General features: G+C 48.0%; 12 protein-coding genes and 2 long non-coding RNA genes across 22 annotated transcripts in view; 7 read left to right on the top strand and 7 right to left on the bottom strand.

Moving 5' to 3' along the window:
• Positions 1 to 645: 645 nt before the first annotated feature.
• On the top strand, positions 646 to 8,644 carry LOC128419088 (C-factor-like). 2 transcript variants are annotated; one of them, XM_053399425.1, is made up of 8 exons: positions 646 to 1,432; positions 1,665 to 1,749; positions 2,952 to 3,144; positions 3,559 to 3,610; positions 4,166 to 4,356; positions 5,481 to 5,639; positions 6,547 to 6,657; positions 7,503 to 8,644. In XM_053399425.1, exons 2-8 carry the CDS (start codon positions 1,697 to 1,699, stop codon positions 7,614 to 7,616), a joined length of 873 nt encoding a protein of 290 aa, XP_053255400.1. In that variant the 5' UTR covers positions 646 to 1,432; positions 1,665 to 1,696; the 3' UTR covers positions 7,617 to 8,644. The 2 variants fall into 2 exon arrangements, with proteins under 2 accessions (XP_053255400.1, XP_053255399.1); XM_053399424.1 differs by having other exon boundaries at positions 646 to 3,144.
• Positions 8,645 to 10,052: 1,408 nt separating this feature from the next.
• LOC128419090 (C-factor-like) lies at positions 10,053 to 19,271 on the top strand. Its single transcript, XM_053399427.1, has 6 exons — positions 10,053 to 10,325; positions 11,901 to 11,952; positions 16,096 to 16,283; positions 16,875 to 17,036; positions 17,747 to 17,857; positions 19,049 to 19,271. Exons 1-6 carry the CDS (start codon positions 10,179 to 10,181, stop codon positions 19,160 to 19,162), a joined length of 774 nt encoding a protein of 257 aa, XP_053255402.1. The 5' UTR covers positions 10,053 to 10,178; the 3' UTR covers positions 19,163 to 19,271.
• Positions 19,272 to 21,522: 2,251 nt separating this feature from the next.
• LRRC36 (leucine rich repeat containing 36) lies at positions 21,523 to 45,202 on the bottom strand. 4 transcript variants are annotated; one of them, XM_053399434.1, is made up of 13 exons: positions 45,108 to 45,202; positions 43,131 to 43,253; positions 35,763 to 35,856; positions 35,571 to 35,656; positions 32,035 to 32,159; positions 31,257 to 31,308; positions 29,934 to 30,413; positions 27,825 to 28,054; positions 26,445 to 26,607; positions 24,620 to 24,798; positions 23,657 to 23,774; positions 22,655 to 22,769; positions 21,523 to 21,885 (listed from the first exon to the last, which is right to left on the bottom strand). In XM_053399434.1, the coding sequence occupies exons 4-13, from the start codon at positions 35,644 to 35,646 to the stop codon at positions 21,684 to 21,686; spliced, it is 1,740 nt and encodes a 579-aa protein (XP_053255409.1). In that variant the 5' UTR covers positions 35,647 to 35,656; positions 35,763 to 35,856; positions 43,131 to 43,253; positions 45,108 to 45,202; the 3' UTR covers positions 21,523 to 21,683. The 4 variants fall into 4 exon arrangements, with proteins under 4 accessions (XP_053255409.1, XP_053255411.1, XP_053255408.1 ...); XM_053399436.1 differs by lacking the exons at positions 43,131 to 43,253; positions 45,108 to 45,202 and adding an exon at positions 39,044 to 39,154; XM_053399433.1 differs by lacking the exons at positions 43,131 to 43,253; positions 45,108 to 45,202 and adding an exon at positions 38,518 to 38,695.
• KCTD19 (potassium channel tetramerization domain containing 19) lies at positions 44,801 to 64,835 on the top strand. The gene is made up of 16 exons (XM_053399431.1): positions 44,801 to 45,358; positions 45,725 to 46,030; positions 47,934 to 48,084; positions 50,712 to 50,903; positions 51,332 to 51,463; positions 51,618 to 51,840; positions 52,387 to 52,547; positions 54,219 to 54,316; positions 55,561 to 55,703; positions 56,467 to 56,550; positions 57,578 to 57,683; positions 58,297 to 58,897; positions 61,106 to 61,300; positions 62,554 to 62,708; positions 63,064 to 63,165; positions 64,685 to 64,835. The coding sequence occupies exons 1-16, from the start codon at positions 45,008 to 45,010 to the stop codon at positions 64,796 to 64,798; spliced, it is 3,114 nt and encodes a 1,037-aa protein (XP_053255406.1). The 5' UTR covers positions 44,801 to 45,007; the 3' UTR covers positions 64,799 to 64,835.
• Positions 64,836 to 66,470: 1,635 nt separating this feature from the next.
• On the bottom strand, positions 66,471 to 103,434 carry PLEKHG4 (pleckstrin homology and RhoGEF domain containing G4). Of its 2 annotated transcripts, XR_008331806.1 has the most exons (22): positions 102,627 to 103,434; positions 94,665 to 94,880; positions 92,984 to 93,107; positions 91,135 to 91,228; positions 90,763 to 90,849; positions 88,415 to 88,531; positions 88,123 to 88,221; positions 87,286 to 87,434; positions 82,639 to 82,777; positions 81,575 to 81,697; positions 78,942 to 79,136; positions 73,519 to 74,291; positions 72,760 to 73,009; positions 72,170 to 72,259; positions 71,831 to 72,055; positions 71,342 to 71,512; positions 70,634 to 70,811; positions 69,808 to 69,924; positions 69,455 to 69,703; positions 68,693 to 68,892; positions 67,417 to 68,203; positions 66,471 to 66,963 (listed from the first exon to the last, which is right to left on the bottom strand). XR_008331806.1 is itself a non-coding variant. In XM_053399428.1 (21 exons), exons 1-21 carry the CDS (start codon positions 103,309 to 103,311, stop codon positions 68,198 to 68,200), a joined length of 4,287 nt encoding a protein of 1,428 aa, XP_053255403.1. In that variant the 5' UTR covers positions 103,312 to 103,434; the 3' UTR covers positions 66,471 to 68,197. The 2 variants fall into 2 exon arrangements, 1 of the variants encoding a protein (XP_053255403.1); XM_053399428.1 differs by having other exon boundaries at positions 66,471 to 68,203.
• LOC128420302 (rho guanine nucleotide exchange factor 40-like) lies at positions 103,355 to 121,393 on the bottom strand. Its single transcript, XM_053401909.1, has 4 exons — positions 121,064 to 121,393; positions 106,498 to 106,695; positions 103,458 to 104,586; positions 103,355 to 103,362 (listed from the first exon to the last, which is right to left on the bottom strand). Exons 1-4 carry the CDS (start codon positions 121,376 to 121,378, stop codon positions 103,355 to 103,357), a joined length of 1,650 nt encoding a protein of 549 aa, XP_053257884.1. The 5' UTR covers positions 121,379 to 121,393.
• Positions 121,394 to 125,471: 4,078 nt separating this feature from the next.
• On the bottom strand, positions 125,472 to 134,738 carry LOC128419096 (uncharacterized). The gene is made up of 3 exons (XR_008331807.1): positions 134,535 to 134,738; positions 131,275 to 131,721; positions 125,472 to 125,572 (listed from the first exon to the last, which is right to left on the bottom strand). It is a non-coding gene; the product is annotated as an uncharacterized LOC128419096 (long non-coding RNA).
• Positions 134,739 to 134,853: 115 nt separating this feature from the next.
• Positions 134,854 to 169,134, top strand: FHOD1 (formin homology 2 domain containing 1). 2 transcript variants are annotated; one of them, XM_053399429.1, is made up of 22 exons: positions 134,854 to 135,191; positions 143,988 to 144,094; positions 144,474 to 144,538; positions 153,019 to 153,086; positions 153,446 to 153,551; positions 155,640 to 155,734; positions 156,669 to 156,780; positions 156,976 to 157,070; positions 157,192 to 157,335; positions 157,477 to 157,685; positions 158,027 to 158,137; positions 160,700 to 160,815; positions 160,967 to 161,952; positions 162,691 to 162,843; positions 163,061 to 163,243; positions 163,625 to 163,744; positions 164,466 to 164,627; positions 165,585 to 165,775; positions 166,091 to 166,283; positions 166,483 to 166,642; positions 167,465 to 167,641; positions 168,136 to 169,134. In XM_053399429.1, the coding sequence occupies exons 1-22, from the start codon at positions 134,991 to 134,993 to the stop codon at positions 168,216 to 168,218; spliced, it is 3,837 nt and encodes a 1,278-aa protein (XP_053255404.1). In that variant the 5' UTR covers positions 134,854 to 134,990; the 3' UTR covers positions 168,219 to 169,134. The 2 variants fall into 2 exon arrangements, with proteins under 2 accessions (XP_053255404.1, XP_053255405.1); XM_053399430.1 differs by lacking the exon at positions 168,136 to 169,134 and having other exon boundaries at positions 166,483 to 166,674; positions 167,465 to 167,610.
• A 16,246-nt stretch (positions 169,135 to 185,380) lies between these two features.
• Positions 185,381 to 215,389, top strand: HSD11B2 (hydroxysteroid 11-beta dehydrogenase 2). The gene is given in 7 exon segments (XM_053399438.1): positions 185,381 to 185,642; positions 185,645 to 185,734; positions 185,737 to 186,006; positions 210,002 to 210,214; positions 210,760 to 210,945; positions 211,248 to 211,385; positions 212,408 to 215,389. Coding segments are annotated over 7 exon segments (1,455 nt in total). The 5' UTR covers positions 185,381 to 185,446; the 3' UTR covers positions 212,770 to 215,389.
• On the bottom strand, positions 209,175 to 210,148 carry LOC128419102 (uncharacterized). Its single transcript, XR_008331808.1, has 2 exons — positions 210,060 to 210,148; positions 209,175 to 209,358 (listed from the first exon to the last, which is right to left on the bottom strand). It is a non-coding gene; the product is annotated as an uncharacterized LOC128419102 (long non-coding RNA).
• Positions 215,390 to 216,312: 923 nt separating the features above from the next.
• ATP6V0D1 (ATPase H+ transporting V0 subunit d1) lies at positions 216,313 to 246,295 on the bottom strand. The gene is made up of 8 exons (XM_053399439.1): positions 245,615 to 246,295; positions 229,157 to 229,328; positions 223,354 to 223,532; positions 222,928 to 223,007; positions 220,438 to 220,515; positions 219,728 to 219,904; positions 218,794 to 218,871; positions 216,313 to 217,729 (listed from the first exon to the last, which is right to left on the bottom strand). Exons 1-8 carry the CDS (start codon positions 245,748 to 245,750, stop codon positions 217,568 to 217,570), a joined length of 1,062 nt encoding a protein of 353 aa, XP_053255414.1. The 5' UTR covers positions 245,751 to 246,295; the 3' UTR covers positions 216,313 to 217,567.
• A 1,332-nt stretch (positions 246,296 to 247,627) lies between these two features.
• On the bottom strand, positions 247,628 to 255,805 carry AGRP (agouti related neuropeptide). Of its 2 annotated transcripts, none has more exons than XM_053399441.1 (4): positions 253,815 to 255,805; positions 250,110 to 250,288; positions 248,979 to 249,061; positions 247,628 to 248,186 (listed from the first exon to the last, which is right to left on the bottom strand). In XM_053399441.1, exons 2-4 carry the CDS (start codon positions 250,279 to 250,281, stop codon positions 247,995 to 247,997), a joined length of 447 nt encoding a protein of 148 aa, XP_053255416.1. In that variant the 5' UTR covers positions 250,282 to 250,288; positions 253,815 to 255,805; the 3' UTR covers positions 247,628 to 247,994. The 2 variants fall into 2 exon arrangements, with proteins under 2 accessions (XP_053255416.1, XP_053255415.1); XM_053399440.1 differs by lacking the exon at positions 253,815 to 255,805 and adding an exon at positions 251,141 to 251,344.
• Positions 255,806 to 259,745: 3,940 nt separating this feature from the next.
• LOC128419105 (SNF-related serine/threonine-protein kinase-like) lies at positions 259,746 to 273,690 on the top strand. The gene is made up of 6 exons (XM_053399446.1): positions 259,746 to 260,287; positions 261,625 to 262,264; positions 269,937 to 270,078; positions 270,771 to 270,983; positions 271,671 to 271,808; positions 271,896 to 273,690. Exons 1-6 carry the CDS (start codon positions 260,192 to 260,194, stop codon positions 273,013 to 273,015), a joined length of 2,349 nt encoding a protein of 782 aa, XP_053255421.1. The 5' UTR covers positions 259,746 to 260,191; the 3' UTR covers positions 273,016 to 273,690.
• Positions 273,691 to 278,564: 4,874 nt separating this feature from the next.
• LCAT (lecithin-cholesterol acyltransferase) overlaps positions 278,565 to 279,697 on the top strand; it is a 9,767-nt gene continuing 8,634 nt past the window's right edge. Inside the window, exon 1 of one of the 2 annotated variants that reach the window (XM_053399445.1) lies at positions 278,565 to 278,861. In XM_053399445.1, coding sequence (XP_053255420.1) covers positions 278,717 to 278,861 — 145 coding nt within the window. In that variant the 5' untranslated portion in view covers positions 278,565 to 278,716. The remainder of the gene's footprint in view (positions 278,862 to 279,697) is intronic. The other variant, XM_053399444.1, reaches the window with a different exon arrangement.

A 279,697-nucleotide genomic window follows, 5' to 3' on the forward strand; every position in this document is an offset into this window, starting at 1 on the left:
TTTAAGTATGGAGGTCTGGCTGGAAGAAACATGGACCCTATTGGCCTAGAGCTTCTCCGAGATTTGGTGCTTAATACCAAGGACTATCAAAAAAACCGGCAGAGAGGAATTGAGAGAGAATTAAGAGCCTCGGACGTGAGGTCTCCAGGCTGATAGTAGATGGACTGATGGACGTTTGTTGGGGATTGAAACCGGGAAAGGGGGGGGTGGAGTTTGGGAATCCAAAGGGTGTATAATCTAACTTGTTCTGTTTTTATTTTGTTTGGATATTTGTATGAAAATTGGGGAAATCGTGGAAGGGAATTTAGGCCGACTTTAGAAAAAGGTTTAAAGAATAAGCAATGATGTATAAATATGAAGTCCATAAGGCAAAATTGGTTTTTTTTAAAGAAGAACTAAATATAAAAAGGTTTAAAAATAGGGATAAGAACTTGTTGAACCAACAATCTGACCTGGAATACAAGAGGGAGAGGTGTGGGGAAGTCAGGGAAATATGTTATAGAAAATAAGGATTGTGAACTGTATGTGTTTTTAAACTTTGTTTTTTCTCTTTTTTGATTTTTTATTGTACTATGGTGGAAAATCTTAATAAATATCATTTTAAAAAAAGAAAAACAAAGGGTGAATGGAACAGTCACAGAGAAGAGGACAAATACCCAATGGGGACTTCCTGCATCAGGCTAGGGGCTAGATTCCTAGATGGCCTACAACACACACACACAACTCTAAGCTTTTAGTCCTTTTCACTAGCAACCAGAATAGCCTTTTTAAAAGCTTTATAGCAGCCGCAGAGTAATAAATGGGTGCCAACTAAGGCGCCAGTCCTGACTGTCAAAGTGACTTGGGGCAACTCCCTTTGTGCTCATTGGTTTATTTCCAAGTAAAGGTGAATAAAAGTGGGTGGCAGTCAGTGATGCAACTTCAGGGATGCTTAATAATGGTACCAAAAAAAGCATTTTGGGGCTTTATGCCTGGCTTGGTGTTTTGCCCTTCACAATGGAAGCTGTGCAGTGAGCAGAATTAAACAATGCCAACCCCTGGATTGCTCACCAACCATCTAAGCAGGCTAGCAGGGTAATTAGATGACATCCACTCAGCCCAAGGGTCAGGAAAGGACTTGAAAGGATTCCATTATTCAGTCCCTAAAGCAGTCCAGTTCTGAGCTAAGAATACTTGCAGAGTTTGGTCTTGAGTTGTGGCCTAGAAACTTGAAGTTATTTGGGTAGTCAGCCTTGACTTAGTTCTTACTGTGTTTGGAGAAACTGTGCTTGAATTCTGAAGGAACCTGATGCTGTGGAAAAACTCCATACCGCCTTGTCCGTCTCCAGGTGGGACTAATACGAATAGACAGAGACCACTTCCATAAAGCAAAAGCACCCAGGAGGTTGATACTTATTTCACTGCTGCATTAGGATCCCCTGGTCTTTCCAAGGTATGGTGCAGGTCATGAGATGCAAATGGCACAGTACCAAAATCTTTTATACCCTTTCTGAGCACTCTGAGACAAAGAATTTTAAATTGATTGGTTACATTTCACAGAAGTATGAGCTTGTTCAGTTCATATGCTCTTATTGGTGATTACCGTACATTCCTAACATAGCATTTTAGTAGACACTGCCCCATTTCCTTGACATGCCCCTTTTCTTATCTGTCTTACTCATTAGATTTTCTATCAAACCGTTCCCAACGGGTCAAGATGGGTTCCTACATCTCTGCCGATCTCAGCATGAATACGGGGATGCCGCAGGGGTGCGTGTTGAGTCCACTTTTATATACGCTCTATACAGCTGACTGTGCCCCCAAATACCCCAGTAATAAGATCATTAAGTTTGCAGATGATACAATGGTGGTTGGTTTAATCATGGCTGGAGAGGGGGAGGCAGCCTATAGGAAGGAAGTTGAGCAGTTGGGGGAGTGGTGCAGGAAAAACAACTTACTCCTTAACTGAAAGAAAACAAAAGAGATTATTGTGGACTTTAGGAAATGTAAATGGAATATTCAGCCACTTATTATTGAGGGGAAGTGCATGGAACAGGTCTTGGTGTTTCGATTTCTGGGAATGGAGTTGAGAGATGACCTAACCTGGGGCGAAAACAGCAAAGACCTGATGAAGAGAGCACAGCAGAGGTTATATTTTCTGAGAAACCTCTGGAAAAACAATCTCTCAAAGGACCTGTTGATGGCATTTTACCATTGTACTGTTGAGAGTGTATTAACTTATGGTCTGTGTGTGTGGTTTGGGAGCTGCACGGTCAGAGAAAAAACAATGCTGTCCAGGGTTGTAAAGACTGCGGAGAGAATAAATTGGGTGCACTCTTCCCACATTGGATCAAATCTATGCTTCCAGGTGCCATTAGAAAGCTGCAGAGATAGCGCAGGATAGTGCACGTCCTGGAAATGATCTCTTTCAGCTTCTGCCTTCTGGAAGAAGGTACAGGGTTATAAAGACTAGGACTAGCTGCCTGAGAAATAGTTTCTATCCAAATGCGATTTTGATTTTAAACGCTGTGTAAGGAGTCTCTGTGGAAGTATATTGTATTTTTAAATGGGGTATCGGAGTTTTCAGGGGGCTAACGGGGTTGGGATGGCTGGGGTAGCAGGCTTGTTGGTTTTTTAATGTCTTATGTAGATTTTTTTCAATTTCGTTGTTCTGTATGGGACAATGACAATAAAGAGTATTGTATTGTATTGTATTGTATTGCATCATATCGCATCGTATCATCTGTCTTACAAATCTCAGGTCACATAAATATTGGACTTTGCACACACCAGGCTGGGCCTTGCTCAGGTTAACTTCGAAGCTTCTTCACAATGCCTACCAGTTATATTTAATTGGAAAGCATCTTTCATGAGTCACTGAGGAAGATGCTTCCTGAGAATTTTCTTGTAAGGCAGTTCAAATGTACACACTGCTGTGTTAAAATGTTGTGCATTCTTTTGAGTCATCCTAGAACACAGGTGCTATATAAGAATTCTGAAGCCTGCAAACCAACAGCCATGGATAAATTTCATGTCCAGAGTGTTCTAGTGACAGGATCTAATCAGGGGATTGGCCTGGGACTTGTCAGCCAGTTCCTGATGAAGCCAAACCCGCCAGAGTGGGTGTTTGCCACCAGTCTGGATCCTGAAGGACCTAATGGGAAGGTAAGGCTGGTCCTATCCATTGCACAAGCAGAAATATGGGGCAGTAATATCAAGGAGAGGAAAGAAGCCACTGGAAGCCTCACGCAATTTCACGGGGGCTGTCACATAGTTCCAATTCTGTGCGGTTCCATTTGCACAGGAGAAGCAATTGCTCCAAAGAGATACAGAATGAGGCATCCCCTGCCCAGGGTATTCCAGCTGCTTAGGACTGCAGTTGTCATCTGGGAATTGTAGTCCAAAATATTAGGAGGTCACATTAGGATGGCAGATTATGGAGGAATAGATGACATAGCAAGGGGAACTTTGGATGCTTGGGATGTGGCCACTTCTGCACTAATATCCTCCACTGGGTCTCATCATTTTGGTGTAAAAAAGGGGGTTTCATAAATGCTCTTTTCCTTTTTTTTTTTGTAGAAGTTGAAAAAGCTGGCTCTGCAACATCCAAACCTGGTGGTGCTACAGTTAGGTATGTATGTTTTCATCCTGCTAACACTGCTGATGGATGCAAAATTTTACACATTTCCCCTTCAAATTCTCACTTACTGTCTTCATCTTGTTGTTGGCATCACATATAGTTTCATCCCCACCTGAATAGAGGTGTTCCCAGGAAGCACTGGCACTGTGGAACACAAGCCAGAAATAAAAACATGCCAGAATGCTCTACTGCTCTTGTGGCTGATGCATGAGTGCAAGCCTCCCAGAAATTGGCTGAGAGCTTAAACACAGGAACTTAAGAAACTTCCTTCTACCAGCTCCAACCATTGGTCCAGCCAGTCTGATCCTGTGGTGAATTTGTGGTGAAATGGTCATCTGATGGCTTCATCAAGCAGGCAAACCATAGTGTAGTGTGCTAAACTGAGGAGCCATAGCTCAAGATGAGAACATCTACTTTGTCTGCAGAAGGTCCCAAGTTGGTCTCTGGTATCTTCTAAAACTTGGACAGCCACTGCTGCTAAGACAGGGCTAGTTAGCTAAATCAATCAAGAGATCTTGCTCATCGCTATCCCTTTTCTTCAAGCAGATATCCGAGATCTGAAGAGCATTGAGGCTGCTGTGCAGAGAGTCGAGGAGCACGTCAAAGAAAATGGCCTGACATTGCTAATTAACAATGCTGCCATTTTGGTCAAGTTTACCCACTTGGCTAATGAAACAGCCAAGAACATGTCCGACCTGTACAACACAAACACTGTGGGAACCTTGCAAGTCAGTCAGGTGAGGATGTGCCAGGTTGGGGGGGGGGCAAACTCTTCATTTCTCTGGAACCTTCCAGAAGTTACATGATGAGAGTGAGAACAGGTGCAGGAAGGAAACGGTCTCCCAAGAGCCACAGAAGTCCTAGTGACAGATACGTGAGACTTCTTCATCTTAGACCAAGTCTGCTCAAGGCAAGCATGGCCCCAAGAGTCTGCTCAGGTCAGATGGGCCCAGGATCCTGGTCACAAGGAAGACACTTGGACTTTGGTGGCAATAGGGCAGTGGTGCTGAGGTGGATTTGATTTAGGTTAAGTCTGTTCTGGACTATGGGGATAAAACAACCAGGCAAGGACTGAGGGAACGTGAGGTTTCAATGGATCATCGGAGAAGGGTACTTTATTACAACGACGACCCCCCTCAAACCCTGCAAGTGTCTTCCTAGGATCTGACAAGGGAAGTTTGTTGACATTGATGAGGTCCATTTTTAAACATCAGATAGGGGGCTTGTACCAAAGAGTTATTTTCTAAATAAGTTTTTTTTAAGGAGAATATATATGCATATACACTATATGTGTGTGTGTGCAAATAATAATGTTAAAATTAAAATTATATAATATATTAATGGTATTATTATTATTATTAATTATTATTAACATTAAGGGCTGCAGCTCAGTGATGGAGTATCTGCCTTGCATGCAGAATTCCCAGGTTCAGTCATTTGGCATCTCCAGGGAAGGCTAAAGAGAGACTCCTATCTGAAACCCTGGAGAACTGCTGCCAGACAGTGTAGACAGTACTGAGTTAGATGAACCAATGGTCTGACTCAATAGAAGACAGCTTCCTGTGTTCCTGTTTGTGTGAATGAGACAATAGTTACGACAATGTGATGGGTTGTCTGACAGTGACCCTAAACAGGAAGATGAAAGCATGCAAGGAGAAAGACGAGCCCAAACTCAGTGATGTCAAGGTTGCTGTTCTGCCCCTTCTCCTCCTGCAGTTTAGCCCATTCATTTCCACACTTCCCCCTTTCCAGTCCTTCCTTCGCTACTTTCCTGCCACTAGAAATGGCTTCTCTGAGTGGCTGTCCATCGCCTGGGATCTTCCTTCCATCTAATGAGCCCAGTTGTGCTGGTTTCTCCCAGGCCTTCTTGCCCTTGCTGAAGGTTGCTGCCCAAAGAAGCCTCCAAGAAGGGCTGAGCTGCAGCAAGGCAAGCATTGTCAACATAGCCAGTGACTTTGGCTCTCTGGAGAAAATGGCTGGATGGGGCCTCTCTCAAGTCATCTCCTACCGCTGCAGCAAGGTACCTCTCAAGGCTGTGTGCTCCTAATGTTTGAAGTATGATTAAGATGTGGAAGATGCAGCTAGTCCAAAACAGCAGCCCACACCAGTTAGTCTAAAGGAAGCACCAGATTCCAAGTGGTTTGTGAATTAGCCAAGTTATGAAATTTCGAGTTCTTATGTAGGGTAAACGTCAGAGCCTAGTGGATGTGTTGGAAAATGTGACGTTGATGAGATCCACTTTTAAACTTATTCTGCACCAGGGTTTTCATGCAACTTCACCCTCATGACAACAGTTCACTGGGGTAGCTCCTCAAGGCCTGAATTTTTAGTGGCAACAGGAATTATAATGCCCAGAAACAGCATAAAATTTATGTTTGTGTAGATATACCGTGTCATCTACCTTTCATTATTTATTTGGGTGACGTAATGGTAACGGTGATATGATAAAATCATATACAGTCGTTATCAATTGCACCACCATTACATCACCCAAACGAAAAATGCAATGTCATTGATAATGATGGCCTTGTTTAAATAAATGAAATAATAATTCTGAATGGTGAACTCACCACTTCTTGGCCACACTCAGAGGTTCAGCATTTAACCACCCAGCCTTCTGTGCTCTGGCTGCCAGAGAGTGGCCAGCTCCTCCTCCTCCTCCTGCTGCTGCTGCTGCTACCTGAGTGCTGCTTTTAAGCTGGATATGCTATGAACTTCTCCAGGCAGCACAGGCAGCACTGGTGCCCTGTGTGTGCATCCTCCCTAATCCTAAACACTGGGGGGGGGGGCAACCAGACCTTGGACACCACCTTTTTGTGTAATTATCAGGGCAACTGGACCCTGGTGCTCCTGAGTCTTTAAGGGCCCTCTGCCTGGAACACCTCACACCTGATGTGCCCTCTTCTCATGGCACCTCTTGCCCTCAGGCTGCTGTGAACATGCTGACCAGGTGCCAGTCCTTGGAGTATGGTCCGTTGGGGATCCTTTGCATCTCCATCCACCCTGGCTGGGTGAAAACTTCCATGGGGACATGTCTGGTAAGTGAGGCCAGATCCACCCATTAAAATGCCTTGGATGGTCAGGCATTTTAGTGATTTTCCCCTTTGAGGAAGTCTCTGTAATGGAAGGCCAGGGAGTATCAGAGAGTCTTCCTGGGGGCTCCACATTTGCTGCATAAGGAGCAGCCTCAAATCCATTGCTGAGGTCTTTCTTGGGCAGGTGTAACACTCACTTTGAGCTCCAACTACACCTTAGTCTGGTTGTACTTCTGTAAACTGCCCTAAGACCTGTGAGTGTGTATAAATTCAATAATTAATAATAATACCTTGAATTGGAAGAATGCCCTCTTTTAAACTGCAAAAGGCCAGACTCCTGGGGAGGGACTCCAGCTCAATCAATGAACCCCAATAAGATGTTCCTTGTGCAGATGGAGAGGGTATAAACTTGGTTAATTCAAGTTAAAAAAAAAGTTAATTCAACCTATGCATTGGGAAACATCTGTATGATACTTTAAAATATAGATAATTTCTTAAGGAAGTGAGAAAGAGGTAAATAGGAGGCACAAACAATCAGGGGTCATTGGTACATATCTAAAAAAAAACACATTTCAATAAAATAGTATAACACAAAAGTTGGAAGCAGGCGCAGCAGCAGGTGGCGCTGGTGAGCAGCTCTGGGATTGGAGAGGAGATGCCAGGGCCTTCTCGCTTGCACATGTTCATGCATTCCGTTGTGTGGCAGTTTATGACAAGGTCTGTCCCTGTGCTCATGAGGGTGAGAGACTGATAGAACAGAATAGGTAGTCAGCCCTGTCAACCAGGGGAAAGGCAGATTCCCTAGTAATTCCCGTGGCGTTTCTAACTGTTCCCTCTCAATTTCATAGGTCCCAACTACAGTGAGTGAGAGTTGCAGTAGGATCTTGAAAGTGCTTTCTGCTGTCACTGACAAAGACTCAGGGTCTTTCATTGACTGGAAAGGGCGTGTTGTTCCTTGGTGAGAAAACGAGTCACAAATCATGGGCCTCCATCCATCCGCTCCATGAAGTCTGTGATGGCAATAAAACACAGATAAAGCTATGTGAACTTCCTGAGTTGCCCGCTTCCATTTCTTTCTCGCTTGCTTGCTTGTTTCTGTTATATCTAGAAATGCCTGTTGATGCCAACTGATAGATCCCATTTCAAGTTTGCAAGTTGTTTTGGTTTTCAGTTTGGTGGAGGGAAAGAACCGACTTGGCAACATAGCCCCACCTCCACTTGCTCCTTCTTCAAAGGAGAAGACCTTGTTGTCCCGCAGAGGAGGTGCAGGGTTCCCTTTCTCTTCATCCAGCTGCTCTTGGTGGCTGCAGATTTTCTACCCAACAAGTGTAGCAACTGCACACTCATCCTGAATAGGCTGTCCGGGGCAAGCCGTCCTTTGGGGGCACAGCTGTTTTAGCCTCTGGGTTGAAGTTCAGCCTTGCTCAGAAATCTCCCCTGCATTGAAGTAATGGCATTCACACCTATTTTAAGAATACAGAAACTGTCTATAATGAATAACACCAATCCACAAATGCCAAGCCATTTATTCAGTGGATGGCGGAAGCTCATTCAGAAACCTTCAAGCAGTGTTTTCCATATACATTACATAATGCCTTATGTGATTTACACAGTATATAGAGAGAGACAAAAACTGATAAAACAATAAGGTTTATTATTCAGACAAAGGGTAAGGGAATGAGTTAAGTCTATATGCTGTTAAGCCAAAACCCCAAGCCCTAGATTCCCTTTGTTGCTCTTTCAATACTTCCTCTTCACATTCCTAAGGGTGTGTCCCCCACATATAAATGTTAAATACAGTGGTACCTTGGGTTAAGAACTTAATTCGTTCTGGAGGTCCATTCTTAACTTGAAACTGTTCTTAACCTGAGGTACTACTTAGCTAATGGGGCCTCCTGCTGCCGCCGTGCGATTTCTGTTCTCATCCTGAAGCAAAAGTTCTTAACCCGAAGTACTATTTCTGGGTTAGCGGAGTCTGTAACCTGAAGTGTCTGTACCTGAAGTGTCTGTAACACGAGGTACCATTGTACTGAGTGCTCAATGAAGTGTCAAAGACTTAGCTGCATCCTGTGAAACTTATCTGTAACTGATGTACCTCCCTTCTATAACGTATTTCTGATGTATGACTGACGCTCTGGCTGGATAGGTTGTGGGAAGGTCGACCTGTGGATTGGAAGGTATAAACTTCTGTTTTTCTTTTGTTTGGGGTTCTCCTCCCTCCTGCGTGTGGTGAGTGGGGACCCTGTTGCAACAGTTTATTTTCTCCTTAATAAAGCTGCTTTGCTTTTCAATATACACTTCTTGTCCTCTGCTTTTTCTCTCCGACCAATAGGGAACTCCATCTAAGGACTCTATACGAGCTCTATATACCCCATAAGGGAATTAGAGATATTTTTTTTCTTTTAGCATACCTCCTAAAGGAAACAGGCTACCACCTCTATGCATACATGCTATTACTAATAGTATTATTGCCAGCCTGGTTTTCTCCTGGCCTGGGCTAGTTTCTGATAGTCCTGAGCTTGGTGCAAGTCAGAGACCTCTCACAGTTGCTGCCACTGCACTCCCAACATCCCTTCTAGTTTTCTGAAAATTATTTATTTTATTCCCCCCCCCAAAAAAAATTTATATACTACCTGATTGTAAAAAAAGAAAGGAAAGGAAAATGAAATACTAGTCTACCTCCCTGAGTTGTAATCGGGTACTCTCACCTGGTTTAGCCAGCCAGTCAAAGCCATTTCCCAGGGTGTGGCCACTGTTGCATGCTGACAGCTTCTAGGAGCCACAGGTGAGAGCTGAGTGGGGGGGGGGCGACAAAAGGTGGACAAACTACCCCAGAAAGAGCATGACATGTCCCCCACTTCTGCTCTGTGACATGAGTAAATACTATTGAAGATGTGAAGGAATTGGAATTTGTCCTTACTTGTATGGACTGTTTCAGGAAGGATGATGGGATTTGAAAGGAGAATTTACAGCTTATCCACACTTCCTATTGCCCTGCTGTTTTCCCCTGGGAAAACAAATCTTTAGCGCTCAATCGGGGCAAACAGCAATTTGGGTTTCCCCTGGATTGCCATTTCTTCTGATCTGCCACTAAAGAACAGTTTTTTCCTTGGAAAGGGGGGGGGGTAAACCACTCAGACCCATGCCTAGAAAGCATAGGTCAAGTGGAAATTTTTACAGGTGGGTCCCAATTCAATCTAAAATACTTGAGAAGCACTGGTGCACACACACCCATTTATTTCACAGGACTTGGAGGCTTATTTATTTTTAAGTCCAAAAGCCTGCAAAACTTGTAAAAACTTCCTCATGCTTGACCATATCCCTTCTGCCCATTGGTTCTGAGCAAAGAGCAGTCTAAGCTTGCCTACACGGAATCTGATATTCTTCTGCAGCCAGCCAGTGGGAAGGAAGGCGGGTGCCCCAGTCACGGCAGGAAATGACACACGCCCAGCCCACTGGAAAGAAAACTTGGGGCAAGGCACAGAGGAGCTGCAGAAAGGAGTAACGGCTTCTGTGAGAACAGGATGGAATCAGGTCACATTCGCAGTGTGTTGGTGACAGGATCCAACCGAGGCATCGGGCTGCAGCTGGTGAAATGTTTCCTTGAGAAACCAAACCCTCCCCAAGTAGTGTTCGCAACCTGCCGGGATCCAGAAGGGGCCAGAGCACAGGTGAGTTGTTAGACTCTCTTTAGCTGACTTTGAAGGCAGAAAGTCTCCCTCTCGACACACACACACACACACACACACACACACACACACACACACACTCCCCTCCACGATAGGAGGACAAACACTTTCTCTCTGCAAAGCTGATGTGTCTGAGACAGGCTTCTTTCTGCAAATCCCATTGTCTCCCCAACCCCTGCACATTGTTTATAAGCAGAAATATCTTCTTTCCTCCAGTTAAGGGATTTCAATTCCTGGGTGTGCATGCAAAAGAAAGATCCACTTTTTTCCCTCCCCTGAAGCAACTGTCAGGCATCCATCCACACTCCATCCTTTCCAGCTGGAATCTCTCCTTCCCTGCTGCCAGATTGCGTTACTCTGACTTCCATAAGTCAGTGTTGCATGCAAGAGCCCTATTCAGAATCTGTGCTAAAAAGTTTCCAAGTTGTTATATAAGCAAGAGGCTCGTCTCAGCCAGGGAATTTAAAACAGGAGATAGGCAAGTTTGCAAAGCCTTGTTTGAGAACTCTGGTTAGTTGGTTGGTTGTTTTGTTTGTGGAGTTGCATGCTCTAGACTTCCCTAATTTAGGGGTCTCTCCGTTTGGAGGAGAGAACAGGGAGGCTTGGATTTATTTACAAATGCGGAAGTTGAGTGTTGCTGGAGGCAAACTGAGTTTGCAGCAAAGAGAAATAAACATGAGGCTGAATATTAGAATGACACATTGTTCCAATAAGAGAAAAAAAGAGTCTACTGCTGTGGTTTGCAAAGAAACTCCTTAGCACATGACCTCATTTTAACATGGTGAAGTCAGCCTACATTGAATACTTTGGAGCTTTCACAGTGGTAGCAGCCATGTTCAACTAGCTCCAGGGAATGTTAAAAGTTAAGATGGGCATTTACTATGGAACAACCACACCTTTGTTCAAGGCACCTGCACAATGTGAAAACATTCCCCTCTAATGCTTCTCCTCTTCAGCTTCCAGCTGTTGTTTTCTGAGCACAGAAAATCCAGCTTTTTAAAAACTTTGGAATAGCTGCACAATTTCTCAGGGGTAGATGGCCCCTCACTTGGCTGTTTTGGTCAGTTAGTTGCATCACCAAGACTATTCCCATAGGGCATAAATTTCCAACCTTTTCAGACCCAGGACTCACCTTCTATGGGATAAACTGCTTCATATAACCAACCTGCTTAAGTCTAATTAATGCATGAAAGGGTTAATGCCATAGAGTAAGCTGTCCTGCCAGGTTTAGCTCACCTTGGGAGGAAATGGGTAATTAAGCATATTGTTCTCCTTCAGTCTGCATGTAAACCTCAGCTGTGAAGAGGTTTGAACTTGTTGCTCCAGCTCCACCACATGGCTCTCACCAGCCATTCTTGAGTTCTTTCTTGATGTTGTGAGTTCAGTCCCACAATGCCCTTGTGGGAGCTAGTATGGAAGCCTCAGGCTGCCACCTGCACAATGGGGCTAAGACTGGCCTACTTACAAGATAGTTATAACGACTCTGTGGTAATGTACGTGGGGGAACTTCGGACACATTACAACATGATATAACTTGTTTTCTTTTGTTTCCTACAGGAGCTGAGGCACCTGGCATCCAAGCACCCCAATCTGGCAATTCTGCAACTCGGTAAGCCCTCTCCACTCTTTCAGCAAACAGCAGCAAGGCTGTTGCTTCTTAATTTGAGCCTTGGCAGCTTCTTCTCCCTGTTGTATCTGGTCATTTCTTAAGGCACTGGCTGTATTTAGATGCTCCTCTAGACCATGTACTAGATAGAGGATCTTTAACAAGCCCTCTCCCCTCCCTTAATGTGCCCAAAACAAGCACTACAAGTCAGAATCTGTTGGACAAATTTGCCCTAAGTAATCCGTCCAAATTTCCCTCCTACATTGTCTTATTGGTTAGGAGACTGCAGTTTATTTTTTATTTTAATTATGTTTATTAAAATTTTCAAAAAAGAATACAAAGGAAAACAGCAAAGAGAAAAAGAAAAAAAGAAAAAAGAAGAGAAAAACAGCAGTTTAAAAAGTTTACCATAATTATATTCCATACCCAATTTCCTTGAGTTCCCCACACCTGCCCTTCTTGTATTCCAATTCCAATTTTTAGCTCAGCAATTTTTATCCCCCCCACTTTACCTTATTTCCTCTAATTCAATTATCTTAAACAAATTTTAACTTCTAAACCTCTATCTTTATATTTCAAAACTTATTCTTAACATACTTTCCCTAAATTCCTCCATCAATTTAATTAACCTATTTAAACTTAAAAATCCCAATCTTTATACACGAAACACTTATTTTTGATAATCTTTTGCTAAGGTCGGCCCCAAATCTCTCCCCAAATTCCCCATTTTTATGTTAGTGGCAAAAGCCAACTTAATTAAAACAGAATCATATTTTTACACCCTTTAAATTCCCGAAGCCCTCCCACCCCCTTTCCCGGTTTCGATCCCCAACCAAAGTCCATCAGTCCATCCAAAATCAGCCTGGCGATCTCACATCCGAGGCACTTAACCCTCTCTCAATTTCTCTCTGCCGGTTTTCTTGATAGTCCTTTATTTTAAATTCCGAATCTCGAAGAGGCTCTGTTACAGTAAAATCCATATTTCTTCCAGCCAGACCTCCATATTTAACAATGGAGCCAGAATCTTGTTTCTTGCTTCTCATAAGTTCAAATGTCCCAAAGACTCCAAACTCTGTACTGTCCATATGTCTTCAGATCCCCATAAGAGGAGATCTCTCCAGATTCCATTCTTCACTTCCAGCCAAACTTTCATTGTCATGTTCTTATTTTCAATTGTTTCCAACTTAACAGGCCTCTGGCTCTCTTTAGCCATCTGCAACATCCCAGCGCCTCCTTCTTTCTCATATTCTTTAAATGGCATCTCAAATGACTCAGACTCTTTCTCCTGTTTGGCTATAAGGATTTTTGTATCAGCAACAACACTTCCCTGTTCATCTGCAGGAGCTTGAATCATATCCTTTCCAGGTTCAGCAATTTTGTTTACTGTTCCCTTCATTGTTATTACACTCATAGTCAAAACATCTGTCTGCTTCTGTAGATTTCCCAAAAGACGGAAGGTCTTTTCCAGTTCAGCCAGTATTTTTCCACTTACAGCCATTTTTGTAATGTCCTGAACCCCCTCTAGAGGGATTCTAGTTACTTAATGACAAATTAACCTTTTCTTCTTTGTTTTTAACAATTTGTTACCAAATTGTATCAAATGTAACCAGCAAAGACAGCAAAGACACAGTTCTCCTTTTTTTTCCAGCTTTGACAGCTAATTTGACAGCTGTCAAAATCTATAAACCTCTTCCACAGGCTCTCTCCCCGATCGCTCCCGGGTTTTGGGGGAGGGGTGAATTCTGTTCTCTTATCCTCCAGCACAGTCACTTAAATTGGCCCAATATAAAGTTAATTGCACTTTTCCACACAAAAAAAAGACATTCACACAACCTTAGTAATAAAATCCTTGCTTTACGATGTTTACAAGGCGGGCAGGTTGACTTCCTTTTTAGCACCTTACCCGATCTTGCCGAATTCCCAGAAGTAATTTTCCCTTTTAAGTCCAATTACCGTGTTACTCATGGGTCGTTAGTTTTGATCCAAAAGTTCAAAAGAAGAAGTTAACGCTCTCCGTCCATGGCATGCGGCTTCACTCAGCAGGGGAAGCAGTCAAACTCTCAGCACCACACCTCCCTCCGTCCCCCGTTCCGAAGCCTTTAAAAAGGCTTCTTTGCGGGTCGGGGGGGCGCGCAAATGGTGCCCACCGAGTCACCAGGTCCACAGGCTTCAGCGCCTGTGGTTTCTAAGGGTCCCTGCGTCGCCGCCGCGGCAGAACCCGACCCCTGTTGAGCAGATTCCCTCCGGAGCTCGGAGGGAATCCGCCATTAGACGATGGCGCCAACCCGGAAGTCAGGAGAGACTGCAGTTTACAGACTTCCCGGTCCACTTATTTCATATTTTCCCCTTGATATGTACCCCCTTCGCTACATACATCCCATGATCATGCTGATTAGCTCTAGCTCCAACTGGGCGGTTTGACTAATATTCATAGCCTTTTTAAGCATGCACAATAGTTTTCTAACTGTTCTCCTCCATTTCCCCTTGTGGTTCTAAGTCACCCACAAACCTTCCTAGTACCTTATAAGACATTATCATTTTCATCAGAGAAATGTTGGAGGGTTGTGATACCCACCCAAACCTTTGAGAGAGGCAGCACATTTAGCTCTAATTTCATAACAGGCATTAGACACATAGTTTTGTTGAATGGTTTCTTTAAATGTAAAGGTTCATCATTGTTCCACTCGATGTGTATGTCTTTAAGGGGCCAGAGCAAGATAACGAGACCCAGCTTTACAGCTGTGAAACATAGCAGGTGCTGCTGAGTTGTATTTGATTAAGGTGTGTCAGCATTTGGGTGTAGTATATAAGGAGCAGCACCTAGCTCTCCCATTACCCTGGGGGATGGGTTGGTGGTTGGGTCTGGTTTGGTTGTTAATGTATTTAGTGTAAAAGGAGTTTTTGTTTTTCTTATTAAAACCTTTTTTAAGTTATTTTTGAGTCCTTCTTTTAATGCATGGTCTCCCCAGCAAGCTCTCTGCAGCGCTACCATACTGCAAACAGATAACAAGTTTTGGAGGGCTGAGAATGCCATCCGGGTTCATGAATTACTTTCCAGTAGATCAAAATGACCAAATGACCATGCCTTGCTGTTGTAACTGCTTGCATTGCAAAGAAAGACGAAACATGTGGTAATAAGTCAAGAAATCACTGAGAGTAGCCAAAAGATAATGGCTTATAAGGTACTAGGAAGGCTTGGCATGTGTGCAGAGATTAGCAGTGGTGTGCTGAGCCAAAAAATGGCCCCCACCCAGCAACATTTGATAGCAATAGGCCCCAATGATCGGATCCAGCTGCCATGGCAATGGAATGGGTGTGTGCAGCTCCTCTGTAAAGCTGAATAAGGGCATCCCTCAGCAGAGATTAGGTGTTCTGCTTGCTTTTGATGCCCCTCCCAAATACTGACAAGCGCCCACGGCTTTTTCAAAAGGCAAGCTTCTATTTGCTTATGAAGGAAATAAGATAGGCACCTCTTGATGGCATTTCAACTCTAATCCTCACCTCTCCCTGCCCCACCCAGCTCCTTCCCCCCTGGCTATACAAAGCAAAACTGCATGACTGCCCCTTAAAGAAACAGAAGTTTGCAGAGGGGTAAGGAAGTATGATTGAAAGGGATGCTTTCTCCAAAATTCTCTTGGCAGTGGGTCCCAGTATCACCTCGCTTAACTATTCTATATATTTTTAAAAGGTATTGGGCCTGGTCACCTCAAGAGCCATCTGCACCTGTATTAACTAGCCCAGGCTTTGAAGTTGTGCCTCAGATGCCCTCCTCTATATCACCATGAATGGCTGAGCGAGGAGGAGAGCCAAGCCCTCTTAGGAATGGTATTCCCTCCAGAGATCTGCCTGGCTCTCTAGTATGATCAATGCATGGAGTGGTGTGTGGGTGAGGGAGAGAGAGAGAGATGCCCCCACCAACCTCCATGTACACATTCAAACATGTGACCTTACATAGCTTACAAGTGTTCAGATGAAGACACTGAAGTTGGAAGCAGAGCCACAAGATGCAATCCTGCTCTCCCTGCATTTCTCCTACATGAATGAGCATGCCAATAATCCCACCTATTGTAAATAGCTGACACAAGCGAGACAGGTGAGAATGCAATCAAGTCCTACACAAAACAGAGTCTTGTTTCTTCTTTGTAGAAACCACCGATGAGGCAAGTGTCAAGGCAGCTGCCAAGAAGGTTGAGGCCCGCCTGGGAGGCGCTGGGCTGAACGTGGTGATCAACAATGCTGGGGTCATGCCGCCCTGCACTTTGGAGTCAGCCACTGCTAAAGACATGCTGGACGTCTACACCATCAACCTTGTGGGCCCAATGTTAGTGACCAAGGTCAGTTTTTCTTCACAAGAAGAGCAATCCCTCCCTGGACTACAGGGTGGAAAGCAGACCCCCATGATGCAGAGTGGACTAGGACTTGCCCCTCTCAGGCCAGCTCCTGGCAGCACAGCTGACCGGATACATCAAAGGGCAATACAGCAGCCTTTCCTCTTTGCATATGCAGACTGCTTCATTGTTGAGGGTCAAAATTATTAAGAGAAAAGAATGGGGTTTGTGGGCTTGGTTAGTGGGCTGTAAATGGTGATACCTGGATTTGAGTTAGGGAGGTCACTCCTCCTATCTTCAAAAGGCCCCTGGAGAATAGCCTCTGGCTAGGTGAATTCACAGGTTGAGTTGGTTAGAAAAAGTTCTGTAGGATCAGCCCAGCTCTGTGACAGCATCTACCCTCCATTACTCCCAAACACAGCTGAGTCTTAATATCTTCTGTTTTGAAAAAGCCAACTAGGATATTGTGGGGTAGAAATTGAGAGGTGTAAGAAACAAGGCCAGAGGTGGTTGGTCTTTGCAATCTTGTGCCCATTTACTAGCAGATCTTTATGCAGACCAGGTTTGTACAGCTGAAGAGCTTTTGCCTCTCTTTAGGAATTATTGCCGTTGCTGAAGAAGGCTGCCCACGGATCCAATCAGAAAGGCATGAGCTGCGGGAAAGCAGCCATCCTCAACATGTCCACTGTTCTAGGATCCATTGAGAAAACACCAGAGCATTATTTCGCTTTCCCAGTCGTCTCCTATCGCTGCAGCAAGGTCAGGCTTCTCCTGTGGGACATGGGTCAAATCTGGCATTTCTGTCCATTGCCTTCCTTGAAAAGGTTTTTCTGTGTACCCAACAATGGCTGGCCTAGTGAGTGATGTGCTACTGAAATGCCTTGTGTAACACCCACCAGCTTTCTTCCTCTCCAAGTTGGACGTTTTGTCCATACTGAAATTGTTCTTACGAGTAGATAAAATTGCTTTGTGCACCTGAATTCCACAGTAAGAATTCTTCCAAAAGTCATGTAGTCGCCATTCTGGCTGAGACTGATGGGAGTTGAGGTCCAAAACATCTGGAGGGCGCTAGGTTGGGTAAGGCTACATTATATAATCCTGGTACCTGTTGCAGTTTCCATGCCAGTGGTTGTTACCTCCTAGAGATGTTAGAGTTGGTGGGGGGAGTTTCTGGACCAGTAACAAGTGATGTGGCAACTGCAACTACACTTTATGGACATGGCAGAGACATGCCATCATCTTTTTAGCATAGTATATTCTGTGTCTCAGTAGCAAAACTGTCCCAGAACTTAGGAGAATTCAGCTTCAGTGTCTGCCCAATCAGTGTTGATTATGTGAACAGCAGGGAGATTGGGTCCAAAGTGAGTGGTCTTATAACCTCAATTTATATTGAGCCAGTAGCCTAGTTGACCTTTCTGCTCTCTGTACATCTATGATTGGGGTCTGCTCATGTCTTCGTCCATCCCCAGGCTGCTTTGAACATGCTCACCAAGTGCCAATCAATGGGCTACAAAGATGATGGGATCCTGTGCACTGCTGTTCATCCTGGCTGGGTGAAAACAGAGCTGGGAAGTGAGCAGGTGAGTCAGCTAAGGATTTCTTCTTAAGAACTCTCTGCATTACTTCATTCTAAATCAGAACTATACACACACACACACTAATGGCTCATCCACACTTCCTTTTGGGACACATTTCTGGGCACACGTCTGTGATTTCCAGGTCCTGGCAAAGAGAGAGTATTGCCCTACCACTTTCCTCAGGAAAACCAATGTTTTTACTGCTGAACTGGAGCAAATGGCAATCAGCTTTCCCGCAAACTGTTGTGTGCTCTGATTCAGCAGTAAAACACAGGGTTTCCTGGGGAAAGTGGCAGGGCAAAAAACAAAACAAACAAAAAAAACAAAAAAAAACCAACACCCCACACTCAGACACAGACCTGGAAATCCTGGATCTGTGCCTAGAAATGTAGTGCAAAAGGAAGTCTGGCTGAGCCTAAGCCTCACCAGTTCTCTTGCTGAAAGTCTTACTAATACTGTGCACACCCAAGGGAAGAGGCTCCTCCTGGCAGGCCTGAGCATTGACCTTCCTTGCCAACCCCAAGAAGCTGGCCACTAAAGTCTGGGTTAAGGAAGCCGCCGGTTGTTGGGGTGTCTTTGGCAGTGGAAGCAGAGCATTGTTGTCATGATGGCTAGTAGCCATTGATAGCCTCCACGAATTTGTCAAATCCTCTTTTAAAGCCATCTAAGTTGGCGGCCATCACTGCCTTCTGTGGGAGTAAGTTCCATGTTTAACTTTCTTTTGTATGTCCTAAATCTTCCAACATTCTGCTTCACTAGATGTTCAAGAATTCTAGTCTAGTGTTATGAGAAAAACTTTCCTCTATCCACTTTCTCCATGGTATTCATTCATATATACATCAACCTGGAAGCAAAGAGCTCACTAATAGATGCATTTTTATTCACACTTGCCTGTAATAAATACACTGCTGATCACATTTTTGGTTGGAGAATTGCATCACAGATTTTTGGGGTGTGCCGATTTCCAAGGATAGCTGCATATAATTTTGCTTATTGTTTGGAGAAGTGAATATTCAGTCAGGCCCACACTAAAATTACAACCGAGGACAAACTTATCCCTCCCTTCTGCTCACTCCTTTGGTAGCTAGATAGGCAAAACCATCGCTCATGTGGTTGGCTGAGCTCTCATCCATCACTGCAGATTTTCTTGTGCCTCTGCAGAATCACTATCTAACCATGGTTTGTACCTTGCAGGCTGACCTGACTGTCGAAGAAAGTGTGTCTGGCATTATGAAAGTGCTTTGCAACCTCTCTGAAAAGCAACACGGGGTGCTGGTGACTTGGGAAGGGAATGTTTTGCCATGGTGAGAGCCTAGGAAGGAACCAAAGGAAGGGCCAAGGCATAATGAGGATGGAGCAGCCTGAGGCTTTGTAAAGCTTTATATCATGAGTCTTTTGAATAAAAATTGAAGCGGCATCTCTTGGGTCTCTTGTCTTCTGGGATTCCATTCCCAGTCCTATCTCCACTCACCAGCCCTGGGTTACTGGCACACCTCCCTCAACGAAACATGCACCCATTTATATCCTACTTGCTCTCCCTCGCAGAAGCCGTTTTATAATTAAGGCAAAACAGAGGACTGGTGAACCCAACCTCAAAAGGCTGCTGGCAGTTTTGCCTTCACCAGTACATCACAAGGTTTCTCAAATTAGGAGGCAACTTGGGAGTGAGCTGGCCACCTCTGCAGTCATGTGTCCTTAGGGCTCAATTTTTAGACTGGGACTGCTCTTTTGAGCACTGTAAGTGCTGTGACACAAGAAGACTAGGTATCGGAAACAAAAAAGGTACTTTGTATGTGAGATATGGCACTGGCAAAATTGTTAAGATTTTTTAAAATACTGAAGTCTTTCTTGTGCACGAGTGATAGAGAGATCTTGTGCTAGACCTCTGTAGTTGGTACTTTTCTTATCACAGCCTTGAAGGCAATTCTCCACACATAGTGGATTGTTGAAATCTGCATGCCTTCCGTGTGCAGAAAGTGGTGAAAATAGGCACAGGAGTGTCATCAACATGGCTGGAAGCAAATGGAAGGAGGGGAGTGGCATGAATTGCTGCCCACTAAAAACATCACCACACCCCACAGATCGCTCATCATCATAAAAGAAATGTGCCATCATGAGCCTTTCACAAAAGCAGCACCTGCAGCTGCATCCTGGGCTCTTTCTACTTGCCAGATTTTCCACAGTAAAGGGAAATTCAGATTAAAGTGCAGAAGAAAGTCTGGCCTGTCATTCTGATGATGCAATATATGGATGCTGCAAAAACGCTTATTTGTACAAGCAGCACCAATTCCATAATAAGCTTCCATCTTATTACTCGTCTGGGTTGGGTGGAGAAAGAAGTGAGGAGATTTCACCCCTCCCATATCCAAGAATCTCCTGATTAGTCTGCTGATTCTCCAGAGAGGAGGGGGCGGTGTTCTGCTCTCTACTTATTCTGCTCCAGCACCACATCAAAGAGCCAGTCAGTCAGTCAGTGTGTCGGAGAGAGAGAGACTGAGTGTTAGAGAGAGATCATGTGTTTAGATAAGGTTGCTGCTAAGAGCAGCTGCAGACACTCAGTGCAGTTCAGCATTCATTTATGCTTAGACCTCATTTAGCTCTGTATATAGTTGTATTATAGTTGTAGAAAGAATAAAGAAGATATTCTACAGAGCTGCTCTCCGAGTCGTTTATGCTCTGCTAGACTCTGCTATACTCTGCTGTGCAACGACTGTCTTCTTGTGGGAGTGAATCTGGTGCTCACAACTCTAAGCTGTGAGTCCACAGCACTTTGACCTGCTCCTGTGCAGAAGGTGGTCTCTGGAAGTGCTACCCAGTTTGCCTAGCCCAGTCGGGGTTGAAGTGGATGAGTCCAGTTAGTGGCACTGGCTCAAGGGCGATGCTGACAAGAAGTTGGCCAGGTCAGGCCAAAACCAGAGCAATTGGCCAGAAGACCTCCGCTTCTCTCCCTATGGCTGCAAGATGATTTTGTGGGTTTGCCTTGCAGCAAGTCCAGATCACAGTTTAGAGCTGCACAAATGCATGACGATGGGCCAGGATAACTGGGTGATACCTCTCAATTCAAGCTTAGTGTTAGCCACATACTTTCAAGCTGTTGTTATCTTAGATGGTACATCTTGAATTCAATTATCATTTTAACAACACCTACAATTTCCCCTTTTGCACACTCTGGTGTGTAATCCCACTAGCTAAGGATTATACTCAGCATTAATACATTGTTTTACTGCATCAAACCACCACACCTTTCCATCTGGATACTGTGAGACAATGAAGCCTTGGCCACTCTATAAAGTTTGAAGAAAGGAAGCCTTCTGGGCCCAGGGAAAGGACCGAGGGGCATGTGTGGAAGAGAACAGCAGAAGGGTGTTTTGGAATAGGGAAAAGGAGACGGAGTTAACCATAGGCACTGTATGATGGCCACTGGAAAGCTGGACTTTGGTTCAGGTATGGAGGACAAACTGGGAGATGGGAGCTGAAGCCAATGTCCCTGAGGAAAAAAGGTAGAGTAGGGAGGCTGTGGACTCTCTTCCTGGCCTTGGAGTGTGTGAAATAAGTATGTTTGTGGGTGCTTCTCTTTTGGGATGTCCTCAGAGCACATCTGGACACTCCAGTGAGTCCCTCCTAGGGCCATGAGGAGTCAAAGAAATGGTACCAATAAAAGCAGCAAAGAGTAGGCACACCTGCCAACAGGCTTTCATACTATACTTATGTGAAAATGAAGAATACTGGTCACTGCCTGTAATAAAGAGATTGATTGATTGGTTATGTGAAAATGAAGCATAATTTGTATGACAGTCACCATGGGAAGAAAGTGATTCTGTGCTTTCTGTCAGAGAGGACAGCCGCTTAACATTTCTGGATTCCAAGCAATGGGAGAGGTGAGGGAAGCACGATGGGACGTCCTCGCAGGGCAAGAGGCATGACAAGGAGCATCAGGGATCTTCTCCGAAAGACGGCCTGCTTTGCCTACGGAAGGGTCTTGTTCTTTATTCAGCTGCTGCAGAAGGAAGTTGTTTGTGGAAACAAGGGACCTGGCAAGAAGGAAACAATGAACAGGGACCACCCTTGACTGAGCCCAGCATCTCTGAATGAGTTAGCTTTCTTGGACTTTCAAACCAACAAGAAAAGCTACGTACTTCAAACAGGAGTTTCATTAGTTGCCAACCTGTAAGTCTCCAACTTGATATTTTCAATCATTGGACATGTGGCATAGGGACTAATCCTGACCCTGACTAGAGGGTTTAATTGTCCCATAACCCATGTCCCCCTATAAACCAGGTCACATTGCTCATGGAATTAGTTAATGGACAGGAGGGCATGGTTCAATCCTGTCTTGGGTTTGCAAACAGGTACTTGCAGCCAAACCAGGATTTTGCCTCTTGCGTTTTCCCTGCACAGCAGCCAAGGCAAGAAGAAATAAAAGGTGCTTTTTGTGAGCATCAGCAGAGCACAGGAGAAGTCCTGCCTGCTGCATTTGCTTACAAAAAGCAGCTTTCTTTCTCCCCTCCGAAAGGTGGCTATCACAAGCATCAGCAAAGGACAGGATCTGCTATCAATGCTCTTTTCTTCTTCCCCTCTACATCAAATTTGCAATCCCCACTGTGACTGTGAAAGAGACTCTGACTCTCTCAACTAGTCACTTTTTCAGATTAGCCCACCTCACAGTGATGTTGTGATGACAAAAGTGGGGGGGGGGCACCATAAATGCCATGCTGAGCTGCTTTTAGGAAGGGAGGGATAAAAAATGGAATGACAGCCCTACGTCCCCTCCCCTAAATGGAACTGCCAAACTTAATTTACCTTTGGCTCTCCTTCAGCAAACTGATGGTGTCCTGTTGCTTTTTAAGCTGCTTTAATTCAAAAGTTAAGATGTCCACCTGGGCATTCAGCTGCTCATTTCTACTTAACAACTCATCTAGGAGAAAAATATCAGCGGATGAGCAAAGCTAGAGCTGTGCTTGATCAAAGGCATGGGAAAAGGTACAGAGCAAAGTGACCCATGAAACCCCACCTATTATTCTAGCTATGATCATTTGAAGTCTTTCAAATGGCTTTTTGGGGTATCTATTTTATTCTGAATCTAGGCGCAGCAGAAGAACAGAGATAGTATGAAAACTGAACTGGAACATGCACCCCTTTGGAGACTTTGTTTTACCACCCGTATTGTAGACTTCGAATGTACTTTTGTATTGTTGAGATGCTGCTACTGCTGTTTAGTTTTTAATCAACACTTTTAATCTTTTTTAAAAAACAACACACTATTTTATTTATAGCCTGCCCTTCCTCCAATAAACTCATGCCCCCTATTTAATCCTTGTGACTGGCCCAAGAAGGTACAGTAAACTTAATGGCTATCAGCACAGTTCAAAATCTGGTTCCTTCCAGCTCCTTTGTCACCCTGTCCATCCTTCTATGTCATCTTGCATCTCTCTGGCTTCACCCCAAAACCCTCCCCCATGGCTGGATGTTGTGGTACTAATCTGCCTTCCCCAGCTGAGAGAAAGTTCTCCCAGGCAAGCTCTGTAGCAATGGTCACTGGTGGTGGAAATGGCACAATGAAACATCCTATGGGGGACATTGTCTATTTTACTGGGGCAGGGGCTTGTGCCTGTGATCTTCAACACCAGCCCGAGTCTTGACTCGAGCAGGAGAGATAGTCAATCTCTCATTCACCTGGAGCATGTAGAAACAGCAGTTAGGCTGACTGATTATGTGAAAGCCTCCCTCAACACAAGTGTAGAAATGTCTTAGCATTGACAAATGCAGTCAGACATCGCTCTAGTATTTTACCAGTGAACTTACCATAAGAGAGAGAATATATTCCATGGGAGCTGGAACTGGAGGTGACGGCGGCAGCAGCAGCAGCAGCACCTTCCACACCTCTTTCTTTGAAAGGTGGGCTCTGACTCTCTTCCACCTTCTGTTGGGGAGGGAAGGAAAGCATTGGTAGGGTAGTTCAACAAGGAGGAAAGGGGACTCTGTTGGTCTGACATAAATATGTGGCCACGCATGTGAGATCAAGAAGGTTTCTTCTTTAGGCAGGGCTAGAGATTTCTGAAAACAACACCATCAGCCCGGGACCTTCTAAATAAACCAATGTTTGTTTTTTGGCATTCAGATGCAATGCATGTAATGAAACCGCAACATAAAACCCCCATGACTATGAAGAGAGTATAGAGGTTTTGAGAATATTGGGTTGCAAAGAAGGTGCTGTAAGGGCCTGTGTTTGCTGGGAGAGCAATCCAGAGGCTGTAGGGTACTGTTTATGAGAGTGTGTGGCAGTGGGAGGCTACCCAGATACCCAGAGGGAAGCTGTGCTGTGTGGGTTTTGCATCACATTCTGGTGTTTAAAGAAAAATACAAAGCGCTCAGGCTCAGTGTCAGATGGCAGGAGGCCCCAGTGTGTTGGGGGTCTGTGGACATTTCTTGTTCTGTCATTTGGAGGTGGCATAGCAGCCGACGGGGCTGGCATGGAGGGTGACAAGTGCTGGCACAGCCAGCCTGGGTCAGGGAGGGGTCCTTCTGAGTCTATGGGGGCTCTCAGCCACTGCCTGACCACTGGCACATGGTGATCCACATAAGTCACAGGCTCTGGGCTGGACGGCTCCATAACTCAGAGCAGCAGCACGGACTTGCGCACATGGCTTATCAGATAGCTGGACAGTAAGTTATCTTAATTATAAAACATTAAAGATTCTCTCATAACTAGGTTTGCTTCCACTTTGCCGAGGAAAGAAGAGGGAAGCAATGGTGAAAAGCATGTACCCTCATAGCCTTGTCGATGGCACTGCTGCAGTGCTGCTGAGAATACTTTGGTTGTTCCCTAGGAAGCTGGCAACTGAACCCTGAGGAGGTGGGGCCTAGCACGGCTTTGCGGGCTGAGCAAACGTCCTGCTGTGAACGGGCAGCCGCCATCAAGTATGCAAGCAAATCGCGTGCTGGAGCTGCAAGACAATAAAAGCACAAACCAGATTAAAACATGGTAAGTGGGACCTGCAGCCAAATGTTGCAGTGTGTATATTGCTCCTGATCCAGCCAACCAGCCCTGCCCTGTCTCAGGATAACCCAGTCAGCCCCACCCCCACCCCACCTCTCCTGACCCTGTCCTTCACATTCTTTGGCTACTGCGCATACTCAGTCCCCAGTGACCTGCTTTGGATGTTGTTGCTGTCATTCCATTTGTGTTTTTTCCCCTTCTAAATATTTTCTGTACTATTGCAAATTTCAGGATCCCCAAAAATATGTTGGTATATCCTGGTTGCTCTGTAGCTTTCAGCTTTTAAAGTTAGTTTTAATTTAGTTTTAATTTTGTATTAATTGGTTTTAACTCGCCTTATCAATACTGTATTTTACAGAGTGGTGACCAGAGGACATAAGTCTGGATTTTATCTGCTTGGAGGTCTGGTTTTTCTTTTTAAAAATACATTTTTATTAAAAGATTTTTAATGAGTAACAAAAGTACATTCAGTGTCTTTGTTTTCAAGTTGCAGAGTCCTTCATGCAGGTCAATTACATTATATTTTTAATGAATTCAGACTTGCCTGTAAAGGGAGTATTGCGTAACACAGCGTTTTTCAGATAAGAGTGGCTGGTCATCTCATAACCCTAAAGAGCTGCATTTTTTTTGTGGAGTAAAGTATCTGGGTGGTGTGCTCTCTACCTATTACTGCTGTAATCTACATAGTGTTTACTTAAAGTAAGAAATACACTGAGTGTTGTAATATCTTGAATGAATTTGCTTCGGGCAAAAAGAAAAATCAACAGAGCTGGTCTTGCCTAGTGTTTAGTAACTAGGCTAGGAGTTGCTGAGTCATTAAAGATGAAAGAATCTGACCTACAGTTAAATTTGAAATATTACCATATGTACTCAAATCTAATGCTCACCTTTCTTTGGCCAAATTAAGGTGCACATTTTGCAAAAAGTAAGGTGCACATTAGATTCGATGGCACATTTACATTTGCCAGCAAATACTTATTTTGGTTTCAAGGTTCTGAAAACTGAGGTGCCCATTAGATTTGATGGCATGTTAGACTCAAGAAAATACAGTAAGTGAAATAAGCAGATCCATCTGATAGGAGGTATGATGGTCACAAGAATGCTAAAAAAGAGAAGATTAGAACAAGTTAAAACAAAGCCAAAATTTGCGTTTGATCCTACATGGCCCAATTTTGGCTACTATGCTGTTGGCACTCACCAGTCAAGTTCAGGGTTAGAGGTAGTAAAGACAAGAGGTGCTGAGCCTCTAGCTAGCCTGGGAGTTATCCTGTTTACCTAAAAGTGTTTACCCCAATGCCCAGGTGTATGTGACCTGGTTATCAGGTCCCTGTGTTATGAGGGAAAGTCATTCTGCACATCCTCAGAGGTATTCTTCCTGTTTCAAAGGCCCCATGATCACAGTCTTGCATAGAATACAAGAATTGCATAGGATTCTTTGTGACCCCTGATGAAAATAGTCTGGTGATGTGCACAGCAAACAAGGACACTGAATATTGCCTGGTGACATGCTTGGCAAGTGGTCTGCTTCCCTTCTCTGAAAAGAAAGGGGTGGTGGGAGTTTTAGGCACATAGCCTGAGCCTAGAAGAGCATACCAAGGAAATCCTTATTGATAAAAAGGGAGCCAGAGCCGTTCCAATAACGATCCACTAAATCCAGGAGTTGCTGCAGGACAGTGACAAGAAGACATGGTTTCTCAGTGCTGCTGACAATACTTGATGTCTGGAGAGGGATATTGCTATGCTCTCTGGAGTGAAGCTACAAAACACATAAGTAACATTTGTTACATCTGGAAATATGGAGGCATTCTGACAAACATCTAAAATTTATTTATGCACATTTAAAGAGGTAGATTAAAGTTCGAGGGTAGGAGAGAATTTCTGACAACTTGTTTCTCAAATAAATCACGGAATTTCTTGGTTTTTTCAGTTGTTTTTGTAGCTTAGAATTTTTATATTATTATTATTACGTAATTAACACAACACAGACAACAAAGAGGCCGATACTGGTCTGCTCCTGGCCTAGCCCTCAGCCTTGATAACTAGTTATATGCCATGCCTCATTGCCAATTTTTATCAAACTGGGTTTGTCCCGCCCCCGGTCTTTATAACTGAACTTTAGTTAATCTAGGCTGTCTCCTCAGTATATGAATCTGGTGTCTATCTTTTGCCACTGAGCTATGTCCTTGTTTGAAATCAGAAGAGCAGGACAAAGGTTCAATTCAGGATCAGCATCACTTTGACACCCAATATCCTGAGCATGAGGGAAAGGTACAACTGGAACCACTGTTTGGCACCCCTTTTGAAAGGCCTTATAATGAGGTATGTAAGAGTGGGGAACAGGATCCGGCGCTGGATGCCTATGTCTCCCACTCCCAGGCCAACTCTGACAGGTTGGTGGAACTGCTCACTTGTCAATCACCTGATGTCATAATGTTGTCAGGTGACTGATACCAGTCTAAGATCAAAGGAGGTTGCTGTAATGGCAGACCAGTGGTTGCAGTGATTACCTTTGATGATGCACTGTTCATGCCAACCAACTGACTGGCACTGGGAGCAAGCTTCTTGTTTAACATTCATTAACCACACACTTTTGAAAGAGTTGTTTTTCTAAAGTGGGTTTGTTGCACTAGGCTAGGGCAACAGAGTATTCTGACTCATTTTAGCTCCTCAAACCTAAAGTTCCAGTAAGAGTTTGAATTCCTCTCACAAAATACTGAAAGTCTGGAAACACCCTGAGATACAATGGTAAGTTTATACTGTGCTGAAGAAATCAACTGCAGCAGAATGGGGCTGGGAGGAACAGATGAAAGGGCAAATGAATGTCACTCAGAACAATCTGAGGCATGCCCATAAATGTCTCACAGCCATGCTAAAGAACAGATACCACACATGCTTCATTAGGCAGCATACCACCCCATGATCCTTCCCCTGCTCTACCTGCTCCACAAAGAGGATCCAGACCAAAGCACTCACCTCCGTTACTGGCTCTTTAAAACAGTGCTTCGGGGTTACTGGAGTGTGCTGGCTGCTGGTATGCTTAAACTCCATTCTTGAAGGACTGAGAGATCGGCAGGCTGGTGGGTCTCGCCCTTTCCTGGATGTGGATGCGGATGTTAAGGTTGTAGCCGATTGTGAATTCCCAAGAGACACCTCACTTAACAAAGAACGATGCTTTGACAGGAACTCTCCAAAGCTTGTAGAAGCTGAATTGAAGAATGAAAGAAAGGAACTATTTAGTTAGCAGATGGGAAAGAAAGGCTAACACTTGTCACAAGGCATCTTTAATTCCCAGCCATCTTGAAGGTGGGCTATTAGTCCAGTTCTATCCTCCACCAGCCCAAAAAGGGCCTGAATTATTTTCATAGTGGCTAAGCATCCAAGCACTGTAACAGAGCAAAGAATAACAGGGAAGACACCCTGTCTTCCCCACTCTTGATCTAAATGCATGATCTCTCCAGAGTTGATGTCTGAAAAAATAAATCCTGCAAGTCTGCAGGTCACTGTACACAGTACTGCTTCTTCTACTGCCCTTGGTGTCACAATTCCTCAGACAGTTTACACTTTTTTAAGGTGTCAAAACAAACAGATAAATACTAATCCAGCATTTGTTTAAAAGGTGATTAGCTTACCCAAAGCACTGGGGACAAGGTAGCAAGTTAGGCTGTTGAACCAAGTTCACTGGCATGCATGCCCATAATTTTATTTCTCACCCACAGTGAGCTCCCCTTTTCCATTTCCCACCAAGATTGAAAGCAAGCAGCCATCAATTCTACACTTGTGGCCAACTCTCGAAAACAAATGAAACCAAAGTAGAATTTAGGCCAACCAAATTCCAAAAATTCTGGTAGCCATGCCCAAATCCTCCATGCTTTCTATGGTTCACAATCAGACCTGTGCAGGGGAGGGGGCAACCTAGTATGCTTGCCCCGGGCCTTGGAGGGCTAAGCCGGCTGGGGCCCCCTGCTAGGACTTAACACTGTCATGCTAATAATTTTATTCTAACAAGACTCCCACTCCAGGCCTCAGACAAGCTGTGCACAGGCCGGTTCATCATGCAACTTTGGTGTAACAAAGTAGTCCTTCCAAATGCTCCTACAGGTAGAAAGAGTACACCATCAACCATGTGTGAAAATTCTTAGGAAGAGCGGGCTCAATCCAAGCATGTGTGGTGACAAGAGCTGTAAATTCATTTCCCAATGGAGCAGCTCAGGATACTTTTATCAATGGAGCGTGGGAACGGGCTGAACATAGCAGAAACAGTTGTGAGATCAACTTTGTTCTCTCTATTCATTTGTGCCCTGTTTTTCCGCCCTTTTGTGGGTATTTCTCCTAACTCCCAGATTTGAGTATCAGTCTCATAACTACATTCAGTTACGTACTCAATAGATAGAGGAACAAGAATCTTTGCTGTAATTATTAGTTTTCAAGAAAATGTACTTTATAAAGTTTGAGAATGGAATCAAATTGCTCCCCCATTTCTAGTCTCACTTTAGGCCTGCCTCTTTTAAGCTAAGTGGAAGAGATAGAGTAATGATCTTCTCTTCTACGGCTATTGACTATTGACAATACAGTGGTACCTTGGGTTACATATACTTCAGGTTACAGACTCCGCTAACCCAGAAATAGTACCTTGGGTTAAGAACTTTGCTTCAGGATGAGAACAGAAATCGTGCTCCGGCGGCGCAGCGGCAGCAGGAGGCCCCATTAGCTAAAGTGGTGCTTCAGGTTAAGAACAGTTTCAGGTTAAGAACGGACCTCTGGAACGAATTAAGTACTTAACCCGAGGTACCACTGTACACTGAATTCTGAAATTTAGGAGAAGGCCCATTGCTCAGTGTTTTTGCCTTCATGCCTCTTTCTTTGAAGCTGAAATTTGTGAACAGAAACTGGCTGCTCATTATACTGTTGACCACCTGTATTTTGCAAAAGGAGAAGGCTAAGAAATATTATTAATAGTGGCAGAAAGTTGACATTTTGCGTCACCAGGAGAGAACCAAACAAAGATTTCCTCTCATTCAGAAAGGTTAGGAAAGACTGAAGAAGTTACATCTTGAAAACTAAGACAATAAAGCCGGCCTTTACCTGAGCTGAGCTTTAAGGGACTTGCATGGTCTGCATCCGCTTCTGAGTGCTGTCCCAGGAAATCTCCACATGAGGACCGGGCAGGAGCCAGGACTTCGTTAGCAAACTGTGAGGTGTAATTACAAACATCATCGGCTGCTGCCGTCTTCTCATTCCTCTCATCATGAAGCCTCTTCACCAGCTCCCTGCGATTAGCAGAGGATGGGAGGTACAGGTGCTCATAACTCTCTGGCCTGAGGTTGGTCTTCCCTGCATCATCACTCAGACTCAGCCTCCTAGTTGGAGAAGCAGCCCGGCCAAGGTCCAGAATGTCCACTTTCCTATTTCCCGTTTCTCTTTTTCCTGGACAGAGGAAGTCTAGAGATGAGCCTTCAGAAAAGGACACGTGAAACTTCCCCTTACCAGACACAGCTCTGCTTTTCATCTGGAAGGGCAGGGAAGTCTGTGCCTGCAGGGCAGTGGGAGACCGGAGTTTCTGTTCTGCAAGCGACAAGCAGAGGGAGGACATTACAATTCACTTGTTCATTCATTAAATATATTTTTATTCCACAAGAAGCATAGATGGCTCAATAAAAAACCCTCTAAGTGGTTTACATAAATTCATATCAGGAGTTGTTTCCATTTATCACAAGATAATCATGGTTAATAAACCTTGCTGGGAAGAAAGAGATGTGAATTTAGTCACACTTAAGATAAGGTTCCATTTATAAATTAAATTATGTGGGTTGGCAGATGTTTATTTCATGCTCTGAGGCAAAGGCTGAGCAAGCCAAAAAACTGGAGCTCTAGTGGTTGAGAAGAATATTAGCAATATACCTGCCATTTATACTGATGGTTGCAAAAAGAAAACCCATCAATCACTCAAAACCTATCCTGTAAATTATATTTTTGTACCAAACTGAAAAACATCTCAATAAGTTGAAATAAAACCTTGTAAGAAACACCCAAATCTTCAACTAGTCAAGTTTTCATCTAGTTTTAGGCCTAGTATTCAGAAAGAGCAGGTAGGTGGTAAGCCCATATTTGGACTGTTCCACTTCAGACTGCAAGTGGACACTTACATGATGGAGTATGGGTCCCCATTTGGGGGGGGGGACCTCAGAGGTAGAAGCCTTCTTCACCTTGACATGCAAGGTGTTTTTTTAATGTACTGATTAAATCTTCAGGCTCAAGCAGCAGAATCTGGATAGATTTTACTACTTTCTGTCTGCATTTTTGTGAGAACTGGCCTTAGAGAAACATCAGAATCAGGAGAGTCATCTGACCCCGAAAGGCTGAGAATGCACACAGATTTTTATCAGGTTGAAAAAGGAAAACACTCACCTCTGTCCAAAGAGTTGTGACTCAGAAACTGTCTTGCATTTGCATTGTCTAGCTGGAAGATATTACAAAGTTAATATTCTGTCCAATAGCAAGAGTTACTCATTTGTTTCAGAAAAATCAGTCTTTCACCTCAGCTTTTGGCATTGCTTTACCATTGTTTTAAGTATTTTGCATTTCAGTTGCTTTCTCCAGGCCTGGGGGTGGAAGCACATCTGGTTTTCATTTTGGCCCTTTTCTTTCCCTACACGAAATGTTTCTGAATGTTTCAACTAAGAGGCTATAAATGGATCTTGGGGCAGAATTAGGCATTTCAACAGGCAAGTGGTAGCAAACACTCATAAAACTACCATCATGCCACTGTCCCCGGAAGCACCATGTGATATGAAGTATAGGACAATGAGCTCTCATATAGGCCTACTGTTTCTCTCCTTCTAGTCTATGAACTAGCCTGGAGTTTACTGACTTCACTTAGTTGCATAACCTAAAATGTGAACACATGTTCTAGTCATTTAATGAACCAATACAAATGGGATGGACAAAAAGAGTAGGTTTGGCATTATCATGCTTTATATATAAGAAAGGACATAAACAGAGGGATTGCCTCAGTTTTGAAAAGGAAAGGCCTCCCTCTCAATGCATACAACACCTGAAAACTTTCTACTGCTGACACTGATGCAACTGTACAGTTAGAGGACACAGAAGTTTAACATAGCAAAGCGCTGCCCAAAACAGCAGCAGAAGCCACCTGCCTCTGTTTGACTTCATCAAACCCACTTACCAGGATCTGGTCCTTGTTTCCTTTAGTTAATTTGCTGGTTGGCAACACAGAAACAGGCGATGTCTTTAGAAATGAGTCTCTCTCATCATGGCATGACATATGGCGAGGAGATGAATACTTTGTACCTGGTTTCATTTCATAAGGAGAAATAATGATGAGCACCCACTGTTCGTTTGCAGAAGAATCAGAATGAAACACACCCACGTGTTCCAGACTGCTGAGGCCCATGCTTTTGTTTTGCTCTTACAGGAAGCTCCTCAGGGGGCATTTATCCATTTCCTTGCCTTGGCAGCCCAGTGGGGCACTAAACCCATTTATAGCTCCCAGATATACCACTGAGCTCAGATGTACCATAAAATACCGTATTTTTCGCTCGATAACACGCACCTGACCATAACACGCACATAGTTTTTAGAGGAGGAAAACAAGAAAAAAAAATTCTGAATGAAACAGTGGATGTATCATTTTTGTGCTTCATGCTGCGGCCACAGACATGTGATTTGATGGTGAGTTTGGGGTAGCCCAATGCAAAGATCCTGAGGATCCATGTGGATCCATGCTTTGTAACCACGTTTTTGCACCATTGCAGCCCCAGGCAACAGTGGGTGCGTGATTTTTTTGGTGCAGGCTGTAGCCATGGACATGCTATGTGATCTGATGGTGAATTTGGGGTGACCCAATGCAAAGATCCTGAGGATCCATGTGGATCCATGCTTTGTAACCACGTTTTTGTACCATTGCAGCCCCAGGCAACAGTGGGTGCGTGATTTTTTTGGTGCAGGCTGTAGCCATGGACATGCTATGTGATCTGATGGTGAATTTGGGGTGACCCAATGCAAAGATCCTGAGGATCCATGTGGATCCGTGCTTTGTAACCATGTTTTTGCACCATTGCAGCCCTGTTTTTGCATCAGATCATTGCTATGTGATCTGATGGTGAATTTGGGGTGACTCAATGCAAAGATCCTGAGGATCCATGTGGATCCGTGATTGGAACCACGTTTTAAGTAGGGAGGGAAGGAAAAACATAGAAGCGACAAGGAGAGGGGTGTGCAGAGAAGCAGCTGGCTAAGAATGCAGGAGAGGGGTTTTACCGGAGGGAGGAAAGGAAGGCAAAAGTCCCCCCCCCACAAGCCAGCCAGCTCTCTCTCTCTCTCCCCCCCCAACCTGCATGTTGCCTTCGAGTCCCAGACGCACGGAGAGGAATTAGAAGGAAGGACGCTCTGCTTGCCTGGAGGGGAGGGGTTTTCTCTGCTCTTTGTTCCGTTTGAGCAAACACAGTAAGGAAACAGAAGCGGGTGGGCAGTAAGACCCTGAGGCAGAATGCAGGAAAGCAGTAGCTTCCTACTTTCCTCCCTTCTCAGGACGATTTGATATTTGCCTGATTTTTGCCTTCACTCGCGCTTGTCAGCTCCAGGGACCACACATTCGCTCAATAACACGCACAGACATTTCCCCTTACTTTTTAGGAGAAAAAATCTTCGTGTAATAGAGGGAAAAATACGGTACCCGCAAAATAAATAACTGCAACACCTTCCTGAGTTAGAGAGAAAAAAATCAAATATAATCTGGGGAGAGAGATAAATCTAAGTGGAGAATAGTGTCACAACTCTGCTGGGTTCAAAAATCTGCCAACCCAATTCCCCAAAACCAAGGGTTCTATCAAAGATCAGAACATCACCCCACAAATACAAGTTTTTGTTATTTAAAAACCCCCCACAGTATTACAGTCAAAGGAATAAACAAAGAAAACATTGGTTCAAATTAGGGATGGATGGAACAGTCTTAATTATACCAGTTCGTTTCCATGTTACATGTGTTGACCAGGAAATTAGTTTAATCCCATTTCTGTGAGGATTTTCTAGAATCCACATGAATGCAGGACTTCTTTAAAATGCTCACAAAATAGTCTGGGGGTTGTCTTCTCTCCCCACCTTTTTTTTTTTACAGGTTCTAGCTATCTGAAGTGGCTAATGCACACTACTCCTCTGCCACATATGTTTATAATCCTACCATAGTTCCTCCTGGGAGTGACAACATCACCCAGGGAGATTGTAGGGCAAACACATGGGGGCCTTTGTACCGTGTGTGTGTGTGTGTGTGTGTGTGTGTGTGTGTCTTACTAGCTGTTAAAATAGTTGAAGGCGGGCCATATCCTACATGATATGAGAAGATTTAAAATACAAGGGAGTAAGTTTGGGTGAGAAATCTAAATCCCTTCTCCCTGACCTTTAAACAGAATATAAATTGTGCAACACTGTAAGTGAAGCTTTCTGATAACCTGATAATCTGAAGACCCTAAATGCATTTGAAAGGATTTGTTTGAGAAGATGACATCAAGGGATTACCCACTTGAGGGTATCTTTGCTTCAAGGCATTGTAGCAATATACAGTTTTGCCCCTTAGGGAAAAGGGATGGTTAGGATCTGTGGTGAAACAAACACCAGCAAATTGCAGCCACACACATTTCCTCCTTAGCAAAGAAGGAGGGAAGGCAAGTCAAGAGTCTGAGTGAAACAAAGGTCAGATAAGGACTTAAAAAAAAGGTAAAGGGACCCCTGACCATTAGGTCCAGTCGTGACTGACTCTGGGGTTGCGGCGCTCATCTCGCTTTACTGGCCGAGGGAGCCGGCGTACAGCTTCCGGGTCATGTGGCCAGCATGACTAAGCCGCTTCTGGCGAACCAGAGCAGCGCACAGAAATGCCATTTACCTTCCTGCCACAGCGGTACCTATTTACCTACTTGCACTTTGACGTGCTTTCGAACTGCTAGGTTGGCAGGAGCAGGGACCGAGCAACAGGAGTTCACCCTGCCGCGGGCATTCGAACTGCCGACCTCCTGATCGGCAAGTCCTAGGCTCTGTGGTTTAACCCACAGCGCCACCCGCGTCCCACTGGATATGGACTTACAGACTAGCCATAGAAAGGAGAGATCAAGCATGATCCACGCTTTAAAGCTCTTTGTCCAAGCACCATTTTTTTACTCCAGAGTTTTCCCTATGAAAACCTACTTTTAGCAATCCGTGAAAACCTGAATGGCCATTTGTTGCATGTCAGCTTTAAAGCATGTGTTTTCACATGGAAAGCTGGGGGGCTAAAAGAAGAATGCCCAGACACTGAGCTTTAGCGCACAGAACTGTGCCTAGAAAGAGCGGGGCAAAAGGAAAGTGTGGACACACTCACAATTACAAGAATGCCTTGTAAAGCTCAAAGCAGCCAATATCCAAGCATGTCTCATGGAGAGTCAGTCACTCATCAGAGCCCAACTGGATCAGGCCAGTGGCCCATCCAGTCCAGCATTCTGTTTTCCACAGCAGCCTCCATGAAGAAGCAGGACATAGAGGCAAAAGCTCTCTTCTGTTGTGGCTTCTGGCAGAGGGGCATGCTGGGTCGGCAGAGTCAACGGTCAGGGACAATGGCAGCTTCCAGACCAGATACAAGGGCAGCACCACATAATGTACATGAGCACAATCAAATATTCAGGCTAAGCATACTGAGGTTTTCCAATCCCAGTGTGATTGTCTCATAAAACCTACCAGTACGTGTCCTGTTGCTCTCTGTATTCATACTGGATGTTGCAAAGCTTTCTTGGTCTAGCACGTCACTCCTCATTGTATTTTCCCTTGAGGTAAATTTAACAACAGCGATGTTAGGATTAAGTAACCTTCAATATCAAGCACCTCCTTTCCCATCCAAAAGTGTTACTTTTCATCAGACCACTTCCATACCTTGACTCGTCTTTTTCCAATGGATCCTCTTTGCTCCTGAGGTTAAAATGCAGGTGGGCAGCTTTTCTCTCACGCTTCCTAATAGTTCTTTCATCTATGAAGAAGAAGACATGCAGGATCAATGACTGGCTTCAAAGAACGGTAGCAATCATGTGAAATCATAATGGTACCATGTGATTGACAGATGGGCTGCTCTACCAACCTGTTAGAATTAGCCTGCAGAGGTGGGGACAGATAAAGATCTGGCCCACAGGACCATAACAATTCTCCACTCCTGGACCAAGGTGTCAGAAATAAAGGGCAGCAGCAGCATCACTAGAAATTATGGAGACAGGCAGCCATTTTTCTGCCTGTAGGCTTGGTGTCATTTGTTTAGAATACTAATATCCCACTTTACAGCATCACATCAGCTTACAAAGGACAACAGAATTACAGAAGTACCACAAAATTCATCTGATAATGTGATTATTCAGGTGATATATCCTGCCCTCCTTTTTAGTATTTACTTTGGTATCTGATTACTAGGCAGCAGAGCCCACCAAGGACTTATGAGGCAGTAAAGAAATGGGACCAAGCAGTTCAAATTCACTCAGCACATGATGTAAGCAAGTATAAGGTTTATCCTGTAAACTATGGAATGCTTATCCTCACTGTCCAGTAATTTCCTAAGAGTTTTAGAGAGCAGAGTGACTAGCCCAAGGCCATTCAATGAACCATGCCCAAGTTGGGTCTCTCATGTCTCCCTATGCTTTACACCTGGTATGACCAAAGTCTGTTTTGGGGGCCTAATCCGGCCTGACAGTCAATTTAATCTGGCCCCTGTGCCAGTATATGTCCTGGGTTAAAATCCTAAGAAAAGCTCAGCAACTTCAATCCCCAAAAAAGCTCATTTTTTTTTGGGTTAAATCCTTTAAAAAGCTCAAAACTTCAATCCTCCAAGCCTAAAAAAAGCTCACGCATGTTCACTTCATCAAATGTGGCCCTCTTTAAAAAAGTTTGGGCACCCCTGCTTTACACCCTACCGGCTCACAACACCACAAAGTCATATTTCACCCAATCCTTGGAGTTGTGATCTTGCAAGTAAATACAGAAATCTCTAACAGGCCCATCATAAACCCACCAATTCCAAGGAAGAAGGAAGAAGCATGGAACGAAGACTTTTTCTGTATATATGAGACACACACCTCCAAAATGCAGAAAGATTGCTGGAACATGCTATTTTTTTATTTTAATGTAACTATAAAACTATGTATGTTCTGTGTTCTGTGTCAGTTCTGATGAATTGAGTGTTGTTTTCCCTTCAACAGCTAACTTCCAAATGTGAAATGTGCAAGTTGAACAGACACAGAGGTCTTTCTTACCGTATATGCAATGTTAAGCAATAGTTAGCATAAACTAAGGTTTGTAATCCAACAACAAACCATGGCTTATGAATGTGGTTGGTTTGTGGTTAACAAGCCATGGTTACGCTGCTGGCCAGGGTTTGGGTGATCAAATAAACCACAGTTTAGTAAACCATGGATAAACACTACACATGAACTAGGCCACAGTTTTAGGCACCATATTGCCTAACATTTGTTTAGAATGCCACATGCGAGGGCAATCTCTGTCCACTTCTGTGCCTCTTTTCATAAGCAGCATTCTAGTATTGTTCATGAAATACATTGACAACACTCACACAACTCAGGGCATCTGGCCACAGAGATGCCCTAGGGCCCCTTGCATCCTCGGCAAGGAGCTGTATTACATCCTCCTCAGGAATAAAAAATACTTTACTGCAATAGCCACATTAGAAATTACTATATTTTACACAACCCAAGTACTCGAAATCCTGGTAAGCCTTGTAGACTGGAGCACAGGCCAGATCCTTTGCTAACTGAACTATTTTGGGGTGCAGTTTATTTTTTAAAAGCAAATGTTCCAGTGAGCGTCGGTCCAAAATACTGACAAAGTAATGTGTCCCTCCCCAGCATGAGCCCAAATCTATATATTCAGTATGTTGTTGAACATGTTGTTTAATACAGTAAGGCTTGCATCTCTGATGCAAAAAAAACCTGACAAACAGCACATTTCTCTGCAGGCCTACTCAGAAATAAGCCCCATTCAGTTCAATAGGATTTACTCTCATATTGCTGCCTAAATTTGCAACTCTACTCAGGCATATATATTTCACAGAGTTGGTCTGACACCTTCCTAGCAAAAGAAAGTGGCTGCTGTTAGGGCTCATCATTGCAGCAGCCTGTCCTGATCTGTGACTGCTGAGCTTTGCCAACTCACTAGGTTTGACTGAAAGGCAGGTACTGCAGGGTGGGGGTAGACATATTTTTAAAGCCCTCTCTCCCCTCTCTTGCCCCGTGCTGCAGGATCCAAAAGCGGGCTAGTGCCACTTCATCTCCCAGTCAATCTCCAATGGTGATTTTTCGCACACACCCAAACAGCTTCCACACACACACCGCCCCCGGTGGAGGTCGGTTTCACCAACTCCTAGGTACAGCTCTGTGCAGCCCTATTCTATGCTTGAGAATACTGCAAAGAAGGATGCAGGACAATTTTAAGGTAGATGGATGCAAACTAGAAATAAGGCATGGTATTCACTGAATCAAAACTCAAACATTTACTGGAATTTTGCTACGGTTCAAGGTACAGAATATGGTTTATGCTCCCAATTTGCTTTCTGAGTTCATTATATAGAAGCAACAGTTGGCTATATGTCACCATTTCCCTGTTCTCTCTCTCCAAACTTACTCCACCACACCTTCCAGTCTTTGTATCAAGATTGGTTGTTCTTCAAGAAGATACACCATGCATGACAGGTAGCATCTGGAGGAAAACAAAAGGTCTATAGCAGGAGCTCAGTCTAATCTTAAACTCTAGGGACCTGCGGTTTTCAGTCAAAAACATGAGACTACTGACTAATCTAACTATCCAAAGTGAGCACAAGTAAAATGGAAGATTCAGTGAGGCAAAGATTTGTGACAGCATAATGTGCTTCTCCATAGCAACAGAAGGCAAAGCCCTTAGTACACAGTACAGCCACAAACACACACCCTTTCATGGGCGCACTCCCTAGAAACAGTGCACAGGGTCATGAAGAAAAGGGGGAAGGCTCAGTTCTAGGACTGCTAAAATAGTATTAAGCAGAGGTTCTCAAACTACGGTGTCAGACCATGGAGTCTAGGCAATGTTTTAGAGGCAGATAGGATCCACAAGCAGTGGTGCGGGCGGGGTGTGTGAGAGAGTTCCCCATCTACTTTAAATTTATGGGGGGATTGCACTCTCACCTGCCTCATCTGTTGGTCAGGAAAGAGAATTTGGGATTGGTATCCTGACCATCGACGTAGCTCCCCATGAGACTGGGGGGCAGAGCTACTTGTAGTTACTGGCTGAAGCCATGACTGCAATGTTTGAGTAAACAATTGGAACAGTGACAAGCTTTGCCCTTATGCCAGCATCATAGAAATGACCTCTACTGTCCCTCCTTGCTTCATCTCTCACCTAGCATCTCCAGAGCTTGTAATCTGTACACAGTGAACAGTCTATAATCAGATTCCTTCCTGGTTACAGGGTTGAGACGCAGGTCCAGCTCTCTAAGGAGAGGCAACGCTTGAAGGCGGGCAACTTCCAGCAAGGATGAAACATGATTATAGTACAAATTCAGATGTTGTAACAACTGTAAATACTCAAGACCCTGCATGGAGAAAAAGACAAGGTTGCAATTTGAAAATAAAATGCTTCTTTAAGCACTGAACTTGATCTCACCAACTGAGCGAGTAATACATTGGAAGTGGGGGAGAGCGTGCATTTTCTCCATAACATGCATAGTTTTATAAACCTCCATCAGGCCTATCACAGTTATCTTTTTTGACACTAAATGCCTCCAAATGCTTAAGGCTTTCCTCTTGAGAATATACGTTATCTGCCTGAACAAACTGGTTGATCTTTTCTAGACTTTTTCCAACTCTATGCTGTCCTTTATCAAAAGGGAGTGATCAGACCCACACAGCATTCCAGTGTGGTGCTAAAGATGGGCAATATATTAGGCCAGACCAGTGTGAGGCAGCAACGGGAAATGTGGGCCCTGCGAGACCAGCATTCAACCTTCACTTAGAAAACTCCAAGGAAGGAGAGTTCAGAACCTTCAGAGAGAGATCCATCTTCCATGTATTATAAAAAAGTAAACATTTGTTTGACCCCAATTATTTGACACAGAGGGGAAAACCTACAAATACAGTCCAAAAGGCACATAGGGAGTTCTGTATATATGGGAGAACTAAAAAAAAGAAAGATATTGTCATCTCAGGGAGCCCTGGCTGCCTAGATAAAACACTATAGCCCCACAAACCCTTACCTGGAAGTAAGGCCCACTGAACTCAGTGCAGCCTTCTTCTGAGTAAATACTTAGCTATTTACTAGATGCAGGTCAGCAGCACCAGACGACCCTGCTTGGCTAGGCACTGGAGTGGATTTCCACCCCACACCTTGCAGAGCCGGGCCTATGCTGCCAACAGGCCCTGTGCCCCTTGGCAACATCTGAAAGCCCTGATCCACTAGGTGCTGGAGTGGATTGCACCCTGCACCTTGCAGAGTCGGGCCCAGACTGCCACTGGGCCTAGCAGTGGTGACAACAACAAGTAGCTCCAGATCTCCCGGCCCTACTCATTGCCACCCTAACCCAGCACTGACCTGGGGGTTCTGGATCGCGGGCTCTACCAGTCAAAACAGGAGCCTCAGCGATCACCCTCTCCTGCGGGAAACAAACCAGGACTGCTCCAAGAAAATGCATATGGCAAAAAAGAGTGCTAAGCCCTGGTGAGCTGCCCTCTTACCCTCTTGTGGTTGTCCAAGTAGATATATATATTCCTTCACTTCTCACTTCCTTCTGTGGCCCCATAACCTCGTGCTGTGGTCCCCCCATTTACGCAATTTTCAGCCGTGGCCCCCTTGGAATATCCTAGAGGGTCCCAGGGGGCCATATGGCCCTGGCTGGGAAACACTGGTTTGGAGAGCTCTTTTGGTGTTTCTCACAATCTGCTTGCATTTTCGTCATTCTAAATGACTATGAGCTCATTCACACTGTCACTTAATGTGGAAAGTAAGCCTCCTGTACCTCCAGATTATTTGTGAATAAATTAAATAGCCCTGTGGTACTCTCCACAGGAACAAACCCTCCAGAGTATTCTTAGACCCCTCTTGTGCCAGAAGGCAGGCAGGGCTCAGCACCACTCTTTGTCCCTTGCTCCTAGACCTAACAGCCTCCAGAGCAGGTCTGAGGACAGAGTCTATCCCTCCATCACATTAGTCCCTCACACTCTTCCTTGGAGATGCCTCTGTCTTTTGCCTTCTCTCTTGACTTGCCCACCCACCTCTACCTCTGGCTTTTTCTGTGGCTCAGAAAACTCTTATTGCAATCCCACTATACTGCTGTACACCCACCTTTGAGTCCAAATATATTTTATTATTTATTAAATTTATATTCTGCCCTTCATCCGAAAATCTCAAGGCAGTTCACAATACCTGGAGAGCCAAACTATAGCCTTAGCATTAACTCCAGCCTCATCACAGGCACCAGCTCCAGCCTTCAGAAGCCACGTTGCATTCTTTTATTTATTTATGAACATTTGCATATTATTTTTGCCTTTAAAAATTTCAAATATTGCACTATTGTGCAAAAGATAAACGTTTTCCTACCATCTGCTTCCTGGTATTAAACCAGTTATTGAGCCATAAGAGAACACACAATTCTGCAACTGGTAAATTGGCTTAAGAGAAAGACTCTTGTCAGAAGTGTTTCGGAAGTATAGAGGAACACATACTGAGTCTTGGTCTGTCTAGGTCAGTGCTGTCTACAGTGGCTGGCAGAAAATCTTCAGGGTTTCAGGCAAGGAACATTCCCAGCCCTACCTGGAGATGCCATGAATTGAATCTGAGACCTTCTGCATGCAAAACAGCTGCTCTGCCACGAAGCTGTGGCCCTTTCTTCAAAATATATAATATCTGCATAATTGCCTTTATATTTCCACATATTGTCAACATTCTCAAATAACTGTAAAAGGTTGGTACAATCTTGAATTGTGCTGGAAAACACAAGGAAGCCAGCACAGAGCTGCATCTCTGTTCTTAGCATTGTACTAGAGATTTGCTTCTAAACCACCTCCCAATGGTTCATGCCCAGGTGAGGGAATAAAACCTTAAAGAAAGAAATCCAAGACAGATATGCAAGCTGAGCTTCCTGGTAGGAACCCAGTTTATTCAAAGAAACTATTGCCATACTGACAGTTACTCCAAACCAGAAGTTAGGAGAACTGCTCCAAAGCACATTTTAACAAAGTTTTTTTGTTTCTTTGTTTAAATTATATTTTTATTAAAGATTTTATTGTGCTACAAAAAAGAACATATGGTGTCTCCACTTTCAATTCATAGTCTTTTTCACAGTTCATTTACATTCAGTATGAGACACTGTTGACATAGACATTATGTGACTGGGGGGTGGGGAGAGAGAGATGGGGAGATAATGATTTTTCATTCTGTTGCATAATGTTTGTTCAGGGTTTTTGTGTCAGTGTCATGTGAGTTATTTATTTATATATCTATTTTTGGTGGTGGTACAAAATATTGGCAGATCCAGAGCTTACCGTAGTTGGTTGTGTTCTGTTGATTGCAATGTGGTATGTTTGCATGTGTGTGGGGGGGTGTTGTTGGGTCAGATTAGCCATATTGATTTGTATGTTTGTTGTGGGGTGTGGTGGGATAGGACACTGTCTTGTGGGGCTGTATATGTGATAAAGGGGAGCCACACTGGGGTGAAGGCGTCCTCCTTTGCTTGTCCCTGTGTGAGTTTAAGTTGTACAAGCATTTTTGTTGTTTAGTCGTTTAGTCGTGTCTGACTCTTCGTGACCTCATGGACCAAAGCACGCCAGGCACTCCTGTCTTCCACTGCCTCCCGCAGTTTGGTTAGGCTCATGTTTGTAGCTTTGAGAACACTGTCCAATATCCAGCCATCTCGTCCTCTGTCGTCCCCTTCTCCTTGTGCCCTCCATCTTTCCCAACATGCAGCCATAAGGCCCACTAAATTCATTGGGTCTTACTCCCAGGTAAGCAGGTTTAGGATTGCAGCCTACAGTCTAGGTATATATCACTTCCAAGACTGAGCTGCTAGCACGCCATATTAGACATGTGAAGGCAGGAAAGGATATGGGTGAGATGCCTCTTACTAATACCAAGCTCCTCCACTTGGGAAACAAGAATCATTCATCACCACAATTACCGGCTTCACAGTTCAGGGGCATCCCAGGCTCTGGCTTTTGGCAAAGAAGAGCTAATCTCTCAATAGATTATCCTGCAGCAACCATGAAAGGCCGCAGAACTCACCTCTAGACAAGCAAGCAGGTTCTTTGACAAATCTAAGGACTGAAGGTTTTTAAAGGCTTTCAGGCCATCTCCAAGAGAGACAATTTTGGCTGCATGGGTTCCCTGCAGAGAGATGGACTCCACCTGTTCTGGAAAAAAATGGCAACTTGTAAATGTATTTTGGTCTTTCCTACAGTTCTTAAACTGCAGTTTTTCACATATCAGAAAATTTGTCTATCTGATTTCTTTTAGCTTTGTATATTCTGACTATGTGTGTGTGGGGGGGGGGGTTAGATGTAAAATATGTTGCTGTCATCCACAAGTATGGGTCCTATTAAGCTGCAACCCCTAAACCCCACTGTGGCAGAAAACAATAGTGCAAACTGGCACTAAACTGAAAAAAATTAAAGAAATAACTCTCAAGAGACACAAGTCGTAAGCAGCATTTCAAAGGAGGATCTCTTAGGATAGAGAAAATACTTTTAGAAGAGCTCCCATGGTGCACAAACATATTTTTATGCACTGTTGCCTCTAATCAAATAGGTTTTTGTAACCATTCAAAACCTGCAGAACCAGTTTATCTAGAGGCAAAGATGGTTTGGATGAGAACAGTGGAGGACCTTGGGGTCTCAATATTTAATTTAGTACCTCCTCCGAACCATTCGAAATAATAGTTGCAGCGCCCCCTAGGCTCTGCACCATGTGAACGAACTGGTCAAACTCCCTAAATCTGCCTCTAATAAGCATTTAGAAAATGAGAAGCAATTCTTTCAAATCAGATTCCACTCTCTTGAGTGTAAACACAAACTATCTAGCATTTTCTTTCTTTTTTTCTCTCTTTCTTTCTTTAAAAAAAGATTTATCTTTGTTTTCTTTTTAATACTTTTATTAGCTGCTTTGACTGGGTGCTTTGAAAGAGAAGAGTGTGTTATAAATAGTATTAAAACATATAAAAAGAAAGGCAGGCAATCTGCCCAACACATTCAGAGTGGACTTAAGTTACAGATAGGTAGCCGTGTTGGTCTGCCATAGTCAAAACAAAAAAAAATTTTTTTCCTTCCAGTAGCACCTTAAAGACCAACTAAGTTAGTTCTTGGTATGAGCTTTCATGTGCATCTGAAGAAGTGTGCATGCACACGAAAGCTCATACCAAGAACTAACTTAGTTGGTCTTTAAGGTGCTACTGGAAGGGAAAAAAAATTTTTTTTGTTTTGAGAGTGGACTTAAGGCAGCACTGAACATTAAATTCCCTAACCTGGTGCCAAGGGCAGAAAGCTGTAAAAGGCTCGTGGGATCTCCCTTTTTATGTAAGATCCCCTCACAACAAAACAAAGCTACTGCTTCATCCTAGCCTGATTTTGCTTCAGTGCACCCGAGTTGCAGAAAAATCCCTGAAGTGGCCTCGTGCTACTCAGCAAGGTACTTTGGCTGCCCTGTCCCAAGGACCAGCACCCCGCACCACCACCGTCCCCGAAAGAAGCCCCTTCCCCACTCAGTCCCCCTCTGAGTCCTCCTCTTGAGGCCCCCACCGCGGAGTACTTTCCACTCTCCTCGCGTACTTATAGCGAGAAGTTTTCGCCAGGGCGGAGGGACAAGAGAAGAAGCCAGGGGAAAAAAGGGAGGCGTTCCGCATGGAACAAAAGTTCAGGGGAATTAGTTCTGTTTCACACATGTCTACTACCCTCCCGACCGGCCAGCCTTCCCTGGAAACGTCCAAATGCTCTAATGAAGTCGTGGACTGTGCCAGACTATGAAAAGGAGCGCCCCTGAGCATGTGCAGAATGTCCACACCCGGTGACCGAAGGGTCCCTTAACTCTGGAAGCAGCGAGGCTTGGAGATAGGCTTGAGCTTGGCTGGGCCTAAGTAGCCGTGGTCGGCCGGCCGGGGAGGCTGCCCCATGGCAGCGCTGGGGGGGGGGCGCTCCTTGGGGAGACCGAGCGAGGAGGCCCCTTCGCGCGCGCCCCCGGCCAGCCCTCTCGCTAGCTGGCGGTCAGTACCTGGCTGTAGCCCCCGCAGAGCCGGCTGCCGGCGAATCCAGGCCTCGCTCAGCGGCACCGCCACCGCCATGAGGCCGCCGCGCGTTGCCTGGCAACCCGGGCAAACACCGCGCGGCGGCGGCGGAAGGCCGCGAGCCAAGGAGGCCGTTGAGCGGCCGCCGTCGCCCGGCCTTTGCTTTGCCCTGCTGGGCGCTCTGCCCCGTCCCCTCAGGATGGTCCTCAGCCCCTCCCTCCGCCTGCCCAGCAACATGGTAAAGGGGATCCCCCCAGGAGAGCAGGGCAGAGAGAGCGGAAACCCCAAATGGGCCCCCTGTGCGGGGCTGGAACCGGGGGCGGGGGAGGTCTCCCTCTACACACGCCCCCACACGGAGCGCGCTCTCCGCCTTTTTTCCAGCGCCTGGAAAGTGCGTCTCTGAGCATGTGCAGCTGGGGAGCATGCATCCTTCCTTGCCCCGCACTCGACAGCATCCTCGGATCTGAAGCATTATCGGAGAGGCTTCTTTTTAACATAGATTTAAAAAGAGTGGGTGGGGGAGGGGAATTCACGGGTGTGGTTATTTTAAAGGCTTAGGATCTGCTCTGAGCTTGTACTGATTTCTCCCCCACCTTTCAATTAGGAAGAATCAGAAATAGTTTCTGAAGCTGAATCTTCTGAGGAAGAGCTGATTCACCTGAATGTCGGAGGCTGGTGCTTCTCAGTTCCCAAAAGCAAAATCGCCCAGTTTCCAGACTCTCTGATCTGGAAAGAGGTTTCGGCTTTGACTCAGAATGAAAACGTGCGCCTGTTCATTGACAGAGATGGTTACACCTTCAGGCACGTCCACTATTACCTGCACACCTCCAAGCTGTCCTTCTCCAGCTGTGCTGAACTGAATTTGCTGTACGAGCAGGCCATGCTTTTGCAGTTGACCCCACTATTGCAGGTACTGCCTTTCCTGGCTGTGGTTGAGAACATGCTCTATTGACCAAATAAGATGTAAACTGTCAAAAGGCTGATAAGTTAGAGCCCAGTTTAATGGGACAACTTTCACAACAGTAGTTTCTGCCCTGGAACTGTCCTTTTTGGACTGTGGAACAGTTCATAGGGATGGTTGTGCAGCTCCGTCTGGCTGGGAAAGCAAGTGCCTGTGTCAGTTGTACAAAAACCTTGGCAGAATTAGAATCCAAAGCAGGCAACAGCTCAAGTTAGGCTTAAGCATGGGCTTAGAATGTGGGAGCTCCATGAGAACTCATGTGCTCCCAGCTTCATCTTACAACTGGGTTCTTTCCCACTACCTGTTTTTTGCCAGCCATAAGCTGCTGTGGCTTCTGGACTGGCAAGCTACAGCTAATAATTTCCCTCACATTCATGATTTGAATCCCAATGTGAGTTTGTACACCCTGGTTTGGTGGCTAGTGTTAACTGGGTTTGCCAATTTGCATGTCTGGGTAGAGTGTGATGAATGACAAGCAGAATACAAAGGAAGGAATCTGCATTCAAGAGGAGAGAGGCCTCCCTCATGCCAAGCCGTGGTTCAGTGTTACATCTGAGTTATGTATTCAAGCAGGCAATCAAAGCACTGAGGCAGATGGAGCAAAGGCAATCAGATTGAGGAGCCTGAAGTCCAGGGAAACAAAAGCCCAAGAGAAGAGTAAACTGGGAGTTCTGCTCTTGTCTAGGCAGAAGCCAAAGCAGAAGCTATTTATACCTGGCTTGGCCCATCTGGAGGCCTCTTTATTCCTGCTTCACTAATGGGACTGTTGTGGGATCACCCTCCCCACTTTCCTGCTGACTCTGAAGAGGACCCTGCAAGTCCTAAGCGTACTATGGAGCATGATCCCTCCCCATCCTGAGTTTTCCACTTCTAGCTCTACATCCTCTCTGCAGGAGATAAGTTCCATTTCATTCAAGGGGATAGACTGGGCAGGAAAAGTTCTCAGTGGATTGTGCCTCCTGTGTCAGTGTTTTAAACCAAACCTAGGTGGTGAGGATTTACAAGACCCACCTCAGTCTTCAGCTGCTTGCCTGTCTCACTTTCAGGCAATGAAATGGAGGGCACCAAGACCAAAGGTTGGCTTTGTTCTCAGATGAGGCATCACGGAGGCTTCTCCTGAAGACAGAAAAATAAGTTGGTTCCCCTGCCTACATTGCTGAGCTGATAAGCAATTATGCTGTTTGTTGCAATCACTCCCTTCTTCACACAGTGCATAGTTAAACTATGGAACTCGCTCTCACAAGATGTGGTGATGGCTACCAACTTGGATGACAAGAGGAGTGGACAACTAAGCAGGACCTGAGTTGTTGCTGGGAGTCATAAGTGGGGAGAGCACTGCTGTTGCGCTCAGGTTCTGCTTGCAGACTCCCTATAGGGGCATCTGATTGGCCACTATGGAAATAGGGTGCTAGCCCTCTGGGCTGAGCCAGCTGCAAGGCTCTTGTGTTTTTCTGAAGCCTCCCTAGCTGAGCCTCTCCAGATGCCACCTCAGGAAAAGGGAGAGAAGCTACCTTCCCTCTTCCTCCTTAGTCCCTCCTTAATGAGAGAACAGAAGCACATAAAAGGTTTGCCAAAGGGAAGCTTCTTTATGAGCCTGAAAATAGCATCATATAGCTTAGAATAGCGCTTGCATTGATGATGATGACCATGGGCTTATTAAGAACTTTAAGCTTGCATTGCTTAGGAACTCTGACTTTGTATTGAAGCAAACGTCATTGATGGCAGTGCCGAAGGACAGTATCCTTCCATGCGCACCCATGCTGTATTACAGCCCTCCTCTTTTAACGCTCCTGTGATTTTGTTTAAATATAATGAAAATGCATTCTTAAGAGATGTTTGCCTGTCTTAACAGACCTTAGACAATTTGAAGGAAGGAAAACATAATTTACGTGTCCGTCCTGCGGATATACCAATAGCTGAAAGAGCATCTATGAATTACTGGAGAACACGAAAATGTATCAGCAAGCCTTCAGAATTTCCTCTTAAAAGTCCAGCATTTACTGGTAAAAGTCCATTGTAAGCAACTACTTAAGGTTAGACAGGACCAAAATGACAATTGTAGTGATCATAAGCAAACATCTTGGATAATTTTTATAAACTTCCCCTGGCTTCATTCAGCCCACATGATCCCGTGGATGGAGTGCGGGTTAAGCCCAGGAGACGTGGACTCCAAGCAAACTCAGTCATTGTTTATTTATATCTCCCCATCCCTCAGATACATTAACAGGACTACCTAAAATATAATATTTAATAACACATTACATGAATACATTAATATAAGCTTAAAGCAGCAGCCCTATAAAAGCATCACCCAAAAAGCATAAACACCTAGGAAAACAAAGAAGCCTTTGCCTGGTGGCACAACAACTTCAGAGTGGTCACCAAGTAAGCCTCTGGGCGGAGGGTGGGGGAGACCAGTTCATAATGTCTATAACATTATTAGTGTTTCACATCGAATGTAACTGATCCATAGAAAGGACTCTATGAACTGAAAGCTGAAACACTGTATGTACCTTTGTTACCCAAGAAAATCTTCAGTAAAATTAAAAACAAAACCAGGCGCCTTTGCTGAAACAGCCCATTTGCTGATAGCAACTGGCCATATCTCAGATGATGGGGGAACCCAGCGAAGGAACTCCAATGCAGATGTAAGTGTAGTGGCAGGTGAGGGGACGGGCCATCATTCAAGTACCCTGGACCTATGTCAAGAAGGGCTTTACAGGAGAGGACTAGTGGTGCAAGATGCTTGCAATGACTCATTCCAATTAAGCCTAGCAGCTGTATTCCCAAACCTTCAGAAGCAACCCCAGGTGGCTAGGTGAGCAGATTACAGTCATTCACTTTCAGTTACAATCACATATCTCAGTAGGATTATAAAACGAGTTGATGTTGATGTTTAATTGTTTGGCTGCATTCCAAATCACTGTTCTTCCTCCTAATAAACTTTTGCCTGACATTAATTAGAGTGCTGCCCCTTGGGTCATTTGCTCTAGAATGAGGCTTGCTTTATTTTTCACTCGTCTGGGTTATGACAGGATAAGTAGCATGCCCGTGAAGGCGCTGAATGTGGTGTGTTTGTTTTTTAAGTCCTCTAGAGAGAAATTAGCAGTTGAACTTATGCACACTGCTAAGTTGTTTGTGACAAAACTCTTAATACAAATTTGTATAATTTTGTGAGAAACATCCCCTGAGAAACCAAACGGAAACCAAGTTCCTGTCACTTTTGGTCCCAGAGGCATAATAAAAGGCAGCAAGGCACAAGACCAGATTCATTTTGCCCCCTAGAGGTAGGAGGCTGAACTGAAAGTTGATGCTCATTGACAAGAGAGAGTTGGGTCCATTATACAGATACTGCCTTAGAGTCACTGGCACATATTCCTGTAATTGAGCAAAGTCAAGTGTTTTATTTACCCAGATGTCTTTTCAGCTGAATTGTTACTACTAATTGCCTTTCCTTTCTTAATTGATTTCAATGTTTTTTTATATATTATATATTATATTTTATTTTTACTACATTTTACCGAGCTGGGTACATCATCCTGGGTACTTTAGTAGAAAAATGATGACACATTTTTTTAAAAAATGATGTCTTTCTGTATTGTAATTACTACTACTACTACTCAATACCACAACCAACAAAGATTTTATAAAGCCCAAAATACCCCTATGTAATAAGAAAGGAGAGAGAAAATGTGTGTGATATATATATATATATATATATATATATATATATATATGAATGAGATTATAATAACCAGTGCTATTTTTCTAGAAAAACAGGTGCCGGAGCTCACAATGAACTTCTGCTTTGTTCTCTTAGAATGGCAGTGGTGCCCTTCTGAGAGGTGCCAGAGCTTTATTTCCCTTCATTTTTAATTCCTTTGTCACATTCACTAAGATTTCACTATTCCCTTTATTGAGTTTATACCCATTAAATATACTTCAGATTTGTAAACTGTATTATGGGTTTTGTTTAAATCAAATGGTGTATAAATTTTATTAAATTAATTAATTAATTAATTAATAATGACCCAGGCTAATCTTTTGGCATAGATAATCCCAAAGCTTGCTGAAGATCAACAACCATGTGAGGTCAACTATTTCTTTGTATTTAATTTGTCGGGTCTAAAAAAAATGCAAATAGCATTAGTCAGCACAGATGATCATGAGCTTGATTTTAGCAGTTGGAATTTTTGCTCCCCTGCTTGCACCAGTGGAGAATTTCTTCTCAGTTACAAATACCAGCTCCAGATGAGGATTTTTCCACAGGACTACAGCAAGGAAAAAAGGTTAAGCTTGCTTCCTAGCCTGCTGGGATTCCTAGTGATTATCAGCTGCAACAGCTGGTGCTATTTGCATGGGATGTCGTGTGTAGACTGGGGTCACACATCAAACACTGAAAGCACATTGCTTCCCCCAATGAATCCTGGAAACTCGTTTGTTAAAGGGTGCTGGGAATTTTAGCTCCATGAAGGGTAACCTAAAATTCCTAGGAATCTTTGGGGGAAGCCATGTGCTTTCAGTGTATGGTGTGTGTGACCCCAGGCTCTGGATTCAGATTTCTAGTCCTTTATCTGCTGTCTCTGGTCTTCCTAGCTCCTTGCTGACATTCACTTTTTCTCCCTATTAGGATTACATGAGAAAGTCCCCCTAGGACTAATGGACACTCCGTTGCTAGATACTGAAGAAGAAGTGCATTACTGCTTTGTGCCACTTGATATGGTTGAAAAATATCCTTCCTTGGTCAATGATGACAACTTGCTGTGGCTGTCTGACAATGCTGTGTTGATAGAATGTGAAAGCAGCGAGTTTCGCTTCATAGGTAAGCCTTTTCCTTGAGGAAGACAGCAGCAGCAGGAGGCAACAAATAAGCGTTTCCTTCTATTTCATTTTTAAAATTATTATAACACCCTTTCTACTACTAATATGCTACCAGAGCATGTTCGAAGGGTTGGGGCAAGTGGAATATGTGGGAGTAGGATGTGGGTTTAAGTCTGGTTTTGGTCTTGGTGCCCTGATGGGTAACCTTCAAGAGAGTGGTTAATGGGAGTGCAACCCTGTTGCTTTTGCTAGAACTTTCAGTGGCTTTCAATTATCATTGACCACAGTATCCTCCTGGACCAACTCTATGAACTGGGGGTGGGTGGCACTGTGTTCTGCTAGTACCTGTGGGAGCAGGTTCAGAGAATAGGGTTGAGGTCTTGCTACACTCTGGGCTTATCTTTGTGTTTTTCATTTTATAATTTCTAGCTAATTTTCTTCGCTCAGAGAAGATGCTTTTGCCTGACAACTTCTCCAACATGGATGCTCTGGAGGCTGAGGCTGAGGCACTGGGGATTCCCGAAGTCACAGAAGCAGTGAAGACCTACAGGAGGAACCCTGGTGCGGTTCTTAATTGCATCTTTCAGTGTAACTCATCTCTATATTAATAGATTTCAAAATAAAATGGGGATTGGGCCATGGGACTTTCACTGGAATAGCAAGTCAAAATATAATTCTTAATTGTTCATTTCTCATTTGTACATTTCCTTTTTAGGAATCTACTCAGAGGGAACAGCTGACCTTCAAGGCGTTGTGAAAAGCACCACGAAGAAGCCGCAAGCTGTTCAGGAAGCAGCAAGTCTCCCTTTGTTCCCAATGGCGCTTGGTCTCTTGGTCAAATATCCTGACTCTGCTCTGGGGCAGCTTCACATGGAGAGTACCCTGGATGGGAACAAGCTCTATATATCCGGGAACGGAGTTCTCTTTCAACATGTCATGTATGTCTTGTTGCACCAAAGCAGAACCAATTAGCTGTCAGTGTGCCTAAGACCACTGGGGTGAGGTGGGATAATTGACCTTGCACTATGCTCAAACTCAAAAGAGAAGAGCTTCTCAATTGAAAAGAGCATGACTGGGTCTTTGAGCAATTGCTGTGCCCCTAGAAAAAAGGGGAATCATTGGTGGCTTCAAAATATGTAGGAAATGCTTTGATCTTAATACATTTGACCGTACACCTATTTGGTTTTACTTTTGTGTACTTTGATGGTTAATTTATCTGATTCTTGACTATGTTTGCATTCCACCAGCCTTAATTACTGTTCTTCAGGTGCACAATTGCAATTGAAGGTTTTAGGCACACTGAAGTTTCTCTTAGTTGTCTAATGAATCTGATTTAAATAAAATTGGGAGTTGGGGTGGTGGTGGAGAGAATCCATGTGTAGCCAAAATAGTAGGAAAGAAATCACATGGCTATCTTTAAAAAATATATATGCAAAAATAGATAAAGTAATTTCTTCTAAGTCTATTCCCGTTTTTATCCAAAGGAATTGGTTAGGCACTTGCAGACTCCCACTTATACGGAAGATGTCTGAGCTTCCTGAACTCTGTGCCTATTTGGATCAAATGGATATCATATATGAGCCAATGAAGGATGCCTTGAAAACTTTTCTAAAACAAAAGGCACCTTTAGAAACCGTGGGAAAAGGTAAGTCAGCTGTTACTAATTTGACCCTTCTTATTGAGTTTTAAGGGAGGGAACAATGTCTTTTTAGTAATGAACAACATGGAAAATTGAAGCTATAAAAGAGCAGAATATGAAACGTTACGTTTGAACCAATGGTTGTTACAAAATAAGTAGTCATTCACCACAATGTGTTTATTGTCACTAACATTGCAAACGACTTTATAAGGAATATCATTGCATTTTATGTCCATAATACAATTACAATTATAGCAACACAATCAGAATTCCACACAAAAGTATATAACTGCATGTAACTGTAGGGATGTGAAGGCAGTCTGCCAGGTGTGCTCAGGCACACCCCAATGCTTAAAAATAAACCACTGCATATTCTCCAAGATGCCTTGGGGAATATGTGTATCTTGTCAGCATTTGGCGCATTCTCCAGGTGATATGCATAACCTCCAAGACACATCAAAGAAAGTGCATATTTTAGCAGAATTGTGTACACTGCATGGTTTGTGCATATCTTGAGAGCTATTATACATTCTCTGAGCAATATGCATTATATCCAAGAACATGCACACTTCAGCATAATCTGATTATTGCAGTGTACAAGTAACCTCAGATAATCTGCAAAAAACAGCAACATAAGTAGGGACTTTAGTGGACTGTCTGTAAGCACTGACGGAGGAACAGGGGTGCGGGGGGAGTGCACCACCCCTGGCGGCACGACCCCGGTGGGGTGCCATTGTGGCTGCCCCCTCCCTGTGCTGGGTGCCACACCCCCGCAGGCGGCACGCCATGCCCCTGGGTCGTGCACCAGCCATGCCCCTCACCTGCTCTCCGCCCCCCGCCCCACCGGAGCTTGAAGCTCTGCCACTGTCTGCAAGTGATGTAACACAGCTGGCAACTGTGATGATTAAACTGAAGTTATTGTGCATATATATGCAGCAACTTTCTACACATAAGAACCCTGCTGGATCAGACCAAAGATGCGTCTAATCTCACATCTTTTTCTCGCAGTGGGCAAGTAGATGCTTCTAGGAAGCCCACAAGCAGAGGAAAAAAGTTCCATTTGGATTTCGTTCAAAGAGGCTCCCTGTAACTACTGATCAGTGGTTACAGCGAGCCCCTCTGAATGCATTCTCACAGCTGATTGGTGGTTACAGTGACCTTATTTGAACTTTGGCAGGTGGCAGACACCTAATGTCAGGTGATTTACTGCTGTCAAAATTGGTCCACAGTGGTAGAATTGGGAATCAGGCCCACTGGCTAGATCTAATTCCCCACTCTAGTTATAAACTTTCTGCTACAGTGTACTGAAGTAAGACTAAAGTAAATTTTGACCTGCGACTGCAAAGGAGTCTTTGTAAGCATTAATAGAAGTGAGCAAAAAATGGCATTATGTTGAGTAATTGGCAATATGTGCATGAATGCTGAGCTGTAGGCTGGTATGGCTGTCATTCCCCATGGGCCAGCTGAAAACTGCCCTGCTCTAAGGGCAAATGGAGGGGAAACTTGCTTGAAAACTTGCTTTTCGAGTTCAGTAGATTATCTGCTGCTCCTTGCATGGGCAAAACATTTGAATATGAGCTTGCAATAGGGAGGGATTTTGTGGATCAAGGGTGTTCACCACACTGACAAAAGCAGCAATGCCTTTAAAATTGCATTCTGTTTCTCTTTCACATGCAGGCTGGGCAGCAGGACTAACAGTCTTTTCACTCCATCATATTGTCAAAGTGTATGTAGGAAGTCACTGGTACGCAACTTACTTGCAAACATTACTGAAGGTACAGTTCTTAAGAACGTGTTACATTGCCTTTCTTGCCTTTTGATAGTCTGAACCTTCAGGCCAATTTCCTAAAAGCATTGAGGTGCTTGCACTGAACTGTATCAACCTACTTGTGGGAGGTGGCACTAAACTTCAGTTCTGCTAGCGTTTTGGCATGAACGGTTCTGAGCTCACCTTGTCACACGCTTGCTTTCTATGGGCAGGAATCTTTTAACATGTCCCCTTCCCTACATCCTAGTGGAATAGTTCATATGAACACCTGAAGCTTCCTTATCCCAAGTCAGATCATTGGCCCGCTTGGCTTGGCGCTCTTTACTTTCCCAGCAGCTTTCTAGTGCTTCAGGTTTAGTCTCTACCATCTTCAGTTTAAAGGGTTAATTAACTGGTGATGAGAGAAGAATCTTCTCTGCCTGAGATAGTTCTGGAGAATCAGCCAGAGAAGGCTACAAGGAAGAAAGCTTCATGGCATACAAATACTCCTTAACTGGATTTGCTGGAGATTGAACCTGGGACTTTGCAGGCATACTTGATAATAATGTTACAGACTAGCACACAAACTGAAGGTAATTCACACCTCAACAGTACATGTTTTATTTACACATATATACAACCTGTGTCTAGACAGAGAGAGCACAGAACATTCATATCCCAAGAGGTTCCTGTTCTTCCCATTGCTGCAGCCTCATATTCCAAGAGACTCCAACATCCTGTCTGACCTTCTCTGCAGCATAAAATGGACTGCTTGCCTCATGCTCTAGCCTACCCACCCCTGTTGCCTCAGCTTGCAAAAGGGACACTTTTCCTGTTCACTTACCTCATTGCTCACAGTATTTCTTCCCCTCCCTCCTGAAACTCTGGACTTTTGTCTCTGCTATATCTCAGCTGAAGGAGAGGCTTTCACCAATTTCTGTCTGGGCCAGAGTGTGCGTGTTATTGGCCTTTTTAATAGGTTAATGGCTCAGCCTGGCTCATTAGCCTAACTAAATCCAGGGTTTCCTGTGTTTGGCCCAGTTTAATCAAACTTTGATTAATTATAACTTTTACTAAATCCAAGAGTTATGAGTGGTTTCTGCCCACAAACTCTGGCACCCAGAACCTATAATAATACATTTTCCCTGTGGAGTAGAAAAGTTGTAAGGGTTGTTTCATTGTGGGTGAGTGTGGGCAAAAGAGGGCTGCTTTCTCTTTCAAACAGGTTGTGCTTCTGTTCTTCTTTATGGCATTGGTTTTGTTTTTTGCCAGTTTCCAGAGCTGCTGTCAAATAGCAAAAAGGTGTATTGGATTACTTATGGTCAGGCTCTCCTCATCCACGGAGATGGACAAATTTTTCGACACATCCTCAACTTCCTTAGATTTGGCAAACTCTTCTTGCCTTCTGAATTTAAGTAAGTGAAATGTTTGTCATTTCCTGTGTTCCTAACATGGTCAGCTCATGATTAATGCAGCCTTCTCCACCAATGCAGGACAGCCACATATTTGGAAGTTTATGCTTTGGCAGAAGTGGTCTTTGGCTGGAGGGGCTGCAGCAAGTCCTCCAGCAATCTTAAACTCACAGCCACTATTCAGTGCGACCCATCAAGGGAAATTGGCCTAGGCATGTCCCTCCTGGATGCCTCCTTCCTATTAGACAGAGAGTGGAATGCTGGCTACTTCGCATAAAAGTCCATATTCTGGTGCTGTGTGAGGGATACATGCAGTGCTGTCCTGTGGAGGTGCCAGTTTCCATCTACTCTGCTTCCAGCTTGGCACTACAAAGGAACTGAGGTGGAGCCTCCTCTGTTTGCTTATGTCGCTTCAGCTGTATCATGTGATCCTGCCTGATCTGGGTAGTGGGTGGAAGATATAACAACACACTGGGCCAGTGCGGACTTTCACAGTAAATAGCCAATGTTCCATTTTGACTCACACCCAAGATTTGGTGTGAGTTTGCAGCAGAGTGTAAGGAGGAGAAACCTGTTAGCTCTTGAGGGAACATGTGCCACCCTGATATTTTAAGATGAGACATGAGCTTCAACACGCTTTTTAGAGCACCTGTATTTGAGTTGCACAGTCTTGTTTATTGCCAATAATGTTTTTACAAAGTTTGACAGGGCTCTCTGCGCACTTGATTTGCATAAACAAGCCTTGAGTTTTGTTTCTAATTGTCAGAGAATGGTCTCTGCTGTGCCAGGAAGTGGCCGCGTATCAGATCCCTTCTCTTGTCGAGGCTCTTCATCAATATGACACATACAGGTATCCTCAGTTTATTTCTCCTTTATCTTTTAAAAAATCACGTATCAACCAGTGATGTTCAGGGGGCATGAGAACTCCCTCTGGGTGGACAATAGGCCAGAATTACAGAAATCCAAAGCACATCTACAAGCCCCTCCCCTGTAGTTGTTTGTCCCTGAATGGGAGGCAGTTTTAAGCAGGGCTGGGGTGGGGAGTTTGGTAGGAAACAGTCTTTTATCCAACACCCCTGGCCAACCTCGTTGCCCTTTGTTCCTGAATGGGAGGTTTGTGGCATCAGCACTGTCAGGCACAAAAAACCCTGCTTTTAAGAATGAGAAGGCATAAGTACAATGAGGAGGTTTCGGAGGAGAGATTTCTTGATCTATGTAATTCATATTCTACCTTTTTTACAGTATAGGACCCAAGGCAGCTCACAGTAAAACAAATTAAAACAAATACTGCTAAAAATACACAGTATTGACACAATACTTTCATGACATGCCTAATTTTATAAACTTCTATTATGTTGCCTCTTACTCACCTTTTCTCTAAGCTAAAAAGTCCTAAACATTACAACCTTGCCTCACAGAAGAGTAATGCTGCACCCGTTTCTCAACTTTGCAATAACTTTTTTGAGGTGAAGTCACTAGAACTGTACACAGTATTCCAAATGCAGTTGCGCCATAGATTTACATAATGGCATTATAATATCAGCACTTTTATTTCCAAATCCTTTCCTGATTATTCCTAGCATGGAATACATCCTTTTCACAGCTGAAACACACTAGGTCAACATCTTCATCAAACCATCCACTAAGTTCTCAAGGTCTCATTTTTCCAGGAACTGATACAGCCAACTCCTCCTCCTCGTCCTCTAGCTCACAAACTGCTTGAAATTTCTACTTACCCCCTCCATTTTTTCAGTGTCTACATCTTAATACATTTTGAAGATGCAGGCAGTATTCTTAAATACGGAAGCAGGCACACTACCTCCAGAGCCATGGCTGACTTCAAAGATGATTCTTGTAATGTGAAGTTTTATTTACAGGTTATGGGTGCAACAACAGGAAGCTCAAAGAGCAGCTTTTCCATTTAGAAGTCTTGAGATTGCAGTGCCAGAGAAAGAACAAGAGTCTGGTGAAGAGCCTCAAAATGTAAGGTTATTCTTCACTCAATGTTATCATTAAGAACATAAGAAGAGCCTGCTGGATCCGGCCACTGACCCATCTAGTCTGGCTTCCTGCTCTCACTGTGGCCAACCAGATGCCTGTAAGAAACCCACAAGCAGGACCCAAGTACAAGAGCACTCGCCCCTCCAATGGTTTCCAGTAACTGGCATTCAGAAACAAACCTACCTCCATCCATGGAGGCAGAGCATGACCATTGTGGCTAGTAGCCATTGATAGCCTTACCCTCTTTGTCTAACCCTCTTTTAAGGCTGTCCAAGTTGACAGTCATCCCTGTGATTTAGAATGAGTCTACCTTACAAACCTCTAATGTTTAACTGTCTTAACTTTCTCCCAATCATTTCTGGAAGGTTCTATAATCCTCAGCATTTCTCAAAGAGCCCAATTTATTATTCACCCTCCAAAGATACAAAAGCAGCTGCCACACCTCATAAGATTATAACAGAATCCTGTTATACTGCTTCTAAGGGAGCTCTGATATTAAAGCAGTTGGAAAACAGGATACATTGACACTGCCAAATTACACTCTATCTTAGAATTTTAATGGAAATTTTCCCTTTTCTTTTCTTTTCTTTTTTAGCACTCCTATATTGCTGTGGATTTAGATCAATGTGCCAATAGCTGGAATATATCTAGAAATACACAAGACCTGGAAGAAAGAGACAAAGTGATTGAAAAGTCCCCCCACATTTCCCCAACCAAGGGATCAAAGCGAAGAAATAACTGGGAAGGATATAGCCAGTCCACAGATGGGTGGGACAGTTCCTGCTGTTTCAGACAGCCTGAAAGGAAAAGAGGAGCAAAAGGCAATTTAAGCAAAAAACCTGAAAACAGAGACACTCCCATCCAGAAGCTCATTTCCCTAGTGCAGGGATGGGATATGGCGAACTATCGGTGCAGTGAAGCCCAGCAGGTGGCAACATCCAATGGTGTCAAAGTGGCTGAAGAGCCCGAAAGGAGAGTGCCTTGCAATTTCCCACCAGCCACTTGCTTTGGGGTCACCAGTCCTGAGCTCACAAGTAATGGGCAGCTGCCGAAAGCTGGGCAGTGCCTGCTGGGCATCCCGGCTTCTGAGGCGTGGCTTGTCAAGATTGGAAGACAAAGCATTTCTGAGGAGGTTTCTTCAGTGGCTGAAAATATTGCAGCCAAGAAACTGAGTGGCCAGAAAGAGAGAGAGAAAGGTGAATTTGCTGCTTGTAAATTAGCGCTCTCTGAGGATGTCAGGAACAAGGAGTGCCCTCCTCTTTTTCTCCCCCCCCCAAAGCAGGGGTTGCTGGGACCTTTCCTTTCTCCTTGCCCCTTCTGCCTATACATAATGGCTTCTTGTTCACAGAGATGTGGGATTAGTGATCAATCACCTCTTTATTCATGATAGAGAGGGGTTGGTGTAGAAGCAGGTGGGGTGGATATTCTCTCATTGTCATGATCAGGCCACTTCCTGGTGAAGTTTGGTCTTGCAATGATTACTCCTGTCTTCAGCAGTGGGGGACCTCTGCTGGTCCACCCTTGGAGGTTGATGGCTTTAGGGGATTTTTCATTGGGTAGAGCAAGTGATCCTATTGAGGCTCTTGTTTCATTGTGGAACAGTGAGTTGACTGGGGCCTTTGACACAATTGTCCCAAAAGGTCCTCTTTGGCACCGTGGAGACCACTCCCTGGTACTGAAGAGCTGTGGTTGATGAAGTAGGCTGGATGAAGACTGGAATACAAGTGACAGAAATCAGTGCTATAAAAAGAAAAAATGAAAGAGGAAAACAGTGATTAACTTCTCCTCCTGCAAGGAGCATCTAAGGGGAAAATCTTCATGATTGTTGCTCTGTGTTTAACAATTAGAGGTAGAAGCTGCAAGTCAGCTGCCTCTGTGAAGTTGCTGTTTCGAAAGCCCACTTGGGCAAGGCCTGTTATTTAATTGCTTATGGAGATCCATGAACTGGTTGCAGGGATCTTTAAGGGATTAAGTCTCTAGCGTTTGTATGCAGAAAAAGGAAGGTTAGCTATTTTGGCAGTTGTTCTTCTGCTTGTTCCCAGGCTTCTGCAAGTTCATGCAAGCTCCACGGTTGCCATAGAGGGCTTATTTAGCTGATACTTTGCCATGAAAAGTTGCTTGAATTGTTCAGGACTGGGCTATTCATATCTGAATAGCTTCATATTTATTTATTTTAGGGGCTTTTATCTCATACAATGGAAAATGTAACACACCCATCGAACAGCATAAAAAGAGTCAAGAGTTGGATGGTGAAGCATAAATAAAGGCCTGTGTGAACAGGTGTGCCTTAAGTAGGCAACTGAAAGAAACTACTGATGATGCCTGCTTAATATGAATAGGCAAGGAGCTCCAGGCCAAGGTGCAGACACACTGAGTTCCCTGTGAAAACATCATGTGGTACCCTTCATAGTGCCTCTATGCTGGGCCGCTATGAGGGGCAAGATGGTCTCTCAAGTCAGCTTGTTCCTAAAGAGAGGTCCTCTTATGGATCAGTAACTGGTTAAGAAATAGGAAGCTGAGAGGAGGACTAAATGGATAGGTCTCCCAATGGAGGGATGTAGAAAGTGGGCTCCACCAAGGATTGTGACGGGGGGTTGTGTGTTTTACTTTCTTCACTCTAGAGTTAGGGATGAACAGTGAGGTTGCCAAGTTTGCTGATGATACCAAATTGTTTGAAATGTTAGAATAGAAGAGGATTGAGAGGAGCTGTAAAAGGAAATCAATTCATAAATAAGCTTAGCCTAACCCCAAAACTGAGTGAATGGGCAGCAAAATGGCAAATGAAATTAAAAACAAGTGTAAATTGATGCATGTGGGATCAACATCCCCACCTTAATTTCACTTATACTGAAATAGAACCAAAACTGGGGGTCACTGATGAAGAATGAGACCTTGAGGTTGTAGTGGACAGCTTGATGAAGGTGTTGATTCAGTGTATAGCAGCTGTGGAAAAAGGCAAATTCCACATTAGAGATGATAAGGAAAGGGATTGAGAATAAAACTACCAAATATCATAATGCCATTGTACAATTTCATGATGAAACCACCATGGGTTTAGTGTGTATAGTTCTGGTCACACCTCAAAAAGTATATTGAAGCACTGGGAAAGGTACCAAAAAGGTAAAAGGGATGGAGCAACTCTCCTATGAGAAGGGTTACAACACCTGGCACTTTTTAATTTGGGGAAAAGTGAATAAGAGAGAATGTGAAAGAGGTGTGCACATGCTGTGGAATACATGGGGTGTAGAACTGGCCACAAAATGGTGCCTCATTGCATTCCATGTCTAATACGACTTCCTAAATTCCATTGGTAGATGCAAGTCAGGGTGAAACATCTGATAACTTTTTATATATGCCAATCAATACATATGTCATGTTAACAATTTTTACCCATTTCTGCCCAGGGACATTCCCTGAACAAAGCAGCAGTGCTATCATGGATGAGCCCCATGGGGACACTGGCTTGATTCTTAAAGTGGAGCATCCTCCGATTGTGGCTTGTGATGGTTCCTGCTCATCTCATGAAAGCAGCATTCTCTACAGCACACACCTGGAGGACATGAAAGTAGCCAGTGGCCTAGCACACCCCATAGCCAAAGGTACTGGGGATGGGAAGGAGATATAAGGAAAGGGCAGGGCTGAATATATCTTATCTGCTTTTGCTCTGAAGGGCGGGGGTGGGGGGAGGGACTTCCTCCCTCAAAAAATAGAACACCCCCCGATTCTGTACCCAGAATCTTCACTATTTCTCCTTGCAAAATGAGAAATTACTGTATATTTTGACAAGAAGCTCCCACTCTTGGAACCATTCCCATAACAAAGATCTTGCCCTATTGAGTTCAAGAAAAAAAATTGTTATATTGTGAAGGCCTTTTCTATTGTATTTCAGTGGGGTAATGGTGCTTCTTGAACATCAAATAATGCCACAAGTAGAGACTAGCTCTGAGCTGTATAGTGTCCAATAATACAATTTGGTAAGACTATTCAGTGTATCTGGAATTTTCTTCTTGGGCAGTTTGGTTAGTGAATGTCATGGGACTTGCATCTTGCTTAAGTCCTTGAGAGTGACCTGCTCTGCTAGGCCCCATATGCTACTGCAGTTGCTCTCTTCTAGAGGCCCACATGGTTGGATTGTTGGCATCAGTCAGCAGTGTGGGTTGCTGAGTAAAACAGCTTTGTCTTCAGGCAGATTATGCTAGATTAATGGTCTTCAACCAGTGGGTCAGGAGCCACGACTGAGCTGCAGTTTGATTTAAGGAGGGACGCAGCAGCAGCAGCACCATGCAAAGATTTGACTAAAATATGAGAAATGGCTCCCTAAATGCATATTTTTGTTAAAAATGAAAGTAACATAGAAACTTGCTTTATAGTAGGGAAAATTGCTTCGCAAAAGTATTAGGGGGAAATGTATACATTGGGAGAAATTCACACTACAATGCTGTTGATTTTTTATTTTTTTTATTTTTTTTCAAACAGATAAGGATATATAGAGAACCGAATTTAAAACTGAGAAACTGAGAGAAATAAAAATTGACAGGATCCCCTCCTCCTCACGTTTCCAACTTGCCTTGGGTAGTTTTGCAGTGGCACTAGAATACTTGTGGATTGTGCTGTGACTAGCTGGACCTGTGGTGAACCAAGGATGTGACTCCTTGGCCACACTGAGTTACAGGGCCAGGCAGGAACCATGGGAGGTGGTGCCACCGAGTCAGAAACAAAATGCCCCAAAGCCAAACCAAGATCAGTGTAGGCGGTGCTGTTTTTGTACTCAAGAGAGGGTGATGAGGGAGACACTGAAGGTCTGGCAAAGAAATGGGTGTTGATGGCACTCCCTAATTCTTTCCACTTATAGATATTGTCTTTCTGAGCTTTCCATTGTCACAAGAGGAGATTTTTTATGCCCGAAAGTGCCACTGCTTTCTCACCGATGTCATCTTGGATTCCATAAGGCAGAAGGACCCCAAGAAAATGACTGCCAAAGTCGAGCTGCTTGTGCAGAGGCTGTGGGTAAGAAGACAACATGGCTGCTCTTGGGCTTATAGAGGTCTTGGGTGCCAATCCCGAAACCATGTGGTCTCTTGGCACAAGCTCTGCTCGCCTAGGGCATGTCACCTGCTGAGACCTCCTTCCTAGTCTAACAGCTTGACTGTGAGCTCTGGGAATATTTGGAGACCACCAAAAGGCAATAAGCCTTGCCCCACCCTCATGTCTCCCTTCTTCTAAGGCTTCTGCGGAAGAGAATACTGCAGCCATTCCTGCCTTCCTGGTCCTTCACCTTCCCCCCTTCCTCACAATCCTGCTAACTGCTCTTCTACGCAGTTGGCTCTGGAAAATGGTTGCTGTGTGCCCTCATTTCTTGCAGAGCCTAGAGATCACAGCTAAGGAGTTTGTGGCTGACTTGCTGAATGTGGCGCCCTTTAAAGCAGATAGTCATGCTTGTGAGAAGTTACTGAAATGGATTGAAGTAAGTGCGAACTATTGATTTGCTTCCTTTTGTAGTGGAGGACAGGGACTGCTGCTGACCCAGAAAGACCAGGCTCTCGCTGCTTGCTTTGTGACTTCCTCCATTTGATTAAATAGAAGGGCTGTGGGGGGGGGGGAGGAGGGAGAGCCTCAGAACCCACAGTGTCAGCTTGGATAACAGGTTAATGTTTGAGCAGAGCTGAGTGAAATTTGCAGGCATAGGAGCTCATTCTGAGGATATGAACTCTGCCAAATTGGTTCAGGATTTCACTTTTACTGAGTGCTTACTTTCTACTGTGAGTGTTCTTTAAAAGACAGCATCAACAAATGTATGTCACTTTTATTTCTTAGAAGAATTGGATGAAATTTGAAAGTCTAAATGTCAGGTAAATGGGTGCAGGGTTTTTTATTTTGGCAAGGGGAACCTGTAAAGTTTCTTTTTTTAAGGATCCCTTTAGCCTATGGGGCCCTCACACCTCCTTCTCAAAGCCCAGTGCCTTGCTTACCTGGTTTTGGGAAGGTGGCATGAGGGCTGGGGTGTGTGTCAAATGTTGCTGAGGGCCACCAAAAAAAGCCTCAAGGGCCGCGTGTTGGACCACTGTGCACTAGCTAGTGGAACAGGTGAAGGTGGCCAGTAAGCCTGTTGTTCTGCTGGACCATCCACATCCAGGGGTGTCAGGAGGACCTGGCCCAAGCTATCCTAGGTACACCTCTCTTGTCCACTAACCAGTGTTCCTGGGGAGATGCTGTGGAGGGCAGACATTGGTTCAGGAAGTAGGGACAGACACCATCTCCCTGTTAGTTGTGATCCTCAAGCTGTTCTTGGAGCCACAGGGCCCTTGAATGCTGCGAAAGCCAGCCACAAAGAGCAGAGAAACAGCTTGAGATTTGTTTCTTCTGTGACCCTCCCAACAGCATTTGCGATTGGAAGTAAAAAATAGCTCCAGTAAAAGCGTTTCCCAATTCAAAACAGAACTGCATATCGATTCCTCTCCCTCACCCCTCCACCCTCTCTAGCATTTCCCATTTTTGCAGACGTTGAGGTACAAAATGTATCAGATTAGTTGGATGGGATTTGTGCCTCTTGGCTTTGTGCCTCTTTGAAGATGTTTGCGCACAATTACTAAATTGCATTCAACCTTTTCATGCCCGAGTCCATCTTTAATCCTGACCTGCAGTGGAGGGAGTAACTTCTAAATTTTAAATATGTGTCTCCTGAGGCGTTTGGGTGGCCTTCTGTCTGGACACACACACTTCAGCCAGTGATTGACTTTGCGCTCTCAAATTTCAGTGGCACCCTGTGTGACACTAAAAATCGCTGACCCCCCCACCTCACACGCTCTGTTCTACAGCATTGTTGTGGCGCCCCCTGCAGCATGGCTGAACTGGTTGTGCTACCCTAAAAGCGCCTCTGCTTCAGCTCTGAGTGTTTGGCAGCTGGTTCAACAACTTAACTCTGAAGGGAGAATGTCATTGCCACTCCTTGAGCTGTTGCTAGCCTATTTGTTTTTCCCTTTCAGTTTACTCTGCCATTTGCCTGGAAGTACAGTTGCTGCATTGACCTGCTGATAAAAAAAGGTTACTTTCAATCACTCTCTCATTTTGTCATAGGGAAATATTTACAGAAACCTTAATAAAACTGAAATCCTTTGTTTCCTCCGTCCAGATAAATCGGCTGCTCCCTCCATGTGTATCTATTTAACTGGCAACAGGAGCCATGTAGAAACTTAGTGGGGGTATTAAAGTGGCACACAGGGAGAAGTGCAAAATTCTCTGCCCACAGAGCAGGGGCCTTCATTTGCCTGTGCTGCTGTTTGAAGTGATACAGTTCTGAATTCTACCTTAGTGAGTTGCTCTGTGTAATGTGTGAAAGGGGCCCAAAAGAGACAGCGTATAAGTTCTCCCCTCCTACTTGCAGCAGGATGCAGGGCAGACAGCATCCCTCCAGCAAGCCCCCAAGTCCCATATTTCCTCAAAAAGGGGCAGCTTGCTCTCTTGCCTGGGTGAGCCTGCTGCAAAGAGGCCACCTGCACCCCTCTGGCTTCTCCTGCTTCATTGGAGCCTTCCAAGGCACAGGTAGGGCCTCATGGTGGAGTCTCTTTCAGCGTCCCCGCTCTGGCCTGTCCCCTTGACAGTCTTACAGGGCAGAGCTGCAGCACACTTGGCCTGATGTCACAACTGGCCGCCTGTTTGGGTGTCTTTCTAGCTGGACTGATTACGACACATACACACCTTTCACACAAGGGCTTTACTCTGGAATTTCCCTTTCACTTTTATAGGGTATACACATGGCTTTGTAATGAATTTGCTAGCTTGCTGTGTTCAGTGTCTTTATTTATTTCATTAATGGATCACTCCTGAAATGATTGAACAATAAAAACACAACCCATAAATACCTATATAAGAAACAAGTTCAGGTCCAATGCATATGCAGACTGGGATAAAAACGTTCTCTTGAAAGGCTTGTTGGAAAAGGAAGGGAAAGGAACTTACTCGGAAGTAAGTTCAGCTGACTGTAATGGGACTTACTCCCAGTGTGTATGTAAGGGTTGCAGCTGAAGCTTCTTCTCAGAGTGGATAGGTGTTCCTTTTCTTCTCTTTCTTCCCCGCACCCCTGAGCATCAGTCAAATCCAAGCCACCCACTGGCAGAAATCCTGGCTCCTGCTGCATAAGCTATTTCCATAGATGGTTTTGTAAGGGGTTTAGAGAATCAACTGAAAGGAACGGTCCAGGCAGGGCTCTGGTTTGTTTTTTTAACATTGCATTTATTATTTGCACAGTTTAAATATTATAATATAATAAAGAAGATGTTTCATAATAATTGCACTTTCAGAGAAGCCTCCCTACAGCCAACCTGTGATACCTATTTTTGCTGCTGCCCAGTCAACCTGGGTTTGAAGTACTGAGGAGCAGGAGCAAGGCAGGGAAGGATGTTTCAAAATATTTTCTTCTCGCTCTCTTTCCCATTTTGTTTTTGCAAACTTAGGGAGGGGAAATAGTTTTGCTCAGTCTTTCGTGTGTCTTGATGAACAGCCATCAGCCTTGTTGGGCTAAATTAATTTTTATATCATATGTCAGCAGACTCAAAACCACTTAAACTTGAGCAAAGCCACTTCACTTTCCTTTCAGTGAAAGGAAAAAATAAAGAGTTGAGTTTAAAATGCTGTTCTTCCTCTATTGTACAGATGCTTTCATAATGTCAAAATATCTCTACCCATATGGAATTGCAAAAGCAAAATTAGTCAGATCTTGTGATGACAATAGTCAAAAGCTCTTAGAAATGATCACATGCAATCAAGCTAAAATGTACTGTAAGAAACAACTTTTATTAAGTAATTCAGTCAAACTTTGAACATAACATTGGTGCCAGGCAGGCATACATTAAGGATTTTTTTCCAGCAATGAAAAAACTGCCCAGCACAAGTAATTCCAGATACTGATTCATCCAAAATTGATCCCAGGCTTCCTCCAGTTTTCTGGGAAACGCTTTGTTTATAAAAGTCAAAGTTATATTAACCAAGAAACATTACTTGGAAGTTTCTAAAGTCATCCCTTTCCAGCTGTGCTGCAGGTGATATTCTACCAAAGAACGTTGGTAATCCATTCTTTGTGGGGAGTGGGCTGAATAAATTCAGTTCATTAAATAAATGTAAAATAAGGGTTATATTTACAGCTCATGGGTTTTAGAATGAAATGGGAATATGGGTAGTAAATGGGAGGCAAGGGAGAGGCACTTGTGGACTAAAGCCAGAAGCAGAAGCACAACAGCAGAGACCTGTGTGGCACACAATTCCAGTACTGCCTGGCTTCCAGATACTTGAGGTTCAGAAAATTGCCAATACTTCCTCAGCTAGGTTGGCAGAAATGGCTTAGAGTCAGAACTGCCTCTACTAGCAATGACCTGTTCCTGACTTGCCTTGGCAGGCAGATCACTGTGAACTCAAGTGCATTATTTCCCCTTAAGTCAAAGGAGGCTGACCACTGTCCCTTGGGTCGGATCCCAGCTGGAGGTTCAGAAATGCTTAACAGCTTGGTCTACACATGAAGCACAATAAGATATAACACTTCAGGTAGCAAATGAGAACTCCCATTTTAGAATGCTCCCCTAATGGGAAAGCTCCCTGCGGGTTAGAAACTAGCACACCAGGAAGAAAACTCTATGATTAGGTTCTTACCTGCTGTGCTAGCTTTCTATGTTCATGGACTATTTTTGTGCAAAATTCAATAAATGTTAAAATGTTTTTCTCTTACTTGCCCTCTGCAATGTCATTGCCCATTCTGATGCCTCTGGATTTCACCCCCTCTTTCCACTGCATATTCAGACCCCCACCTCCTGTAAGTGCTGCCCCATGGATTAATTTAGTTTCCTAACAATGAACAGAAAGAAACAACTCTTCTAGTGACAACTTGGCTCTGAGGCACCTGTGGAGTCTGCTAATGAAGCAATTAGTGGTAAGAACAAGGAAATAAATTATCTCAAGACCAGGCAAACCTATACAAAGAACTGGCCTGGATAACAAAGGAGGTTACTCTTTTTTCAAAAAATAAATACTTTGTTTCTTTATTCTGCCCTTTGGAAAAGTTTTTTTTCCTAAATGTGCAGCTTGTGGAACAAAGCAAGTCAACTGTAAAAAAGACAAGTGACCAGCCAACATCTATCTCTCTGATCCATACCCTCAACGTACAGCTGTTTCTCTATCCGTGGCCACATCAGGACCACCAAAACTTGACAACTCTCCCCCTAAACCCCCTCCCTCAACAATGGCGCCCAAACCTTTCACTGCTGCTGCTCACTGGGCTGCCTTGTAAAACAGCAGCAGAAGGCAGCAGGAACTCACACCTGCACTGGGGCCACTCAACCCACTCCACAATTCAGTCACACAAACAAAAGCATTTTCATGTCCAGTGCTGTGGCCCAGTCTAGTTAATTGTTCAGTATTCTCCACTACTATTATGGGCTCCTGGGTGCTGTGTGGGGACATACACAGGTTCCTTCTTCTTGTCTCCTGAGAAACATCACGGAAACCAGCGTTTAGACCTGCAAAACAGAGTCATCCATGATCAGGGGACTCTGGGAGATTCTTACATACATCCATGGTGAAAGGAAGGACTGGCTCCCCGCCCCCCCGCCCCCAATCCTGCTTAGTGTGGGCCAGAGGAGCAGCATGTGCCACAAGCACCTGCAAACCAAGGATCCTGCCCACCCCACCCTGCCCAGGGGCTGGATCCACCTCCCATCAACTCCAGCCGAGAATGATGAGAACTGATAGTTCAGCCGCATCCCAAGGGCCACCTGTATTCCACTAAGGAAAACTCCCAGTCTCTAAACCCCAACTGCTGATTTCTAAAGTGGGGCCTCACACACTTTGTTTTACGGAAATGGCTCAAGTTGGCTTCCCATGGTCTGTTGGAAGGATAGAGTGTCAAGGCCACAGACAGGGCTGAGGTTCCCTGAGCAAGGCAGGGAGGACTAGTGATTCTATGGCCTGGATCCCTTGGGCACATTGGCAAGGTCCTGTCCACTTACCGCTGAAACATACTGGCTTTTGGGGAAACAGGTTTTCTGCTCTGTGGGGGAGGGAAAAGCAGAGCCTTCGGGGATGGGGAGGGGTGAGCCAAGGTCTTCACAGAAGCTCTCCTGGGGAGCGCTGGATACGCAGCCACTGTCGGAGCCACTGGAGCCGCTCCTGGACATGCATTGGGAGGAGGATTCTGAGCTCTCAGTCGCTGGGGACAAAAAGAAGAAATTTAGCCACTAGACAAAAGAGTCCATCAGGGTAGAAGTATATCCCAGCCAGATGTGTAAGAAACTGCAGCCCCAAAGAACCCACTCAGCTTCTGGGGAGCAGACACAGCAATGCTCTACCCACTTCCAACCTTTTCACATCCTAGTTTAGGCCACATTCTGACTGTCCATCCCATGCTCAATGACTAGCTTATGATCCATACCAGGCTCTCCTCTTGGACTGCTTGTCCCCATTTCTACGGTTTATAGTGCCCTCCCTTTCTGCTCAGTGTCCTTAGGAACTACGGCAGCTGGAACTGGGGAACCATCACAAAACAGCAAGTAAGTGCACAGGGGGAGGATAGCTTGCAAGAGGGCCAGAAAGTAAAGTTGCTCATAGTTTGAGTGAGTGATGCAGCCATGGACTGAAAGTGAGAGTCTAGAATCTCTCTCCCCCCATTCTGCCAAGCCAAGCAGCCATCTGCAACACACAATGGTTTTAGAAACTCCCAGAGAACAAGGATGGTTTCTAAACTGGGGCTGAGAGAGACAGGTCATACGTACTCATGGAAGGCTGGCTGCTGGTCTCATTCTCCATTTCATCCTCCTCTATGCATGTGCCCGCATCCAAGGAGTGGCTGGTCGAGAGCATGCTGGGCAGGAGAGACTGGTTCAGGTACATGTGCAAGTTGAGAGGCCCAAGCACTGTGCAGGAGGAGGATGGGCTGCCAGCAGGCAGTGGTGTTTGCGACCTCTTGTAAGGGTTGGCGTGGTCAAACAGAGAGACAGCAATAGAAGCCCGAGTCCTGGCTCCTGCCACAGAGAAAAAAAGGGGGGAAGCAAGTCATGAAGAGCTGGATAGCAGCTGCGTGGGTCCTTGAGGGGGGCTGGGGTGTGAGAGGGTTGGGTAGACTTACCCCTGCCTTTCATGATGTAATCAATGGCACGGTCATGGATGGCAGCTTCACTCGGCTTGATGTCCAGGAAAGGCTTGTTCCCCACACCCATGGACACCATCTCCTGCATGCGGATCTCTGGGGGTGACAACAGCCATGAGGAACATGCCTAGCCTCACAAAAACGTAGCTCTGTGAGTTCTCAGGGCCACCAAGCCCAGCCTCGGTCTCTGGCAAGACAAGCAGATTTCTGGTAGAAGGGGCAACTTAGATCAAACTTGGTGAACCAGGTCACATAGCTTGGCTGCCTCTGGAGTAGCAGCTCTGGGCACAAGGAGTCCTAAAGGACAAAGCAACCGCCAGACCAAGAAGCTTGTCCTAGGCAGTTGTCAATGCTCTAGTTAATCTCTCCCAAGAGAGTCATCTTGCTGGCATCTCCCAGGTATTACATGTTAGCCAGGGAAAAAACAACTGCTGGTAGTATTGGGGAGGGTCACCTGGTGCAGTGAAGTCCAGGGCTCCTAGGCCTGGCCTAGCTGGCACTTGCAGCTCTCCTCCCTTCTGCATATGGCACGACAAACTGCCCCCTCTCTCTCTGACACCAGACAGAGCACCTCTATTTCGTGTGACCAGTCACTCTAGTGGGAGTGGGGGCTTCCATGGAGAATCCCAGGAACCAATGACCTACTTCATGTCTGCAACTGTCATGCCCAGAGAAGAACCTGGAGACCCTATCCAACAAGCCGCCTGTGCCGCCCCTGCTGTTGCTTCCACGAGCCACTAATTCTGACAGAAAGGATTCAATGGTCCCACAGGGAAGAGGGTGCCTGGGCTTTACTGACACCAACCTTTATTGCGGGCAGCCTGCTCCCACAGGATCTTGGTAATGTCACTGGTCCAGGCCAGCTTGGTCTCAGGGCTACTGGCCTGCAGGATATAGGTGTCACTCGATTTCCGCCTTCTAAACCAGATCTCAAAGCGCAACCCACTCTCGCCGGAGTTCTCAGTCAGGCCAATGTCTGCTGTCTGCAGGGACAGAGTGAGTGAGTCAGCAAACCAGGAGGCAATTGGGGTCACATGCTGAGTGAGGCAGAGGGGGCCCCTGAGCTGCCGCCATGATGATCCACCTCAGTGGTGTGGTGTGATTTAGTGCTTACAAATGGGAAAGAAGTTGGCTCTGAAAAGTTCAGCCTTGGTAAGCTTGACAGGGAAGGTGACGTAAGATGCACTTGGGAACATGAAGGTGTGAGAGCCCTGCCCTCCAACTCACACAGCCCACAAACCGCACGTGGGCTCCAGAAAAACCCTAGTGCCACTGCCTACTGGCTAGCTGAGCATCTGGTTGCAATGCATGCACACACCTTGATGTATCAAAAATCGTGCAGGTCTGCCTGAGGCAGCTGATAAAACTGGTTGCCTGAATGTGTGACGACATTGTGCTTCCCCCAAGTTTTCTCTTGCACAGCCTGTGAAGAAGGCATCCCCCTCCCTATCTGGTGCCATTTTAGTTTCTTGGAGAGGCAGCAGCACTCACAAGCAGCAGTGGGCAGCCTTACCTTAAAGGAGCGCTTGTAGATGTAGACATCCAGCCCCCCCTCAACCCGCTTGGGCTTGCTGAAAAGGATCAGGTCTTCAAAGAGAAAGACATGGCGCTGGCACTTCCTGCGGCCCAGACAGACGCTGAACTCATCCTGGCGCACCAGCTGCCCCTGCTCCTTGAGGTTCACCTGGGCACAGAAACCATTCATTCATTTGCAAAAAGGTCTGGACTGGCAACATTGGGGGGGATGATGTCAGTTGTACACGGGAGTAGAGGACTGCGGGCCACGGGGACAAGCAGCAGGTGCCCTGTCGCCAAGGGCAGCCTGACAGGCCTCTGATGCCAGAGTCCCTCTTTCTCCTGCCCAGAGCAGTCAGTTTCTAGCCTGCCTTGCACTCCAGGATGTGAGGCTGCTGCACCAAGATCCCTTTTCATGGGATCAAGGAGATGCAGAGGCAGCCAGGAGCTCCTCTCCCCTGCCCCCTCCTCCTCCCAGCCCACTCACATCACAGTCCCGGATGGCATCCATGGCCAGGAGGTCGTTGCCGTGACGCAGCTGGAAGCGCACCATCTCCTCGGCGGCTTGCAGGTAGGCCAGCTCCTGCTCCTGAGCCTCCCCACACTGCTTGATCAGGTCCTTCAGGAGTAGGGCGTACTTGCTCATGCGCTGGATGGGCTTCAGCAGGTAGGAGGCCAGGTCCATCTTGTCCCCCAGCTGCATCTGCTTGAGCTGGAGGCCAGAGCGGGAGAGCGGAGCTGAGTGGCTGGAGCCAGGGAAAGACCAAGGGCCACTCCGCTTCAGCTCAATGCCTGGAAGGGGTTGCTGGGAGGGGGCAGGACTTACCCTGAAAAAAGAGTTCCCACGGCTGGCCAGGAGCGAGTCAGACTTGGGCTTGTTTTTGCTGTAGAGAGCATACATCCCAAACTGATCTTTCTGCAAAAAGGGTTAGAAGCACACAGGCCCCCCACAAAGGGAGGCCACAGACTCTGTCAAGGGATTGGCCGCAAGCACACAGGCACAAAATACAGAGCTTGGGCCTCAAGGAGAATGGGGCGCCGCCACCACAAAAGCCTGCAGACCTTCATGCTTCCAAAGGTGATGGCAGGCCCAGGCTAGGCAATGTCCAGAGAAGATAGTGGAGGCCCCATCCTGGAGGCCTTCAGCTTGCGCTGGGGCTCCTGCTGACTCTCCTTTATCCTGTTCCCCTTTGCAAAATCCTCTCAGCAGACCTTGTTCGTCTGCCTGACCGCCTCTCCCTCTCCCTCCTGCTCCTGCAGTGGTCCTTGGACCTCGAGCCAGAAACACTGGTGCTGTGGACGGGCATTTCCCTTTGGGAGCCCTAATCCTTACCCTGAGGCCTGCCTGCCCACCTACCAAAGTTTACTGCAACCAGCCCCTCCCCAGCCCTGCCTGAGTTTCTCCAGGCCCCTTACATGTCTCAGGAAGCAGTGGCTGACCCGCAGCGGGTGGTTACAGCAGTTCTCCAGTTCCCGCAGGAAGTACTGGCTATGGAAGTCGTAGAGCTTCTCCAGGTTCCCAAAAATGACGCTCCGCTTCCCCCGCAGGTCTTGGGGCAGGTCCAGCCGCTCCATCTCAGGGAAGTAGCTCTCAATGATGTAGCGCAAGGACCGGACGTACTCCTGCTCAGTCATCACCATCTCCTCAATGATGTGCCGCAGTTTGCTGCAAGAGAGGAAGCCAGGACCAAAGTTGGAGGATGGTGAGAAGACGCCTTGATTCTTCGAGGTCTGTGGAGCCAGAGGGAGAGCCTACCAGCTTGCTTGGAAAAACAAGCTCTTCCCCAATGGCTGCAGATAAAAACACATCCCTGAAGCATTTTTAATTTGCATCTGCCCAAAAAGACGTCTCTCCAACCCCACCAGTTTCTTCTTGCCTTTTTAAACAGTGCTCCATGGTTAAGCTGCCAACTGCTCTGCCAGCTGACTCCCCCTGCTGGTCCATTCTCCTTCCCCAGAATTAAATAACATGGAACATCTACACTACAAACATATGCTGGTGCTACTCCACTTTAACTGCTCGGCTGTAGATTGTTGACAAGCTGAGAACACCCACCTCCCTGAATGAGGAGTCCCAAAGGGACTGGCTGTTAAGCAGGCTTCTGACTGGATCTGCCCACAGCCCCACTTGGACGGCTGTGCAGCAGGTGATACTCCGATCTCATCCATACCTACCTGCCCAAGCTCTTTGCCTCTGGTATGGAGAGGCTGCTCCTCTGCTCCGCTTGCAAGCCGCCCGGTGCCCAACTGGTTGGGCTGAGGTGTCGCCGGGCCACATGCTCAGTACTGCTCACTTCCAGCCCCTTTATGAAGACACCGGTGTTGCCGTAACGGGCTGGCTCACTCAGAGTCCGCTGGCAGCCAGAGTGCAGTCCCTCTGTGCAGGGCAGGTCAAAACTCTGGGCCTTCCTCAGGGGCCTTTTGGGGAATGGCTGCTGGCTAGAGGCTGGGGTGGAGGGGCGGGAGGGTCCAGCCTCCAGGACTTCCACAATGCTCTCCAGGGTGACCTTCTCCTTCTTAGAAGCCTCTGGAATGACCTGGCTTGGGAGCACAACCTGCTCCCCAGTCCACCCAGGGAGACGGAAGGGGAGTGGCCCCTCCAAAGGCAGCCTGCCCTCCTGGCTGAGCTCTCCCTCAGGCGATGGCTTCAAGTCAGGAGGGCACAGAGAACTCTTGGTCCTCAGGGCAGCTTCCAGCTTCATCTCAAAGCCCAGCATGGTCTCCTGGCACTTGGACCAGGCTAGCTGCCATTGCTTCAGGGCACGGCTGCTCTTCAGCTGGCATGCCAGCTCCTTCATCTCCTGGAATCTGGCACTACTGATTTCTGGGTGCTGTCTCTTGTAGCTCTCCAGGCTCCTGAGAGCCGAAGCACAATCCTCAAGGGAGCTGCCCTCCTCTGTGCTGATGCTGGAAAGGTGGTGCATGCCCTCCAATGCCCATTCGTAGGCCTGTAGGGGTGGGACAAGGAAAAAGCGATCAGTGGAGGGAGGGTGGGTGGAGTCCACAGACCTCTGCAGCTAGGCCACAACAAGAGGCTCTCTATCTGAGGCTAGGCCCTGTCACCAGCCTGACTGACTGCCAAGCACGGCTGCCAGGCTGCGATGGAGGCTGCAGCAGCTTAGCTTGCTCAGGCCCTTCCCAGGAAAGGCGGCGCTTGGAGCTGTCTAGGGAAGGCCCTCCTCTCCTCTGTCCACAGTCTGCAAGCCACATCAAGCTTTTCCATGTGCCTTCCTTTGCCCCCCCCACCCCACCTTTTCTTTCCTGCTCCATTTTCATCTTTTTCTCTAGAATCTTGTGTGCGCGATCATGTGTGTTAAGCATCACATGGACGGCTAGGACTGGGGCATTGGCTGACTCGTAGACAGCAAAGACACAAGACTGGAAAAGGCCCTCAAGCAGAGTGCTAGGGGTGCATTGGCCTGCTGCCTGTAGTGGGAAGATCAATGTGACAGGATCAGTCCCAAAATGCCCCACACCCACCAATACTCTGCCCAACAATAGATTTGTGGGGAGTTATTCCAGAGAGGTACCCCCCTCTTCCACCACCACCATCAAGAAAGCAGTATGTGTTGGGGGGGTGTAGTCAGAGGGAGCCACCAGAGGGCGCCTTGTGTGTATAGAATCCTCCCAGGGGTCAGCAACCTTTTTCAGCGGTGGGCTGGTGGGCCAGACTATTTGGGGGGGGGGGAATGAACGGATTCCTATGCCCCACAAATAACCCAGAGATGCATTTTAAATAAAAGCACACATTCTACTCATGTCAAAACACGCTGATTCCTGGACCATCCGCGGGCCAGATTTAGAAGGTGAGTGGGCTGCATCTGGCCCACGGGCCTTAGGTTGCCTACCCCTGCCTCAGCCCCAAACTGAAAACAACTGTCCCCAGAGGGAATGTGGAGAGTTCTGGCAGATCTGCAGTAGGGCTAAGGCTAAGCCAAAGGAGGGATGCAGCCTGAAGGAATGGCACAAGTGGGCAAGCTGTGAATGCAGAACATGACCCCCTGCACGCCGCAATTTGGACATAACTGCATTGGAACAAAGATTGCTCCTGCAACCAACTCCGAAGTGAGAGCTAGTGCAGAACATTGCCTCACATCCCAGTAAAAGTGACCCCCTTTTGTCAATTTCCAAGAAAGGCTTTTGGAGGCTCATGATGGTGAGAAATGCAGTAGCCTATGGCTGTCTCTTCTGCTTCAGTGCGGCCTCTCCCACATCCATTCAAATGATTGGCTTCGTTGTTCCTCACCCCCTCTCCCAGGTTAGGCCTGGTTGGTTCTAGTCTGGACCAGATTCTGAATAAATGTAAGTGGGAGATCGAAACAGAGCACAGTGCGGCCAAAGCCTGCCAGAAACAAAGTAAGGAGTGCTGAGCAGGGCTTAGGTCCTCATGAATGCCATCTTGGTTGCCAGACTGTAGTGGGTATTTTGGGCGGATGGGAGTGCATTCTGTAGCATATGTGGAGAGTCCACATATTATTCTACTTTATTAATTGTTCTGTAATACTTTCCCAAGTGTTGCTTTGGTATTGTTGTCTAGAGGGCAGCATTGCAAAAGTAGGACAGGAACATTTGTGTTACAAGATTTGTGTTACAAGATTGTGTTACACCAGAACATTTGTGTTACAAGATTTCCACAGGAAGCTACAGGGCATGCCGAGCAGTCTGCCCACCTCAAAACTTTTGCAGGAGCAAATAGCACTGAAAGTGTGATCGCATATACCGCCCCGCCCGCACCCTGAACACAATACAGCCCATAAATGTAGAGTTTAAAGGACGCCGGGGGGGGGGCAGGTTCCATAATCTCCCAGCCAACGGCTGGCCTGTACAGCCTGAGACAGCATCCCACACAAGGGACTAATAAAACATGGCCTACAAGAGAAAGTGTCTTCATGAAAGAACTCTGCATATCCTTGGTATGTCCAGTCCTGTGCTCACAATACTGGTCCCACTGCAGACATGCAGAGAACTCCAAGGCCAGCCCCCAAGGGGGGGGGGTTGTGGGCTGAAAAGAAGAGCAGATGCCAAGAGCCTGAGGCCTGCCACTTTGAACAGAGCAGGCTGAGCAAGGGATGTGTGCAGGCTCCCTCATTAGACATGCATTTCCAGCTAGGCCTGGAAAATCATCTGTAAGCCCAGGCTGCATCTGCAACTCTGATGCCCCCTGTCTCCAGTTTCCATGGCACAAAAGGGATAAGAATCACAGAGTTGTAAGGGACCTTGAGGGTCATCAAATCCAACCCACTGCAATGCAGTAATCACAGCTAAATAATTCCTGACAGACGGCCACCCAACCTCTGTTTAAAAAGCTCCAGTGAAGGAGAGTCTACCACCTTCCGAGGCAGCCTGTTTCTCTGTTGGACAGTTCTTACTGTTAGACCATTTCCCCTAATGTTTAGTTGGAAGGAGGAGGAGGAGGAAGGTGAAGAGGATGTGAGGCCAGCAGCCCTTAGAGTATCAGTTTAACACAGAAGCAGGATCAACAAGTCAGCACAGGGACAGTCTAGGAAGTTTTGTGGTCCCCATCCTCTCCTTTTACTCATGCAGATACACCAGCATACAGTGCAATCAGAGTTCCACACTGATACTTCCCCAAAAGGCCTCCTTATATTTTTACTTATTAACAAAGACAATGCTTGGCTAGGAAACATTTTTAGTATCTATATACTTGGTGCAAAAGAAAGCGCAGATAGCCTGCCCTGAGCCTTTAATGTTGAGACAGAGGGAACACCTGCGGACCTCCAGAAGTTGTTGGGCTGCAGCCCCCACCCTCATCTCTGATCATTGGCCATGCAACATCTGGAGGATCACAAGTTCCCCACCCCTAATTTCACGGGAGAGCATTTTCTATCAGTCAAAGTTGGGGTGATTGTTCCTGGGTGCCAGCTGCTCCTCCCTCTTTGCCTTCCCTCATCACAGATGAGAAATTGACCAGCCAAGAAAAAAGGCAAGAGTTTGGGGGGGGAAGTGGGGGGAGGGCCTTCCCGCATCCTGGGTGAACTCTACACTCCCCCAAAGATAACAAGCACCTCTGCTTCCTATTTGGGTTTACTTTGCATGGGAGGCTGCTTCTCCTTTCCTTTCTTCTCCCTGCTACTGACACCCCCAAGCAGATAAGAGAGAAAAACGGTATCCCCTCAGAAATGAACCCCCTGCAAGACAAAGGAAAGAAGCTCCAGCATACCTTCATCCTTCTGCTAAGAGGCTCCGTAGCAGAGGGTGAACCACCAAAAGTGTAAAGCCCAATGGAAGACCCGCTCTTGTCTCCTCTGCAGCCAAAGCGAAAGCCAATCCCAAAAGTAACCAATGAGGGGGCTCCAGCCAAAGAGCCAGCCTATTCACAGGCAAATGCTCCCTGCTGAAGTGCCAGATGGAAGGGGGCAGGTGGGGGTGCTGGAGAGAAGGGTTGGAGTCAGCACAAGAGTGGGGGGAGGAGGAGAGGCTCCAGGGCCTGTGAGGGACAGCACTCCATTACTGCTCCTAAGCAAAAAAGCTCTTACAAAGACAGGCACCAAAACAACCCAAACACCCCCACCCCACCTCCTCTGAGGGGTGCCTGGTGCTCTTTTGTCCTTGCTTATAGGAGATACACAGTCTCCCATTCTTTTCAGGAAATTAGAATGACTACTATTATAACCTACCCCCAACCTGAGGCATTTGAACTACTTGCTGACCAGTGGTGGCTTGTACAGGTGAATGAGTCGCCACAGATCAAACTTTACTGGTAGGACTCAAATGCCATCATTTTCAACAAAGGCAGTTCACACATTCAGCCAAGAGGAATCAAGCCTCCATGAGTGACATATGCGTTTCCATGACTGGAATTAGGAACTATGGAATGTAACCTGTGATTCTTTGGCAAAGAATCTTGCTTTTTCTTTTTTAAGTACAGAAAGTAGGACTGTTTTCTGAGAAGCCTCAGTGCCGCCCAGCCACTTGCCAAGACACAGAATATGACCTCTTGTCCCAAATCTCTCTTGAAGCAGGGAAGGGGTGCCAGCTGCCTGACTTTTGTTGAACCTGTTGGAAGTGCTGGGATGCAACTCAGCTTATTAAGGCCAGTAAGATGGCATGGGTATGGGTTCGTCCACACTTCTGCTTGTCCTGTGTCTAGACAGTCCAAGTGACTTTCTGATTGTCTCCGGCTTTCTAGGCACAGGTCGTAGCTGTTTTGCCTTTGTCCTGCTTCATTCCCCTGGAAAGCCCGCTCTTCCGCACAAAATTGGAACAAAGAGCAATGTGCAGAAAACCCAATTGCCCTTTGTTCTGGTTCAGTGCTAAACCACAGGTTTTTGCAGGGAAAAGTGGCAGGGCAAAGGAAGTGTAAATGAGCCCTTAGGAAAGAGTTCCTAATTCTAGCTATCAAGCATGCATGTCCTATAATAAACATAGCTCTCTTATTTTCATACTCAAAGTCTCGCTGTGATTGCTTTCAGGCTAAAAAGCATCCAAACAAGGATCCATGACTAAGCTCAACTTCTGCTGTGGCATATAAATGCCGTATGCTAAGACACACACACAGAGAGTGCAAGCCACAGCATGGCAGTGAATCTGAACAGTAGTTACATTAGGGGACATCTGTCTCCCTCTACAGAACTCACCTGGTCAAAGAATTCATACAGCTTGATGGTCTGGCCTATCCGGCTCCTGCTGGCCTCCAGTTGGCTGCAGAACCTCTGGAACTGGGTTCTGTACATCTGCAACTTGACACGACAGCCTGCGTGCAGCTCAGCAGAGGAAGCATCTTCCCACTTGTCCATCTGTCTCAGAGATTCCCAACCCCTTCGGCAATATTCCTGGAAACAAAGCCCAACAGCAAATCATTGCATCGCCTCTGGCAGATACATGCAGCTTCTCCTGGTGTTGCAAAGATCCTGAAGGCTGATTAAGCTGACTATCCCAATGTGGCCCTGGGACCTTTCTCAGCATGAGGACCAGCCTTGGTCATAGAGGCCTGCCTGGTGGAATCATCATGACTCACCAAATTCTGGAAAGACTGTAAAATGTGGCCAAAGACCAGGTGGGTTGAGCTGAGGGGGTCTCAACATGGGACAGAGATGCATGAAAGTGGCCTTTCCAGACTACAACTCCCAACAGCCCTAGATGTCCAAGATCAGGGATGATGGAAGTTGTAGGGGAGCACTATGGGCCCTTTGCCTAGCAATGTGCATCTGTGTGGAGGACTGGGGGTACATGACAAAGAAAAATAAGAGGCAGCCAGTGTGTATATGCCACAGCACTGCAGGCAAGAAATGTTCCTGCCAAAATCCATCTCATCTTTCCTCCTCACAAGAAGCTAAGCCACCCAGGCATAGGGCTTGCAAATGCAGGGGAAACCTCCATTCCTGAATAGAGACAAGAGCTGTCCCCAAGACATTTTTCACTGCCTCGCTTGCTCTGTTCTCCTAGTGCTGGCTTGGCTGCCCCACAGCTCCAAGTTCTGCTGCACTTCAGCCCCAGTTCCTAGTATCCCCGCTAGGGGGAAGTCTTTTGAAGGTTTCAATCCCTCCTTAACGTACTTCTCATTTCCCTTTCAGAAGACTATTTGCAAGTATTCAATAGCTGGTTTTTTTCTTGCTCTCAGGGGTTAATGTTGGAGAGACAAGTTACTAAGGGTGTAAGGTAAACAGGTAAAGGACCCCTGGATGGTTAAGTACAGTCAAAGGCGACTAAGGGTGTAACCGGCCTGCTCTAACAGTAGGTGGTGATGTAACCTCTTTTATCACTTGGCTAGAGTGCACAGTTTCCTCTATATTGTTCAAACATCCTCTCTAACGTCTTATTACTGTTTCTCCTGCTGAATCTAGCTGCGCAGCATTGCTTACCGTTACTTGCACAGCTGCTTACTCTTACTGTATTTTTTCCCCTCAGTTCTACTAGAAGTTAGAATGTTTGTCAAAATTTCATGACATTCACAACAGCCCTTTTAACTGCTGCCAAGAGTCTTCAGTGCCATCGCAAGCAAAATCTCTGAGAACACTGCAATACAAACTGGAATAAGGGAGGGGGAATGGTGTCCTACAACTTCCACTCCAACACTGTTGGAAGGAAAAAAAGATGAGTTCTGAGCAGCAATGGAGAAGAAATTTGATTCAGTTGACATTTAAAGCCAAATCAATCATACCTGCAGTTTCCAAATTGTTATGAGAATTGAAACACAGAACAATCCTTTGACATTCACACTTATCCAAATGTTGTGCTGCAGTTCTCCAATCAGTGTTTACATATATGCATATATGAGGAGAAAGGGCACATAAATGTGGACTATATTACTAAAAAATAACATACAAAAGGGCATTTTGTTAAAAGAAATCGCTCACAAAAATGTGTGCATTAGTCTAAACTGCATTTAATAATGTATTTATTAGGATATATTTGCACTAAATGTTGAAGAATGTCCATTAATATTTTTTTAATGCAAATTGCTGCAGAAATGTGGAGAACTGAATCTGAGATTGGAAAAATGACAAAGTAAGGGCCTATTCACACTTCCGTTTGCCCTGCGGTTTCTTAGAATTTGCATCAAATCAGTAACACTTGTCCAAAAGCTTTTCATTTATATCCCAATGTAGAAATGCAAAACAAAACAAAACCCCAAAATAAGCCATGCTTTTTATTGCTGTGTTGGAACAAAAGAAAAACCCCTTTAAGCCAAATAGAAATTTGTTCCCCTTCTGATCCAATCCTTTTTTGGGCACCTGAACAGAAAAACACTCATTTTCCCTTGTGGCACATTGTGCGAGTGTTCCTCTTTCGCCTCTTTCAGAGATGCCTCCTTGAAATAGCATGGAGGAAGATGTGGCATGGGAACCCAGAATCCCGCACAAAACTTGTGGCAGTACTAATCTGCACTGCAACAAGCAGAAGAACATGGAACAAATGGATGTGCAGATAAACCCCAAGAGAGCTAAAGTGGACAGATCTTTCCATCACTGGTTCTGAGGTATGTATGTGCACATATGCATACAAAAATCAGGAGACTCCCAGCCTCCAGTGAGGACCCACTGCAGTTGCCCATGCAGAGTCCTGCCTGCAGATCCTAAAGTTCACCAAAGCACAACCAATGTACAATGAAAGTTTTCTTTGAGCCAAGGTTCTTTAGGGCTTAGCCCCAGAACCTCTTTTCATGTCACTGCTCAGCCTTGGAATATGATATATTAATGAGAAAGTGTTTGCCTCTAAACAAAGCAGCCAGCCTGTGGATTTGTGCGGAGAGTGTCGGGAGAGGACTTACACTTGCAACGAGCTCAAAGTCTTGGAACTGCCTCTGTGCTTTAAGCAAGACCTCCAAAGAACCATCCAGCTCACTCAGCTCCGTGAGCCGTGTTTGACCAACATTCTCCATCCATCTGCTGACCTACAAGAGGCAAAAAGGTAGATCAAGGCCAAGAAGAAGCCTCTCCGCCTTCAGAGAGCAAAACCGCACACTCCTGTTCCTGGAAAGAATGGGAGTCTCCCTGGTAGACCAAAGGGCGGGGTAAGAGTGGTGCCACCTCCACCTCCCACTTAAGGGAATCACCTCTCCTCTCAAACATTTAGCCTTCTAGATTATTATCATTTTTAATCTCTGCCATGTGATTCTGTGCTACTTTCAGATTTTGATCTCTTTTCGTGTTGTTTATTTTTATCCTGTTTTGTGTTGTAAGCTGCCTTGAGAACTTGGCTACATAAAAATACTTAGAATGAATAAATCCATATGCTTGTAATGACAGAGGGCGGGCTCTGGAGCTCTTTGCTCAAAACTTTGAGTATGAGGTCTCTTGACTCCAGAGACTGGGACGGTGCAATTGTGGCACTTCACATTGCTCCTAGAGTTCCTAGATGCTGCTGCTCATGCTGCTAGCACAGTCCTTATATCATGGATGTTTTTGGGAACCTTACCTGCCAAGCCCAGGGAAAGGCCCTGTCCCACTGCTCTTCCAATAACAGAAAACATGAGTCCAAACTGGATGCAGGATGCACATCTATCTACTGACCTCTAAAATGCAAGCCTTTTTAACAAGTGGTGTTAACCTGCTCCAGTGATGGATCACAGCCAATCAACCTCAACCCCAGGCTACAAGACTGAGTGGCCAAAGGAGGTGAAAGAAACTCCCATTGGCCCAAGGCCTGCCAATCACCACTATTTCAGCCCCATCAAGATTTAATTTCAGCCATCCCAGGTGCTGTTTAGTGGACGTTCTGCTTCACTGTCAACACCAACCCCTGAGCCCGACTGTGCATAGTTTTTGGCCAGCACAGCAGTTAAAAGGATTGGGTTGTAAATCCATCTGAGCTGCCAGAAAAATGTCAACAAACCTCCCGGAAGCTTTCTTCAAAGGCTCCAAAGTCTATCACCAACTCCAGGGCCTGGATGCGCTTGTTTGACATCATCACCAGCTGATGGATGCCCTCGTCCACTCCATTGTAAAGCGCAACAGCTGCCTCCAGCGCATCTCTGAAAGGGAAGCATGGCCCAGGTATCACCAGCTGGAATTCCAGTTTCTTACAACCTGCTACTGTGGGTACTGCTTAAATCCCTGAGATGCTGTGACTCAAACAAAGGCCCAAGATTCCAGGACATTGGAGGGTGATGGGGTGACAGAGGAGGGCACCAGCTCATTGCACAGCCATGTGGCAGGGCAGAGAACAGATGCCAATGTTCCACTGCCCTCCAAGAGCTTCACTTCCCTTCTGATCAGGATGCAGCAAGCAGCTGCTGGTGTCCTCTCTTCTGGTTGGATTTGTGGGAGTGGGAAAGGAAGCTCTCCTTGTGAATGGCTGCATGGCTTGCCAGGCTGCCTCAAAGTTCATTTCACACCCAGCATCATCTCAGTCTGCCCTGGAAACATCTAAATATCTGAGAACTACTATAGGTGGAGAAGGTAGTGTGGACACTTTTTTGATTGCACTGCCACAACTGCTACCACCCCCACCACCCATTACTCCTGATGACAAGATGACTGGCAAGCCTGCACAGAGACCTTTCCTGGTCCAGAAGCTCAGCCAATCAATGAATTCATCTTCCCTTTTCACCCCAATCTGGGGCAAACACAGCCAACGGCTGCCTGTTCTGCTCTGTGCTGTGCAGGAGGCAGCAGTCACAGCCAGCCAAAAGGGGCCTTCCCTAGGCTGTGCTCAAAGCCTTGAAGAAGGATCTGGTAAGCGGAGCAGTGGGGCAAAAAGTTTAGGATGGCAGAGCGCCAGTATGCCTTGCCGCCTGTGCTGAGCTCAGTAAAGGAGGTTACCCCACACATACTTTCCAGATCAAATCACCAGATTCAAGCAGGCCTACAACAAAAAGGAGACGCTTGAAGTGGGTTTAGAGCCTCCCCCTCCCCACCGGAATCTGTTTTCCTTGGCCAATGTTACTTTGTAGGGGGGTGGGGGGAAGGTTCCAACAGCAAGTGCCAACAAATGTCTTGTGTGATTCCAGGGTAATTTTAGACTCCTGTGTCTGAAAGTTGCTTTTGGCAGGACTCCTTTTTGGAGATTTCCTTACCAGGCTGAAGGCTCTTTCTCTCATTGAAGGGCTGGTGGGGGTGCTTGAGAAATAAGGAAACTGAACTCACTCAATTTCAAAAGGAAAATGCAGGCACTCTTAGCGGAAAGAGGAGCAGGGGGCAAGCCCTTTGTCTTATCACCACTAGCCCTGGCAGGGAGAGCTCTCTGCTGCATGGAAGCTAGTCTTCAGAGTCTTCTGAGCCCACCCACAGTGCCTGAGCATGGCCACAGGCCCTTACAAGGCAAGCCACAGACTGGAAGGAGACCTTCCCAGGCTGAACCAGGTCAGAGCCAAGCCACAGGCAGAGCCAGGCCATGACTCTTGCAAAAGCATCAGAGGGAACTGGCAGCCTTAGGACAGCCCAGGTGGGAGTGCAGGCATACAAAGTGGGGGTGATCCAAGTGTTGGCAGAATGGCCTGGAACTCTCTTGAGGGCAGTAGGGTTGTTGCTGCACAGCTTGCTACTTGTCAGCTAAGTGGGGCTTCATCAGCTCTCTTGGGGTCTGAGCTGAAGGTGACTAACCAGGAGATTCCTGCATTGCAGGGGGTTGGACTAGATGACCCCCAGGGTCCCTTTCAACTCTACAATTAAATGATTCTAAAAACAAAGGCTGTTTTAAGGAGGAAGGGCAGGATATAAATTCAATAAATAAATTCAATAAATAAGGTTGCAGTGGATAGCTCGATTAAGATGTCAACCCAGTGTGCGGCCAACAGCGTGAAAAAGGGCTAATTCTATGCTAGGGATCATTATTAGGAAAGAGATTAGAACTAAAACTGCCAGCATAATAATGCCCCATTATGCAATCCTATGGTGCAACAACACCAGGAAGACTGTGTACATTTCTACTCACCCCACCCCAAAAAGGATATTTTAGGGTGTGAAAAGGTTCAAAATGATCAAGAGGGTGGAGCAACTCCCTTATGAGGAAAGGTTACAGCCTTTGGCTTCTGGTTCACTTCCAGGCATCTCCTTCAGCAAAGGAATGTGGAGTCTCTGGTCTGAGGGCCAAATGTGGCCCTCCAGCGCCCCCCACTCACCCACAGGACTCTCTCCAGGCCACGCCCCTTCCTGAGCCACACCCACCAGTACTGCTTTTGCCTGAGTAGAATGAACTCATTTAATACTTCTTTCTTTGTCTGCATGATGTATGCATGAACAGAAACTAGATGGCAGTATAAAGGTAAAACAAATTCACCCCCATTGCTTTGTCCACTTTTGCCTCTAGTCCCATTCACCACTGTAATGTGGCCTCTGGAAGGCGACCCAGAAGGGAATGTGGCCCTCTGTCTGAATAAGATTCCCCATCCCTGCTTTTGGATTCTGATTGCTGGAGGAAAGCCAACCAACTTCCATATGGAAGGGCCCTGAACTTCCGTTCAAGTGTCATGGAAAGTACCCCCAAAGGAAAGCCCTGGCTCATTGCTTGGGTCATTGGAGCTTGCTTACTGCAGACTCCCCAGAGCACTGCTGGAAAAGTGCATTGGTACAAAGAGCTGATTTGGTATTTGCAAACTTAAGAAAAGCCTGCTGGATCAGGCCAGTGGCATATCTAGTTGAAATATACTCAGAGTCGCAAAGTGATTTCATGCTCTTTATTCAGCTCATAGTGGTGAGGAGGAATGAATGAATGTCCCCTCAAAGTATCTGCTTTATATACATTATTTACACAATGGGCTGCACATGATTGGCTAATTCTGGAATTCTACTGTAAGCCAATCAGGTTGTGGATTCACTTCTATCTGGAGCATGATTGGGTGGTTCCTGCCAACCAATCATACTGCTGCATTGTTCTAGGACCAATCAGACTGCTGCATTCTGAATCCTATTGTTCTAGGACCAATCAGACTGCTGCCTTTTGGATCCTATTGTTCTAGGACCAATCAGACTGCTGCAGTTTGGATCCTATTCAACTCAGTACATAACACTAGTCCAGCATCCTGTTCTCACAGTGGCCAACTAGATGCCTGTGGGAATCTTGCAAACAAGACCTGAGTGCAACTGGAGTGGAGCTTTTCAACAGGCAGAAAGGTAAGGTAAACACAACAAACTGGTTCAACAGCAAGGCAAAGGCAGCCAGGAGCCAAGGTCTTTGTCATGAACCTGAGTAAATCAATAAAGGCAGGGTGACAAGGGACCCCAAAGTCTGTACATGTGATCCTCCCACAAGAGCCAGACGGGTAGGGGAGATGTATTTTGCATTACACTGTTACAGACACAAGAAGCAGCAGGCAATCCATCAAGCACTTTTTTTTTTGGCTAGTCCTGTATACTGCTGAAAACCAATGCGTTTCCTCACTGAGCAGGCATGATCCAGCCCTGTTAGTGAAAGCACATCAATAGAAGGACTGGTCTGTGCAGCCACATCCCAAGTTCAGAAGTATTCAAAGTACTGAATGTGAGACTAAGGGCTTATCCACACTTCCTCCCCCCGCCCCCCGCTTTCCCTCAGGAAAACCCACAGTTTAGTGCTGAATTGGAACAAATGGCAATTGGATTTTCTACGGGTTGCTATTTATTCTGATTTAGCACTGAAGAGTGGTTTTCAGGGGGGGGGAGCAATGGGGCAAACCCAAAACTGCTCAGACCTGTGCCTAGAAAGCACGGAACAAGCAGAAAACCACTCAAGCCCATGCTTTCTAGGCATGGGAGAAGCAGACATGTGGACCAGCCCCAAGAGGGCATTTTTTCTGCTTGTGCAATTCAATGCAATTAGATTCTGCAGGCCGTCACTTGAACAACATAGCACATTTTTGCCTCTCACACTTGTGCGTGCGCACAGCAAATCCCTGCCCAAATCTCCAGAGTCCAGATCAGCAGACCTGCTGCTGTGCTTCCAGACAGGCAGCTCTCCCTTCCTCATAACCTGGAGTCCCAGGGCAGAGGGAGAACCTCCAGCAAGCAGAACCAGAGGCTCTTCTCCTCCCACACAAGGAAGCTGCAGAGGGAGCTAGGGCCTGCCTGGGAAGTGGTATGAAGAGTGTGCAAATGGAGCACCTCTATGCAAATAAACAAAAAGCATTCCATCATTGAATCATTCAAATATGTCACTCACAAAACAGTGTGACATGGTGGATAAAGGACTGGAGCTTGCATCCCTCCTTGCCCTTGGAGCTCACTGAAGAGCTACGGGCAAGTCATTCTCAGGCTAAGCTACCTCCTTCTTACAGGGTTGTTGGGAGGATAAAACACCACGTATCATACTCTGAACTCCTCAGAGGGAAGGTTGGATAAGAATTAGATAGTAAAATAATTTAATATGAGTCATTGTTATTTATGGGCATCATTTAATTTTAATTTGGGGGCAGAATCTGAATTGCCAGAGCCCGTATGGCTTCATGCATTAGGGGGACAGAGTGGCAGTTCTTGTGTGCTTGGGGGCCTTTCACAGCACACCCATCCTTCCTGCTTTTCTCCTGGCCACCCTCCCTCCCCACTCTCTGTTTCCCTGTAGACTCACCTGTAGTCCTCCGTCAGAGTAACACAGGACTCTTCTTTCCTTAGGCGAGCAAGAAGCGCCCCTCCTTCCAGCTGCAACCTGACCAGCCGTCTATCATCAAGAACAGTCTTCATTAATTGCCTGTAGCTCTTCAGCAAGGCATCAGCCTCCTGAGAAACCAAGAAAAGCACACAGACCCTGCTCAGGGCATTTACAATCAAATGTTTTTCTTAACCAGTATGAAAAGCAGCCTGAGAAAATTGACCACCCCTCACAAGTTCCTAAAAGTGACCTGGGAACAGAAGATAAGAATCCTCCCTCTTTGCTGAGGTATTATGATGATTTAGACCCAGTTGCTTTGCTCTGAGATCAATTGCTCCTTTTCCGTCCTTCCTGACACAATTAGGTGCTGCTCTGAGGCCGACAGGCAGCAAGAGGCACCCAAGTTTCACCCTGAAAAGATGACACAGCATGGCAGAGGGCACTGCATCCTTATATCCTGCTCTCTGCTGCAGTTGTGCTGCAAAGCCTGCTGGCCTGGCCAGGTCTTCAGGCACTCCAGGGTCTCCTCCCCAGCAAGCTGTCTCTCTGGGGCACGAAAGGAGCACCGGGATGCCCAAGACTGACACACCATTCACTTCCCATAATACATTCTGGGCAACTGTTCTTTGCTTCCTGGAGCGGACCTTCATTTCTGGCCATGGCGGCCAAACATAATAATGATACATTGGTGTGATTGTAAATGTTAATGTTTGTATCATTTACTCAGTGCTCCCCTCCTCTTGCTTACTCTCCAAACTCTTGAAACAGGTGATGGTTGTTGCTCCAACAACTATAGATGGGAAGCAGAAGACTCACCTCCGCTTTCTCTGGCCAGCTGCTGGACTCCACAGCTTGGATGGCTTCCCTGAGGAAGGTGCCGGCATCTTTGCATCCATGCAGCAGGTGCTCCAGGCGCTGAAAGGCCAGCAAGCATAGAGTTGACTGACAGCCCACCTCCTTCCTTGAGGCTCTCAAACCAAGCAGTTTCCCCCTGGGTTAGGGAGGGGAACGCTGGGAGGCCCCAGAGACTGGTCTGGACTATGGCCAAAATGCTCCTACCACCAAGCGGCAGCATTACTGGGCCCAGATGTGAGCATCACTCACTCACCATTCGAAAGCGCAGCCAGTCCTGATGGCAATATGGAAGGGCACCGTCAAATTCTAGGGGCAGCTGCCCCCCCTCGATGTGCTTGTGGAGGGATTTCATGGAGGTGAGAAGTTCCCACTGAGGAGAAACAAACATGCAAGTGCAAAGCTGAGGCAAAGAGCCCCGTGCTAGGCCAATGGGCCAGCGAACTGGGCCCAGACTCTCCTGCTGGCCTTCACACCGATATCTCCCAGCTGTGCTGCGTCTTGGATAAGGTGCTTGCAGGAGAGGTTCAGAGAGGAGAGAGATTGGGCCACAAGAGAGGAATATTGGAGGGTTCAGGACAGAGAAAAGAAAGGACTTTTTCATACAGCACCACCTAGCTGAGCTGCGGTATTTCCTCCCACAAAAGGCAGTGAAGATCAACAACTTGGCTAGCTTTATAAAGGAGGTACGACAAGCTCACAGAAGAGGGGGAAGCTATCAAGGGCTACCAGCCATGATGGCTGTGTTCTGCCTCTACCTTTGGTCAGCAGTAGGGGATAGGGAGGGTCAGAGTGATTCTTAGTCACCATGGGTTAAAAACTTGTCCCAAGAGCCAAGGGATGTGTAGACACTCCTGGTGAGAGCCTGAGATTTTCCTTGGATGAAGGAGAAGTGCATGGAGTGAACACAGACTAACAAATCAAGGCGGGTGAAGGGTGGCTGCCACAGCCCAAGCCCCAACAACAGAAACTCAAGATGACCAGCTGGTTGGTGGCAGCTCAGCAGAGCAGCACCAGAGGAGCTACCCAGGGTCAGGCATGAGTTACAAAAGGGAAGCAATGCCCTCAGGTTTCCCCTGGTAATGGCAAAGCACTCCTTATCTAGTCCAATTGATAATACAGTCATACCTCGGAAGTTGAACGCCTTGCGAGTTCAAAGTTTTGGCTCCTGAACACCACAAACCCAGAAGTGAGTGTTCCGGTTTGCAAACGTTCTTTGGAACCTGAACATCCAACGTGGGTTCTACAGCTTCCGATTGGCTGCAGGAACTTTCTGCAGCCAATAAGAAACCGCGCCTTGGTTTCTGAACGTTTTGGAAGTTGAACGGACTTCCGGAACGGATTCCGTTCGACTTCCGAAATACCTGTACTTGTTTGTTGTCTTCTGCTGCTCTCCCTTCTTTCCAGAGCCTCCTTGGCTTAAGGCTTAAGCCATTTCTCCTCTAGCACTGAGAATATCTCCCCGCCTTCCCCAGCCTCCTCGCCTAGTTTAATTGCTGTCTTCCCTTTCAGCTGACATATTGGCATGTTGATGCCTTCTGCTTGTCAGGTTTGCTCTCTCAACCTGAGAGGCTGGTTCCTTTCCACATGCTCAAGTCATGTGAAATCTAAATCATGCACAAAAGAGTCAGGTTGTCATCCTAAAAGAGGGGAAAGTCATGAAAAGTGACTGGGCACAAAACACTTTTGTAATTTGAAACAAATATGTTCAGATCTGGAGCAAGTTGACATTCTTCACCCAAAATAATCCATACAAACAAAAACTATGATTGCATGCTTTATTCTGAACTTTTGGTTGCCACCAACTAAGTATTACACAGAGTAAACCAATTAAAATTAACAGACACAACTAACTTAAATCCATTAATTTCAATGGGTCTGTTCTGAGTTGAATGTAGCTGGAGAGAACCTTTTATATTTGGAGGACTGCAAGAGGCCACAGAGGAACAAATATCAATGCTGCAGCTGGACCAAAAGGACAACTTTTGAGCTTCTTTACCAGCTTTGAAATAAGCTGTTTTGTCTCAGCAGTATTATGGAGGTAATGTGAAATTAATTTGTGGGAAGGGAAGAGAGAGAATCAGAGCAGCCTTTTTGTTTTTCCTATAAAGCCCTGTTCTGATGTGCTTTTTGCATTTTGGGAAATTCAAAATGGCTACAACCATTAAAAATGTTTGGCTCTTTTTCTTCTCACTGGGAAGCAGCAGATAAATATCTACAGGAAAAAAACATTTTTACAGAAAAGTGGACTGTTCCCCCCAGCAGTTCCTTTTATTTGAGTGGTGTAGTTAAATACCTATCCAAATAAAAGGTAGTCATTGAAGCAGGTTTGTTAAAAATATAAAGTCACAGTGTGCCAGCCCATGCAACCTGGAATGACACACCGACAGGTCCATCCAACATGTTTTCTAAAGTCTCCCTGCAACTGAGCTTGGAAGCTAAATAAAGGAAAATAAAAGGAAGTTGAAATTCCTCCACATCCAAACTCTGTGCTAGATAAGACTACCCAGAATTTTGCAACATAGAATTGCAGAGGCAAACAAGCCTAAGTGTAAAAGAGTGAAGTGCTCAGAGATGAAAAAGGTGTGTGAATACCTCTCATACCTGTATAGAAGCTGGTTTTTCCAATCGAAAACTGATATCTTTCTCAACAAGCAACAAGGCCCCATGGATGCAGCGAGGGACAGCATCCTGAAAGAGCAGAAACAGAGATTGGAGGAGCCCCTGCTGTTGGCTTTGGCTCTGGTCCAAAGTCTCGTCTGGTCTTATGAGCAGCCAGGCAAGGATCTTTTCTTCGCTGTTTGCTTTGCACAGACTTTGCTCTGCCTTCCTACAAGCCATTCCATTTTTTAAAGTGAAAGAGACAAATCTGATGGCCTGATGGGCACTGCTACCCACTTGTTCTAACCAGGTTCCTCTGGTCACTCTTTAGGGTTGGGAAGAAGAGGAAAAAAGAGTTGGGAGCAAAGGCCTCACCTGCAGAACAGCTAAAGCTTTAAAGAGAGCTGGGACTGGAGAGCATCGACGGGCATCTACCAGGATAGTTAGGCCCAAAGCCTGGCACTCGGGCCTGGAAGTCAAAAAGAAGAGAAGACTTCATTGCTGAGAATCCATACAAGCTATTCCAGAGCGCCCAACTCCAGACAATAGCCTCTCAGCAACAGCAGCCCTCAACAGCCCTCAACCCACTGGCCCTATTTCTTATACCACCAAGGGTATTCTTATACCACAGGTGGAACTTGGCACTACCCAATTATTGCCCTTCTCTTCCATGATACAAGTGGAATTGCAGCTGACTGTCCACATTGGTCCTCAGGGCTTTTATTTGAGGAATGTTCATGGAGTGGGGGGAGAGAACCACTGCAAAAGGGCACTTTAAAATCATGCATAAGGGCATTTTTAATCTTCATTTTAAATAACTACACATTTTAATAAATAAATAAATGCACATTTAATTAAATAAGTGTCATTAAACATGGATTGTAATAGTAAATTATTGTAATTCTAAGGAAACTTAGAATTTAAAATTTAACTTAACACATCAAGAACTCTGAAGGATTTATTATTATTATTTACAAAACCCCACACAGCACAAATCTCTGGAACAGACCAACGTAGTTTCCTGTGTCTAGTGGACAACAGCAAGAAAAGGATCATACTACTATGTACTGTTTACTCCATGAGAATTGCTCCTTGATAAGTATGTACAGGGTTGCAGCCTGAATTGGTTAGCTTTAAAGGTGCTGATAGGGGACCCAATAGATTTTCAGACCTATGGGAAAAAGTATTCCCTTCCTCCAGCTTCTTCACTTCTACACATTTCCCCCAAAATATGGAATAAGGTGGAGAGATATTAACTGGGCTAAGATCTGGGAAATCAGGATTAAATTTCTACTATTGAACCTTGAAGCAGTGAAATCTTTAACCTTACTGTCTTGTCAGCCTAACCTACCTCACAGGGTGGTGGTGGTGGTGGTGGTGATGATGATAATGATAATGATGATAACAACAACAACAACAATATACCCTACCCATCTGGTTGGGTTTCCCCAGCCACTCAGGGCGACTTCCAGAACATATAAAAACATAATAAAATGTTAAAAACTTCCCCATGGGGAAATGGAGAATCATGAGTGCAACCTTGAGCTCCTTGGGAGGAAATGAGGCAATTAATGTAATAAAGAAGATCTCTAGCCTGTCAACCCCTGGCTGGAGGGTAGTGCTTAGGCAAGGTCTGAAGTTATATAAAAACAAGTAAGTCTAAAAATCAAAGAAAAAAGAAAAAAGACACAACCAGGATTTTCTGGTCTGTGCACATTGGACTCTACATGCAAGTCTTTGGCAAATCCAGTGTGTGAGTTTCTGCTGGGACAGGCTTGCCTGGGTGGGCTGTCCAGACACAGTGTCATCCACGCTCCTATACTATGTACTGTATAGGCTTTACATACTATGTTCTCATTTGAACAGTCCCTTGCAGCTTACTACTTTTTGTAATGCCATTTAAAATTTGACAAAGCACTTTATCATTTTTTTATCCTCTCAACTATCCAGTAAAGTAGGCCACAGTGCAATTTTAGCAAAACAACAACAAGAACAGTACTTCCATCTTGAAGGTTCATTAAGTTGCTGTGCTCAGGGCTTGATGGCCCCGATGCCTCCTGATTTTCAAAAGTATCTCTGCAAACAGCACACATGGAGAAGAAATGCAGCCTGCAGAACGGGAAACACTAGAAGGCCTACTGGTGTGATACATATATTGCGCAGCAGTATTTCTTCCTGCTCTAGTCACTCTCTCCTTCTTCCCTTCCTCAGACATCCCACAAACCTGAGGACACTCCGTAAGTACAGGAGGAGGCGCATCAGCTCACTAGCATTGCAGTGCGGGTTTAGCCAAATTGTATTCCTCATTGTGATGATGACCACTGCATGTCCATACTTGTCTCTGGTGCCTGTGAATAAGGATGATTTGGTTATATCTGGCGACAGGGCAGGAATTACAGTTACGCTCTTTCCACGCACAGGAAGCCCTTGGGAAATGTTGGCCATTGGCCATTCGCCTGGACAGGTAAAATGCAGGCAGACACACAGACTTTATTCTAATGAGATAACCTGTGGATCCTAATCCTTTTAGTGGACAAAACACCTAGGGGGTTTCACCTTGGGCCTTTGATCCAAAAGGATGTCTCTGTTGGAACCCCAACACAGACGATTCCCTGGGCTCTCTTCTAAACAAGACTAGCCTGACTTAGTGAGGTAGAAGAATGAAAGTGTGAAAGACGCTTACTTTTAAAAAAGGCAGTTCACAGTTCGCTCCTTCTGTTACTTGGGTTGGGTGCTTTTATTTGCAAGATTTTCATGCAAATGCAGTATGTGGAACACCATTTGAAAACTACTAGTAGTACTACTACCTAGTACTTAAGACTAGAGCCCAAAGACCGAAGACATGGACTACTGGTTTATTATCCAGTTAGTTAGTTACATCTGTCTCTTGCCTTTCTACAAAATGTTGCTCAAGAAAGCTAATTACAATAAAATGCAAAATAACAATAAAATATAAAAACAACTGAAGTAAATCATTAACAGAACTTCCCCTCAAACCTCGAAACTTTTCTTGCCTCTTGCTATTCTCTTCCAATCACTCTTTAATATTTTTTTAAAATATATATTCTGGCACCCTAAGGCACTGATTGGCTTAAATACAAGAACCTGGCTTCACCTGTTGCCTCCAGCCCAGCAAGGGCCACCCAGTCTAGCAGCTGCTATTGTAAGCCTCAAGCCTCAGTTGGCTTTTCTCCTCCCCACCTTTAAAAAGGAGTCTTAAGCATGCAAAACCATATCCACTCATTCACTGAAGATCCACTCACGACTGCAACAGAGAAATGGACTTTTCCTAAATATTCAATGAATGAATAGAAGAATGAATGAATGAATACCAAAAAACAAACACATTTTGAAAACATGTATCCTAGAAGCAGAATTTGTTAACAAAGACAAATGCAAACCTGCATACCAGTAATTAGGTCCTTAGGGCAGAATTTGGCATCTGTGGACATACAATGAACAGAGTGCTGTCAATGAAGATCCCACTCAAGCATTGGAGTGGACTTCTGAAAGCTCCATTTCCCCCCACATCTTCAAAACAAGCAAGCGATCTCAGCATGTGTTGGAGAGGCTACAGCACCAATGTGGGAAAGGGTTTGACAGCCACCATGCTTTGGGAATCCTGCTGTGGCCACTATCAAGTCACACTGGCCCTCAGGCAAAGGCAGTGAGCAGCTCATAGCAGCCCCATCAGTGCAGGTGGTCTTGCCTCTTTCACCTTGAGATGGGCAATGTTTCGTGTCTGCTCTCAGCACTACAAGCCAAAGGAGAAGCATAGAATGATCTAGTCTATAAGGTAAACATTAAGCTTCACTCAGGCACACACACAACCCTTCTCCACCTGTTGCCTTTTTGCAAAGGCAAAAGAATTTCAGCAACAGTCTATGAAGAGCCATGCTTATTACCTGGTAGGCAGGCAACTCCACTCCTAAGCACCTCCCAGTTTACATCCTTCATGGAAGTGGGGACAGTTTGCTGACTTCCACCAGATGGAACGAAGGGATATTCTTGGTGTGTGGCCACTGCTGAGCCTTCTTCCCAGATAGATCCATGATCAGCTGGCACCAGCCTAACTTGGTCACCTCCTCTGCTGAATTCTTCTACCCATTTCAATGAGGCTTCTGTAAAAGAAAAAGTGATGCTAGAAGAATAGGTCTATCACCCACTTTGTGTTGGGTATTTGGCTGTGAAGCTTGGGTTATAAAATTGTTGCTTTTTCCTCTTAAGGCCTCTTTTGCATAGGAGAATCAGGAGAAGAAGGAAGGGTTGGTATGGCAGGTTAGCTTGCCTGCCTTCACTTTCACTGTGCAAACTACAGCCCATGCTGTCGCAGATGCACAGTGACCCGTGTCACCATTGCCAAATAAATTCAGAGAAAATTAGTTTATTTATTAAACTGCGACAGGAGTTTGGTCATGTGGCAGGCTTTAAGTTAAACAAGTTAAAAACTAAGGTTTTGGAGAAAAACTTGACGCCGATGGAGAGAGAGAGGTTTCAGAAAGAGACAGATCTGACATTAGTAAAGAAGGTAAAATACTTGGGGGTGAATATGACTGCTAAGAATGCAAATTTATTTAAAAATAATTATGAGAAATGTTGGTCAGAAGTGAAGAAAGATTTAGAGATTTGGTCGAATTTGAAGCTTTCCTTGCTGGGTCGGATTGCTGTCATTAAGATGAATGTACTGCCGAGAATGTTGTTTTTGTTTCAATCATTACAAATCATTGACAAGATGGACTGTTTCAAGAGGTGGCAAAGAGATATCTCTAGATTTGTCTGGCAGGGCAAAAAGCCCAGAATAAAATTTAAGATACTTACTGATACTAAAGACAGAGGGGGGTTTGCCCTGCCGGACTTTAAACTTTATTATGAATCAGCAGCTTTTTGCTGGTTGAAGGAATGGCTACTTCTTGAGAACACTGACATCCTAGATCTTGAAGGTTATGATAATGTATTTGGGTGGCATGCATATTTGTGGTATGGCAAGGTTAAAGCGCACAAAGCATTCAAAAACCATATTGTCAGGAAAGCACTATTTAATGTCTGGATAAGATATAAAGATTTTTTGGAGAACAAAACCCCAAGGTGGTTATCACCTATGGAAGCGCAAGCTATGAAAAAACTTAATATGGAGGCAAAATGGCCAAAGTATTGTGAAATTTTGGAACAGGAAGGTGACAAGCTGAAATTGCAGAGTTATGAGAAGCTCAAAGGGAAGGTGTGAGACTGGTTACATTATTTTCAAATAAGAGAGGTTTATAATCAAGATAAAAAAAATGGTTTTCAGGTGGAAAAATCAAAGTTGGAAACAGAATTGTTAGAACCCAATGCTAAGATATTATCAAGAATGTATAATTTGCTGTTGAAATGGAGTACTGAGGAAGAAATGGTAAAATCTGCTATGATTAAATGGGCACAAGATATAGGACACAATATCATGTTTGCTGACTGGGAGCAGTTGTGGACCACTGGGATTAAATTTACGGCATGTAATGCCCTAAGAGAGAATATTATGAAAATGATGTATAGGTGGTACATGACCCCAGTCAAGCTTGCAAAAATATACCACTTGCCCGATAATAAATGTTGGAAATGTAAAGAAATTGAAGGTACATTCTTTCACCTTTGGTGGACGTGCCCGAGGATTAAGGCTTTCTGGGAGACGATTTATAATGAAATAAAAAAGGTACTTAAATACACTTTTGTGAAGAAACCAGAGGCCTTTCTCCTGGGCATAGTTGGCCAATTGGTGCCAAAGAAGGATAGAACTTTCTTTATGTATGCTACAGCAGCAGCAAGAATACTCATCGCAAAGCATTGGAAGACACAAGAATTACCCACCTTGGAAGAATGGCAGATGCAAGTAATTGACTATATGGAAATGGCTGAGATGACTGGCAGAATCCGAGATCAGGGAGAAGAGTTGGTGGAAGAAGATTGGAGGAAATTTAAAATTTATTTACAGAAGTACTGTAAAATGTATGAATGTTGATGACATTGAAATGTCATCGAGCCTACCAAGTGGCGATAGCGACGGCGAAGAAGAATTTCTTCACCGCCTCTATTGCATCTGCAGAAAACAGCAGCAGGAGACTTTTTCAGGTGGTTCACAATTTAGCGGAACCACCTGCAACATCGGGGCCCAGTATGGGCCACATGTTCTCCTGCAATGATTTTGCAAAGTTTTTTGCAGATAAAATCGCTCAGATTCGGGAAGAAGTAGACTCCACCGTAGGAGCAGGGCCGGGGCGGGAGAGTGCTAGAGTTCTGTCTAGTCAAGTTGAGTGGGATCAATTCCAATCTGTTACCTCCGAGGATGTGGACAGGCTGCTTGGACGAGTGAGACCAACCACCTGTCTCCTGGATCCTTGCCCATCCTGGCTTATAAAAGCTAGCCGGGAAGGACTGGGCGATGGGCTTCGTGGGGTGGTGAATGCTTCCCTCCGTGAGGGAGCCTTCCCAGACCCGCTGAAAGAGGCGGTTATTAAACCGCTTCTTAAAAAACCATCTTTAGATGCGGCCACGATGGCCAACTATCGCCCAGTCTCAAATCTTCCATTCTTGGGCAAGGTGATTGAGCGAGCGGTTGCCGAACAACTCCAGGCACGCCTGGAAGAAGCGGACCATTTGGATCCCTTCCAGTCGGGATTCAGGCCTCATCATGGGACTGAAACTGCCTTGGTCGCACTGGTTGATGATCTCCGGCGGGCTAGAGACAAAGGTGAGAGCTGTTTCCTAGTTCTGCTGGATCTCTCAGCGGCGTTTGATACCATCGACCATAACATCCTTCTGGACCGTCTTGAGGGGCTGGGAGCTGGGGGCACTGTCATACAGTGGTTCCGCTCCTTCCTCCTGGGCCGTGTTCAGAAAGTGGTGGTGGGGGATGAGTGTTCAGACCCCTGGGCTCTCACTTGTGGGGTGCCTCAGGGTTCTGTCCTCTCCCCCATGCTTTTCAACATTTACATGCAGCCGCTGGGAGAGATCATCAGGAGGTTTGGGCTGGGTGTTCATCAGTATGCGGATGATACCCAGCTCTACCTCTCTTTTAAATCAGAACCAGTGAGGGCGGTGAAGGTCCTGTGTGAGTGTCTGGAGGCGGTTGGAGGATGGATGGCGGCTAACAGATTGAGGTTGAATCCTGACAAGACAGAAGTACTGTTTTTGGGGGACAGGAGGCGGGCAGGTGTGGAGGATTCCCTGGTCCTGAATGGGGTAACTGTGCCCCTGAAGGACCAGGTGCGCAGCCTGGGAGTCATTTTGGACTCACAGCTGTCCATGGAGGCACAGGTCAAATCTGTGTCCAGGGCAGCTGTTTACCAGCTCCATCTGGTACGTAGGCTGAGACCCTATCTGCCTGCGGACTGTCTCGCCAGAGTGGTGCATGCTCTGGTTATCTCCCGCTTGGATTACTGCAATGCGCTCTACGTGGGGCTACCTTTGAAGGTGACTCGGAAACTACAACTAATCCAGAATGCAGCAGCTAGACTGGTGACTAGGGGCGGCCGCCGAGACCATATAACACCGGTCTTGAAAGACCTACATTGGCTCCCAGTACGTTTCCGAGCACAATTCAAAGTGTTGGTGCTGACCTTTAAAGCCCTAAACGGCCTCGGTCCAGTATACCTGAAGGAGCGTCTCCACCCCCATCATTCTGCCCGGACGCTGAGGTCTAGCGCCGAGGGCCTTCTGGCGGTTCCCTCCTTGCGAGAAGCAAAGCTACAGGGAACCAGGCAGAGGGCCTTCTCGGTAGTGGCGCCCGCCCTGTGGAATGCCCTTCCAGCAGATGTCAAAGAGATAAACAACTACCTGACATTCAGAAGACATCTTAAGGCAGCCCTGTTCAGGGAAGTTTTTAACGTGTGATATTTTACTGTATTTTTGGTTTTTATGGAAGCCGCCCAGAGTGGCTGGGGAGGCCCAGCCAGATGGGCGGTGTATAAATAATAAATTATTATTATTATTATTATTATTATTATTATTATTGTTATTATTATTATTGAAATAAAATGAAGGGGTTCTAGTAACAAGAGATAAAAATTTGAAATTATAAATTTGGGAGGTAAAATATATAAGGACAAAGTAGTAGGATACGAATTTGCTGAACTAACTTTTAAAAAGGGATATAAAAAAGGGAGGCGTGAGGAAGTCAGGAAAATAAGTTAATCAAAGATGAACAATTAGAAAAGTATGATTTGTGTTTTTTCCTATTCTATTTTTTGTGTGTTGACTGATTTTTCTTCCCCCTTGTTAGGTTAAATGTTTGTATTTTATGTATTGTGAAAGCTTGTATTGTTGTGTTTTATATTGTTGTGTTTTTACTGTTCTATGTTTGGTTGTATCTTTTTATTGTTAAACTTAATAAAATATTATTATAAAAAAAATAAAATAAACTGCGACAGTTAAAAATAAAGCAAATATAATAAACACAAAAATACCCAATTATAGTGTGTTTAAAAGCCACTACTCCACACACCTGCTTATTCATAGCCATTGAACATCAGCCCAAAGAGGGGAGGGTAGTAACAGCTCCCATGGGAAATATACCAGCTGAGACCTAGAGAAACAACACAGGACCAAATTCAAGACGGGCAGGTTTCTAATCTGACTACACCATTTTCCTGATCTAAATGCCCCCTAACTGAAGCTGTCCTGCAGGGGGATATAGGTGCCTAGGATAAAAGCAGCTTCAGGGTTGGGGAGGCAATTTAGATGGGAAAAACAGCACAGAAGGAAAGGGTTAAATGTCTCCTGTCCAAGTGCTAATCCTCATTTATCCAATTTGTGAGGCTCTATGTCTGCATTGAACTGAAACAATTGCCCCACCATCATGCACAAAAAAATCTCAACAACCACTGGCAGAAAGCTGCTATCAGATCTCCTGACATCTCATCTTGCCTCAAGAAGCAGCTACCAGGAAAAAAAGTTCTCTCAACACCTTACTTGTCAAACGTGGCATGCAAATGGCATAGCCGAGGCGGCACTCTCGACTGATCTTCCCTGTGGCAAGCGTAGGGAGGAGAGAAGGCAGCCTTGGAGGTAATTAGAAACAAAGCCTAAGAGTTTTCTTGGTCAAGAGCCACACCTTACATTGTGACCAGAAGACAATAAGGAGCTAAGATAGATGCTGGAGAACTGATGTAATTCGTTCTTTGCTGTAACTGAGAAGGTGGGCTGCTGTGTGTTTTTGCCAAGTGAAGCTTCTGAATATATCACCATCTAGGGATGCCCAATATAGAGTGTGTTACAGTAGTTTGGCCTTGAGAGACTAAAAGAAACAGCAGTTGCTAGAGGTCTGGGGCAGCCAACCTTGGTGACAAACCATCTTGATGCTCTGCAGCTTCTGTCTCAGAGCCATTTCTGCTGTTATTGGTACTCCATACCACTGCAGACCAGGACACACCATGTTACCCTCCTCCAGAATGCTAAAAAAGCATGGAAAGGAGTTTTCTCCCCATTCTTTGTTTTCATGCCCACCTCCAGAAGTGGAAGGGGAAGAGGAAAAGGCCTGGGACAAGCTGCCTTTCAACAAGAAAAGGGAAGGTTAACAGCTATTTTGATTTTTAAAAATTACCTCAGATCTTTCTGACTCAGCAATATCTTTCAATGAATAACATTAAGGGGCATCTTTTTTTGATAGCAAAGCTGCCAACAACTCAATTAAACACAATTTGTGTACATCTCAGTCAGACCCAAGTGAAGACTCGCAGGGAGCAAGCTTTCAGAGCCAAGCAGGGCAAGAAGTGCAGCCCTGGCACCAAACACACACACACACACACACACACACACACACACACACACACACAGTCCCTCTCCAAAGTCTGCTGCTATAGGCCTGCTGTCTGCTGGTGTGGTATGACATCTGGCCTCCACTCCAGACACTTGTGCCAAGGACCCACTTCCTCAAAAAGCACCTCTGCACAGGTCTCATTCATTTCAAGGGAGTTTGCAAATTAGAGGAATGGCTCATAGTTCAGTGGGATAGCAACCAATTTGTCCACAGAAGGTCCAAAGGTTCTATCCCCGCTGGCTTCTCCAGGATGGGATATGAAAGACTCCTCTCTGAAACTCTGGAGTGCCACTGGAAGTCAGTGTAGACAGTACTAAGCTAGCTGGACAAATGGATTTGACTGAGTATAAGGCAACTTCTTTTGAATTATGAATTCTTTTGAACTGCTTTTGAATTATGGTGCTGGAGAAGACTCTTGAGAGTCCCATGGACTGCAAGAAGATCAAACGCATCCATTCTTAATGAAATCAGCCCTGAGTGCTCACTGGAAGGACAGATCGTGAAGCTGAGGCTCCAGTACTTTGGCCACCTCATGAGAAGAGAAGACTCCCTGGAGAAGACACTGATGCTGGGAAAGATGGAGGGCACAAGGAGAAGGGGGCGACAGAGGATGAGATGGCTGGATAGTGTTCTCGAAGCCACAAACATGAGTCTGACCAAACTGCGGGAGGTAGTGGAGGACAGAGGTGCCTGGCGTGCTCTGGTCCATGGGGTCACGAAGAGTCGGACACGACTAAACGACTAAACAACAACAACAAGGCAACTTCCTATTTTTAATATAGATCCAACTGGATTCTGCCCACATAGCCAACCCTGCTGGTGCAGCATATCTCTGAAGCCAACCACCAAGAAAGGACAGGGAGGAGTCAGGAAGGAACAGACAGACAAATACACACTCAGGTTTCCAAAACAGCCAGTTTTTGCCTTCCATAATAGACTGAGCATGCAAGATGCTCTAACCTGCTTGAAGCATTCATCAAGATCTTTACTTAAATGCTTCTTCAGGGAGGGAGCTTCATTTGCATTACGGATCATTTTGAAATGTTGTATGTTAAGCAACAACTGTGTGGGCAGGTAGGCAGGCAGGCAGCCGATTCCTCTGACTCAGCTCCAGCACGTGCCAAGCGAGCAGGCAAACTCACTCACATGCGCTCCACAAGTGCACACCAAGCAAGGCCTGCTTCTTTTCATGTCACAACAATAAGGACATCCCTAATGGACTGCTTCCTTGCCCATCCTCTCAGCCTTCTGTTTCCACCCCAGGTGACTTTTCCTAGCTGCTGCAGCAAAAATAAGCCATGATTTGGCTTTGCATGTTGTCTGGACCCAGGCTTATGATTTGTCTCACTCCATAGCACAAGTTGCAACCAAGTGGGTTTCTAGCTCACAGTCTGCCAGGGGGAGACAAACTACAAGCCTGGGTTCAGACAACATGCTAAGCCAAACCATGGTTTAGCTCAAGGTAGCAGGGCAGCAGCAGCAAGGCTGGAAGAGGAGCAAAGCTGCGACCTCATCTCTGGGAACCCTCATGCCTGCATATTCACACTTAGTTTAGATTACTGTTATAAAAGCACTATAGAGGCCTATGTATATGCTGCACAAACACTCAAAAAATCAAAGTCCTGCAACCAGAAAATTAAATTATGTATCCAGAAAGGTTTGCACACTTCAAATGTATGCAAATTGCTTATTTGCACAAAATGGACCATAGGAAGAGTCCTGTTGGTTCAGGCCAATGACCCAATGCCTGTAGGAAACTGGCAAGCAGGACCCTTCATGGAACACAAGGGCTAGAAATTTGTGTGGGGTTTTTTTTGCGGTGAGGGGGTTGTCATTTTTTATGGAGGATGGGAAAAGGAGAGTGGAAATTGGTAGGATTATTACTATTAATATTCAACCCACATTTAGTCCAAAAATGTCCTAGGATACTCTGAGGATGCTAAAGCTCCTCCCTGGCGCAGGGAAGCATCAGAGGAGGCCTGAACTCTCAACCTCCACCCCTTGCCTTCCTTGCATAAAAGTCACTTTGCCAGAAGAACAAACAAACCCACATTTCCCAAATTAATGACACAAATCCTACCTGTGACTACTTGGTCCCCATTTGAGACATTCCTGGTGCTGCCTTGTAACCTCGTTTTCACTGGTGCAGAGGGCAGGGGTGCTACTTGGCCCTCCTTATTGGGTTGGGGCTTGCCTGTCAAACATTCCACCTTTGGGGGGGTTTCCAACATCAAAGTGTTTGGTTTGCTTAGCAGGTATGGTAGGTCCACCCAGCAAGCCGCAGCTTCTTCTTTGTTACCCTGATTAGAAGCATCCTCAACTTGTGCATCTGTCACCACAGAAGGGCTGCTGCAGCTGCTCCCCAACGTTTTTGCTGTTATCCCAGAACTGACAGGCAGAAAAGCACTCTCATCTTGCTGTTGAGAACAGTCCACATTCTCTTGCCCAGCCTCTTGGAGCAGGTGTGCCTCTGTCTCACCTTGGAGTGGCAAGGTGCTTCCAGAACTGGTCTGCTTCTCCTTCTCAGAGAGACTTTGCTTGGCTAAACATTGGAGGCTTTCCGCTCCATAAACACTGCTGCCCAACCCCACTAATGCTTCTGCTGGCCTTGGGCTCACCTTCTCCAACTGCTCAACTGGGTGATGGAGCTCCACCAGCCACTCAGAAGTGTGACCTGTGACTTCTACTGACAGTTCTTGTGGGAGGTGACTGTGTGCTGCCGCCCTCACATCAGAGAAGGGTTTTGGTGACAGTGACTTTGGCATGGGAGGGGAAAAGGCATTCTCCTGCAACCCTGGGCTGGAGGGGTCAGAGTCCTTGGCCAAATGTCCCAAATGAGGCTCAGGGAAGTTATCCTTCCCAGAACTCCCACAACCCTCCCTGGTGCCTATTCCGTGTGTGGCCTTCATGCCTAGCACACTAGAGCAATAGCCATGCTCAGAGACCCTGCTGTCATTTTCCAGCTCTGTGCTACTCCTCTGAGCTGTCTCTGTTATTTCAGAAGCCACAGCTGTCAGAGACCTACATTCAGCATCTTCTCCATCATGGTAGCTGCACATTGCGTACCTCCAGTCAAGCTCATGTTCTGGCTGGGCCTGTCCCTTTACATCAGAAGGCTCCTTGGCATCAGAGCCAGCAGCAGGCCCTTCATAATTTTCCAATAGCAATTTGTCACTTTCTAGTTCATGAGCATCCTCCAAAAGATTCCTAGCATTACTGTTCTGGGTATCAGAGGGCTTTGCTGTGTCCAGATGCCCATGTGGCATTAATTCGACTGCTAAACCAACTCCATTCCTCAGGCTAGTGCTGCTGTCCTGACTGGCTGCAGGCTTGTCCTTTACTCTCATCCTCGGCTTAGTGCAGTAACTGAGGGAGACTGATTGAGGTCCAAATTTAGGCAGTGAAACATCTGTGAGCTCCACATATTCCCCTTCCAGGTCACTTATAGAGTCTTCTCCAAGGCCTGGGCTCACACACTCCATGCTGGCAGCTGCCCTCACAAGTTGCTCTGTTGTATTGGTCATGAAGAGGCTGTCTTCAGGTAAACTTGGCCCATTAAAAAGTTGGGACTCCACTTCAAGGGAGCTGCTTTGAGACGGCACCTCTGAAAAGACCAAATCTGAAGGCTGTTCAGTCACTGGAACAGAACTTAGGCCACCGTTCATTTTGGGGGGGCTTTCAATAAATTCTGGATTGACTATTCTGTCCCAGGGCACCCGGAATATTTTATCTTCTGTGCCTAGTAAACAGTTTTCCAGTGCCATTCCCATCCGCTCCCTGTTGATGCCATTCAGCCATTCCACAGTGAAAATGGAAGTGTAGGAGACTTCAGGAACCACAAGCTCATCAACATTATGCTTGTCCTCGGCCAAACATTTCACAATGATTCGTGGGGACTTTTTCAAGTAAGGGACCACCTGCAGGTAAAAGTCTCCTGGTCTCAAGATTCGCCAGTCGAAGGAGCCAAGTTGAACTACAATCTTCTCATGGATGCAGAGGGGCCAGCCCTCATGCCGGAACAGCAATCCACAATACTGGACCTGAAGGAAAATGATAATCCAGGTGAACTGACCGCAAGCAGGTTTTCAGAACAGACAACAGACATCCTAACAATGATCTCATAGCTTTCTATTAACAGCAGCACAAATGGAAACAGCCGGAAAACTGGGGCTGGTCTTACACTGACTTTTGGCATGTCGGAGTGCGCACAACCCATTTTATTTCTATAATACATGCCAAATTGTGATGAGAGTATCTCAAAGACCCCCTGACTCACTAGTAAGATCTTCAGGTAACACCACCTTTCAATGTAGCTATTAGAGACCTTCCCTGTGGTGCTACATTGTATAACTTCCTCCCCATATCTATCGATTTGCTGTTCTTCATGTTTAGGTTTCTAAGAACAATGAAATCTTGTTGAATGCTTTTTCTTTTTCGGCTTTGCAATGTTTATGTGGTTGCAGTCCTGGAACATTTTTAAAAATGTCAGGCATTTCCATACTGCCCTTCAGAGCATCAATCCCAAGGTGAATGTTTTATTTACTTGTCAATTTTTTTTGTTTTACTGTGATACTGTTTTAAAGGATGAGTCAGGGACCAGGGTCAAAAGGCAAAGCATCAATGCATTAATAAGCAAAAAGCTGCTCAATGAAGCATTTTGGTGGTAGCAACACCAAGGGGGAGGGGCTTTCCATTCTCCTGTTCACTTTGAATGTGGTTCTACAGCTTGAGAAAAGAGGAAAGAAGGACGGTGGTGATCCTGAGGCCACAGAAAAGCTAGAACAGGCCCCAGGTCCTTCCCTGCTTTGGATTTAGTCTGCCTACGCAACCTGCGGCCCTCTGACTGACCGCGCACAAAAACAAGTCCCTTTTACTTCCATGGAAAGCTGATTTGGGTATGAAAACACGCTAAGGCATGAGTCCCACACAGAGGCAGCATTGCCAGGAGGCAAGCTGGGATGGCCATCCCTGGGGACAGGTTTTGGGTTCCATGAAGACCATGATAGTGGGAGACTGACAGACCTGGCTCATGGGTTACAATCTTCCAATTCTTCTATGTAAGTCCCACTGCAATGAATGTGGAGCTGTGTGGAGGGAAGGAAGAGCCACCCGGATGTTCCACATCATGCACCAGAGTCCTGGGCCAGATCTGGTTCCGTAAAGTCTGCACAAACCAGAGAGCCACAGTTGCTCCTGGGGAAGGAGCCTCCTTAGCAGCTACTGAGATCTGCAAATATTGTGACAGCAAAGGAGAACAGAAGCAAAACTTCTGATTGGGCAATCACTTGGCACCTTTCCATCAGAAACTTGACAGTCTGCTGCCTGCCAAGAGTAGGTGGGGGGAGGGAGCTGAAGGTGAGTAACTGTAGAATCCAGGCAAGAGAACACACCTCCTACAAGACACCCCACCCTTTTTGTTCTTGCATTAATATGCATCTATAGAGAACATGTGGCTAATGGAAGGCATGTTTTGTTGCTAATGTTCAGGCTGGACCCTCAAGCTAGGATGCCGGCATGGCAATGCAGTGGGGTTGGAAGGAGGTCACACGGTGACTGGCCTTCAACACTGATGCATTTGCATAAAACAAAAATTTTTAAATCCGAAAAAACATTGTTTTTCTTAAGTAGGACAGTTACATAATTGTTCACTATGATAAACAAGTCAGAACATTTAAAGATTCCAAAATAATCACTGCTACTGGGAGGTGGGGGTGGAGATGGGGAATCCAGAGTATGCCTCATTGCCATGGGCAAGAGGGCAGTGTCCCCTTAAGGATTCTTTGGCTACCCTTTGGCTACTTTCACCAGTGCATCTGGTGGCACTGCTCCCTGTCCCCCCTCCTCCTCAGCTGAGTAGGAGCCTAGGCATGAGCATCATGGCGGGTTCTCAGCTCCCACCTGCAGCGCTAGCAGAATCTTCTGGGTCAACCTGGAGGCAGCATGATACTCACACAGGCATCCTGCTGAACGCACTGCAAGATGTGCTTGGCTGGAATCAGAAAGTCGATGAGGTAGTGCAGGCCGTCCCCACGGTATGTCTTCTCCACCACATCAAAGACCTGGCACAGAACCGTGGCTGCTGTGACCTCGAATGGAGGGTAGAGTGCCGAGAGCGTACTCTGGATACAACTGTCCAGGGACTGGGAATCCTGCCAAGAGAAGGAAAGGAGGGCGTGAAGTGGCTCAGGAGGAGCAACAGGTGGAAACTGTGCCTGCCGGGACTCAGGTTGCTACTTGGCAGAGGACATCGACGTATCCGCCCTCTTCATTTTTTGTGCCACCATTCTGAACCACCGCCATCCACCGAGCCCAGCTCCTCTACCGTGCAAATGAAGCGCTCACCTAGTCTCGACGGAGTGGCGGCAGACAGCTTACGCTGCAAAATCCTTCCCCTGACTGAGCAGGGGTGGGGCTGTTGCTAAACTATTATTATTGTAGATATCAGTGCGCAGGGTGTGCGTGTGTGTGAGAGAGAGAGTGAAAAAGAGAGACTAAAAGGGCTTATGCAGCTGCTGGTACGGCTTCCCAGACCTGCAGGCTTACAAGGTGTCCCCTGGTGGAATTATATTGAAAAAGGAAAGTTCCCCCTAAACTGGGGGTGGGAGGTATGGGAAAAAGAAGTGGCTAAAAGTGTTTAGTACAGTTTTCTCACAGTCACTCCAACTAGAAATGGGACTCCAAAGCCAAGAGCTTTAGAACAGCCATGATGACAGCATGGCAGAGCAAGAGGAAGGCCCGACCCATCATACCACCAGCACAAGCTGGGTTTGGGTTTCTAAAGCCAGCTAGAGCGTATCATAAAGAGTTTATATTATACTTCTGAACATTGTCCATGTTGTCCCCTGTTCTGCTTTCAACATGCAGCACACTCTCTGCCAGCCCTAGCCTGGAGGTACCCTCCCTGCCTTTGAAATCTGCAGCTGCCCACCTTTCTTTATGAGAAAGCCAGCTCTTGCTCTGGTGACTGCTACATCAATCCTCTTTCTCCTCCAAGAAAACATAAATTCTTAACATAAGGGAATCTAATTTACATAATTTTAAAATAGCTCTTTTAAACTGTTAATATCAGTGATTTTTTTGTTTTACTCTTTTTGTAAACCTCTTTAAGGTTGCTTTGCTACAATCAAGTGGTAAATAAATTTTATGAAATAAATGTGCAAAAACATTTAAGCATTTAATAAATTACTATTTTAAAAATGAGATTGTGTTGCTTCTTTTAATTGCATTATTAGCATTTACTAGAATCTAGGGTAGGCTATTTAAGCAAGAATTAGCAGAACATATTGTATTATTATTATTAAAATTCATACACCCTTCATCATAACACCTCAGGGTGGTTCACAGAATAAAATACAAGATAAAAACACAACTAAATAATTAAAACAAAACAGCAAAGCAATAAGCCCTCTTCCCACATTATAAGGAAACAAAGCTAAAGGAGAGGGTAGTGAGGGCCAAACCCCCTTCAGGTTTCTGGGAGACTGCATCACTTACCCACTTTTCAACTACCACAAAGAATAGGAACTCTAACTCCAGATTAGGGGAACCCCAATATGTATCCACATTCTGAACATTGAGAAAATTGTGGCCTTTTTGACTTAAAATGGAAGCAGAAGGTACAGTAGCATCTACGCACATGCTCAGAAGACATAACAATCACCTCCTGGGAGTGATCTTTGTAGCAGGGTAGGCCGCAGGCTCAAGAGCCAACCTCCCTTCTTGCAAGGGTGGCTTCCTTCGCTGTGACACCAGTGCCAAAGAGACCAAAAGGCAGGATCCTGCAGTCTCAGCAGTTCTGCTCGCTGCCAAAACGAATACATCTGACAACAATTAACTTGTCATCTCCAAATGAATTCAGATGAACCACCCACTCTGCAGAATGTGCTTCAAGCCTCAACATCTGAGGCTAAGTCACACTTTTATTTTAAAGGTGATAAATCTCTGAATTTACCAAATCAGGGAAAGCCTTTAAGTCTATCGGTCCCTCCAAAGTGACAATGCTGGAGACTTTCATGCAGCTCAGTCTATCCTACTTTATCCTCTCCCTATCAAAGTGTGAGTCACTTTGAGTTGCCTTGGGCAAATTATAGCGACTAACAAGTATAACAAATATAACAAACATAATCAATCATCAATAATAAAATGACTTCACATAATTTGTTGTGAAGATGAAATGCAGGTGCGGGGAGGACCCTAAATTCCTTGGAAGAAAAACAGGATATAAATATAATAAATGCAATGCAATTAAATGAAAGCAAGGTGATAAAAGTTACCATGTGCAAACTTTCTTCCTCAGAAAGAACTTAACAAGAGATCCTGGGCTGCAAGTGTGAACTATTGCCTCTGCCAGAAATTAGCAGCTGTTGTTCCTGGGACTTTCTGCTTTTTCTAACCATGCCCAGCAGTCTCTTTCAAAGACCAGCTGCCTAATAAAGCAGAGACCCCGGTTCTGAAATTAGGTGGGAGCTCTTAGGACGCACAGCGGAGAAGGTGGGCTAGCTTGTACTAGAAAGGAGAACACAACTTTTCTGAGTTATCCTGGTAGCCATCACTCACCTATCTGCAAAGCACAGCTATATTATAGCCATTCCATGCAGAGAGCGGACAAATCACAAAATTTTTTGAACACTATAAAGAAGCAGGTTACAATGCATCATGTGACTTATTACTGGATCCATTTTTCCTTTACGTCTGAAGTAGAGTGAGGTGTGCCTGAATCTTTTTGAGTCACTCAGCGCTCACCATATTATACAACCAAGATACCACGATTGGAATACCCCACAGAAAATTAGTGAGGCTCACCAGTCTGCAAAATGGGGGTGCACGAGAGAAGCCTGTCACAAAATGGGGGTGAAGTCTGACATAAACAGCTGGCAATTGCTGGCATCATTTTCTACTGATAGCAGATCACTCTTTGGAAATGATTTAATTGCTTGCCATAGGTTTTCCTATGAGGGGAAAGGTTCTCAGATATGAGGCAAGAGGCAGAAATGTGGGGCTGAGCTCACAGAGGGAAAGATGGGGCTGGCCTTCTCAATTCTCAGCTTCTCTCCCTGGTCCAGCTGAGTCTCTGGGGCCACCCAAACAGTGAAGCCAGCAGGCCTCTCCTTGGCCTATTGGACAGGGCCTCTTGGCAGGCAAGATGGAGGATGGCAAACCGTCCTGGCTCACTCCTTGCCACCACCAGCAGGCCCTTCACGCTGCCTGCCTACAGAGTGGCACAGGGCACAGAGGAAATTGTCGTCGCAGCAACTTAACAGAGGTCTCCCCTCCCCTCAGAGGGAACCATGGAGGGCGCTGGGTTGGGCACTTGGGTATCGGCATCTACTGAATCAGCCACCCCACAGACAAGATGCCTCGCTCATTAAGGAGCAGTCACTGTCCCCCAACACACACTCCTTTGCAAAGCCCAAAGTGCCTCCCTCCCTCCCTTCTTGATGGGCCTTCAGGGGTGTATTCCAGAAAAGATTCCGCGCCAAGAATCTCTGCGTTTAGTACTCCAATTACATTATATAACTGTGCATCAATGTATATAATTTATTCTGGCAGCCATAATTTGCAAAACATAGGGTGAACATTTTGACAAGAAATAAGGTGATGGGGAACGATGAAGTCAGATGCCGTATGGCAAAATATCCCACACAAAAAAATCAAATCAGTTTTCCTGCTTGGTTGCAGCCTAGGATCATGGCAATCATGAGTCACTGCTTTTTCCATTTTTATTATTTTTTAAATCTCACACTGAGAAAAACGCAAGACACCAACCCAAATCTTTATTTTTCCATTGACACCAATGTCTCTTACACATATAAAGGTAAAGGCACCCCTGCCCGTTCGGGCCAGTCTTGCCAGACTCTAGGGTTGTGCGCTCATCTCACTCTATTACACATTATTATATTATATTATATTATATTATATTATATTATATTATATTATATTATATTATATTACACATATACTGTAATTCAAAATACTTGACAACATTTTGTTGTCCTCACTTGTATATACTAATTTTTTAATTTAGAAATTTTAAAGACCACTTAAAAAAAAGATCATCCAAGTCTGGAATTCTTGCTGTTATTCCCCTGCCCTAGAAGCGCACCCAAACTATATTCTGTTCTTTCCTAGGCTCTGAATTTGTACCGTTAAAACCAGGGCCTCAGGTGCCATAATGTCTTGGGCCAGCCCTGGTTAAGACTGCCATAGTAAAGTTTACTTAGGAAGCACCTCTGTTATCTGGCCACAAATGCAAGCCAAGGCAGCATCCCTAGTGAGGAAATGCACAATTCAATAGGAGATTTCTTACACGTTTGGGTGTGTGACTTCCACCCAATATGTGTTCTTTCCCATTAATAATGTCACTGGCCTGCAAGTTTTATCATTATTTTAACTGTGTTTATTGCTCATGACAAAGGAGACACCTCTGAAATGCATTGAGCTAAATAAACAGCTGATTAACAAAAGCACCAGATCTTGCCTCCTTTTATTTTCATGACCTTCACTGCCAATATCCTAGTATTCCAGGGGGTCTTTATGATACTTGCTCCAAAAAAGCATTTAAGCCATGGGTAGGCAAACTAAGGCCTGGGGGCCGGATCCGGCCGAATCACCTTCTAAATCCAGCCCGCATATGGTCCGGGAATCAGTGTGGGTTTTTTACATGAGTAGAATGTGTCCTTTTATTTAAAATGCATCTCTGGGTTATTTGTGGGGCATAGGAATTCATTCATATATTTTTTTTCAAAATATAATCCGGCGCCCCACAAGGTCTGAGGGACAGTGGACCAGCCCCCTGCAGAAAAGGTTTGCTGACCTCTGATTAAAGCATTCCTGAAAACTAAATGAATATGTTCCCATGGCCCACATGGATTTATTTTCAGTATTAGAGCACCTGCTTGCTATGCAGAAGGGCCAAAGCTCAGTGAAAAGATTGCAGAGAAGCATTCTGAGGGGGTCACAAATCTTGAGTGGCTGCCGGTCAGAGTAGACAGTAGTCCCACACGACATAGAGCAATGATCTGACTCAGTGTTACACAGTTTCGTACGTGTGTGTGTGTGTGTGTGTGTGAGAGAGAGAGAGAGAGAGAGAGAGAGAGAGAGAGAGAGAGAGAGACCTCATCCGCAAGCAAGGCCGGTCCCTCCAGTAACAGCCCACTCTGAGACCTATTCGAACAGCAACAACCTCACATGCCCCTTCATTTCCATGCAGATCAAAGAAGGGTGGAGACTTTAAACAACTTGTAAAAGACGCCTTTGTGCAGAAAGGGACGTGTGCCAAAATATGGGCGTTTATGAAGCACAAGCACACAAAGGGGAACATATCCCCAGGCGTTTCTCCCTGATCTATTAATCAGCCTAGCATACCAGCCTTTGGAAAGTGTAAGGAAAACCCCAGTTAAAAAGATGAGATGTGTTCCTGTAGATGGTCCAGTGAACAAAGAATTGACAGCCACCAACCAAGTACTGAGATAAAAGCTCTCTGATTTTGCAGATCTAGCAGGATCTCTAGTTGGCTCCTTGGCATTTCCTACTGTTGAAAATGGAGGGATTTGGGGGAGAGAACCTTAACTTTTCCATCCCCACTTTCCCCCATTCTCTCTCACTGTTGCGATCAAACTACAAGTTCCACTTATTGTGTGGCAAATTGGGTGCTTCTGCCCTTCATTTTCCGTCATGTGCTCTGCAGATTTGTTGCTGGTGATGCATTCCACCTTTGAAATTCATTTTGTGTTTGTGGCCAAATGCCCAGTCATACTTGTCCCATTGAGATCCTGCATGCTATCCCAGGAGTATGTTCCTCACCCACTACATGAAAGGCAAGTAGGGCACAGACTGGCTCAGATACCACTGGGCACAGGAAGCCAAGTTAATTCCAGGTTGTGGGAGGCCCCCAGCAACATGCCAATGAGAGCGGGTGCTCTCATATTTTTCACAAACACCCTCAATTGCCTTTAATTTGTTCCTATTTTTCTTGTGCAGCAGGTTGTTTAATACTAGTTTCCTGTTTTTAGCCAGCTCAAGTGTGCACATAAGGGGTGACAGAAAAATTATGAGGAATGATTTTGTCTGCAAAGAGGAAACTCATAATTAAAAACATTAGAAGAGCATGGCTGCTCATCTAGTCAAGCACCTAATTCTCACCGTAGCCAGCCAGATGCCCCAAGGGAGGCCCATAAGCAAGCAGGACCTGAGTGCAACAGCAGGGCCCTCCCCACTTGTGATTCCCTGCTCCGTAACTGTTTGGCCATGAGATCATTATCAGAGTGTGGACTTTCTCTACTATTTCCCAGGATCTACCAGATAAAACAAATACGGTTCATTCTCTGGAAAGAACTGAGTCTGGGGCATTCTCATACAAAAGTGGTGGGGTGTGGAAAGTATTATTATTGCCTCCATCATCATTAAAAGGTGGCTAAGGTTGTCACCTTTTTACTGCCTGGCTCCTGTGCCTTGAACAGCAACTCGACACATTGAAATTCAAGCTTATGTCCACATTCCCCTTTACTGGGCACTCATTAACTTTCCAGTGCTGGGTTTTTAGTCAGAAGATATCATCAAAAATGCAAATGAATATTGTACTTCCTTATAAGACACTACTGCCTGATGCCATTGCTTCTCAAAACCAGCTTCACACTGATTGGAGCCCTTAAGCTATTCCTAATTAGTCTCTATCCAAGGTGTGGGCAGCTATGCATCAGGGAAAGACGTCCACACCCCTGTCAGTGCGCTTTAAGGCAGTAATATGAACACACCCTTCGTGGGTGAATCTTCTGGTAAGGGTGGGAGAAGCTGCACATGCCTGATTTCACTGTGTCGAGCCTACTGTTTAAGCACAAGAGCAAGATCAGTAAAAAGGGGGCAATCTTCAGCAAGCCCCCATCTCCCAGAAACCTCGTGTCATCTTTATTCTTAATAATTCATCTCACAGTGGGGTTCTTCTCATCTCCCTCTGCCCAGGTTCTAAGCCAGACAGAGCCTTAATGGGATTTTTATTTTTAATTACAACAGAGCTAGCCAAGCCCTGCAAGGATTCACTGTGCCTTCCAGATGTTGTTCCAGCACTCCAATTCCTAGCAACCCCAGCAGCCAGCATAGATTAAAGTCAGGGATGGTGGGACTTCGAGCCCAAGAACGTTTGGTGTGGGTGGGTGAGCACCCAGTTGGCAAAGGCAACTGCTGCAGGCTTCAGCTTGACTTCCTTGCTTGGATCTTGACCTTGGCCAGCGTACTCTCATGAGGCCCAAGACAGATGATGCATGTGGTGGCATAAGATCTATCTCTGGGAGAACTCTGCCCAGCCTGGCAGAGACTTTTTATGCCGTGATGCCCACAATAGGAGTGCTTTGCTCTCTCCTAGGGAAAAGGACAAAATGCCCCTTGAATCTCTCCTGCAGAAAAAGTTCCTGCCCTTCCTGTTTTATGATGAAGTGAGCATCCCTTTGCTGGACATTCCCACATGACTCAGGCTGGTCATTGCCTGTTACATGATGCCATAATCAGCTGGTGAGAAGGAGAGTAGGAGCCTGAACTCTGGGGAGGGAGAACAGTGGGGGCACGTACAGGCCCTCAATTCTGCTCCAGCAGTCTCCTCTCTACCTGCAGTCACATAGGACATCAGGCATGTGGAAGGTGGGCATGGTTTGGGGGGAAACAGCTTTGCGGGCAAAATCTGAACACCTGGCAGGTCAAGTATGGCCTGCAAACCTTGTAAGGGGCTCTGATGCCTACAGTTCTCACTCCATCTCTCTCAATAGAGCACCAGAAAGTTAGGAACATTGAACTTCCTAATCAAACACCTGACATATCTTATTCCCGCATCAAAGGCAGTTCTGTTGGGCAACTTTGGCTTCTAAGAAGGAGCAGAGCTGTCAGGGCCTAGAAGTCAGTCTCTCTGGAAGGAACACTCAAGGGTGGGGCTCACCTTTAAGAGTGCTGCTGGGTGCAGTTGGTGCCTATGGTTTACCACATGCCTCCCACATAACTTTCTGCCCAGATCTTAAGATCATCTTCAGAGGCCCATCTTTGCCACGTTGCTACTACCAGAGAGGCCTTTGATGCTTTTCAGTGGTCCTCAAAGAGTTCTGTGATCGTCCCAGTATCAGGCTGAAGCCCTTTTAATCTACCCAAGCTTTTTAGATGCTGTTGATAAATGACTTTGCCTTACTTGCACTGACGTTAAGCAGTTTTCACATCTGCTGCTGCTCAGGTTATCCTACTTTCAAAGTTTTACTGTGCTGAATTGCTGCCTTAGGGAGCTTCCAGATGTGGACAGCTGAGCAGCACCTCATCATTGCTGTTCTGCTTTAAGCTGCAAGTGGAACAGCAACTCTGCTTCCAGACTTCTGAAATCCAGACAACATGCTGCAGCCAGGTGAGCAGTGTCTCATTCCCTGCCTTAAATATGAGGGTGTGGAGTGGGGAGATTGATATTAGTTTGGACAATGGGGGGCGTGCAGATGAGTTTACTATTCCCTCCACCTTGCTACATGACTGCCCCACCCTGCTACAAGATGGGGGGAAGAAACAGATATAAATTAAATACTATATCCATCTGTCATGGATGCTTTAGCTGAGATTCCTGCATTGGTGTTTCCTGCTTCGCAGGGGGTTGGACTTGATGGCCCTTGTGGTCTCTTCCAACTCTATGATTCTATGATTGCAGGGGGTTGGACTAGATGACCCTTGGTGTCCCTTCCAACTCTGTAATTCTATGATTCTATATAAAAAGGAAGGGTTTAAGAATCAATTCCCAGACAGAAATGCATCATTGTGGCATGTTTTACCTGTTCAGCTCTAAAGAAAAACAGCAACAGAAGCTGAACAGGTAAAATATGACACAGGGATGTTTTGTTCACATCATGTAAGTGGCTGTAAAATGTGAGTGAACACTGTGTGGCTAGTCCCCAGTAAATTCTTAGTGTGGAAACAGCGATAGTTTAATTTTTTGGAATTCCTAGCCACTCTGGAAAACCTTTCATGGTTGAAGAGTGATATGTAAACTTATGTAAATAAACAACAGCCCTGCCCTCCAGGCCTACTCAGCACCGTGCACCACAGTTACTGTACATGTACACCCATTTGTACCCCCAGCTTTCTCTGAGTCTTACCTGTTAGGGATAGGCAGGAAGGCAAGTTATCCTCCATGCACATTTTAAACCCAGATCCAGCAACTATGGGAAAGGTTGCAGAAATATGCCCTGTGCATTTAAATCTATGCACTGCCCTCAAAGATGAGGAGGAAGCCACAGCAGTTCCTGCCCCTCCTTTGCCCTTCCCACAGCTGCTACTGCTGCAATAAGTAAATAGCAAAGGGGGGGCATTCTCCCCCAGGCTAAGTTCCCCCACAGTCCAGTCTGTAAAATGAGATAAGGAAATGTCGAGACCTGGTCCCTCTTCTAAGCGTGGGTACCTGTTGCAGCACAGCACAGCATGGCTTAAAGGCCCAAGAGGAGCCCCCCCCCCGCAACCTCTGGGGTGAGCTTTTGATTTATGCAATGCTTGAATTGGTAGGTCACAAACTGGACCCCTGTCAAGCGATAGGGCGGCCCTAAAAGCTCTGGAATGCTTTTCCAGTTCATGTGTCCCTCCCCTCCTCCCTCCATCTCTCCCTCCCCCCGCCCCCCCCGCCACCTCACTATGCAACCAAGACCTCACTTTTGCAGACATAAAAACCTGCCTTCAAGCAAGCGGAAAACTTCAAGAAGTGCTGTTAGCCACTGGAATCAGCCCCATGTGCATCTTCATAATAAGCTCTCTCCTCTAGAGACTATCGGAAGGGCACCATCTAGTGGCAGCACTGCATTCAAAATTCTGACCGCACAGCTTGCATCAAAATCTTTGGGAAGGAGATATCCTGGCACTGCAGGGAGCCCCATCCGCCAGCGCAAGCACATGCAGAGTCTTCCTGAGAGAAAGGAAGCAGGAGCCTGACAGGGCTACATATGGGTCTAGCCAAACCAAACTCCCTTATGCTAAGGAGGCAAAGGGGTTTCATTTCCTTGGTGCCTGCAGAGCTTACAGAACAGAAGGCTTAGATATCTTTCATAGCTGTCAACGTTTCCCTTTTTAAAAGGGAAATTCCCTTATTCCGAATAGGATTCTTCACAAGAAAAGGGAAAAGTTGACAGCTATGAATTTCTTCCCAGCAGTGACTCTGTAGTGTAGCTGGACTGGTGCAGTTGTGTGGGTGCAGCTTAGTTGCACAAGCAGCTCACATGCCCCCAAACCCAGGGGAAGCCAATCACCTGCAGCAGCAGCAACCTAAGGCAGTCTTTGCCAACTTGGTGCCCTTCATATGTTTTGACTACAATTCCCATCAACCACAAAACATCTACAGATCTTATTATGGTTTGGCCTAATAGTTTTTTTAATAGTTTTTTTTTCCTCTTGTGGTCCAACACAGCAACATTTTGTTTCTTATTATTATGTTATTATTTATCAGTTTTTACTGGGAGGCCTGCTGTTAGGCAGAATGTGGCCTGAATGCTCCCAAAGAGAAAGTACCACCTGCTGCACAAGAAAAATAGGAACCACTATGAAAAAGGTGAATTCCATGCTTAGGGACGGTTGGGAAAAGAACTGAAAATAAAACAGCTGATATCATAATGCCATTACACAAATTTATGGTATGACCACATTTGCAATACTGTGTAAAATTCTGGTCGCTTCACCTCAAAAGGATATTGCTGAGTTGGAAAGGTTGCAGAAAAGGGCAACCAAAATGACCAAGAGGATAGAGAGATTCCTCTCTGAGGAAAGGTTGCAGCTAAAAAGAAAGCCTTTTTAGTTGACCAAAAAGACGAGGAAGAGGTGACATGGTGGAGGCAAATAAAATTTTGCATGGATCGGAGAAAGTGGTTAGAGAAAAGTTTTTCTCCCTCTCTCGTAACACTAGAACTCATGGACGTCCAATTTAGCTGAATGCTGGAAGATGCAGGACAGGTAAAAGAAAGTGCCATATTTTTCGGTCTATAAGACGCACCAGACCACAAGTTTTTGGAGGAGGAAAACAAGAAAAAAAATATTCTGAATCTCAGAAGCCAGAACAGCAAGAGGGATTGCTGCGCAGTGAAAGCAGCGATCCCTCTTGCTGTTCTGGCTTCTGGGATAGCTGCGCAGCCTGCATTCGCTCCATAAGACGCACACACATTTCCCCTTACTTTTTAGGAGGGAAAAAGTGAGTCTTATAGAGCAAAAAATACGGTATTCCTTCACGCAATGAAGTTAAACTATGGAACGTCCCTTCCACTTGGATGACTTGAAAATAGGATTAGACAAATTCATTGAGAATAAGGCTATCAACGGTTACTAGCCACAATGACCACGCTCTGGCTCCCCTGCCCAAGGCAATATGCCTCTGAATCCCAGTTACTGGGAATCACAAGTGGGCAGGATGCTGTTGTGCTCAGATCCTGCTTGTGTGCTTCCCATAGGCATCTCTATGAGAACAGCAGGTTGGACTGCCTGATCCAGTCATTTATAAAGATGTTGGACAGGACAGGACAGAAGCTTGCAGCACGTCACTCTACTTGTCACTTTTTTCCAGGGCATCATTTGTCTGCATACCAGGAGAAGGCATTTTGCTTAATGAATTTCAGTTTGTCCAGGCGCCATGGAAGGCCAAGCGAAAAAGCCAGCAAGGCGAGAAGGTGCAGTTCCGCTTCCGAGGGTGGCCCCAGCATTCCACTGGGACTGGGACTCCAGTTCATGCATTTGAGCTCCGTGGGCGGAAAGAAAGGAGCACTTTGCAAGGGCAAAGTGATTTCCTTGTGAAGATTGGAGAGACGGGCAAAATGTCTGCAGGCCTCCCTGCAGACGTCTTTGCCCTGTGCTCAAAGGCCAAGCATTCCCAGGGAGCGGGATGACTGGGGCATTGTGCTCACGCCTTCAGTCCATATGGTGGGCATAGAGTTAAAGGGCTTCATTTTCTCATCCATGTCTGTGCTCTTGAAAGGGCACATTGGGGAAATGGAACAAAACAGCATCCACCCCCTACCCTGCATTTCAGCAGCCTTGTGCTCAGATGGCAGGAGGCAATTAAAAATCATTTCGAATGAGCTCATTTGTTTCTTCTGCTTCTTGTACAAGGACCATTGTGGCCTTGGCTTGTGTCTCTGAAATCTCAAGATTTACTCAGCAGCGAACCTGGGTGAGGGTTCAGTCCCATTTCCTGCCCTGAGGAAGCTGACGTTTTTCAATAAAAGGAATATGAGAGGCGCCTGTGTGACAGTTTGATTCTATCCATTTGTACATGAAATAGAGAATAGTGGTTTTCTGTCCCACTACAGGTGCTAACACTCAACAATGCGAGGATGACTGTGTCATCACAAACGGCTGCTGTTGTTCAGTGGGGTTATTTTACATACATTTAAGATTAAACTGAATGTTCACAGTCTGCATACCTTTTACATTTCTTTCCCATTTGATCTCCAGTTTTTACCATTTTATCTCAACACCCATCCCTGCCAGCTAAGACTCACCCTCCTTGACAAAATAGCCTCTGTTCCACAGATATTTACGCCATAATATAGTTGTTTGTCTTTAAGGTACTGCAAGCCTGTTAGTTATTTTTGCCAGGAGGAATGCAGAATAACTATGCAAAGTTAGTCCCTATTTTGTTTTAATTAGAGAGATGAGTTGTAGGCAAACACTGTGACCAGGATCCCACGGACAGCATGCAGATGCTGGAGAAAGCCTCCCAAGGCCAGGTTGCAGGCCAAGAAAAGGAGCTGCCTGCCATCCCCACTAGCACCAACACCCCAAAGAAAAGGCAACCCAAAGTTCAAGAAGAAGCCCTCCTGCCCTGTGTCAAAGACCCTTTCCAGCCAGGACACACGCAAAATCAGAGACAAGACACTGAGATGGGAGGTCTTTTTCAGTCCATGCAGACTTGTTTCTCTGCTCCAACTGAGCAGGGACACAAGAAATCCTGGCTAGGAATTGGTTGCTATAAGTAAAAATTATTCTGTGTGGGGTCAAAAGTTTTGCATTTTGATGAGAGACTACCTAACTTGTACTTTGCAAACCAATACACAGACTGAGACACAAGTATCCTTCCACATTCCCTTCAGAAGCTGCCTTGTATTCAGTCAGCACATTTACCCATCTAGATTAGTGTAGCTGACACTGACTGGCAGCAGCAGCAGCAGCTCTCCAGGGTTTTTCAGACAGTAGCACTGTGCTACTATTATTATAATTATTATATATTTATTTATACCCTGCCTTTTTCCCTGCTGGGGACTCACGATGAAAACGATGGCCCTCCTTTGCTAGGATGGATGGCTGAGGACAGGAGCAGATGGAGGGTCTCAAGACCCACTCCTCCTTCTTAGTACAGACAGGCAAATAAACAGGGTCAGCTGCTCAAATTCCCTGGGAGTGAAGGAAATCTCATTAAAGAATTCTGGAAAGCCTAACCTCAAACTATACACATTGCTCTATCATGTTTGGTTCTCTGTGTTTATGCAGAATGAATAAATGCACGTCCTTAAAGTTATTTGTTTATTGGCTGAAACTATAGCAATTTTCCCCCAACTTTAAAAATCTCATTATTAGTTCAGCAGCAGGTGCTGAATGACCGAAGTTTTTCACTTGCTTGTGCTGAAATATTACTTGGCACCTTTCAGCTACAAACTGGTGGCTGTGTACATGGGGTCCTACGCCCTTTATCGTTACCAGGTAGCAGAGCTGGTGGCCGGCCTCAGGGGTCACAGTTTGGGGAGGTTTTGAACCTGGGACTCCAAAACTTTAACAATTACTGCACCCTACAATGGAACACATTTCTGAAAGTCATTTCCACTTTCAGACCAGTTTGCAATGGCAGGGAGCCTGTTTCCATGGACCGTGCCTTGCCCGCGGTGGCACCAGTTTAAGCTGGAAAGCTGCTCTTTCCCCTTCTCAAACTGCGCTCTTTGGAATGCGCCGCGCGGTGACTTTTCCGCAAGGAGGGTTAGCCAGGTGCGCTAGAAGAGGCGCCTAAGAGAGATGGGGCTCATCCCAGGGGCCCCCTTGGTCCTTCCCGCCAGCTGCCCAACAGGAGCAGGGCAGGAAGGTCACTCTGCAGCCCCGGCATCCTGGAGAAGCGAGCTGCCTCCGAAGACGGAGGCTCTGCCGTCCACCCCTCCCTCCCTCCGGGGATCTGTGCCACCTGAGCCGGGAGGCCGCCGCCTCGCTTCCCACCTGGAGGGATCCCGGCCTCCTCCAGCGCTTCGTAAATACTGAGAAACGGCGAAGAGCTGTGATAGTTTGGTGGATGGAGTCGGGCGCAGCAACTGCCCTTGAAGCTGCTTCGGGCAAGGCTCTCCGACCCCAGTTCCGTGCACGTAGGAACCTCGGCGGCCCCAAAGCTCGGGCGCCTCCGAGATGGTCCTCGTCCGCCAGCCGGCAAAGTTCGGCTCCCGCTTCCCCTACGGAGCTGGAGCACCAGGCTCCGCCCGCTCCTCTCCCCGAGGCACTCTGCACATGCTCATAGGAGCCATCAGCCTTGCGCGCGCTGCCGCCCCCTCGGGCGCGACTCACCATGGCCGTTGTTGTTGACGCTGCGGCCGCCGCCGGCGGCAGGCTCTTCCCGGCACTGCTGCTGCTGCTGGAGGCGCCCAGCTGAGCCCGGCCCGCAGCCGCAGAGCCAGCCAGGCCGGCCCTGTAACCTGATCCCCCCTCCGCCCACCGCCCCGCCTCACCCGGCCGGGCTTCGCGGGCTTCGCAGACTGCTCCGGCTCCCAAGGCCCCGCGGCCTCCCAGGAGCAAAGCGGAGGTAGCGGGGAGATCAGCTCCCGGCCTCGGCTCCAGAGGCGCCCCCGGACCGCCCCTCAGGGCCCCGGGAGCGGGGTGCATGGTGCCCCTCACTCCCCGCGATGCCTGGGTTCGCTTGGGGCGAAAGAGCCGCTCCAAGGGAGCGAACGGGGTCCCACTGCTGCCCAGGCTGCGCCTCCATCCCGGCTAGAGGCTGTGCTAAAGGAGGCCAGAGAGGGGCCCGTCCCAGGCACACCTGGAAGAGGCCTCGTTGCCCCAGGGTGACTGGTCGGAGGATCCCCTTGCCCGGGTGACTCGGGGATCCCCTGTTGCTCACGCTGTTCTCTCTGCTTGCCCGGTCCCAGCGGCCTTGCTTGCTTGCCCGGTCCCAACTTCCACCTGCCTCCAGCACTCCAGGCTGTGGTCATGCAAAGCCTGTCCTTAGCCTCTTCACTTTGGGGTTCGGGCTCCTGCTCCACATCGCAGGGCTTGCCAGAGAGAGGCCACCACTAGCCTTCTCTGCGCTCCCTAGGACTCTGTGGCTTTGCCTGTAGTGATCCTGGCACTGGCACCCTCCAGACCCCAGAGGCCTCTTGGCAACCCCTGGCACACACACAGGCCATCTAGCCCTTGAACCATTGCACGCTCTGGAGCCCCTGGTTGGCCTCTTCTAGTGCCAGCCACATCCTCACCCAAGTGGATTCCCAAACTGTGTGGTGGGGAGAGGGGCCTAATGCCAGGAAGAGATGCCAAGCCTTGATACCACCCCTTGATTTTGGCCAACAGAGTGATGCCCAGCTTCGAGCCTGTCCTCAAGAGGCAGGCATGATGTTGGGTCCCTAAAACAAACCTGAGCCTTGAAATCAGCATTCTCTTTTGCGCCCCTCCCCATGACCCCAACCCATCTGACTGCACTTGTCCTTCAGCCTCTCTTAGCAAAAAGAAACCCTTTAACCCACCCACCCACAACAGCTCGGTCTGCCAGCATTACACTTGTCACCCCCTCCCTTCTGTGGTGCCAGGTTCCGAGGCCCTTCGTTGCCAATCCCAGGTGGAACCAATATGCAGGTATAGTTTAAAAGGCCAAGCAATTCCTGTAGCTGTTCGGGAACAATTTTTCTGGGGTGGATACTTGTCTTCTCAGTCGACAAGCTGAGTGCTACGAGTTCAGTGTTGCTGTGCTGTGCCTTTTGTACAATCTAAATAGGTCAGATTGGGAAAAGGGCCCTCAGCCTTTTGTGGTGCTTGAGTTTGTGTAAGTGGCAAACTCATGCCTAAACTGCCTACATTCTAATCCACCTCCTGGGCCTGCAAAAAGGACATTGACAAGATTATGTCCCTAGTCCACTCTTTCAACACCCACTCCAATATGGAACCACATTTTTCAAAGGCAACTCATGAAACTGATCCTCCCATGTCTTGCGCCCATTTCCCAGAAAACTCAACCAGACAGCTGGGTGGTGAAATGCAGTTTTTATGCCACAAGGCCCCTGGGAATAAGTGGTGCATCACCTCTTCCAGTCTGTACTGTCCCAGGTAGTGGGCATTGCTTGAACCCAAGTGGGTTGGTGTGCTATGCACAGTTTTTTAGAATTGCAGGCCACCTACCAGTATTCCCAGTTTGGGATCAAGCAAACCAAGTCAGGTCTAGCAAAGGCCAGCAAGGTAAGGTCATATAACGCAGGGTGGGAAATCCAGATAAACAAGGTCAGGCAAAGCAGAGGTCAAGGTCCAAAAGGCAAGCAAGATGTTTAGCACCCTGGAGAGCTCCAAATGGAGTTTGGAGAGGCAGGCTGGAATGTTGCTCCAGCTTACCAGCAAACCCAGGCTCAGGGACTACAGCTTCCTCTGGGCAGCTACTCCTGCCTCCTCCTAAGGAGTGGAGTCCTGACCAGGCCCAGTTTGGCATTCTGTTTTTATAAATGTTTTTATTTTTTTCAAATTACAGCAACAACAATAAAATAAATTGTCCAACAACAACCAACCCAAGCTTGTCCTCTTATATGTACAGATGTGTATCATGCATTATAATAAAGTTTCATTCAGTTATTCTAAACGGTCTTGCCACATTTCCCCATGAGCATCAGGTGGCTTCCTTCCATGGTCTAAATGATTCATGTACTCAATAAATATTTGCCATGTATTATAGAATGAGAATGGATTGTGTTTGTCACTAGCTGCTCTGACTTGACAGGCCAGCTTCTTGGCCATTGCTATTGACCACAATCTAGGAGTCAATGTTAAGACCTGTTTCTGTTGTCCAGCTTCTGGCAATTTCCATACATGCTGCTATTAGCAGAAAAGTTAGGAGCTCATTATTAGAATAATCTAGAGTGGGTGGGAGTCTAGAGCACTGAGTAAGCCTGGGTTTTTGGCCCAAGATGCACTTGGCATTCCCGGCGTCTTCCCTTGAGCCCTGATTTATGGCAGGCTCTTTTCCTTAATGTTAGTCTTCATCCCTTCCAGTGAATCCCTTGCCATCCTGGGCTCCCAGATGCCTTGGCAGGAGGGTAACACAGATCCCTGCCAACAGATAAGTGGCGTGGTCAGCTTTTGAGTATTGATCCAACACGAGGAGGGGGAGAGCAGCCATCACTGGGATGGTGTCTTTTGGTGGAGCTTCTCCCTATTCTCTTTCTTTGACTTTCTCTCTTTGGGACAGGAGGCAAATGGATAGGGGCCAGCCAGGATTGACAGGGCACTGGGCTCAGCACCCCAGGAGTTAAAACTCCCATCAAAGGGTTGTGCCACCTGCACCAGCCTCCTAGTTGCAGAAGTTCCACTCTGAGTGTCAGAACAGTCCCCACTGACCATGCACCAGAGAATGCCCAGATACAATGTCCAGGTGCCCAGTATACCTGAAGGAACGCCTCCACCCCCATCGTTCAGCCCAGATACTGAGGTCCAGCTCTGAGAGTCTTCTGGTGGCTCCCTCACTGCAAGAAGTGAGGTTACCGGGAAGCAGGCAGAGGGCCTTCTCGGTAGTGGCGCCTGCCCTGTGGAATGCCCTCCCATCAGATATCAAGGAAATAAACAACTACCTGACTTTTAGAAAACATCTGAAGGCAGCCCCGTTTAGGGAAGTTTTAAAATGTTTGATGCTTTATCATGTTTTTAATATTTTATTGGGAGCTGCCCAGAGTGGCTGGGGAAACCCAGCCAGATGGGCGGGGTATAAATAATAAATTTCTACTACTACTACTACTTCACCGGGCTTACTGCCCCCAAGTGGTGAGTTTGCAGACTACGTCATAGAAATGGTTAAATCCCGCCAGGCAGGTTTCCCCTGTTTCCCCCACATTTCCTTGGCTTCTTTCCTCTAATCCTTGACTTCAGACTCTCATTGATATATTCCTTTCTCCCAATCTTTTATTTTGGCCCCATGCGGGTCAATACCTTTCCTGGAGCACCTGCTGAAAGCAGCACCACCACCAGCCCAGCATATGAGGCAGCTTTCCCCAACCTAGTGCCCTTCAGATGTCTCAGACTGTGAATCCCAACAGCTCCAGCCAGTGTGGGAATAAGAAAGGCTGTGTAAGACGTGGGACTTTCTCTCCTGGAAGCTCCACTGGGATGGACAGGGTTCTTGAGTATCTCCTGTCCCTCGCAGGGGAGCTGGTGTGTGTCCTAGTAGGGGGCTGTAGCCAACACAAGCCTCCTGATTTTCCCAGCACCCAGCTAGTTCCCGGCCCTGCCCTGTGGCTGACCACCAGGCACTCCTAAGAAATCGCCAACATCTGGTTCCACGGTAGGAAACAAAGGTGGAACTTCCAAAAATCCCCCACTCCCTTATACACACACAGAAATTTCAGCTTAATAAATGTTGGGAATGAAACATTACGGAAATGCCGATTGCAAGTCATGGAACCATAATCACAATCCTATCAAGGGAGGCTGAAGGCTTTTTCCTCTTAGAGAGGAAGTCATTTTGTGTGGCAAATTCCTCCACCGGTCACAGTCAATTGTTTCCAATGGCTAGGGGCCAAAGGCGGGAGGGAGGGGTCACAGTCACAGCCAGGAAATGGTCTGTTAAACTGGAACAAGGAGAGCAATGCAGGGAGTGGGTGGCTGTTCAGGTAAGGTCTCTCAGGGCTTCCAGTTCGATAAAACAGGCAGGAAGAAGAAGCAGGGCCCAGGCCCATCCCAGCCAAAATGGAGTAAATAACAGAGAATGCTGTGTTGTGGGGGTGGGGGGGAGTCATAAGGCAGCTGGTCCTGGTCCCCCCACCACCACATATCAGAAGCTGTATCCTGAAGGTTGGTGGGATCCCACCATTTATCCGTGGCCTGAGCAGTCTAGAGGGAGAAAAAACAAAACTAGAAAAGAACTAAGCTATGGTAACATCCTTCATGGGGTTGGCACCCCTTTTCGTTAGTATCTCCAAGTTTTGGACAGCCCCCTCACACCAACATTTGCAAAACTGCAACTTTTAAGCAGTTTAAGCTTTCTTTCTCTCCCCCCGATCCCTTTTTATTATTTATTGATTATCATTATTATATCTCTATATTGCCCTGCATTTGAGAGTAACAGGGCCGTTTAAAATGTAAAAACACAAAAATGCATAACATTGTAAGAAACGAACAAAATAAAAAGACCTCACATTCTTTAAAAGGCCATAGATTATTTACTGTATTTTTCGCTCTATAAGACGCACCAGACCACAAGACGCACCTAGTTTTTGGAGGAGGAAAACAAGAAAAAAAATATTCTGAATCTCAGAAGCCAGAACAGCAAGAGGGATCGCTGCGCAGTGAAAGCAGCAATCCCTCTTGCTGTTCTGGCTTCTGGGATAGCTGTGCAGCCTGCATTCGCTCCATAAGACGCACACAAATTTCCCCTTACTTTTTAGGAGGGAAAAAGTGAGTCTTATAGAGCAAAAAATACGGTAATTAGCAAAGGCCTGGGAAAAGGGAATGTTTGTTTTTATTTATATATTAATTTCCCTCACGTGCAACATATTTTGAGATAGTAAGTCTGAGTTTCTTACTACAGTGGTACCTCCGGTTGCAGATTGGATCCATTCCGGAGGTCCGGTCAGATCCCGAGGTTTCCGCAATCTGTACTGATTTTTGTTAGCTGCTCTGGGAGCACTTTCAGCTAAAGTGTGGGGTAAAAATAGTTTAAATAAACCCTGTTCTGTGTAGCAACATGGGGTAGTTTAACATCCACTGAGAAGAGAAACAAGGAGTGGGAATGCATCAGACCCTCAGTTCACTCTGATCCCTTAGTTTGTGGGAATAAATGCACCCCTTCCAGCATGGTTGAAAGTTGGCAGAAATGCCCATGTGCAAAAAGCTCTCAATAGCTGAAATCTAGAGCTAGGAAATGATTCAGCCGCAGCACAAAAGCTAAGATTTCTGGCAACTCACTACTAGAACACACTGGCAGCCAAATAAATGAAATCCCCCTCCCTAGGCATTTCGGTGGGGTGTGTCTGACTTGAACTGGCCACTTTTTGGACACAAGAGAGGTGGAAGTCTGTATGGGACCCCCACTCTGAGCATACAGGGAGACCTCTGCTATCCATGCACCCACAAGGTGCACCCAGCATACTGAGAGTCAGCATGGTGTAGTGGTGAGTGTTGGACTAGGAGATTGGGCTTCATATTTGCACTCGGCTATGAAGCTGCCTAGGTGACTTTGGGCCAGTTTCTGCCTCTCAGCCTAACCTACCTCACAGGGTTGTTGTGAGAATTAAATGAGGTGAGGGAGAACCACGTACACCACCTTAAATTACTTGGATGAAAAGGTGGGATAGAAATGGAATGGAATGAAATAAATCAATGCGGAAGCCTGCACTACCTTGGCCAAGAGGAAAGTTAAGTTCCAGGCTACATTGGCAAGATCAGAAGCAGGAGAGGATTTGAAAGAAAAGCTCTGGGAAATCTCTGGTCTCCTCCCATCTGTGGGAACCATAAACGAGACCACTGCTGACCTCCTGCTCATCCCAGCAGAAGCTGCTCATTCAGATCAGAAAGGCTCCCCTCTTCCCTCCCCATCCTCTGCCAAGCCAGATCAAAAAGCCATTGGATTATCTTGGCAATGAAAAATGTTTATCTTGCTGACTCTTAATCACCTTCATTCCATGCTGAGCAGCTTTGTCGGCCTACAGGGGTCTGGATTAATGCTGTGGGCTCTCCAAGGGACAGAAGGGCAGCCTGTCTACAGCAGCCAGATGCTGTCTGCTGCTGAACCAGCCAATGCATTAACTGCTCCAGAATTAGGGCAAGTTGCCCCCCCCCACTGCCTTCCCCCTCCCCACAGGTTTGTCCTTCAGGCAGCCTCTTGGCTTTCATGCCTGTTGCTTCTGGGGGATCCTCCTTGGTGTTCCTGAGGCCCTGCTTTCCCAGTTAATGGTGGCTCTACACAAGTGCTTGACATAGTGCTCCTTATCCTGCGATGCTCTTCCTGATGGCCAAGATTCTATAGCATTTACTCACAAGCTCCATTCAGCAAAGGATTCCAGCAGTTAATTAACTGCTTCCTCCGAGTAGATTCAAATTGTGTTATCGCTTCCTGATCAAGGCAGCTGAACAGTTAGTGGTAATACTACCTCATTTAATGTGCCTTGATTCCTATCAAATCTTTATTCTGCACTTCTTCCAAGCTACTCTCTTTTTCTTATCACAGCAACCTTGTGAGGTGGGATGGCAACCCTTCTTATAGCAAAGCAATTTTGTTCTGTTAAAGAATGAAAATAAAGCCTTTCCCCCTGCAAGAACAGAAACTTGACATTGGAACAGTGAAAAGAGGTTATATCAGGGGCAGTTAATAGGCTATCAGTTACCAGTCCCTCACCCTTGCCTCTCAGGAAGCAGTAAAATGGGATGAACCTGCGAGCAGGAAATGTGTAATTAAAGCTATACTTTTAGAAAATTGGGGGGGGGGGGCAGTTTGAACACAAGGGAACAGGACTGCATTCTTTTGCCACCACACAGTGTGGCTGACCTTTAGAAGCTCATTCACACACACACACACACACACACACACACACACACACACACACTTTCATTTTCACTGCTGTGCTTTCCCCTTGTTCATCACATTAGAGCACCAGCAGCAGGAATGCGGCCTCTATACTGCTGCAAGCAACTGGTGTAAACTTTAAGAAGGGTTGTGGGTATGGGGCTGGCTCCACTGCTGCCTGGGTTTGGACTCGCTCTGCAATCTTGCACTGTTGGGCAAGAGCTCACCTGCCCTTCATCAGGTGCTAGAAGGCAACAGCGAAGCCTTTCAGATGACTTTAAAACAAGAAGTTGAAGAGCAGAGGGAAGAAACGCAGCGGAAATTCCTCCCAATGGCATTGAGAGCGGGGGTTATCAGCACAAGGTAATGTGAAATCCCAGTTGGACAGACTCCACATCAGAAAAAGGGACAGAGGAAAGAAAAGCCACCTCTACATCTCAGGAGGTTGGACACAGTCCTTAACATGAAGTGACCTGGTACCATCTGGTCCAGAGGCCATGGAGCCCTCTGTTAACAGAGGGAGGGGAAGGAAGACCAGTGAAGGCATCAGTCTGGCACAAGGTTTGGATTCTCCATCATTGTTATTATGTTATAGTTACGGATTTTAAAACAGGACTTGTGGAAGGGTTTGTGTGGCATGAGAAGCCACAGGGATGTCTCTTCTAAGACAGGGTAGGGGGGCAATGTCCCAAAAAGCCAGCTATCTTAAAATTTGAACATTAGATACCTACTTAAAATATATTTGTTGTTACATTATTCAAAAGTCTCCGCTGCACAATATAGTAGACTACAATACTGTACTGTCAATCATATTGTTAACCTTACTGACTCCAGAAGAGCTGCTTTTGCCCTCTGCTGTACATTGTGAAGGCCTTTGGCTATATGCAATAAAAAAATTATTGATTGACTCCAGTCTAGCACCTCATGTTTCCCAAAGCTTATTTTCATGTTCAGAGAAACTGAACCTGCCAGGAGCTTTATTTTGATCCAGCAGTTTAGGTTTTGCATTGTTCTTCTTAGTTAGCTGGCCAAAGAGCTGCTTGGCAAAGTCCTTTGATTAAATGCAGTTCTGGTAAAGTTTATCTGAACTGCTGGTCTATTTATTTTTTCATGAAAGAACAATGAAGTTAAAACTTAGTCCATCAGAAAGGTTAAGGGCACAATCTAAACCTACGATCCACCATGCTGGGGATGGTGGTGGATGCAGCACTGAAAGTGCAAGGAGAGCCGCTGGAGGGCCTCCTGCTGGTGGCAGCCCAAAACATCTCAGTGGCTACACCAGTTCCAGAAGGGAGTTGCTGCCGCCAGCATTATTTGTATGTGTATTTAAATAAGAACAAGAGAGTGTAAGATTATGAGTCATGGGGGTGTCAAGATGTGCATATGAACTTAACAGTGCTTACTTTATTTTTTGGTTGCAATTTTTTTAATGCCGTTAATATTATTTTATAGATTATAAATGCTGTATTGATTTGTCAATTGTAGAAGATGACTTTTGCTTTAATTGTGGATATTTAGCTTGTTTTTTATTTGCTGCTTTGTTCACAGTGTTTTACCAATTGTTTCATTGATGGTTTGTTAATTATTCTATACAATTTAAGCTGTATATGTTCTATTATGCTCTATTATGTTGTTATTATTGTTTGTAAATCACCTGAGGATTCATTTGAATGAAAAAGTGGCATAGAGATATAATCAGTAAATAAATCAAAGCAGGATTTTGCCTCCCCACCGCCACCTTCTGCCCAAGCTAGCTTGAAAAACAGGGCTACTGTGGAGATGGCGGATAGTGACTGTGCCCCTATCTGGCTGGGATTTAGACTGCTCTGTAAGGAAGAAGCTCAGCTTTCTAAAGAGGCACACAGAGGAGAAGAGCAGGGCAGGGCAGAGCCCTTAACTCATCAGCAGAGCCTTCCAGTGCACCTCCAGCAAGAAGGGTCTTAGGAAGGGAGCTATCCAAAGTAAAAAAGGTGGGATAACAGTCTGACTCAATTCTTGCAGCTCCTGCTCTGCATGAGAATCTGGGTCAAGAAGCCTGAGCAGAACCAGCAAAGGCAGCTGTAAAATACAGGACAAAGTGTAGTTTAAATGCTGGTTCTAACGTAATTACAGTTCTTAACTAGCTTGTCTTTATTCCTTTGTATTTAGTAATGTTTTGAAATGCAGTAATCCACCTTGGAACCCAACTTGAGAGAGAGAGGCTGGATATGAATACATTATGTAATAATAATAGTAATAAAAGCCACCTGAAAACAAGGTGATGTCTACACATTAAGCAAATCCAAGAGGCTGGATTTGGGATGAGTAGACAAGCGTGGGACTTGTTGAGAGAAATGGTGAGCACTGATGGATTTGGGACTGAGGGGTTGTTAGGACCAAGACAACAGCACCTGCCTCTCTAACCCCATTGCACTTCTGCAGAGACCCTCCCAAGGTGGCCATCCTGAGGGAAAGTCGTGTTGCCTGGCAAAATCTGTTTCCTCAAAGTCCAGAGGGTGGATGCCTGTCTTATCTCAACAGGGATGCTGTTCCACAAAGCAGGGACTGTGGAGAAGGTTTCTGGTATTTCTGGCACTTTGAGGAGAGATGCTCCTGCAGAACGCAGGGCATAAAGGACATGTACAAGATAAGGAAATCTCTCAAGTAACCTGGCCCTGAGGCTTTTATGTTAGTACCAACACCTTGAACTTGGGTAGCAGCTTGGCAGCCACTGCAAATCCTGCAAGCAAGGCGTTATGTGCTGGCAGTAGTTCCCCCCCCCCCCCAAGCAACTGGGCCACTAAGTTCTGCACCAGCTGAAGCCTCTGGACCAACTTCAAAGGTAGCCCCACATACAGCTCAGTCAGTAACAACATGAGATACTTAATCTCAGGGCTGTGGGTTCAAGCTCACATTCGGCAAAATGATTCCTGCATTGTAGGGGTTTGGACAAGATGACCCTTGTGGTCCCTTCCAACTCTATGATTCAATAAAGCTATGAAAATGAATTGATGGGTTTCAATCCATCCCTTTTACAGTGGACTCTCCTCACCTGTCAAAGTGATCCAGCAGCTGAGGTGAGTGATCCCATCATGGAACCCAGGAGTTCCCCTCTGCCTCTCTGGTTCTTCAAGTGCAGCATGTGGCAAGAAACAGGTTTGGTTTTCCTCCTACGGCTGCAGCCACCAACATGGCAAGGTCAGGGTCCAGAAATCAGGGCAGCTTCTCAAACTCATTGGCCAGGTGATGTTCTGTTGTTCTTCCTCCCTGAAAGGCTCCAAAGGGAGGTTGCTGCCTTCTTAAGTGAAGAAAGTCCAGGGAGAGGGATGCCAGTCTGCCAGTCGGTGGGGCTGCATGCCCGGGAAGGCACGGCTGTCACTCCTGCTGGTCACCCTTGTCTGTCTCTCCACAGCTCTCTGCTCCTCACTTGATGTCTTGCAAAAGAGAGACCCTGCTAGTCTCCTGGCCCCCACTGGGAAACATAAAACATATCCAAACACTGGAGAAAAACAGAATAAAATATGCAATTTGATGCCCCAAAAAGTCTGGACTGGCTGCAGGGCTGCCGCCAGCAGCTGACTAGCCCTCTGAGTGCTGAGGAAGATTTTCCCCCACTTGTGGTCAGACCCAACAGCTCCAGCTCCTGCCTCAGAGACAGCTTGCTGAGGCGATGGGCTGCGGAAGGCCATCAGAGGTCTGGCATGGAGTTGAGGGCAGGCGCTGCCAAAACCAAGCGGGCTTCTAAGTGCATGTGCCCCACCACCAAAAAGGGGGTGAGTTTCTAAAACCTCTAAGTTAGGATTGTGTAGCCACTCTCCAGAGAAACCAAGATCTCCCCCTACCAGAAGGGTGGAAAATAAGAATTCAGGTCACCCTCTGCCATGAATAAGAGTGAGTGGGGTGAGGTGGGAGAAGGTTGATGCTCACAGCCCAAGGCAGTCCTCCTCCAGTTTGGCCCTTGCAACTCCCTCATTACCCCTATTGTTGTAACACACATATCCTGCAATGCAATCCATCAACCACACTCAGAGCTGGCTCTACCTCTGGGCAAAAGGGACAGTTGTCATGTGTGCCAAGCTTCTTGGAGGTCTGAGAAAGCTGGCATATGGACCTCATAATTCCCCTCCCTCCCTCCCAACCAAGCAGAGAGGTCCCCTTTTAGGCAGGAAGTCACTGTTCTTTAGATCAAGGTGCTTCTGAATATGGGGGGGGTCCTCCACTTTCAATGGAAGTATATTGGTGAAAAATAGCTCTGAAAAATAGGCTGTTTCTAAAGGGGCCACTTTCAGTCTTATGGACTATGCTGCTCTGCACAATGTCCGAAGCATGCACAGACAACCAGCATAAATCATTTGTGGCTTTGTGGGAGTAGGAGCTGGTCTTTCACATAGACAAACCAACTAGAATCAATGCAGGCCAATTTGCAAAACTGAATCAGTAGTTGAATCAGACCCAGGTTTGGTCCCCAATAATCTCTCCAGTTAGGGCTGGAGTCGGACTTCCCTGGAACCCTGGAGAGCCTTTACTGCCTGTCAGTGTAGTAGACAGTATGAACCAATGAACTCAGCATAAGCGCATTCCCTGTGTTCCTTTTCCTAAAGTGCTAATAATAAAGTTGTGTTTTTGCATGACAGCAGCCTTCATCAAGCTGGTGCCCTCCAGATGTTTTTACAACTCCCACCAGCTCCAGCCAATGCAGTAATGTATTCCAAAACATCAGGTTGGGGAAGGCTGTCTTTGACCATTCAAAGGGATGTTTCCCTGCTGTCAATTCTCTGTGCCTCTGTAAGGGGGGGGGGTTGCAGAAGCTTCAAGAGGGCACCTTTCTCAGGATTGCAGGCAAGCTCGAATCATGTAGAAGAGGGGTTTTGTTGCTCTCTCAGACTGGGCATCCATACCCACCCACCCCCCCGGCCACTGCATACAACTAGAAGTGTAACAGGCATCAATTTCAATGCAATATTCAAAATGACTCCCCTCCCTAAATGAATGTGTGGACTCTTGCTGTTGGGGGATGAGAGTTGTCCTTAATCCAAATAAATGTACAGCCCCAGCTAGGAAAAGATGTACCATCTCTGGGAGCCTAAGGATTGGGAGCAAAAAGTTCCCCAAAATGGTAGAGCATCACTGCAAGGGCTTGTTGGCATCTGGCAAGAGCCTCTGGCCACAGCAATCACTATTTTCTTCTACACCTCCCCCTTCCCTACTTTCAGAAAGGATTCTAGAGATCTCCACAACAGACTGGAAATCATGGTAAGAGGCAGGATAATTGTGGTTCATTATGGCTCCCCCAGAGACCATGGAAATTCCTCGTCACATAAACCCAAATCTAGGCTAGTGATTTGATCCCTCTGGGATGCTGCTGCCATGGACTGCTTACTCAACTCTGACAACTCCAGGAATGATTCATAGAAACCAAAAGCAGTTTCTGGCTATGGCAAAGGAGGCTGCTCATCAGCCTACTTGTGGTATCTGACGGATTTTGTTCCATCTCTGGAAAGAAGAGTTGCTGCAGAAAAACGCAATCCTAGCAATTATTGCCCGTAAGCATCAATCTGCTGAAAAGAAATAACTCAACTGACTCTGCCAGTATTACCAAGGAGGATATGTCCTGTGCAAAAATGAGAGTTGTTGCCATTTCTCTTCAAATTTTACCTCCTTTGTGAGTTGACTGACAGGTTTGTAAGCCCCTGAGCTAGGTGTGTGTGCACTGCTGCTGGGAAAGGGGGTTTTCCCTCAGGGGAAACAGGGCGACTTGAGAAACACGATGTCTGACAATACAAGCCTAATCATGTCTATTCAGAAAAAAACGTACTGAATTCAACTGCGCTTACACAATATAAATATATACCCGTTTAATCATATTTCAATAAAAAGCAAGCAGGGGGCCAACCCAAAAGATCCGCAGGCCAGCTCTTATCTTCACTTACAAACTGAAAAAGGAAATTACTCTTGGGTCCTAAAGCAGATTGAAAGCATGTTGAAAGTAAAAATGTAAAGTTCTGAGCTAAAAAAATCTATTCTGAAAGAAAAGTTCCTCTTCATTCCTATAAAATCTGCCTAAAATGAATGCTGGCCTGTCTTAGCTAAGGGCGCTCTGCCTCCCGGTGGCAGCGCCTGGGCCCGGGGGTGCGGAGAAGGCGGTCGGGGGGCGAGACACCCACCCTCCCCAAGGAAGGAGGGGAGGAGATGGCCACGGCGGGAGTGAGGGTCAAAAAACCCCGGGCATGCAAAACCAGGCTGGGTTGAAAGGGCGTCCGGTGCGAGGAAGCTACCCCTGCGAGGCAGAGGCAAATCGAAAGGGTGCCTCACCAAAAAGCCCCAGCCCACGCGGACCGAGGGACCGATCGGAGGTCGGTCTGTCGTTCGTTCCCTTCCGCTGCGGAAACTTCGCTGCTGGCGTCGCCGGGGCTGCCCCTTCTGGCTGGAGCGCGCGCACGTGGAGCAGGCACCGAATGGCTCCGCCCACCAGGCCAGCGGCGGCCAATCAGGCTTCGGCACGCCCCCCTCCTTAGGCCCAAAGAGCTTGGGGCTCTGTGGGCGCAGATAAACTTCCGGCTCTCAGTGGTCAGCAGGAGTGGCCTGCAGAGGCCTCTCCCGGTGTATGTTGGTGTATTGTGTGTGGCCAGTAGAGGCCGGCAGAGGCTGGTGGGCGGGGCTAGTAGCTCCTCCCTCTGCTGTGTCTCGACTCCGCCCCTCTCCCCTCCCGCAATTCGCCTCAGACTCTCTCGCCGGGACTGAGGCGAGGCTAGCCTGGGTGCTGCGGCCATGGGCGAGCCTCCCGCTCCTTCCGCTTCGCCGCCTCCGGGCTCGGTGCTGTGCCGGCTGCAGTACCTGGAGGACGGGGACCCCTTCTCGTGCGCCGCCTTCCCGGAGCCGCGCCGCCCGCCCGCCCAGCCCGTCGCCGAGGCGCTGCCGCTCGCCGCCCAGCTGCCCGCTTTCCACCGCCTTCTCGACGCCCCGCTCCCGGTGAGAGAGAGAGAGAGAGAGATGTGCGCGGCCTCTGAGCGTGTGCAGAGCGTCGGAAGGCGAAACCGCAGCCGTCGCCTTTGTAAGGTGCAACGGGGCAGGAGGCGGTAGAAGCCTCTGGCTGTGCTCCCCTCAGAAGTTCACGGGGCCAGCTGCTCCCTGGATGGGGCTGGCTGGCGCCGCCGCCCGTGGCTACTAGTCCCGGCGGCTGTTGGTGCGGGGGGAGGAGGACAGCGCTGTCCGCAGCTGGGGAGGTTGCCGCTTCCTGGAGCCCCACGATGGTCATGTGCTTGGTTCCTATCAGGGCAGGATGCTGGGGTGGGGGTAGGAGAGAGGGGTGATCCAGCGTCTGGGAAGTAGCATCTGAAGGTATCTCCCTGGAGGAGAGAAGAGCCACCAAGGGAGGCCTGGCTTTTTCTCCTTTTTTGCACTCTTGGCATGCTCAAGGGGGATTGGGGCTGGCACAGCTTCCCAAGGGGAGCCCCCCACAGTAAGGTTAGGGTGCCCAAAGCTCATCATTCACTTATGGGGGGTGGGTTTGCCTTCTTCTGCCTTCCTCTCTTGGCTTTAGATTTTTGGTTTCTGCTCTGTAAATTTCTTATTGCTTTTAAAACCGCCAGTCTTGCACGTGGTCTTACTATAGAAAGGCAGCATACAAATCAGTGATGATGCATTTCTGGACACAGTCCCCATCTGCTTTGCCTGGCAATACAACATGGATAAATTTCTTCTAAAAAGTTGGGTGGTTCCCAGCTTAGAATTTTTGTGTGCAAAATTATGGCTATAGAAGGTCCGCTTGCCTAACTTGAGATGGCCTTGTGGTGTATTAGAATGCAGTCCAGGTACGTTTTACCTGCATTGCACAATTCTCAGTCTAACATGACATTTTTCTGCAGTCCAGAGATAACAAGAGACAAAAAGCAGTGACAGAGTTAAAATGATATATAATTTTTTAGCAGCCACAGGCATGAAATAGATAAGCGTTCAAAACACATACAATAAATGAATATTGTCCAGTTTATATCTTGACATCATAGCTGAGAATGTATGCACTGACAATAAATTGATCGACCTGTAGCCTTTGCTGTGCCAGTATGACTCAAACCATATATTTAGGCCAGAGCAGATATTTTGATCACCATAGATTGGTGTTCAGTCATGCTGTTTGGTCAGCCTTGCAGAGGTATCCTAGGAACAGCTGTTGGCTGCCACAGTGGTATAGTCCCTGTGTTGTGTCTTGTAGCCTGGGCCAGCAGAGGTGGAGGATGTGTGTTTGGGTTGCGTTTCATCTCCTGGCCTCTAAATAAGCTGAACTCCCTACAATTAGATGTTGGTCTTGATTTGTTGTTTCATTTGCTGCTTTATTTTTGGCATGAAGCAGCTGAATATCTCATGTCAATAGTCATGGGGTATTTTTTTGTTGGCGACTAAAGGGGGTTGGGAACAAACAGGCAAAGCCGTTCCAACTAAGTGTGCTTGGGTTTTAAACATGTGCTCTAGAGCCAGGCTGTGTGCACAAACAACAGCTCTTATTATAGTCTAGTTGTTGCAGATATTGCAGGAATTGAGGGCTAAGTGAGACTTAACCCTCAGTGCCTCTTTGCATTTAACACAGACTCCCCACCCCCACCCCTCTGCCGCTGCCACCGCCCTAAAAAAGGCAAAGAGCATCAACTGGGGATTCATCAATTGGGATTGCTGCTACGGTCTTGATGGAGGAATGTAACCCCTTTCTCTCCTGCTATAGTTTTGGGGGAAATACCTACTGTGAAGATGATGTTGATGCAAATGGAGGATTTCCTCCCAATGCAAAATACTTGCTTCAGAAGAGGTTTCCTCAGGAGTGCCTTATTTCCCCTTCCACTCTTCACCTACAAACTTATGTTCTCCTTACTCCTGCTATCCATCTTCTAATTCAGCTCTTGCCTTCCTCCTCTGGCTTCTAAACCTGGAACTGCTCTTGCAAAAATCTGTTGATCTCTCACTACAAAAGTCACTATTTGGTCCCCGTTTGGTGCCTTTGCTACAGGGGGGTCACTCTCTCCTTCTTGACTCCCTTTATGCGAATGGAGCATCAAAGCTCCCATCATCCCTGATCATTGGCTGCTGGGAGTTGAAGTACAACAGCAGCATCTGGAGGGCCACAGGTCACAAACACACCCTACTTTATGCCCGTCAGTCAGTCTCTGATTCTGTTTTCAACTGGTTTTTTGCCTGTCTAAGTGTTCTTTCAGTATTTACCTAGGTGGAGTATCTTCCTTTGTTTTCTTTCTCTTTGTTGAGGGGCCTGCCTGGGGATCTCTTGTTGTTTTCTGCTCTTTTCTCCACACACTGAATGACCACTTTCCCATGGCTTTCAGGGCCACCTGTACACAGAGGCTGAAGCTTAGCTTTCTCTCTCCCTTTCACTCCCATTTCTGCATCACCCAGCTGATATTTCTGTTCAGATCCTTCGTTGTCTCAAGTGCCACTGCCTCCCAGACTGAACTTTTCATATTTCCTCTTTAGCTCTCCTTTTCTTACTGTATTTGTTGACGATGTTACCATGTATCATCAGGCAATACATGTGCCTGCAGAGTGTCTGGTGCTCTCCGTGCTGAAATTGGGCTTGGAAGGAAGCTTCCCATTGTAGGCAATGGAACAGGTGGGCAGTGTGCGCTTGGTGCCAATGGCAGAGTCCGTGGTTTGCAAATGGGGGCTGGAAAGCTTGGTTGATTCCCGCCCACCCCCACCCCCCATGTACACTGTTGAACAGGCCTGCAGGCCTTGGTTTGAATGCCCTCTCTGTTCCCTGTATTCAGTCTGTAGCTGAGCCATCTTGTTTCCTTCTTTCCAACTTTACAGAAATCCTCGCTCTGTTTCCTTGAGAAAGGTGGTGACAAAGGTGATTGGTGTGGGCTGCAGAGTGTTGGGTAGACATGAGAGGTGTGGGCTGAGTTACTGAAAAGGATGCTGGGTAGATCTCAAAAGATCAGTTTGCTACATGGTAGATGGGTGAGTAGTGGGAAGTGCAAGAGCTCATTGAAAGACCTGTTGGAACATGCCTGAATTAAAGGTACCAGTCTCAGGCTAAGCGGTTGCTCTCCCCCCACCCACCTACTTTTAGAGTGTGAAAATCACTTTAACTAGTGAGTAGCATTAGTCATATCCTCACATAATTCACTTTTTTGTTTAGTTCTTACAAGGGAAATCGGTTCCTGAAATTCTTGTTCCAGACTGACCTTTGGAGTACAAAACATGCTTTCTGAAGATGACCCACACTCTGACTCCTGGAATGAGTCTTGTCTGTCCACATTTAATCCTAAAAGCATTTGCAGAGCCTGTCACGTGTGCCCTAGTAGGGGCGTAGCCTTATTGGAGATGTTGGGCTGATGTAAAGGGGCCTCATTCTGAGGGCATTCCTGATGAAGCAGCAAAGGTGCTGCCCCTTGAGGGTGGACTGAGTGCTAGTTTTAGTAGCAGCAAAGCAATGGTGTTGCTGGAAACTTCTCTCCTGTATGCTGAGCAGACGGGATAATCATGCACAGCAAAGACCAGCTTCTGTGTCCAAAATTAGTCCAGTGACAGTCAGATTTTCCTCTCGAGTTTGTTTCAGCTATTTCATCTGGGAATATTAAAAATAAACGTTCTCCCAAGTATACTCAGGGCCATCAAGAACTTCTTGTCCTCTGTCTTGGGAGGGCTATTCCTGACTCCCAACTTTGTGTACTGCTTTTGGCAAGAGGGCTAGTTTCTTGGCCATCTTGTTTTCAGTTGTCCCCCACTACCATTGCCTGCCACAGGTAATGATGATCCAACTTTCCCCAACCTCTTGCTCTCCAGATGTTTGGGGCTGATGGGAGTTATAGGTGGGCGCCAGCTTGTGGGAGGCTGCTCTAAGATTTGTGCTACATCAGCAAACTTGAGCAGATAAATTCACCCCACCCCCAGGAACTCTATTTTGGAAGATTCTGAAAGTTGCCATGTTGACAATAGCCTTGATCTCCTGCCTGTCTTGCATATCCCAGGTGAGGCTCAGAACTCTGAGGGGCTGGGAAGCAGAGCAGCCAAGGGAGAAATCCATATGTCTTGCAGGAGCAGAAAAACTGGAGGAGTTCTAGAGCTGAGCAAGTGGCACTTCTGAGCAGTACTACACTAGACTCTCCTTCACTGAAGTTTTTAAAGCAGAGGTTGGATGCCTATCTGTCATTGATGCTTTAGTTGAGATTCCTGGGTTGGACTAGATGACCGTTAGGGTCCCTTCCAACTTATGATTCTATGACTAGGCTCTGTGACTAGTGCTGGTTGCTGAGCATCCCCTCCTAACCACAGCCTCTGACTTTCAAGACTTGGGTGAGGCCCATGGCTGCCACACTTCAAAAAGAAGTGCAGGCTGGCCCTTTTGGAAAACACAGAGAGCAAGCTTCAGCACACAGCACACGGTGACAGAGCCCTGTGTTTTGATGAGAAGCAGGGCTTAGCCTCAGTTTCCAGGTCAAAAGGAGAGTTGATCAGCTTGCCTGCCAGAGCAGTCGTGGGTGCCTGTTCATCATTATGTTCCTTGTTTTCTGAGCACTGTTGGCATGAAGGGTTGGCTCTGCTTGTGACACCCCTCATTAATCATCAGGGGCTGTTCTGTTTCGGGCACAAGTGCAAAGTAAATAGTGTGGTCCTGGTACATTTGTCTCCTTCGTTTCTGCAGAATTTGAGCCTAAACAATCTGGTCACATGGTGCAGAGTGGAAGGTGCAGGGGGAAGGAACGGGATAAGAAAGGTGGGCATCTAGACTGACTTCTCTGATGCGAGGATCGGTTTTGGGGGACAGTAGCCATGAGAAGAGATGTTATGGGTTCTGGAAGCTCTGTCAGCCTGGACAGGTCTGGCTTGTGAGCCTTTCTCAGATGATGGCCACATTGCTGGACAAATATGAGAGCTAGGAACTTTCTAGTTCTGGTCTCTTCCTGCTCCTGAGATGAGTAGAATGCCAAATTCTCCACTAGACATCTTCTAATTCCGAAGTGGGAAGTTCTCAGTAGCCAGGATCCCCATCAGGGATTATTTTCTGTCTTCCTCCTATAGCCTATGGAGGAATGGATCTTGCAGCAGTTTTTAAATGGTGACTGCAAAAAGCTGTCTGATCCTGAAGCAGACCATTGGGGGGTCATCTGTCTCAGTTTTGTACACACCAGTGGTTCCAGTTAAGTACTGCAGACCCTCTGTTTTTCAGAAGCCAAGCTATGAACCCCCTACTTTTGAAAATTTTGATATCTGTATAGAAGTTTTTGTTATGTAAATGGACCCCCTGAAGTCCAAAGACCACCAATTGGGAACCGCTGGTCTACCCAGTGTTAGAAATTAGCCAGGCACATTTTGCAACTGGCATGGCTCCAATTGCAACCACATGGAGATCTCTGGATGCCAGGTTGGCAACTTAGGAATGCAAAATGCCAGAGGAGGAGGAACTGAAATATTTTCCTTGAAGCCTGAATTGGTTTTATTTGATGTTTTAATGTGATGTAAACCGCTCTGATGTTTTTTTCTTTAAAGTATAAAGCGGTATAGAAATGAAATTAATAATAATAATATCTCACCGCAAAAAAGCCCCTAGTCATTCCATTGTGGTGACTGCAACCTAGGTTTCAGGTGCCACTTGGCGGTTAGATTATATATCTGAGTCTCTAACAGTGGACTCTACACTAACTGTCAGCAGTTCTTACGCATTCAGGCAGGGAATCTTTCCTGCTCTCCTTGGAGATGCAACTCAGGATCTTTTGTATGCAAAGCAGATGCCCTACCACTGCGCCTAAAGATGAAAGCTTCTCATGCTAGCTCATGGCCTGGCAACTTCCTGGGCAAAAGAGGTGGTCCTTCTGCTTTAGGGGAGGCTGGCAGCACACTCCATGTGCTCATTTTAAAAATAGATTTATATCCTGTCTTTGAGAAAATTGATCATGAGATACAAGTTAAACATATAACAATATATAGAACGTTCCAACAAAAGGCAGAAAATCAGTACAATATAGTCATAGGTAAAGCTCGTGGAGACAACCATTAATAAAACAAGCCACTATCCCACGTCCACTAAAACACAGCCAAGCTCAACAGTTGAAAAGTCCTGTCCACTTAGCCTTCCTTCAAGAAAGATCCTGCAAGAATAATGAAGTTTTAAGATCTCATTAGAAAGCCCGTAGTGCCGCTGTTTGATGGAGCCCAGTTGGCCATGAATCTCACTGGAGAGTGGCCACTGCCGCATCCCTGCCAATTCTACCTTTCCTTGGGATGGGCAAAGAAGGGCCTCTGTTGCTGACCCCCAAGTACAGCCAGGTGTGTGCAGGTATGGGTGGTCATCCGCATATTGATGCCACTTCAGTCCAAGCCTCTGGGTCACTCCCCCCCCCCCGCCCAAGCAGTTTCATGTAGATGTTCATAGAGACACTTGTGGCACTGATCCTTGAGTGAAGGGGTCATGTTTGGATACAGGCCAGCCCGTTGCCTTTTTGAATAGCCCTGCAACATGCCTTTCTGCCTTTCCAGGCCCATTGTCCTTCACTGAAGCTGTCCAGAACGTGGACAGGCAGGACTGGAATGGCCTGAATCAGTCTTGGAACTGAGAATACTGTGCCCTCTTTGAGGTTGAGCAGGATTCCTGCCAAAGCTCATCACAGGAGGGAGGGGCAGCAGCAGGCCTGGGACTTGGCCAGCCTTTCTTCTTCACAAGGCTTGTTAACTCTACATTGCCTGCCCTTGGAGAGCAACCAAAGAGTTGATGGTGAGGAGGGGATTTGCATCACAGCCCTTTTCCCAAGAGGAGCTGCTTCCTGCATCAGTACCTGCTGTGCCTTCCACTGGGAGAGGAGCATCTCCCTGCCTGTCCTGGCTGAGCAGCAGGTGAGAGGGGCAGCCTAATCCCTCTCTGGATTGCACAGCTCTCCTTGCATGAATGTGTCGATCCAAGTTTGGCTAGTTTGCCAGCCCTTCAGAGTGTTGGATGTGGGGCTTCCTATCCCTGTTCTGATCAATGCAAAGCCTACTATTTGGAAACAGAGCTGTATCGCTAGTTTGTTTTTGGTTTTTGGTTTTGCTTAAAGGCAATATTCCCCTCAGATCAGGCATTTCCCTTGTGATGGCTTTTGGGAATAGCTGGGAGCTTCCCGTTGTGGTGATGAGGTCTGACTCAGATGGGGTGAGTCAGCTGCAAGTCTTGCAAAGGGAGGAAGGGAGGGGTGTGGCGGCAGATCTCAATCTTCCCTGTCTCTGAGATGAAGTTGGTTGCTGGGCTTTCTTGTTAGCATCCGTCTGTCTCTGGAGACAGTGGAGGAGTCTGCCTTTGGGAGTGAAGGCAAACTGTAGGGAGGAGGGGAGTAACCCCACAGCACTTGGCTTTTGGTGCAGCCTGCCTGTCTCTGCAGTATTGGGCTAGCAACATTTTCCCCTTCCCAAGCCTGACACCTCACATCCCGTTTTTCCAGCATATCTGGCATACTTGGGTCACCTGGGGAAGCTATTTCTCCCAAGAACCATCCTCACAATCTTGCTTTGCTCTGCTCTTCAGGTTGATCTCTGTGTCTTTCCTGCAAGCTTCCTCTGCTACTTCTAAAGCAGAAATAGCCCCTACCACGCCACTTTTCTTTCCTGTCCCTCTTTCTGAACACCTGGGCTGTCCATTCAGTTGGTGCAGGCAGGGGGCCAAACCACCTTGGCATCTCCTCTAACCTCATCACATTGACCGCAAAGAGTTTCTGGAAATGAGAGATCCTAGTAGTGTACAGGCATGCTGCCTGCAGATTGACACAAAGCTACCACTGGAAATGGAATCTTTTATGCAGTTTCAACCTATTCTACTCAGTTCCTCAAGCCAGAGGATTCTCCGTGTGACTTACAACACAATTAAAATCCACTTAAGCAGTAAAATCAGTAAACAGAAAGTGGAATAGAGACACCCAACTCCTTTCTGCAGTCACTCTTTGGGCAGTTCCCTCTTTTGCTGGTCATTTTCAGACATTGCCTCCATCTTCTGCTGGGGTTTTTATCCACTGAGTGGTCTTCACATTTCAAGAATTCTGAGTTGCAGCTCACCCTTCCTGAGTTCTTTGCTCACCCCAAGGCTCCTGTTGCTCGTCCACTGAGGAAAGCCAGCTGCTGGAGGCTGTAGCACTGAGCCAGAGGGCAGAGCCAGGAGGATCTGCTTTGGGGTCCTTCTTCCTGGGATCCTCCTTCCTCGGGACTACACCACTGACGTAGAGCCTAGGGCTTTATTTCATAATGGCTTTGGTTCTGCATGCTTTAGAACAGAGTGGCCCCTGGTCGGCATCCAGCCCACCACCGTAGCTGTACCTGTGGCGATTCACCCGCATTCAGAGCAGAGGGAAGGGTAGCACAAGGGTGGAAGAGGAAGCTGTGGGTGGGTTTCTGATCAGCTTAACCTTGCATGCCACCTTTTCTGGTAGCAAGTATTTGTACTTGAGGGTATGTCTGGAGCCAGGGAGGGTTCTGTGCTAACCACCCCCAAATCATGGGAAGTTGACTATCACTTCCTTGTGTCTTTTGAGTCGCAGGGGGGAGTCTGAATTAGTCCTTCTGTTAAACTTGAAGGGCTTGGGGAAGGGGCACAGGGTGCCTGTAGGGATGGGCCTGTTCCCTGTGCTAGTCAGCCTGCTTGGCTCACCTGCCCACTGCTCACCTGGCTTTCGCTACTCAGGACTGTTTCCTCACTTTCGTTTTGCATTCTTTGCTGCCCTGTTGATTCCCTAAGTGAGCAGGCAGGCAGGCAGGCAGGCAGACTCCCTCTCTAATATTGGATGTGCTTGTGTTTTGCAGCTGGAGGACTGCACCTTGCAAGTCTTGCCTTCTGGGCACTACCTGGACCTGGAGCTTTCCCTGCTGGAGCAGAAAGATGAGCTGGAAGGGTTCTATGAAGAAATCAGGTGAAAATATCTCTGCTGCAGGGTATATTTACTCTTTCCCACCTGTATTGGGCAGCACTTTCCATAGGTTTCTGGCTTCACAGGTTGCCATTTAACCCTAACACCTGAGGCAATCCTGTCAAGCAGATCCCAAAATATGGTTGTTAGTAATGTCCACACTTGTGAAGTTGGCATGGTTAGGTGGTCAGTGCCCCAAATTCCTCTTGCTTCCCTGCTGAGCCAGTGGCATCTTCTCTCTTCAGCTGTTTGGTGAGCAAATGTGTTGAAGAGGAGGGGGAGGAGGTTCCCAGTGGCTGGCTGGCAAGTGTTTGTGGGAAGCAGGCTGGGGCTCAGGGAGCCTGTGCTGATCTAGGTCCTGTTTCCTTTCCTGTCGTTGCAGCAAAGGGAGACGGCCCATCCTGCTTCTCCGCACACAGCTCTCTGTCCGAGTCCAGGCCATCCTGGGTGAGTCTCAACTCTGTTATTGCTTGGAGCTCCTTCAGCTCTTGCTGGCCACAGATTCTGAAAGCACTTGTTGGGATTGGCCTTCCAAGGCACGACCACGGGAGGGCTAACACAGGATCAGCTGCTGCTGCTGCTGCTGCTGCCGCCGCTGCCTAACTCTGAACTTGGCTTCTTCTAGTGCTATGCGGGGGAGAAAATACCTTGATGTGGGTTATCTGGAATTTTTTCCTGTGCAAATTAGGGTAACTTGCCTTAGAAAACTTTCTGCTGCCCTCAAGAGTGATCCAATCCAGTAGGTTTGCTTTTATTTTTACTTAGTAAGCAAAGCTAAAAGTGCTGGAACCGCCAAGTCTGCCCAATTATTTCTACTCCCTCCAGGGTACAAAAGATAGACAAGTCAAGCTTATTATCTCTTCCTATTTTAATTTGAGTGTGTAACAACCAAGAAACTCTTCCAAACTGAGGTTTTACCCAGATTACCAGTGCCAGTTTGCAAGCCTGAAATATGGCTCTTGGGACACCTTGCTTTGCAGCACAGTTAGAGCCTGTGGCCTTTCATATCCCATGGGTCAGGGTGATAGCAGTTGTTGTTCAACAATGTCCAGAGGGCCAAAGATTCCCCATTCCTACTTAGCAGCCTTAAGGTACCTTTGTCCAACTGAAGGAATCAACTGTTCACAACTCATACAGAGGGGGAGCGAAGCTTTGCTTCTCAGCTGAGCCAGCAGACGGCTGCCTCTTCCCTCTGCCTCCTGCCTGCAATTGTTCTGCATGCTACTCTGCTGTTGCTTCAGTTCTGGCTGCTGTTTCCTTATGATTCAGCACATGCACTCCCGGGCTTCCCTTGGTTTGCATCCAGTCTTGTCAGAGCTGATAAATGTTGCAAGTATTTCCGGAGCCTGTGTGGGCGGCTGCTGGGCCTCTCCCTCTGCACTCAAAATAGACTCCATGTACTGGACAGCAGGACTGCCCCAAGGGCATGTGGGAGCAGAGCCCTGGGGAGCCAGAGGTTTATCTGGGAGGTGCAGTTGGGTGACCACAGCGAGGGAGGATGCTGGTGGGAGGAAGTGCTGAAGCACCGGCTTCTTCCCTGTGGCTTCTCTCATTATCCCAGTGTGGCCAGAAGAAGTCAAGCATCAGAAGAGGAGGAAGGGGCTTGAATGGTGATGCTTAACTAAGTCACTGGAGGGGGTTCCTTCCTGCTTAATCTTTCATACAGCAAGGAATTCTAGGAACCTGGCAATTGTTAGAGTAGTAGCTAGTTAGTATTTTCTGACTAGGATGGTTGCAGTCCCAACACACACGGACGATAATGGTGGTTGTAAGGAGTTAGCAGAAGATGCTGAATCTACACTGAAGAGACCATGAAGGCAACAAGGGTTCGGCTTGGTAAACAGCCCTGCTCTTTGAGTTCCCAGGGCTCTGTTGCTGCCTGCTTGGGAAATATGTACCCTTAAAGAGCGTCATTTGAAGGGGCCACAACCATGGAATGTAGCTTGGAAGTCAGGCAAATAATGGAGTGTGAGAAAAGAGAAAAGTCCTTGGCCCGGCAGGAATCATAAAAAAACACATGGCTTTCTGTTGCTTTTCCTGCCATAGTTTTGCAAATTAAAGTTCTACAGTCACAACCCTACTTGGGTTCTTGCTTCACTCATGAAACATTCTGGGAAAGGTTTGGCAGACGCTATCCTGAAGTGGAGCCAAAGTTCACAGGCTGCTCTTTGACCTTGTTGTTCCTGGCAGGCTAGTGTCCGAGGGGGGAATGTGCTTGCTGTTGTGGTGGCCAATGCACTCCATTATCTGAATGCTCCTCCACAGATATTTCTATGTACTGTTTCTGTGGGGTCACTTGCCTCTTTGTTATCCAACCCTTGCTTTCTTTCTCTGTTAGAGGGTCTCTCTACATAGGGTCAGAAAGCTGCAGAGAAGTGTTGAGTGCCAGGTCTTTTCCCTGGGGGGAGTGGGTTCTGTTTGCATGGTTGCGTTCTCCTGCAGTAGGACTGTAGGTGCTGATTGATACCCCTGATGGTATTTTTACTTAGGCAGAAAGAATCCAGTTGGTCTCACATAACTCTGCCCAGGAAAAGATAGACTCTAGTACAATATTTACAGCCCCACCTTTTCTTGAAACCTACAGGGAGGGGACTCCACAGCCAGCTAGACAAATGTTTTCCATTGGTGAGAAAAGAAGTGATTCCCGGCTTTTAATTAAAATCTGCCTGTTTTATCACACTGGCTGAAATAACATTATCTGATACGGCACATCACCATTATCACTATGTACCGTTCAAGCTCTCAAACTTGACTTACTGAATGTTGGAAGATTCAGGACAGACGTAATTAAGTATTTCTTCACATGGTGTGTGATTAAATGATGGAATTCACTTCCACAAGAGATAATGATGGCCACTAACTTGGATGATTTTAAAAGAGAAATAGACAATTTCATGCTTATGAAATAGACAATTTTATGTCCACTAGCCACAATGGCTGTGTTCTACCTCCACTGTTGGAGAAAGGATACTTCTTAATACCAGTTTCTGGGAATTGCCACAGGGGAGAAGTTTGCTGCATGCATGTCGTGCTTATGTACATCCCATAGGCTTCTAGTGGGCCTCTTCTTTGAGAACAGGATGTTGGGCCACTGGTCTGATCCAACAACCTGTTCTCATCTATGTGGGGTGTTTGAGTTGCCATCACAAAGCTGACCACCTCCCCTACATATCACCAGTTGCTTTTGAAGCTTCTTTCAGTTTACAAAGCAGCTGACAGTCTGGGGAGAAAAGCAAGTCTAAATCCCAGGTCCTTGCTTGGCGGTGGGGCTGCCAGTTACACTTGCCCTGGGCCTTGGAGGGCTAAGTTGGCTGTGGGGCCGTGCCAGTGACTGGCTGCTTTTTGGTTTGAGGTTATAACTTTATTCCAATAGGACTCCTGCCCCCAAGCCTCAGAGAAGCTCTGCACAGGCCTGCTGAATTCCCCTTCAATGCACTGGGCTAGTTTCTTGGTTGCTGGATCCTGAACATAGCCTGGTGCTCCTCCTTGCCCAGAAAGTGGGCTCCTCCTTGCCCAAAAAGTGATGGGGAAAGAGGACTAAGCAGGTGCCATCTGGGGACGAACTTGGCTCTCTGCTGCTATGTCTGTCCATGTGAATGTTTGGCCCTTCATTTCCAGGGGTTGGAAGAAGCACTCTGGGCAACCTGGTAACATCTCCTGGGTTTTCTGCCTTCAATTATTAACAAGCACTTTTTAGGTCTTAAAAACTTGTTCAAATTTTTAACACGTGATGAAACCTTTTGGGTTATATCCAGCTGCATCCCTCTGTTGTCCTTGGTGCCAGGCAATAGAAGGGACACCTCTCCTCACTCTGGCACCAGGTCTGTGAGCTCTTTGTGTAGGGCTGGCCCTCTCCTAGATGCCTGCCCTGCTCCCCCACTTCCCCATTCAGCTGATGATTCCTCAGTGTGGAAACAATTGTGCCCTCCTGCAGAGTGAAGTTTGCAAGGAATTCCAGGGAGGCTCCCACTGCTGCATTTAGGCCTATTGCCCAGTTGGCTGTCTTCGGTCTCATTTTAAGCCACAACAGCTCCAGAGTGCCATAACCTCATTCAGTTCAAGTTGGGCAAACTTTTAATTTTGGACATGTGCGGGAAGGGCAGTGCTGCAGTGCTATTCCACCGGAGGTTGTCACACAGTGTGTGCCTTGAAATGCAGGAGCTGGGAACCTGTGAAGAATCCGTCCTGCTTCAGAGCCAGGCAGCCAAAATGCTCCTTCTAGAACTCCTGCTTCCATTGTCGTGGCAGGGGAAGTGAACAGCCCATGTGAACGCAGTGCTTCCTTAGGCAGCTTACAGAAAGCACACAATAAGATCATTTTAAAATGAAAGAGAAACCTACATACAACTTTTTAACCTGTGGTTCTTGAAGATGAGAAAGTTTTGCAAGGGTTGGTAATTTGACAGGCCCCACATGCTTCCATTTGAAGGGGGAAGGCATGATGTGTAAAGGCATGTGAGAATAAGGCTAGATTGAATGCAGCTAGTGTTTGGGAAAATACTTTTCACTGCTAGCCTGTTGGGTGAGTCTTTACCGTAACCATGCTTACTTGTGGGTAGGCTCATGGTTGGTTGTATAAGAGGGGATCTCCTGGTGCATTTGCAAGCTTCCTTCCACCTGCAATATGCAGCTGTTAGGTGGAGGTGTCATATCTTTGCCACAGACTCATAGCCTACCAGAGGCAGTGGCCAAGTCCATTAACTTAGCTGCTGTCATTTTGCTGAAATGGGACTCTCTGACCTCTTGAGCAACAACATTCCCAAGAAGACAATTGGGACTGCTGCACAAGTGGCTCTTCCTCTCCTGCACCTTCTGAGCTGTCCCCCTCTTTCCTTCCTGTCTGCCTGATCCATGTCTGGCTCTTTTCCTCTGTGTGCACATGCTCTTTGGCTCACGTGCCCATTCCCAGCAGTGGCACTGTCATCGGCATGCAGATGTGCTCCCTTGCCAGACCCTTGTGCACCAGGCTGCCAAGGCAGGAAGTGTTGGAGGTTTTGTCTTCATTCATAGAGGAAGTGGTGCTTCCGTTCTGCCTCCTGCTCATCTCCACCTTCGCAGGCTGCCACTGCTGTAGTAAAATCTACTCTTGCTCCTTTGCAGACTCCAGGGTGAGGCCCCTGTGCTTTGAGCGAGAGTGACTTGGAAAGCAAGATGCTAGGAGCAAGGTGCTCGTCCTCCTAACCAGCCCCCTGGACCTGCTAAGACCCTGTCCTCAATCCCCACCCGAGGCAGCTGCCTTCACCACTGCCTGTCTGTCTCTGCACTTGCTTGCCTGCCTGTACCAGCCACATCCCTTTGCGAGCAAGCAGTGATTCCTATGAATACTGCAACTTGATAGAGTGGGCAGCAAAATGGGGGTGGAGGTGGGCACCTTCACCTGCCTTACCATTCCACTTGCAGGGGATCAGGACATCCCTACCACCTGTTCAGCAGTCACACCAAGAAGAAGCAGAAGTCCCAGATGGTACCAGCGGAGCAGGGCCGGTGACCTCTCTGCTATACCATTCTCTTTGAGAGAGAATGCCTCAAGGGAGAGAGGCATTACCTGCAATTTCATTTTGACTAGTCAGTGACATTGGCTACCTTGACATCTTGGTGCCTGAGGAAGGAGTTGCAAATGGCACATCCATGTCTCGATGGAGCTTTGGTCTGTTCCAGGGAGGAAGAGGAGCCCCCCCCCCCGCTTGCTTGTTTATAGTGTGCAGGTCCCATGCTCTGGCTCTGGGCTGAGAGAGGAGAAGAAAGAGCAGCCTGGCCTCCCTCCCTCTCTCTTTTGTCAGAGGTATCCGTCTGTGCATAGGAAGCTGTAAGAGATATTTATATAGTATTGCAGAAAACAGGAAGACTGCAAGCTCTGAGCCAGCCGGCCTTACTTGGGCTACAGCTGCTCTCTGGCGCCTGGCCCACAGAGGTGGCCTGAGGAGAATGGCCACAGCTACTCTTCTGTTTTGGAATGGGGTCACTGGAAAGAAGAGGGGGCAGGCAGAGCCGAAGGAGCAACCTTTGGCAGTGCCACTTTGAGTGGGGAAAGGGCCATAGCTTTGTGGTAGAAGAGCATCGGCAACTCCTGCCTGTTGTCAGTGGCACCACTCCTGCCTGGGAAGAGATCCTAGGCCACAGGAAGGCTGATGAGAGGGAGGGCTGACCAGAGGAGCTGATTCTCTCTGCTCCAAACCTTAGCCAGTATTGGCTTCAGAAGACGGAAGCCCCACAGGGGCAGTTGCTTTCTGGGGAGGGGTAGAAGAGCAGCTGTTAGGCATGCAGAAGGTCCCAGGTTCAATCCCCACTAGCAGCATTTCTAGGTGAGGTTAGGAATGTCCTCTGCATGAAACCCTTGAGAGCCATGGCTGGCTCTCAGTGTCTGTATACTTTTTGAGCTAGAGGGACCAAGTGGTCTAATGACTCCATATAAGGCAGATTATGTGTTCTGTACCATAGGCATTGCGTGGTGCCCTTTATTCCTTGTTGTTATTATTTGTTTTATTATTATTTATTAGATGTATATACCGCCCTTCATCAAAAGATCTCAGGGTGGTTCGCAATATTCTCCACAGTTGTGCTCCCCACACAACTGAATCACATCCCTTTGCCCTTTCCTGCTCGCCCTTTCCACTCTACCTTCTGTGTCTGGTCTGACTTGAGTTGCAAGCCTGTGCAGTGCCCATGAGTTGAGGTGGGGGCTGCAGGAAGGACAAGAGAAAGCAGATCCGCCAGAAGCAGCCCTGGAAGCCCCACGGTTCTCAGGGGTTTCTGGGGGTGATGAGGCACCCCTTAGGGCCTCCCTCTGGGGCTGGGCCAGGCTACTTCAGACGGCCAGGAGGGACTGAATGGCTGGACACTCCCGGCCCAAGATGGGCTTGCCCAGAAAGGGGGCCTTAAATAGAGGGAGAAATTGCAGGCTACTTCTAAACATCCAGGGAGGTTCTGGCTCAGAGGGAGCATTGACAGTCTGAAGTGATGCTGAAGTGATGCTTCTGTTGCTGGGCTGATTCATGGGAGCCCTCTTGGGCAGCAAATGTGTGAGAGAGAGCCACGTGGCAGTGGTGCTAATGAAGGAGAGAGTAGCCTATATCCTGGCAGCTGCACCAGTTGCAATTTCTGAAAGTCTTCAAAGGCAGCCTGATGGGGGGGCCACTAGGTGGCGCATCGGAAGATGGCTGACAATAACATCTCTCCGACCCACACGAGGTAATTTGGAGGCTATGATGGGGGTAATTAGCCTCCTTAACCCCCCCAGGATTGTGGGGGGGACGGCCCTTGCCTGCTGTGCCCTATACCACCCCCGAATTTGTGGGGGTGGGGGCACTAGGCACAAAGCCTTCCTGTGGGATTCCGGCACTCCTGGACGCCGTCCCTGATTTGCGCCGCCAGTTGCAAGCATCTTCAAAAGAAACAATTTGGACGAGATAAATTGCACATGCTTCAAGGAAAAAGGGGAGTAAAGACAGCTGACAGAAGAGATCTCTGATAACAAGACAAGAATAAAATATGAGAAGATACGTCAAGATATGGTACGACAAATGACTGAGGGGGGAGGGGGGAAAAACCTGCCTTCCTTTTTTTTATGTGATTTAACAAGAATCCCCTCCCCTAATGAGTCAGAAACTAAGGACTTAAGCTGTGGATTTAAGGCTGTGTGGAGATAAACTTTCGAACCAAAGCAATGTTTCAAGATGAAGCTGGAAAGCTAAGAGTTTTGGAATGACGCAGTTAAAAATGCTGTCGCCATTTTGGGAGGCATTGTTGGAGCTCTTGGGTCTGGGAGGAGAAAGAGAGAAATAGAGTTGTTTACATATCGTGGATCAACTTCTCGGTGGGACTTAAGAGCGACAAATGCCAAATTTATGATGGAAAGAGCGATGCTATCTACGAAGGAGATAGATGGAAACCATCTGGACTTAGTGGAGGAATGGGAAATCCACACAGGATTATTATTTTGCTTATCGGCTTAAGGAGACTAACAGAAGAGATCGTAAAGGAAAAATAGAAATTATATGAACAAGATATGATGTGGAAACACCAAGATAAGACTGGATAGAATTATGAACTTTGTCTGGACTGATTTGGACATTAACGCAGTAATAAGAAGATTATCTGAATTCCCCTTTGGATCTTGAAGTATGGGTTCCCCCAACAAAATTTAAAAATTTGGCTTTGTAATTTGGAATTTATGTGATGTGATTTAATTTGATGTGATCGGCCAGTTAATAAAAAATATTTAAAAAACAAAAAACAAAGGCAGCCTGATGTGGAGCTCCTTACACTGGTTTGTCTTTGATGTTACCGGTATGAAAGTAGGAGAGGATTCATCCACCCTTTCTAGATAAGAAGGTGCATGCTATGAGATTTAAAAGTTCTTTTAGAAACTCCCTCTAGCTATATACAGTGCTCAGGTTCAGGGATGGCAGCCAGTCCCAAACCTCAGCCCTTTAGTGCTATAGCACAGTGGAGGACGTTTTTAGGCATGGGGGGGGAGGGCAGAGGAGCTGCCCCTTTCCTTCCCATAAATTGCATCAAAGTGCTCAAGTAGAGAAATGCTTTTGGGTGGGAAAGACTGAACTTGTAAAATTAAAAGGGAAGCAGGTGCTTGTGGGGTTCTCTTCTTTGGGTGGGCCAGTTGTTTCTGGTCAGCTGCAGCTACTGTGCTTATTCTGCCTTGCTTGGCTTTGCTTCTTCAAATAATGGAAAGGACTGGCCCCAGGTCACCCAGGGCCTTGAACCCTGGTTGCCCAAGTCTTAGTCTGGCACTTTCACTGCTGTGCCACATCATTAGGTTGTTTTTGCATTCTTTCAAGCTAGCACTTCCAGGCATCCTGAAAGCAGCTGGTGAGGAGGGGTCTCCTCCTGCTGCTGATGCTTTTGGAGCTCTGAGATGGACCCAGGAGTGCCTGTTCCTTACGGACAGAAATATTTTGTTTTTCCTTCAGAGAAGCTCTACAGGTCAAAGGGCCCTGAACTGAGGCGCTCCCTCTTCTCACTGAAGCAGCTTTTCCAGGTAAGGCTCCTGCCAGGCCCTCCCTGTTCTGCCCCCAGCAGGCGCGGCTTTGTTGGGGGGGGGGATTGAGCCAGCCAGCCCAGCGCTCTGTGTGGACACCACCAGGCTCTGCTGCTGACTCTTCATTTCCCCTCCTCTTTGCTCTTGCAGCTTCTGCTCTCCTCTTGTGAGACTGGACTGTGCACAGACCTGTTCCCTATATGAGAAGGCAATAAGCAGGCAGGCTCCTCCCATGCACCCTTCCTCCAGCAGGAGATTGTCTCAGACAGATTGTGGGTTGCAAGTGGAGGGGTGAGCATGCACGGTATGACCTTTTTCTGCAGATTGCAAACATTCCTCTCTCTGGATTTCTGCTGCAGGAGGATAAGGACCTGGTGCCTGAGTTTGTGAATTCAGAAGGGCTGACGTGTCTCATCACAGTGGGAGCTGAGGCTGACCAGAATTACCAGAACTATATCCTCAGGGGTAAGTGACCACCAGGCCAGCAGGAAGTGGAGAGAGAGAGAGAGAGAGAGAGAGAGAGAGAGAGAGAGAGAGAGAGAATCTGAGCCCCTAGAGTGGATAACATTTGGGACCTCCCACCAAAGAGTCAAAGTCGGTGAAATTAAACTGACACCTCCAATTCCCAACTGAATATCCAGAAAAAGGATAGAGCACCCTAGAGATCTCTGGGAGGAGTCTTTTAAGTGGAGCTCTTTCCCAGTTTTCATCTGTACTGAAATTGTTTTAAATATGTTTTTTGTTATTTTCTCCCTTGCTGTTTGCCACCTGGGGCTCCTTGGGGAGGAAGGGTGGAATATACATTTAATAAATAGACAGATGCCTTGGCTTCCCCTTTTTGCGGTCTGCATTTGCCCATGTACAATGTTGATCTGAGGGATGCTGACAGTGAGGACTATGTGTGACTCTTGTCTCTGTCTCTCTGCCTCCCTGATGCTTAATCCGGTATGGGGAGCAGACCCAAAGCTGGTGTAGGCAGGCTTTGCAGGACTTATTTCTCCTGTTTGCTTTTAAGCATTTGCCTGAGCAAACTTTCAGTGGCCAGGTTTAGACTGCTGCTGAGGGATAGTGGCTAGGTGAGGAGATTTGGCTGTACTAGGAAGTTTTTTGTGTTTTTTTGAATGGTTTTGACCCATTTCTGAGCCTTCCAGATGTGGTGATAGCTCCATCTCACCGGCTACTCAGCTGGGGATGTGCAAGCAGCAAAATTCAGTGTGTAAAATTTCAGCTGCAATTCATGAGCCGTCTTGGAGAGGCCACTTTTTCTTTTCTTTTTCTTTTTTTAAAATGATCTTTATTGGTTTTACAAATTTTACTACATAATACATAATACATACCTTATTCCTTTTTTAGAGTTAAAGTATTAAGGTTAAAAGTTGAGAGGCCACTTTTTCTTAATGACAGAGCTTTGGGCCCCAATTAAAGGAGATGTTGGTCTCCATGATCATCTCTTTTCTCCTAGGACCATGGCACCAGTGGAGGGAAGGAGCTGAGACCTTTTCTGTCTGCTCCCCACCCCCCTTGTGATGCTATTTCCTCTGATGCCACTCATGGACAAGTACTGTTTGCCCTGCTGTAGGGAAGATGTGACTGTGTGTCTCTTTTCCCGAATGGGGCAAGCGAAAGCTGGGGGAAGGTATCAGACTCCCCCCCCCACATGGCTGGTTTTAAAAGCTTCATTTGGCCCTTAGTCTCAGGGGCTTGTGACTGGAAGGGACCTTTTGTAGACCTGGCAGCCTCTGTGGGTCCTGTTGACAAAGAGGACTCTTTTGGAAGTAGCCTAACTTTGCAGCTTGCACCTCAGGGTGGAAACAGCCTGCCCTGTCCTCAGCAGCCTTTTGTGCCAAGTCATTCATGTCAGATGTGCAAATCAATCCATACTCCTGACAGCTAGCCTGCCCTACCCACCTGCCTCCTCTGGGCACTGCCATCTGCTGTGTAGCAACTCCTAGTAGTATTAGTAATAATATTATTGCATTTATTTATATCCCACCTTTTTTTCTAAACTTGGGACTCAAGGCAGCTTACACAAATTAAAATGGCACACATAACATACAAGAAACTAAAAACATAAAAAGAGAATAGTTAAAAAGTAATTCAAATTCTACAGAATAAAAACAAAAACAAATGTGTTTAAAATACAGATAGTATAAAACAGCACAGCACTATTAAAAGCCCCTTCCTTAAAAGAACAGTCAGTTCCCAATGTTGGAATAAAACAGTCTTCACCTGCCGGCAGGGAGTCAGTCTAGCTTTTGTAGGAAGGGAGTTTCAAAGTCTGGGAGCAGCCACTGGGAAGGCCCTCTCCTCACATCACCACCTAGTGTCCTACTCCCCAATTTGATGTCTGCATGGCGGGGGTGGGGGGACAGACAACACCCTGAAAGCCAAAGAGTCAGACTGAGATGGAGGGACCAGAGGAGGGAGCAGAAGAGACTTGCTGCTGAGTGGCAGGCATTGTGTGGAAGCTCCACTGCAAGTGAGTGAGCAAGGCACATCAGTTGCCCATGGCCAGCTGGCATCCTTACAGTGCTCTTCGCTCCTTCCTTCCAGCTCTCAGCCAGATCGTGCTCTTTGTGGATGGGATGATGGGGGTGATAAACCACAACGAGACTGTGCAGTGGCTGTACACGCTGTGTGGGAGCTTGGTGAGTATGTGGCTGTCACAGAAGGAAAGATCCCCTTGTGAGCATCAGAAGAGCCCTGAAGCCGAAGCTGGATCAGGTCAGTGGCCCACTTAGTCCAGCATCCTGTTTTTACCATGGCCAACCAGATGCCCCAATGGGAAGTGCACAAGCAGCAACTGGTATTCAGAGACAGTGGAGGAAGAACATAGCAATTGTGGCCACAAATTTGTCTATTCCTCCTTTAAAGCCATCCAAGCTGGTAGCTATCGCTGCCTCCTGTGGGAGGGAGTTCGGTACAGTGGTACCTCTGGTTAAGAACTTGATTCGTTCTGGAGGTCCGTTCTTAACCTGAAACTGTTCTTAACCTGAGGTACCACTTTAGCTAATGGGGCCGCCGCACGATTTCTCTTCTCATCCTGAAGCAAAGTTCTTAACCCGAGGTACTATTTCTGGGTTAATGGAGTCTGTAACCTGAAGCGTCTGTAACCCAAGGTACCACTGTAGTTTAATTATGCCCTGCGTGAATAATACTTTCTTTTATCTGTCCTGAATCTTCCCGCATTCAGCTTTGTTGGATGTGCACAAATTCCAGTGTTACGAGAAAGGGAGGTGGGATGGGCTTTGAAAAAAGAGGGTTGTGTGATGTCCTCCTGACTGAGGCCCAGTTTCCAGCTCCTTCCATCCAGCTTTTCTCACCTCCCTCCACAGGAGAAGGTCATGGTCTCAGTGGCAGAGGAACCAATCCCCAGTGGCATCTCAAGGCAAGACGGGAAAGTCTCCAACCTGAAACCCTGGAGAGCTCTGGCTAACAGTCAGCGCAGGGGAGGCCAGGCTGAGTTTGATTGAACAGGATGCTAACTAGATGGGCCACTAGCCTGATTCTGAAGGCTTTTCTTATGAGTAGAGCCCAGTAGCCTGGCCCACTATTAAGCAACTTCTGCTGTCCCTCTGCTAGTACCGCCTGGTGGTGAAGACAGCTCTGAAGCTGCTGCTGGTCTTTGTGGAGTTCACGGAATCCAATGCCCAGCTGCTTGTCCAGGCCGTCATAGCAGCAGAGCAGGTCAGAGGTGAGTGTGCCACACGGCTGCCCAAGGAAGAGAGAGAGAGAGATGGGTCTGATCCCATTAGCCTCAAGATAGGGAAGAGCGGTCAATGAACCACAGCAGACAGCCCCTTGCTGGGCCAGGTCAGTGATGAGGAGAAAGGAGGGTCTTTTCCTTGGCTTGTGTGGTCAACCACATGCCTTACTCATTGCCTTGCAGGTGGTTTTCCGTGGTCTCCCATCGTGGCAATCCTGGAACAGAAGAATGGAGCTGACACGGAGCTTCAGGTGTTCGCCATGACACTCATCAACAAGGTGAATATTGCCCAGGTGGGGAGGGAAGCAGCAGGTGTCAGGCTGTTCTTCTGAGCTGGGCTGAGCCAGGCTGAGCACCTTTCCTGCCCTGACTGTGGTGCCCTGTGTTGGTGTTGTGCAGACTCTGGCTGCCCTCCCTGACCAGGATTCCTTCTATGATGTGACAGACTGCTTGGAGCAGCAGGGCATGGAAAGCATCATCCAGCAGCACATGACCCACAAGGCTACCGACCTGGACTTGAAGCAGCAGCTGGTTATCTACGAGGTGATGCATCTTCCCTCTTGGTGGGAGGGAGCTGGGTATAAAGAGGAGGCCTCTAGAAAAAGCAGGCAGCTTCCCCACTACACACTCAGCACCTAGCAGCCTGCCCTACCAGGTCCCCCTGAGCTTCTGTCTTCCTTGCAGAATGCCCTCAAGTACGAAGATGGTGTGGAAGAGCCTCCCCCTGGAACACGCAAGGAGCGGAGGAAAGGCGAAGAGGGCCGGAAGGGGCAGCGACGCTCCCTGGGCTACATCCTGGCCCAGGAGGAAGGCCAAGGGGCTCGACCTGCAGAGAATTTCCAGCCCAGTCCTGCAGAGGCTCCCAGCCTGGACAGAGAGAGCAGCCAAGACAGGTGGGTTGTTGGCCAAGGCAGTTTCTGCTTGTGGCTTTTGTTCTGCTTGGAACTGGTGGGAAAGAAGCTGAGCCAAGAAGGTTGAAAAGGCCCAGCCCAAAGAGTGGGGCAGTTGGTGGAAGCTGGCAGGAGGCAAAGGGAGGCTGGAAGAGGAGCATGTGGGTCCTCCAGAGGCCACCTTTGCCTGCCTGTGGTGATACCGCCTCAGAAACCCTCACTCGGCCCAGGAGGCCCTGTTCCAGGGAGCTGCCTCAGAATGACTAGAAAGTCTTGATGGGCCCCCATTGGAGCCTTGTGTGCTCACAGCCCCCCTCCTGCTCTTCCCCCTCTCCCTTTTCTAGGCCTGCCTTCAAGAGCATGTACAGCAGCGCATCCAGCGTCCAGCTTTCCACGCCATCCGTTCCTGTGGATGAAGAGCAGAGTGGCAGCCTGGGCGAGAGGAGCATTTTCAAGTAGGTCTCTCTGGCCAAAGGGGACACAAGATCTCTCCCTGCTCAGAGCTGCCAGAAGCACTGAGCTTAGTATATTGGGCTGGGGAGTAGGTGAGAAGATGTGGGGGAAGATATTGACCGTACTGGGGAGATTCAGGAGCCCTCCGGAAGCTCTAGGGGAGATGGGCTTGACTCTCCCCATTCTCTTCTTCCCTGGCCAGCAGTTCTGAGGAGGCAGCTGTGGCAAGGAGGTGTCTGGTTAGCAATGGTGGATGGGGAGGAGGTGGCAGCCCTTGCTGTCCACTAAGGCAGCTCCCCTTCCAAAGGGGCTTTTTCATGTCCTGCAGGGTAGGGTGGGGTGCAGCGTGGCAGTGAGAAATGCAGCAGGAGCCTTAGAAGAGGAGGGGGCCTGTGGTGATGCTTGAAAGAATCTGGTGGCTCTGATGCAATTCACCCAAAGTGAATGGAGTCTATAATCAAATACTTGCCCCCCTCCTTTCTTGAGATGGGCTTCTGTAACCCTCCCCACATGATGGAGAGTCCTGCTGTAGATGGGGGGGAGGTGCAGGGGGGATTCCGCCCCCCGTAAATGGTGCTGAACCCCTTCCTCTGCAAGTGCCGAAGGAAGGCAGGAGAGTTCAGAGCACAGGCGGATTGGAGGGTGGCAGGTTTTTCTGTGGGTGGGGGTAAGGGCCTGCTGGGCTGGGAGAGGCAGTCATCCTTGTTGCACAAGTTGGACACTGAAGCAAGCTGTCCTGGAGAGTCCCTTTTCTCACTTCTTCTCTCCTCTTATTGTGCCCTCACCTCCTTCTGCTCCTGGCCCAGCCCACCACCCCTCTTCTTCTTTTTCTTCTTCTGCCACCTACTTCTCTCGCGTGCTCTCCTGCTTAAACTCCCTTTCCTTTTCCAGACTTCACGAAACTGCCCCTGCTTGGTAAGTGATGCCACAGATGTATCTTGTGTGTGTGTTTGTGTGTGTGTGATGCTCTTGGCCCTGTGGTTTCCTTTCCTCTGCTGTTCATAGCTTTGAATTATTGAATGAGGGATCTGTTTGCAGGCTTGGGGCTTCTGGCATGCAGTTTGGGCTCCTCTGCCTTTGTGCTTCTCCAGCGACTTCTGGGTCTGGATCCTGCTGGATTGCCTTTGAAGGGTGAAGGGCCAAGGGTCACCTGAGCTGAGGCACCAGCAAAGAGGGGATACTATCCTGGACCAGTTTACAGAGTCAAGAGTGTGGCAACAGCCCTGTGTTGTGCTTCTGAACAGATGCAGTGTTTCCACTTGTGGTTGTGTGGCTGGCATCTGCTTGGGGCTCCAGGAGTAGACTTCTGAGGCCTTTGTGACCTTGGTGCATGCGTGAGCAGCCCTTTCGTCCAGACTTGGAGCACCAAAATGAGTGGCTGCAGGGAAGTGAGGTGGGATTTCAGCTGGACAGGAGGAGTGAGTTCACCCCCAGATTGCATGGACCTCTCTGCTTTGGAGCTGGTGTAGCCTTGGCAGAGCTTGTGGGCATGCAGAGTGTGGTTCCTGTGCCCAGTGGCACTAACTGACTTTTTCTCCCAGGCAAGAGGAAAGCCCCTCAGTATGTGGGGACAAGCCTATTCTGAGGCGCTTTGAGTAAGTATAGAGAACATGTGTGTTTCATCAGGCTTAGGCTGGTGCTGGAGGTCTCTCTTTGGTTTTAGGCCCAGGAATTTGTTGATCCTTGTTGAGTTCCTCAGGCAAAGAATCCTCCTGAATCTCTGCAGTGGCCTCAAAAGTGCCTGGTGGATGGAAGCCAATACTCTTGGGCAGCCTTGGCCCCCTGCCACTGATGGAAGGCCCTTCCTGGCCCTCTGGAGGCAGCTCATCCAGCAAGCTGCATTTGGGTCTCTTCTAGACCCACCATCCCAGCTGCCATGTTTCCTCGTACAGGGCAGCATTGATGGCAAGATCACCCAGTAGCCAACCCAGGTTACCTAGCAGAGGAGGTGAAGCTGAGAAGAAGCAGTGACTTGCCAAGGGACCCCCAGTGAATTACAGAGCTGAGTGGGGCTTGAGCTGCTGTGTGCCACCCACCCACTCTCTCTTCCATCTGCTGCACTGTCCTGGTCCATACTGGCCTTCTGGTGCCCACAGGAGAGGGCAGGGAGCAGGATTCGGGGCTGGCTGAGGTGCCATGCTTTCTTGACATCCCTTTCCCACCCCATAGGCTGCTGGGTTCTGTATGAGATGGGGCCTTGGACCAGTTAGAGTGTGGCTGTCCTAGAGCAGTCCTGTGTTGAGGAAAACTGCAGGAGCTTGGGGGAGAGAAGGCTGGAGGAGGGTCTGCGCAGTTGCCTTTGCTGCTGCTATTGAGGATCTCAGCCTGTACCTCTTTAAACAGGTGCCGAGAGAGCTTTGGGCCTCAGAGGAACCACCACTGATGGGTGTCAGCATTTGTGCCAAGTGCTGGACTTCCTGTGTGTTGCAGCATCTGATAGATTGGCTCTACCAGTCTCTGGGGGGACAGCTGTTGGGTGGGATGAGCCTCATCCTGCTTGCTGTGTGGTGATGGAACATTGTGTCCCCGGTGCTGAATGATGTAGCATTTTGCTTCTCTCATAGAGCACGCTTCCTGGAAAATCTTGCTGCTTCCCAGAAAGAGAAGTTGGTTGCAATCTCCAAGGGGCGAGCCGAGGTCCTTGCTGAAGCTACTCCGAGCATTGAGCAGCTCTCCCCAGGTAATGCAGCAGAAGAGCCGGCAGAGTTTGCGACAATCCCTGGTTTGGCCAAAGGCTTGTTGCTCAGGCTTCTTCTTTTCTGTGCTGCTTGTCAACTGCCTAGCTTGTCTCCTTTCCTAGTTAAACCTTAACTCTTCCTCTGTGCCCTTAGGGAGGTGGCGTGAAGGACAGGAGAGAAACGGCGATGGAACAGAGCTCAGCTCTGCATTGGCCTTGGCTGGCTTTGAAGGCGAAGAGGCCAGGGAGAGCCTGTCAGGCGAGGGGCTCTCCAGCAGCAGCCCTGGGCTGGGTCCCATTTGCACCCCAAGCCCAGAAAGCCCAGTTCTGCTGTGCGATGGAGAAGATTCCCAGAGCCACCCTGCACCTGGAAAGAAGCTCAACCTTGACACACTGTTCTCCAATAACAGCCCTGCAAGGCTGGAAGGGGTTATTCTTACCCCAGCAGAAGAGTTCCAGGCAGACACCGGGAGTGAAGAAGGCAGCCCACAGAGCAATGGGAAACAGGGCAGCCCCTCCAATCTTCGGGCCCGGCCATTGCGGGCTCAGTTCAGCCTTGAGGCGGAAGCCAGCCTGCAGAGCCTGGAGAGGACTTTCATGACTCCCTACAGGAAGGGAGCGGAGGTGATGCGAGGGCCCCTGGAGCTCAGCCCCAAGCACCTGAAGATCAGAGATTTGGACTTCTCTGACCTGGGTGAGGAGGAAGACTTTGATATCCTAGAAACAGAGACTGTGCCTGACCATGTGGTTGTGGCTGCCAGTGGGGCTCCGGCCCCTCCACCCCTTCCTCCCAGCCTCCCTCCACCCCCACCAGGCTGTGCCTTTCCCCCTCCCCCTCCCCCTCCTCCACCCCCACCAGGCTGTGCCTTTCCCCCGCCTCCTCCACCCCCACCAGGCTGTCCTCCTCCAGGCTTGCTGGGCTCCTCCAGGGAGGATGCCCACTCCCCAGCAAAAAAGAAGAAAACTATTAAGCTCTTCTGGAGGGAGCTAAAGAACGTGGACAGCTCTGCCAGGCGGGAAGGAAGAGGAGACCCCTTTGGGCCAGCCACTCTGTGGGCATCTCTGGAGAAGGTGGAGGTCGACACCACCAAGATGGAACATCTCTTCGAGTCCAAGACGAAGGAGGTGCTTAGCTCGAAGGTAGGTTGGGGCTCCTCAGTGTTGGCTACAGGAGGGAGGAGGACTCTCTCCTGAGCTTGGGCTGTGGGGTTCTTGCAGGAGGCTTTGCCCATGCTTTCTAGTGGGATTGTGGAAAGGGAATGCAGAGCATTTTTAATACACTTATTTTGAAATAAGTGTGCCAGAGGCTCAAAGCAGAGGAGCCCAAGGAGCTGCCTTGCCCTGAGTCTGACCCTTGGCCTGGTCTGACAGCAGCTTCCCTAGGGCTCTGGAAGCTCCCTTGGCCTGCTCCCTGGAGGTGCCAAGAACTGATCCAGGGACTTTGGGCTCTGCCCTTGAGCTTCTCTCTGGCTTCCAGTCTCTCTATTCAGTGCTGCTCTTCCTTAACACTGCCCCTTCGACCCTCTTGCCTTCAAGGACTTCTAGCCCATGTGATTTCTTCTTCCATCTTGAATGTGCCTGGAGCAAGCTGCGCTGTCAGGGCCTAGCCAGCAGAGCCTCAGGCAGAGACTGTTCTTGTCAGTCAAAGAGAAGAAGCTTTGTCCTTTGCATTCAGAGACCAGCCACTATCTTGCTCTAGGGTCCTCTGCCTGTCTTGCCCAGTCGTGATGCTCGCGGGTTGACATTGGGTCCAGGCCTCACCTGCCAGTTTAAGCTACCTTGCATGAGAGTTGTGGGGCTGAAAGAGGAGAACCTCCAAAGATGGGGTGATAGCGTGACAGACAAAAACATCAACTCTTCCCTTCTTTCACTCCCAAGAAAGCTGTTGATGGGAAGAAGCTAATTGTGGTTTTGGATCCCAAGAGGAGCAATGCCATCAACATCGGCTTGACAGCGCTGCCTCCCGTACACATCATCAAGACGGCGATTGTCAACTTTGATGAATTTGCAATTAACAAGGAAGGGATTGAGGTGAGAATTCTGTGTCTCCTGAGAACCCTTGACCATAAAGAAGCCTTCTGGACTACAACTTGCATCAATCCCAGCTTCATTCGCTCATGCTGACTGGGACTGATGGGACTTGTGGTCCAGAGCATCTGCATGGCACCCGGTTTGGGAAAGCTGCCATGAAGGGCCAGGTGGAGTCATTGTGTCCTGTCCCAACACCCTCTTCCCTCTTGTTTTGCAGAAAATCTTGACAATGGTTCCAACCGAGGAGGAGAAGCAGAAGATCCAGGAAGCACAGATGGCCAATCCCGACGTGCCTCTGGGTTCAGCTGAGCAGTTCCTCCTCGCTCTCTCCTCCATCACTGAGCTCACTGCCCGGCTTCAGCTGTGGGCTTTCAAGCTGGACTATGAGGCCATGGAGCAGGTACACCCCTGCTCAGGATACTGCAGAACCTCTGAAATTGGGGATGGTGCAGGTGGATCCCTCCCCCAAGCTCTAGCCAGTCCTCCCCATAAATTTGGCTGGACCTTCCTGGGCTTAAAGGCAAGGGGGCCATCGCTGGTGAACCAACCTGCAAGGGAACTGGCTGGCTTGGCGAGAGTGGCTGCTGTGGTTGGTCTGGCCACATGGCAAATGGTTCCAGGTGTCATTCAGCTGCCCTTTGCTTCCTCCTGCTGCTGAATCCATCCATTGCTTTTGGGTCCTAAGCAAGAACCTGAATATCTGGGCCAGCAATTTGCTCGCTCCCTCCAATTTCTGGGGGCAAACGGGTCCTCACAGCTTGTCTTCTGTGTTCCTGTGCAGGAAATTGCAGAGCCGCTTTTTGATCTGAAACTTGGGATGCAGCAACTGGCCAAAAACCAAACCTTCAAATGTATCCTTGCCGCTCTCCTGGCCATGGGCAACTTCCTGAATGGATCCCAGGTGAGGCATGTAATGAGGGTGGGGGCAGGGGCTCAGCTCAGGAGCCAGCACCAAGCAGCTCTGAGCATATGCTGAGCACCATTTCCTTCAGCAGGTGGTCAGACATCTGGGATTGGAGCCTGAGTTTTTTTGTTCACAGGGCCTGCCCAGATTTTTTTCTTGCCCAGCTGCAGCATTGGACCCTCTTAATGTCCACTGTGGTCACAGGAAGCTGCCTTCTATCAGGTCAGGCACTTTGCCTGCATCGCCCTGGAGTCCACTCTGGCAGTGACTCTGACAGAGCCAGGTCTTTCTCCTCAGTTGCACCCAGACCCTTTTCCAAACTGCAGGCACTGGGACCCTCCACCTGCCAGTGGACGTGCTGTGGGGGCAGGTGATCCTGCACCTGGAAGCTGGGGCTCCTTTGCAGGCATGCAGTGACTCTTCAGTGTCACACACAAGGCCTGTTGGCTGGCAGCTCTTGCCATCCCCATTGCGTGTGCATCTGTGTCATGTGTCAAGCACAAAGGCCTGTCTCAGGGCACATTGTGCAGGGAAGGTGGGAGGCAGGGCAGACTTTTAGGGCTGGTAGTGGCGACGGCACCTTCCTTTGGTGCAAGTAGCAGCTGCCGGGTGTCTGTCACGCTGCTGCAAAGAGAACAGGTGAGGAGCCCTCTTCCTGGGCTCTGCTTCTTCTTCAAACCTGGTGCATCATCTTAAATTCCAATTTTTGGGGTTTCAGAGCCAAGGGTTTGAGCTGAGCTACCTGGCCAAGGTGTCAGAGGTGAAGGACACAGTGCACCGACAGACCCTGCTCCACCACCTGTGCCACTTCGTGGTGGAGAAGTTCCCGGACACGACGGACCTCTACTCAGAGATCGCCGCTATCACTCGCTCAGCCAAGGTTAGGGTTGTGTGGGTGGGGGGCTTCTCCTCTCCTGCTTCTGGGAGGATTTGCTCTGAGAGCCACATCCTGGGCCAAACTCCTGTGTGCAGAATTGATTTGTCTTTGAATTATTCGGCTTGTATATCACTTGAGTCCTTTTCTCAGACATATCTATCATCTATCTATCTATCATCTATTTATCATCTATCTATCTATCTATCTATCTATCTATCTATCTATCTATCATCTATCTATCTATCATCATCTATCTGTATCTATCTCCTAGTGGGAACATGTTAAATAATGCACAGTAGCAATTATTAAACCACAGACCAAAACCCAGATTGAGTAAGAAGGAAGTTGACATGCTGAAACGTGTGCACAGGATGGCAACCAAGATAATAAAGAGTCTGGAAACCCAGCTTTATATATATGAGGAATGGTTGAGGGAGCTTGGTATGTTTAGCCTAGAGAAGAGAAGACAGAGAGGTGGTAGGACAGCTGTCTTCAAATATCTGAAGGGCTGTCACATGGAAGATGGAGCAAGCTTGTTTTCTCCTCCAAGGCATAGGACCCAAACCAAATGACAGGAAAGGAGATTCTGACTAAGCATTAGGAAAAACTTTCTGAAAGCAAGAGCTGCTCACCAGTGGAACAGACTTCCTTGGGTGTTGGTGGGCCCTCTTTCACGGGAGGTTTTAACAGAGGTTGGATTTCCATCTGTTGGGGAGGCTTTAACTGTGATTCCTGCATTGCAGGGAGTTGGACTTAGATGACCATTGGGATCCCTTCCAAAACTACCAATTTTACGATTCTATGAACTCTTTAACAACATCATGATTAAAGCTGCCCATATTAAAATGTTTTTACCTGCTGCGAAAAGGATAGTCCATTTGGCACCCGTGAGGAGCATTCCACAGAGAGAAAGGGGGCTGTTGGCAAGAATTGCAAAGAGGCCTTGCTTTTTCCCTCCAGGTGGACTTTGATGCACTGGCAGAAAGCCTCCTGCAGCTGGAGCGACGGTGCAGAGTGTCCTGGGAGAGCCTGAAGGCCATCACAAAGCATGACACCAAGCCAGCCCTGAAGAGCAAACTGATGGACTTCCTTCACTCCAGCACCCAGAAGATCGTCATCCTGAAGGTGGTCCATCGACGCGTATTAAATAGGTCTGTGTTAAACAGGGGAGAGGCCTTTGGGCATCTGGCTTCCCACTAGGTGCCCTGGATGGCCATTGTGAGGGCAGGGTGCTGGCTAGCCGGCTGGGCGTCTCTTCTGTTCTTGTGGCCTTTCTGGGGGTGTCGTTTTAGAGGTGTCCTTTTACTGATTACTCTGTTGATATGGCTTGATGTTCAGTTTGTTGCTCTTGCTTGGAGAAGAGCAAGTGAGTGACAAAGGTTATAAATAAATGAATGCCCTGGGCAGGAAGCAGGGAGAGGATGGTGATGCCAGTCAGTTTCCTGCAGTTCATCCTCTGCCCGCAGGTTCCGCTCCTTTCTGCTGTACTTGGGCTATGACCTACGCTTGGCACAGGAGGCAAAGGTCACGGGGTTCTGCCGGACCCTGCGGGAGTTTGCCCTGGAGTACCGCACCTGCCGGGAGCGAGTTCTGCAGCAGCAGAAGAAACGAGCAGTATATCGCGAAAGGAACAAGACCCGCGGCAGGATGATCACCGAGGCAAGTTCATCCTGCCCCACCTAACCCTTGCCTCACCTGTCCAATGGAAATTTCCATCACGTGAAGAGGCTTCCTAAGCCCTCTTGTGTCCTTGCAAGAGCAGCTCCTGTGACAACATCTGTGTTGTTGCCTCCCCAGCTGGCAGCAGGTGGTGTACCCCCTGCCCTTCCTCAATGCAGCGTTCTTTCTCTCATTGTAGATGGAGAGGTTTGCTACCGCCAGCAAGCCCGAAGACAGTCCCGCCCCCGCTGTGCTCTCGGCCAGCCCCGAACAGAAGGACGAAGCTGGCCACAAAAGCATGGCCACAGTGCTTATGTCCACTCCAGAGCCATCTGGCCGCCGCTCCCGAGCCAGCAGAGGTAGGAAGGTGGGGAGATGTGTCTGTCTCCAGGTAGGGTCAGTCTCCTTTCCCACCCTCATTCAGCTTCTTGACCACTCCAGAGCCCCTCTCCCTGGGGGTCTCCCCAAGCCACCAGCTTCCTAGCCGCTGCCTGGCCTTTACAGCTTTGTGTTCTCGCTTACAGTGGTGGTTTGATAATTACAGTTGTTGCTGGAGTGGTTAAGAAGCTGGATCCTGACACAACGGATGGACAGTTCCCAGGGCCAGGCACTGGGTTGTGTCCCAGCTCTGAATGAGGTTGTGGGGCTGGTGCATTGCTTGAGGGTGCTCTTAGATCCATCACCATTACTAAAGGCCCAGGTGAGCGCAGTGGATCAGAGTACCCAGAGCCAGCTTTGCCAGGGGTGCCAACTATTATCATTCCTGGACAGGGATAGCCTTGCCCTTTGCAGCCTCATGATCAGACTAATGTGGGGCTACCCTTGTGCCTGATCCAGAAGCTGCAACTGGTGCAAAATGCAGCCGCTTTGTGTGCTTGGCGAGAGACCCAGCTTTACACATATGACCCCAATGCAGAAAGATCAGCACTTTTAGCTACTGAACCCAAGAACAAATGTTTGTTATTTACAATTAAAACCCTAAAGAACTTGGGGGCAGGTTCACTACCAGGCGGACACCCCCAGAGCAGGCCAGGCTGCTCTTTCAAGGAGCCCCTGCTGGTCAGCCTGCAGCTGGCAGGCTGTCTTTTGGTAACTATGCAGGTCTTTCTGTGATCAAGTCCAAAGTGGGAGGGAGCCTGCCTCTCGGGAGCTGGTTTTCACGGCAGCCTCCTCTGTTCTAGGTTTTGGGAAGATCAGCCCCGCCAGCGTGACCCCTCCTGAGGACGATGCCTCTGGCTCTCCTGAGGATGCCTCTGAAGAGATCATGGACCGCCTGGTGAAGTCTGTCACCCAGAGCACTCCTCCCCGGCCAGGTGCAGGGAAGGAGCGCAAGCGCTCACGTGGGAACCGGAAATCCCGTAAGCACAGAGCTTCTTTTATCGCCCCTTCACAGAGTGCAGCCATGTGTCTGTCTGTGTATGTGTATTCATTTGTGTGTGTTGAGCACGCTTGGATCTCCATGCCAGGCAACCCAAATTTAAGACTGGCAGAGAAGAATGGCATTGCTTGTGCCAATTGGCCAAGGGGGCATCATTTATGAATTCAAACTTTGTTCCTGTTTCTTTTTCCCTTTTGCCTCATTTCCTCTGTTTTTTGCCAATCAAGGGACAGGAGTGAGAGCCATGAAGGGACTGTCCCACATTCCACTATATCTTCATTTGTTTCTCATTTGTTTTCTTACATTGATATCCCCCCTTTGCACCCAGGGTGCTCTAGTGGTGCCAGCTTTGGCCTTGTTTTGGGACTGGGAGCTCCTGCCCCGTGGCTCTTGGGATGGGGGGATCCTAGGCTGCCTGTTTTAGAATGTCCCTGCTTACCTGGACTTCCTTGATCCCTTTGTGCTTCTTCTCAGTGAGGCGCACCCTGAAGAACGGCCTCAGCGACGAACTTGTCCAGGCTCTGGGCCTGGCGCAGGCGGCTGGAGTAGCTGTGTGATGGCGAAGAGGGCCTGTGGCCTTGGAGGAGCTTCTGAGGTAGAGCAGACTGCCCATCGGCTGGAGGAAGCTGGGGCTGGCCACTGCTTGTGTGTCCAGCAGAGCCCTGTGATACCTGCACAGTTCTACATGAGAGATGCTCATCACCAGATTTGCCTTGAGTGGAACCTTGCCAGCGTGTTTAGCTTTTGTCACTCCCTGAAGCCAGCCCCCTCACCTTCCCCTGACTGTGGTGCAGCTGGGGGGGGGGCAGTGCTGGCCATGCTGTGCAAAGACTTTCTCAAAGTGTGGGGGAGGGACTCCACCTGCCTAGAAAAGTATTATATTGTGTGTGTGTGTGTGTGTGTGTGTGTGTGTGTGTGTGTGTGTGTTAGACTGTTTCCGTCCAGTTCCTGATTGAGGGGCATGGCTCAGGAACGAGAGAGTTGGCTACCTGGCTGCTGGGAGCCAGCTGGCTCCAAATCAATTAGCCTCTCTCTCTCCTGGGACTTCTACTTAGCAGGTCAAATAGTCCACAGCCCTTCTGCAAGCCCGGCCGCTCCTGACTGTGAGATGGAGCCACCTCCCTGGGCAGCCCTGAGCCCAGTGAGCCTTGGGACAACCTCTTCCTGACCACCGCCCCCCCCCCCCCCGCAAAGACAGGCTCTGCTGGCCTGTGTTTGTCTGCAGCAGAGTCGCTTGCATCCCCTGTGTGATAAACTCCCAGCAGTCCCAACCTGAGGGTCCGTTCTGGGCAGCCGGAGAGCCGAGTGAGCAGAGGGGACATGTGGGCACCTCCCGCTGCCATCCAGGTACAATCCTGAACAAGGGTTTAAAAAGCTGGCAGCCAGCTTCCTTGTTGCATAGAGCTCCTAATCAGTGGTTGGCTGGTGTTCAAATGAATAATGAGAAATAAAGGCTGTTACAATTCAGGCTGATGTTAGCATGGCAAAGTTTCTTTCTTTGTAATATTTCTGTGCTGGTATACAGAGGCTGTTCTTAAGTCAGTAAATTGAACAAAAGGCAATAACCTTTCCTTCATTAGCTAAGCATTATTGTTTCTGAAAGCTTTCCTTATAATGATGGGAAACATGGTGGGAAGTGGAAGGTCCTCTTTGGAATGAAGCCTCAGAGCATGGAGGTCTTACAGCAGAGTGTTGGAGGCCCCCTGAGGTGGCATTTCCAGAGCTCTCTAGTGGAATCTAGGGACAGGAGCCACCTGCTCTTCCTAGGGCTGCCTGCAGGTGGCAACAAAGCCCCAGAGCTGACTGCCTGGGGTGGCTGTCCTGCCAGATCGCCACCACATTTGGCTTGAGCCAAACCTCTGTGTGACTTTCAGGGGGTAATTTGAAATAATTTCAACAAGGTGAGCATATTCCTAACAGGGAGTGGGCCTTTCCACATCTGTATTAAAACCCAGTACAGTCTGGCATAAAACCTTTTTGGCATCAGCTAGTGAAGGGGACCATGAAAATCCCCACCCCTAAATTCTTTTTTTACTAATCTTATCAAAGCTACCTGCACTAAAATTCTAAAATGAAGCAAAAACAAAACTGGATAATGCTAAATAGCAATGATATTTTAGTAATTTTACTATTTATATGTCACCGGTGGTGCTGGGCAACCAGACCCCTCTTGCTCCACGATGGGCTTTTCTGAAGGGGCTGAAGCCAATCATCTATCTTTCGCACATAATGGGACACTTGGCGTTCCACGGATCCTTGAAGCCAAAGGAAGCCTGCTCAGCCCTGCTTGGGCTGCATCTGCACCTCCTCGCTCTTCCCTGTGTATGTTTTTTAAAAGAAGTGTTTTGTGCTCCCGTGGTTCACTCTGCCATGTGTTGAAGCGCCTGCCTGCTTTGGCTCCAATGCTGTTGGCACTCAGCCACCACAGTTTGCTATTAGGATGAAGAGGATGGTGACTGTAAAACTGGTAGCTTTGAAGCTGGCTTGGGTACTTAAATCCAATTTAACAGAGTGAGTAACAATAGCTTCTTGATGAATGGAAGTTTCCGATACTTTGGAAGTTGCCGTCCTGGGCTAATTCCCGGGAAAGCCTGCCAGAGAGGATCCCTCATGCCCAGTGATGAGGCTCATGATTCACGAAGGAGATTGCTATGTAGAAATTGATTGACAAGAGGAAAAGCTAGTCTCCCTCTGCCACCTTTGGATGTGGCTCTGAAGCTGCTGCTGCCACCTTCTGAGTGTTGGATGTGCCCTCCCTCCTCCACACACTGCAGGGAAAGAATAGAGAGGGCACCACCTTGGCTGTGGGCAGCATGGCGGAGAGCCAGAGCTGGCCTAAGCAGCCCCGACAGACAAATTGGGAGCCCCCAGGAGAAGCCTTTGTTGTCTTTCAATGCTGGTGTTCAGCTCTGGGTTCTCCCTCTGCGTCACTGAGCCTATCCCCTTGATCGTTCCACCCTCAAATCTTGCTGCCTCGAGCGACGGCTTCACCTCTTGCACTATAATGCAGGCCTAGGGGGTGCAGCTGCTGCTCCCCCAGCAAGTCAGCAGTAAGACACAGGCACTGGGGTAGGATGTTCTGGGAAAGGAGAAGAGGGCAGAGAAGCTTAAGCATGGGGTGTGCGGAGCCTGAGGTGTCCTGTGCTGTTGAGGGCTTTACTAGGGACACACAGGATTTTTGACCCCCTCCACGGAGCAGCAAAGCAGAAAGGGGGACCAGGAATGGCAAGGATGTCTCCTCGCCCACCTGCTTGACGGCTGCTCCCTGCCCTGGAGGAGCTGCAGCCAGACGGACTGGGGAGGGGTCTCGGGGAGAGTGGGGGCCAGTTCAGGCTCTGGCACTCCTAGGCAGCTGGTATGAAGGAGGAGCTGGAGCAAAAACAAAGGGGGAGGAAGACCCTGTCTGGTAGGGGTGCAGAGGGTGCAGTTCCTCCAACAAAAGTAACTCTTCTATCATCTGGCCCCCAACCAGAGAGAGCCTGCTGCTCCTCTGATACTGGTGGGAGGCTTTATCATGTTTTTATGCCACACTGAATCTTCCTTTAGTTGATTGCTTTCTTTGCAGCAGACAGTGAACACAGGATGAACAGACAAGGGAAGAAGGACGAGGGGCCCTCTCTCCGGTTCCTTGTCTTCAACTGGCACCTGCTCCCCGAGCCAAGCTCTTGGGCTTATGCTGTTCTTTTCGTCGCATTTATTGAATTGAATCTCAGTGTTCTACCAAAGGCTCAAAACTGGAGCTGTCATCTGATTTAAGAAATCTCATCAGTTAATCATATGATCTTTGTGCATTATTACATTTGTATAAATAAAACCAAGCGTTCTGATAGTACATTTCCCAGTTGCCTAAGATCCAGCATGTCTTACGGACAGGTTTCCAAGTTTCTGGCACAGGTCACATGCTCATATAACATCAATCATTCGAGCCCCGACCCCGATGAAGCAGCCCACTCTTCAGCTTGCCTGGCCAAATAATCCACTTCAAAGAAACAAATTAATCAGGAGCCTCCATGACTCTCAAAGCAAATGACAGCTTAAGGCTGGAGCCTTCTCATGCAGAGAGAATAAAAATGTCGTTGCAGGATAAACTTAGTGGGTGAGAGAGGCAGGGTTATGTCAGCCCATATAGCCAGGAGCAAGAACACAGAGAGAGGAGCTCACAACAACCCTGCAGTGTGGCCCTCTGTTGTTATCTGTTGCTGTTTTTTATTTATTTTAAGGGAAATACGGCTGAGGCGCTGTTAAGTAGCTTGTTGCTGAAACATGGGGAGAGCCATTCAGGTGGTGGGTGGGTGGGTGTTTGCTGGTATGAACATTTTATTTTGCCTTTGGTTTTCAGCAATTTTTTGTTGCAATCCCTTTCCAAAGTACAAAAAAAGCAAAATCATTTCAAGTTCCACACCTCAAATATATGAGATGATGTACAAACAGAGCCAAACATACAAACCACAAGCTAAATACATGCAAATAAAACTCAAAATTGCCAAACCAACAAAAATAGCAAATATACTAATGGCAACAGCAGGTGCGAGGGTTTCAGCAGGAATGATCTCGGGGATAAAAAGTCATTAGGGAGGCAGTTCAGGTGAGCACCTGTTCTCTGTATAGTAGGAACGCCATGAGTGAGTATGTTCGTGCCAAAGGCTCAAATCCGTTATGCTCAAAAAAGGAAAAGGGTAGTTCTTTGACCCATGCTGATAGCATGGCAATAGTTATTATATAACTTCAGGCGCCAGGTGAAAACCTTTATAACCAGGCCTTCCTTGGGCTGATTAAACATTCTGTGACCTTTTATATGTGGTTGTAGGAGGACGGGTCATTATTATGTATTTTGTGTTTCCATTTTGTATTTGAACTGTCCTGTGATCTTTGGATGAAGGGCAGTATACAGATTTCAATAATAATAATAATAATAATAATAATAATAGGTATAACAAAATAGGTACCCCAAAAGCTATTTTGAGCAATTAATTTATTCATATGTGGGTGTTTGGAGCTTGTCAAGCTCTTCGCCCTCAGGATCCCAGTCCCAAGTCCCACAGGTAGCCTTGCGCTCAGTGGAGAATTGCCAGCCTAACATCAGCTGCTGAGAGACCTCCAGGAACAGAAAAGTTTGGCAACTCCTGAAGCTTGAGTTCCTTGCCTGGTTCAGGGTTCGCCTTCAAGGAGAGCAGAATTCCTGTGCCTTTGACAGTTGGTGTGGCTTGCAGAAATTCAACAGGTTAACCCTTTTCTTTATGGAAAAAAGCTTCAGCTGTGGACATTCTGTCTGTCAGGCATTTTAATACTCATGGGTGGCTCTTGACTTGTGTTTTCCCAACCCTACCTCAAAAAAATCCAAACAGGTATCAAAGGTCGCCTGACCTGGTCATAGTACCCCCTACAGTGCTGATTCTACTTCTAAATGTCCATTCATACATCTAAATTAGCCTATGCAAATTGTATGTATTACAGGTGCAGCAGAGGGTACAATCCTCATGCAAAGTACTGTGCCCAAGAAATATTGTCTCTCCCCCCCCCCAAGAAATCCATTGAGCAAGAATCCTATGAGCATCCTCTTGCTCCATCAGAATGAGATGGAATCTCATTTCTCCTAGATTTATTGGCGTCTCAAACTGGCTAAGCAGCGAAATGGCATTAGCTTCTCCTTATTGATCACTCAGTTGACTGGGAAGTTTATTCTGCTCAGGGAGAGGCAAGATACCAAACTCATTTGGGGGGGGGTATTGATGAAGTCTAGGAGGAATTGTGAAAAGGGGACCCTGTGCCAAGCATCCCTGCCCACCCCCTTGCTGAATGGCTTTGTAGCCACTGGTTCTTTGCTGCTGGTGACCAAAGCTTTCTTTACCATCATAATGGCTAGAAGCTTGACTTTAAGTGGAACCATCTCCCTCAGGAGGTTGTGGACACTCCTTCCTTGAAGGTTTTTAAGCAGAGGATGGATGGCCATCTGTCATGCTTCAGCTGAGATTCCTCCTGCATTGCAGGGGGTTGGAAGATGACCCTTGGTGTCCCTTCCAGTTCTATGGTTCTAAGTGGAGATTCATTAGAACAGCCCTACTCAAAGCACTGGTTCATGGGGCTGTGTCAGACCAAAAACCAACAGTTGCTGGTCCACGGCAACTCCACCACATCCCAGGTTGGGTGGGATGCTTCAGGGACCAAATTTGGTGGCAGTCACTGCCACATTGTATATGTGTGTGGGTATTCCTGCCCCCACCCCCAACATTAGAAAGCTTGAGAAGCCCTGCTTTGGAATACACATGTGAGGGCAGCAGCAGGAGGAGGGATTTGGTCTTACCTAGAATGTGGTACGTGCAGAAGCCGAGGACGTGTGAGACTTTGACCTTGAGCGAGTGTTTCCAAGAGAAACAGCCAGAATGAGCTTTTTCCCCTTTGGCGTTTTAGTAAGTCTAACTGGTTTTGAGGATAACGCTCCCCCCGCTGCCCCCCCCGAGGGGCATGTTTTGTAAACAGCTGCTGGTGCCAAAAGAGGACGGCTGAAGGAGAGCAGAGCCTCCTCATGGGACACTTGTGTAAAAGGGGCAGAGAAGATGCTGGTGGTGGAGGAGACCTTGGGGCCGGATTAGTCTGCCTGAAGGAGGCAGCAGGGGATGTGGGGAGGTGCATCCCAGACACAGGGATGGGGTGGGGGACAAGGACCCTCCTGGCTGCTGACTGGCCTGTGTTGACCCTTTCCTTGGCACATGAGAAAACCAGGCCTGACTGGATCTGGGGAGGACAGTTTACACTCTGCACTAACATAGACATGCTGTATTTTGCACCCAAATAACTCCCCCCTTTGGTACCAAACAAAGCTGTCTCTTGTATAGATTTGTTTATACTGCAACATTCTGGTGTTTGAACGATGGAGGGGAAAGGGGTGAGCGATTCACTGTGTTGAACAGTGGGGCTAGATGTGCAAAGCCTTCCCTGGGAGTAAGGCCCACTGAATTCAATGTGAATGACTCATGAGAAAAAGTGGTTAGGATTCCAGCAGATGGAGGCTTTGGCCCACCTCCAGAGAGCCAGAGGAAGTCTTGCTGAGTTCCATAGGACAGATTTCCCGGCTAATGGCATAAATAATTCGCTGGGTGAGAAACTTTGTCGGATACAAAAATTTGAGTTTGTAGATAATGAAGTGGGTTCACAGCCCAGCAAGCCAGAAAGTGCTGTAGATGAGGCTGAACTTCCCCTGGTGAAACAAACTGAATCAAACTGAAGGTCAGACAAAGGATTTCAAGGTGATTGAGTGAGCCTTGGAGTACTGGGTGCTGCAAAATGATTGGTCCAGTGGCGTCTGGGTATCCCGCAGCTCAAGGCAACATTCTAAAAGTGAAAAGCACCAAGGAATGCTGAAATGGAAAGTAGAAACTGGCTGACCCACTTAAAAAAAATAAAAATAAAAAAGAGAGGCATAAAATGACCTGCACTTTGACACAGTGACAGAACGTCACACTTGCCAGCACTGATTCCCACAGGTATTTTCCCATCACTGAGCCAGGGTGGTGGTTTGGAATTTCCCCCCCCTTCAGGCAGCCCATTCCCCATTGATCTCCCTCCACACCCACCCCACCCTAGAACTGGCTGACCTCGCAGCTCTTGAGCAGCCCAGATCATTAGGTTCACATGTGTTTGTGTATGTGAAGGAGCTTTGTGTTCCTGTCTTCTATGTTTATATAGGGCTCTGTGCTTCTCCGTGTGTCTGTATGTGAGAGGTCCATTGCTGGTCCCTTGCCTGGAGCACACAAAAACCTGGAGGTGGCTTTGCTCCAGGGTGGTACAGAAGATTCTGGAGCTCTTTGAGCTTGGCCCATCCTCAATCTCACCTCCTCCTCCTGTTGCGAGTCTGTGAAAACATGGGCTGTTTCCATGTGTGATACTAGAAAGCCTTTGTGAGTGTTTCTTCGGCCATTGGTGCTGCCACACAGAATTACAGTTGACAACAAAAGAGCCAAACTTCTTATTCTTCTAGATAGAATGATCAGTGATATAGAACTGAGGTAAGGAACCTTCACCCCAGCAGCCAAATATGTTCCTCCAGGTATCTCAGTCTGGCCCTTGAGACTCTCCTCTCAAGCCACACCTCTCAGCAGCTGTACTTCATGCCATTCTTGAGGGGTTTTGCCTGGGTGGAATATGCCCTTTGAAAGCTGATAACACCTCTTAGTTGCCTGAGTGGAGGATAGAGATGGGGAGAGTGGGTTTGAAAGTATACAAACATAAAATTTGCATTCATTTATTTGCTCACTTTTGCCTCGAGCCTCATGCACCCCTGGCATGTGGCCCTCAGAAAGTTGTCCTGATGGGAATGCAGCCCCAGGCCTGATCAAGTTTGCCCACCCCGCTACAGAAGGACAAGTCTTGATGAAACAGAACCAGCGTGGCTTCTGCAAAGGTAAGTTATCTGAGAGTGTCAACAAACATATAGACAGAGGTGATCCAGTTTGACATTGCGTAAGACTTTCAAAAAGGTCCTTACCAAAGGCTCCTAGGTAAGCTTAGCAGTCATTGAATATGAGGCGAGGGCCTCTTGCAGATCATGAATTAGTTAAGTTGCAGGAAACAAAGAGTAGGAATAAATTGACAGTTCTGATGGTGAGATGGAGAAAGTGGGGTCCCCCAAGGATTGGTATTGGAATCTGTGCTTTTTTTAACTTGCTCATAAATGATCTAGAGTTAGGAGCGAGCAGTGAGCAGGTGGCCAGGTTTGCTGATGATACTAATTTTTTCAGGGTCATTAAAACAATAAGAGATTGTGAAGAGTTCCAAAGGGATCTCTCCAAACTGATTGAAAGGGCAGTAGAATAGCAAATGTAATTCATTGTAAGCAAATGTCAAGTGATGCACACTGGGGCAATAATAATAATAATTTAAGACAGACTCTCATGGGCGTCTGTACTGGTGGTGACTGCCAGGAATGGGAGCTTAGGAGCATGGGCAGGGGGCTAGCTGCCCTTCCCCAAATCAAGTAAATAAAAAAAAAATTTAACTGACTGACCAATCGCATTGCAGATAGCTTGGTTCTGCCCCCCCCAAAGTCCTCCTCCCCCAACATAAATCCTGCTACATCTATGCTTGGGGTCATTGTGGATATCTCTAATATGTTGACCTAGCGTGCGGCATTTGTGGGAAATGTGAATTTCATGCTAGGCATCATTCGGAAAGGAAGTGAAAACAGAACTGTTGATATAATATAAATCGATGATGCAACAGCATCTGTAATAATGTGCATTATACTTCAAAAGGGATGCGGGTGGCGCTGTGGGTTAAACCACAGAGCCTAGGACTTGCCGATCAGAAGATGGGCGGTTTGAATCCCTGTGACGGGGTGAGCTCCCGTTGCTCGGTCCCTGCTCCTGCCAACCTAGCAGTTCGAAAGCACGTCAAAGTACAAGTAGATAAATAGGTACTGCTCCGGCAGGAAGGTAAACAGCATTTCCGTGTGCTGCTCTGGTTCGCTAGAAGCGGCTTAGTCATGCTGGCCACATGACCCGGAAGCTGTACTCCGGCTCCCTCAGCCAGTAAAGCGAGATGAGCGCCGCAACCCCAGAGTCAGCCACGACTGGACCTAATGGTCAGGGGTCCCTTTACCTTTACTATACTTCAAAAAGGATACTGTAGAATTGGAAAAGTTTTATAAAAGGGCAACTGAAGTGAACAAGGAATGAATCCTCTATGAGGAATGATTGCAGCATTTTGGGATAAGATGATAGAGATGTATAATATTATGCATCGTGTGGAGAAAGGGGAGAGGGTTTTTTGAATGTGGGACAAACTGAAATAGCTGTCAAGTGAAGACATCTACATCCCCTGCACCCACCCTTAATAAACATCTTCACCACTTTTGCAAGCAGGTCTTCTGCCTCTAGAGAAGAAAGGGCCCCTTTTTGACATGGCATTGCATCCTTAGATTCATAAAGGGGCCCAGAATATACCCAACACCCACTCATGAACTGGTGCACCTATGTTTGGGGCCATGACCCCCTTCCTTGGCGTTGCTGCTCTTTTAAATCTCGCCTCGGCTAAAGCCAAGCCACTCTCAACTCCCCAGAGCTTTCCAGCATCACCACACCCCAGAAAAACCACTCCGTCCAGTTTGCTGCCACTCAGCAAAGGTGCTGGTGTTTGGGCTGGTTGTGAAATATGTTTTTCTCGCCCACCCCCCTCTCCACGTCCACCCGCACTGCTACCACCAGCACTGCAGAATGGAGTTTGTTTTTGTTACAGAGTTGTGTGTGAGGACGGGGCAAACCTCACGTCCCAGCGCCTGGGTGGTCCTCCACTGCCCCAGGCTCCAAAGCCAGCACGTTGCCCTTCAGGAAGAGAAGGGAGCTGGGCCCTTGCAGCAGGGGCCCTGTGGCACAGCCCTGGCACACTGCCTTGCCAACGGGTGTTGATCCTGGCACACAGGGGAGTCTCTCCTAATCCCATGTGCTGCAGAGGACAGAGGGTCACGTTTTGGCGCAGGTTGTGTTGTGAGCCCCAGGGTTTCTTAGACTGGGGCTGGTGTACACACAGGCTATGAAATGGGCCTGGACACGTGGGCCTGGATAGCTCTCCCTTGATGAATTAGTGGAAAGTGCTCTGTGTTTAAAAATGATGTCGACGTCTCTTCCCATGCAGTTAGATCTGACTGTGTTGCCTATTACTTACTGGGACTGGATATTAGGAGCAAGTGCCAGCCACGCTACTTGGTTCAGACCCCAGTTCAGTGCTTTAGAAAAGAGCAAGATTTGGCCCAAGGTACTTCAGAGATCAAGGTCCGAATACAAATCCTGACTTGGAAAACGGGTGAAATTTGCAGGGATATTAGCCCCTGCTCGGTTGATAGTAACTGCCTGATTATAGTCAAATATGCCCACGGTTTTTATGTTGGACACCTTAAACTTTTAGTAAGAAGTTTTAAAATGCTTTTAAATATTTTGCATTGTTGTTATTGCTTTTTCCGTTTGCTGCTGTGAGAGGAAGGGCAGGCTAAAAATCTAATTCTTAATCATTAATATTCATAATACTCCCCCCCAAAAAATCCCCTGTCTTTAACTTTTTTTATTTGTTGGCACGATTGAATGAAATTTGAAGGCATGGTTGCCCTTTCTGAGGGGGTGAATTGTGCCAACTTTCAGAAAGATATTGGTAGCATTTTTGTCTGCAATGGCAACCTTACAAATTTGTAGTAAAAAAAAAAAGATTCCTTTAATCACCTGTATTGTTTTATAGGCAATATGTATAAAAACAGCATAAACAAGAGACCTGTTCCTTGGTAAGAAACCTGCCAAATTACAGGCACCTCTTATACAGTGGTACCTCAGGTTACATACGCTTCAGGTTACATACGCTTCAGGTTACAGACTCCGCTAACCCAGAAATAGTACCTCGAGTTAAGAACTTTGCTTCAGGAGGAGAACAGAAATCGTGCTCCAGTGGCGCGGCAGCAGCAGGAGGCCCATTAGCTAAAGTGGTTAAGAACAGTTTCGGGTTAAGAACGGACCTCCTGAACGAATTAAGTACTTAACCCGAGGTACCACTGTACTTTGATACTTATACAGTATTTGGTACTTGTACAGTGGTACCTTGGTAGTCGAGCGGCTTGGCTCCCAAACAAATCGGCTACCAAACGCTGCAAACCCAGAAAGAAGTGTTCCGGTTTGCGAACATTTTTTGGAAGCTGAACGTCCGATGCCTCTTCCACTTGAGTGCAGGAAGCTCCTGCAGCCAATCAGAAGCCGCTCCTTGGTTTTTGAACAGTTTCAGGAGTCGAACAGACTCCCAGAATGGATTAAGTTCGAGAACCAAGGTACCACTGTAGTTGACTTTTGGTGGGGAAGGTGGGGAGAACTAAAAAGCATTTAATGCTCTTTCTGCTTTTTGGGCAATCATTTTATCAGGAAAAATTATCTTGATTCATTGGTCATTGATCTTCTGCACACACCCTCCAGGATAAAAGAAGCACCTCTCACCAGTTTCTAGACAGCTCCGTGGATGGTCATCCCCTTTCCAGGCACAACTCTTTTGTGCTGGTTGTTACCTAAAAAATGGACTTCCAAATTTGGCTTTCAGGCAGTTTCTGGAGGTGTCATTTATCAAGCAGTATTCGCTGTTGACTAGCAAATATTGCCAGAGTCCCAATGCCAAGGAATCAAGTGCCAGATAACCTTGTGTGCCAACGATCAAATTCTCAGATATACAGAAACAAGTGTCATTGGATGCTGAATTATGAAATATGTAAAGGTAGACAGATTCTTGGAGAACTGTGTGTTTGATCCTTGACCTTCATGACAGATTAAGATTGACAAATCGCAGAATCTCTGAGGGGCAGGGCATGTAGGCCACTTGGGAATTCAACACACACACATATATACATACAAACAAACATACATACATACTGATACTCAGTGCAAGAGGCTGGGACTGAAGTGTCCATCTCCACCAGCTTAAAGAGGGGCTGCCCAGCCTCTGCTTGAAGGCAGCCAGCCAAGGAGAGCCTACATGTTCTCCCCCATGAAATTGGTGCCCATGTCCAATGGCTCTTCCCAGCAAGAAGTTCTGCCTAATGTTCAACCAACATCTACCCTTCAGCAGAGGCGGAGCTAGCTGCTCTGGCACCCGGAGCAGCACACATGCTGTGCACCCGGGGGCGAGGCTAGCCGCCCGCGGGAGCAAGGTCCCAGGGGGCAGGACAGCAATGTCACCCCCCTCAGGGATGACACCCGGGGAAGGCCACACCTACCACACACCCCTTCCTCCACCAGTGCCCTTCAGGTCATGTGATCTAGACCCTGCCTTCCCTCTGGAGCAACAACAGAGAACAAGCCTTTTCCCTCTTTGATGTGATCTTCAGAGATTTGACAAGTTCAGTATTAGCTATCTGGACAACTGAGTTCCTCCGTGCTTCACTGTGAAAAAGCATGTGCTCCATCCAGGCTCAAAGGAGCAAGCAGGGTACCTTTTCCCGAAAAGAAAGCCACATATGGGATCATACAATTTCAATAATGAACATCCTCCTCCTCTTCCTTCATCGTCTACATCCCCCCCCCCGCGCAAAATACGCAGACACACACAGAGAGACATACCAGATCCATACACCACAGTACAAGGGGAAACATTCAGTTTACTAAGCAAGTAACTTCCTCCAAGGTCTGTTGTGGATGGCCCACAGATTAGGAAGCAGAGAGTGGCAGATGGAATACCTATGGCAACATTTTCAGACCAAAGGGATGAGAGCCAAGGAGTGTGGATTGGGGGCTGCAGTCACATGCTCACACACACACATGCAATTTGCATGTTTGTATTATTAGCTGCTTTGATTTGTTTGCAGAAAATAAAAAGTTCAAGTTCATAGAATCATAGAAGCGTAGAGTTGGAAGGGATCCCAAGGGTCATCTGGTGTAAACCCCTGCAATGCAGGAATCTTAACTAAAGCATCCAAGTTGCACACTACGTCCACAGCATTCCCCTGATCCACCATGATTGTAACAGTATCACAAAAAGAAATGAGATTTGTCTGGCATGAGTTGTTTTTGAGAAACCCATGTTGGGTCTTAGTAATCACAGCATCCTTTTCTAAGTACTCACATACCAACTGTTTAATCATCTGTTCTAGGGCCTTTCCTGGTATTGATGTCAAGGTGACTGGTTCTTCTTTCCCCCCTTTTTGAAGATGGGGACAAGATTCGCCTACTTCCAGTCCGCAGGAACATCATCAGTTCTCCAAAATCCTCATAGATTATAGGCAGAGGCTCTGAGATTACATCTGCAAGCTCCTTTGGTACTTTTGGATGCAGCTCATTAGGCCCTGGAGATTTGAATTCATAGTAGCTATGTGCTCCCTGACCACCTCTTTTTCTATCTTGGGCTGCAGCTCCCACCTTGCATTGGTTACGGTATTTTGTTATCACCAGGTTGGGCACTGCTTTCCTTCTGAGTGAAGTAGGTGTTGAGCAGTTCTGCCTTCTCTTTGTCACCCAGTAGCAATTCTTCATGTTCTCCACGTAGAGGATCTAATACTTGCCTGTTTTTCCTCTTGCTTTGAACATAGCCGAATAAATCTGTTTTATTATTTTACCCTCTTAAGCTCATTTTGAGCTTTAGCCAGCCTGACCTTCTCTCTGCAACTATTGGCTACTCGTGTATTCTCTTCCTTTGTGATCTCTCCTTTCTTCGTTTTATTATACATGCCCTTCTTACTTCTCAGCTCATCTGCAAGTTCTTACACAGCCACACTTTTTTAAAGGTAATTCCCACTTTTCTTTCTTATTGGAATTGTCTGCATTTGGGCCTTCAATATTTCACCTTTAAGAAACTCCCATCCATGTTGGACTCCCTTCTCTTTGAATATTGTTGACCATGGAATCTCACCCAGTAGCTCCTTACGCTTCTTGAAATTGGCCAGAATGCAATTGCCTCGCCTGTGTATAATGAAACCCAACAGGGCATGATCACTTCCTCCCAGGTTTCTGAGTAGTTCCACTTCATCCATCAGTTCCTGTTGGGGAGGACCAGGACGAAGAGATATAACCCACTAGTTGCTTCTTCCACCTTCTGGGAAATGAAATTGCCAGTGAGGCAGTTGCGGAATTTATTGGGCCTTACATTCTTAGAATCATAGAATTATAGATTTGGAAGGGACCATGAGGGTCATCTAGTTCAATCCCCTGAAGTGCAGGAATCTCCTAACAGATATCTCTGTGCAATATTCGCTACTTGCTCCATTGACTTGATCATTTTGTGACTCCATCAGTTCTACCAGATGGTTAGCAATTGCTAAGAATAAAAGGTTGTCCAGTTTAAGCTGGTCTTGACTGCTTTGTTGTCCTCCTTCTTTTAGCTGTTACCTTTCTGCTGAAAGCTCCAATTAAGATGGCAAGGAGGATATTGAAGAATAATAAACATGCATGTATGATTTGAAGACTGTTGACTATCAATATTTGCAAAGGAAAATCAGTCTGGACGGGTGGAAGTGAAAGCACCTTCATGTCCCTGGACTGAGAGTCCAACCCTGCAGGGAACTTTTCTGGGTGTGAAGCAGGAGGGAGTGCGGAGGTTTTGTCCTAAGTATGAACTGGGGTATGAGTCATGTCCAACTTTTGTGTTGTAGGCTTCTTCTTTGTGACTGCTGCCCCAGATACAGCCCTCTGCTATACGTGTCCTTGGTCTCTGAGGTGGTCAGGGATGTCTGTGTCTGGGGCAGGGACAGGAGTGGGACTGCCATCTCTGGGGTGGTAGATAGGGGAAGCTACAGAGGTGGCCAAAGGTATACAGGGGGGAGGAGAAGGGCTAGTTACATCAAAGCCCTTGCCCACTCTGCTGTGCCCACTGTGCTTCAGAAACAGGAGACTCAATATTAACAATCCTGTCTAAGTTTGTCCTGGCCTACAGGTCAGGAAGAGACCTGAGCATCACTCTCCCAGTGAGTAGAGGACCTACTACTTGCTTGTTTTTCCTCTTGCTTTGAACATAGCTGAATAAACCTGTCCTGTGAGATGCAGCCTGGGAGCAATCTGAAAACTTGCCATGCCTTGCATCACAGCAAGGTCTCCTGAGCTGGCCTTAGAAGGAACATTCCACACAGGCTACCCAAATGTTCTGCCTTGCAGGTCCTTAGGGCCATCACTCTACTGGTACCCAGGATGTGGTGCTCCCTCCCAACCTGAAAGATGGTTAGTCGGCCCCCTCACTCCTAAATAAGCAGGACTTGTAATATCAGGGTATGAGGCTGCAGACACGTCATACATTTAAACCATACAACTCCCCCCCAAGAAACCTGGGACCTGTCACTTGTCAAAGGTACTGGGAACCCTGTGAGGGGTAAACTACAGTTCCCATGATTCTTTGGAGGAAACCATGTGCCTTAAACGTACAGTGTGTGCACCACCTGAGATGGCCAAACAACATTCTTTGGAAGAAGAATGTCACATTTCAGGACAGTTTTGCCTGTTTGCCTAGAAGCAGACTGCAAAAGGACTTGCCCGTCCTTCTAAGGCTTTCTAATTCAAGCAAGGAAGGTTGTGCCACGCATTTGGGAAACTGAGCAGATTGTAAAACTTTGGAGTCATGGGCCATCTTTGGGCAAGGACCTCTGCAGCATCCCAGGGAGTCTGTCCCCTGTGCTGCTAGAATGGCCGCCTAGCTAGACAGAGCAATGACCTCTGGTAAACACATCCCATGACAATGGAGTCATTTTAATACCCCTGCCTAACGACCTCCAGTGGTTCAGATCAAGGGTATTGTCTGTAGTCTGATGCATGCACCAGAAACCTCAAGACTCAGTTATTACAATGTGCTCTATCTGGGGCTGCCCTCAGGCCTGGTCCGAAGGCTCCATCTGGTTCAAAACACTGCAGCTAGAATGTTGATATGGCCAGCACAGAACTTTCTCCAAAACTTGCACCGGCTGCCCAGAAGCTACTTGGCCAAACTCAAGGTTCTTGCCTTAATTTACAAGGCCCTTTAACCATTTGGGCCCAAGAGACCCAAAAGAAAAATCTTAAACGAGGAGCTTATAGTCAAGCGACTGTCCTGCAATCCCAGTTCCCATGGACTGCTCTGGCCTATCTCTGCATTGAAGAGGGGCCCTCATTTCTCTGACTTCCCAGGTCTCCAGCTTGAACAGGTTGTTCCACTCACTCTGCACTGCAGGGCTGGGCTGGGAGACCAGTGGGGACCCCCTTTAAAAGCCAGCAACCCCGCCCCCAGCCACCTCCTGCCTCATTAAACCCTGGCTCCATAGTTCCCATTGGATTCAGGTAGGAATGTCCTTTGATAACCTTTCTGCCAGCCTAAAAGACGAGACTTGAACTCGCAGCCACCTGCTGTGTTGAGGACTCCCCGCAGGCAGCAGCAGCCTCCGGGGGAAGTGCGACTTCGGGCTTGACGAGGGGAAGGCTGCGCGACCTGGTGGCCGTTCCGGGAACAGCGCCTGGAAAGCTCCCTCCCGCTCCTGCCACCTGCTCGCCAGGAGGAAGCCCCGGAGGCGGCGAAGGCGAAGTTATTTCCAAGGGCGAGTCCCCTCCCTCCATACCTCCCTGTTGCCCCAGTGATGCCCTGTAAGGGGAAGAGGACGAGGGGGCTCTGGGGTCCTCTTGAAGGTCTCAGGGAAAGGCCCAGGAGCACCTGTGGCTGAGGAGCCCAGGCTGTTCGGCAGGCCCCAGCAGGGACGCTTGGCTGGACGGGCTCCTCTGCCGGAGTCCCAGCGGGCGAGGTGGAGGCTCTTGTGTCCCGCGGCCTCCTTGCGAGAGCAGCGGGCGGACGGGCTGCCCACAAGGGAGGCAAGAAGCCAAGCCCCTGGCAGGCGGGCTTGGCACCTTCCTGGCGGGGCAGAGGGAAGGACTTTGCCGCTGGACTTTGCATTTGCAAGTTGCTGGGTATTTTTTGCTTGTTTGAACACTGGCTGGTAAGAATCCAAATATGTGTAGGCGGAGGGGGAGGAGCCCCTCCTGGCTTGCTGGAGGGCAGCAACAGCTGATTGTGGGGCCCTGCTCCTGCCCAGCACCCCTTGTTAGGGGACAAGCCTACCGACGCCCCGCTGGCTCCCTCTCTCTGTCTCCTTCGGCGGGAAGGCCAGGGCGCCTCGCTCTCCGGAGGGGCCTCCCTGCAGCTCTCCAGCCCTGACAGGCCAGCCTCCTCAGGCAAGGCCGTGGCTGCTGCCCCACGGGGGCAAAAAGGCTCCAGCTTGAGAGAGGGAGGGAGGGAGGGAGGGTGGGAAGGATGGTAGGCAGGAGCCAGTCTGGGGAGCGGGGGGGAACCGGCCGGCTCCCGGCCCCCTTGCTTCTATCCTGGGGCCACCATGTGCGCCTCTGCCTGCCTGCGAGGGAGAGGGAGAAAGAGGGCGAGAGAGAGGGGAGCCTGCAACTTCTCCCATTGGCAGGGCCCGGGCAGCTCCTCCCCTTTCCCTTGCCTGCTGCTCTTTTATAAACCTGGTGCCGCTTTCGATCTCCCAGTCCTGCAGATGCACCCCGTGGGCCCTCCTGCACAGAGGCCTCCCCCGGCTGTCCCTCTGCCTTGCAAGCCCGGGGTTCCCCCTGCTTCCGCCCCTCGCGCAAGCTCCAGGCTCTCCTCCCGCCCGCCCTCCCTCCTAGGCTATGGAGCTGGGCTGGGCGTGCAGCTCCCTGCTGTGGCTGCTTTTCCTCTCCAGCCTGGCCGTCAAACTCCTGCGCGCTGACCTGTTGCTGACCCCCGGCCTGCTGCTCCAGGTGGGGCTCCTGGTCCTGCTGCAGGGCGTCAGCCGAGCCTTCCTGCCCCTGCCGCTGGGCACAGCTCTCACGGGCACCGCCTGCTGGCTTGTCTTGGCAGGGGCCACACAGAGGAAGAGGATCCCTGCGGTGGGGAGAGCCGTTCTCATCACAGGTGAGCCCAGTCAGCATCTCCGCAGGCTCTTGGCCTCCCTACACAATGCTGGCTTCCCAGAATGGAGAGAATGTGAGGGAAGGAGGAACGTGCCATGCCCCTGGCCTGACAGAACCTCTCCTGCTTTGGCTGATCCACAGAGCAGGAGGGGGACCTCCCTTGGACAGGGGCCTGTGGCATGGGGAGGCTTGCTCAGAATCTGGACCACAGGGCTGAGTCAAGGTGGCGAGAGTTCCAAAGTGAAGGGCCTGGTCTTCCTGTGCAGCTTCGCTTTCTTGCACAAGCCATTTCAGCGCCCTGCTGGCTGTGCAGGACGCCTTCCTGCAAATCACCTGCTCTCCGCTTTAGGCTTCCACAGGTGGATCTGTGGCTGGAGCTGGGCTTTGCTGCCCCTTCTTCAGGGGCCTGTTAGGTAGGGAAGACTCCTGGGCCAGGCAGTGGCGTAGCGTGGGTTGTAGAACCCGGGGCAAGGCAAGTAATTTGCACCCCTAACCCGTGGATTTGCGCCCCCTAACCCGTGGATTTGCGCCCCCTAACCTTAACCCCCAGATGTTGCGCCCAGTGCGGTCGGCCCCCCCTGCACCCCCCATGCTACGCCACTGGGGCCAGGCAAAGCAGCCCAACGACAGTGAGCATGCCGCAATTGACCACCATGCAACTTAATTTGCACTGTCTTCTATTTGTAAGGGAAATGCAGAGAGTCGTTTCTGGGTCTTGTGTGTCAGGACTCAGCTTGAGAGGTTGTGCCTCATAACCAGGGAGCTCTGAGCAGTCAATGATGCCAGTTTCCAGGAGCACTTTGTGAGGGATGGCTCTTTGTGTGGCAAAAGATGCTTCCAGCCCCTAGGCTACCCCCTGGAAGACCAGGTGTCCTGCAGGAGCAGAGGACGGGGACATCCCTGCTCTCTGAAAGGGGATGGAGTGGTGAACTGCCCCCCTCATCCCAGGTGTTGGAGAGGCCAAGGTCAATTTTATTCTTGAAGTAGTGATGAGGAGCCACTGGTGTCCCTGTCCCATCCTGGGAAACCTCTAGCCTCCAGCAGACCTTGAGGGCATGGCAAGCATCTCTCTACCCCCACTTTCCTCCCTGTTCCAAGTTTTGGGAAATAGTTTAGAAGCCAGCCAGGCAGGTGTGAAGCATGTTGTTGTTCCCAAACCTTCCTGCCAGAAAGGCTAGTGAACTGAGGGTGGGCAGAGATCCACACACCCCCTCCCGCCCCACATTTGATTGAAGCAGCAATCTGAAACTTTTGCAGGCAGATGGCATCACAGTCCCTCTAGCTGAAATAGATGGAAGTCCCCAGCTGGTGCTCAATGGGAATTCCTCCCAAGGAAACCTGCAAAGGTTGGGCTTTGAGTCAGCAGCAGGAGCGAAGGGTCTTTCCCCTTCTTGAGATTCTTGATCAGCAAGAAGAGGAGGGTGAAGAGAAGCCCCAGGGTGTCGGGAAGAACCAAGGCAGGGCTAGGTCAAGAAGATGGGCAGTGGGGCTGGGGCTAGCTCTGGGGGACATGCTGGTCAGCTGCACCATCTGCCTGCTAGAGCAATGCAAGGGCTCTTTGCAAAAGGGGTGGGGTGGGGAGGAAATTGGCCAGTCCTGCTGTGGAAATAGGGACAGTTGGGATGAGGGCTCTTTGGGGTTTAGTGTCAAGTCTGTGATGGAGGAGAGGGGGCTGAGCAATATCTTGTGCCTAGTAGGGCAGGCAGTTTATAAAAAGAAAGGGATGTAGATGAGCCCCAAGTAGAGAACCCGCCTTGCAGGGACAGTGTTCCTGTCTGAATCCCGGATGGCAGAGCACCCATCTCTGGCTAAAACTGAGGAGCTGCTGCTGCTGCTGCTGGCAGTCAGTGTAGGCAAGACTGGCTTAATGGACTTGCCTAACTTGGAATTTGCAGTCCCTAACTGTGAAAAATGGGAACGTCTGCTTAGAAATCACATATGCTGGTGCCAGCCCCTGACAGTGCTGGCAGTGGAGATAAAAAGAAATCAACTGGTAGTCAAGTTGCTCATGGTGGGGGTGGGGACACAAGCTGCAGAGACAGTGCACCTCTGAGTACCAGGTATGTGGGAGCTACAGCTACAAGGGGGGAGCATCACCTTGATGCATTTTCTGCTCTGGAGCTTCTCTGAGGCACCCAAGCAGCAATGGTGCTTATCTGCCCCCGGGAAAGTGCTCTTTGTGGCACCTGAAAGACAAACACGTTTGTCACGGCAGAAGCTTTTGGGAACTAGAGATGCTTGAAGTGATATCGTAAGTGATGCATGTCTGCATGTTTGAGTATACGCATGGTTGGTGGGGATTGTTAACAGTGAAGTCAGAAAGAAATGAAACGCCGAAAGTACAGATAGTGGTAATTACCGTATGTACAGGGTTCATTCACAGAAGTCTGCTGCGTTGAAAACACTGACGTCCTGGCACTGGTGAGCCAATTAACGTACGTTGTGTGATAAGAATCCATAGTGCTGATACTGTCCACCAGTGATAACTTCTTGAAGAATTGTAATTCAGCGGTTTCACGTTGCAGAGTCGCCCTTTGAAGTCCATCACTGGCTTTTGAATATTGCCATTCCTGGTGTTAGATTTGCATGCTGTTTTGTTTGTTCTGCGTAGAAGGTGTAAGAGCTTTGCCTCCCAAGACCTGTGGGGGGGGGTCATTGCCCAGCAGGGGCTGTGGTTTCAGTTGGGAACTGTTTTTTTTTCTTTTAGGTCTGCTTTGTAGTAGAAGATTCCTAGGTTACCAGGAGCCTTCACCACCTCCTCTCTTTTTTCACTCAGCTGAAACTGTGATGTTTAGGTGATCTGAAATAACACCTAAACGACCAGAGTCACTTTCCTGGAGGGCAGTGATGACCTCTGGACCTGCCCCAGGGGCTGGTCTTGTCTGGCCCTTTGTATCCATCTCTTAGTCTGTAATGTTTTGTTGTTGTGAGCTTGGGTACATTGATGATGAACGGACATGGTTATACCTTTGGGCTAAGCTCCCATTGTCTGCAGGGTATTGTTCCACCCAGAGCACACCACGAAATCTGTTGTCACCAGTCAAGCCCTGCGATACATCTGTGTCTGTTTGGATTCTCTGGACACAAACTCGCACCAGGCGTTGTGTTCTCCGATGCTGGAGCACGGGGGCGGGGGGGGGCAGGGCGGACAAGCAAGACTGGAGGCTGGTCAAAGTTTGCTGGACCAGTTTGTAAAAAAATCAATAAATCAGGCAGGCAGGATATAAATTTTATAAAATGAATAAATGTATAAGCTCCAGAGCCTGAAAGGGCCAACCCTGGGGCTGAAGACAGGCCCTCCTTCCTTTGTTCCATAGCTTTCTTCCCGGCACTTCCCGACTGGTGATGTGGGTGGGAGACACCTGGTTCTTCCAGCTCAGAGGAAGATGTCTTTGAGGGTCCAGGATCTAGCCCTATAGTCCCGGGGCTTCTGGAAGGTTTCTCTTGAGAGTTCTTGGCATTTCCTGGGGACAGGGAGGAAAGTGTTAGAAAGCTAACAGGAGAGCCTGTGATAGAGATAGGATTGACGATAACTAGGAATGAGCTTTCAAGATACATTTTTATTTTTCCACCAATGTCACTTGCTTCTGTTCTTCTCCTTTCCATGCTGACCTGTCACAGGCTTTAGATCCTCTCTGATCCTGTAGCAGCCTCTGCCCTTTTATGAAAAAGTTGGCAATGGGGGGTACAGTTATAACCCAGTTCCACACACCAGGGAGGCCTCCTGTATCCAGGCTGGATGCTGGGCCCTTGTGCCCGGGTGAGCTCTCACAAGGAGGAGGAATTCCTGCTGGCACTTGCTTCTCTCCAGGCAGTTCAGCAAGGTCCATGGGGTGGTGAGTGGGGGGTGGTTGGACACAGCTGTTCAAGCCCTTCCGCTTGAGCCTCCCTGATGCAGAGTTCCTCGCTGGAGAGGGATTCCATACTCTGCTTGTTGCAAGTACTTTGCCTGCTGCCAGATTAGGGGTGGTCCCTTGGTCTTCCCTTGCTTTTTCATACCCCTCCTCAACCATCTTGCCAAAAATCTTGCATGTCAAAATCTGGAAGCTGCTTCTAGGCCACCTCTTTTTTCTTCCAACTCTTGCATCCTAGTTAGTCTTCCGTGCATCACTTGAGGAAACCCCCAGAGATCATTCTGTTTCCACGTGCTTCCAAACATTTATTTGACCTGTTGCTGCCTTTGGTCCAACAGGTCTGGCAGGTTTTTGAAACCATCAAAGAATCTGTGCAACCTGTTTGACCAGAGGCAAAAGTGGGGTGGGCACACAGACCACATGCAGTGATGCCTCTTTCAACCAGCCTTTCACTCTTTGAAAAAACAACCCTCTGCCTGGGCTTCAGGTGGCCCCCTCACTTGCCAGGGGACTTCATCCAGTTCACTTGGGGTTGACTCAGTGAGCACAGCAGGAGTTACCCTGTCCTTCCCATGGCTTCCTCTTGCCTCAGAGCCTTCTCTACCCTCTGTGGTGGGGATGGAGAACTCAGGCTCCGAATGCCAAAGGATGTCCAAATGTGCAAATAAACACTGTTCCTGCTGATGCATCAAATAACATTTCATGGGACACTTAAGATTGCTATGGGCCATGAAGGGAGACGCGCAAATATTTGCTATATCTGAAGACTAAGAAGAAAAGAATGAGGGTACGCTGGGGTGTCTGGGTGTGGGTGCTGTTCTCAAATCCCAATTAAGTTTCCAGGGCTGTGTAAGCTGGCGTCATTTTTGTAAGCTGCTTTGGGTCCAATATTGATGGAGATAAGTAGGATATAAGTTGCTAAAATTTAAAATAAAATCAGAAACTAATGTTTGAAGCAGATCTTGTTTCACAAAAACAAAGTATGAACTCATGGCTAGCAAGTAGCAGCTCCACATTTGCAAAGCTCAGGTTCCAGAGCTTCCCTTTGTGAAAAGATTAGGATTTTGTAACATTCTTGGGTACAACAACACCCCACTTTTAGGGAGCCTCCTGGAGCCATGGAGAAGCAGTGGTGAGATAGCCTGATTCAGTCAGTCCCAGGTAGAGGGAGGTCCCACAATCTCTCCTGTTTCCCCTTGAGCAGTGCAAGCTCTCCTTGCAGCTACCGCTGCGCTGGTGCTGCAAACAACTGAACAGGCCAGAGCCCTGGCTTGGCCTCCCTGTGTGTGTGCCTGCCTGCCAGTTTTGGACAAGGAAGGAAGGAGCTGAGGCTGGGAAGAAGCCCCTTTTGACAAGGGGCCAGAGCCCAAGATACTGTAAACCTGAACAAGTCACTCTTTGGAGCCATCAGCATCAGGACCAAAAGCCCTTCTTGTCTCACAGAAGGATGGAGGCAGCTGGGAAGATCTTGAGATGCTTCTTGGCAAGTGAAGCATTCTGAGGCCTCTTTTCGCACAGGTTGATTTTAGCCACCCACAGCCCACCAGCCCCTCAATCCCTCTGGCCCACAAAACCAGACAAAGGCTGGTTGGTGCTCAGGAAGAGTCTGAGCAATGAATGGAAACCCACCTTTTCTCATGAGGCTGACACTGAGAGGAGGCCTTGGCAGTGGCCCACCATGACGCAGCAAGCACAGTTTTCTCTGGAGAGTCAGCAGTTGGGGGAGAAGCTGCACATTTCATGGGAGAGCCACGAGGGAATCTCTTGGTCTTTTCATTCCAGTACGACTGTGAGTGCTGGTGTGCAGGCTCTGACTTTGATCATATGCTTGCTGGTGTTGGGGATGCTTAACTCTTCCCTCATCAAAATTGCTCCCCTAGATCAGGTCTAAGCCCCATGGAGAGAAGATTGTATTTCTTCCTCCCACCCCCAGCAGCATTTTTTTTTGGGGGGGAGGTGTCACATCAGGCATTCAGCCACCCCCCACTTCTCCATAACTGCTGAATTAAACATGTTTGAGCCATCACCTCAAGGGAGTGGGGTGCCTTCCATGACTTAATGTGTCAGAGTGCAAGCCCCACATTTTCTGAGCACCATGAGACACCAGTGATGGTTCCTTCATCCTTCCTTCCTTCCTTCCCTTCCCTTCACAACTGTGGCGTTTATTCGTGTCCCAGTGCAACTGAGGGAGATCAGCTGGGCCCCCTGGAAGGCAGAGAGGGGCACCCAGTCCAGGAGAGGCTGGGCTGACTTTGGGCAGGCTATCCGCCTGGGCGCTTGCATATCTTGGTCTCATCTCTAGCCAGAGAGATGGAAATGAATTGTCATGAATACTGCCAGGGAGGAGGGGATCAGAGGCATTGTCTGCATTATTCTATGCCAGGGCTGAGTGGCTCTCTCTTCTCTTCTCCACTGCTCTACTGGCAGGAGACGGCGACTGCATCTTTCACATGTGTGCATTGGGGTGCCTTCCTCCACACACGAGCACTTTCAGTTTTATGCCTCCAAAATCTGTCCCAGTGTTTCTGTACTGTTTCTAGTGTGTGGCTCACGGAGGATGTGCTCATGCTACGTGTGGCTGTCCCCGCCCTTCAGTTGGCACTTCCCCACCCATCAGCAGTTCCAGAAACCTGAGGTTGCTTGTGGGCACGCATACAGGTACTTTGTTTACTTTTTTTTATTTTAAAAAAAGTAATACAAGTTTCCTGATATGCCAGAGCAGTAGAAAAAAAAGAATGTGCCCGTCTGGCTTTGAGTCAGGCCAGAATTTGGAGCTACTCCTCTGAAAGGCCTGCCCCTTCCTTCCCTCCCCTTTTGCTTTTCCGTCTCCGGCACCTGCAAGGGAAGATTTTATTATTATTTTTCCATATTATTTTCAAGCGCAGTTCTGTGCAAGTGAGCTGCTTGAAAATAAAAATAACCACAAACATGACTTCAGCAACAACAGGTGAAAAAGGCAGGCTGCATCAATTCCTTTAGGTTGATGGAAGGATAATGGCAGGGGAAATGTCAGCCACGCATGCTGAAAAAACCACCCATCCACACAATGTACGTCCACAGTCCGGTAATATGTGATTTTATATTGAATTTTCTACCCTAATCAGATTGGATTAATTGGATGAGGAGAATTGTGCGTACATTACAAAATACTTAAAACAACAGAGACACGAGCAGCTTCAAATGCATATAAATCTCCATTGTGGACAAGCCAAAAAGCCTATTATCATCATCATCATCATCATCATCATCATCATCATCATCATCACCATCATCATCATTTTGACAGGATGAGGTGTTCACTGCAAACTAGAATAAAGTGTGTGTTCAAATTACTACAGATGGCTGCTGTGTTCCATGGGACCCCCTCCCCCACTTTGAATTTCCCCTGTCCAGTGCTGGAGTTTTGCTTCTGATTCAGCTTTATGGTGGAGCTACATGATAGCATCCAAAGGCAAGTCCAATTGAGGGTAAGGGGCTCCTTCCTCCTCCACTCTGGGAAGGAAATGATGGCTGGGAGTCCTTGCCATTGCTGCCAGGGTTGAAATAGGAGCAAAACTGTGGCCAGCTGTACACAAAGAGGGTGTAAAGTCTTTCTCTCCTCTCTGCTATCAAGGCTCCCTCTTGGAGCTGAGTAGAATATTTGGCTCTTTTACCCTGGCTTTGAATAGAAATTCTGGGCTGTGGTGCCCTCCAGCTCAAAGTTTGACCCAATTGGACCAGAGCCCAACATATCTGCACTTGTGAGTCCAGTGGAGAAGATGTGAGGCCTGCTTGTCTTGGCTATTTGGAATGGGCATCTTGCAGTAGAAGAGTCACTTGGCTTTGCAACTTTCTCAACAGGGGCCCGAGCTTAGTTTCACTCGTACTTAGAAATGAGTTTTGAGTCACTTTAGGGAGACACCCAGGTTTTATTCTTGGCCTTTCCCATTCATGCTCAAGGACACTTTGGTTGAGAGAGACCTCTTAGTTTTCAGCCACAGAAGGAACAGGTTAAAATTCCCATCATGGGTCAAGCCCACAGTGTGGTTACTGGTGGATGAAGAATTGATGTCACCAACAAACGTTTGAATCTTTCATCTTAAGTTAGCCGGTGTTCTCATGCGCAATTCTGAGTTGGTTTAGAAAAAACAGGACAAATTTGTCCAATTTGGGCAGTTTCTGTGGTCAACATGTTTCAGTTTAAAAATGGATGATCCAAAACAGTGGTAAAATCAGTAAGTTCTAGGATCTGATGCCCCTGGGGATCCATCAGAGCTTGCACTGCCCTGGTTCCCACCAAACTAAACTATGCTTGTAAGCTTCCTTTTAAATAGGTGCCTTGTTCTCGTTGCTTCATCAGGTTCAAGCTCTTGTTTGCTAACTACTGATGGAAGTGTTGCAGTGTTTGGTTAAGGAACTCTTACTTGAACTTCTGTTCTTTTGCGTTTCCTTTGTTTGTTTGAATTAAGCTTAGTCTATTGTAAAACTTTGCCTCTTTCTTTAATGTTCACGTGTATCATTTGAGGGACCCAAATGGTGGCCAGGCCATCACTACATCTTGTGTGAGTATCAGTCCCACAGTTTAACTCTGTGCTGCGTGAAGCATTTTCTTTTCTCTGGCCTGGATCCTCCAAATTGAGCTCTGTTGGAAGTCCACAAGCTCTACTGTTAAGAGAGACAGAGAGAAACTTGCCTCTGTCCACTTTTTCAATGCCAGGGCTAATTCTGTGCACCTCTGTTATCTTCACACTTACCTTTTCCACACTAACAAACCCCAAACCTTTCCTTGTACCGGAGTAACCTCTATTCCCTCAAGAATCCTGTTTGCCCTTTGCTGAACCATTTGCAGCTCTACAATATCCTTTTAGATGTGAGCTAACCAGAACTATACTTACACAGTCTTCCCAGTGTGGTCACTTCATAGATTGGTATACAGTAGTGGCATTATGATATCAGCAGCTTTATTTTCAATTCCTTTCCCAATGATCCCTAAGCATGGGTTTTATTGGCCAAGTTGTTCACCAGGGCCAGATGATTTAAGCATATAACTCCATTCCTGGCCCAACTGCACTGGCTGCCAGTTAGTTTCTGGGCCCAATTCAGAGTGTTGTTTTTGACCTATAAAGTAGCAGTACCTCAAGGACTGCCTCTCTCCATATGAACTGACCTGGACCATACAACAATAATCCAAGGCTTCTCTTTGTGTGCCCCCTCCATGAGTGGCCCAAAGGGTGACAACACGAGAATGGGCATTTTCTGTGGTGGCTCCCTGTTTGTGAAATGCCTCTCCCTAGGATGGCTCGCTTGGCCGTTTCATTACATATCTTCAGTGGCAAGGCCAAAACTTTCCTCTATAACCAGGCCTTTTAGAAGTGGGTGGGATGTTTTTAATGTATTTCTCGTTCCTCTTGGTTTTAATGTAGCTATGTGGGGTCTACTGTCTGTTTGCTTGTAAGTCACTTTGGGTTGCCCTGGGTAAGCTGATATAAGTACATACATACATACACATTTTTCAAAGCTGCCCCAAATCGGGCCAGCGCCGTCACTGAGCTATCTGCTGTGACCCCAAGGTATCGTTTCTGGCCAATTCAAACTGCAGGGACATAGGTGTGAAATGAAGATACCTTCCTCCTTACTATACACTCATTCATTCATGTATTCATTCATTCCCCACCCTTCACCCTAAGGTCCTACTTACATTGAATTGCATTTGTATTTTAATGCCCATTCAACTGGTTTGGATAAATCCTTCTGGAGCTCCTCAGAATCCTCCCCCTCCCCTGAACAAATTGATATTGTCAACAAAGTTACCTGAGTGCTCATTCCTCACTCTGGCTCATTTATGAACAAATTAGACCTCTACTACTCAAAGCACAGGTTTCAATACTGATCATTGGGAGGCTCTACTTCCTACATCCCTCCATTCAGAAAACTGTTCACTTATTCCTACTCTTCACTTCCTGTTCTTTAATCGCTTACTGATCCAGAAGAGGTCCTGCCCTCATGACTGCCAAGCTTACTGAGGAGTCTTGGGTGAGGTCCTTTGTCGAACTAACTATATGCTTGTTGACACTCTCAAAGAGCTCCCAGTGAGTTAGTGAGACAGGAGCCCAGGGCAGCAAACGTTTCTCTGATTAAAGAGCGAAAATCAAATAAAAATATATTTAAAACTTTTAAAACTATTTAAAACACCTAAAAACAATAAAATGCAAAAAAAAATCAAATTGAAGAACAGATGTAACCAAATCATGTGTCCGTAGGACAGCCCACTGTAACATGTTTTCAGCACACATCTGAAAGAGTACATTGTTGGTGTCTGCCTAACATCAATAGGCAGGGAGTTCCAAAGCAGAGGTTTTGCTACCCTCACGGAATGACTCCTTACAAACATGGGATGGATATTGTGTGAGACTTTTAAGATATATTGCCTGGTTTTTATGGGGGAAGGCTGGAGGGTGCTGAGAATTGGATGGGAGAAAAGCAAGACTTCATTCCTCTTGGCCCAGCACTTGTCTCTCCAATGGAGAAAGAGAGAGTGTTGTTTGCTTGTCACAGAGGAAGGAGTGGAGGTGCTGAATGTTGTCAAAAATAAAGCGCTTCAGCATTTTCTAGCTGCTAAGCAGAGGGGTGAAAAAGAGCCCTTCCCAAATGTTCTAATTAATAAAATAATAAAAATCTAGGCTTTTTAGTCTCTGTGGGAAAATGTGGAGGTATCCATGTTTTCTTTTTACCTTTTCAGCCCTGCCCAAATTTGTTAAAGCTCTTTTCAAGTGTCCTGCAGCCTGAGACTTTCTCTGCTGAGCTGCTGGGAGTTACCGTATAGCCCAAAGCCTCTGGAGATTGGCTGGTATCTCCCCCCCCCCATAAAAACCTTACTGTCTTCTCTGGGTGAATAGGGGGCTTGTCTATCTTCTCCCCAAATGTACTGCTGTGAGTAAAGCCTCTGTTTCCACTTAAGAGTAGCAGGATCCACCCAGGGCTGCTTGGGTAAGATTTGCTTATCAATGGAGCATTTTAGTGTTAATGTTATTGTTTATACGTTGTCCTCATTTTTTTTACAAGGTATCTCAAAGTGAGTTACAAAATATTAAAATACAGAACAGCTCCCTGCTCCTACTGCCATCCCTTCCACTGGGATAGAGTCGGGCTTCCTCTTCTGTGTTGGTGCATCTTTTATGGGCACCTGCCTTTCCTTCCTCCCTCATGAGCATGTTTAAAAATTAGAACTTTCAGAAGCAATCCTACATTTAAAAAACCACACACACTCATGAAATCGTATATAAATATAGTCCTTCCAATTAATAAGATAGCTTATAAATAGTCCTGACATTTTCCAGAGACTATATCTTAAAGGTTTCCCAGCTATTTTCCTCCCAGTCACCTCTGGGTGTTTGCTGCCTTGTTGTTCCAGGAGAAAAGGAGGATCCCCAGTTAACACTGCCCATTCTTTTGCCTGCTTTCTCTGACTGTCGGCTACAGCATCATGCATGCTCCACCCTGTATTCAAACAAGCCAGCCATCTGTTCCTTCCATTCTTGGCATGTGCCCTCCCCTCCCCAGGCTGCAGCAGTGCATAGACAAAAAGTTGTATCTAGTCCTTCGTGAAGATTGGTGTCTTTAAAGTACCCAGATGGAATAATCCAAAGGAAATCCATTGGAAACGTGAGAAGACAAACATGTTATTTCCTTGCTTATTTTTACTTCTTTAGAGGCAAAATACCCCCAACATTCCTTGACACCCCTATCCTTTCAATTCCTCTGTCCAAAGTCTCTCCTCCCTGTTGCCTCCTGAGGGCTGACCCCTGCCCCTTCGTACCCATCTCTCCAATGCCTCTCACCCAGCCAGAGCAGCCCACTCCCTTCCTTCTCCTTTCAGCCAGGGTAAGAATTGCATTGACTTGCGGAAGACCCCGGGCAAATTTCAGCAGAGTGCAGGCGTGTGTCTCCTGTGTCTTTGAAGTGGTGGTGGTGGAGGGGCTCCCCAAGGTCTGTCGCTCTCCAGCTAACGCCAGGTTGTCTCTCTTCATGTGTAGATGGGCCCCCCTCCACCTGTGCAAGGTGAGAAGCTGGAGCCAAACAGCCCGGCAGCATCAGCACAAGGAAGCTGGAAGGTAAAGTGGAAGCTCTTTTGTGCAGCCTCTTCTCTTGGAGAGACCTGGATGGCTTTGTCGTCCTCCTGCCTCTGCCAAATAGCTCTCTATAGTCAAGGCCATTTGCGGCTTCCGGCTTGTGCTGTTGATGGCCTGGAAGGAGGGGACCCTGGGGAAGAAGCTTCAAGAAAAAGCAAGAGGGGAAATCGTAAGAGCAACATCAACAATAGTGACCAGCCTTTATCTTGTGCTGGTGAGCGTTCAGTGCGCTTCAAGCATATGAGCATTGGATCCAGGGACTTGTGCCACCAGCTGCCATTCTGAGTTACTGCTACCTCTGCTGTATGCTGCTAGGTCTCTGCCTCACTTGTAGAATTGGAGAGAGCAGGGCACGTCAGGGCTTGGCCTGCACCTCTGCAAGCATCACTAGACCAAGCATCGCTGGTCTGCTAGCTCTGTGTTGGAGCAGTGGGCATCCGCTTGCTTCCTATTGAGACACCTCCTCAGGACCTGCCTTAAAGGTTGTTATAGGGCTCCATTGCTTGAAAGCGCTAGGCAAATGTGAAGTATTGTTACAATGCCACACAAGTTTAGCTTTTGTTGCCTGCCTCGGGAAGGTTGTGCAGGGCTCACCCACTTTGGGGGGCCAGTGGGTGCATTTGGGATGCTGAGGGAGTGCTGTGGGCACCAGGGGTGGAATGGCTGTTGTGGGGAGGGGTGTGCGCATGGCATCACACACAACGGCTGCCACATCTTGCAGGAGATGAGGCAGAGAATGGTGTGAGACTGCCACTTTGGACTCTGGTATAGGTTCCTTTTCCCCACTGATGGAGGGAATAGGATGCAAGAAGGAGAGGAAAAGCACCTCCATCAGCTACCACTGCACTTGCCCACAGGGAAAAGCTCTTTGCACCTCTCCTCAGTTGAGAACGGAGCAGAGGGAGGGTGCCCAGTCCTGGTATCGAGTGAAAAGCTGGCATGTTTAAGGGGGTGAATCCAGGGTATGAGAGGCGGAGGGGGATATTGTACATTTCTGAGGGGATATTTTCTGAGCCCGTTCAAAGGCACCGTATAATGTATTGAATGGCGCACTGGCACCCCTGGGTGCCATTTTTATTACTCCTGCCTTAGGGTGAAGAAGTACCAGCACTAAATAAATAAGGGGCAGCCCAAAGGCCTCTTCTCCAGAAGAGCTGCTGTTCTGAAGTCTCAAGTGCTGTCCTTGACTTGGTGCTTTCTATCCCTTCTAGAAAGATAGAAGGAATTCATGGGCCTTTATGGGCAGACTGCCAAGCGGGCAGTGACATCTGTCTGTAGCTATTGACCTACAAGGGCTTTTGCTGAGATGGGTTCACCTGTACATCGCTTGGACTGGAAATACTTTTTGGAGTGCCACTCTGAGGCTATCATCCCTGGCAGGATTGCACAGGTATTTCAGATCATTGCATAGGACAGCTGCTGGGCTGGTAAAATGGCTTTAGGGCTAGACACCCAAACATCACCCCTGGTTTGGCGTGAGGTGCTTTTTCCCTGTCCTGCCAACCTAGAGTTTGAAAGCATGTCAAAGTGCAAGTAGATAAATAGGTACCACTCCAGCGGGAAGGTAAACGGCGTTTCCGTGTGCTGCTCTGGTTTGCCAGAAGCGGCTTAGTCATGCTGGCCACATGACCCGGAAGCTGTACGCCGGCTCCCATGGCCAATAAAGCGAGATGAGCGCCGCAACCCCAGAGTCAGCCTTGACTGGACCTAATGGTCAGGGGTCCCTTTACCTTTACCTTTTCCCTGAGAAAGGCAAGCAACGGTCCTTGCTTGACCTATGGGCAGGAGTTAGACATGTGGGCAGATTTGCAGAGTTTTTTGTTCCCCACCTGTAAGACTTAGAGCCACCTTAATGCTTGTTTGCACTTCTAAATGCCCAGCCCCCAATAGTGGTCCCTGGGGCTTATGGGCTCCCCTAAAATTCATGGGGGGGGAGCAGAAGGAGAAGTCCCAGACCAAGAAGAGGGCAATGGAGGGAGGGAATCTGCTTTGCTCTGGCCTGCGGCTGACCCTGGGCAGGAAGCGGCTTTCTGCTGACTAATCCAAGGCATCTTTGAGCCCGCTCTGGACTTGCTCAGTGGTCAGCCTTTCCCTGCACATGCTCATAGGAGTTTTGTTCCTATGACTGACCCTGTGACAGGCATCAAGACCATGCAGGTTGCTGGGCTGATGCCTGGCTTCCAGGCTGGATCCCAATCCTCTGTCAGAGATGTGTGCACCGATAGTCAGAAGAGAAGGGCTCCCCACCACCAGAAGTCACAGGGGCTTCTCAAGTCTGTCCTCTACTTTGTGGATTAGCTGCCCAGGACAGCTCCTTAACAGGCATTGGCACTGCTGTGGCCCACAGCCAGCATCCGGTCCTCCAGGGCAAACTGGGCAACTTCCGCGGCCTCACACTTTAGCACCTGCAACCGATGCACAGCTTTGGCAACACTTCAGTTTCTTCATTAAGTGTAATATTAAAGAAATGTACTGCAATTGATGTAGTGCAATTTCTCAGTATACCTGTGTCTGGAGAGGTTATTTTCAAAGTTGACATTTGATGAAAGAATTACCTGCTCTCCTTTGCATTGCAAGAATGCCCAGCATTGGGAGAGGTTTGGGTTACAGTGATTTGATTAGGATGTTTCTTCCGAGGCGGCTTCCAAAAGTTCATTTCATGCTGGAGCATCGACTCTTCCATGATTACCGTATTTTTCGCTCTATAAGACGCACCGGACCACAAGACACACCTAGTTTTTGGAGGAGGAAAACCAGAAAAAAAATATTCTGAATCTCAGAAGCCAGAACAGCAAGAGGGATTGCTGCGCAGTGAAAGCAGCAATCCCTCTTGCTGTTCTGGCTTCTGGGATAGCTGCACAGCCTGCATTCGCTCCATAAGACACACACACATTTCCCCTTACTTTTTAGGAGGGAAAAAGTGAGTCTTATAGAGCAAAAAAATACGGTAATTGCTATGTCATTATTTATCAGTGAACTGGCTGTCACCAATTCCCCATTGGTCCCTCCTAGCATGATATCACACAATATGCTTTTTAGGCTTGTTATTTATTTGTTTATTATTTATTTTCTCTTTCTGTTGACGTGTTCTAGTAATGGGTGGCTTTAATTACTCTCACATAGATGGGGCAAATGTGTGTTCACTGGTCACTGCTGTCTCTTCCAAACACTAGTTGTTTGCAAGAGCTGCATCTGGAAGGAGGGGGTGTCTTTCTCTGGAGGAGCAGGTTGGGCTGGAAGATGGCTGGCTCCGGGGCTGCCTGGCGAGGGCCCATCCATCTGCCAGAGACACTTGGCATCTGCTCTTGGGTGTGGGAGGAAGACAAACAGCTGCCTTCATGCTTGAAATCAAGTTACTGTCCACAAAGCGGCTGTGTGGCCAGCTCCCAAATTGGATGAGGATGGGGATGATGGCAGCCTCCCCCCCCCCCCCCGGCTGGAGATGCTGGATGGAGGAAGGCAAAAATGGGCCATCAAGGAGGCGTTGCAGAGCCTCTGGGGATGTGATGTGGGAACACTGCTTCGGGGAAATGGTGGCACTCTTAATCTTGATCTGCGTGTGATGTTCTTTCTTACCTGCCTGGCCCTGAGAGTGTCTACGAAGGGGAAGGAGGCAGTTGCCTGGAAGTGTGTGTGTGCTCGAAGAAAGAGCCACACTCTTTCTGTTGTGGTTCTGGTGCCAGTAGGTGCGCCTGCTCAAGCAGGGGGCTGATGTGGCCCTGGAATTGCCCCAAAGGAGCCCCAATGCCACATGCCCTGCAGGTTTGGGGATCATTGCCCTCCCAGCAGGAGGAAGGAACCCCTCCAGTCGGCTCTCCTCCTGGGAGCTGAGCTCCAGGTCCCCAAAGTGTGAAAGGGGCCTTTGGAAGGGAAGGGGTGGGCTTGCACATTTCATGCTCATTGGAGATGGAAAGGTTTGCAGCTCATAGTCCCTTTCAGTAATGCAGCTAGAAGAGTCTAAGAGATCAGAGTTCTCTTTTTTTTAAAAAGGGATAGTTCCACAATTTAAAATCCCTAAAAATCACATTCTTTCTAGGATGAAATGGAGTTCGCTTTGGCTGTCCCAAACACATTTATTTTGGGATAAGCACCTTTTGGTTGTTGAAAAGGTTAAAAGATAAAGGTAAAGGGACCCCTGACCATTAGGTCCAGTCGTGGCCAACTCTGGGGTTGCGGCGCTCATCTCGCTTTATTGGCCGAGGGAGCCGGCGTACAGCTTCCGGGTCATGTGGTCAGCATGACTAAGCCGCTTCTGGCGAACCAGAACAACACACGGAAAACTGCTAGGTTGGCAGGAGCAGGGACCGAGCAACGGGAGCTCACCCCGTCACAGGGATTCGAACCGCCGACCTTCTGATCGGCAAGTCCTAGGCGCTGTGGTTTAACCCACAGCGCCACCCGCATCCCTTGTCGAAAAGGATAGTGTACCTTTAAAGCTAAAACATTAATCTGCATATATCTGTAAGCTTGCTTGTGCCTGGCTGGCCACCCTGAATACAGAAGGAGCCAGCATTGCCCCCTGGGGAAGAGGGGAAGAGCCAGCTGCATCTCTGGCCAGCCGCCTTGGGGTGAGATCTGGACCAGGCAAACTCCTCGCGCTTCTCCTTCCTGAGCTTCCTTTCTTTTCTCCCCCCACCCCGGGCACTACAGGTGAAGTTTATGACACGGCCTCAAACTGTCTGCAATCTGGCTTTCCTTCCGTGTTCTGCTCCGCTTATCTCTTCCATGCCGTGTCTTGGGGCAGGGCTTGTTCCTGATAAAGCTGCCTTTTGTGGGCATTAGATGAGTCTGCCCACACGCTGCGGTTATCTGCTCAGATAGGGAGCTGACTGAAACCTCAGCAGCGCAGCAGAGGTAGCAACAGCTTTGCCACCCCCCTTCCTAGGCAGGTCACATCTCCTCTGCCTCTGCTGCTGCCTGGTGCTTGGAGGGAGGCCGGCTTCTCTGCGGGGGCTTCTCCACCGTCTTTCTACCCTTCTTTGGCTCAGAGAAAAGTGTGATAAGTAGAGCGATGAAGCAGGAGGTGCAACGGCCTCTTTTGCTTTGAGAAGCAGGGTGGGGAGAGGTTCCTAACCCCCATCACAACCACCCCAGAAAAGCAGTATCAAACCTCTGGATGGCCCTGTTGGTGGTGGCAGAGGAGCTTTGGGTGCTGCCTGGTTGGCACTGACCTGTGGCCTTCTTGTTGGTTGTGCATTGAACTTTGCACCTGAGTAGAAATTAGTACTTCCCATTTTCAGCACCCCAGCATGCCCTGCAGATACGTTGTGCTGTGCTCTGACGTGCCCTGACTCAAATGAAGCTATTGGGTTGTTGTTTTTTCAAATTTCAGAGGTGCCTGTGCGACGCCGAAATTGGGTGCCCCCTGCCTCTCATGCTCCATTCTAAATGATAGTTGTGGCGTCCCCTGCAACACCCAGTGTGACCAAAGACGTTGCGCTTCCCTAAATCCAGCTCTGGTTTAATTGTATAATGAAGTCCTTTCTTTTCTGTGTCCTGAATCTTTCAGTACGCAGCTTAGCTGGGATCTTGAGGTAAAGGATATAACTAACTAACTAACTAACTAACTAACTAACTAACTAACTAACAGATGGCTACGCATTGCCATTACTATGAGAAAAAGGCTATGTGTGGATTACTCCTTACTCTCTTTCTCCACACCCTGCATAACCACACATCTCCCTTTTTTCTAAACTAAAAAGCCCCCAAAGGTTGTAGCCTTCCCTCGGGGGAGCTGCTTTGCCAGCCCCTTCATTTCACTCTTTTTCTGCCCCTTCCCACCTGCTCTATAGTATCCTTTTGAGATGCACAAATTCCAAGATCTATCAACCTGGGCTTGGTGCAAAACAAAACCCATTCAGATTGAAACCATTCTGAGTCCAGGGATTTGTACATAATCCCAGAACTGAATGGCACTTACCACCTTTCCACACAAAAGTCCACCCCAGGCTTTCTTCTTTTGGGGGGATGGGGAGTCATTATGAAAGAATTGGAACTCAGAAATCCTTACTGATCTTCAGGTCACCCAGAGATCTCCCTGTTGATCCTGATCCATCTTCTGTCTGTACCCCCACCCCACCCCAACCGAGCCTAACCTTATGACTTTTAAACTCCCTGTCTCCCTTGTTAGATTTAATCTTTCCTTTTGCCCTTCAGTCCTTACTGCTTTTTGCTGTCTGCTGTTTTGAAGTTGTATAAAAACTTCAAATGGGTTGAAGGATGATGAGTTGCCTCCATTGCCTGATTATTTTCTCCAAATTGTGATACCCCCCCTTTGCGATTTTCTAGTCCCCTTTTGCCCAGTGGGCAGATAGAGCGTGACCCGCCTGGCCTTCAGGATTGCCTAGGGAGGGAGGGCCACATTCCTCAAGTGCACCCCCCTGCCTGCTCTCCCATGTGGCTGATTTCCACACACTTAATTGCAGGGCCAGCATCACTTAAGCTAAGCTGAAGAAGCGCCAGGGTCTTGGCCACACGACAAAAAGTGTAAAATCAGAGGATCAAACTGATTTCGCCAGGGAAGCAGGCTGTGCCGAAGGCTGGTGCGGTAGAAAGAGAGCCCGTTGCTGCTGCTGCTGCTGCTGCTGCTGCTGCTGCTGCTGCTGCTCCTTTGGCCCTGAGTTGTGCAAGTCCGCCTGTGTGTGCAGCACATCGGCTTCCCAGGCTGCCTCTTGGCCTGTCACTCAGTGTTAATGGTTAATGTTGCCATAAACCCGCTGTTGAGGTTTGTAATCTCTGGGAAGGGAAGCTATCAGCCAGCCATCAGAAGTGAAAAGAACAGTCTGTACCCTGCACAGGCAGGCGGTGGGTGGGGTGTTTATGGCCCTTCCTCGCTTCCTCTTTCAGCAGGGGTGGGGGAGAGAAAGAGCAGCTACTGGCTGCTGTCCCTGGGAAATGCAGAGAGGGGTTGTCACAAGGTCCCTTAACCTGACTCTGGGGCAGGACAAGATGTCCTCTCACCTGATCTGCTGCCAGGTGCTCCATCTGCACTCATGGGGGTTGGGGGGGGGCAAAGCAGAGGGGCAGCTCCCCTCCCTCCAAGGTACCAAGATGAAAAGAAAGGACAGTCTTGTGTTCTACACTCTCTCTCTCTCTCTCTCTCTCTCTCTCTCTCTCTCTCTCTCTCTCTCTCTCTTCCTTCTCATCTCAGGGTCTCCTCAGCCCGCTCCTCAGTTACTTGGCAAACAACTACCACTCTGCTCATCCCCATTTGCACATGAGGGTCCCCAAAGCTCTTGGACCCCATTCAGTATTTGTGCTCTGTTCCTCACCATTGTGGCCATGGTACAAGAGTTCAGGGTGGGGAGAGAAAGAGCAGTCTTCCTCGCACAACTCCAAGCCCCTGCTTTGTGTTCACCGCCTGATATAGGTGGAGCTACATTTGTGTGCATACTCAGCCTTGCCTCTGGCTGCTAACTTCCCCTCCTCGCTCTCTCCCTCTGCCAAAAGGTAAGCAGCATCTTCTCCAAACAGAGATCTGCTTTGTTGCCCATGGTGGCAGAGGTAGTAGGAATAAGAAGGATAACTGCAGTGAACCCTAAGTATACCTGTTCTCGTGGTGGCTGGCCAGGTGCCCTAAAGGGGAGCCCAGAACCGGAAGCTGAGCGCAGCAGCCCCCTCCCCAATTGTGGTTCCAAGCACCTGGTATTCAGAGATGTACTGCCTCCAAGAGTGGAGGTAAAACATAGCTATGAGGGATAGTTTCCATTGATAGTTTTCTCCTCTGTGAATTTCTCTAATCCGCTTTAAAAGCCATCCAAGTTAGTGGTCGTCACTGCTTCCCGTGGGAACAAATGACATCGTTTAACTATGTGCTGCGTGAAAAACTACTTCCTTTTGTCCATCGTGAATCTTCAGCATTGTGAGAGAGGGAGGAAAACTTTTCTCTAACCACTTTCTCCATGCTGTGCATCATTTTATAAATTTCTGTCATGTCTCCTCTTACTTGCCTCTTCTCTAAATGAAAAAGTCCCAAAAGCTGCAACCTTTCTTCATAGGGGAGTCTCTCCATCGCCATGATTTTGGTTGCCCTTTTCCAAACTTTTTCCCGCTGTATGAAATCCCTTTTGAGGAGGTGACCAGATCATGTACACAATATTTCAAATGTGGTTGCACCATAAATTTGTATAACAGCATAATGATATTGGCAGTTTTATTTTCAGTCCCTTTCCTAATGTTCCCCAGCATGGAATCTACCCTTTTCACAGCTGCCACACACTGGGTTGAGATCTTCACCAAGGTAACCATTATGCATCCCTCATTTGGGAGAACTGTTAATGTATTCATACCCTCTGCTTCCCTAACCCTAAACCCGTAAATGTAGATATGAAATTAGGATTTTTTTGCCCCAATATGCCTTACTTTACGCTTGCTTGCACTAAATTGCATTTGTCATTTTACCTCCCATTCACTCCCTTTTTGGAACTCTTTGCAATCCTTTAAAAAAACGAACAAAAAACCCCAGACCCTGAACAATTTAGTATCATTAGCAAATTTGGCTAACTCGCTACTCACCCCTAACTCTACACCCCTCCTTTCAGAGAACTGTTCATTTATTCCTGCTCTCTTTCTGTCACAGGAGTACCTCTCCTTTTTATTCCACAACTGCTTTAGACTTTGTCAAAAGCTTTCCAAATGTCCAACTCTGTGTCAATTGGATTTCTTGTCTATATGCCTGTTAACACCCACAAATAACTTTTAATAGGTTAGTGAGTCAGGATTTCCCCATGCAAAGTTGTTCTCAGAAAGCCAGGTCATTGCACCTCACACACCTGTGGCTTCTGCCCACTAGGCAGATTAGTACCATAGTAAACATAGGACGGTTAGTGTAAAACACTGGCAAACCCTCAAGCTGGTTTTCTGCCTGCATTCTAGCAATTTTGTAGTTTATTGAACTACAGTGGTACCTCAGGTTAAGTACTTAATTCGTTCCAGAGGTCCGTTCTTAACCTGAAACTGTTCTTAACCTGAAGCACCACTTTAGCTAATGGGGGCCTCCTGCTGCCGCTGCGCCGCCGGAGCACAATTTCTGTTCTCATCCTGAAGCAAAGTTCTTAACCTGAAGCATTATTTCTGGATTAGCGGAGTCTGTAACCTGAAGCGTATGTAACCTGAGGTACCACTGTACTTTATTAGAAGCTTAGGTTTTGCTTAGATCAAGGAGATGAGGGGCAGAGTAGTGTGTCCACATTTGGCTGTTTCTCACACATTGCAGTTTCAGGATTTGGAATTCTAACAGCAAAACACACTTGCATGATTTTGCCACACTAGTACTTTTAATTCTTGGTTTGTTTGTGGGGAAATGCAGTTTGCCCTGCTTCAATTCTGAATTAATGAGCCCAAACAACATACAAATGCCTTTGGAAATCCTGAGTGTGTGGACTTCTGCCCTGCAGTAATGGCTTATGGAGGCCACCCAACAGCCAGCCAGGCCAGTGTGTGCCTCCATCCTCCTGCGGTTTATGCCTGGACGTCATGACTGGGCTCCTGTGCGCAGCAGAGGAAGATGATGGACCTTCAGTGTCAAGGGGAGAAGTGATGAAGGCCCAGAGCACTTCCCCTAAAACAGGGAGCTGTGCTGATTGGCCCTTGGGTAGGTCTGGGCTTTTGCTGGGACCCCAGCAACATCTGATTGTGATGGTGAGAGGTGAGTTTGGGGTTGCGGTTTCTGGGCCCAACTTTTTATTAACTGGCAAAGTTAATGGAGCGGCAATCCAGAGCAGGGAAGTGGAGGAAGCTATTTTTAGAGCTGCCTTTTTGTGCAACAAATCACAAGATAAACAGGCATTTTGTTCCCTTTTCTGTGTGTGCGCAAGGTATATAAACAGCAGATCCGTGACTGAATGAGTTGTAGAGCCAAGGTCACATCCCCAGGTTGTGGGTGGAGTCACTTGCCAACACCTGAGCAGTGGCAGCAGAAAGGGCTGGAGAAGTGCCAAAGCTCCACCACCGCTAGCCCCTTCTCTCGCCCCCACCCCAACTGCAGCAACTGCCCTTCATTCGTCTGCATCCTGTACTGGGAGAATTCCAGATTGTGATGGACTGCAGACCAAGCTACCGCATCCTGGGAACGCTGACCCCTGCCGTTGTGGCAGATTGACAAGAAAGGGGTAATTTCTGCCCCCTTCCTGTCATGCTTGCCATTGCCATTGCACAAGACCGGACACCCTGTGTCTTTCTCTAAAGGACAACCGTGTGTGCAAATTATAAAAGAAAAAAATTAAAAGCTGCTGTGCCGAATGATCCATATGGTGGACTGTGGAGTAAAAGGGTAGATGTGCTGCTGCTGAAAATGCCTCATGCAAGGCAATTCAATCCCTGGCAGTGTTTTGTGTCTCTGTGCTTGTTCTAGCATCTCCCAGCTACCTTCCTCCTCCCCGCCTTTTTTCTGATCCTATGGTTGCTCTGTCCCCTCTGCCCCCCGCAACCTCACCACTGCCGCCTCTGCTGTAGCAGAGGTCACATCTACCCTATGCATTTAAAAGCACATGGTTTCCCTCATAGAATCCTGGGAACTGTAGTTTAAGGGTGCTGGGAATTGTAGCTCTGTGAAGGGTGAACTACAGTTCCCAGGACTCTTTTGGGAAACCAGGTGCTTTAAACGTATGGTGCGGTTGCAGCATTTTGAGTTTTCAGGCAGCATCTTCATGGCTTGCTGACACAACCTTTCAGTCGCAAATTCCTGCCTCCCTCACTGCAGATTTATAGAATTTAGTTGTGCCTTTCCAAGCATCTCAGGGCAAAGATCCTGATGCACCTCCATCATCTTTACATTTGAACTCCCTCAAATTACAAAGAGCCTTGGAGGTCTTCCCTTTAGTGCAAAAGCCCTCAAAGTATGCACCAATGTACTGTGAAAGCTCTGCTGAGTGGGGCTGTGACTCAGGTACACCCATTAATCCAGCCTGTCAGTAACAAGGGCAGATTTGTCCCTCCCTCTTTCCTTGGAATCTGTCTCGGGAGGCATTTTACTTTGATAACGAGTTTTCCTGCTCCGCCAACCAGAGCCCAGCATCCCTCACCACCACCTTTAAACACTTAGTTCATGGCCCAAGTTCATGGCAACATTAACCATCTTGGCAATATCTGCTAATTGGGATAAAGCAGCTCTGATCTGATCCTCCAGGGGCTACAAAGTGGCTGCCAGTCTACTGTAAACACTTTTGGTGTTTGCACATTTCATTATTCATTGACAGGAGACGAGTCCATTTCATGTCTTTTAGCGTCACTCAGTTTATTCTTCCCTAATAGTTCAGCAGAACTTGACCCAGTATGAACCGCAGTGCTAATTTTGGGAATCTTTGTTTGCCTCCAGTTTTCCATCCACTGCATGACCTTTCCTTGGTAATGGTGATTTTTTGGAATGTCAGTGAGTTTTCCATGCTGTTCACCCTATGGCTTAGGAACAGAAAGGCAACATAAAAACAAGCAGCAGCAATAAATAAATTAATTAATTATTATTATTATTAGGTAAAAAGGTAAAGGACCTCTGGACGGTTAGGTCCAGTCAAAGGCAAGTATGGGGTTGTGGTGCTCATCTTGCTTTTCAGGCCAAGGGAGCTGGGGTTTGTCCACAAACAGCTTTCTGGGTCATGTGGCCAGCATGACTAAATGCTTCTGGTGCAATGGAACACCGTGACGGAAGCCAGAGCACATGGAAACACTGTTTACCTTCCCGCCGCACCAGTACCTCCTTGCACTGGTATGCTTTTGAACTGTTAGGTGGGACAGAGCAACAGGCGCTCACTCCATCGTGCAGACTCGAACTGCTGACCTTCCGATCGGCAAGCCCAAGAGGCTCAGTGGTTTAGATCACAGCGCCAACCACTCCAATAATATGAATAATAGTAATACTGGTGGTAGTAGTAAAAAAACAGTGCAGAAGTGTGTCTGGATTGTGCCTATTTAATCTTCTTGTCATAGCAATGCTTGGAGGTAGATCATCTTTATTATTTACGTGCAGCCACTGGAGAACTGAGGCTAGGAGGTGGTCCGTTGTCCACCCTTGCCCACTCTTTCTTTTGTCATTTTCCAGGATGTGACACTGGCTTTGGAAAGGTGGCTGCTCATCACTTAGACACCTTGGGACTGACCGTCTATGCTAGTGTCCTGGATCTGAAGAGTCCTGGCGCAGAGGAGCTTCGGCAGAGCTGCTCGTCGCGCCTGACCCTGCTGGAAATGGACCTGACCAAAGCTGAGGACATCCAGAGAGTCTTGCAGTTCATCAAGGCTCAGACAGTGAGGACAGGTAACTTGAGAGTGTTGGCAATCAGAACAGAAGCAAGGTAGGTGTAGGATAGTCTCAGAGTCTCACCTTTGGGATTTGAAACAAAACATTCTGGGTTTCAAGGCTGGAACATGAAAGCGGGTGGTAAGCATAAATCTCAGAATCAGATTAGATAGTTGAGTGAATTTCTGAAAAAATCTTCAGTTTGTAGGCTGTCTCATATTAAAATGTAACAATCAAACAAACAATCTCCACACCAGCAGTTCTAGGGTACAGTTATATAGGGTATTTACCTATATGTTTTTGCAGGTGCAAAAACATTTTGAGAAAAGATGTCGGATGGTGGGGTTTTGCTTAATCCAAATGTCTTTGTTTGTCCACACACATGGAGGACAAGCGGCCAGGGGAAGAGCAGCCATTTGCTAATTTATTTTTATATATACCACTGTATCATAAAAATAGGTCACAGTGGTTTACAACAATATAAAACCATGCAGCAGAACTGTAAAAATGGAAAGTAAAACAATTACATACATCAGCAAACCAGTTTCCTTCTTGGCATGCAGGGCTCTGGGGCCTGGTGAACAACGCCGGCATCAACACCACCCTTGCGGATGCGGAGCTGACGCCTCTCCACGACTTCCGCAGCTGCATGGAGGTGAACTTCTTTGGCACTTTGGAGCTGACCCAGGGGCTGCTGCCTTTGCTGCGCTCCTCACAAGGAAGGATCATCACCATCAGCAGTCCAGCAGGTAAAGGGAAGGAGAAAACCTTCCATGGGATCTGGTTTCGCCAATGGGAAAGAGGGGGTGTGCCTTTGGGAGTTGGGCTGCCCTAGGAAGCTGCCTTCCCTAGGAAGTCAGGCCCATTGGTCCATTGAGCTCAGGGCTGCCTGTATACTGACTAGCAGATTCCACCGCTGGGGATTGAACTTGGGACATTCTGAGTGCAAAGCAGGTGCTCTACCAGTGACCTACAGCCCTTCCCTACTGTTTGACCCTCCTGCAGTCAAGATGGGGGTAGAGAGTAACCCCTCCCTCCTCTCCTTCTGCAGGTAACATGCCGTTCCCCTGTTTATCTGGCTACGGGGCATCCAAAGCTGCTCTCAGCCTGGTCATGGACACTCTGCAGTATGAACTTGCACCCTGGGGGATCCAAGTGAGCGTCATCCTCCCAGGGTATTTCAAAACTGGTAAGAGAATGACTGGGACTGCTGGCAGTGCACATGGTGGGTGGGTGGGATAATGTGTCTTTTCCTTGTCCGCTGCTGAGGACTTGCTCTGTTTTGCAGGTTCCAAGGAAACTGAAATTATTGGGGGGGGGGGTCCAGGCGTAGCACAGCTTGGGTGTGGGGCTTCCCTTACTCTTTATGTGTGCAGTGAGGCTTCTAGAATACACCCAGCCAAGATTTCTTCCCCAGAGCTACCAAATCCAGGGAAAGAACCAAAGGAGTCTTTAGGGAAGGGAAACAGGAAGACAGAGCCAGGAGAGGCAGCTCCTCCGGCACCTTCATGAGTGTGGTGGAAGAGGTACCGAGTTTGGTGCCAAGAGTGCAGGATCCATCAGTGGGAATTTTGCACACCACAAGGAGCTGCCAGTTCATTCTCTTACAGATACATTTGCACTTGGAGGATTGGCTTTGACCCCTCTCTCTGAAGCCCTTACTGACAACCACTTTGAGATACTTAATATAATAGTAAATAGTCTATAAGCAAACTAAAATAAAAGTAAAAGAACAAATAAATGTCCCATCTGCCTTGTTGCTGTAACTTGGAGAGGTCCCTCCTGGGTATCACTTGGGGCTAACTCTCTCTCTCCTCTCAATGCATGATTCCTGCTTCTTGTGTCCCATCAACTGCTCCAATCTGGCTCAATTTAACTGCTATTATTCATTTCATTCGCAAGATTCAAATGGGAGGAGCAAGGAAACATGAGGAAATGCTGTCTTGTTGCTTGGCTCATGCTGTGGCTTTGGAAATTGTTCCAAACACTGCCCTTATTTTTTCAAGTTTCACTTCAGTCATAAGGACTAGAAACATGCCTTAAGTGGAAGCTGAGATTCTGGGGAGGCCAAATTTTGCACTAGATACCAAACTCCAGGATGAAGGAATTGTATAAGCTACATGGGCTACACCCAGCATGGCCTCCTCACCACCTACCAAATAGGTTCTAAGAAATCTCTTACTCCCCCCCCAACCTGTCTATTCTTTGCAGATGGTTCTTGTAATCATGCTTATTGGAAAGAAAGGAAGGCTCAGCTGCTGGCAGCTCTGTCCCCTGAACTCCTGGAAGCCTATGGAGAAGAATACCTGGAAGACATCAACAGGCAGTTTCTTGCTTCCATGAAGTTTGCTGTGGAGGACCTCAGCTCAGTCGTGGAGAGCATCGTGGACGGCCTCCTGTCTACCAGGCCTCTGGTGAAATACTACCCGGGGAGAGGCCTGGGCCCCATGTACTTCATCCACCACTACCTGCCCCACACCGTCCGCAACCTCTTCCTCAAAGCCTTCTTCATCAACCCAAAGTTGCCCAGAGGGCGCCAGCCAAAGCCTTGCAACAGCCCCCGGAAACAGTGAAGGGCAGCTTGGCAGAGAAAGCACCTGGGAAAGACTTCAGGGCCCAGAGTAGCTGCTTAAGGTGTTTCTACTGAAAATGCACCAGCTCATTTGTGTCAGTGCAGGGAGAGGACAAGCTGTGGCCATTGCTGCTACCCAGCCATTAATGTCTTTTTCCTAAGTGAGCATTAAAATTATAGGAAGATGGTGGGATTGGGACCCATTCGCTTCAATGAACAGAGTGCTGGAAAAGCCCTACTGAGACCAATGATTGTTGCATTTGGGGAAGGGGGGAGCTACCAGTGGCAAGTGAACCCCTCTCCCCCCCCCAATTCCTGGCTGGCTTTTCTCTCCCTCTTTGTGCCAAAGGAGATGGCTGCTGCTGCTAACTGATAGTGAAAGGGCTTCACTATACCTCAGCTTTGTGATATACCTCTCTGTAAACTTCAGCTGAGCCAATGCCATGTCTCCTCACTGTGCTGTGTCTTCTTCACTGCAAATAGCCAAAGGCCTTTCCAGCTTCTCAGTCTGTATGTAGCACCCCCACCCCCGGCACAAGCATGGTAATATTCATTAACGATAGTCACCACAGCAATCATGATCAAAATCAAAGTATTATAATTAAGAATCTATATCAGCCATAATTGGTACCTATTTGAATCACTCAGTGCAATCAATAAAGTATTTTTTGATATTAAAAAAATGCACACCTAGTTTCTTAGCAGCTCTGGAAACAGTAGCCACAGAGTAAATAATACAAAACTGATTATCAATTAATAGCTTAATTTTATCCAAAATTAATAGCTTGTGTTTTATCCAAATACTGAGGCAGCATATGTTAACAAGGTTTTACTCCCTTGGCTCCACATATAATGGGCAAAAAATAATGAGTTGTAATTTTAGATTGCCTGCATCCAAAAAAAACCCACCCCACCCCAGTTTTCATTGATTTCATTTATTCTGCTCCACAGTCTCAGGTGTAAAGCAGATCAGTTCACATACATACACACACAGAGTGGTACCACGGAAGTCAAATGGAGTCCATTCCAGAAGTCCATTTGACTTCCAAAATGTTCGAAACCCAAGGTGTGGCTTCCGATTGGCTGAAGGAAGCTCCTGCAGCCAATTAGAAGCTGTGTTGGACATTCGGGTTCCAAAGAACATTCGCAAACCAGAACATTCACTTCTGGGTTTGCGGCGTTTGGGAGCCAAAACGTTCAAGTCGCAAGGTGTTTGTCAACCAAGGTACGACTGTATCCCAAGATTTCCAAGTCTGATTTTACTCTACAGAATTTTAGCCCTACAGAATAATAGGGCTAATAAGTCTCTACAGAGGGCAACTTCCAGGCACTTAGAAGGCCCACCAGCTGACCTCATTTGCAACCAAAGAATTTTAGGAGCTGACAATTTGTCATAGTAACTTATATTTTAATAGCTGCTAGTTCTCATTTCCAAGAACTTTTGTCAATACCTCTATAGATTGGGCCATTTATATTTCTGGGATCTGTGACCAAAAACTAATCTTAAAGGTGAACAATTAATGCCTAACTGCTCCATCCTAAAAAAGAACCAAATATAAGCAACATTAAAGCACAGCTTGTTTAAGAAGAGTAATTCAAGGTTGTTTGGTCTAGAGCAAGATGAACACCTTCCATTCCACCAACGCAGGGAGGAAAAAAGAGGTGGCATGCCTGCAACAATGTTGCTTACATAAAAACAAAAATTGGGCCAACTTGAAACCCTGTTTGACTGTGTCTGAATAAGGGTTCAGGCCGAACCCCATTTACCTGAGAGTAAGCCCCACTGAATTCAATAGGCCTTACTTCTGAGTAGACATGACTAGGATTGCCACCTTACTTGTGTCAAGATCCCATAATGGCCAGCCCTTACTTTTGTTGTAATATTATAGTGTAATAATAGCTGCATATGAGCCAAAGAAATATTTTGCTAATATTAGCTGTAGCCAAATTGCACCATAGCCAGATCGAAGGTGAAGGTAAAACCTATGAAGGATGAAAATAACTGCTTATTTGGACCCTTGAGATAATGGGAGATTAAATGGTGTAATTTGTAGCCTGGTAAGGGTTCAAAGTATGTAGAACAGCATGTATGTACAAAGGGGCTTCTCTACATGTGTTCAACTGAAGGGGCTTGGAGCCTCTGCTCAGCTGGGGGCCATGTGAGAAGGCTGAAGGGGCCTGTGGCTGGAACTGCTTGCAGCAGCATCCAAGTATTCATCAGTAGTCACTGGTGTCTGCTCATTTGGAACATCAACCTTAAACGTTTGGGGACAAGAGGGGGAATCGCCCAATTTCACAAACATGTTGCGTATTTGTGCAAATGAATGCAACACATTATAGAACGCTGCTTGTGTGGGTCTTGTTAGTACCTCTCATTCCTGCGGCTGACCTCAAGGATGCTGGGTGTTTTCTTTTCTTGCTGCTGCAGCAAACCTGCTGTTCTTCTGTCCTCCAAGCCTCATCGCCATGCAGGAACTGAGCCAAAAAAGGCCTCCCCAAAGGGGGCCTCTCCTTGCCTCCAGAAGAGGGCAGGGACTCCCAGGCAGATGGCCTACAAATCTTGTCACGAAGAACAAGGTCACGATTGTCACTTGGAAATAAATTAAAATGGTTACTTCATACTTTGGTTGTGTATCTTGATGTCCTGGGGGAAACTCAGTGAGTCGGGTCATGTCAGAGAAAGTGCTTCGTTCCAGATGGTGGCAGAGGCAGACAGTGCACATCCAGGCACTGTGCAGAAAACCCTGTCTCAGCTCAGGGGGGGACCTGCCGCTGGCAACCTTACATAGGTCCTGGGGCTGCAGAGTAGTAGGGGCCTCGTGCAGGCTGGAGGCAAGGGGCCAAGCCAGATCCACCACCACCCCGGGGCTCCCTACCCCCTAGTCACACTCAGCCTATCCTTCACACAGCTGCTATGAAACTTGTCTGGATCTCCTAAGGGGAAGACACAGGAAGAGATAAATAAAAATGTAACAAAACAAACAGCTTCTTAACACCCACAGGGCAGAATGAAGCATCCATCCAGCCCTTCTGCATGTTCTGACACTCCCTTTAGCCTTGGCCAGTGATGAAGACTTGGGTAATGCCACTTGCAGTCCCAAGACCTAGAGGGCTGCTGCTTCCTCAGCCCCACTTTAATGTGGAGACACCACAGATAAGAACACCACAGCCAGGCAGGGCCCTGCATCACCTGTATTCTGCATTTGTATGGTGGGAGGCAGGCAGAAAGTAAAGTCAGCTGGCCCTCATGAGGTGCAGAGCAGTGGCTGCCTTGCTTCCCACCAGCAGAGGTTCTATTCTCCTGTCCCTGACCCATCAAAGAACCCCTGAGCATTGTGGGGGATTTTGCAGCATGTTTCCATGTGTCTGACCGCTGCTCCTCACAGCAATTCTGTGGATGTTTCGAGGCTTCTGATCCATCTGAAAAGTCCTGGGGCAGGGAGCACAACCACATCTCCCTGCTAGAAATTGCCAAGCATCTCAGACCCTGTCCGGGAAGGGGCTGCTTCTCAGAGGGCCAAGACAAACCAGCGGAGCGCTGCAATCATTTGGGGAAATAATTTATTGTCACAGTTTAACAGAAAGGTAATGAACAGCAAGCAAAACTCTTGAGGGGTCATATACCATGGAGCCAAGGTGACTGATTTGGAAGGAGAATTGAAACAGCCTCTTTCCATCCACACCAGCCAGAGAAAAGCCTCCCCACCCAGCAGCCACTCACTTTGCACATACAAAGGAACTGAGAGACAGCCCCCCATGAAAAGAGGCACAGCCCAGGAACACCTTCCCAAAGTGCTTGAAAGCAAAGAGGCTGGAGCCTGCTGGCTGCATGGGAAGGGCCAGGGGCTGGCAGGCTGGGTGAAGGAAGGACAGCTTTTCTGCAGTGAAAGGGCTGGGACCTGAGACCAGTGCAACTCACAGCAAAAGCCCCATACCCTGAAGAGGGCCAGGGGAAGACCCACCACAGAACCTGGGGTAGGGGAGCTCCCTGATGAGGCCAAGTGGTTGCTGCTCTTTAGGAGTCCTGGTCATTCTTCCAAGTGCGGGTGGGGAGGAGCCTTGCTTGCAAAACACCTCCAGGGAACTGGCTGGCCAAGCAAACTGCTCTGCCACTCGCAGAGAGGCATGTGCAGCCACAGATCTCGCTGCTTTGCCTAGTAAGTGGGCAGGATGCTCCAAAGCCAGCACCACAGGGAAGGAGGCTGTGCCAAATCCAGGGGACTGTCTCAGAAGCGGAAGTTCCACAAACATGCTTTAAGCCCACTGAGTGGTTGTGGCTTCCTATGAAGAGCTGCTGCAATGGCAGAGCTCCAAGGACTCCCCCAGCCCTGTGCCCTTTGCAGAGCTAGACTTCCCAAGATTTTCAGAGAGAAGAGCCAGGAGAGTAGAGTCGGCTGAAGGATGCAGTACAACGAAGCCTCAAGTTGTGCAAAGACAAGCAGATGCAAGCAGATGCTCACAGTCGACACAACACAAACACATCTCTTCACTGCTCGCATGACATTGTGCTGGCCGACCAAAGTGTTGCATGAGGGCACAGCGTTCCTGCTGACCCTCAGAAACACCCAGAATCCCTCCTGCGGAGGACAGTAAACTTCTAGTAATACTGAATGATCTAGTCTGATCTACACAAAGCACATACAGTGACACGTTAATGAGCAAGGAGGCAGGGCCCCCCACGGCCCAGGAAGACCCCAAAGGCTCCTCCCGGTGGTCCCTCGGAAAGCTACATCCAGGTCTGGAACTTGGGGAAAGGGAGGCGAGGAACCTGTGGACTTGGCCGGGCAGGAGAGAAGGGTTTAGAAGATGGGGATGTAATTGTCTATCTTTGCCCGGTGGCGCTGGGCGATGCACTCCGCAATCCAGACGATGTTGCGGCACTCTTGCTCCTTCAGCTTCACAAAAGCATAGAAGACACCGAAGTGGAACTGGTTCAGGAAAGCCAGCTTGTTCAGCTTCACCTATTGAGAGCAGATACCAGGTGAGCAAACACAGTCCTGCCAGCCGCTCTTTCCGTGCAAGCATTTCACAGCAACACCCAGCCAGCTAGGAGGAAAGTCACACCACTCTCCCCTCTGGCTTGCATGTGGAGAAAGGGGCCCACAGACAGGATCCAAGCTGGCCCCAGGAACCTGCTCTGTGTCTCTGCAAGGGGAAATTAGCTGGTGAGAAGAATACAGAGTACAGAACACCCCTAGACACATTCACACCAGTTTAGTCTGATGGGCTAACCGAAGCCTCTCCTAGACATATGAGTGCTTGGCCGCTGTCATCTGTGCTGCATGCTGGTTCATGCCTTGCCCAGTACAACCCTCAGTGCTTGGGGCTGCTTTAAAGGACAATTGGGAAACTGCAGTTGGTGAAAGTAGGGCAGCAAAATTATGATCCTGGGACTGGGAGATGCATCATCTTTGCTGGTTCCCAGGCACAATTTCAAGGGCTGGTTTTGACCTCAAAAGCTTCAGTGGATGAGGACCAGAGGAGGTCAGCAGCAAAGCCAGAGGGCTGTGGCTCCTCCACAGAGTGCTCAGGCTTCTGGGCTCCTTGTCAGCCCCACGGCCATTCATGCTTGTCTGATCTCAGCAAGTCAAGACAGAATAAATGCCTCCTTGGCATAATGGTGCCTTACCCACCAGACCTGTGGCATTCAGATAAGGCAGGGACCAGGCCCAGCAATCTCAGAGTGGCCTAGCCCTGGTTGGTAGCGGCTGTTTCCTTCCACACTCTGACTCAGTTTGGTGGGGGGAGAGGTGCTCCCTGCTGTCAGCTTCCTCTTGGCTGCCAAGGTCAGCGCTAGCAGCTGCAAAGTAGCTGGCTGGCTTGGGACAAATGCATACAAGGCAGAAATAAATGCAACAGTGGATGTGTTGGGGAAGCTTTCAAGAGAGACTCTTTGCTGGCCTCACGCTGGGGAAGTGAATCATCAGGGCAGGGAGTCTCCAAACGCCCTGCCCACCGTGTTCACGGGGCTAGTCGAGCTTGTAGTGCAATCAAGGCACCTGATAAGCAAGGGAAGCCTGCTCACCTCATGCTCAAAGAATCGGTCCTCGAGAGTCTTGTCCCCTGGGTTGCTACCAGCTCCTTCAAACAGCAGCTTATATTCCTGTGAGGGAGAAAAGCTGTTACAAGACGAGTCAAGCAAGGGATCAGCCTTTCAACAAGCATGAAATGAAACAAGCTCAGAATGCCATCACTGCTCCCTACTGGAGCCAGAGAAGAAAGCTGAAGGGAGGGTGGATCCTGGGGTGGGGTGTGTGACTTTATAAAGCACAAGAAGTAGCAAGGCAGCAACACCACCATGCATGAAGTGACTGCAGGAAAAGGGAAAGAAGAGCCCTGCAGCTAAAGAGAGGGGGAGGGATAGGGAGGGAGGGAGGGAGGGACACACCAGGGCTGGGGGGAGGGTGTTACACTGAAAAGCATTTGAAAAATTAGCAAGTTTTGAAGGTCAAGTTCATTAGAAGTTGACACAAATATGGAGCTTTGATGGGGGGAGGTGTTGCTCCTCCATCAGTAGTGAAGGTTAAAGCACTAGGCTTGCTGGGGGCGGGGGGAGAGACACGATACTGTAGCTTGAAAGCTAGGAAAGTGCAGTACTAACGACAAAAGAAAGTGGACTTTTCAGACTCACCACCCCTGGCAGAGAGCAGCCCCTGGGAAGGTCATGCTATAAGCTGCTCTGGTCTACCCTTTTATGGGATACAAGGAAGGAGGAGTGTGACAAAAATGTGGAGAGTGACACAAGGAGGGAGATTTATCCCCATTTTCAAAGCTCCAAAACGTTCCGGGTTAATAGCCTGATCACTGAAACCACAGCCTGCTGCTGACAGCTAGGTGAGGACTGAACAACCACGTGATCGCCCCAGAAACAAAACATGCCCGCCCACCCCCAAATACTACACTGTACATTGTCCTCCTCCTCCCCTGCTCTGGGCCCAGCTCAGAGGCAGGAAGCTTACAGGGTAGTAGTCAGCCACTGCCTTGACTTGCTCGTAGTCATCTGCCCTGGCCAGCTGAGCCAGGCCCTCTGGATAGAGCTTTCCACAGTGGGGGAAGAGTTTTGCGCGATCCTCCTTGGACAGCTCTGTGCCAAAGGAGTTGATGGTGATGATGAAGGCTCTTCGGTCAGCTTCAAACTGCAAGGAAAGAGACGGGCAGGTTAGCAGTGTTAGAAAGGCCAGCAGGAGCCCAGCACCAGCACTGCCCCCCCCCAAAGCGGGCGACAGAGGTCAGCAAGACCTCCAGGGCTCCCAGCAAGGCTGCATCCCCTCCTACCAACTTTTTGTCTGCAGGAAACAAGGGACTAAGAGTGGGATCTGACCAGCTTCTTTAAAAGTTTCTAATGTATCCTTAAATGGGGGGGGCAGCCATATATATTAAGTAAAGAAGCAAGGGATGGTGAAAGGAGGAAGAGTTCAACTCAAATATATCCCTGCTGTGGCCAAATTAAGACCCCTGATAGCTTCCAGAAAAGGCTTCAGTTGCAACTTTGGCAGACCCCTCCCAAAAGGGACAGAACAGCCTTTTGAAAGCACTGAAGCGGGAATTCTTGGCTGGGCTGTGGCAGAAGGTAGAGAGACAGGCAATGCTCATTCCAGGGGCGGCAGGAGTTTATCTGCTGGCTGGCCCCACACAAAAGCAGGCAAGGGGGCTGCCAGCTGGCTCCTACCTCCAAGATGGGGCACATGGCATCAGCTGTTGTGCCGCCCAGGATTTTGCAGAACTTGTAGAAGGACTCAAGGTAAGCCTGGGGGGGACCAAAGCGACACAAGAAGAGTCAGTGAGCCTGTCAGAGCCCAAGAAGAACACAGTCACATCAACAAGGAGGAACAAGGGCTGCTCTGCACACAGGAGGTACCAAATGGTGAAGGTGCAACCAAGGAGAGGGGCAGCTCCTTGGCCTCTGCCCTACCCCTGCTGTTTCATCAGTGTTTTTGAAGGAGAAATGCTGTAGGGACAGAAATCCAGAGCATCTTCCACCCAACCGAAGAGTCCATCCAGTGCAGAGACAAAATGGAGAAGCCTCAGCAGCAGCTGCCTAACGTAAGTTACCCCAGTGCCTCCCTTACTTGCTCCCTTTACTGGACAAGTAGGAGGCTACTGGACCAAAACAGCCGCCACATCTGTGTTGGACTTGACAACACTGCGTGGCACAGGGAGAAACTGAGGAATTAAGTGCCACTCCTTTGCACAAATCCATTTGATGCAGCAAGCAGGAAATGGCCCATCTGAGGCTCCCTTCTATCGTTGGAGGAGGAGGAGTTGTTTATGGGTATGGAACAGACGCAGTGCTTCACCAATGGAAGAGAGTCCTCTACCTCCTGCGCCACAGTCACACAGCAGCAAGTGACTCAACACATTTCAAGGAAATCCACCTCTTTGCTGTTGCCACCTGTTAGTTCTAGGCCTGCCATTTAGAGCAAGAGAGGTGAACAAGAGGACCACGTTCACCCTCTGGCTACCTTTTGGAGTCTGCATGTGCGAGGGTGGGCATGGCCACCCAACACCACCCTCTTCAGAAGAGACTCAGAATCTGTCTCCTGTGAGGTGTGCTTGGTTGCATCACTGTACATCTTCCATGGACCAGTCCAGTTGGTAGAGCACAAGACTCAACCTCAGGATTATGGACAAAACATTCCTGCACTGCAGAGGGTTGAACTAGATGACCCTTGTGGTCCCTTCCAACTCTGCAATTCCATGGTTCTATGATTTATTTATATGAAGTGCCTTGTGTTGCCCAGGAGGTCCTTCTTTGAGGGTGGAGGATAAAGAAGGAGATGTTCCACCATTTTTAGAGGTATTATTTCCAACAGCTGTTTAACTGAAGCTTTGCATTATATGCTGTTTTAATTTGTTGTGTATTTAGCATGGTGAAGGACAGAGTAGAAATATGAATAAAAGTCAGTCACGTCCTTCTAAAACTGAGGTGCCCTGAATTGGACACAGGATTCCAGGGGGGCCTGACCAGCACCCAAATTCCACTCCGTGTCTCTTGGTGTAGAGACAGGGACCCTTTGTGGGTGAGTGACAGGTGCCCAGACATTGCTAGAATCCAGCTCCCAACACCCCTGGCTGCGCTGGCAATGTGAACCTCAGACAGCCTCTTGGCGGGATTCACTACCCATCCTTGTGTCAATGCATGACAGCCAGGACTCTCTGCTGTGTGTAAGGTCCCAAGCAGGAGCCCAGCAGTCAACACAGCCTCTTTGCTTGCTTGGATAGCAGCTCTCTGCAAACATCCTTTTCCTCACCTGCCCTTTAACACTCTGGGTGTCTCATGTAATCCTTGGCTCTCCCCCTGCAGACATGGATCTACCTGTAGCTAGTTAGGACCAGTGGGATCTAGGAGGGCAGCTGCAATCCAGGCACGCTCTGTTGCCAGGCATGTGAGATGGAGCGATAGTCACGCAACCACAGCAGCATCACTGCCCCCCCCCAAACATTTACACACCAAGAACAAACCTTCTGACTGCGGAGCAGACTGATCCACCTCAAACCAGCCGGTGCCAGCCGGAAGAGCTGTGGCAGGCAGGCTGCTCACAGCCCAGCAGGGACACGCCCTGAGGTTAGGTGCCAACCATTCCCCTCCACCCCACCTGGCTCCAGCCAACCGTGTTAGTGATTGTGTCAGGGATGTGACAGTGCTGTACTAAAATCCTACAGGAAGGATAATCACTAATTCAGAAACAGCTTGGCATGCACCAAAGCTCAGTGACTCATTAACTTGGGGGGCTTGGAGACCCCCACCAAGTCCTGCTAGGCAGAAGGAAGCACTGAGAGGGAGGGGCCTTGGGTGGGACAAACAGACCTTTCTGTCAGCAAGGGCAGCTGCAAGTGGCTCTTGGCTCAGCAGCAACAGCCAATCGGCCTGGCATTTATTTATTAATTACCATGCTCATAATTTGCCCTTCATCTGAAAATCTCATGGCAAAAACACATAGAATTAAAACCAAAGTCGTCATCCCCTGAATATAATTATCAATAACCTTAGATATAATAGAATTAAAACCAAACAGCAATATTCAATTGCATGCATGGAAAGCATCTGAAGCAAGAAAACTCCAAAAATGCATTTAATGGCCTCAGACAATCAGCATCAATTTACAAGGTTCTTATTTGAGGAAAGTAGCAACTGACTTCACTCTCTTTGAGTGCTTACCTTATAAAGTGTGTTCCGGATAATTTCAATGTTCATTTCATCAAGGTCCTGCTCAGATATGCAGTCTTGGAAAAAGGCAGCTGTAAGGAAGGGAGAAGGGTGAGCCCAGCTGAAGGGCCAGGGAAGGAGAGCTACCTCCCACCCAGACTCCCTGGCCAGCAGAGTTTCAAGTTCTGTGTGGTCAAGGCAAATCAGGAGATCCTCCTCCTCTTCCACTGGCCCTCAAAGGTAAGGAGTCAGTGATTTTCACATTGAGCTTTCAAGTCAGTCAGTCAAAGAGCCCAGAAGGATTTCCTGTAGTTACCAAACTGTAGACAATGGCTCATATTGTGTGTTAAAACACCACTACAGGAACCCTTCATGTCAAGAACCCCCAATAATTTTGGGTCTCCCTTTAAGCCCCTGAAACTGCAAACTCTTCCTCACCTAGGGGTGTGTCGACCAAAATGGCGTTGTACAGTTCGGCGGGGGTTTGGGCAATGTTCACCGCCTCCATCTGCTCAAAACTCCCCAGGGGGTGGCATTTGGGCACCAGCTCAGCAATGGAGCGTTGATGCAGTGTCCCAGTGATCAGGAGGATTACGTTGTCAATCATGTAGCTGTACCTGAAAGGAAGTAAAAAAGACAAATGCTATGACCAGCCAAGTGGGGAATATGAACTCTTTGCCTTCACTGAAGTAGACTTCACTGAGGCTTCATGGCTAGAGGTGGGGTGGGAGGCAAAACGGCAGACTGAATACACGGGTATTGCAAAAGGGGGCTGCCTGCACCTGTTTAATTCCTTTTCATCTGCAAATTCAAGAGCAGTTTACAAGCGATTTCACATACACTATTGGTCCAATAATGAAATCAGGTATTGCAAATCCTATTATCAGAGTTGGAAAGGAACCTCAGAGGCCATCTACTTCATCAGAACCCTTCACTGGTGGCCATCCAGGCTCTGCCAAAAAGCCTCTAAGGAAACGGAGCCTGTGCCCTTCTGTCCCAGGCAGCCTCTCCCCCCCCCCACTGCCAAAACAGCTGTTTAGCCAAAATTCTCTTTCATGCCACTGTTCCGTTTGGCCCCAGCTGCTGCAGCAACAGACGTCAAACCTACTCCATCATCCATATGGCATCTCTCTAAAATATTTGAAGGTGGCTGTTGTGCCACGTCTTCTCTGGACTAAACATACACGAATCTGCCAGCCTTTCTTCCTCATAGGACTTCCTACTAGTTCCTCTCCATCTTTGTCACCCTTCACGAGTTTGTTGTTCTCCTTCTAAAAAGGCAGCACCCAAGAGTGAAAGTGGTCCAGGTTGGGGGGGGGGTGTATGGCTGAAGGAGAATGGAGGCGAGTGGTTCTAGGACTCCTAGGCTTTGTTGCTATCTATCTATCTATCTATCTATCTATCTATCTATCTATCTATCTAAAATGATTTTCAGTTTTATACATTTCAATAATTTTACAGTCATTTTAACATTTCAAAACTTGACTTCCTTCTCCCTCTTTCTGTGGTTCCTTAAATTTATTTTTAATATTTTCTGCATATCCAAATTAACTTTATTTGTTCATTTATTCATCTACTTTAAATATATACAGTGGTACCTCTAGTTACAAACTTAATTCATTCCAGAGGTCCATTCTTAACCTGAAACTGTTCTTAACTAGAGGCGTGCTTTCGCTAATGGGGCCTCTTGTTGCCGCCGTGCCAACAGCACATGATTTCTGTTCTCATCCTGGGGCAAAGTTCTCAACTCGGGATAACTCTTCCAGGTTAGCGGAGTTTATAACCTGAGGCGCTTGTAACTCAAGGTACCACTGTACTCTTGTAAAACTGCAGGTTATTACAATAATCCTGCCAATGTTCTTATCTGTTTACAGGTTTTTTTTTGTAGTAAATAGCCTTTGTCACTTTCTTCCTGCTGTGTTGCTCTGCTAGCTCATGCTTGGTTTGTGTTGTACTAAAACCCCGAGATCCTTCTGGCAAACGCAAATCAGACAAAGAGGCCGCAATTCATTAGGACACAAGCCTGAAGCCCTTCAAGTAGATTTAAGTGGCCCTTGGGTCTGGCACTAATAAAGCTCAGCGAGGCCTGCCTACAGCACACAGAGCAGAACACGCGCAAACAGGAACATCAAAGTGTTTCTCAAAGCAGGGCCACTGCAGCCACATAGCCTATCACCTTACAAATGCCTCCAGCACAAATGGAGCAGGCCTGCTGCTGAACGATGGCGTGGAGTCAGCTGACCAAAGCATAACGATCAAAGGCAGCAAGGAAAGCAAACTGAGGCAGCTGCTCCTTCCCCTTGGATCACTGAGAACAAGGGATGATAAGAGGGAAGCTGGGAAATCGTCCCAGCCCACAAGTCAAAACACCCTGGCCAGATTCAGGAAGTGGTTTCCATCCTGCAGGTACACTTAATTCCTTCTCCTTCCTTGCAACATGCCTCAAACAACCCTTTCAGCAAAACTGCCAGGAGCTTGGGAGTGCTGGGAGGTGGCCGGCAGCCAGTTTGCATTGAGAAGAACCAATAGTTGCAGGGAGGTGTTCCCTTTTGCACAGTGTTGTGCAACATGGCCAGCTCCCCAGGTGGCAGGAGCCAGCAGTGCTTCCACTGGTAAGAGAGCATGGCAAGGCTCAGCCACAGCCAACACAGAAAGCCCCATAGAGAGGCTCTGACTAGCTTTGCACCATGAGCAAAACATGGAGCAGCTTGCAGGTTACTCTTGGAGGCAGAAGCTCTTTGATTGCCAACCCAGCCGCAGGATGTGCATCTTTTCCCACAAGATATGGTGTGTTTGCCACCAACATGGACAGCTTTGAAACTGGGTGAGCCTCATCCTCTGTGAATGGTTACTAGCCAAGGTGGCTATACTCTATTGCAAGGCGAGAAAGTGTTGCTGATGTGCTCGCATCCTACTTGCAGGCTTTCCCTTGGGACTTCTGGCCACTGTGAGAGCAGGAGGCTGAATTAGATAGCCACCCTTTGGCCTGATCCAGCTTCAGCGCTCTTGTTCATAGATATGGTCCTTCCCTATGCAAAATGAATTCCTTGCATGGAAATTCAGTAAAATGAACCCCCCTTGCAAGCTGAAGTGGTGCAGTCCAAACGCAGTCCCTGATCCCCTATTTAAGAGAGACGGAGGAGCAGAAGGGCAGAATCTTCCCTCCATCTATTAGGCTCCATGAGAATCTTTCCCCCTTGCTTTTTATTTCTAAGCAGTGAAATCCTCATGGTTGGAAATGCCTGCTGCAGCAAAGAGGGGCAGGCAGAGCACCGTGTGCCCAAAAGGGGTGCTGCTGCTACAATGCTTTAAAAAGCCTCCACTCCTATACCTAGTACTGCTGCCTGCAGAAAACTGCCCTGCCACTGCCAAAGGGGAGGAGGAGGTGGCAGTATCCCACAGCAGCCTTTGTTGCAGGCACAGAGATGCCACACCGCTGGCTTAGATGTCGCCTGGTACAGCGGTGCAGGAGATGCTCTGCTGCTGAATGCTGTAAACTTGGACCATTTTATAGGGTGTGTTGACTTTTTCAACTTGCAAATTCTAAAAGTGAGTGGTGCTAAAAAGTTGTAACATGACTTGGGAGTTCAAAATATATTTTGGCTAAATTAATATAATTTAGTTTGGTTTGGGAAGCAGAATGTGTATACAATTGAACAGAAATAATCAAAAAATGATTGCCAAGTACTTGCAGTTATATTACATATTAATGTTATCATTAATATTTGTTAATATTTAGCATTACCTGAAGGTAAAATTAAAATACTTTGGTTTTCCAAAAGCAGTTAATGTGCTACTTTATCAAAAGTAGACTTACCAGGCTAAATGTTGTCCAATCAGAAAAATAGCAGATTGGAATTCCTCAAGCTGCAAAGCATGTTTTTCACTGAAGAAATTTGAAGAAATTAAGTTTGACCGCCTGAAATGACATGCCCTGCTGGGCCAAAGAGCCCCACCCAGAGGACAGACCAAGGTCTTTGGCAGAGGCACACAGGCCTCTCTCTAGTCAAGATCAACAGAGACGGGGGGGGGGGGGGACTACTTCAGCATGGGAGGCTTGCATGTTCTCCATCTCCTCAGGAAGCCATAAAAAAACTTTTATCTGAGTGACATTTGTTTTACTAGGTCTTTCAAGGCAAAGCCACCATAAAAAAGGATTCCAAACAAGGCACCATCTCCTAGGAGCAAGCTCTTATAATCCCCGCTGGTAATTAAAAAACTGGATGGATCAAGACTGCACCAGAAGCACTCAAGAGTCAGAGCACTCAGCCAAATCCTGCAGCGGAAGCCAACAAGCAGACGGTGTTCTGAAGCCAGAGTGCACAATCACTCACACCAAGAGGCCCAGGAAAGGATCTCCGCTTCTTTGCCACGCCCAAGGCAGGAGCGAGAGCATCAGGACCAGACTTCTAGACAGAACAGGCAATGTTTGCAAGCTTCCACAGAGATGAGCTCCAGTTTTCTTCAGAGATGCTGAGACCAGGCTCAGGTTTAAGGATTTTTTTTGGTCTAGCCTTAAGAGCAGACACTGGATCTTCTCACATTTCCAGCCTTGAACTATCCACCTGTAAAACTTTTTCAAGCAGTGACTCCCAAATGTTTCCCCACCATGGACCACTTGAAGATTGCTGTGGGTCTTGGCAAACTATGCAATGATTCTTCTGCCTGCCTGATTTTCAATTGTATTTTTATTGCTTCTTATATTGTACTTTGCTATATTCTACTTTTAATTCCATAAACCTCCAATGGCAAGTGAACCTCACTGGTAGGCCACAGACCACAGTTCGCAAATACCTCAGAACAAGAATTTCCCCAAATCAAGATCCAAGGAGGAGCAGAAGAAAAGCAAGTTCCCTCAAACTCTCTATCCCTTTCCCTGCCTAAGTTGTATATTTCACCCAGCCATCTTCTTCTTTCTCTCTGCCTACCCTGAAGAGCCTTTGGCCAATTCAGCAAGCTCTTTCTGGGCATTTGCCCAGGCACACTGGACTCCTTAGAAAACAAAGCCACCAGGGCCACTTGCCAGCTGGCTCTTTTGATCCTGCTACATGTGGCTCTTGGTGTGCTTCAATACCCTTTTCAATTTTTCAGCAGCAAAGCTGCCTCCACAAAGCCAGCTAGGTGATGAAAAAGCTTCTTTCTCCTCCATCTATGGAGGATGCACTATAAGTCCTTTTCCCTCCCTCCACAGGCATCTGTCATTGGTCAAAACATCTCTTTTGGATCATGGCTCATTAAGAAACCCAACAAGGTGTGAGATTAATCACAAATGCTAACCAGGCTCATAGAACGGCAAGTAGAAAGCAATGATCCTGTCAATCCCTCAGAAGGAAGACCAGCTGTGAAAGACCCTCTTCCACCTTGAAGTAGCTTCCCTACAAAATCTATAGTGAAGCTAAAGGGTTGCTGCATTATTATTATTATTATTATTATTATTATTATTATTAACCCGACCTTCACCATGAAGTCCAAGGGCAGTTACAACAATACAAAAATATGGTATTAAATTCAGTTAAAATAATTCACTATCAGAATAATATGGTGGATGCTAAGAAACATGTCAGGTGTCAAAGGCCAGGGTAAGGAGGTGCTTCTTGAGCATATGAGGAAAGGTAAGCAATGAAGGTGCCACACACCTGGGGGGGGGGCGGATTTCACAGCTTAAGGACTGAAACAGAGAAGGTCCCCATTGAGGTCACCACTCCTTGAACTTCCAAGGGCACCAGAACTATCTGGAGAACTATCAGAAGGCATCATAGCAACCAAGAGTTTCAATTAGCCATAATTGCACCTCGGATTAACTTCATTGGCTACGAGGGAAAAAGACAGCCCTTCAGGTATTAGGGGCCTTAGTTGCTTAGGGCTTTAAATACTCTCATGGGCACTCTGAATTGGACCAGGAATAAACTAGCAACCAATGCAGCTGTTTTAAATGGGGGGTGATGTGAACTGCAAATAGAACTCCAATCATTAATCTGATTGCTGTGTTTTGGACCTGTTGAGCCATCTTCAAAGGCAGCCCCAGTTAGAGTACACAGCAATAATCTAGCCTCAGTTCCCAGAGCATGGACTACACTGTCCAGGATCACTGCTCATAAAACATTTTTTAAGCCAAGCTGGTCGGGTCAGATTGCTTGGCAGGAAAGACCACAGAAGTCACACAGATGTAGGGACAAACACTACAGCTTCTCAAGGGAACCAACACTTTGCCCCATTGCACGTGCCCGCTGCTGGCTCTTACGTGATGAAGTCCAGGAAGCTGGCCAAAGGTTCATAGGCGTGATTTCTCATGTGGCGGAACTCCACCACCATCTTCTCCTTCAGCTTGTCATCAATGACAGACACAGTGAGGGGAGAGGCTTCGTTTGCAAGGAAATTCCCATAGTCTGTGCTCTGGAGATGAAGCTTCAAATCTGGGGGGAGAAATGAAGGCAAGTGTCATGACTGACTGAAGCACTACAGAGAACAGACCAAGCAAGGCCAATGGTGAGGGAAGAGGTTTTTCTAGAAAGGTGCCGCAGCAACACCTGCTGGGTAGAATGAGGTGGTTCTACTTGTTTAATCTGCTGAGCCTGCCAAGCACAGACCCAGGAACGTGAAAAGGTACAAGGCCATATTTTGCAATAGAAATAAAACGAAGGATACCTCATGCCCCATTGTTACCATATAGCAAGCCTTGTATTTTATGCCGTGGCCAGTGCTGTGGCTTTGCCAAAGACATGTGATAACAGCAACAAGCTTGGAAGTCTCTGTAAGGAACAGCGGGCTGGGGCTGGGGCTGGGAGTGGCAGTCGAGGCTGTAAACTTGCCAAGCAGCATTTTGGGCCTAGGAGAGGCAATAGAGAAGAAACAGGCTTCTCTGATCCCTTCTTCACTGGGCCAGCTGACCCATTCATTCCATTCTGCCACCAGGAAGCCTGACTGGCCTCCCAGTGCTATTCCACCGCACCCAACTCCTGGGAAAGAACTGTGCAAATAGTCAAGCACCATGATGCAAGCCTTTCAAAGAAGCCAGTCAAAGCAACCAGCACATTCAACTTCAGCTAGTTAGTACATCGTGAAATAAATTATTATTTTAAGTACCTGAGGAGGCAGAAAGTAATCAATTTGTCCATTTCCTAGAAGACAATGACTATTTACCAACCAGTGGTGATGAGACCATAAGTGGACCAGATGAGAGCTCATATGGTGAGTCATCAGTACAAAACACCAGAACTACCTTTGCCAAACAACTTTTCAAATAGAGGTCAACCAAGCAGTCATTTTAAGGTATACGGATCAGTTTTATTAGGGATTTTTATTGTTTCATTCTCTCTTTTACTCCACTGCTTAGAAACGCTAGTGATTAAGTGATATATAAATTCTAGTGACATAGAGAGGGAGAAAAACCTTTTTCTATCCATTTTCTCCATGCCATGCATCATTTTATAAACTTCTGGCATGTCACTTTTTACTTGCATTTTCTCTAAACTAAAAAGTCCTAACGGCTGTGACCTTTCCTCATATCAAAGTTGCTCCATCCCCATGATCATTCTGGTTGCCCTTTTCTGAATCTTTTCCAATTCCACAACTTCTTTTTGAGGTGAGGTGACCAGAACAGTGCACAGTATTCAAAGTGCAGCCACACTATAAATTTGTATAATGGTGATATAAAAGCAGTTTTAATTTTTATTCCTTTCCTAATGATCCTTGGCATGGAATTTGCCATTTTCACAGCTGCCACACCCTGGGCTATCCACTGTGATCCCAAGCTCTTGTTCCTGGTCAGTCACAATCAGTTCATTCCTCCAATGGAAGAACTGTTCATTTATTCCTGCTCTCTGCTTCCTGCTTCTTAGCTGGTTTCTGATTCGCAAAAGAACCTCACTTCGTTACCACTAAGCTTTCTCATGAGTCTTGATTCATGAGACTTTGAAAGTCAATGCATACTCTTTTGACTGGGTCATCTTAATCTATATGCTTATTGGCACTCTCAAAATAATTCAAATGTGTTAATGAGGCAGGGCTCACCCTTGCAGAAGCCATGCTGGTTCTGCTTCAGCAAAGGCTTATTCTTCTATATGCTTGCTTATTTTATCTTTAATAACACTTTCCACCAGTCTTCCGGAAGAAACATTAAGCTAACTGGCCTGGTAATTTCCAGAATGCCACGTGGATCTCTCCAAAAATTGTTGTCATATTAGCCATTTTCCAGTCTTCAGATATGGAGTCTGATCTTAGTGACAAGTTACATGTTTTTGTTGGAAGATCAGCAATTTCAGTAAAGGTGCAGAGGGACTTAGTGGACCAGTCAGGAATGGAGCGACATGAGGCCCAGGTTGACATGCTGCTGTAGCGGGAAGAGGAAGGTGGCAAGAAATAGTTCAACCCTGTGTCAAATCCACATGCACAGACGTATTTTCTCTTTCACTCAAGACAGGTTTTGAGGAAAACAGCTGAAGCTTTCCCCCACCAGGGCATAGGCGAAGAGCAGGACCACTACCAGTCACAGATGTGGCCCACTGGCTTACAACTACCTGCCCTGGAAAGAAATCTCTTATCTGCCAAGGAAAGGCTTCATGGTTCAGGCTCTGATAATCAGGCTTCTTTAGGTAAGGGCTCTAGCTCCATGGTCCCAAAAGGTCTCAGGTTCAATCCCTGGCAGCATCTCCAGAATGGGCTAGGTAAGGCTTCCATCTGAAACCGTGGAAAGCCTTTGCTGCCAGTCAGTGTACACAACAACAAAGCGAGATGAACCAATGTTCTAATCTGGCACGAGACAGCACCCAGTGTTACATCCAGTTATTTCAGCCTTGCTTCCCAAGACCTGCCCTTCCAGCTTCACGCTATGCTCTTACATGACTAACCCCCATCCCAGCTGTTCTGACAAAGACTCCAGCATGCAGAGTGATCTGGCCTCAGTCATACCCTACCCAAGTCTGTACCTTTTGGGCTCTACATAATTCCTTTATGCATCCCTACAGGCTGTGAGCCTCACCAGCCATGAAACCCACAAGTTTAAACATGCTCTTTAAAGAGCCACTTGTGGCCCCAGCACAAAGGATTCTCCTTCCTTTCCTTTTTCTGAGAGTTCACTTAACAGACCTTCCCTCGGGCAGTAAAGGGGCACAGAAGGGGGGGGGGGGAGAAGGAGAGACTGAATGGAACCAGATGGAAAACACCCGCCCAAATTGCTCCGAGTTTCTTGGAATCTAAAGAACTTCAAGGCTCTCGATGCCTCCAGGGAAACAGCAAGTTGCATAATCACAGCTCAACTTTACAGCAAGAACCAAGTAAAGGGGGAAGGAGAGAGATTGCATCCAAGGTCAAAAGGAGCAGTGCCTCTCTCTGAGTGAGGCGCAAAATGGGGGCCAGTCACATGCAAGACCAACCAACTCAAAGGCTGGTTTGGAGCAACTACTGCCTCTCATAGCAGCAGCTGGACAGCAGCCTCCATCTTATACCTGTGATAAGTTACTTAAATACAAAAGGTCAGAGCACCCAAGGCACGGGTCAAGGCACCCTCTTTTGCCAGGTCTGATCTAGCAATACAGACAACAGATCTAGTGAGACGCCAAAGGGTTATTCCACTCTGCCCAAGTTATTTCAAAGCTCACTTGCAAGGCTGCAGGAAGGCAGAAAAATCTCACTGATGCAGCAGCATCTTTTCAGGCAATAAAGTTGCAGGCTTGGAAACCACCCTTTCTGTGGTAAAATCTCAAGGTTCCTCAAGTTCCTGTTTTTCATTAAATAAAAAAAAGCCAAACTAGCGTATTTGATCTTTGAAAATAAAGGGACCTAGAAACCGAGGCTAGTACACCCTCCCTATCTGCAGCAGATAACAGAGTGGCCACCCAGCCTCTCTGTCTGAAGACCTCTAAGCAAAGGAGAGCCCAAACTCTCTATAGGCACCATGGTCGGACAGCTCCTACTGCCAAGCCATTTCTCCTAATGTTCACCTGAAATGGACTCTTTTGCTTGTGCTCTCAGCACACTCAATCAAATCCTGCTCCTTTGGGCAGCAAAGGAAACTCCTTTACCCTCCTCTGCCTGGAAGCCCTTCAGGTATTGGAAGATGGCTATATCATGCTCCCCTCTAAGCTCCAGGCTAAATATGCCACATTCTTCCAACCTTTCCTCATCTCCAGATCAGCATCCAGCATCCTGCCCAGTGACCAACCTAGTAGCTCTGGCCTAGAGGGCTCTCACTCTATTTTGAGCACAAGCCTCTCCCTCTGCAGCTGCTAAGGAAGACCCAAACACAACACAGCTTCCTCAAAGGCACAAATCCCCCAAGCACTTTGCTTTGGCTACTGAGATGGGGATACAACCTCAGTGCCCTCAGTGGCTCCAATTCTGAACAGGGCACATCAGGGACTTGATGCAGCTGAAGGACAGGCCCCCTTTCAGGCCACAGTCAGTCCAGCAGATCCTCCTGCAGGACACTATCAGGGGGCAGGGAGAGAGAACACCCAGGCCAGATCCAGCCCAAAAGCAATTTTTATCTGGCTACCAATGGTCTACCAAATTTTACAAAGATGTGGTGAAAAGTTTGCCCACATTTCTACTTATAAAGAAGTTAAATTGCTTTATAGTTGCATGAGATGGTAGTCATGTGCAAAGGTGACATCGGTTTGGATTCTGCATGCCAAATGCCCTGGGAATTCCATGTTCCATAAAGCCACTTCCGGCCTGCCCAGGAGGTGGGGTTGCGGGCTTCACGCCCACCCCACATGAGCGGGGGCTGGTCGCAGCCCCCGCGAGAGCAGGGGAATCCTGGTCGGGTCTGCCCCCCCCCCAGCCAGCCAATCAGCTGGCTGGCTGGGGGGGGCATGGCCTGCCCTATTTAGGGCCGGCACGGAGGGGGCTCACCCTCTTTTCGCCGGCTCGCCCCCACGAGCTCCCCACTTCTGCTCAGCAGAAGCCACTCACCCCTCAAGAGTTTCTCTTATGGCTTCAGGATCCTCGTTTCATTACCCCCTAACTCAGGGAAATCCCCCCCCCCCAAATCAAAGAATCATTTTGGGAAACACCAGAAATTAATGAAATTTCTGGCCAGGAGGGTGGCCGGCCCCTTCAGGGAGCCACCTATAGCGGGTTTACTCATTTCACCTTTAGGCATTGTCCCCCCATAGACTCCAGGAGAGTATCCTATGATCCACAACCTACCCTACCCTAGAGGTGGCTCAGTCAATGATGCAATACCACAGAAGCCTTGTTCTGTGAAATATGCCTCCTTTGATCAGGCTATAAAGCGTATGCGCAGGTTCAGCAGGGGCGCGCTCTTGGCTAAGTGCGACATTGAGTCGACTTTCCGTCTCCTGCCAATTCACGCTGAGGAATTTCTATGGCTAGGTTTTCAGATTTGAGGGGGCTCATCCCATAGACAAATCTATGCCGATAGGGTGCTCAGTAGCTTGTGCAGCCTTTGAGTCATTTAGTGCAATTTCGGACTGGTTCTTCGCTTTAGAACTGGTTTGGAAGGGGTGACCCATTACCTCGATAACTCTTCCCCCTGCATCATTAGTAATAGCCCTGATTGCGCTTCTCCTTTAGAGGCTTTCACCTCCCTGGCTGAGGAGCTTGGGGTACCTTTGGTGGCAGACAAAACAGAGGGTCCAGTTTTGATCATAACCTATTTTGGATATTGAATTGGACACAATCGCACAGACATCCCGCCTACCTAGGGAGAGGCTAGCAGTACTTAAAAATTAATTCTGCAACTTCTTCCCCTCATGAAGGTCACCCTTGGCCAGGGTAAATTCACGCTTCGGTCACCTCAACTTTGCATGCCGGGTAGTGTCCCCTGGCCGCCCTTTTTATGGGCGATTGGCTAAGCTGTCAGCGGGACTGCGCGCCCCGCAACACTGAGTGCGCCTCTCTAAAGTGGTCAAGTCGGACCTGAAGGTTGGGTTAAAGTTCATGGAAAAGTACAGTGGCATTTGCGGGCTGAAGAGTTCAGGAATCACCAGGGTTAACAATGACATCACAGATGCCCAGGCGCAGCAAATTGCCACAGCCATTCCGGGAGCACCTTTGGAGCCTTGGGAACCTGGTGTCCTGAAGGGAGTATTAGCTTCAGGAGCCCCGTCCACGCTTAGATCTTACAAATAAATAAATAAATAAATAAATAATAAATAAATAATAAATCAATGAATAAATGCTAGGCTTGACACACCTCGAGGCAAATTAGAAAATCCTAGGCTTGACACACCTCCTACCAAGGCTGAAGCTCTGCAATACTTGGTACATTGGAGGGTGCTGGGTCATGCAGCAAAGACTCTTAAACATCCAGTAGGCGGCAATCTCCCTTTTTCTGTAAGGTTGTTTAATCCATAGACCCTGGTGTGGACTTCTTAGTGTGAGGGGCACTGTAGGGCTGCTGTTCAGGGAAGTTTTTTAATGTGTGATATTTTAGGGTATTTTTGGTTTCTATGGAAGCCGCCCAGAGTGGCTGGGGGAAACACAGCCAGATGGGCGGGGTACAAATAATAAATTATTATTATTATTATTGTATTATTGTAGGGCTGGCGCAGGCTGCAGCCTCCTAAAAGTGATGGTAGAAGGCCCTTATGACATTCTATGCCAATTCCAAAATAAATAAATAAAATTAAAATAATAAAAAATAAAAATAAAATAAAATGAGAAGTATCTGTTGGTCCGAGGACAAGGCCCAGTTATTTTCAGCTGCATACTCCATTGCCTTTGGCACTATGCGCATTGGCGAAGTGGTTTGTAAGGGGCAACCAGAATCCGCTGCCCGGGGTTAGTTTGAGAGACCTGACCTTGTTCAGATCCAATTTAGTCCTGCATGTCCAATGTTCCAAAACCGAACAGCAGTAAAGGACACTAAACATTTCATGTACGTGAGAGCAACCATCTCAGGTCCATTCCTTATACATTTGGTTGGCTCCCGCCTTGCGCAGCATCAGTCCACGCGCGTTATGCGAAGGGAGATTGCTGCCTGCGGTTTATCCTCAGCTGAATTCGCGGCTATCTCCTTTAGGATTGGGGCCGCCACCACAGCACTGCATTTGGGACTCGCAGCTGAAAGGATAAAGGACTTGGGGGCAGTGGAAGTCTGATGCATTTAAGGGATATATACGTAAGACCTTGTGACTGTTCACAGTATACCTGACCTGGCTTTGTTACCTTCTTTTGCTTTCAGGTGACGTTGTGCATATTTGGAGTATAAGCCCTGCACCATCCACTGGGATAGAAACCAAGCTGTTAACGGGGACCTAGGGTGCAGGAGCTATGAGGGCGCACATCTGGATAATCGGGCACAGCATTGTGCATTGGGCCAGGGCCTGCGCCATCAATTCCGGTCTCGGGCCACACCTTAACTACATCAATATATCTTGGAGCTATCGGAGGGGAATGCGCTGGGCCGAAATGTTGCCCGCGATTAGGGCTAGAGTGGCAGCGGAGGGCCCCCCAGATGCTTTAGTTATCCACTTTGGCGAAAAGGATTTAGCTTAGAGAAAGGTAGTCGACTTGATGTGGCATATCTCTAGTGACTTTGAGGAACTTAAGGCCTCTTATCCAAACATCACCATTCTTGGGGCCTTGTTGATGGAAAGCCGGGTTTGGAGAGAGAGCAGGTGCCCGATAGCCACAAATAGGGCTAGGAAAGCCTTGGATCGGGCGGTGGTGCGTAGAGTGGCAGCCCTGGGTGGGTGGGTCATTGACCACCCGGGCAACTGTGAGGCCCTCTACCGGCTTGATGGCGTGCATCTTTCGGATGCGGGAAATGATATTTGGCTTGATGGCGTGCATCTTTCAGATGCGGGAAATGACATGAGGCTGACTGATATAGCAAAGGGGGTAGGGGATTGGTTTCAGGCATGAGAGTATTGGCGGCGAGCAATTGCTCGTGTGGCGGTAGGCATTGGTAAGAAGGGGTTAAGAGGATGTGGGGGGGGGAGGAACGCCATCACCTCCCCCCAGCGACCGAAGGGTGGTCCGTTAAAGGACTCCGGGGGGCGTGGCCCTGTCCGAAGCCTATGGAGGTGAGGGCCAAAGGCACATCCCAGAGCGGTGACCCGGGGGAGCTCCTAGTCGACGTGCCTTGGCAGGAGACTCCCCCGATATAAGGTTAACCCTTCCCCGTGTCTCCAGCAAATGGGCTGGAGCCGGATAGTCGTTAGGACCAATGCCTAAGCCAATGCCTCTCATTCCTGAAATTCAATAAAGTTGTGGCCTAATTCGCCCAATTAACCTTAAATTATGGTGTCTTGTGTCTTTATTTATCCTGGTGGGGGGCGGGAACTCGCCACGCAAAGCCACTTCCGGCCTGCCCAGGAGGTGGGGTTGCGGGCTTCACGCCCACCCCACATGAGCGGGGGCTGGTCGCAGCCCCCGCGAGAGCAGGGGAATCCTGGTCGGGTCTGCCCCCCCAGCCAGCCAATCAGCTGGCTGGCTGGGGGGGGCATGGCCTGCCCTATTTAGGGCCGGCACGGAGGGGGCTCACCCTCTTTTCGCCGGCTCGCCCCCACGTTTTCCCACCCTCCCTCCCTTTAACTAGGCTTAGGTAGGTCTTTGACTTTGCTATGGACTTCGGTCTGTCGCCGCAAGGGGCATGGTAGGAATTTTTCCCAATTGGCGATTTCTGGCCTTTTGGTTTTTCGCCTACCTCGTAGCAACTCGTCACAACTTCTCGGCATTGGCGGTAGGCATTGGTAAGAAGGGGTTAAGAGGATGTGTGTGTGGGGAGGAACGCCATCACCTCCCCCCAGCGACCGAAGGGTGGTCCGTTAAAGGACTCCGGGGGGCGTGGCCCTGTCCGAAGCCTATGGAGGTGAGGGCCAAAGGCACGCCCTAGAGCGGTGACCCGGGGGAGCTCCTAGTCGACGTGCCTTGGCAGGAGACTCCCCCGATATGGGTTAACCCTTCCCCGTGTCTCCAGCAAATGGGCTGGAGCCAGATAGTCGTTAGGACCAATGCCTAAGCCAATGCCTCTCATTCCTGAAATTCAATAAAGTTGTGGCCTAATTCGCCCAATTAACCTTAAATTATGGTGTCTCGTGTCTTTATTTATCCTGGTGGGGGGCGGGAACTCACCACGCAATGACAAAGCCCACATCGCTATACCTCACTGGTTTTATTACAGAATCAGACTGTCAGCAAGCATGACAACCCTTCCCCCAAGGAGCACAGAGTGGCTGGCCATCCCTCTTTAAGAAGATCCTCCCCCTTTGGCTGCCTGTCTTCATGGCTTCTATTCATCTGCAATGCTAATCTGACTTTTTTCAAAGGTTAATGGATTTCGGGCTGTTCCAAGGACAGAAAGGCCCAGCAATGATGGGCCAAGCCTGAGGGCAGACAAGGATGCAATCTTCAAGCTTGCTCTCTAGAAGAGGCGCCTTTAAGGGACACAGCAAAGTCTCCAAATATGGGCAGCAGCTGCAGTCTGACCAAACAAATGAGAAACATGGGGACAAATGAGAAACCAACATGGGGTTGTTGGTTAGACCTGATTTGTTGGTGTGCACAACTGACAGCTGATCATCTACATACTCTGCTTTTAGTCTTACGCTTTTCATAGGAATAGCTCAGTTTTCCCATCCATTTCAGTGGTCAAAGTATAACTAAATTATTTTATGTTGTGTTTTCTGGCCCCTCCCTTCAGTCATTCCTCAATCTCCTTCTGGGCCATCGAGGCAGGTATTTCTGTACCTGTCTGCATGCACTTTTTAACAAGAAATCGCTGGAAGTGCACAAGAGCTGGGCAGTTGAGCATCCGTTTCTATCTGACTGTGAAATAAGAAAACTGAGGTTCCATAAAATAAATGCATGTATGTAAGTGCATTAAACACATTCCCAAACACAGGAAACATAAACCAAACACTAATGTTCGAAAAGCCACACTGTCACTTTCGGAAGTGGCCCTTTAAATGTGTCCTGCCCTATACCTAGCTGTCAAACAAGCCAGCCACTAAGGGTGCTACAGCGGATACCTTGAAGTGATAGTATCTGCTTTTTTGGTTCACATGCTTTTCTGAGCCTTGAAAAGCACTTAGAGCTGAAGGAGGAAGTTGTAAGACTCATGCTCCTTCCCACTTCCTCCTTCAGCTCTATGTGCTTTTCAAGGCTCAGAACTGCACAGCACGTGAACAAAAAGCAGAAGGAACAAGATGGTAAGAGCAAAAGGGAAAGGGAGATTCATGGCAGGAAAACAGAGGGTCTGTGGGGGGGGGGGAGTGAGATGCCACAGAAATCAAGGGAGATAATGGAGGAAGAGTTGTGTGGTGCATGAGTGAGTGAGGAGAGAGAATTGAGGGGAGAGTGTTAGAGGGCAGACAGAAGGTGCCTGCACACAGGCATGTACACACTTTGGAAAAGATGATCTTTTGAAACTGCATAATTTTCCCACAGGTTTCCACTATCAAATCACAAACATTTCTCTCCATTGACTGAATGAATCTGGTGCTTTCTATTACTGCTGTGGTGCAAAACCATGACTGATGTACAGATCCTGATAGATCCTCAATGTTTACAAGGTATCCACTCAAAATCTTAATCAAATCATAGGTCACCCTCTGCATCCAGATGTATTCTGCATCTCGAGGGTATTGTTGTCATTCTCTTTAAAAATCATGAGGATCCACAAGGATTCAGGCACTGAAAAACTGAACACTTCTTTTTCCCCGTTTAAGCACAAAGACACAGCAAATAAGCACACTGAGTTAAGAGAGGAAGCTGTTAGTAACAAAACCAAGTGACTGGTGTTTTAACTGAAACTCCAAGCAGACCAGAAGCAGTAAGGATAATTATGAAGCAGGAGAGGGCAAATTTAGTGGAACCAGGGGAAACCTTATGGTGAACGTGAAACACAGAGCAAAGATCAAATCTACCTCACAAACACACACACTCATACGAACAGTCAAAGAGCATAGCACAATCCTGAGGAATCCATAGACTTACTGGGGAGTGCTCTGGGTCAAGCAAATGAGCAAAGGCATGCATTTCCTTTGGGGAGCACAAGAGGGCAGCATAATCCACTGTCATATGTTCCCCACCTCTGGAGAAACTTTACTTTGATGGGGGTGGGTCAAGGGGAAAAAGCTACAAATTCAAGAGGATCCATTTTAATTCTACTGGATCTGACTTTTACTCAGATTACATGGAAAAGCAAAGTTGTGTGTTCTTTGCCGGTAGAGGTGGGAGGGGGAAGGGAGAGAGCCAACCAGATGTGGCTGTTAGTGCTCACTGCATACTCTCAGCATTCAAAATGGGCCCCCAAAGATTGACGACTCCTTCACTTCTGCCTTGGCTCAGCCCCAAAACCACTGTTCAGTGTTGGTGTGGTGCAGAGGCTAGCGCTGGATTACATCTAGGAGATCCAGGTTCCAATCAATCATGAGGCTCACTGGGTGGCCTTCGGCTGTCTTGCAGCTTAATCCAATTCACAGGGGAGGAGGCTAGGCAGTTTGCAGGGGCATTTTGTCCTTTGGAGGAAGAACAGCTCAGAAATGTAGTAAACAGCAGCTGTGGACCATACAGTCCTTCAGACTGATCCCACAGTCCATCTCCATCCCACTGAATAACTACAGAGCCCCCACATATTAGGGGTCAAATGTTTTCCAGGCAGACCTGAGCCCACGAACCTACGGTAAATAAACAGCATGGAACCACCATGTTCAAAGGCATTATAGCCCCCAAAGGTCAGGTGCTGGGGCCAAACAGGAGGGGAGAGTTGCTGCTTACAAGCTTCTAGGAGTCATGCAGCAAGTGGGAACATGATGCTGCACTATATAGAAGAAGGCGCATGGCTGTCCCAACAAATGCCAAGGAACATCCAGGTCAAAACAGCATAGCAGGCCATGGGAAAGGGCAAGAGCATACAATAAGCAAATTCTCAAACACTCTCATACAGCTTCCTGGAAAACAATGAAGATTCTGCAAACCAGCAGACATGCTTAACAGCACACAAGTTTTCATATATTTGGTTCTGGCAAACTGGAACCATATACTCAAAGGCAGGCAGATTCAAATGGAAAGTTTCTGACAAAGAAATGGCTCTTATGGCGGCCAACAGGGCCATAAATGCAGGGAACCCCCCCCCCCAAATAACATAGGCATGGCCAAACTTGGCCCTCCAGCTGTTTTGGGACTACAACTCCCATCATCCCTAGCTAACAGGACCAGTGGTCAGGGATGATGGGAACTGTAGTCCAAAAACAGCTGGAGGGCCAAGTTTGGCCATGCCTGCTATAACACACTGCAAAGTCAGACAGGAAAGAAAAGCCAGGCAGAGGTCTGGGGCACCACCTCATGGTGGTAGTGAGGAATTACAAGAGGCTGATCCCAGCAAGCAGGGAAATTAAGAACACAAGCAAAGATGTGCAGAACTACTGGAAGAGAAGAAACCTCTGGAATGGTTTTTAACCTCTAGTCTCAACTACCCTTCCCCTGACTGCCAGAACTGTCATTCAGTGTCATGTATTTATTACATTTATAGACTGCCCTTCAAGCAAGGCACTGCAAAACAAAACAAAGAATCAACATAAGAGTAATTAAAATGGCTAAAACGAATACATAAACATCTCCTCAAATGCTTGTGTGAAGTGATGTGTCTTCGGTAAACACCAAAGGAAACACCCCCTAACTTACAAAGGGTGGAAGTTCCATAGTTGGGTGGGCCATGAAAGAGGAAGCCCTGTCATTGTGCAACAAGCCATGCCAATGGGCTAAACAGGGCTCCTTCCCCTGCCAATTACAGTCATACCTCAGGCTGAAGTAGCTTCGGTATAAGTATTTTCGGGTTGCGTGCTGCGGCAACCTGGAAGTAACAGAGTGCATTACTTCCAGGTTTCACCGCTTGCACATGCGCAGACGGTCAAAATGACGTCACACGCATGTGCAGAAGCGGCAAATTGGGACCTGTGCACGCGCAGGCGCAGGTTGTGTTAGCTTCTGGATGCGTGCGAGGCTCCAGAACGGATCCCGTTCACATCCAGAGGTACCACTGTATAAAGCCATGGCTAGAAAAAAAGACAGGAAATTGGATCTTCCTCCTTCAAGCAACCCCTTTTAGGGATTTGTAGGATCATTCCATTCAAGCATCTTGAATTGGCCTGGTAGCAAATAGGCAGAATTGCTATTAGAAGAGCCTTGCTTAACATTTCGAGCTGAAGCTTTGAGACACATCATCTAGACAAGCAGCTCCCTGATCCCCCAACTTGAATCTCCCGACTTTTTGTTCTGTTTCCATGGATGTTTATATAAGTGAATGTTTATATATACAGGGAGCTGTATATAACTGTATAGCTGTATATATCCATTTTATAACTGGTTTTATAACCAAATTCTTGCTGTTTTGTCATTGGCTTTTATCAGTTTGTAAACCGCCTCAGTATTTCTTCTGGAAAGGAGATATATAAATTATTTTAATTAGTTAGTAATAACCTAGACTAATGAGTAAAAACATATGTAATCACTAGCATTGTCAGTTCATCCTGTAAAGCCAAGGAGGCATCAATAAAAGGTAAAGGTAAAGGTACCCCTGCCCGTACGGGCCAGTCTTGACAGACTCTAGGGTTGTGCGCCCATCTCACTCAAGAGGACGGGGGCCAGCGCTGTCCGGAGACACTTCCGGGTCACGTGGCCAGCGTGACAAAGCTGCATCTGGCGAGCCAGCGCAGCACACGGAAACGCCGTTTACCTTCCCGCCAGTAAGCGGTTCCTATTTATCTACTTGCACCCGGGGGTGCTTTCGAACTGCTAGGTTGGCAGGCGCTGGGACCGAGCAGCAGGAGCGCACCCCGCCACGGGGATTCGAACCGCCGACCTTTCGATCGGCAAGCCCTAGGCACTGAGGCTTTTACCCACAGCGCCACCCGCGTCCCTTAATTAATTGAGACATCAATACCATTGCCCAAATGAGACGAAACTCATCCTCCTTTGGACACTAACAGATTGTGTCACCTGGGGCCCAATACTTAATGACCCACTTCCAGGGCAGGGGGACCTATCCAGAGGAGTGGCAAGAGGACTTTACACACACACACACACACACACACACACACACACACACACCCAGCACCTTGAACAGCCTCTTCCACTGAGAGCTCAAAGAGCCAGGAGAGACAGGCACTACCAAGCTATGAAGGACTCAAGGAAGAGCACAGAGGATGCTGCAGCTGCCCAATTTTACTACTCAAACTGCTTAGAGAATTTTTGCTGAAAAAGCAGCAAGTAAGTATTATTAATAAATGAGGTGGTCTTTTTTAATCAATTGGTATGAATTGAGTCTATTGTAGCTTGTTCATTCAGCAGCCCAGGGCTCTTTTACATCTCCACCTCTTGCAATCTCCACAGTGTGTCAGCCGATTACCCTCGCAAAAGAGAAAATGAAGGAACTCCTGTCAATATTATTCTCCATGTGCCAGGCGGTGTGACCATATGGATGTTTACTCAGACATAAGCCCTCCCAAGTTCAATGAGACTTACTCTCAGGTAAGTGTGTCTAGTCTTGCAGCCTACATTTGTTGAGTCCTTTATGTGTGGGATAAGCTTAGAGATCTACACTGGTTACCAATTTGCTACTGAGCCAAGTTCAAGGGGTTACTATTAGGATACCGGCAGCAACCATTTTAGGAATGTTTGATAGGTGCGCAACTGCGCTGAACCCAGAAACGATAACAAAACGGGGAGGAACGGAACAGGGGCAGGATGGGTGTTTGCAGGCTTTTTCAATGCTGTTGGAAATATACATGATTTCACTTAAACGTACGGTGCCTTGGAACGTAACCCCCACATAAATTGGGAGTTGCCTTAACGCCTTGTAACTAGTTTACCTACCAGATCACCTTACTCATATATGCCCAACTGACAATATGTCAATTGTGGAATTGACACTATTACAGATGCCACATAATATCCATTCCACATTTGTAAAAAATCACTTTTTTTAGTGCAGCAGCACCTAAAATTTGGAACTTGCTGCCTACTGATATCAATAAGGTGTATTTGCTGTACTCTTTTCTGTGCCTGCTAAAAACATTTTTCTTTAGACCAGCTTATCCAGGCATGCTGATGTGTTTTAACCTCTTTTACTGTTAATTTTGATTTTTTAGTTTTTATTGATAATTTTAGTATTTTTGGCAAATCACTTTGAATTTTAGCCACAATTGAGCAGTAAATAAAATAATATTAATGGTAAAATAAAAGAATATTAATGAAGAAACAGTTTCATCCTGCAAAACATTCTCTGAACTCAACTGAAAAAGCTGCCAAGACAATCTGGAAAACGCAGCACGAAATTTAACATATGATAAAAGGATATTCAACTCAGGTGAAGAAATGTTGAATTTTGCTACTTATTTCCCCAGCTTACATTACCATTACTTCAAAAACTTCAGTCCTAAAGCAGACTTACTTGGAAAGATATTGGGTTCATAATTCATTAGGAATTATGAACCCAATGGAGCTAACATTTAAGTGAATGAGCCAAAGCCTTTGGCCTTAGAAATGTGACAAGGCTTCCTATGACTCCCTTTCCATAAAGGAATTTGGGATTTTGCTCAGAGCCCCAAGAAGACTTGCTCCAGCCCTTATAGTCTGAAACACACTTTGGTGTCAGTTCCCACTTGCAGGGCTCTTGACAGCTGCCTTGCAATCTGGGAATTCCCTTCATTAAAAAATTTGACAAAGCTTGTTCTTGATTATCTTGCAAAAACACTCACTGATGACAAATTCCAGAGAGACAGACATGTTACATTACAAACACAAGAGTGCGTGCTGATATCATAAAGACGCCCCCAAAGTATTTCTATAGTGTGCTATGCAAAGATGTGCGGCCTAAAAATCTTTAAGTGGGGGAAAAGGAGGGGGGATGCAGAATCTTAATGCAAGTGCAGTTACTATTCACAAGAGCAGAAGCTGATGACTGTGCTTGATGCTACCTTTGAACTTATGAGGCTCTAATTCTACAGAAACTTTCTGCTGCAATAAACATGTCAGCCTTTAAAGCATCACAAGTTGTGTGTGTTTTCAGGGGAAGCATGACTCTGTTCGTTCCGGCAGTTTTCTGTGGCTTTTGAAAGCAATGACCATGTGACCATATATAAGTTTGGAGTTGGCAGCACTGTTTTCCTGTCTTTCCACTTGGACCTAGGCAGTCATTTCATAGCATCTATGCTTTGGGGTCCAGGAGGGTTCTCTCTCCTTACCCCACGTTGCTTAATTAGGTGACATGACTGAATGAAGTCACCTGGGGACTTGGACTGCCGCATCATCAGTATTAAGATGGGTGTTACAAACCTCTTTCACCAATACCCCAGCACCTTCACCTGCTTCCAGGTTCCACTCAAAGTGTGAGCGTTTACCTTTAAAGTCCTTCATGGCAGGAACCTCAGCAAGGATAGAGCTATTTTTTAAATCTGGTGAATCAAAGCACTTCATCATACAACGCCACCACAAGGAAATCAAGCAAAACAACTTGCAGCTGAAGCAAGTCACCTCCAACGCGCCCCCGCCCCCGCTTCTGCTCCAGGCTCGGCCAGTCTCCTGACTGAAGAAGCGGCCGCCCTGAGGATGAAGCGCGACCAGGCCAACCGAAACCTACCAGGAATGGCGGCGGGGCAAGGAGCAGGTAGCGGCCCGTGGTGTGGGCGGCTAGCTAAGAAGGGCCCGGAGCGGATCCCCGAGGAAAAGTCGCGCTAGGCGCCTCGCCCTCTGCACATGCTCAGGAACACCTCCCCCCTCCCCAGCTGACCTTCGAGGCTCTCGCACTGGACGAGGTTGACATAGTCGGCCTGGCTGAGAACGCCGGCCTTGAAGCCTCGCACCAGGCCTTCCAGGTAGCCGCTGTCTACGTTGAAGTACAGCTCCGGAAAGCACGAGAGCAACATCGCGGCGGCGGCGGCGGCGGACAAGGGAACCGGCCGGGCTCGGAGGAGGCTGAGGGGCCGCCGGAAGTGGGAGCAAAAGTCTCGTCTCTCACGTGATCCTGACGAAAACTCTGCTGCTTCCACGACTCCTAGAAAGGCCCGCCGGGGTGGTTTCCTGTTTCCTGTCAGACTCTCTTAAGCGCCCCCTCCCGGGTTGGAAATGAGGGTTGCCCATAGAAACCAATGGAGCGCTGCCATTGGGCAACAGAAGACCTCGGCAGCCGCCGGGGCGATTTCGGTGCTTCCAGGCCCTCATTTGTGTATCCAGGGCGTTAGTCAGCTATGGTTCTCCTCAGAGTAGACCCGCTGAGGTTAATGGACACGACTGTCTTGGGTCCGTTACTTTCAGGAGGACTTAGTGCGGGCCCGTGAGGAGTGCGCAAGCGCGGCTGCGGCTGGCGGCCCCTGGCCGACCCCGCACTTCCGACGACTTCGGCGCGAGGAGAGCCTCACGGGGCCGTTTCTAGAGAGCAGGCCGGAGTGGCGGAGAAAGGCCGGCTGAGGCAAGGATGGCTCCTCTAGGAAGGCGCACGTCTATGGCTTGATGCCTAGAATGGCGCGGCTGCCCCCTGGCGGCAGTACGTCCCTCCTCCCTCGGAGGTCCCTGGGCAGGTCCGGCTTCTCTGCGGCCCCGCAGATCAGCGGGTTGTTTGCTGAGAAAGCGGGAAAGAGACTCCCCCTGCCAGGACTGTCAAATGCTCCCAGCCCACTTGAGGACGCGGAATATGACTCAGCCTCGGTCCCAGGCACAAAATAGCGGGCCAGGCGCAGAAGCAGCCGGAGCTCCTTGACATCAGCTAGCAATGCCTGGCATCGACGTTTCCTCAAGAGATAATCCGAGTCTTTGGAAATTGCTAAATAAACTGCGCTTTCTTTGTGGTGAGAAGTCCCAGAGCTCAGCGTTCCCTAACCCCAGTCCAGGCACTTGCTTTGGAAATTTAGCCACCTCCCCGTTTTACGCAAAATTCCCAGGTGAAGAATGGTTTCCCTCCCCACCCCCACGTTTCTTAAAGTATTTACACCCATCTCCTGTCTTTCTTCTTCCATTCTCCTTTCACACTAGACTTGTATGCCATCCTCCCTCCAAAAAGACCCTTCCAGTTTCTTTCATTCTTTTCTCTCCCCCCCCCCTTTCTATTTCTGTGGCCCCTGATCTGTCAAAGTGTTGCAGTGTTTTGCAGGCTTGTCAAGAGAGATGCCTGATCTGTCACTGCTGTATTCTCCCCAACCCTGTGTGGTTCCCTCCAAAGTTCAGTGGGGACAAGCTGGTACCCCTGTAGCAAATTCCAGCTGTTATGCTAAAATTTTGAGCTGCTATTGGTTAATAAATACAACTACTGAAGTTCACATTCCTGTTGCTGCTTCCTGGTGTTGGGGCAGTCTTGTTGCAGAGTTTCTTCATCCAATGAGTGCCCTTCCTAAACCCATCAGGAGGGAGATCTCCCCACACACCTCAAACCTCTTTGTCTCTCAGCCATCTTCGCAAGGGTTGGCACTGGCCCAACCAAAAGGCAATGGCACAGCTAAGGGAGCTGGCCAGACTGCTGGCTCCTGGCTCACTGTCTGATGAACACTGCTCTAAACTTTGCTCCTTCCTGAGACGGTTTTTATCCATTGATATAGGACTAGTTCCTTCCTCCCTCCCTCCCCACTTCCTTCCTTTCATTGAAAGTGTCCGCTGGTAGACCCAGCTGCTGAGTTTCACCTGCTGCTGAAAGTGCCCTGTTCATGTTCTGAGGCTACTTCAGAAGTATAACCATGCCACAAAATTCTATCCCACCATGGAGTGGGCTCCATGCCCTGGAAACCTTACCACCCAGGCATAATGTATGTATACATTATTATTAGCAGTAGTAGTATTTATTAATATAACACTTCATGACAAAAATAGGTTTCTAAGTGCTACTGTACAGTAACCTACTCAGAGACCCTGAGATGGGGAACCCAGGTCTGTACAGCACAATAAGCCATCCCTTTCCCAATCTCAAGTACCCAAATATGCCAAGAATGGCTGGCTAAAGCTTTGGGTTTTAGGAGAATGCTGGAGAACTGTCACCTGCTGAGGTGATCAAGGCTTTTGGTTGTCTGTTTTTCTTTTGTAAGGAAAGAGAAGCTCGTGTTTTTGTTGCTCCTTTTTATTAAAATGGGTAAAAAGAACAGGACCCCATTTTAACATAAGATAAGGGAGTGGCACCCTGATGAAGGCTAGTTCTTGCCACAGGGGAAAGTGTTGCTAAATTTCTTGCAAAAGCAATTGGCATTGAAGAAGCGGCAGTAGCAGGTGGCACATGGATCACAGCAGGGGAGCTTGTGCCCATGGCAAGATTCCTGCAAGCGGACACATCTTCGAGGGGAACGCTCTTCCCTTCCCTGGGTCTGCAGGGCCGTCAGCAACATCTGCAAAGAGAGCAATGGGAAGGAATGAAGAGGTCAGACGTGCTTGGCAAGAAGCACTTCTGCTGCTCTGAAGATACACATTTGAAAAGAAAAACACACATCCAGCTATTTATGGCTTGGGTCTAGGCTGCACGGAAAGCAACCTGGCAGCATCCCGTTGGCCACAGTATATTAATCCAAACCTTGCTTTCCCATATATTGGTCAACAGCCTACCTGACGAAGACTCTGACTGATTGCTCTTCCTCCAGGGTTTGACTTAGAATACATGTATGACTATAAAACAAGTTATGACAACCTCGGCCTGCTCCTACTTGGAAGGAGCTTCTGGATCCATACATTTCAGGAGGATGGGGAAATGCCACCTCATTGGCTTGGTCCACCTGGAGTTGTTTGTTCTACTGGTATCATTATGGGATGTTTTCTGATCATGACATTGATCTAGCACAAATTGGGAAGGTTGACCAGTGTAAGGAAGAGGGGTGGATTATCCAGAGCTGCAGGATGCAATTGTACCAAATGTTCCTTTTGGAGGAAGGGCAGAGGATACTTTTAATAATAAATAAACTCTTTGTCCTATGGCGTTGGTGGAGGACCCATAGCTCCATCACACACACCTTGCACAGGTAAGGTCCCAGATTCAATCATTTGGGATCTGGGATGCTTCTCTCTTGCAGAATGACTGCTAATGTGACTGCATGATCCTGGGCAAGATGGAGCAATGCCTGACTCAGTGTAGGGACACTTCTGATATGCAAGCACAGTCAGGGAGCTTGTGGGAGGGTTTCAGTTACCTGCTGTGGCTCCATTGCGTTTGCTTCTAACACAAGGTCATCTTGGGCAATTGGCATCTCCAGAGCAGCCAGGTGTTCAAAATCTGTGAAAGAAAAACAAAGGTGTGGAAGCTCCTTCACTGCCTTCCCAAAGCTGCTGTTCACAACTTCTGATCTATTCTCCCCAGAGGTGTCTAATTGGAGCCCATGTAAATGTCTTTTCAGCCGTGACCAAAAACCCAAGCCTTTTAAATAATAATTTAGCTAATAAGATTGTTTTGCCTTTGGTGATTTGTTAAATTTTGTGTTCTTTGAGTGCTATTCAACTAAATTTTCCTCTGTAAAACTAGTGAACATGACTAAATTAGGTCCATTGATTTCAGTACATCTACTCTTGAGTAAAACTTAGCTGAGTACCACCACCCTTTGCCTCTTTTGCTCTTATCTGGCCTTGCCTTAATACTTCATTTAATGTCATTGTCATTGTTATTGCTGTGGTGTATTGTTATTCCGTGAGCCGCCCAGATAACTTTTTGTTAGAGGGTGATTTATAAAATAATTAACTACGTGCATGAGATCAGTTGTGAATCTGGGTTTGCTTGATGGGTAAAGAGCCCGTCCACGAGAGCTCTTGGCATCTGTAGCTGGGCACAGCCTCCTTCCCTATACTGTACTCTCCCGCTGCTGGCTTGGGAAGCTACCATTAGCTAGAATCGACACTGTCCTGTAGTTTCCTGAGAAATACTGTGTTTCCCTCCGAAACAGCTTTGATCCATATGAAGACATCTGCACCCCTGTCTTCCCACCTGTGTGGACAGACAGCCGGCAACTTGTATAATGATGCACAGATGCTATTTGAAATGCAGGGAGTGGGGTTGAGGGTGGAATGACCTTACTGGGTTTGAAGCTGGTACATAACCTGAACACAGTGTTACTCACAAGCAGAGGGCTTGCAATACACGCTGCCTTAATCCAGGAACTCAAAAGTGTCAGGCCAAAGGAAACCACCCAGCGAAGGGGAAAGCACTCGTGAGTTTTCCACACTCGGAAGACAAGAGGGTTTTCTTGCCCAGGGCCCCTCAACTACATTAGAGCTGTGTTGCATGTACAAAGGCTGCAGAGACAGGCAGAGGGGAAAGGAGAGAAACTGACCTGGGGGTCCCTCTTTGATCACCTGCAGAAGCCCTGGGTAGCTGGAGCGGCCTTCTTCGTCCAGCATGGAGGGGCCCCGCTCGGCCAGACGGCGGCTGTGGTTGGGGTTAGAGGCCAGGGTGGTGGGGATTTCTTGCAGGAGTCCTAAGGACAGCAGCAGGATCCTCAACATGGTCTCCCTGGATAACCAAGCAAGAAACAAGTGGTGGTGGGGAGGGAGAGGGCTGAGATGCTGGGCTGAGAGGTGGCCTAAATTGGGAATAACACAGGTGACGGCAAAGACCACCAACCTTTCTAGGGGGGCATTCCATATCACACAAACCACACCATGCACACTGTATCCCCTTCCCCCCGCTCCCCAGCTTGTAGAGCTGGGCTCCCTTCACAGGCTTTTCTGAAAGAGACCAAAGAGAGACCTTGCAAGGAGTTTGTCTCTCCAGCCTGAGAGCACCCCAGGACAGTCATCTCGAGGCTTGAAGCCCCTGCTGCATTCCGCTTCCCTTCCCTCAAAGCAATCAAGCCTGCCCATCATCTTCTCCTCTTCCTTCTTTGCTCAGAGCAATCTCCCCAATTAACCCTCATAACAATCCTGTGAAGTAGGTTAGGCTGAGAGGGCGGACAGCTTGGCAAGTTCCCTGGCTAAGTGGGGATGTAAGAGAAGCTTGGTTTCCTCTATCAAGGGCAGCATTCAGGCACCCGCAAACCTTGGGAGCAGCTCAGTACAGAGATGTCTTCTTGAAATGGGTACACAGTGGACAAAGCCCTGTGGAAATACCCAAGCCCCCTGCAGACCCCAAAGGAGAAGGTGTGCAGCAGCTGCCCCTCTTCCATGGCTCCCTCCCACTGCCCCCACCAAAGGGCTGCTCTGCTTAATGGGAGATGAACATACCACTTTCTTTGTGCAAAGCAACAAGTGCGCGCGCGCACACACACACACACACACACACACACTCTCTGGGCCCTATCCTGTGGAATGTGCTGCTCAGCACATTTCACACTCAGTGAGTGGGGGAGGCAGAAAGTTACTGTACCTGACTCTTGCCGTCCGTCCGTCCGTTATCCTGATCGAGTGCTGTGGCTCTGCGGAGCTGCAAGTTGGCTAAGGGCTTTTATTAATCACACACGTAATTAATTGACTGGACCACATGACTGCAAACTAATGGGTGGGTGGGCTTCTGTGGAAGCATCACTTTGTGCATCTTCCTGCACGACTGAATTTTGTTGCTTCATAAGAAGATAAGAGCCTCAAAGCTGGATCAGGCCAAGCGGCTCATGCGGTTTGTAGCAACTGAAAGCATTACTGCCTCTGCCCGTGGAGGCAGGCAAAACCATCATGGCTAGTAGCCATTGATAGTCTTATCTTCCTACATGAATTTGTTGACTTCTCTTCTAAAGCCATCCAAGTTGGTGGGCATCATTACATCCTGTGGGAGTGAGTTCCACGGGTGAACTGCTTTCTTTTATCTATTCTTAATCTTCCAACATTCAGCTTCATTGGATGGTTATGAGTTCTGTTGTTGTTGATGATGATGATGATTTCTCTAGCTAATTTCTCCATGCCAGGCATAATTTTATACATTTCTGTCATGTCTCCTTTTACTTGCCATTTCTCTAAACCCAAAAGTCTCAAATGCTACAACATTTGTTCATAAGACTGTTGCTCTATCCTGTTGAACATTTTGGCTGCCTTTTCTGAACCTGTTCCAGCTCAACAGTATCCTTTTTGAGGTGAGGTGACCAGAACTACACACAGTATTTCAAATGTAGATTACACCCTTGATTATGATATTGGCAGTTTTATTTTCAATTCCTTTCCTAATGATCCCTAGCATGGAATTAGTCTTTTTCCACAGCTGCTGCACACTGGCTCAGCATATTTATCAAGATATCTAATATGATGCCAATGTCTTGTTCCTGGCCAGTCACTGCCAGTTCAGATCCCATGAGAGTTCATATGACATTATTATGATCCCAACATGCATGGTTTTAACTTGTTTACATTTAATTGCATTTGCCATTTTACTGCCTATTCACTCCGTTTGGAGAGGTCTTTTTGGAACTCTTCACAATTTCTTTTTCTTTTAACGACACTGAACAATTTAGTATCATCAGCAAATTTGGCCACCTCACTGCTAACCCCTAATTCTATATTGTTTATAAACAAGTGAAAAAACACAGGTCACAATATCAATCTTTGGAGGACTCCATTTCCTACATCTCTTCATTCAGAGTACTGTTCTTTTATTTCTACTCTCTGCATCGTGGCACTTTACCAATTCCTGATCCATAAGAGGAACTTTCGCCTTCCTTAGGGATCCAGCACCGTTCCCCTCTGAGTGGCACATACAACCAAGTTGATCTTTGAGAGCCCAGACCAGCTTTGTGTATCTGATTGGGGTGCCCATATTAAATATTTAAAATATTGGGGGCCATCCATGAGGGAGCAGAGGTCACCTCCTCACAAGGTCTGTGCAGCAGATATCTTAAACCTCTTCAGACCCAAGACGCACTTTTAACCCAAACATACATTTAGGGATCAATTATTTTACCATATGTCTGCTCCTGTTGCAACCCACCTTGGATCAGGTCACAACCCACTTGTGGGTCCTGACCTACCAGTTGAAGACCAGCGCTGCAGAGCTTTAAGGAAATAAAATTACACAAATAAAGCAAGTCTAAAGCACAATGCGGACAGGAGGGAAATTTAGGCTTTCACACAGCCCCAAACCCTATTTTTTGTTACCGCAGGCTGCAAAAATAGCATTGCTTCTTTGCTTAAAACTTTGGAAACTACTATTATACCTGATCATCCCCTCTTCATATTCCAGGAAACTGCCAAAGCCTTGAAAAAAACCTCTCCTCACCCCCCTGCCCCCACCCCAGCAACAACTATAGCCCTGCTTTGTGCCCCCCCATGCCCAATGTCCCCTGAGGACCCCCCTGTTTTCTAAAGCTCATTAATGATTGTTTGTGCAGAAAGGAGAATCAAAACTGCACTTCCAATTAACTGAAAGCAGAGATGTACTGAAAGCAGAGATGTTGTGTGTACTTTTGTAACCCAATAAAATCTTTAATAAAAACATTAAAAAAGAAATAAAAGTAACTAACTGACCAATTACATTACAGATAACTCAGTTCTGCCCCTCCCTCAGCATAAAGAGTGCCCCCCTTAAAATAAATCATGGCTATGCCCATGTCCCATAATGACAAATAAAGGCAGGAACATAGGCACTGCTGCATAACACTTATAGCTCCTCTGTATTAATGATTGTTTGTCTGAGAGGAAGAAGAGGATTCTGGGAAGAGATTAATGCCCTAATGAAGGAGGCAGCCCCAAACTGCCTTGAAAGCTTTTCAATCTGCAGAAGAAATGCCTGGCTGATGTGTGTCCCCCAACATTCAATAAAGGGATAACAACACAACCATTTCCAGGAAGCGAGCGGCCCACAGTAGGAAGAACACATGGTCAACAGAGCCTGCTCTCTCTCTCCCCCCCCCCCACACCATCAAATACAAGGGGCTGAAGGAGGTTCTCCTTCCAGACCAGTGTTCATAGGCAGAGGTGCTGTTGTGTCCAGGGAAACAGCCTGAGTTCCTCAGCATCCTCTGAATACAGCTGCAGCCACTGAGGTTTATGCACAGCCCAGCAAACAACAGACTATTCTGCATTCAGGGCTTTTGTGTGAAGGTGAGAGGGAGCCTTACTGTAAGGGAGGCAGAGTCGCTCAGATAGGAGGCAGCTCTATCCAGCCCTGCGAACATCTCCTGCACACAAAAGTCAAATTGAAAATGAAAGGGAGGCCAATAACATGCCTCATGAGGTGTGTGTCTGGGGAGGACCGACCTTTAGATTTTTATATCGGGAACCAAAATATCTCTGGGCCAGTTCCGTTTGCGAGCCACTGTTTTCAGCCAGTAACCAGCCAAAGGGCAAAGAGGATTCTGGGAAGTTATTAGCATCATAGTGCAGGCAGCAGCTTCCTTTACGGCCCCCACCCCAACTGCTTTGAAAGCTTTTTAATCTGCAGGGGAAACCTCAGGCGTATGTTTTGCCCATGATGTGAAGGGGCTAAATGAAATCTCCTCTGTTCTGTACAGCCAATTCCAGGAAAGGATGAGCCCCAAATAGCAACAAAAGTCACTGACAAAGTGGTCAACAAAGCATGTTTTTCTGAAAACAGGAGAGCGGAAGGGGGAGTCAGGGGACAAACACAAACTCCCTCTTTCCATGGGGAGGGGAAAGGCGCCAATCAAAGTTTTTCCGCAATGCAGAAGGAGGCACTTGTGCCTGCTCTTCCTGCCTTGGCCTTTGCTCCATTCATCCCAGTGGTTCTTGTTGCCAAGGAGAGCCCTAGTTTGGGGGTCTCTCTGACCAGGGCCCCTCCGACCCATTTTGGGTCATGCTTTATGAAAATGATATTAGCACGAACTGCCAGACAGGGTGTCTTTCAGAGCCGGGATCCATGCCTGGAAGCTTAAATGTACAAGTGGGCAAAGGTCGCAGGTGGCTTCTCTTGCAACTGCCCTGAGGGTGCCTGTCCTGCAGGACTCAGTGGGCCTGGCAGAATGGCAGCCTGGGCACCTGGGACAGAAGAAACTGTCACCACACCTGCAGAAACTCCACATCAACTCTGATCAGGGGGAAATTTATTTATGAGTGTGTTTGAGGCCTTCACCACCACCCCCCCACAAAAAAATCAATACCTATAATAAAATAGCAACTCAGCAAAACCAGCCTTATTTCTCCTGGCAGAGTGATTGGAGTGCTGGAGATGGATGTGCCGGTTGTAAAACCTCCCTAAGAGTCAGGCTTTACTCCTGGAGCAGCTCCATGAGGCACACTCTGGCTTGAGGCAGCAGCTCCAAGTTACCTGTTGTGGCTCAGAGCAGATGGTGCTCTGCCTGGGAACCCAGAGAGCAATCTTTGTGAATGAGGGTGCTGTATGTGTAGCAAGTGTGTGTAGGCAGGTATCCATTTGCCATGACCATCCGACATGATGTGGCTCTCTGAGGGGCAGCAGACCATTGTAGTCCCTCAGGCCCCCCAAAAGTTGCTTGCCCTTATTTAGAGGAAGAGAACCGGAAGGAAGGGCCCTTCAGTGGGGTGGGGAGCTGCTATGTACTAAGCTTGGATCCCAGAACAATAGGCAAGTAGGATCCTAGAATGCAACAACGGATTGGCTTGCAGGAAAAGACCAATCAGGCTCCAGGAGGGAAGCAGAATCAGCCAATTAGATGGGACTCATTGTGTAAATAATGTATATAAAAGCCTTTTGGGGTTTGGGGAGCAATTCAATCACCGTTTTACAAGCTGCAATAAAGAGCATGAAATCACTACAGGACTTTGAGTATATTTCAGGAGCACTTGGCTTTTTCTGCCTTGGGAACATTGGGGCGAATGAAGCTACCTCAGTAGACTGACTCGCCCAGGAAATGACCCAGAAGGCAGGAAGTACAGGCAGAATGTATGAGAGAGAAAGATGACAAATAAAACTATATGCAGGAGGAAGAAGAGGGGCTCAGCAGTTGATACAAGCTGCGGAAGATCCCCTCCATCCCCTTTCCTTGCTCTCACCCACCCCTGCCGGGAAGACGTTTTGCCAGGGGTTCAGTCTAGAGCAGTAGCAGGAACCACATTTTGTTTAGTTCTCCTGCACGACTCATACAATTCTTTCTTACAGAACAAGTTGCAACTGCTTTTTCTAATGAACATTTATTTTATTCACTCTAACTGGGCGGAAAATGTGGCAAAGTTAACCTGAGGACCCAATATGAGTTGGTCAGACATCACAATCCCTTCCCTGCACCCTCTCGTACCTTTGGCAGTGCTGAGTTGTGCTGCCCAGGCAAAGAAACACCAGGGTTGCAAGGTGCTAGGTTGTCATGGACTGGCTGGATGCAGATGAGTGGTAGGAGGCACCAGCTGGGGAACCCCCAAGGGAACCCCTAGGGCAGGGGTCAGCAACCTTTTTCAGCCATGGGACAGTCCACCATCCCTCAGACCATGTGGTGGGCTGGACTATATTTTTTTGGAGGGGGGAATGAACAAATTCCTATGCCCCACAAATAACCCAGAGATGCATTTTAAATAACACATTCTACTCATATAAAAACCACGCTGATTCCCAGACCATCCACAGACCGGATTGAGAAGGCGATTGGGCCGCATCCAGCCCACAGGCCTTAGGTTGCCTACCCCTGCCCTAGGGGAAGAAGGTCAGAGCCAGGGGATTAGTGGCAGGTTGATGATTAGTGACCAGAGGCAGAAGAAGGAGAAGACAGGGAGCAGGAGGTGTCAGAAGCTGGCAACAGGGTTTAGTGTCAGAAGAGGCAACAGGGTTTAGTGAGCAGGAGGAAGAAGCTGGGGCAGAGAGCAGTCCTGATTCAGAGGCTAGAGAGGAGGAGGGCCAGGAGATGGAGATGAGGCAGGCTGCTGAAGAGTCCAGGGAATCTCCCCCTCCTGCTGCCGGCTCCCCTCTCCCCGAGTATCCCAGAACACGCAGAGGGCAGAGGAGAAATTGGTTGCGTGCAGACGCAGCCTCCAAATGCTTAGAAAATACCCTGGAGAGGAGGGGACTCAGGCAGTCCCCACAGCTGCTTCATTGGAGCAAGACCTACTGGGAAGAGTTGCTGGGATCACAAGGCCTGCACTGCTTTGAATAAAGAGTTAACTTCACTGCCACCAATGTTTTTTTTTATTGCTGACCCACATAGGCTGGCCTTTGAAGAAGACAGGGCTTTGAGAGAGGACAGGGGCCAGGGAAAGCTCAGCTGTTGGGTTCAGGGCATGTGATAACCACAACCAGCACTTTCCACTGGGGAAGTGACTTCTCTGTGTGCACCATCTCCATCTGTCAGGCACCTGTCTCCTGTGTTTGCTCCTGCATTTTGCACATATTTAGCACCGGCGATTTTTGAAGGCAGTCCCACCCCAAGAATATTGCAGCAGTCAATCAAGCGAAGCCACAAAACTGTGGGTCAGGGTGATGTTTCTTTGTTGAGTTGCATTCGTTAATTGCCCCAGAAAAGTTGAAAACCAATCATAACCATCAAAAATTACAAGTAATACAGTTGGAAAACACTTCCATGGAATCCAAAACACATATTAAAAAGTTTAACAACTAACTACACACAAATACATCTGATCTCTATGGAAAGCTAAAACGGTATCATAAAAGCTAAAACCACAAGACAGAGGCATGATAAAAGCAGAAGCAAAATGCCACTATCAGCTTTGCACAAAGCTTACTGAAAAGGTGAAAGAATTCCCTGGGTGGACAGAAAAGTCTTGCCAGGTGCCAAAAAAAGCTACCAGCAGAAGCACCAAAAGCCTCCCTAGGGAAAAACGTTCCATTACAGGGGTGGGGGCTAATCCTGAGAAGGGCCTCCTCCCTCCCTCCCCGCCCCTCTCATCTGCACTTGGAGGAGGCACTGTTGAGGATCTTGGGGCTTGAAGGGAAGCAGTGAGTGTTTTTTTCAACACCAAGGCCTGCAGCCAGGATACTTGTGAGGTCCTCATGCTCCAGGGTATATCAAGTCAGGCATAAGTGATTATATATAGAAAGGCAGGTGCTATAATTCTGCTCCTCCAGGGCATACCACATATCACCAAGAGGTGGTCTAGCTTATTCCACATCATAGAAGCTAACCAAACCATCTTTGTTTTGGCTTTATGTGGCCTCAGTTTATATTATATCATATTCATATCTCTGTTTTCATATGATTGTGAATTGATAGCACATTTGTCACATATTTTGCCTGCTGCAGGCAGAGAAGCTCTGAGGCAGCCCAACCCTCTCCAAACCTAGAGGGTTCCCAAGTTTAACTTAATGAAGTGGATGGATCCTGCCCACCTCCCTCTCTGCATTCATAACAGTTTCCACCATGTAAACACAGACTCCAGTTCTTATAATGAACCACATCAAAAAAATATAGATTTTATTTTGCCCTTGTGCTGAGTGCATTCCCATACCACCCAAGTCTTTAGAATAATCATACGTAATACTGCATTGGGGAGGAAGAGGACTTGTAGAATCCATGCAATCTCACACGTGAGGTTATTGGCCACAATCCATCAGTATCATGCAGCTTCTTGGGATATAAAGTGCTCCTTCTCTCAAACCAGCTGCCATCTGATTTGAAAACACAAGAGGCAGTGAAGCGGAGGTGTGTACATGTCAAGCGGCGGCGGCACATGCGCCGATGACAACTTTGCTGAAGGGTAAAATGCAGCCCCTGGGATCTGCAGTTCAAACTAGGGCCACAGTGTGTGTGTGTGTGTGTGTTGGGGGGGGAGCAGTAGCTGCAGGGACTCCCTCCTTCCTCCCTTTCCCTGGGACTACAGAATGGGGGAAGGTGGACGGAGGCAACCCAAATATAAGGAAAGCCCAAAGCGCTCTCGGCTCGGCTGGACTTTCGGAACTGGCGCTTTGCCCGCTCAGGATCTAAACTGTGTCTAGCCCCAATGCCAAGGCCCCAGAGGCCACCCGCAGGCCGCTCTAAATCAGCCCCTTCCCATCCCACGATTGGCCCGTGGGGAGCCCCACAAGCAAGACCCCCAGCTACACCCTCTCCAAAAGTGTTGCTTGGGCCACCAAGCGCTCTCCAATAGCTTCTACTACGTTTCTGAGACGTTGGCGCAACAGATCGACAAAATAGGGTTTTGCCAAGCCTCTGAGCATGTGCCGATTCGCATTTGAAACTCGAATCCCATCTGGACTGGGGATGGAGGGCTTTGCTTCTTTGCGGTGCCCTGAGCGCCTGTAACCATCTGCGTGCCCTCCTGCGTGCCCCCCCCGCCCCGGGGCCTGTTTGCAAGCTGGCAGGCAAGCTGAGCGGAGCCCGAGGAAGAGATGCGCGCGCGGGAGCGGGGGCGCTGCGGCCGCTGTGGCTCTCCTCCCTCTTCCTTCCGCTCTCTTGCTCCGCGGCTGCTCTGGCTCGGCTCCCCTCGCGTCTCGAGCCCCTTTAAGAAGCCGCCGCGGAGCTCCTTGACGTCACCCGCCGCCCGCGGAACTCCCGCCCGCCCCGAGGAGCACCAGCTGCAGTAGCAGCAGCAGGAGGAAGAAGAGCCGCGTCGCCCGCCCGGTGAGTGGCTTCGAGGGCCTGTGGAGCAAAGCCTCTCCGGGTAGACCCCCCTCCCCCCACGTCCATCGCTTCGGCCCCTTGCGGATCCCCCCGATGCCCCCCCCCCCGATCCTCAGCACGACCAGGAGCAGGAACAGGCCGAAGCTGCAACGGTGGCCGGGCTCCGTCTGCCCCTCGCCTTGCACCGACTACCCCGAGGCGGCGGGGACTTCTAAACTGGGGCTCCGAGAGCGACTCAGCCCCGGGCGGCGCCTCGGGAAAAGGGGCACTCTGCACGCGCTCAGGGGCACTCTGCGCACGGCCCATCCTGGCAGCTGGGGCCCGTTCCTTGTCGCTGGGCAGGCGCCCCTCCTCGCCATCCCCGCCACGGCCCTGCACAGCAAGTCCTGGGGCGGCCCCCACCAGATCTTCCCCCCCGCCCGCACGGCTTTTCTCCCGCCGCATGATCGTCCTGCAGCAGGCACAGGCAGATTTAGGGCGCCCGGAGGCGAGCCGGGCCATCGGGGTCCCTCTGGCTCCGGGTGCTGGGCATATGGATAGGCGACCTGGATATGCTGCGGACCTTCCGCAAGCCGATCAACCCCCTCTCTCCCTCCCCCAATCAGGAGAGATAAAAATAAAAATCCACTTGCAATAGAAAGACTAGTGTCTGCCCCTCGCAATCTTCTTATTCAAACAGCCCCTTGCCAAAATCACTTGGTTAGGATGCAAGAGCCTGGTGTCGCCGGCGGGTTAGACCTTGGCCGGGGGCGCACAGTAGCGCCGGGACCCCCCTTTCCGAGCTTGGAATGTGTCCGTCCCCGCCTGATTAAAAGCCAGCTGCTCTTAGGCCTCCTTGCGGGCGGGGGGGGGGGTGGATTTAATTTCTATCTTCTTTAGAGACGGGGTGGCTGCGCCAAGGCCAAGGGAAGCCAGCCTGGAAAAAGGAGAAGAGAAACCCCAATAGGGTGCAAATCCCCGAACGACTCCCCAGGCTTTGCTCTCTCTCCCATCCTGTCATGGCTGCTGGTTGCAAGAAGGACCCTGTGATGGCTGCCCAGTTCCTGCCCAGCTGGTTTCAGGCCCTTGTGTTAACTTTTGAAGCCCTGCACAAGGTAGGGCCGGGGTACTCCAGGGACGTCCTGAGCCCTCTGATCCCAGCTCTCTGGCATCATTTGCAGGCGTGTTGTTGGCGTCTCCTGAGATGGTGAGGCTTATCTGACAGCAAGTGAAATAGAGCCTGGAGTGCCAGGCTCTGCCAGGAGAGATTCCGCTGGTGCCCCTTTGGCTTCAGCTTTTAAATGCCTGCTGAAAAGTTTCCTATGATGCCAGGTTGCGTTTGCAGGCTATTAAGAGCACCTCTTTCCATAATAAATACCTGGTCTCCGATTCTAAATTTTGTTTCAGTTCTGTAGAGATATTATTGTAAACTGCTTTGATTTTTCTTATGATACAGTGGTATATAAATATTTTATTTATATATATTTTTAATAAGGCTATTGCTTTAGTGGTGGTGGGGGAGCCAGGAACACTAAATGAGATCAACCAGGTGTTGCAAGGCCTGGTTGAGACAGTGAGGAACACCCTCTAGCTGTCAGTTGGGGCCCTTTTAGGTGACCCATTTAGTAGGCTTTCTTTGTGATTTCCTGCACAAATTTTACACAGTGGGTTTGTCTCCAGTCAGTTCACCATCCCCATACCCAGGTTTGCTTGAGGAGTTTAAAAACAACTTCCCACTGATCATTAGTCCCCCCCCCCAGCTTTCCAGCGCACCCCCCCATCACTTTCCAAACCACAGAAAGTCAAGATCCTTTCTTAAAGCGTTTGTTGTGCTCAGGCGAAAGAGCTCTTGAATTCTCTTTCCTTGTGCAAACTTAGCTTTCTGGTTTGTGCTTGGGTGTCTCCTGCAAAATACTGACCATCTGGCAGCCCCCTTAATATGGGTTAGCAGCTGGATTAGCCTCATTGTTTAGGAAATGTATGTAAAGTATCCGTGGGAAACCTCTTAAAAATCTGTCCTTTTTCTTACTGAAATACGTATTCCTTTTTTAACTGTGGTGAGCTTTGGCCTTTCTGTGTGGCAGGGCTGTCATAAAAAAAAGGATTGGTTCCAGAATGTATCAAGGTGGGGCAGTGGAATCACCGAAACAGTCTGAGGAAGCTGTATCAGCCCCTCAGATGAAGGCCAGGGTATGGCTTTTGCTGTTCCTCTCGCTGCCGCTAGGCTTTTCAGCTGAAAGGTGCCAATGCCAATTCGAGCAGAAATGTGCAGATTCATAAGGAACCTGTAAGGCTTGGCTTGCTTGCATGAGTCCTCTGGGCCAGGGCTCCTTTAGGATACGCTTGCAGCCCCAAAATTCCTAAAAGCCTTTCCCTCCCATGTCAGGTGCTTGAAGAGGGCCATAGAGAAAGCTACCCCTCCCTCCATTCACTCTGCGTCTTCTCTTTGCAGCCCCGACCTCCATGCCGAGACCCCTGTGAGGCGGAGGCTGTTGTGGACATGGCTGCCGGCGCCCGGGCATTCTCGGAAGGGAAGATTGCTGGCCTCTATGACCTGGAGCGCACTTTGGGCAAGGGCCACTTTGCGGTGGTGAAGCTGGCCCGGCATGTCTTCACGGGGGAGCGGGTGGCCGTCAAGGTGATCGACAAGAGCAAGCTGGATGGCGGGGCGGCCGCTCACCTCCTGCAGGAGGTCCGCTGCATGAAGCTGGTGCAGCACCCCAATGTGGTCCGCCTGTATGAGGTCATCGACACCCACGCCAAGCTCTACCTCATCCTGGAGCTGGGCGACGGCGGGGATATGTTCGACCACATCATGCAGCATGAGGGAGGCCTGGGGGAGGAGAAGGCCAAGCACTACTTCGCCCAGATTGTCCACGCCATCTCCTACTGCCACCGCCTCCACGTGGTCCACCGGGACCTCAAGCCCGAGAACGTGGTCTTCTTCCAAGAGCAGGGCGTGGTGAAGCTCACAGACTTTGGCTTCAGCAACTGCTTCCAGCCAGGCACGATGCTAACCACCAGCTGCGGCTCCTTGGCCTACTCTGCCCCGGAGATCCTGCTGGGGGACGAGTACGATGCCCCTGCTGTCGGTAAGAGCTGGGGGTGGGGGCTCTGATGTCCTTTCAAAGGGGGAAGATATGGCAAGAGGTGGACAGGGACATCCTGAGACCTACTGCACCTTATTTATTATTTTACTTGAAACTGGATAATCTGCTCTTTCGAAAAAAATAGCAAGGCGGCTTACGGCATGTAAAATACACAAAACAGTCTATAAATATGTATAAAACATAATTAAAAGCATTGGTGAATGCTGGTTGGTTAAAAGAAAACCGCGTATTCTGAACGCCTGCCCCAGCTATGCAGTTATCAAAAGACGTCGGAGAGAAAGCAGGGACAGTTTCTGCCACGCTTCCCCAGGTGTGGAGTTTCACAGGACAGGGCTTGCCACACAAAAGCCTTGGTCCTTCGGGGAGACCAGATAACATCATAAAAGGCCTAGAAGAATTGTAGAGTTGGAAGGGACTCTGAGGATTATGTAGTCCAACCCCCTGCAGTGCAGGAATATGCAGCTCTTCCATACGGAAATTGAACCTGCAGCCTTGGTGTTACCAGCACCGTGCTCTAACCAACTGAGCTATCCAGCCTTCTCTGGCTTGCCAACCTGCCCTCTGGTATGTTTTGGGCTAAAGGATCCATCATTCCTGGTCATTGGCCATGCTGGCTGGGGTTGATGGGAGTTGTAGTCCAAAACACCTGATACCAGAGGCTGGAGCTATGCCACAACAGAGGGAGGCCTTCATGTCCTCCTTGTGGATTTGACAGAGAAAGCAAGAGGCCAAGCTCATGAAATGGCCCTTTGGTGTGATCCAGCAGGGCTCATATTTCAGCCTTGGATTATGTCAGCCTTTGACATATTAGGGTGGAGTTTAATTCAATGTCAGTAGTTGTGTTTGTGTAGGACATAAATATACTGTATTCTCTAAATGTGGCATTGCCCACACGGACTTCACAGTGGAACAACAACGCAGCAACATTTGTAGTATATCTGCAGGTTGTAATAGGAGAACTTGTGCTGCCCTCCCCAGATTTTGAAAAGGGCAGTCAGCCTCCTCTTCAAAATATGGGCAACAGATAAAGGTTAGGAGGATAGAACTTTCTGCCATGTTGTCACCATTTTGGTGGTTAATTCAATCTCTGTAAATACATTTAGAGGAGAAGGTATGGATTATTTCAAAACAGAGAACAAACAGAACCCTCTTCCCCATTTTAAAAAAAGGATTTTCACTATGGTGCATGATGCAATACCATCCAGAATGAATCTATGAATACTGAATAATGATCAGTCTTGCAAAAATTCAGGTCATTTCCTGATTCTCAAAAATCTCCAATGTTAATGAACAAACAACCCCCAGAGCCAAAGGAAATAAAATGATGACAGTCTACAATGTAGGCCCAGGATGGTTGGGTGTTGTGGCCTTTTCCCTTAAAGGGTGGGGGCAGGCATGGTGGGGGGGGCTGCTGGAGGAAGTAATCGCTCACCCACCCTGTTCTTTTCTGAGCCCTCCAACTTGGCTTGAGTCTCATGTTGGCAACAGGTATCTTGACTCGGGTTCCCCAATATCTGGCCATTCTTGGTGACTGCTTCCGTAGGATTGCAAGAGAGGAGGCGAGTGAGGGCCCAGCCAGGAATAAATGTGTAGTGTGAGTTGTGTGCCTGGCCAGTCCCCCTCCCCACCTCCAAAGACTGCCTGAGCTAGAGAAGAGGCCTGGGCAAGGCAGGATGTGGTGTGTGCGAGGGAGGTTTGTGTGTGTGTGCGTATATGTCTCTTTGCTTGCCTGCTTAGAACTTTTGGTTGCGGCTGCTAGCAGGAAAGAGCAGAGCTTGTTGACAGGTGCAGAGCCTGCCTCCAGACTGTGGCTTCTCCCGGCTGGCATCCCCACAGCAGCACCCTCCTGTGACCCGGAGCATGGGCTGCACAGCACAGGGCACTCAGGCCTGTTGGGCCTCACACCCTGTTGCTCAGCTGACCCTTGGTCTGCTGGTGGCCTTGCCCCATTAGCCGTTGCCCTTTTCATGCCATGCTGCTCCTTGGCATGCAAGGCACCCTGGTAGCCTGGAGCAGAACAGAGAGAGAGAGAGAGAGAGAGAGAGAGAGAGAGAGAGAGAGAGTGTTTGTAGGGAGCCCTGTGAGTCACCTGTGGCATTTGCTTGGTTTTCTCTTACCATTCCTGCGGTGCTGTTCAGTAAATTGCGGAGGGGAGGGGGGGTTGGATTAGCTGCTTCTAGAAAGAGAGGGGGTGAGAGAGACTGCTGTTCTGACTGCCTCTCCCACTCCTTGAACAGGGCTGGATTGTTGGCATTTTGCAGCCTTTCATAGACAGTTGTTGCCAGAGGGCCTGAGCACCCTCGCCTGCTTCCTTTGCTCCATCCTTCCTGCCCCCCTCCTCTTTTCAAGGCAGCTGCTTGACCTGGGAAGTGAGAAATGGTGCTCTGGGAAGGAAGAGGTGAGGTCAGAGGGAAATGGGTGGGATTTCCTGCCTGCCCAGCAGAGTGTTTTGTTTTTTCAATGGTCCTGGAGCCATGAGGAGGAGAATGGCCACTACTTCAGACAGCCTGGGATGGCTCTTTCAGGCTCTGGGAATAACGAGCTGTGTGCGTATGAGAGCCAGCCATTTCTGCAGCTTGCCAAACTGGTCCAAAAGTCCACTGACCAGGAGGCCAGAAGCCTTGAGAATGGGCTGGACAATTAGAAAGGTTTCTGCAGCTTTGGGAAGCTTATTTCCCTGTCCTCACCCTAACATTTCTACCGTGCGTGAAACAAAAAGATGCTTGTTGAGCAGTGCACATCCCCATCCTGCAGTGTGCAAAGGGAGCCCTCTGCCTAGGCAGACCCTAAACTGTGAAAGGTGACAGCTTCCTAGTCTGCAAGAGAGTTCATCCAGCAGCTTGAGGCCAGTGGGATCCCTAAAAGGCTTGAGAAAGGACTCCATGGTGGGTTCCTGCTGTGCTCGTCTCCTCAAATGGGGCAACTGAGCCATTGAGCTACACTTGGTTTAGGTTTGAAAGAGGACATCAAGAACCATACTCTGCTGCCTCTGGCACCCTCCCATGCCACACACAAGAGCTGATCAGAGCGGCAGTAGCCGACTCTTCCTTCCACCTGTTCTCCACTGCGCAGGAGGGCAGCAGAGCTAGCTTACAAGGGTGCACAGAGAGCTCTGTCTGGATGCAACCCAAAGGGGATTGGCAAAAACGGAGGCCTCAGGTGGAAGAGCCAGGGAGCTGCTGCTGCAGCTGGGGCCCCACTCGCTCTGCCTAATGGGAAGACTGGCCCAGTGAGAACAGGACTGGAGCTGAATGGAGCTGCTTCTCTCATTGAGCCTATTGTGCTATTTGGAGCTGAGCCAGTGCAAGATGCTCTAGGTTTCACCCTACTGCCTCCAGGGGAGCTCATGGCCTTGCCCTGGGCTTTGCAGGCGGTGTTTGTGAAGTGTGTGTGTGTTGGTTTTGCTGGCCACATTGCACATAAACATACCAGATATGACAACATGAAGGCAGTGGGGTTAATGTCTGTGTGAGCAGCACCTGTTGCCTCTTCAACCATATACAAATCTCAACGCAAAGTTCCAAGAGGAACCAAAAGCTGAAATCGCAGCATCCTGCACCTTTGAGGCCATGTGCCTGTTCTGAGAACGTTGCAGATTTGCATCCACTTCCTCCTTCTTCCACCCTTTAGTTGAGGGCCCTGCCTACGTTACAGACAGCTGCAAGCCCTCCTGGCAGCTGAGATCTTTCTTTACGCCCCTGACTGTGGGGATCCCAGCTACCCGTGAACAGCAACTTGCTGCTCTGTTCCTTAGAAGGAATATGCTCTGTTTCAGAACAGCTGGTGTTCTCCTTCTCTGCCCCTGCCCCCTGTGCATGCATCACCCCACCTTCAAGTCCCCCAGTGGCTGATTTCTCCTCCCTGCTCTCCCCCTCCTGGCCACCTGCAGCAATGAGGGCCTTGACTGCATAGCAGCACCCCTTCGGCTGCTATTTATAAGCACCCTTGGAGCAGAGGCTGCTCTTCTGTGCTGGCAGTCTGCTTCCTGCTTCCTGTCTCCTCTTAAAGCTGGCTGTGTAGGAGCCTGAGATAACCTCTTGTTTTTCTTCACAGCCAAGCTGTCAAACTGAGGCAAATGTGTGGCCGAAGCAAGGCCTGGCTCCACAGTTCTCAGCAACTGGAGGGGGTAGGGGCTTTTTTCCTGGAGTCCCTGTGTCCTAGCTCAGTGTATGTGTGTGAAAGTGAGACAGATTGACACCTTGCCCCTTGTCAGTATCCCCTTTTAGAAGTGGCTTCCTCGCTTCCTGTACTGAAGGGACTTGCAGCTGGTCCTGGGGCCCCAGCCCGTTGCTGGAGGGTGGGGGGAGTGGGCTGGAGTTGGGTTGACTGATGGGGTCATTAGTTTGTGGGCAAACAAGTCTTGCTTGCAGTAACAAGTGGTGGACGCACACACCCCGTCGGCTGTCCAAGGTCCACCTCATTCCCACCATGTGGCAACTGCAAATGTCAGCACACGCTGACGGGGAGTTGAGAATAACTGCGAGAACCCACTTGCTGTAAGCAGCCTAGCCAGTTAAGAACAGGATGTGGTAGAGATGGGGAGGCCACTGGAGTCGCATGCCCCTCACACCCAAAGCCCCTCTCTTTATGGGCTCGTCCACACTTCTGCTTCTCCCATGCTTAGAAAGCATGGGTCCAAGCTGTTTCCCCCTTGTCCCACTCCTTTCCATTCTTTAAGTCTGCATCAGAGCAAATGTCAATCTGGAGCAAACCTGAGTTGCTGTTTGCTCCAACTGAGCACTAAAGAGTGGTTTTTCTGTGTGGAAACCACAGGAAAAGGAGAAAGTGTGGATATGCCCTAAGCAGCATGAGGAACATGCCACATACAATATTTTGCTATCTCTCACCCGGGGGCAGCTTTTGCAGGCCACGTTCTTTGTTAAGCATTCGGTTTTAGTCTTGCATCAGCATTCCAGAGCACCCTTCTGCCTCAGGCACTGCTGCCTTCCTCACTGCAAGGAGGAGCTTCCCTAGTCCTGAACTACTTCTGGGGCACCATGGGGTACCAGGGGCAGCCCTCTCCCTGCCTGCATCTCCTTTGCATGTGCCAACATTCTGCTCCTGGAATAATTAGCCAGATAGCCAGCCTTCACACTGGTCTGAATGGGAAAGATCATAGCTTTGCTGTAGGGCTCTGAAGTCTGGGTAAGTGGGTGGGTGTGTCCATGTGCAGCCTCTCAGGCATCTGCTTTGAAGGGGGACCTCTGGCTCTGCTGAGTGCAGGGGCCCTTTCCTCCCCAGGGCCCAGCTCTGCAAAAGAAAGCAAGTCCCAGTGCTGGCAATGAGCACCTGTGATGACACCAGTGGGACCCCATGTCTGGAGCAGTTTTGTTGGTGATAATAATGAATGATGATGATAGTTGCAATGAATGCACAGATCGTTGTGTGAATATTCATTCACCATTAAAAAACCCAAAAACCCCATACAATAATAAAAACCTGAGGAGGAGAAGCCTTTGCTTTCCAAGGACCTTCATGTGCCCTTCAGATGCTGCTGGTAGGAGGAGAGATGGCTCACCCCACAGCCGAAGGCTGTACAGTGAGGGTGGGGGTTTTTAATATTACAGCCACCTCCCCACCCTGAGATTTCAGCAGGCATTGGCCACACACGCACACACGAGAGAGAGAGAGAGAGAGACTGTTGTCCATTACTGTCTCACTCCTTGTTGATTTGGGAAAGGGAGGTAAGAAGCATGGCAGTGCTACTGCTGCAGCCTGTTCTGTTGAAACCAGGGAGTGTCCCAACAACACTCCTACCTCTGCGCACATCCATCGCAGATCTTGGACCTGCCTGCAACTGTCAGTAGACAATCGCCCCCACTTTCTGTGGGATCCACCTAATGGCAGTGTGCTGTCAAGGGTGTTGTGAGGAGGGCTGAGTTTCAGTTCTCTTACAGCAGGTCCTGACATTTCCTGTTCCTTCCACCACCCCCTCCCTAGTTTTTAAACCTGGTTGCAGAGCTAGGGAGACCCACGCACATATCATAGTTTCCTGGAGGTGTTGATAAAGTAGCATTTGGAAGTTTGATGCAAATGCATGTTATGAACTGTGCCCTGAGTCTTTTAAATGCATAGCAGTGCCCCCTAAAAGCCAGAGCAACGGAGAGGGTTGCTGCAGTTGCAGGCTTTCTGGGTGGGATGGGGAGCAGCTTTAGGCATATCGGGTGGGCATGCAAGTTTAAAATTGGAAAGGTCCCCTGGGTGGCCTTGGGGTCCTTTGACCCACTTGGGCAGAAGCGCCTAGCAGGAGGCGGAAGAAACAGCTCTTGCCAAGAGCTTGCCTGAGCCGATTATGCTCCAAAGGATTTGAGGCCCCCACCGCACTGCTTATCTCTTGGGCCATCTGTGCTCTGTCCCCTCCTTTCCTCTGCCTCCAAGAGCTTTGCCCGCCCCCCTCTCCAGGCTGCCTTCTTTCCCTGCCTTGTCCAGCCCTGCTGGGAGAGTCCAACTTGCTCTTGTCTGCGGAGAACCCAAACCCAGGGCTCATCTTGGTGGATCTTGAGTTGGGGGCAGGGGGCAAGAGACAACATCATCTGTGGCCCTCCAGACATTGTTGGACTCTTCCTCCCTTCAGCCAGCATCCCAGCCATTCAGCCGGATGGTGAGGAGGAGTTGGAACCCAGCCAGGAAGGTGGGCTCTGGCTCTTAGGCCAAGAGGGCGATGGAAGGAGCCTTTTCCTGTCCTCCTCCACACATTTCACTGCTGCTTCTTTCTCCTCTCATCTTTCTTGGCCCTGCACCTCCCTCCCTCCCAAATCCAGGCCAGCCCAGGTCCTTGAGCACCCCTTCCCCCCATTTTGGGGGGATTTGCAAATAACAGGCTTTTTTGCTTATGGTGTGCCGGTCCTTTTTCATCTTAGTCCTGAGCTGGAAGGTATACATTATACAGGATGAGGTGTAAGTAGGACTACCCTTGGGGCTGATCTGGAGGCTGCAGCTGGTGCAGACATTGGGAGCCAGGGGGCTTGTGGGGGCAAATGACCCCCCTAGCATAAAACGCCTTGCTTGTGGGGTTTGCACTGCCTGCCAAGCTGCTGCAAGGCCAAGTTCAAAGTGCTGGTCCCGCCCTATAAGGCCCCATGCAGCTCATCAAATGCTTGCAATTAATGCCGCTTGTTGCTTGAGCTTGATCTCAGTGAGAAAATCAAAGAAAAGTTGGAAAGTTTTGGTTCAGGGCTGTGGAACTGAGGTGGGCTGGTGAACTTTGGGAGTGTTCACCTGCATTTACGGCATTTATCCCCCACCTTCTTCCCTCCAGGAGCTCATGGCGGTGTACTTGCTTTTCCTTTTCCGAATTCTGTCATCACAACAACCCTCTGAGGTAGTTTAGGCTGAGAGTGAGGGACTGGCCCAAGGTCACCAAGGGAGCTTCGTGGCTGAGTGGGGGTTTGAGCCTGGAACTCCCAGGCCCTAGTCTGACACTCACAGGTTCTCCATAGGACACTGTGTAGACATCCAGTAGAGGTTGGGGAGAGGTTCTGATCCCTCTCATGGTTCTGTGCCATTGAGGCTACCTGCCTTTTCCATAGCAGCCTTAGTTTTAAAAAGTGCTGCTGTGGTGGAAAGCCAATAACTTGTTGGAGGGCTTGTGTGGGGGTTTCTCTATTTCAGGCAAATGATCACTGTTCCTCTCCTGCTTTCTATCTTTCTCCAGATGTCTGGAGCCTGGGAGTCATCCTGTACATGCTGGTCTGTGGGCACCCGCCTTTCCAGGAAGCCAACGATAGCGAGACGCTGACCATGATCCTGGACTGTCGCTACGAGACCCCCCCTCATGTCTCCTCCGAGTGTGCAGAGTACGACCAGACCCCCCCTCCCAACTCACTCCCCCCACACCTGTCATGCAGGCAGGGTGTTCCTCCACCACCCCACTTGCCCTCACCAGGTGTGGCAACTGGGTCTTGCACCTCCTTCCTCCCCTCCAGATAGAGAGAAGGCACCTGGGTTACCTGCCCCAGATTGTAGCCCTGCCCCTTTGCTGACCTTGTGCCCTCCAGGCTCTGCCCAAAGCAGCATGGTTGTTGTAGAGTAGACCCTAGTGGGCATAAGGCTGGGGAAGAATGAGGGTTCTGGATCCTTCCGTCCTCGCCCCCTCCCCCGGGACTGGCCCTGCTCCCTGTGGGGAATGGTGTGGGAGGTCAGGCAGGCATGCCTGAGGTGGGACACAGTGCTCTTTCACATTCTTCCCCCTTTGTCCCAGGCTCCCTCTGTCCGTGGGGAAGGAGGGGGGGTGTTAAGGCTGACTGAGCTCCAGGCAGCAGCAGGCCCTGTAGGACCCGGCTGCCCCCACTTAGAGACCAGCAATGACAACAGTCACATGAACACATAGGGTGGGAAGAGATCTTGCCATGGGTTGGGGTGGGGAGTTCAGCCTGCTGCTGCCTATCTGTGTGGGGTGGGGCTTCACAGGAGGGGAGCGGAAAAGATGTGATATCTGAGGGCCTCCACGTGACTCTGCCCTCCCCCATCCACCCCTTCTGTTGGACAGCCTGATCGCCCAGATGCTGCAGCGGGACCCCCAGAAGAGGGCCTCCTTGGAGCAGATTGAAAGCCACCCGTGGCTGCAAGGTGTGGACCCCTCCCCTGCCAGCCGCTCCCTCCTGCCTCTGACGTCGCACAGGCGGGTCTCGGAGGAAGAGCACGGCATCATCATCCAAGCCATGATGTGCGGCAACATTGCGGACCGAGAGACCATCCAGGAGTGAGTCTCACAAGGGTGGGAGGAGGAATCTGAATTTCCATCTGACGGGGCTCTGGTTGGCTGGGAGGAAAGTGGTGGTGGTGGGGAGCAGGGAGAGAGGACCTACTCGGAAGTAAGTGCTTTGGGGGCTGCCCCCTCAGGCTAGCCCTGCCCTCCTTCCTAACCCCTCACCAGATGCTGTGGGCTGCTGTCCTCAAGAGTCATAAGGAAGGTTGCAGCGGCCATGACGCAGCGGTCCTCCTCATGTGGAGGACTTCTGTCCTGGAGCCACCTGCCTTCGCTCCTGGGTTGGGTCAGCTTTGGCTAGCCTGAGGCCTTTCAGATTATTTGGACTATAGTTCCCATCAGACCCAGCCAGTGCTTGTCACTTCCAGCACCGCTGTGCTGGCTGGGGCTGATGGGAGTTGTAGTCCAAAACCTTGGAGGGCCTCAGGCTGGGATAGGCTGGTCCTCTTTGACCAGAAGCATCTCATTGGTTGAGACAAGCCAGTTGGCAGTGAGTGCCCTCTGAGCATTGGGGGTTTTCTGCCAGGAGAGGCTTTGGGCATCTTGCCTCTTTCGTCCTTCCTGGAGTTGAGGCTGCTTCCCCCTCCCCACCTCCTTTGCCTTTGTATCACCACTACATGCCCCTTGCAGGGTCCTCCAAGGGTCCTCTTGACTTCTGTCCCTTGCGTCCCTTGTGCACAGAGCCCTGGAGGCCAACCGCTACAACCACGTGACGGCCACCTACTTCCTGCTGGCTGAGAGGATCCTGCGGGAGAAGCAGGAGAAGCAGAGTCCTGGAGCCAGCCTGGCCTACAACCTGGCGCAGCACGTCCAGAGCAGGCAAGTCTTGGGCTCCTTGGGGCCGGGGTTTGCTTTGACCATTACTGCAGCTTTCTGAGTATCTTCCCTTTCACCTCTTTCTCTCAGGAGCTCCTTCAGCGCTGTGGGGGACCCCGGCCAACCGCTGCCCACCGCAGGCAAAAGCCCTCAGCCACTGCCCACAACCAAGAGCGCCCTGGAGGCCTTTGCAGAGCATTCTGGGAAGTCCCTTCTGTCCTTCTCTGCGCTGGGGGAGGACGAGTCACCTTCCAGCTTCCACGGGTGCGGGCAGCCCATCAGAGCCCTGATCCGGCCCTCACTCATCGAGACCCCCATTGCCAAGAGCACTCCCGCCCTGCAGCAGATTTCGGAGGAGGAAGAGGAGGAGGAGGAAGAAGAAGAGGGGAAGCCTGGCCTGTTCCGCAGGAGGACGTCTTCCCTGAACCAGGAGCAGATGAGCGACTTCCAGAGTGCCAAGGCTTCCTTGCTCTTCTGCCGGAGTCTTGCGTCCCACAACAAAACAGGGAAGGCTCTCGGCCCAGGATTCCCCAAGGCCCGCGGCAGCCTGGAGCCTCAAGGGCCTGAGTGTGGCCTCCACCTGGCAGCGCCACAGAGGCCTCCATGCCTGCAAGGCGAACGGGAGGAAGGCATGGGCACTCAGGTGGGCAGCAGCCTCTGCCTGCCACAAGAGGTGGGCCCAGAAATGCCAGCAGAAGGAGGCCCAAGAGGCAGTTCTTGGATGGGCGGTGAGGAGAGGAGGAAGGGCAGTGCCGTCTTGGAGGCAGTGGGCAGAAGGGAGCAGCCCCCAGGGAAGGAGGAAGAGGCCAACAACAACACCCCCCCAGGGAAGGGAGGCGCTGGGGAGGGGGAGGAAGAAAGACTCTTGAAGAAAGAGCACGGGCCACGGAATGACGATGAGACTCTGGCTCGGGGCAGCTGTGGCCAGAGAGCTGCTGAGATGAGCCCAGCCTCAGACCCGGAAGGCCAGTTCCAAAAAAGCCCTGAGATGGGACCAGCCCAGAGGCCGAAGCAGGACGGCCACCGGAACGGCAGTGAGGGCCTGGCAGACGTGATCAAGCTGGACCCTGCCAAGGGCAAGAACGCCAACCTGAAGGACCGGATCTTGCAGTTCCCGCTCTGCGAGAAGGCCCTCGCGTTCCGGATGCGGCCCGCCTCCAAGGAGAGCCTCCTCTCTCTGGGACAGTTCAACTGTTGCCACGTCATCTGAGCCGTGCGTCTGCATCTGAAAGAGAGGGAAGTGGGCCGAGGTGGGGGATGGTGGCGTTGGTGGAAAGGGCAAGGCCCCCAGCCAGAGGGCCTCGGGTCGCTCCATTCCCATCATCCTCTGCTCCCAGTGAATGGCTGCCACCATCCTGCCCACCCGCCTGCCTGCCTGCCTGAGAATTGCATTTAGACTCTCGCTCTGTATATCTGCTTGAATCGGGTGAACCAAATGGCTGCTCCTCTCCCTCTCCCCCCTTGTCCCAGCTGATGCTGTCCAAAGGCCACAGCCCCCACCCACCCCCTTAGTTCACTGCATGCTGAACCTAAATCTCCACCCAAGACCAGGGTGTGGGTGTTTGTGTGACCAGAGCTTCTCAACAGCAAATCGGCAGTTCCGATTCTGCTGGGAGCTCTGGGGCAGCTCAGCTGGAGAGAGGCCAGTGGGTCTATGGAGGCCTGTTTCCTCCTATGTCCCCCTGCTAGAGGCCAAGGGTGCCTGTCGTAGAGGCAAAACGGATGTCCCTGGTCCTAAAGCTGACAGAGGCGTTGTGGGTGGAGATTCTTTCAACCTCCTTTACAGTGGCCAAAGGGCAACCTTTCTCTCCCACCACCCCAGCAAGGCTCCCCATGTGAGTCTTGCCACGTGGGTCCCTGCAGGTTTACTTGTCCTAAACAGGTCAGCTTCTTGCCCCTAAGGCCAACTCAGATGGAAGCCACGTTGCTCCCGGCCACCTTCGCTCTGCTTCCAAGCCCCGGCCACTAACTGCTGCTTGGCTGTGTCTGTCGAGGCATCCCAGATTGTGACTGTTTGAGCTGAGCTCCCGGATGCTGTTTCCCCTTTCCTGCCAGGGAGGGACCAAAAAGCCAACTCTGGCCTGCATTTGCTAGTGGCTGCCTTTGCTTTAAGCTGACGTGGCAAGCTTTGTAGTTGCAAAGGGGCAGCAGACCCAGGCCTGGACTCAAGCTCCTCTTCAGGTGCCCTGGGAAGGCCCCTGGCTGCTGCTTCTCCTCCCTGGGCTAGGAGTCCAACAGTGTTGGCTGGCCGAGGCCGCCTCTTCCTACCCCATCACCTCCCAGTCCAGCTGGAATCAGAGCCAGGCTGCAGGGAGGTGCAGATCAAGCACCAATCTGGGGTCAAAATTAGACACACCCACCCCCTGTGGGGTAGGACAACTCCTGAGCACCAATGCCAAAAGCGGCTACTGATGTCACCACCTCTCCTATGGGCCAGGTGACTGAGGTTGTGGCACTGCACCTATGGCAGGGCTGAGAGCGCCTCCCTCTTGGTCTTTCCTAACTGCTGGGTGTGGGTCCAGAAGGGGTGCTGATGGGGCTCTTGCTTTGCCTTTATGAAGGCATCCCTCTCCTTTAGCACTATCCATGTTGTTTTCGCCCTGCCCCTTATGGACTAGCTGCTTGGTTTGAGTCCCTGCTGGCCTGTGCATTGGAAGGAGCCCCTGCATCTGGCTGTGAGCAGCCTGCCTCTTTCTGGCCAGTCCCCCTGGACCGCTTCCCGAGGAGCCGCATGTATTTCTCTTCCAAAGCATCCCAGCTCTGCCAAGCCTGAAGAGGTGAGGTTTTTATAGCAATTGAAATATTTTTTAAGAATAGTCTATTTTAATGTAACATAGAGAAGGCTCTGTATCCCTTTCCCCCGCAAGCCCAGGGGTTTCCCTGGGCAGCAAATGCACTTTTTAGGAGTCAACTAGCCATGCTCTTCTCCCTGCCTGTTCCTCCCTCCCCCCCCCCCGTTTGCCAGCAATGTTGCCCCTACTTCCCTTCCCTTCTTTTTCTTCTGTCCTCCTGAAGGACTTTGCCAGTTCGGGTGGGCTGGATGAAGGAGGGCCAAAGGAGGAGGATGCCACCACAGAGGATGGCTCCTGGCCATGCTGGGAGGGACTTCTGTGTGTCTGTGTGTGCGTGTGTGCATCACATACACCCCCCTCCCCATTGCGTTCCTCCCTCCTTCCCCCCTTGAAGTGCTGCCAATCCTCATCCGCCTCCCCATTTATGCCCTACACCAAAACCTCCATCTTCTCTCTGAAACTCTTCCAGGAAAATAAGCTTTCTGTGTATTATTATTATTATGTTATTATTGTTATTATTATTATCATCCTTCTTTCTTGCTGGCAAGAAATGAATTGGGGATTTGATTGCTGAGCTCCCACTGGGTTCTGTATCAAGTGCACTGACTGGATCTAAGGCAGCAAGTGGAGTCCAATAAAATGGCTGTGCTGGACTCTGGAGCCGCCTGTGTGTTTCCTCCCTCAGGGGAACGTTGGGTGGGGATGGGTGTGAGCAGCAGGAGGAGGATCCCACTTCAATCCTGCCTTTTAGAGGGGCCCCTGTGGCTGTTTTCCACCTTCAACCTTGCTGCTGCCACAGGGGATTTTGTGCCTCTGAATAGGACAAAGGACAGTGATGGAGGCGGCAATTCCACACCTTGCCTCCTATGAACACCTGAAACTGCCCTTCTCCAACATGGTGCCTTCCATATGTTTTGGGTTACAATTCCCAACCAGCACAGCTGCCCAAACATCTGGAGGGCAGCTGGCATTGGGAAGTTTGGACTAAATGGCGACCCTTTCTAAAGGTGGGACAGAATAAAGCAGCCGTGGCAGAGCCTCTTGGAAGCAAAGAGGCCTAGTGGCGCCTTTGAAGCCTGAGAGGTGGTTCCTCACGGCCTGAGCTTTTGTGGACAAGAGTCCCCTTCATCAGACCCACAAAGCGCTGTTCTCAGTTACTGGCTGTACAAATACGCACATTGTTCTAGAAAGGGAAAGCATGGAAATAGTGGGGGCAGGAGGCCATGAAAGGCGAGAGGCTTGTGAATTCATAGCCATTTGGCCTCACACTTTACCATTCTCTCTCTCATCCTCCCCTGCCAATTCTACGTGTCAACTGAAGATATCTGAATCTGCCTCCCAAAAGCCTCAGCCATATTTACTCTCTTAAGTCTGAGACGCCACGAGACAGAACTCTTTTCTTTTTTACTGCAGGACAGATAAATTGGAAAGCTGGGTTAACCTGGGGTTACTAAACTGAAGGTAAAGGCTGGTGTCAGCTTATCAGAGTCACTTGACAGCTCCCCCCTCTCCATGCTAGAGCCCCAGGGTGGGGGGTGAGGGCGGTAGCCTTGGCAGAGACCCAGGCCAAGTTTTTCTCTTGTGAGATTCAGAGCCCTTCTCTTGACTGCCACATTTCTCCAGCTTATGCTGGCTGGGAGGTCTCCAGGTGCTGAGCATTTTCAGGCTCAGGAGTTGACTTTGGCTTCCCCACTGGTTCTCAGGGCCTGCCTGGCTAACTCCTTCCAGCCCTTGAGGCCAAGCAGCTCCTCTCCTCTGGCACAGAGACCACACTGGCAGCTGTTGGTCTGCAGGGGCTGCTTTTAGTCAGGCCAGGCTGAGCCTTCTCACCCCAACACCTGTTTTATGTAAGGCTCATCCAGGCATCTTCACCTGCTCCAAGACGGCACATCCTGGAAGTCACAACCCTGCTGGGACTTAACCCATTTTGCTGAAATGGTGCCCCTCCAACTAATCTGCTCTTGGAAACAGATGGATCAGAGCAGAAAGACCTGCAGGGGTTCATGAGTGGTGGGTGCTCTAAGTAGGGACCTAGGAAGGGCACAGAAGTTCCCCATCCCTGGTTCACCTTCATAACCTTCCAAGAAACAACAAAGGTGGCAAATGCCCTCCAGTATCTGATATTTAGAGCTTTGCTGCTTCTGGGCATGAAGTAATGATGCTAGTTTAGTTTCTATTCAGGTCCTGTTTTTCTGTTAAAAGGAATCAAAGGAGCTTGCAATAACAATATAAAAATAATGAAAACAGCCACTCTCTACTCCATATCAGTAGAGAAGAATCTGCAAATGGCTGGCCAAAGGCAACAATGGGAAAGAACAAATGTCAGGAGGCACCACATTTGCCTATTATATAAACAATTGCCTGTCTTGGCCAGCCTAAGTTTCACAAGGGCTGGCCAGGTCTCACCAGTGAGCCTGACCCACACAGTTGCTGGAGGGGAGGCAGTGAGGCACATGCAGTCTAAGAGAGGTGTGCCAAGAGCCATCGCAAAGTTGCCAAATACGTTTGGGGCATGTACAAAGTTTGCAAGCTGAGCAATCCTTCGCAGCCAGGCTGCAAGGGGTCTCCTATGCAGTCAGGCTGTGGAAGGTACTTTGCCTAAGGCCTCCTTGTCAGAGAGTACCATGCTGGGTTCAGTGCTCCGACTCTGTATGAGGCATCTGCACAAGCTGACATATAGCCAAAGGTAATACAGTTATCTGAGATTCTGTAACCTGCAGAATAAAATGGTAAGCTCACTACATTCCCTATACAGAGAGAGCCCAGAGTGGGGCACAACTCTGGCTGCTTTGCATCCAGTTGTGTACTTTGCTCAGAGGTCAGTCTCTCTCTTTGTATTTCGCAGCATGTTAAACAGCCATGGTCAGGGCAGTCAGCAAGTTGACTGACAGACTGTGTAGGGGGGCAAGTGGAGGGTGGGGGAGAGAGATGTGTGCTTGCTTTGAGAAGTGGCCCCATCAAGGGCACATATGCTTCACTCCAGGGCACATACAATTCACTCAATTTTTATGAAGCTTTGAAGCCATTTGCTGATAATACCAACAGTTCCTGCTTCATGCTCACACCGGTTGGTGCTACCTAGCATGCACTGGGCTCCGCTATTATGTTCCACTGAATTTCCACTGATACAAAAAGTGCCACTGATTTTTTGATGTAGTATATCTTTCTTTTGGGACATGGGTGGTGCTGTGGGTTAAACCACAGAGCCTAGGACTTGCCGATCAGAAGGTCGGCTGTTCGAATCCCCGCGACGGGGTGAGCTCCTGTTGCTCGGTCCCCGCTCCTGCCAACCTAGCAGTTCGAAAGCATGTCAAAGTGCAAGTAGAAAAATAGTTACCGCTCCGGCAGGAAGGTAAACGGCGTTTCCGTGCGCTGCTCTGGTTCGCCAGAAGCGGCTTAGTCATGCTGGCCACATGACCCAGAAGCTGTATGCCGGCTCCCTTGGCCAATAAAGCGAGATGAGCGCCGCAACCCCAGAGTCGACAGCTGGATCTAATGGTCAGGGGTCCCTTTACCTTTACCTAATATCTTTCTTTGTTTTCTGAGGCAGAAAGTGGTTATACATTGGTGTGGAGCAGATACTTGCAGCTGATTGCCCTGAATTGCCACAATATGCATAAGCTTCCTGCAAACAGATGTCCCATTTTTGGTTGGCTTTCGGCCTGCAGACAAACAGGGAGGAATGCAAAGCTTTTAGAAGGGGTCTTGCTGAAAGCTGCATTTGTGGCTCCAAGCTGTAGTCATATGGACAGGAATCTCTGGCATCAGATGGTTTTGATTACTCCGGAAATGTCAATCAGTCAGTAAGATTTCCTCCTTGCTTGAGGGTAGCTTTTTCAAATTCCAGCGCCAACCAAACCCCTTTGGGTGCCCTTTGATTGAGAACAAGGCCTTCAATACTGGGAGGACAAGTCACGTCTCCTCTCCCACCCATTCCTGGAACGGTTGGGGCCAAGAGGCCCAGACAGCCCAATGGCGCTGCTCTATGCACAGAATCTGCTAATGATTTCCCCACATCCTGCCCTCTCACCCTCCCTCCTACAAATAGTGTGCTCCAGCAGAAAGGCTGCTGCTTTCTAGACCAGAGGCAGTGGCTGGAGGGACAGAGCAGAGTCCAGAATGGGGAGCTCAGCTGGGGCTGCAGTTGTCCTCTTTCTTGTCCTCTGGCAACCAGCAGATGCCTTCTGGCTTTTCAACGTGCTCTTCCCACCCAGTACCACCCCAGAAGCAGCTCTCTCCAACAACACTCCCCCTGTGGTGCTTGGTAAGTTGGCATGGGGCACATGACAAGGGGGGCAGTGGCAGTCCTGGGGCTGGGGAGGCCAGCTCCCCACTGCAGGCAAAGTGTTGGCATGGTGGGAGGGGTCAGTGGGATAGTTGAGGGCGGTCATTTGTGAACAGCCGGCTGATCAATGTTGGGCAGGCAGGTGTGAGGTTTGAGAAGAGTCTGTGTTGAGTTGCTTTGGCTGTGGTAGTGCCCCTTCCCCTGAGATGTGGATGCTGAGAAGATGCTAGTCAAAGCAGATGGATCTGTAGGGTCTGATTAAGCTCACAGCTAGGATAGTTCAGGGCCTGACATGCTCAGCTGGGATACCTAGAAGCGGATGTGTGCAGTGCTGGGCTGCTAGAGGAGAGCCATGCTATTCTTTCCCTTGGAGGGAGTACCTTGGAGGAAAGGGTATGTGGGGGACACTTTCCCAGAGGAAAGGCTGCAAGCTCTCCTCTGTCCTCCCAGCATTTGACTGCACCTTGCCCGACACTCCTGTAAGACGCTTTAGGAGGAAGAAGAAGAAGAAGAAGATGAGGAGGAGGAGTAGTAGTTTGGATTTGATATCCCACTTTATCACTACCCGAAGGAGTCTCAAATCGGCTAACATTCTCATTTCCCTTCCTCCCCCACAACATTCTGTGAGGTGAGTGAGGCTGAGAGACTTCAGAGAAATGTGACTAGCCCAAGGTCACCCAGCAGCTGCATGTGGAGGAGCGGAGACGCGAACCTGGTTCCCCAGATTACGAGTCTACCGCTCTTAACCACTACACCACACAGGCCGGTAACCTCTCCATGAGTCCTGCATTGCCCTGCTTCTCCCTCATTGCCCC

Source organism: Podarcis raffonei, chromosome 8 (assembly GCF_027172205.1).
Source record: "Podarcis raffonei isolate rPodRaf1 chromosome 8, rPodRaf1.pri, whole genome shotgun sequence".
NCBI classification, from domain to species: domain Eukaryota; kingdom Metazoa; phylum Chordata; class Lepidosauria; order Squamata; family Lacertidae; genus Podarcis; species Podarcis raffonei.

Excerpts from the sequence above, each read along its gene's own strand:
- LOC128419088 (XM_053399424.1), top strand. The coding sequence starts at position 2,866 with ATGCTTCCTGAGAATTTTCTTGTAAGGCAGTTCAAATGTACACACTGC. Across the intron at positions 3,145-3,558 it reads CTGAAGGACCTAATGGGAAG|AAGTTGAAAAAGCTGGCTCT; the intron begins GTAAGGCTGGTC and ends TTTTTTTTGTAG. Across the intron at positions 5,640-6,546 it reads TCTCCTACCGCTGCAGCAAG|GCTGCTGTGAACATGCTGAC; the intron begins GTACCTCTCAAG and ends TCTTGCCCTCAG.
- LOC128419090 (XM_053399427.1), top strand. The coding sequence starts at position 10,179 with ATGGAATCAGGTCACATTCGCAGTGTGTTGGTGACAGGATCCAACCGA. Across the intron at positions 17,037-17,746 it reads TCTCCTATCGCTGCAGCAAG|GCTGCTTTGAACATGCTCAC; the intron begins GTCAGGCTTCTC and ends GTCCATCCCCAG. Across the intron at positions 17,858-19,048 it reads CAGAGCTGGGAAGTGAGCAG|GCTGACCTGACTGTCGAAGA; the intron begins GTGAGTCAGCTA and ends TGTACCTTGCAG.
- LRRC36 (XM_053399433.1), bottom strand. The coding sequence starts at position 38,566 with ATGGTGTATCTTCTTGAAGAACAACCAATCTTGATACAAAGACTGGAA. Across the intron at positions 31,309-32,034 it reads GAAACAAGGACCAGATCCTG|CTAGACAATGCAAATGCAAG; the intron begins GTAAGTGGGTTT and ends AATATCTTCCAG. Across the intron at positions 28,055-29,933 it reads TCCCTTAAAGCTCAGCTCAG|CTTCTACAAGCTTTGGAGAG; the intron begins GTAAAGGCCGGC and ends TCTTCAATTCAG.
- KCTD19 (XM_053399431.1), top strand. The coding sequence starts at position 45,008 with ATGGCAGCGCTGGGGGGGGGGCGCTCCTTGGGGAGACCGAGCGAGGAG. Across the intron at positions 55,704-56,466 it reads TTCTTGCCTTCTGAATTTAA|AGAATGGTCTCTGCTGTGCC; the intron begins GTAAGTGAAATG and ends TCTAATTGTCAG. Across the intron at positions 61,301-62,553 it reads AGCACACCCCATAGCCAAAG|ATATTGTCTTTCTGAGCTTT; the intron begins GTACTGGGGATG and ends TTCCACTTATAG.
- PLEKHG4 (XM_053399428.1), bottom strand. The coding sequence starts at position 103,311 with ATGCCAAAGTCACTGTCACCAAAACCCTTCTCTGATGTGAGGGCGGCA. Across the intron at positions 94,881-102,626 it reads TGGGGACCAAGTAGTCACAG|AAGCCTCATTGAAATGGGTA; the intron begins GTAGGATTTGTG and ends TTTCTTTTACAG. Across the intron at positions 74,292-78,941 it reads TGTATGAATTCTTTGACCAG|GCCTACGAATGGGCATTGGA; the intron begins GTGAGTTCTGTA and ends CCACCCCTACAG.
- LOC128420302 (XM_053401909.1), bottom strand. The coding sequence starts at position 121,378 with ATGCACCCCGCTCCCGGGGCCCTGAGGGGCGGTCCGGGGGCGCCTCTG. Across the intron at positions 106,696-121,063 it reads CGTCAACAACAACGGCCATG|GATTCCCAGTCCCTGGACAG; the intron begins GTGAGTCGCGCC and ends TTCTCTTGGCAG. Across the intron at positions 104,587-106,497 it reads GCGTTCAGCAGGATGCCTGT|GTCCAGTATTGTGGATTGCT; the intron begins GTGAGTATCATG and ends ATTTTCCTTCAG.
- FHOD1 (XM_053399429.1), top strand. The coding sequence starts at position 134,991 with ATGGGCGAGCCTCCCGCTCCTTCCGCTTCGCCGCCTCCGGGCTCGGTG. Across the intron at positions 157,071-157,191 it reads CCATGACACTCATCAACAAG|ACTCTGGCTGCCCTCCCTGA; the intron begins GTGAATATTGCC and ends GGTGTTGTGCAG. Across the intron at positions 165,776-166,090 it reads CATCGACGCGTATTAAATAG|GTTCCGCTCCTTTCTGCTGT; the intron begins GTCTGTGTTAAA and ends CTCTGCCCGCAG.
- ATP6V0D1 (XM_053399439.1), bottom strand. The coding sequence starts at position 245,750 with ATGTTGCTCTCGTGCTTTCCGGAGCTGTACTTCAACGTAGACAGCGGC. Across the intron at positions 229,329-245,614 it reads CCAGTGCGAGAGCCTCGAAG|ATTTGAAGCTTCATCTCCAG; the intron begins GTCAGCTGGGGA and ends TTCTCCCCCCAG. Across the intron at positions 218,872-219,727 it reads CAGTGGCTGACTACTACCCT|GAATATAAGCTGCTGTTTGA; the intron begins GTAAGCTTCCTG and ends TCTCCCTCACAG.
- AGRP (XM_053399441.1), bottom strand. The coding sequence starts at position 250,281 with ATGTTGAGGATCCTGCTGCTGTCCTTAGGACTCCTGCAAGAAATCCCC. Across the intron at positions 249,062-250,109 it reads GATCAAAGAGGGACCCCCAG|ATTTTGAACACCTGGCTGCT; the intron begins GTCAGTTTCTCT and ends TTTCTTTCACAG. Across the intron at positions 248,187-248,978 it reads ACGCAATGGAGCCACAGCAG|ATGTTGCTGACGGCCCTGCA; the intron begins GTAACTGAAACC and ends CTCTCTTTGCAG.
- LOC128419105 (XM_053399446.1), top strand. The coding sequence starts at position 260,192 with ATGGCTGCTGGTTGCAAGAAGGACCCTGTGATGGCTGCCCAGTTCCTG. Across the intron at positions 262,265-269,936 it reads GTACGATGCCCCTGCTGTCG|ATGTCTGGAGCCTGGGAGTC; the intron begins GTAAGAGCTGGG and ends ATCTTTCTCCAG. Across the intron at positions 270,079-270,770 it reads GTCTCCTCCGAGTGTGCAGA|CCTGATCGCCCAGATGCTGC; the intron begins GTACGACCAGAC and ends TCTGTTGGACAG.